Below are 285,000 nucleotides of genomic sequence, written 5' to 3'. Positions count from 1 at the left end.
AGGGACAAACTGTAAAAATTGATTATTAATCTATTTGTTCATTTACTGTTGATATCTGCTTACTTTCTCTTTTAACATGTTCTATCTACACTTCTGAGGTGGCGACTTGTCCAGGGTGTACCCCGCCTTCCGCCCGAATGCAGCTGAGATAGGCCCCAGCACCCCCCGCGACCCCGAATGGGACAAGCGGTAGAAAATGGATGGATGGATGGATGGATATATATATATATATATATATTTATATATAGTCAAGGTTTCTGTGGTTTATCTGTTATACAGTGTTGTGTGTAGAATGCATTTTATATTGCACACACACACACTCCCCCCCCTCCCCCCCCCCACACACACACACACACACAAATGAAAAATAAAAAATATAATAAAATAAGTATATATATACTGTATATCCATCCATCCATCCATTTTCAACCGCTTGTCCCACCACAGAACTTTCCTCCAGGATTGATTGATTGATTGATTGAGACTTGTATTAGTAGATTGCACAGTGAAGTACATATTCCCTACAATTGACCACTAAATGGTAACACCCCAATAAGTTTTTACACTTCTTTAAGTCGGGGTCCACGTTAATCAATTCATGGCATAAATATATACTATCAGCATAATACAGTCATCACACAAGTTCATCATCAGAGTATATACATTGAATTATTTACATTATTTACAATCCGGGTGGTGGGATGTGGAGGGGGTTGGGGGGGGTTTGGTTGATATCAGCACTTCAGTTATTATCATCTGAGAAATGGACATTGAAACAGTGTAGGTGTGACTTGGTAGGATATGTACAGCGAGCAGTGACCAAAGGTCTTATCTTTGTCCATGTGATGTCAGATGAAACAAAAAGTGAGCTGTTTGGCCACAATACCCAGCAATATGTTTGGAGGAGAAAATGTGAGGCCTTTAAATCCAGGAACACCATTCCTACCGTCAAGCATGGTGGTGGTAGTATTATGCTCTGGGCCTGTTTTGCTGCCAATGGAACTGCTGCTTTAAATGGGACAATGAAAAAGGAGGATTAGCTCCAAATTGTTCAGGACAAGCTAAAATCATCAGCCCGGAGGTTGGGTCTTGGGCGCAGTTGGGTGTTCCAACAGGACAATGACCCCAAACACACCTCAAAAGTGGTAAAGAAATGGCTAAATCAGGCTAGAATGAAGGTTTTAGAATGGCCCTCCCAAAGTCCTGACTTAAAGGTGTGGACAATGCTGAAGAAACAAGTCCATGTCTGAAAAGCAACACATTTAGCTGAACTGCAGCAATTTTGTGGTCAAAAATTGAAAAAGAAGCTTGTGGATGGCTACCAAAAGCGCCTTATTGCAGGTCAACTTGCCAAGGGACATGTAAGCAAATATGAACATTGCTGTATGTATACTTTTCACCCTCACATTTTCAGTAGAGCCATAATAAATTCATAAAAGAAGCAAACTTCATGAATGTTTTTTGTGAGCAACAAGTATGTGCTCCAATCACTACATCACAACAAAATAAGAAATGATTGTAAAGTCAAGACAGCCATGACATGATGTTCTTTACACGTGTACGTACACTTTTGATCGCGACTGTTCATGTATATAGTTTTTAATATTTTGATTATTATAACATAATAGTATATTATCTAATCAAATCTCATCACTTGTATCCCGTTCTGTAAGACAAACGTGTACGTGGAATACAACAATGTATTAAAAAAATGTTTAAAAAAAAAAAAAAAAAAAAAAAAAAAAAAAAAAAAAAAAAAAATCATGATGATGAGACGATATAAGTTAGTAGAATTATTTTTTCATTATTGGTTTAATTGTTGTAAAAGGAAAATATAGCTTTGTAGTCGCCACCATTGAAAGTTATTTGTGAAAACAGAGGGCAGTTATTATAAGCTCTAAAAATATTTCTTCTCATTTTCATTCATCCATCCATCCATCCATTTTCTACCGCTTATTCCCTTTGGGGTCGCGGGGGGCGCTGGAGCCTATCTCAGCTACAATCGGGCGGAAGGCGGGGTACACCCTGGACAAGTTGCCTCCTCATCGCAGGGCCAACACAGATAGACAGACAACATTCACACACTAGGGACCATTTAGTGTTGCATTCATATTTTACTTTAATGTTATGTTGATTGATTGATTTTTATTTTTTCCGTTGTTTGATTTTTTGATGAAGGAAACAAACCAATGAAGATGAAACCAACTTGCACGCATGCGCAGTGCTGCCACACGCCAGCTTGTTTCAGTCGGACACTTTTCTATGTGACACAAAACAACCAGGAGCTGGAGAATTGGAAGGACCTGGTCCGTTGGCTGTCAAATGAGTAAAATAGCAAGTGTATTTGATAAATGTATCCGAAGGAAAAGTGTTTTAGCTGAACGTGTCACGTGTAGGTTAGCTTGCATGCTAACGAGATGCTAAACCCGTCCGGCGGCTCCGCAGATGAGCCCAAATCGGCCGTGGTCCAGCCGAGGATAGCCCTGTACCAAGGCCCCAGAGGAGGACACAAGACCAACCCCATCAGCGTCATTCTGGTTAGCTCTGGAAGCCGAGGGAACAAGCTGCTTTTCCGCTATCCTTTCCAGAAAGTCGCCGAGTGCGCGACGTCGCATGCAGGTATGTTAGCATCATGCTAACTTAGCGGCCCAATATCTTCTTGTGACGTCATCATGTGCAACATTACAACAATGGATCTATTTTCTATATCAACCTGATGTTTTCCCCACAAAGCAAAACAGCGGAATCGTTATGTACTGAACACAACAGGAGAAGTTGAAGACCAAGATGGAGATTCAAGGTATTTGAATATCTTCACTTATTTTCACCCCCACAATCCATGTACACAATCCATGTACACAATCCATGTACACGATCCCTGTACACAACAATCCCTGTACACGATCCCTGTACACAATCCATGTACACAATCCATGTACACAATCCATGTACACAATCCCTGTACACAATCCATGTACACAATCCATGTACACAATCCCTGTACACAATCCCTGTACACAATCCATGTACACAATCCATGTACACAATCCATGTACACAATCCATGTTCACAATCCATGTACACAATCCATGTACACAATCCATGTACACAATCCATGTACACGATCCCTGTACACAACAATCCCTGTACACAATCCATGTACACAATCCATGTACACAATCCCTGTACACAATCCATGTACACAATCCATGTACACAATCCCTGTACACAATCCATGTACACAATCCATGTACACAATCCCTGTACACAATCCCTGTACACAATCCATGTACACAATCCATGTACACAATCCATGTACACAATCCATGTTCACAATCCATGTACACAATCCATGTACACAATCCATGTACACGATCCATGTACACGATCCCTGTACACAACAATCCCTGTACACAATCCATGTACACAATCCATGTACACAATCCATGTGCACAATCCCTGTGCACAATCCATGTACACAATCCATGTACACAATCCATGTACACAATTCTTGTACACAATCCCTGTACACAATCCATGTACACAATCCCTGTACACAATCCATGTACACGATCCCTGTACACGATCCCTGTACACAATCCATGTACACAATCCATGTACACAATCCCTGTACACAATCCCTGTTCACAGTCCATGTACACAATCCCTGTACACAATCCATGTACACAATCCCTGTACACAATCCATGTACACAATCCATGTACACAATCCCTGTACACAATCCATGTACACAACCATATTTCAACATACGAGTGTGTTGCTGTTAACTGCACTAGAAGTACACAACAACATGTTCAGTCCTGGTCAAAAGTGTACATAGACGTGTAAAGAACATCATGTCATGGCTGTCTTGACTTTACAATCATTTCTTATGTTTTTGTGATGTAGTGATTGGAGCACATACTTGTTGCTCACTAAAAACATTCATGAAGTTTGCTTCTTTGATGAATTTATTGTGATGTGTGTTAATGTGAGGGTGAAAAGTATACATACAGCAATGTTAATATTTGCTTACATGTCCCTTGGCAAGTTTACCTGCAATAAGGCACTTTTGGTAGCCATCCACAAGCTTCTGCTTGTGTACGCTAATAACCAACACCAATTGCTCCTTGGAAAAAAGTTTTAATGGTGACATTGGCCGATTATCAATAAGTGAATCAGTTGAATAATAAATGAAAATGAAGTTGAAATACTTGATTTTGGCCTGGATAAGCTGCTATGTCCGTGTGTGTTTGTTTGTTTTGACAAACAGTGAGCAATAGGTTCCTAAGCCAAATGTCTGCTGGTAATATTTCAGCTTTAAGCCAGATGGCCAATGTGATTCACTCAGATGAAGCAGCCAGAATGCGTGACCACATAATGATAACAAAAAAAAGACAACTCGACATAGTTTTTTCAATTGGGGATAAAACACACTTCCAGATGTTTCCTAATGTTTATTTAGGTAAACTTTTTGCTTACAGAAATGAGGGTCCATTTTATTTTTGTGGTTTATTAATTTCAGATAACAAAGTTGTTTACCTTCCACTTACAGCAGGCCTGGGCATTTGTTTTGACTGGAAGGGCCAAATTTAGAGAAAAGAATGTGTCTGGGGGCCGGTATATCTATTTTCAGGAACACTAATACAAAACCTCACAATAATGTCTGATTGAATGCTAAAAACGTTATGACAGACCGCCTTAAAAAACTGAATTTTAAATAGTTTTTTTTACTGAATGAGACACCCAGAATGTACATGAAAATAAAGAATGTTGCAATATGAACTATGAAGGATAAAACACTGAATATTGACAACATATGAACATCACACCCCCTCTCCATACACACATTTTACAATCAAGCCAAACACAACAAAAATGCAACAAACAGTGAAATATGAACGTGAAAGGTAAAAAAAAACAAAAAACTCCACCTACAATCTGATATATGTGATATATCACTAAGCTTTACAACTTTGCTGTAAAAATCTCCTTCCACGTCTGTCCCTGACACCCACATTTCACACTCTGTGGAAACACTCCCCACCCACACTGCTTGGTGCCTCGTCTGACCTGCTGTCACTTACATTACCATAGTAACTCATTACATGACCATAGTAACTAATTACATGACCATAGTAACTAATTACATGACCATAGTAACTCATTACATGACCATAGTAACTAATTACATGAGCATAATAACTAATTAAATTACCATAGTAACTCATTAGATGACCATAGTAACTCATTAGATGATCATAGTAACTAATTAGATGACCATAGTAACTCATTAGATGACCATAATAACTAATTAGATGAGCATAGTAACTAATTATATGGCCATAGTAAGTAATTAGATGAGCATAGTAACTAATTAGATGGCCATAGTAACTAATTAGATGGCCATAGTAACTAATTAGATGAGCATAGTAACTAGTATATGATGCAGACTCCAAGCATGTAAAGACTTAGTATAGTTGAAGACTTGTGGTCATTATAAAAGATGAGTGCACATCATAATGGCAGCTACACTTTACATCTTAAACATCTAAACAAGTTATTTGGGAATGTCCGGCAGGCCTTAATCTGCCCAGGTCAGACTTACAGTATAATGAAAAACAATTCTACAGAGAAATCAAGTGTATATGCTTTTAAATGGTTACTTGCATTATTATTATATGTAATGATAAGTATAGTATCTGTATAGTTATTTCTTCAGTTTAAAAACATGATGTAGACAAAAGCTCAGTCTCTGGTAGATTGACAGTCTAAAAGTAACATGTCTTCATTCACTCGTTATTTTCTCAGTTGTATCCATACATACAGTACAGGCTCACCTTCTCATTCAATGCAATGTTTTCTTTATTTCCATGACTATTTGCATTGTAGATTGTCACATCAAAACTAGGAATGAACACATGTGGAGTTATGTACTTAACAAAAAAATAACTGCAAACATGTTTTATATTCTAGTTTCTTCAAAATAGCCACCCTTTGCTCTGATTACTGCTTTGCACACTCTTGGCATTCTCTCCATGAGCTTCAAGAGGTAGTCACCTGAAATGGTTTTCACTTCACAGGTGTCATAGTTTTGATGTGACAATCTACAATATAAATAGTCATGAAAATAAAGAAAATGCATTGAAATGAGAAGGTGTGTCCAAACATTTGGCCTGTACTGTATGTATAAAATCAAAAAACAGCAAATCACAATTTTGTGGAGGAAAATGTCAGTTCGGGTTTTTCTCCATATCGTGCAGCCCGAGCGCAGAGTTTCATGTTCCGTGATTCAATCAAATAACAACGCCACAGAGATGGATGGATATACGGAGGGCAGAAAAAATATCTCTGCCAAAAATCTCAACTTTGTGTAACTATCTTGACACATAGGAGACTTATTATATAAATAAAGAAGATCTTAACACATTCTCATACTTTCTGTAACTAAGAGAAAAGATGTCAGCCAGCTTAAAAGTTGTCCCAACTATTATCTATGTGAAGAATTTTTTATTTTTTTGAAATGATCACAAAATGTTAGGGTTCCTTACGAGTAGTATTAAATCCATAAACGGCTATAAAATTGAGTAGATGGCGAGTTATTGTGATGTGGAGAAGTCACATATTTGTACCAAGTTTCCCATTTGCTCCTCTTTGATACTTGTAATAAAAGTGTTTGTGGAATCCTTTAATGCGCCTCATTATGGTACTGAAACCCACCTTTCTGAAAAAACACTTAAAACCTTATCCAGCTGTTTACATGTTTAAATAACTTTTACTGCAAATGACTATCGGTTCCAAATCATATCGGCCTCCTTGACTATTAATAATCGTGTCGGCATCGGCCTTGAACAAAACATATTGGTTGATCTTTACTTTTTATTTTTAATTGGTAGTAAAGAACAATCCATATCACAGTTAAGAAAAAGTCAAGGTACATATTTGTTTTCAAGTGACACTGACAGTAAATACATTTGACTTTCCAGCTGCGACACATTGAAGTGTTATTTAGCAGCTGCTGTAAAAGAGCATTTCAATGGTGTCTTCACACAAAGTGTATGTACGTTCTCACCAACCACTTTGTTTTTTGATAGATTCTTTTCTCACATAAAGTTAGGGGTATTGGACTTTATGTGAGCCCCCCCGTCCCCCTCCTAGAGGTGGGGGGGTCACTCACATATGCGGCCCTCTCCAAGGTTTCTCATAGTCCTTCACGTCGACGTCCCATTTGGGGTTGTGAGTTTTTCCTTGCCCTTTATGTGGGATCTAAGCCCAGGATGTGGTTGTGGCTTGTGCAGCCCTTTGAGACACTTGTGATTTAGGGCTATATAAATAAACATTGATTGATCATTGATTGATTGATTTCTTTGAAAGCACGGTATGACCAGCCAAGTGTCACTAAAAGACACGCTGCATGCCCAATATCCCTAACTTAATGTGTGTATGTGTGTGTGTGTGTGTGTGTGTGTGTGTGTGTGTGTGTGTGTGTGTGTGTGTGTGTGTGTGTGTGTGTGTGTGTGTGTGTGTGTGTGTGTGTGCATTTGTTTGTTTGCCTGTTCCTTCTTTCTTTCTTTTTTATGGCCTCATTCCCATTTCAGAGAAGCATCTTCACTAACTGACGAACAGTTGGTAGCGGGGTAAGACTTTGGAATCATTCTAAAGCATCTTTCTTTTGCAGACATCACCCGCGTCTTTCTTTCATTTCTTTATTATTATTATTATTGCCATTGTTACTGGGAGTGTAACGGTACCACTGAGTCACCACAGTTTCAGGGTTTGTTTTGGGTACAGCGAGGGAACAAAATGCAAGTGTAAAGAAGGTTAATTATATTTAGAAAAAAAAAGACCTAGCAGTCAATTGTTCAAGAGAGACAATTCTCAAACAATGAAATGGTGTAGAGCATTTATTTTTTGAAAGTGTATGTATCGTTACACCCTTAGTTACAGTACAGGCCAAAAGTTTGGACACACCTTCTCATTCAATGTGTTTTCTTTATGTTCATGACTTTTTACATGGTAGATTGTCACATCAAAACTATGACACCTGTGAAGTGAAAAGCATTTCAGGTGACTACCTCTTGAAGCTCATGGGGAGAATGCCAAGAGTGTGCAAAGCAGTAATCAGAGCAAAGGATGGTTATTTTGAAGAAACTAGAATATAAAACATGTTATTTCCCCTTTTTTTGTTAAGTCCATAACTCCACATGTGTTCATTCCTAGTTTTGATGTGACAATCTACAATGAAAATAAAGAAAACACATTGAATGAGGAGAAGGTGTGGCCTGTACTGTATGTCTCATTCATGTGGTTTGAACCTTCTTCTTCTTCTGTGTCCTCTACCAGTAATTGTGAATTGCGTTGTGTTTGTGAAAGAATTTCTTAATTGCGATTCAACTTCAATCAGCATGTTGACTCTGCACTCGTGGAGATTTTGTGGCTTTTAATCCACATTTTGTCCCAATGGGTTTATGGCATTTTTTGTAAGTGAAATCAAGTTCTTTATTGCAGCATGAATTACCTGCAGCATGAATCTTCTGCATTTCTCCCCCTGCAGGGAGCCTTCTTCCTGTTTCCTGCGCTCAAGTAGACACGCAAGATTAATTGAAACATCACAGGACGCTGCATCAAACTTGAATGTTGTAACCAAGGCCAATCGAAAACTACTCCATCTTGTCTTTTCATCTGCTTTACGATCTCCTTTGAAGGTTTTCTTTTCTTGTCTCACTTTTTGTTTCAAATGACAATACAAATGTGGCGTTTACGTCTTTCAGGTTCTCTGACATCATCCTGGCCACCATCCTGGCCACCAAATCAGACATGTGCGGCAAGAAGTTTGAGCTGAAGATCGACAACGTTCGATTTGTGGGTCACCCGACTTTGCTTCAGCATCCTCACGTCATTCAGGTCAGGAAGGGAATGTGATATTCTGTCCATATTGTAGGGATAGGGATTGTTGACATTTCAACCCATGCGAGTAAAAAGGTGTCAAACTCAAGGCCCGGGGGGACAGACGTGGCCCGCCACATCATTTTATATGGCCTGCCAATGCCTAGAAATAATATGCATCAATAAAGTACTTACTAAATGTATTCTTTCTTTCCAGAAAAAAAAAATACATTTCTTGCATGCCAATGACATATGTGTAGAGCTCTGGTAATGGCAAGTATTTATAGCTTTATTATGTGTACAGCTCTGGTAATGGCAAGTATTTATAGCTTTATTATGTGTAGAGCTCTGGTAATGGCAAGTATTTATAGCTTTATTATGTGTAGAGCTCTGGTAATGGCAAGTATTTATAGCTTTATTATGTGTAGAGCTCTGGTAATGGCAAGTATTTATAGCTTTATTATATGTAGAGCTCTGGTAATGGCAAGTATTTATAGCTTTATTATGTGTACAGCTCTGGTAATGGCAAGTATTTATAGCTTTATTATGTGTACAGCTCTGGTAATGGCAAGTATTTATAGCTTTATTATGTGTAGAGCTCTGGTAATGGCAAGTATTTATAGCTTTATTATGTGTAGAGCTCTGGTAATGGCTACATTCACACAAATGTACTTCAAAATGAAACAATCAAAATAAATATGACTTTTTTTTGTTTACTAAGGCATGCATATATAATATGCATTAGTTTGACCATTTAAAATCAATGCTTGGAAATAGCATAAAAATGCCCCAAAAACTTGTAAAAACGCGATTCATAGCGTTACTTTTTGATGTATCCATCATGAGCGTTCTGTTCAGGTATAATTCTTTTATATTTTGATAAATCATCATATTTATGTATTACTAAATTTAAATAGGTATTGATCAATCTTTAAGCTGTGTGTATTTGATTTCAATTTGCTTTTGACATCTTATTTAGAAGTGTCGTTGAAGCTTTTACAACCTTGTGTTGCGCTCATGATGGCGTAACCAAACTACATTTCATTTAATGATCTTATTTTGAATATTTATTCCCTTTTTTACATTTAGTATATTTAAATATACTGTGTCTTGTGCTTTTTTCTTTTTGGAACATGTACTATACATATAATACAATAAAGTCCCATATAAAATTATGTTTCTAGCAATACTTGAATTTTGCCTTTGAAAGTAACACTCCAATGTCCATTAGTGGCGCTGTACACATATATTTTTATTAAAAAATCTGATAATGTCACAAACTCTATATTATTGTACTTATTTATTTATTAATATAAATAAAAATATTACGTAGTTTTTACTTGGTCTTCATCAGGGGTTCTGTGACCCACAGATCTACTGCACGGGGGTTGTGACATTTTTGGTTGATTAGACTGTTTAAAATTATGTTTAATTTTATTACACCTGTATTTTGTCCACAAATGTAAAATGTATTTAAATAGACATCGATCCAATTTTAGAAATGGCAGTAGCATGGCCACCCTCGTAACTTACCTTGTGGGTTTCAAATAAAAACATGAATAAATAATTGTATTATTTTTTAAAGGTTAACATTTAAAACAGCTAGTAATTAGTGCTCTAATTGCCAGCTAGCGATTAGCAATGCAAGCTGCCAGCTAATGGTTAGGGCGCCAGTTAAGGGCATTTTTTTGTATTTTCATTTTAATTGTTTTTTCCTCATTTTTAATGCTATATATGAATGTTTAATTTATGTATTTTTGCAATAATGTCCCATTTATTTATAGAAGTACAGAGATAAACGTTTTAAATAATAATACATGTATTAAAGAAATGAAGTAGAAAATACACGTATATTTGAAATACACAGATAAACATATACTTTTTTAAATTCCTTAAGAAATTGTTGTTGTTTTTTAATTATTTTTGTATCGTTAAAGAAAAAAATATATTCTTGATTTGTCTTCTTTGTATTTCTCATTCCATTTATATATATTGAGTAGTTGTATTTTACATCATTAAATGTGACATTTTTTTTGTGACATGTTTTAAAAAATATATATATTGATGTAATGAAAAAATACACTTATGTTTTTAAAATGAATACACTGATAAAAAAATAAAGTAAAAGCAAACATGTATTTGTATTAAAAAATACACTGAACATATCTTTTAAGTCCTGAACACAATGTCAAAAGTTTTTTTAATTTGATTATAAGTCACTGTGATAGTGGTCTGTCTTCTCTGTATTTATTTTGCTATTTATATATGTTGAGTATTTGTATTTTAAAAAATTACACTGACATTTTTTTTTAGATTAATATGTTTACATATGTTTACAATTCATTATATTCTATTATAATTTACTGTGTTAGTGGTCTGTCTTCTCTGTATTTCTCATGCTATTTATATATATATATATATATATATATATATATATATATATGCATGTATATGCATGTATATACTATATATGTATATATTAGTATATATATATATATATGTGTGTGTATCCATATGTGTGTGCGTATCCATATGTGTGTGTGTGTGTGTGTGTGTGTGTGTGTGTGTGTGTGTGTGTGTGTGTGTGTGTGTGTGTGTGTGTGTGTGTGTGTGTGTGTGTGTGTGTGTGTGCGTGTGTGTGTATCTATATATGTGTGGAATATTTGTATTTTTGCTTTATTTAATGTTATGTTTATTTATGAAAATACACAAAACTGTTTAATTAAAAATAGTTGTATTCCCTGACAAGAATATAAGTAAAGATTTACTTTAACATTATTACTTAACATTATTTTTGATTAAAATAAATACTGATTCAAATTTAAGTATTGAAAAACATTTTTTAATGTTTACCATTTGTATCGTAACTTACTATGTTAGTGGTCTATCTTCTTTATTAAGTTAAACCAAGATTCCGATCTAACAAATGTCTTAACTCATTCTCTTTCTATGCCACATCAATGTGGAACGCACTCCCAACAGGTATAAAAGAAAGGGCATCTCTATCCTCCTTCAAAACCGCAATAAAAGTTCACCTCCAGGCAACTTCAACCCTAAACTAACACCCTCCCCGGATTGTTGTTAATAATCAAATGTAAACAATCAAATGCAGATATTTTTCTTATGCCTTCTGATCTCTTTCTCTCTCTCTCTCTGTGTCCACTACTTGCTGTACATATCCTACCAAGTCACACCTACACTGTTTCAATATCCATTTCTTTGTTCTCAATTGTTGATGACTGATGATAACAACCAAACCTAACCCCCCCCCACACCCCGAATTGTATATAATGTAAATAATTCAATGTATACACCCTGAAGATTATCTTGTGTGATGACTGTATTATGATGATAGTATATATGATAGTATATATCTGTATCACTTAAACAAGTGTAAAAACTTATTGGGGTGTTACCATTTAGTAGTCAATTGTACGGAATATGTGCAACCTACTAATAAAAGTCTCAATCAATCAATCAATTATATTTCTCATGCTATTTATGTATGTATTGAATAAATGTATTTTTGCATCATTTAATGTTTCCAAAAAATACACAGATAAAAAATGTTGCATTTTAAAATATTTGTATTTATTGAAAAAAATACACTGATTAAAATTTAAGTTGAAAAAAATATGTATTTGTGGAGAAATTACACTGATAAACACATTTTTTCATTCCAAATTTTTTGCCCATTTTTGAAATGTTGTCATAATTCACTCTTTGTGATCGGTCTTCTCTGTATTTCTCATTTATAGATGTGAATATTTCTATTGTTGCTTTTTTTACTGTACCATTTATTTATAAAAATACACGGATACAAATTGTAATTGAAAAATACTTTTTTTAATGAAAAAAAATGATACAAATGCAAGTTAAAAAGTACTTTTTTGGAAAAAATACACTCATAAACACAAACATTTTTTAATTCCTATTTACAATTGTGTTAATGGTCTGTCTTCTCTGTATTTCTCATGCCATTTATATATGTTGACTATTTGTATTTTGCATCCTTTAATGTGGCATTTATTTATTTATAATGTTATTTATATTTATTATTTTATATTTACATATTTAAGTATTCCTTTTGAAATGTAACTGTTTGTTGTTTTAGGTGTCTAAAACAGATCCTTCACCAAAGAGAGAGATGCCCACCATGATCCTATTTAATGTGGTCTTTGCATTAAGGGTAAGACAAGGTCCATTTGTTTATACACACACACACCACTTCATTAGGTAAACCTGCACAATAAAATCTAAAAAATGCAGTCTTTATTAAAGATGTTTATTTAACAATATGTTTATTATTGTGTACTGTAGTGGTTTTGATGGACTGCATCAGTCTGTTTTGAATATTTGGATCCGATCATGCAGCTAAAAGTATTAGAAACATGAAGCAGGGCACAAAATATAACATTTATTCTGGGTTAACCAAATACAGGTCTCTCATTTTCTTGTATTATTAGTGATATTGGCATGCATGATGGCGGGGGTCTCATTAAAGTTAGAAGTGTGTCTGTGTGTGGTAATCTTATCTGCAACAGCAGAGGCTAGAAGTGGGAGGTAAATGTCAATTGAAGGCCTTAAATGTTCCTGCCCTTGCTGAGTCACTGTTAGCGGCCTCTCAGCTGAGTGTGGGCCCAAAAGGGCTGAGTCATGTTATGGTTGGTGAGATCGAACTTGGATATTTGTACAATAACAATAATGAAAAACATCTTATTATTGTATTGAGCTATAATGTATTTATTTTAACATCACTAATATTCCAAATGTATTGCATTTGTACTGTTGGACACCTGATATAGAGGATCTTTGACGAGTGTTTTTTGCTGTCTTTTTCATGTCCAGGAACAACATACTTATTGGTAAAGCTGGCATACAGTGACTGATGTGCTATTTTTTTCAGGCCAACGCCGACCCCTCCGTCATCAGCTGCATGCACAACCTTTCCCGCCGCATTGCCATTGCACTGCAGCACGAGGAGCGCCGCTGCCAGTACCTGACCAGGGAGGCCAAGCTCATGCTGGCCGTGCAGGACGAGATCACCACCGTCACGGAAAGTGAGCGTCAAAAGCCTTGCTTCACATACTGCGCGTGGCGTGTAAAAAAAAAAATAATAATAATAATAATAATAATGACATCATTGGTGGCTTCTTCTTTTATTTGTGTCGTCAGCTGACGAAAGTCCACAGTCGCCGTTCAGGCAAATTCTCCCCAAATGCAAGCTGGCCAAAGACCTGAAGGAGGCGTTCGACAGGTTAGAAGGCGCAATATATTTTCATGATTGCGTCAATTACTCGTAATGTTGATGTTTTGTCAGCCTTTGCACCACCGGGGTGGTGCGACTGCACATCAACAATTGGCTGGAGGTGAGCTTCTGCTTGCCGCACAAGATCCACCGTATTGGAGGCAACTACATCCCACCTGAGGCGTTAGAGCGCAGCCTGAAGGCCATCAGGTAAAGCTGCATGATTCACTGACATCCAATAAAAAGCAGTAACACCAATAATGAGCATAATTATCTTAGTGAAGGCTTAAATACCTACAAACCCCGTTTCCATATGAGTTGGGAAATTGTGTTAGATGTAAATATAAACGGAATACAATGATTTGCAAATCATTTTCAACCCATATTCAATTGAATATGCAACATATTTGATGTTCAAACTGATAATGGTTTTTTTTTTGCAAATAATCATTAACTTTAGAATTTGATGGCAGCAACACGTGACAAAGAAGTTGGGAAAGGTGGCAATAAATACTGATAAAGTTGAGGAATGCTCATCAAACACTTATTTGGAACATCCCACAGGTGTGCAGGCTAATTGGGAACAGGTGGGTGCCATGATTGGGTATAAAAACAGCTTCCCAGTCTTTCACAAGAAAGGATGGGGCGAGGTACACCCCTTTGTCCACAACTGCGTGAGCAAATAGTCAAACAGTTTAAGAACAACGTTTCTCAAAGTGCAATTGCAAGAAATTTAGGGATTTCAACATCTACGCTCCATAATATCATCAAAAGGTTCAGAGAATGTGGAGAAATCACTCCACGTAAGCAGCATGGCCGGAAACCAACATTGAATGAGCGTGACCTTCCATCCTTCAGACGGCACTGTATCAAAAACCCACATCAACCTCTAAAGGATATCACCACATGGGCTCAGGAACACTTCAGAAAACCACTGTCACTAAATACAGTTGGTCGCTACATCTGTAAGTGCAAGTTAAAGCTCTACTATGCAAAGCCAAAGCCATTTATCAACAACACCCAGAAACTTCTCTGGGCCCGAGATCATCTAAGATGGACTCATGCAAAGTGGAAAAGTGTTCTGTGGTCTGACCAGTCCACATTTCAAATTGTTTTTGGAAATATTCGACATCGTGTCATCCGGACCAAAGGGGAAGCGAACCATCCAGACTGTTATCGACGCAAAGTGTAAAAGCCAGCATGTGTGATGGTATGGGGGTGTATTAGTGCCCAAGGCATGGGTAACTTACACATCTGTGAAGGCACCATTAATGCTGAAAGGTACATACAGGTTTTGGAACAACATATGCTGCCATCTAAGCGCCGTCTTTTTCATGAACGCCCCTGCTTATTTCAGCAAGACAATGCCAAGCCACATTCAGCACGTGTTACAACAGCGTGGCTTCGTAAAAAAAGAGTGCGGGTACTTTCCTGGCCCGCCTGCAGTCCAGACCTGTCTCCCATTGAAAATGTGTGGCGCATTATGAAGCGTAAAATACGACAGCAGAGACCCCGGACTGTTGAACGACTGAAGCTCTACATAAAACAAGAATGGGAAAGAATTCCACTTTCAAAGCTTCAACAATTCGTTTCCTCAGTTCCCAATCGTTTATTGAGTGTTGTTAAAAGAAAAGGTGATGTAACACAGTGGTGAACATGCCCTTTCCCAACTACTTTGGCACGTGTTGCAGCCATGAAATTCTAAGTTAATTATTATTTGCAAAAAAGTTTATGAGTTTGAACATCAAATATGTTGTCTTTGTAGCATATTCAACTGAATATGGCTTGAAAAGGATTTGCAAATCATTGTATTCCGTTTATATTTACATCTAACACAATTTGTTTGTATTTTTGGTGCATCTGTTAACCAGTTCCCTGTTTTGCATGACTGATATATATTAACTTATGCTCTTATACAAACCCCAAAAGCAGTGAAGTTGTCACCAAAAAGATAATACAATGATTTGCAAATCCTTTTCAAATGATATTCAATTGAATAGACTGCAAAGACAAGATATTTCTGAACCGAGGATGTGGTTGTGGCTTGTGCAGCCCTTTGAGACACTTGTGATTTAGGGCTATATAAATAAACATTGATTGATTGATTTAATGTTCACACTGAGAAACTTTGTTATTTTTTGCAAATATTAGCTCATTTGGAATGTGATGCCTGCAACATGTTTCAAAAAAGCTGGCACAAGTGGCAAAAAAGAGTGAGAAAGTTGAGGAATGCTCATCAAAGACTTATTTGGAACATCCCACAGGTGAACAGGCTAATTGGGAACAGGTGGGTGCCATGATTGGCTATAAAAGCAGCTTCCATGAAATGCTCAGTCATTCACAAACAAGGACGGGGCGAGGGTCACCACTTTGTCAACAAATGCCTGAGCAAATTGTTTAAGAACAACATTTCTCAACAAGGAATTTAGGGATTTCACCATCTACGCTCCGTAATATCATCAAAAGGTTCAGAGAATCTGGAGAAATCACTGCGGTACTCAGGCAGTACTGCATCAAAAAGTGACATCAGTGTGTCAAGGATATCACCACATGAGCTCAGGAACACTTCAGAAAACCACTGTCAGTATCTACAGTTGGTCGCTACATCTGTAAGTGCAAGTTAAAACTCTACTATGCAAAGCCAAAGCCATTTATCAACAACACCCAGAAACGCTTCGCAGGGCCCGAGCTCATCTAAGATGGACTGATACAAAGTGGAAAAGTGTTCTGTGGTCTGACGAGTCCACATTTCAAATTGTTTTTGGAAACTGTGGACGTCGTGTCCTCTGGACCAAAGAGGAAAAGAACCATCCGGACTCAAAAGTCAGCATGTGTGATGGTATGGGGGTGTATTAGTGGCCAAGACATGGGTAACTTACACATCTGTGAAGGCACCATTAATGCGGAAAGGTACATACAGCTTTTGGAGCAACATATGTTGTTATCAAGGACGCCCCTGCTTATTTCAGCAAGACAATGCCAAGCCAGGTGTTACAACAGCGTGGCTTCATAGTAAAAGAGTGTGGGTACTAGACTGGCCTGGCTGTAGTCCAGACATTGAAAATGTGTGAAGGCTAACATATGAGAAGGGAGACTGTTGAACAACTTAAGCTGTACATCAAGCAAGAATGGGAAAGAATTCCACTTCAAAAATGTGTCTCCTCAGTTTACTGAGTGTTGTTAAAAGGAAAGGCCATGTAACACACTGGTAAAAATGCCTTTTTTGCAATGTGTTGCTGCCGTTCAATTTTAAGTTCATGATTATTTGCAAAAACAATTTAGTTTCTCAGTGTGAAGATGAAATATCTTGTCTTTGCAGTCTATTCAATTGAATATAAGTTGAAAAGGATTTGTTGTATTCTCTTTTTATTGACCATTTACACAACTTCACTGCTTTTGCCTTTTTTTTTATTTTGTTAATGGCTGTAAAGGTGCACTTGACTGGGTTCAACTGCCACCTGTTGTTAATTCAATGTTATAACCTCTGCCAAGAATCCAATCTCCCCAATCATCAATCAATGTTAGAATCATTTGCTCTAGAGAGTGTGTGTTGCTTCCAGGCCCTATCACACACTGCTGAGAGAGTGTGTGTTGCTTCCAGGCCCTATCACACACTGCTGCTGTTGCTCTAGAGAGTGTGTGTTGCTTCCAGGCCCTATCACACACTGCTGCTGTTGCTATAGAGAGTGTGTGTTGCTTCCAGGCCCTATCACACACTGCTGCTGTTGCTATAGAGAGTGTGTGTTGCTTCCAGGCCCTATCACACACTGCTGCTGTTGCTATAGAGAGTGTGTGTTGCTTCCAGGCCCTATCACACACTGCTGCTGTTGCTATAGAGAGTGTGTGTTGCTTCCAGGCCCTATCACACACTGCTGCTGTTGCTCTAGAGAGTGTGTGTTGCTTCCAGGCCCTATCACACACTGCTGCTGTTGCTATAGAGAGTGTGTGTTGCTTCCAGGCCCTATCACACACTGCTGCTGTTGCTATAGAGAGTGTGTGTTGCTTCCAGGCCCTATCACACACTGCTGCTGTTGCTATAGAGAGTGTGTGTTGCTTCCAGGCCCTATCACACACTGCTGCTGTTGCTATAGAGAGTGTGTGTTGCTTCCAGGCCCTATCACACACTGCTGCTGTTGCTATAGAGAGTGTGTGTTGCTTCCAGGCCCTATCACACACTGCTGCTGTTGCTATAGAGAGTGTGTGTTGCTTCCAGGCCCTATCACACACTGCTGCTGTTGCTATAGAGAGTGTGTGTTGCTTCCAGGCCTTATCACACACTGCTGCTGTTGCTATAGAGAGTGTGTGTTGCTTCCAGGCCCTATCACACACTGCTGCTGTTGCTATAGAGAGTGTGTGTTGCTTCCAGGCCCTATCACACACTGCTGCTGTTGCTATAGAGAGTGTGTGTTGCTTCCAGGCCCTATCACACACTGCTGCTGTTGCTATAGAGAGTGTGTGTTGCTTCCAGGCCCTATCACACACTGCTGCTGTTGCTATAGAGAGTGTGTGTTGCTTCCAGGCCCTATCACACACTGCTGCTGTTGCTATAGAGAGTGTGTGTTGCTTCCAGGCCTTATCACACACTGCTGCTGTTGCTATAGAGAGTGTGTGTTGCTTCCAGGCCCTATCACACACTGCTGCTGTTGCTATAGAGAGTGTGTGTTGCTTCCAGGCCTTATCACACACTGCTGCTGTTGCTATAGAGAGTGTGTGTTGCTTCCAGGCCCTATCACACACTGCTGCTGTTGCTATAGAGAGTGTGTGTTGCTTCCAGGCCCTATCACACACTGCTGCTGTTGCTCTAGAGAGTGTGTGTTGCTTCCAGGCCCTATCACACACTGCTGCTGTTGCTATAGAGAGTGTGTGTTGCTTCCAGGCCTTATCATGCACTGCTGCTGTTGGAAGGCGAGAAGGCACTACTGAGCCAACTTCCCGTCGACTGCTCGCCCGCCATGATGCGCCTCATCAAGACGTGCTCGGCGGTAAAAAACCTCCAGCAGCTGGCCCAGGACACTGACCTGGCCTTGCTTCAGGTCAGACCAGCACGCTCAAATACATTTGTATCACACATTCAATGTAAACATCTATTTTATAATTTTAATATATTTTTGATACTAAAAAAATGTTATTTTTTTGCAAATATTGAAATAGATTTAAACAAGCAATACATTTGAAAGGCAAAAATAACACAGTCCCCATTATTTGATGTTAAAACTTCAAAGAAGAGAAATAAAAGAGCACTTCAAGACTTCGGCAATGGGAAGGGTCAGAAAGGGATTTTCCATACTAAAGTTAAATTGCTGTCAGATGGGCAGTCCTGACCTGATCCAGATGAAACTTGAGGTTTGTCATGAACACACACTATTTCATTCATCAAATATCCTAATGTGTCATGTGTTTTTTTGTCAAAATATAATAATTATACATTTGAATTCAGTTCAATCAGATGTTTTTAATGTTGTTCATGTAAAATGTAACGTCAATATTTGTATAACACAATGTATTTGTAGTGTATATATATTTATCAATCAATCATGTTATGTCTTGTTATTGTCAAAGGTGCTGTGTGAGTGTGTGTGCATGTTGGTGTGTGTGTGTGAGTGTGTGTGGCTTTCCTTTTAAATTGATGTAAAACACTTTATGCTGCAACATGCGTCAGTATAAAAAGTGCTTTATTAAGTTTTATGTGAATATATATATATATATATATATATATATATATATATATATATATATATATATATATATACAGTATATTACATATATAAAAATAAATATTGTATGCATAATACATACTGTATATACCATATGGTATAAATATGTATATATATATATATATATATATATATATATATATATATATATATATATATATATATATATATATATATATATATATATATATATATGTATACTACTTGATGTAATATACACATACATACATACTACATCATTTATATTTATATATATGTATATATATACAGTATATTACATATATAAAAATAAATATTGAATATAAATATAAATACTATATGCATAATACATATATACCATATGGTATAAATATTATATATATATAATATGTATACTACTTCATGTAACATATACATACATACTACATCATTTATTTGTATATAAAGAACAGGCCAAAGGTTTGGACACACCTTCTCCTCATTCAATGTGTTTTCTTTATGTTCATGACTATTTACATTGTAGATTGTCACATCAAAACTATGAATGAACACATGTGGAGTTATGTACTTAACAAAAAAAGGTGAAATAACATGTTTTATATTGTAGTTTCTTCAAAATAGTCACCCTTTGCTCTGATTTCTGCTTTGTACACCATTGGCATTCTCTCCATGAGCTTCAAGAGATGAAATGGTTTTCACTTCACAGGTGTGCCTTATCAGGGTTGATTAGTGGAATGTCTTGCTTTATTAATGTGGTTGGGACCATCAGTTGTGTTGTGAATGAGAAGGTGTGTCAAACCTTTGGCCTGTATTGTATATATGTATGTATTTTTGATAAATTATTATTAACTATTAGTTTTAGTTCAACAATTAGTATTGTTTGACCAATGTTTCCTCAATAATTGTTCATAAATTTTTGTAAAAAAAAAAAATAGTTGTTACATTAGGTTGTATTTGTGTATCCAAGTTGTAATAACCTTGTGCTGTATTTTGTTTATTTCTTTAAAGTTTTTTTATTACACTTTTTTCAACATAATTAAATTATTAAAACTGTTTAAAATTATTTTATTTCAAATAATTTTAAAGAATAATAAACATATTTTAAAAAGAGGTATGTTGTTTTTTTTATATAATTTTGGTAAACTACTGAGCACACTGATGATTTTTCTTTGCTGCCATCTAGTGGACTACATTTGTACTGTTTTTTTTTTTTTTTTTACTTTCACACCGTCTTTTGTTGTCAGATCTTTCAAATAGCCGCCCACCTGGTGTACTGGGGCAAGGCCATCATCATCTACCCTCTGTGTGAGAACAACGTCTATATGTTGTCTCCTCACGCCAACATCCACCTGTGAGTCTCCTCCGTGTGTGCTCCTTGTTGCTTGTCTTATAATGTTGTCTCCTCCATGTGTGCTCCTTGTTGCCTGTCCTATAATGTTGTCTCCTCACGCCAACATCCACCTGTGAGTCTCCTCCGTGTGTGCTCCTTGTTGCCTGTCTTATAATGTTGTCTCCTCCATGTGTGCTCCTTGTTGCTTGTCTTATAATGTTGTCTCCTCCATGTGTGCTCCTTGTTGCCTGTCCTATAATGTTAGTCTCCTCCATGTGTGCTCCTTGTTGCCTGTCCTATAATGTGAGTCTCCTCCATGTGTGCTCCTTGTTGCTTGTCTTATAATGTTGTCTCCTCCATGTGTGCTCCTTGTTGCCTGTCCTATAATGTTGTCTCCTCATGCCAACATCCACCTGTGAGTCTCCTCCATGTGTGCTCCTTGTTGCCTGTCCTATAATGTGAGTCTCCTCCATGTGTGCTCCTTGTTGCCTGTCCTATAATGTTGTCTCCTCACGCCAACATCCACCTGTGAGTCTCCTCCATGTGTGCTCCTTGTTGCCTGTCTTATAATGTTGTCTCCTCACGCCAACATCCACCTGTGAGTCTCCTCCATGTGTGCTCCTTGTTGCCTGTCTTATAATGTTGTCTCCTCCATGTGTGCTCCTTGTTGCCTGTCCTATAATGTTGTCTCCTCCATGTGTGCTCCTTGTTGCCTGTCCTATAATGTTGTCTCCTCATGCCAACATCCACCTGTGAGTCTCCTCCGTGTGTGCTCCTTGTTGCCTGTCCTATAATGTTGTCTCCTCCATGTGTGCTCCTTGTTGCCTGTCCTATAATGGCACCTGGCTCTCTGCAGATGCTCCCCTCAGGCTGAACAGTTTGCTCAGAAGTTCCCCGGTCACGATCTTCCTTCCATGTTGGCAAAGTTCTCGCTGCCTGTCTCGCTGGCTGAGTTCAGGAACCCTCTGGAGGCTCCTGCACAGGAGGTAGGTAGAAGTGTTATTAGAAGTGTAAACACAGTCAAGAATTTAGAAATGATCTCCTGTTTCTTCTTTGGCAGGCCCAGCTGATCCAGATGGTGGTGTGGATGCTCCAGCGCCGTCTGCTCATCCAGCTGCACACCTACGTCTGCCTGATGGTGCCGCCTGTCAAGGACGAGCCGGCGTCCAGAGACGATGACCTCCTGCTGGCCTCCAGGGTCGGGGGCCAAAGTCTAAGCACTCCGACAGCCCTGAGCTTTGGATCACCGAGTATGTTGTCACTGCATGTGTGTGTGTGTGTGTGTTTGCATGACAACTGAGTGTGTGTTGGATGTGTATGTTGTCACTGCATGTGTGTGTGTGTGTGTGTGTGTTTGCATGACAACTGAGTGTGTGTTGGATGTGTATGTTGTCACTGCATGTGTGTGTGTGTTTGCATGACAACTGAGTGTATGTTGGATGTGTATGTTGTCACTGCATGTGTGTGTGTGTGTTTGCATGACAACTGAGTGTGTGTTGGATGTGTACGTTGTCACTGCATGTGTGTGTGTGTGTTTGCATGACAACTGAGTGTGTGTTGGATGTGTATGTTGTCACTGCATGTGTGTGTGTGTGTTTGCATGACAACTGAGTGTGTGTTGGATGTGTACGTTGTCACTGCATGTGTGTGTGTGTGTTTGCATGACAACTGAGTGTGTGTTGGATGTGTATGTTGTCACTGCATGTGTGTGTGTGTTTGCATGACAACTGAGTGTGTGTTGGATGTGTATGTTGTCACTGCATGTGTGTGTGTGTGTTTGCATGACAACTGAGTGTGTGTTGGATGTGTATGTTGTCACTGCATGTGTGTGCGTGTGTTTGCATGACAACTGAGTGTGTGTTGGATGTGTATGTTGTCACTGCATGTGTGTGTGTGTTTGCATGACAACTGAGTGTGTGTTGGATGTGTATGTTGTCACTGCATGTGTGTGTGTGTTTGCATGACAACTGAGTGTGTGTTGGACGTGTGTGTTGTCACTGCATGTGTGTGTGTGTGTTTGCATGATAACTGAGTGTGTGTTGGATGTGTATGTTGTCACTGCATGTGTGTGTGTGTTTGCATGACAACTGAGTGTATGTTGTCACTGCATGTGTGTGTGTGTTTTCATGACAACTTTCATGACATGTATGTTGTTACTGCATGTGTGTTTGCATGACAACTGAGTGTGTGTTGGATGTGTATGTTGTTACTGCATGTGTGTTTGCATGACAACTGAGTGTGTGTCGGATGTGCACAGCCAGCAGTGACGACATGACCCTGACCAGCCCAAGCATGGACAACTCCAGCGCCGAGTTGGCGCCCGGCGGAGACTCTCCCCTCAACAAGAGGATCCTGTTGACGGAGACGCTTTGGGCCAGCCTGTGGGACTACGAGAGACACTTCATTCTCAACATCCCCTCCGCTCAGAACCAAGAAGACCTGAGGATGTTTACCAGGTAACAGGAGCTGAGGTAGTGGGCAATATTTCATTTGGATGGGAAAGTTATTAGGAAGGGTTCACTCTCTGCATGCATGCACATGTTAGACCACACATGTTAGACCACACATGTTAGACCACACATGTTAGACCACACATGTTAGACCACACATGTTAGACCACACATGTTAGACCACACATGTTAGACCACACATGTTAGACCACACATGTTAGACCACACATGTTGGAGCACCCATGTTGGAGCAGGGGTCTCAAACATGCGGCCCGCGAGACGTTATTTTGCGGCCTTCACCTTAGTATGAATGTTTAATGTCAGTGAGTTTTAAATGAATGGCGCTTGACAGCGTTGTGTGCGGAGCTGAAGGAAGCTACCAATCACGGTGTGGTATATGCAGAGCCGGCCCAAGGCATAAGCGTACTAAGCACTTGCTTAGGGCCCCGCGGCCACCAGGGGGCCCCCAAAAGCAATTAACAAAAAAATCTTATTTTTAATTTTTTGCATGTACGAGTCTGACTGATGATTTCTAAATGATCAAAGATATATTATTGTACAAAAACACAATTTTAGGTCAACAGAGTGCTGCTGCTGATCTAGGCCTAGTGATTCTTCCTGCCTCTCTTTAAATGTAAAGCTGCCTCTGCTGCACCTGTGACGTTTGCCGCCTGCTATGGCGTCACATTAGTGCCAAAAATCCGAGCGCATAAAAACTGTTATCGCGCGCTGATTCTCCACTTCGTGCGCGCGCGCGACACCCTTTTGCGCGCGTGTGGTGCCTTTTTGCGCGCGCGCCGTCTCGGTCTGTGCGCTGGCATGTTTCGTTTTGGCACTTTGGGGGCGGGTATGCTTAGACGGCCCCTTCTTTCTGATTGGTCAGGCGAAATGCTCAGAGCCAATCAGAAGTATAGCAGGGCGGGTCATCGTCAATATGTATCAAGATTGTTATAGGCGCAAAGTTTTCACTTCTTCTTGAACATTTGTTTTCTAATTTATGGGATTTCTTTTGATTCAGCCATAAAATTAATGAAATAATCTTTGAATTTTGTTTTTAAAATGTTAAAAATAGCCTTTTAATAATGTATACTGAAACAGTTTAAAATAATCAGAGAACTGACTAACACTGACCCTACACAACTATGTTGCACAATTAAGTCATTTTTTTTTATAGCGAAAGAGGTAATTTCAACAGGTGCAGCATCCTATGTCATATCTACATGTAATAAGATTTGTAACAAGGCAAACCGTTTGTAAATTGGTCGAAAATCGAGCAAGTTATGGTAATTTAATTGGTACATGTACTAATTAAATTACCATAACTTGCTTTGACATCAATGTAATGATTGAGGCTAGCTGTCCGAGGTAAGATGGCTACAACGTTGCTACGCTGGAGAATGATTGGTCTTATGAAAAATGCTCAGAGCCAATCAGAAAGGAGGGGCCGTCTAAGCATACCTGCCCCCAAAGTGCCAAAAAAAAATGACAGCGCGAGGAGAGATGCCAGGAGTACACAGAGAGCGCACAGACCGAGACGGCGCGCGCGCGCAAGAAGACACCACGCGCGCGCAAAAAGACACCACGCGCGCGCAAAAGGGTGTCGCGCGCGCACAAAGTGGAGAATCAGCGCGCGATAACAGTTTTTATGCGCTTGGATTTTTGGCACTAATGTGACGCCATATCTTTCCTCTCAGATTCAGACAGGACTGAGCAGGTGATCAGAGGACCACTGTCTATTAAGGAGAACTTTTCATTCCCCAAACGGCATGATGGCCCAAGTTTTCATTATCATTATACTTACAGACAGCTAGTCAATGGGGAAAAAGTCAAGCGTAGCTGGCTGACTTATTCAAGAAGTAATGATGCAGTCTATTGCTTTTGCTGCAAATTATTTTCCAAAAAGTCCTTAAAACTGGCAGCCGAGGGACAGCTGGATTGGGTCAACATAGGTGCACTGCTGAAACAGCATGAAAACAGTGAAGATCATTGTAGCAACATGGTGAAATGGAAGGAATTTGCCTTGCGTCTTTCAAAGGGGAAAACTATTGATGAATTTAACTTCAGTAGACTGCGCTCTCTTTGTACAAAGTAAACATTAAATATGAACAATTAACTAAAAATATAAACTAGTAATTAAAGACTAATATGTACAAGACTGATGAGACAAGATGACACTTTTACTGTAAATACAAAGCTTTATCACTTGGACTGTTCAACCCCAGGCCACTCTTGTAGCTGAATGTTTTCTACATTTTAAGATTAGGAACCATATGTGGCACTCTGGACATCATTCGTTCATTCATTGGTATTATTTATGTTCTTAACTGGGCCACCCCCATATCTTTATAAATGACATGTCATTTGTAAAGACATGCCAGGCTGACAATAGGATCATGTAAACAACACTGCCAGAGCCGCAATGAGTTTATAGTAGGTGTGTGAATGATCAACAATCAATATTATTGGCAGAAATAGAGGGCCCCAAAATCAAATTTTGCTTAGGGCCCCATGGAGGCTTGGGCCGGCACTGGGTATATGGCTCTCGATAATGTGGAGGGTGTGCCGTGGTGACACTGCCTTTAGTGTCCTCTAGAAACTGTCATCGCATCATCTTTTTCTCCATACTGACAGCGTGCCGGCCCAGTCACATGAGTGAGGCTTCTGCAGACACACACAAGTTATTGCAAGACATACTTGAGGAACAGCCATACAGGTCACACTGAGGGGGGTCATATTTTATTCTATTTATTTTTGAACACTGTTACAAATATGCGCCACACTGTCAACCCACACCAAACAAGAATGACAAACACATTTTGGGAGAACATCCGCACCTAAACACAACATAAACACAACAGAACAAAACAGAATCCTTTACAGCCCTAACTCTTCCTGGCTACAGAAACACCCCCGCCTCCTCCCAACCCCGCCCACCTCAACCCCCCACACACACATCAACCCCCCCCCCCCCTCAAGGTTGGCAAGTATGCATTGACGTCACTTGCGTGATGCAAGCAGAGAAACATTTTGCCGCTTTTCCACGACACCCGCACACGCTCTTCCTCCCTGCCTCCCTCGCTCGCCCGCCTGTTCGCTCCCGCCCCTGTTGTAAACAGTCCGGGCGGGGAAGACGAGCGGTCCGGTAGCTTCCAAAGCACTCCGCCGAAGTACCGAGCGACAATACAAAAGTGTGGTGCACTGGACCCCAGCGCTGATACTCCCACAGAGAGTCGCTGGGCGAATCAGACGTGTAACACGTTATAGTGGTCATGTTAGCCCGTTCACCGCTAATTGTGCTACCGTAACTGTAAACTCCACGGCGAGCCCCCCCTCCCCCTCCCCCCTCCCGTTGGCTCCAGACAGAGACAATTGTTGATGCAATATTTCTTTGTTGAGCACAGGAGCACCCCGACATGTCTTATTTCATTTCATTTTTATTTATCTCCTTCATCGATGTGCATCTTTGATGGATAGACAATTATACCTCAATTATTCAATGATACATTTACACACCAATGCCTGAGAAGGAGCAGGATGAAGGTAAATCTTATATTTTTCTGCCCCTTCAACATAATACGTAGTCTTACTTAATGATATCATATAAACCAACAATTACATCCAAATATGACGAAAACAAACAAAAAAACACAAAAAAACACAAGAAGTGCAAAATTTCATGATGTACTAACAGAACAAAAAAACCAAAAGAAGTAATGTACACCTCACGGGATGATACAAAACAAATACAAAACCAGGCAAAAAATAAGTAAAATAATAAATATAAAGCAAAATGTAAACACTTATGGCTGTCCATATGATCTTATTGTTCTGTCATTATATATTATTTCAATTGGAATATATTTTTACAATCTTTTATCTCATTGTAAAGAGAATTCCATAGTTGAACCCCCACCAGTGATATGCACATTTGTTTTAAAGTTGTCCTTGAATACTGATGTTGGAAATGACCTTTTCTTCTATGCTCTTCATTCTCACAAGTCATGACAAACATTTGTTGTACATTTGCTGGTAATGTTTTACTTTTAGCCTTAAACATGACACATAATGTCTGTAACTTTACTAGCTCCTGTAATTTCAATAAACCCAAATTAATAAATAATATGTTAGTGTGTTCTAAGTAATCTACTTTATGAATAATCCTTGTAGCTCTTTTCTGTAGTTGATACAGAGAAAGGTTAGGTTTGGTTGTTATCATCAGTCATCAACAATTGAGAACAGAGAAATGGATATTGGAACAGTGTAGGTCTGACTTGGTAGGATATGTACAGCAAGTAGTGGACATAGAGAGAGAGAGAGAGAGAGAGAGAGAGAGAGAGAGAGAGAGAGAGAGAGAGAGAGAGAGAGAGAGAGAGAGAGAGAGAGAGAGAGAGAGAGAGAGAGAGAGAGAGAGAGAGAGAGAGAGAGAGAGAGAGAGAGAGAGAGAGAGAGAGAGAGAGAGAGAGAGAGAGAGAGAGAGAGAGAGAGAGGAGAGAGAGAGAGAGAGAGAGAGAGAGAGAGAGAGAGAGAGAGAGAGAGAGAGAGAGAGAGAGAGAGAGAGAGAGAGAGAGAGAGAGAGAGAGAGAGAGAGAGAGAGAGATCAGAAGGCATAAGAAAAATATCTGCATTTGATTGTTTACATTTGATTATTAACAATCCGGGGAGGGTGTTAGTTTAGGGTTGAAGTTGCCTGGAGGTGAACTTTTATTGCGGTTTTGAAGGAGGATAGAGATGCACTTTCTTTTACACCTGTTGGGAGTGCATTCCACATTGATGTGGCATAGAAAGAGAATGAGTTAAGACCTTTGTTAGATGGGAATCTGGGTTTAACGTGGTTAGTGGAGCTCCCCCTGGTGTTGTGGTTATGGCGCTCATTTACGTTAAGGAAGTAGTTTGACATGTACTTGGGTATCAGGGAGGTGTAGCGGATTTTATAGACTAGGCTCAGTGAAAGTTGTTTGACTCTGTCCTCCACCCTGAGCCAGCCCACTTTGGAGAAGTGGGTAGGAGTGAGTTGTGATCTGGGGTGGAGGTCTAGAAGTAATCTGACTAGCTTGTTCTGGCATGTTTGGAGTCTAGATTTGAGGGTTATGGAGGTGCTAGGGTACCAGGAGGTGCATGCGTAATGGAAAAAGGGTTGAACGAGAGTTCCCGCTGGAATCTTCATGGTGCTTTTGTTGACCAGAGAGGAGATTCTATAGAGAAATCTCGTTGGTTGGTTGACCTTTTTGATGACCTTGGTTGCCATTTTATCACAGGAAAGATTAGCCTCTAGAATGGAAGCTAGGTAGGTGACCTCATCTTTCCTGCTGATAACAATGTCACCCACTTTTATAGTGAAGTAACTGACTTTCTTACAGTTGATGTGGGACCCAAACAGGATGGATTCCGTTTTACCCAAGTGTATGGATAGCTTGTTGTCAGCGAGCCAGGTGCAAGTTCTACAGAGTTCAGCACTGAGGATTTTCTCCACCTGTGACTTGTCCTTGTCTGATACCAGCAGGGCCGAGTCATCCGCAAACAAGAACAATTCACAGTCGCATGCTGATGACAAGTCCTTTATGTATATTAGGAACAGTAAAGGCCCTAATATACTGCCTTGGGGGACTCCACAGCTCACCGAGAGGGGGGGGGACACGGTGCCGTTCACCTCTACCACCTGTTCCCTCCCCTCCAAGTAAGATTGCATCCAGCTCCATGAGGTTTTATCAAATCCAATTGCTCTGAGCTTATCCAACAGTATAGCGTGGTTAACGCTGTCAAAGACCTTCTGAAGGTCCAGCATGACCATGCCCACGTCCACCTCATGTTTGATGTGCTCGCTCACATAGAGAAGGCATGGGTCAGTGGAGTGGTTAGTTCTGAAGTCACATAGAGAAGGCATGTGTCAGTGGAGTGGTTAGTTCTGAAGTCACATAGAGAAGGCATGTGTCAGTGGAGTGGTTAGTTCTGAAGTCAGATAGAGAAGGCATGTGTCAGTGGAGTGGTTAGTTCTGAAGTCACATAGAGAAGGCATGAGTCAGTGGAGTGGTTAGTTCTGAAGTCAGATAGAGAAGGCATGTGTCAGTGGAGTGGTTAGTTCTGAAGTCACATAGAGAAGGCATGTGTTAGTGGAGTGGTTAGTTCTGAAGTCACATAGAGAAGGCATGTGTCAGTGGAGTGGTTAGTTCTGAAGTCAGATAGAGAAGGCATGTGTCAGTGGAGTGGTTAGTTCTGAAGTCAGATAGAGAAGGCATGTGTCAGTGGAGTGGTTAGTTCTGAAGTCAGATAGAGAAGGCATGTGTCAGTGGAGTGGTTAGTTCTGAAGTCACATAGAGAAGGCATGTGTCAGTGGAGTGGTTAGTTCTGAAGTCACATAGAGAAGGCATGTGTCAGTGGAGTGGTTAGTTCTGAAGTCACATAGAAAAGGCATGTGTCAGTGGAGTGGTTAGTTCTGAAGTCAGATAGAGAAGGCATGTGTCAGTGGAGTGGTTAGTTCTGAAGTCAGATAGAGAAGGCATGTGTCAGTGGAGTGGTTAGTTCTGAAGTCAGATAGAGAAGGCATGTGTCAGTGGAGTGGTTAGTTCTGAAGTCAGATAGAGAAGGCATGTGTCAGTGGAGTGGTTAGTTCTGAAGTCACATAGAGAAGGCATGTGTCAGTGGAGTGGTTAGTTCTGAAGTCAGATAGAGAAGGCATGTGTCAGTGGAGTGGTTAGTTCTGAAGTCAGATAGAGAAGGCATGTGTCAGTGGAGTGGTTAGTTCTGAAGTCAGATAGAGAAGGCATGTGTCAGTGGAGTGGTTAGTTCTGAAGTCAGATAGAGAAGGCATGTGTCAGTGGAGTGGTTAGTTCTGAAGTCAGATAGAGAAGGCATGTGTCAGTGGAGTGGTTAGTTCTGAAGTCAGATAGAGAAGGCATGTGTCAGTGGAGTGGTTAGTTCTGAAGCCGGATTGTAATTTGTACATGAGTTTATTGGTGGCAAGGTAACTATCGACCTGTTCATAAACTATTTTTTTCCATGACTTTGGAAATGGAAGTGAGAATAGAAACAGGTCGGTAGTTGCCAGGTTCCAATTTGCTTCCTTTTTTAAAAAGGGGAGTTACTCTTGCTATCTTGAAATCTTTTGGTACTTGGCCTTGTGAAATTGAGAGCTTTATTATGTGCGTGATGATTGGGGCAATGGTGGAGGCAGAGTCCCTGAGGAATGTGGAGGGGATATTGTCAAGGCCGGTGGTCTTGTTTGGGTGGAGCGCGCTCAATTTTTTAAGCACCTCATCAGCTGTGACCATTTCTAATTTGAAATCGTTGTTGGATACTCCTAGCTTTCTGTAGAAGTCTTTAATGTGTTCTACACCAGAGTGGTGGGACAGCTTGTTGACAAGAGTTGTGGCTATGCTGGTGAAAAAGGTGTTAAGTCTGCTTGTTACCTCCATTTTGTCTGTAATGAGGGAGTCACCCTCCTTGATGTTGATGTTGGTGAGTCTGGTTTGAAGTTTTTGGCTGCAACCAGGAAGATGGTTGTTGAGAATTTTCCAGAGCTCACGTGACTTATTTGTGTTTTCCTCTATTTTGTCGTTAATGTCATTTTTTTTTAAGGATTTTGTCAGGTTGGTTTACTTATTTCTTAATTTATTGCATTGCTTTTTGAGAGTTGAAAGGAGTGATTTGAGGTTGTTATTATTGAGTTTATCTACTTCTGTTTTACACTTTTGGTATTCTGAGTATTTTCTGTCTCTGTCTTTTATGGCAGCTAGCAGGTCTGGATTCATCCATGGTTCAGAGCGGGCTTTGATCCTGGGAGCCATGTCATTTAGTATCTTTAGGAACGCAAGTAAACACACTGCAGGACTGCTTGTATCGCACATGATATCACACACAAGTAAACACGCTGCAGGACTGCTTGTATCGCACATGATATCACACACCAGTAAACACGCTGCAGGACTGCTTGTATCGCACATGATATCACACACAAGTAAACACGCTGCAGGACTGCTTGTATCGCACATGATATCACACACCAGTAAACACGCTGCAGGACTGCGTGTATCGCACATGATATCACACACAAGTAAACACGCTGCAGGACTGCTTGTATCGCACATGATATCACACACCAGTAAACACGCTGCAGGACTGCTTGTATCGCACATGATATCACACACAAGTAAACACGCTGCAGGACTGCTTGTATCGCACATGATATCACACACCAGTAAACACGCTGCAGGACTGCTTGTATCGCACATGATATCACACACAAGTAAACACGCTCCAGGACTGCTTGTATCGCACATGATATCACACACAAGTAAACACGCTGCAGGACTGCTTGTATCGCACATGATATCACACACAAGTAAACACGCTCCAGGACTGCTTGTATCGCACATGATATCACACACAAGTAAACACGCTGCAGGACTGCTTGTATCGCACATGATATCACACACAAGTAAACACGCTGCAGGACTGCTTGTATCGGAGCACAATCTCTGCTGATATTGGATTGATATCAATACTGGATCGGGACACCGCTAATTATTAATATTTATCAATATTTTCCAATCACATAAAAAAAACTTGTTTTTTTTTAAATTTTCCAATAAAGTTACATTTTGTCAAATGAAGTTTGAATTGAACAACTTTTAATTGAACAAGTTCCGTGTTGTCCTCTTGAATGATGCCTCTTTTCCTCCAACAGACTGCAGGTTGTAAGTGGTGCCACTAGAGGGCAGTAATGACCTCTACAGTGACATTCTTTCAACTGTTGACTTGGTATCTGTAAAGCTCAAATTCACATGGGTTAAAAAAAAATTACAATTGTTTAACAAATCTACTAAGTCATTAAAACACTTATTCCAAATGGATTTTTTAATTCTAGGATAAATGTGTTAATTTTCAAAATAAAAGGTGTTTTAAGCTAAGAATGTATTTGGTTAAAAAATGTAAAAGCCTTTTTTTCCATGTATAATACCAAAAAAATCATATTTTGTATGCCTTAGCCTTGATGTATTTAGGAGTGTAAAGGTGATGTCTTGAGGGCTCTCATTATGTTAAAAAAATGTTTTTAAAAGGGGGTAAACCAGGGGTCCCCAAACTTTTTGACTCAGGGAGCCGCATTGGGTTAAAACAATTTGGCTGGGGGCCAAATTATATGTATGTATATATATATATATATATATATATATATATATATATATATATATATATATATATATATATATATATATATATTCCTCGCACAGTGATTGATTGACATTAGCCGCGCGCTCTTCCGGCACAAGTGTGATGATGTCATGTTATCGATGGGAAAATGCATTTTTAGACAAAATGATTTGCCTGAGCGGCTAGGAGACACTGAGAGTAACAAGCGGTAGAAAATGACTTAGAAAGGACAGATTTAAAAATAATAATCTTTTCAAAAATAAAAAAAATGTTTTTTTTGTTTTTTTTTAATTTGGGACTTTCCGCACGGGATTAGAAAAGACAGATTTAAAAGAATATATAATTACATGAATATATAATATATATATTTGTGTATATATATATATATATATATATATATATTTGTATATATATATATATATATATATATATATATACACCGTATTTTTCGTACTATAAGTCGCATTTTTTTTCATAGTTTGGGTGCGACTTATACTCAGGAGCGACTTATGTGTGAAATTATTAACACATTAGCGTAAAATATCAAATAATATTATTGATGTCATTGACGTAAGAGACTAGACGTATAAGATTTCATGGGATTTAGCGATCAGGAGTGACAGATTGTATAGCATGTTCTATATGTTTTTGATTGATTGATTGAGACTTTTATTAGTAGATTGCACAGTACAGTACATATTCAGTACAATTGACCACTAAATGGTAACACCCCAATAAGTTTTTACACTTGTTTAAGTCGGGGTCCACTTAAATTGATACATGATACAGATATATACTATCAAATATATACTAACATCATAATACAGTCATCACACAAGATAATCATCAGTAAAGTTATAGTTATTTGAATGACTCTTACCATAATATGTTACGTTAACATACCAGTTGGTTATTTATGCCTCATATAACGTACACTTATTCAGCCTGTTGTTCACTATTCTTTATTTATTTTAAATTGCCTTTCAAATGTCTATTCTTGCTGTTGGCTTTTATCAAATACATTTCCCCAAAAAATGCGACTTATACTCCAGTGCGACTTATATATGTTTTTCCCTTCTTTATTATGCATTTTCGGCGGTGCTACTTATACACCGGAGCGACTTATACTCCGAAAAATACGGTAGTCAAGGTTTCTGTGGTTTAAATACATTATACAGTGCTCAATACCGGGGTAAAGCGGAATACATGTTAGGTCAGTAAAAAACAGAGGCTATATCATCCCTACAAGCCTGTTTTGCAGGTTTCCCTTTTATAAAATAATGACTTGCTTGATTTATAAAATCCCCTGACGAGCAGGGAAACAGGCTTGTAGGGATAATATAGCCTCTGCGTTTTTTCCTGACCTAACGTGTGTGTGTGTGTGTGTGTGTGTGCGTGTGTGTGTGTGTGTGTGTGTGTGTGTGTGTGTGTGTGTATACTGGATGAGGAAATAGTGTGAGTTTTCACAGCGGTAGTAAACATGATCTTCTCCCCCCAGGCTGCTGCACTATTTCCGGGGCCACCACCACCTGGAAGAGATCATGTACAACGAGAACATGCGGCGCTCGCAGCTCAAGACGCTCTTGGACAAGTTCCGCAGCGTCCTGGTGGTGACCAATCATGAGGATCCTATCATTTCCATCTTTCAGTCGCCCACGGAGTAGACGCTTTGGAGGCTTCAGGAGCTCCGTTTCCTTCATAAAGGTAACCCTCATGAAGGGTGAAAAGAAAGGATGAGTTTGTATAAAATGAGTTGAGATAAAGGAGGTGACAAGATGTGAAAAGGCGCATGCTGACTAATGCTCATTCCAGACCTCCACCTCATGACTCCCGGAGGTGGGAGAGGACTTTGGACATCAGACACAGGCAGGCTGTTTTTGCTTTGAAGGGAGGAGAAGGTCCAAACAAAACATCTGTGGAATCAATGAGAGGCCTCAAGACGCTAGTCTTTCATTTTGGAAAAAAAGTCATGTGTGCGTAATTGTTTAGAACTTTTGCTTTTTCGCCTGCGTGAAATGACAGTTTTAGTTGTACGTGTGTATGGACAAAAGTATCGGGACACGTGACCAGTACACATATAAAAAGTGAAAATGAAAGAACATACTGAGTGTGTAGAGGACATACAGTAAATGATACAACTTTTAATATTATCCTTATATCCTGATAATGCATGTTGATAGTGTTGTCCCCATACCAATATTTTGCTACCAGTACCAAAATGTATTTACATATTTTTCCATACTTTTCTAAATAAAGGGGACCACAAAAAAGGCATTATAGGCTCTATTGTAACAACAAATGTTAGTGTACATGAAACATATGTTTATTATTGTCATTTAGTCCTTCAATAAAATAGACAACTTGTCTTTTAGTAGTAAGTAAACAAACAAAGACTCCTAATTAGTCGTATGCAGTAACATATTGTGTCATTTATACACCTATTATTTTATACACATTATGAGGGACAAACTGTAAAAATGAATGATTAATCTACTTGTTCATTTACTGTTAATATCTGCTTACTTTCTCTTTTAACATGTTCTATCTACACTTCTGTTCAAATGTAATAATCACTTATTCTTCTCTTCTTTGATACTTGACATTAGTTTTGGATGATACCACACATTTAGGTATGGATGTGATACCAAGTAGTTACAGGATCATACATTGGTCATATTCAAAGTCCTCATGTGTCCAGGGACATATCACCTGACTTTATAATCATAATATACATTTAAAAAAAGGAAAAAAGATTTTGTGATGCTAAAAAATATCGAGTAATATCGACCAGCAAGGAGCAATACTTTTTAGAGGCGGTATAGTACCGCATATGAATCATTAGTATCGCAGTACTATACTAGTACCGTTATACCGTACAACCCTACCAAGTATAGTTGGTATATATTGTAGTTTTTATTGTTTACAAACTTATGAAATAAGAGCCCAATAGTTGGTTTTGCTTTTGTATAATTAGTTTGCACTATTGACTTTATTATACATTAAAGGGAATTTAAATTATTTTTGTATTTAAAAAGTTTTATTTTGCTGTGATTTTGGTTTGTTTATGTTTATTTCGAACATGTATGCAGTCACACTAGGATACATTATACAATTTACATACATTATACAATTTACATATATTATACAATTGACATATATTATACAATTTACATACATTATACAATTGACATATATTATACAATTGACATATATTATACAATTGACATACATTATACAATTGACATATATTATACAATTGACATACATTATACAATTGACATATATTATACAATTGACATATATTATACAATTGACATACATTATACAATTGACATATATTATACAATTGACATACATTATACAATTGACATATATTATACAATTGACATATATTATACAATTGACATACATTATACAATTGACATATACTATACAATTGACATACATTATACAATTGACATATATTATACATCTCTACATCATGTCCGAAATGGAGTATGAATTTGTATTTTTTTGGTGTTACACGTGGAAAAGAAGATAATTGCTTTAACCAAATAAGTAACTTAGCATTATAGCAGAATAAACACATTTGGTTTGGAATGTTTGAATGAATTAGTAGATTAGTTCCGTGGGATAGGCTCCAGCGACCCCAAAAGAAACAAGCGGTAGGATGGATGGATTTTATTTGTAAATGAATATTTTTGGAGCAAAACTCCCACCGTCTTTTATTCTTATTTGACTTGAAGGATGTTTTGAAGTGCATGAGAAAGTGTGAAGGAAAAGAGGTGTCTCAAGGTTGTTTGTCATTGGCTGGCAGGAGCAAAGGTCATTATTACTGCTGAGGAGTTAGATTTTATTTTAGCTGACGTGGATAAAGCTGCTGCATGCTGACCACCACTTTGAAAAACTAGCACGATCAGGAGGTTTCCTACAGCCACGGCTGTTAATGCCAATATTGCTAATAAGAGACCCCCGAGGTTATTAATGACTGTTAATTGCTGACTAGTGTCCACACGGACTCATTCAGGTCTGGCAAAGTCTCTCCGCCTCCTTATTCACCACACTAACGCAAGTGTTGCCACGGAGATAAAACCTCAGCGGCTTCTCGGCCCACTCCCCGTGTGACTGGATGCCGATACGTGGCGCCGACACCATCTCATGAACTTCTGTGGTGGAGTCCGTGTCTTCCAGCCACACTTCCGAGTCGGACGCCATGTCCTGACGGTCGAAGCGGCGTTGGACGTCAAGAGCCTGGCACAGCTTGGAGGGCCCGTTGCACAACTCTTTGTCCTTCAGCGGCCGGGCCTTGTCTTTGCGTTTGGACGCCCTCAGCTGCCTCATGATTGCGTGGCCCTGCAGGGGCTCCAAGGAGCGCAGCAGCACGGCGGCTCCATCGCCTGGGCAACACAAAGGGATGTCAAATGCTGAGCCTACAGCCCGCCCTTCTGGCTTCAGCACCTGACCCCCAAAATGTCTGAACATGTGCCTGTGCCTACTGTCTACAATGTCTGAACATGTGCCTGTGCCTACCGACTACTGTCTACAATGTCTGAACATGTGCCTGTGCCTACCGACTACTGTCTACAATGTCTGAACATGTGCCTGTGCCTACCGACTACTGTCTAAAATGTCTGAACATGTGCCTGTGCCTACCGACTACTGTCTACAATGTCTGAACATGTGCCTGTGCCTACCGACTACTGTCTACAATGTCTGAACATGTGCCTGTGCCTACCGACTACTGTCTACAATGTCTGAACATGTGCCTGTGCCTACCGACTACTGTCTACAATGTCTGAACATGTGCCTGTGCCTACCGACTACTGTCTACAATGTCTGAACATGTGCCTGTGCCTACCGACTACTGTCTACAATGTCTGAACATGTGCCTGTGCCTACCGACTACTGTCTACAATGTCTGAACATGTGCCTGTGCCTACCGACTACTGTCTAAAATGTCTGAACATGTGCCTGTGCCTACCGACTACTGTCTAAAATGTCTGAACATGTGCCTGTGCCTACCGACTACTGTCTAAAATGTCTGAACATGTGCCTGTGCCTACCGACTACTGTCTAAAATGTCTGAACATGTGCCTGTGCCTACCGACTACTGTCTAAAATGTCTGAACATGTGCCTGTGCCTACCGACTACTGTCTAAAATGTCTGAACATGTGCCTGTGCCTACAGACTACTGTCTAAAATGTCTGAACATGTGCCTGTGCCTACCGAGTACTGTCTACAATGTCTGAACATGTGCCTGTGCCTACCGACTACTGTCTACAATGTCTGAACATGTGCCTGTGCCTACCGACTACTGTCTAAAATGTCTGAACATGTGCCTGTGCCTACCGACTACTGTCTACAATGTCTGAACATGTGCCTGTGCCTACCGACTACTGTCTAAAATGTCTGAACATGTGCCTGTGCCTACCGACTACTGTCTACAATGTCTGAACATGTGCCTGTGCCTACCGACTACTGTCTACAATGCTGGGGGCTTTTGTTAATACATCTCCTTCTTCAGGATCTTCAGGACACTTCCACGCTCACCTTCGCTCGACACGTTCATGCACAGGTAGACGCCGTAGATGGGATAAACGTAGATAGTGCCGGGCTTCATGAACATGGCCGTGTTTCTCCCGGTGCGTTTGCCCCCCGCCGAGTGCGATGCCTTGTCCTCGCCTCCCAGGTACGCCTCCGTCTCTACCACCCGTCCTCTCAGCTCTGTGCCGTCATCAAGCCTGCGGACCAGCACCTGCAAGGACGCATAACGTGCAGGTAAGTGGGTTTGAGGAAGAAAAACCACTATGTCCAACTCCAGCGGGGGTCGGCAATCCAAAACATTGAAAGAGCCATATTGGACCAAAAATACAAAAACCAAATCTGTCTGGAGCCGCAACAAAATGAAAAGTCTTGTATAATGAAGACAACACATGATGTAAGTGTCTATATTAGCCTACTATCGAAATGACTTTAAAAGTCTTATATAAGTGTTATAATGAAGGCAACACATGATGTAAGTGTCTATATTAGCCTACTATCAAAATGACTTTAAAAGTCTTATTTAAGTGTTATAATGAAGACAACACATGATGTAAGTGTCTATATTAGCTATATTAGCCTACTATCAAAATAATTGTGTCGCAGGCTGAAGCAAATCTTTGTTGACAGAAATGTTGAAATGTAATATTTATTCTACACATTTTTACAACATTAGTAAATCAGAGGCTACTCAGAAGGTGAGATAACTCCTGGTAATGACTGGCTTTTAATGGCCAAAGGTATAGATGTGTACTCCTCCAAGTGGAGGAGTTCAAGTACCTCGGAGTCTTGTTCACGAGTGAGGGAAGAGTGGATGGTGAGATCGACAGGCGGATCGGTGCGGCGTCTTCAGTAATGCGGACGCTGTATCGGTCTGTTGTGGTGAAGAAGGAGCTGAGCCGGAAGGCAAAGCTCTCAATTTACCGGTCGATCTACGTTCCCATCCTCACCTATGGTCATGAGCTTTGGGTTATGACCGAAAGGACAAGATCACGGGTACAAGCGGCCCAAATGAGTTTCCTCCGCCGGGTGGCGGGTCTCTCCCTTAGAGATAGGGTGAGAAGCTCTGCCATCCGGGGGGAGCTCAAAGTAAAGCCGCTGCTCCTCCACATGGAGAGGAGCCAGATGAGGTGGTTCGGGCATCTGGTCAGGATGCCACCCGAACGCCTCCCTAGGGAGGTGTTCAGGGCACGTCCGACCGGTAGGAGGCCACGGGGAAGACCCAGGACATGTTGGGAAGACTATGTCTCCCGGCTAGCCTGGGAACGCCTCGGGGTCCCCTGGGGGGAGCTGGACGAAGTGGCTGGGGAGAGGGAAGTCTGGGCTTCCCTGCTTAGGCTGCTGCCCCCGCGACCCGACCTCGGATAAGCGGAAGAAGATGGATGGATGGATGGATAGATGTGTGTGTCCAAGTTAAAGGAAACAGCAGGTTGTCTTCTTCTAATATAATTATTACAATCTTTGCAAGCTGGGTAATGTTTGCTGTGGTCTGGAACAACATGGCACACAAACAACTATGAGAAATGCAGCCAATATTACATACAGATAATGTGTCATGAGACATGCAAAACTAAATGATATACACAGAGGACATAAGTAAAGCATATTAAATGATCTCAAATATAGCTACTAATGAGGCATAATGATGCAATATGTATATACAGCTAGCCTAAATAGCATACTAGCATTGATTAGCTTGCAGTCATGCACTGACCAAATATGCCTGATTAGCACTCCAACAAGTCAATAACATCAACAAAGTTCACCTTTGTGCACTCACACACAGTATAAAACGTTTGGTGGACAAAATGAGACAAGGAGTGGAAGATTTTACATGTAAACAAACTGTTGCGTCACAGTCCACACTATGGTGAGTTCATGAACTGCCAAAATGAGTAGGACAAAAGAATGTTGAGGATCAGTGAAGCAGACACACAAACATATTCAACAGTGCTACTTCTAACATTTGTGTCATGTTTGTCCTCAAACACAAAACATACTAAAACAAAACAATATTCCCCCCCCCATCTTTTTCCATTTACAATCCTTTTTTAAAAATGCTCCAGGGAGCCACTGGGGCGACACTAAACTGACCCCCGAACTAGCGGATGCCTGGTGGGATACACTGTTGTCATCTTTGACCACATACTGTATCTTAGTGTACTAGATCATATATTCATGTTTACAACCTACACTGTTGTCATCTTTGACCACATACTGTATCTTAGTGTACTAGATCATATATTCATGTTTACAACCTACACTGTTGTCATCTTTGACCACATACTGTATCTTAGTGTACTAGATCATATATTCATGTTTACAACCAACACTGTTGTCATCTTTGACCACATACTGTATCTTAGTGTACTAGATCATATATTCATGTTTACAACCTACACTGTTGTCATCTTTGACCACATACTGTATCTTAGTGTACTAGATCATATATTCATGTTTACAACCTACACTGTTGTCATCTTTGACCACATACTGTATCTTAGTGTACTAGATCATATATTCATGTTTACAACCAACACTGTTGTAGATGAAATAAGATGAAATATTCATGTTTACAAGCAACAGGTGAGATGAGTTGAATTAGATACTGTAGACTAGTAGATGAAATATGAATAAATATTCATGTTTACAAGAGTTGAAGGTGAGATGAGTTGAAGATACTGTAGACTAGTAGATGAAATATGAATGTTTACAAGAGTTGAAGATGAGATAAGTTGAAGATACTGTAGACTAGTAGATGAAATAAGATGAAATAAGAAAGTTTACAAGAGTTGAAGGTGAGATGAGTTGAAGATACTGTAGACTAGTAGATGAAATATGAATGTTTACAAGAGTTGAAGGAGAGATAAGTTGAAGATACTGTAGACTAGTAGATGAAATATGAATGTTTACAAGAGTTGAAGATGAGATAAGTTGAAGATACTGTAGACTAGTAGATGAAATATGAATGTTTACAAGAGTTGAAGATGAGATAAGTTGAAGATACCTTGCCGAGAAAAGCTTTGGCCAAAGTGACGCAAGGCTGCCTGAAGAAGAGTTCCCCCAGGTGAGGCTGCAGGTGAGTTTGATCGCAGGTGAAATAGCGACTCTCCCGCGTCTCCGTGGTCACGTGTTGTTTACATTTGTCACTTCCGCCTTTGCTTTTTGCTTTTTCCTTTTCGTTGCGTGACAATTGCTTCCTCTTTCGCTCAGCCATGACAGTCTGAAGCCGTCCAACAGACACCAGACTCACCTTAAGCTTTTAGTTTCTCTTCTTGTGTCAACTAAAGCGGCTCTTTGTGTTTCCTTCTTCTATATTTGAGGACAGGACAGAGACCGGAAGTAAAACCACAACAATGGCGTCGCTCTTAAAGGGACCGTCAACTATTTTTGGACTCTTTTACGTCCGTTGCTTCTTTTCTTTTCTCAAATATAAACACGTTGCTTCTTTTCTTTTCCCAAATATAAACACCAAGCTTCTTTTCTTTTCTCAAATATAAACACCAAGCTTCTTTTCTTTTCCCAAATATAAACACTAAGCTTCTTTTCTTTTCCCAAATATAAACACCAAGCTTCTTTTCTTTTCCCAAATATAAACACCAAGCTTCTTTATAAACACGTTGCTTCTTTTCTTTTCCCAAATATAAACACCAAGCTTCTTTATAAACACGTTGCTTCTTTTCTTTTCCCAAATATAAACACCAAGCTTCTTTTCTTTTCTCAAATATAAACACCAACCTTCTTTTCTTTTCTCAAATATAAACACCAAGCTTCTTTTCTTTTCCCAAATATAAACACCAAACTTCATTTCCCAAATATAAACACCAAGCTTCTTTATAAACACCAAGCTTCTTTTCTTTTCTCAAATATAAACACGTTGCTTCTTTTCTTTTCCCAAATATAAACACCAAGCTTCTTTTCTTTTCTCAAATATAAACACCAAGCTTCTTTTCTTTTCTCAAATATAAACACAAAGCTTCTTTTCTTTTCCCAAATATAAACACCAAACTTCATTTCCCAAATATAAACACCAAGCTTCTTTTCCCAAATATAAACACCAAATATCCCCCTGAAAACCTCCCAAATGTTTATTTTTCAAAAATGCATGAAATAAATGTATATGTAACTAATGCTAACTGAACAATGATTTGATATTTGATGAGACAAACAAACTAATGATTTACATTTTAAAGATGTCTTATTCCACTATTTTTCTAGATATATTTTGTCAAGTTCATGTCACACTTTTAGTAACATTATAGATCTGGGCTGTCAAAGTCATTTTAGATGGGGGGGGGGCACATGGAGACAAATCTACTCCCAAGTGGGCCGGACTGGTACAATCACAGCATGATAACTTAGAAATAAAGACAACTTCAGATTGTTTTCTTTGTTTACAAATAGAACAAGCACATTCTGAAAATGTACAAATCATAATGTTTTTTATTACAATCACCTGTGGCAGTTAATAGTATTCTATCTTTATTTGTCGTTATTTATACTTTCTGAATAAATGATGTGATAATGTTCATCAGTCAACTCATTGCTGTTCATTTTCAATCTATCAAGATAAAATGTTTTTATCAAAATCAAATTACAGGATGTTATTTATCAGAATCAGAAATACTTTATTAATCCACGAGGGGAAATTAAAATGTTCAGCACAATCCCATTCAAGATCAGACAAACATTACAGGGAGACAGAACAGGATCAAACATTACAGGGAGACAGAACAGGATCAAACATTACAGGGAGACAGAACAGGATCAAATATTACAGGGAGACAGAACAGGATCAAACATTACAGGGAGACAGAACAGGATCAAATATTACAGGGAGACAGAACAGGATCAAACATTACAGGTAGACAGAACAGGATCAAACATTACAGGGAGACAGAACAGGATCAAACATTACAGGGAGACAGAACAGGATCAAATATTACAGGGAGACAGAACAGGATCAAACATTACAGGTAGACAGAACAGGATCAAACATTACAGGGAGACAGAACAGGATCAAACATTACAGGGAGACAGAACAGGATCAAACATTACAGGGAGACAGAACAGGATCAAACATTACAGGTAGACAGAACAGGATCAAACATTACAGGGAGACAGAACAGGATCAAACATTACAGGTAGACAGAACAGGATCGCTGACGGGTCTGCCAATTCCGGTGCCCCTTACAAAAAAGCTGAGATGCAGGTAAACAATGGGGGGTCCAAACTGAGGCCAAGAGAAAAAACAAGTCATAGCCATAGCACACATCCCTCTTACATGTGTGTAAGAGGGAAACATCAAACATCAACATTTATGTAGTTTGATCATTTTCCTCGACTGATGTGGTTTATGTTGTACATATATAGCATCATCTATAAAGATACAAAGAATTGCTATTGCGACATCTAGTGGACACATTTAGAACAGCGGTTTATCTCATTCAAACATTTCAGGTTGATTTTTATACTTGGCAATCTCATCCCTCGGGCCAGATAAAACCTGTTCGCGGGCCTGATCTGGCACTTGGGCCGTACGTTTGACACCTCTGTTATACATGATATTGATATATTCTGTTACACAAACATTTCAATCATTTTTAAAGTAGAAGTAATGCAGATAAATGTCAATGGTAAATACTTGTATAGCACTTTTCTACCTTCAAGGTACTCAAAGCGCTTTGACACTATTTCCACATTCACACACACATTCACACACTGATGGCCATGCAAGGCTAACCAGCACTCATCAGGAGCAAGGGTGACGTGTCTTGCTCAAGGACACAACGGACATGACTAGATTGGTAGCTGGGGATTGAACCAGGAACCCTCAGGTTGCTGGCACGGCCACTCTCCTAACTGCGCCACGCCGTCCCCAGATGGAAAAAGTTGCTATAAATGGGGTGCACACTTTGTTTGTACTGTATGTAAATGATGTGTCCTACACACTTTCCATCAACTCATAAAATACATGAAGGACATCTGAAACATCTTCTTTATGTATTTGACCAAAATCACATCATTCAATGCAACATTTACAGTCACCATCAAAAGTGTACGTACACGTGTAAAGAACATCATGTCTTGACTTTACAATCATTTCTTATTTGTTTGTGATGTAGTGATTGGAGCACATACTTGTTGCTCACAAAAAACATTCATGAAGTTTGCTTCTTTGATGAATTTATTATGGCTCTACTGAAAATGTGAGGGTGAAAAGTATACATACAGCAATGTTAATATTTGCTTACATGTCCCTTGGCAAGTTGACCTGCAATAAGGCGCTTTTGGTAGCCATCCACAAGCTTCTGCTTGACCACTTGACCACTAAATTGCTGCAGTTCAGCTAAATGTGTTGCTTTTCTCACATGGACTTGTTTCTTCAGCATTATCCACGTGTTTAAGTCAGGAAACCTTCATTCTAGCCTGATTTAGCCATTCCTTTACCACTTTTGAGGTGTGTTTGGGGTCATTGTCCTGTTGGAACACCCAACTGCGCCCAAGACCCAACCTCCGGGCTGATGATTTTAGCTTGTCCTGAACAATTTGGAGCTAATCCTCCTTTTTCATTGTCCCATTTAAAGCAGCAGTTCCATTGGCAGCAAAACAGGCCCAGAGCATAATACTACCACCACCATGCTTGACGGTAGGAATGGTGTTCCTGGGATTAAAGGCCTCACCTTTTCTCCTCCAAACATATTGCTGGCTATTGTGGCCAAACAGCTCACTTTTTGTTTCATGTGACATCACATGGACAAAGATAAGACCTTCTGGAGGAAAGTTGTGTGGTCAGATGAAACAAAAATGGAGCCATGGGGTGAACAAGGGTGAATGGTCAAATGCAGAGAGGGTAATTTCACCACACCTATCAATGGTACTTTCACTTTTAATAACTTTAAAATGTTGTGCCCGTATAACATGTTGCTCACTATGGAAGCCATTTTAGGAAGACAGATCTTTTATTCCCTTCAGTACAAAAGCTTGTGTTCCTATAAAGTGCTTTGCAGAGATTGTCAGTAATACAAACATTCAGTAAGAGATTGACTCGTCTAAATAAACCTTTTTTAACAATATAGTCAACCTTTTTAATAGCATCCAAACAAAGCTTGTTTTGTGTATCACTCTTGTTATGTTCCAGCATCATTTGAAAAACACTTCAAGAGGTTACATCAAAAGAGCTCATGTGTGCCAGGATGATGATGATGATGATGATGATGATGATGATGATGATGATGATGATGATGATGATGATGATGATGATGATGATGATGCTGATGATGATGATGATGATGATGATGATGATGATGATGATGATGATGATGATGATGATGATGCTGATGATGATGATGATGATGATGATGATGATGATGATGATGATGATGATGATGATGATGATGATGATGATGATGATGATGATGATGATGATGATGATGATGATGATGATGATGATGATGGTTTGTCTCGGGTTACTCGTTGGATCCCTGCAGCTTTCCTGGAAGATGAACAGTTTGTGACATGATCATAACACTGCTGGGAAAAATAGTTCTAGTTGGTACTATAATGTGTGGTTTGGCAGCAAATAGTTCTAGTTGTGAACAAAGGTACTATAATGTGTGCTTTGGCAGCAAATAGTTCTAGTTGTGAACAAAGGTACTATAATGTGTGCTTTGGCAGCAAATAGTTCTAGTTGTGAACAAAGGTACTATAATGTGTGCTTTGGCAGCAAATAGTTCTAGTTGTGAACAAAGGTACTATAATGTGTGCTTTGGCAGCAAATAGTTCTAGTTGTGAACAAAGGTACTATAATGTGTGCTTTGGCAGCAAATAGTTCTAGTTGTGAACAAAGGTACTATAATGTGTGCTTTGGCAGCAAATAGTTCTAGTTGTGAACAAAGGTACTATAATGTGTGCTTTGGCAGCAAATAGTTCTAGTTGTGAACAAAGGTACTATAATGTGTGCTTTGGCAGCAAATAGTTCTAGTTGTGAACAAAGGTACTATAATGTGTGCTTTGGCAGCAAATAGTTCTAGTTGTGAACAAAGGTACTATAATGTGTGCTTTGGCAGCAAATAGTTCTAGTTGTGAACAAAGGTACTATAATGTGTGGTTTGGCAGCAAATAGTTCTAGTTGGTACTATAATGTGTGGTTTGGCAGCAAGTGGAAAGCTACTGACTGAACAAATTGTTGACTTTGTCCTTCTCGTGAAGCGCTGTTGTTTGCTTTCAGCGTCCCTGCAGCCTATCAGTCATAGTGAAGTCTGGGCTGGGCCATTATGATCATAATCTTTCACACACCTGAAGTATGTCTTTATCATTGTGCACTACACTTTCATCTTCTTACATTCAACCACAAACATCATCTATCTGCATTCTCTTCCTTTGCTGCCTTTAATGATTGATGAGTGATCATTCATGATTCATGCTGCTCTTTTGCTGGGCTGCAAAGGCGTGGCATTTGATGCACAGGTGGCAGGGAGTTTGCACACCTGCATGCCAGAGGAACACACTCAAAACTGAAGGATGCATGGTCCTTTCCTGTAGGAATATAGTCAAAACTGAAGGATGTTCATTACCGACATAAATACACTAAAACTCAACCAGGCATTTTATTTACCAACAAAAATAAACTAAAAACTAAGGGATGCATTTTATTTACTTAAAGAAAAACACTAAAAACAATTTGATTACCTACAGAAACACACTTGTAAAAGTGTACATCGGTGTGCTAAAAGTGTACATCATTTTACTAAAAGTGTACATCAGTGTACTAAAAATGTACATCAGTGTACTAAAAGTGTACATTAGTGTAGTAAAAGTGTACTAAAAGTGTAGTAAAAGTGTAGTAAAAGTGTACATCAGTGTAGTAAAAGTGTAGTAAAAGTGTATTAAAAGTGTGAAGTCATCAGATTGGTGTTGGCAGCACATCCATCTGTCTCTCTTTCCTCCACAATCTTCCCAGGCTGCAGCTGTCACTCAAAGCATGCTAGAATGTTCTTGTCATTAGGCGGAGAGAAAGACATCTTTGCCAGTTGGATTGAAAAATATCTGCCTTCAAATACTCCTCTCATACAACATATCTGCCTTCAAATACTCGTCTCATACAACATGGACTTGCTCATTATGTGCAAACAATAATAGGACTTGCTTTTCTATTGTCTCCCTCACTGGAATCTAGCATGACATTCTCTCATGGACATGATGGACCTACCACCTCATCACCTTTCACCAGCAGAGGAGCATGTTGGGCAGCGCACACACACAGAGTACTTACAAGCAGACACAGTGTGTAGACAGAAAAGCAGAGGAGCATGTTGGGCAGCGCACACACACAGAGTACTTACAAGCAGACACAGTGTGTAGACAGAAAAGGGAGAATGGACGCATTTTGGTGTAAAAAGTCAAGATAAAGGTGAAGTTATAACACTGAAACACCCTCAGGAAGAGCTGCTTTAAGACATGCAGCTAACATCCATCCACAGTGTTTTAGCTACTTCTAAATCACTAATCCTGGTCTCCATGGCGACAAATAAAGTAAGTTTCTTACAAGTATCATTATCACTGCAGGACGAGGAATAGCTAAACATGCTTCACTACACACCGTAGGAGGATACAATAGCTCACCACCGTCACAATGTAAACAAATGCCATGGGTGGATCTACACCTGACATCCACTGTAATGATACCAAGTACAAGAGCGTAATTAGTCAATACTACTATGATTACATCGATATTTTTTACCGTCACTAAATCTTTTTTTTCCTTTTAAAAAAATTTATATTATGTTTATAAATATGTCAGTAAATATGTCCCTGGACACATGAGGACTTTGAATATGACCAATGTATGATCCTGTAACTACTTGGTATCACATCCATACCTAAATGTGTGGTATCATCCAAAACTAATGTCAAGTATCAAAGAAGAGAAGAATAAGTGATTATTACATTTGAACAGAAGTGTAGATAGAACATGTTAAAACAGATATTAACAGTAAATGAACAAGTAGATTAATCATTCATTTTTACAGTTTGTCCCTCATAATGTGTATAAAATAATAGGTGTATAAATGACACAATATGTTACTGCATACGACTAATTAGGAGTCTTTGTTTGTTTACTTACTACTAAAAGACAAGTTGTCTATTTTATTGAAGGACTAAATGACAATAATAAACATATGTTTCATGTATCTTTGCTTTGATTACTGCTTTGTACACTCTTGGCATTCTCTCCATGAGCTTCAAAAAGGAAGTCACCTGAAATGGTTTTCACTTCACATGTGTGTTTGAAGCTCATGGAGAGAATGCCAAGAGTGTGCAAAGCAGTAATCAGAGCAAAGGGTGGCTATTTTGAAGAAACTAGAATATAAAACATGTTATTTCATCTTTTTTTGTTAAGTACATAACTCCACGTGTGTTCATTCATAGTTTTGATGTGACAATGTACAATGTAAATAGTCATGAACATAAAGAAAGGACATTGAGTGAGGAGAAGGTGTGTCTATGAATGTTGTGATGGTTGTCAGAGTGTAGAAGTAAAAAGTGCAGATCATTTGCATTAAACTACACACACAAAACTAAATGTCCCCAGTAGGGCTTGTACTAAAACATGTTTACTCTGTGTTGGTTCTAGCATCAAGGCTAGGTTTGGGACAATAGACCACTAGAGGACCTCTGAGACTGTTGACAAGAATATAATGTTAGAGGACCTCTGAGACTGTTGACAAGAATATAATGTTAGAGGACCTCTGAGACTGTTGACAAGAATATCATGTTAGAGGACCTCTGAGACTGTTGACAAGAATATAATGTTAGAGGACCTCTGAGACTGTTGACAAGAATATAATGTTAGAGGACCTCTGAGACTGTTGACAAGAATATAATGTTAGAGGACCTCTGAGACTGTTGACAAGAATATCATGTTAGAGGACCTCTGAGACTGTTGACAAGAATATAATGTTAGAGGACCTCTGAGACTGTTGACAAGAATATAATGTTAGAGGACCTCTGAGACTGTTGACAAGAATATCATGTTAGAGGACCTCTGAGACTGTTGACAAGAATATAATGTTAGAGGACCTCTGAGACTGTTGACAAGAATATAATGTTAGAGGACCTCTGAGACTGTTGACAAGATTATAATGTTAGAGGACCTCTGAGACTGTTGACAAGAATATCATGTTAGAGGACCTCTGAGACTGTTGACAAGAATATCATGTTAGAGGACCTCTGAGACTGTTGACAAGAATATAATGTTAGAGGACCTCTGAGACTGTTGACAAGAATATAATGTTAGAGGACCTCTGAGACTGTTGACAAGAATATCATGTTAGAGGACCTCTGAGACTGTTGACAAGAATATAATGTTAGAGGACCTCTGAGACTGTTGACAAGAATATCATGTTAGAGGACCTCTGAGACTGTTGACAAGAATATAATGTTAGAGGACCTCTGAGACTGTTGACAAGAATATAATGTTAGAGGACCTCTGAGACTGTTGACAAGAATATAATGTTAGAGGACCTCTGAGACTGTTGACAAGAATATCATGTTAGAGGACCTCTGAGACTGTTGACAAGAATATAATGTTAGAGGACCTCTGAGACTGTTGACAAGAATATCATGTTAGAGGACCTCTGAGACTGTTGACAAGATTATAATGTTAGAGGACCTCTGAGACTGTTGACAAGAATATAATGTTAGAGGACCTCTGAGACTGTTGACAAGAATATAATGTTAGAGGACCTTCAAGCCTCACAGATCATCATTGTGACTGCAGGAGTGAATTAGGACGTGTCTGCAAAGATATGAGATCAACATGTGAAAATAATGTCAATCCACACATGTCAATCTCATCTTTGTGTGTGTCCTCCCTACCTTCCTCTCGCTGCTATATCTGGACTTCATATCTTCATCCTCTCCATCTGGAGTTCATATCTTCATCCTCTCCATCTGTCCACCAGCTCTTCTCTTCAGCACTTCTTCTCATTTACATTTCCTGCTGTGTGGAGCATTCACCGCCGTGTGCGAGCACCAGCGGACTCATGTGACCCTGCAGCACTGCAACTCTTCTTTACACCACACACAACTACACATGTTTACACAACACACAAGTACACTTGTTTACACAACACACAAGTACACATGTTTACAGGACACACAAGTACACATGTTTACAGGACACACAAGTACACATGTTTAGAGGACACTCAAGTACACATGTTTAGAGGACACACAAGTAGAGGACACACAAGTAGACATGTTTAGAGGACACACAAGTAGAGGACACACAAGTAGACATGTTTAGAGGACACACAAGTAGAGGACACACAAGTAGACATGTTTAGAGGACACACAAGTAGAGGACACACAAGTAGACATGTTTAGAGGACACACAAGGACTTTGCATGCAGTCATCAGCTGATCAGAAAATGGAGAAATATTACACAAGTTTTCTTTCGTGAGCATGTCGTCTGTCAAAATGTGGATCTTGGGCTTTGTTTTGAAGGAATGCAAAGGCAAGTTGGCGCGGGCAAGGTGTGAATGTGAGTACACATTTATTAACAAACTACAGAAAAAGGAAGCAAACAAAAGGTGCGCACAATGGCAGAGAACAAACTTGGCTAATGATACAAAAGTAGAGAGACTATGAACATGAAAAGGAAAAGTGTGGCGTGAAACAGCATGACAACTATGATGAAGAGGAATGTGGTGGGTAGCATGGATGGATAGATATGATGATGTCACTATGATAAAGAGAATGTGGTGGGTAGCATGGATGGATACAGGAATGTGGTGGGTAGCATGGATGGTATGGATGGATATGATGATGTCACCAGGATGATCAACAGAAACAGAGGTGGTATGGATGGATATGATGATGTCACCAGGATGATCAACAGAAACAGAGCAGCTTAAGTAGCAGTGACATGATCAGTGAAAACAGGTGCGTGACTCAAAACGTGAAACAGGTGAAACTAATGGTTGCTATGGTGACAAAAGAAAGGAGTGAAAAGTGTACAAAACCCAAACGGAACATAACTTAAAGAAAACATGATGAACAGACATGACATCGTCAAGCAGCACATATTACAGGGATTAAAAGAACATTAAAAGTCTAATGGATTTTGCCAAATTTAAGGCCTTAAATTGCATTAAAAAGCATTAAATAGGATGTCCAGAGGCAATAAAGAAATGATACAATTGTAGGACTGGCTTTTTAATACAAAGCCCAAAAGCAGTGAAGTTGTCACGTTGTGTAAATGGTCAATAAAAAGAGAATACAACAAATCCTTTTCAACTGATATTCAATTGAATAGACTGCAAAGACAAGATATTTCATGTTCACACTGACAAACTTTCTTCTTTTTTGCAAATATTAGCTCATTTGGAATTTGATGGCTGCAACATGTTTCAAAAAAGCTGGCACAAGTGGCAAAGAAGAGTGATAAAGTTGAGGAATGCTCATCAAAGACTTATTTGGAACATCCCACAGGTGAACAGGCTATTTGGGAACAGGTGGGTGCCATGATTGGGTATTTCCATGAAATGCTCAGTCATTCACAAACAAGGACGGGGCGAGGGTCACCACTTTGTCAACAACAAATTGTTTAAGAACAACATTTCTCAACAAGGAATTGAGGTATTTCACCATCTACGCTGCGTAATATCATCAAGAGGTTGAGAGAATGTGGAGAAATCACTGCACGTAACATTGAATGGCCGTGACCTTCAGTTCCCAAACCTTTACTGAGTGTTGTTAAAAGGAAAGGCCTTTTTTGCAATGTGTTGCTGCCATTCAATTCTAAGTTGATGATTTTTTAGTTTGTCAGTGTGAACATGAAATATCTTGTCTTTGCAGTCTATTCAATTGAACATAAGTTGAAAAGGATTTGTTGTATTCTCTTTTTATTGACCATTTACACAACCTGACAACTTCACTGCTTTTGGCTTTTGTAGTAAGTCAATCAATCAACTGGTAAACAAAAATGAAGTCAATAAGTGATAGTTTGCTACGTTGGTGTGTGTTTCTTTCCTTGGGCTGCAGCTTTCAAAGCGTACAGAAGAGAAGAGTCTTGTAAGGTTCGCTCCAAAAGCATGAAAATGGCTGCCTCAATACGGAAAAATGAAGCGGCTCTGGGGGCCCAAACTTTGTCATAGTTTGTTGAGTGTAGGCGTGTATAGTCCCCAGGGGCGCCGCTAGGGATTTTGGGCCCCATGAAAAGAATCTTTACAGGGCCCCCAACACAGTGTCATTATTTTTTCTGTATTATAATTTCATCATCATTAGGGGCCTCTCTGGGCCCCCCTCCATCATGGGCCCCTAGAATCCGTCTCCTTTACCCCCCCTTTTCGGCTCCCCTGATAGTCCCTAACTGTGAGTGACACATGTCACGTGAAGGAGGAAGCTGAGCTGCCTTCATACACCACTCCTTTATTTCAGTGGTCTCCACTTCAACACAGGGCAGCACGGTGGCAGAGGGGTTAGTGCATCTGCCTCACAATACGAAGGTCCTGAGTAGTCTTGGGTTCAATCCCGGGCTCGGGATCTTTCTGTGTGGAGTTTGCATGTTCTCCCCGTGACTGCGTGGGTTCCCTCCGGGTACTCCGGCTTCCTCCCACCTCCAAAGACATGCACCTGGGGATAGGCCCCTCCCACCTCCAAAGACATGCACCTGGGGATAGGCCCCTCCCACCTCCAAAGACATGCACCTGGGGATAGGCCCCTCCCACCTCCAAAGACATGCACCTGGGGATAGGTTGATTGGCAACACTAAATGGTCCCTAGTGTGTGAATGTTGTCTGTCTATCTGTGTTGGCCCTGCGATGAGGTGGCGACTTGTCCAGGGTGTACCCCGCCTTCCGCCCGATTGTAGCTGAGATAGGCTCCAGCGCCCCCCGCGACCCCGAAGGGAATAAGCGGTAGAAAATGGATGGATGGATGAGTAAAGTCAATATTGACACACACAGAAGTGCAGTATTATTATTGTAGTCAGCACACAAATGTACAATCATTGGGAAATATATTTTTGAAAAAACATGGGGGGAAAAAGCTCCAATCGCCTCAGCATTAACGTAATTAGAAGAAAAGGAAGTCAAATATTGATGTTTTTGTTGAACAATTGTATCGAGCACTCTTTGGGGAAAGGTAGCATGATTGGACAGTAAAAAGCAAAAAGTATATAGAATTTGTAGGGCTGCAAATCTTTGGGTGTCCCACGATTCGATTCAATATCCATTCTTGGGGTCACGATTCGAATCAAAATCGATTTTTTTTCGATTCAACGCGGTTCTCGATTCAAAAACAACATTTTTTCCGATTGAAAAGGATTGTCTATTCATTGAATACATAGGATGTCAGCAGGATCTACCCCAGTCTGCTGACATGCAAGCTTTTATAATTGTAAAGGACAATGTTTTATCAACTGATTGCAATCATGTACATTTGTTTGAACTATTAAATGAAGCAAAAATATGACTTCTTTTATCTTTGTGAAAATATTGGACACAGTGTGTTGTCAAGCTTATGAGATGTGATGCAAGTGTAAGCCACTGTCACACTATTCTTCTTTTTTATAAATGTCTAATGATAATGTCAATGAGGGATTTTTAATCACTGCTATGTTGAAATTGTAACTAATATTGATACTGTTGTTGATAATATTCATTTTTGTTGCTTTGTTGTGTGTGGTGTTTGTGTCTCCTCTCAATTGCTCTGTTTATTGCACTTCTGAGTGTTGCTTTTGGAATTGGATTGCATTGTTATGGTATTGCTGTGTATTGTTTTGTTGGATTGATTAATTAAAAAAAGAAATAATAATAACATTAAAATAAATAGATAAATAAATTGATTAAAAAAAATCTATTTTTTAAAAATGAGAATCGATTCTGAATCGCACAACGTGAGAATGGCGATTGGAATTCGAATCGATTTTTCCCACACCCCTAATAATTTGCATACATTATATTATATAGATGAGAATAAAGTGACAAAAACGTGTACAGTAATTCCCTCATTCATTGCTGTTAATTGGTTCCTGACATAACCGCGATAAATGAATTTATTGTGTCTGTTATTGTCGAGTTTACACCCCCCCTCCCGCGCTGTTTTCTACTCTTTCTGTACTTGTTTTGTTTATTATTATTTATTGATTTTATGTCATTGTTACATATTATAAATAAAGCTTTATACAATAAAAAAAAATGTCCGAGCTCACACTTCCGGTGCGACCTTCCACATAGTCACGTGTTCGTGTGGCCCCGTGCTCACACTTCCGGTGAGGGTCCGCTCAGCAGTCCAGTCGTGGTCAGGGTTAGTTAGTTAGTTAGTTAGTTAGTTAGTTAGTTAGTTGGGGTTAGTTAGTTAGGGTGTTGGAGGGAGCGCCTCCCCGCTCACACGCCCATTGGCTGGAGCTCTGTGACGGGCTCGCCTCCTTCCCACAGACGCTGTGGGAGCTCAGGGCGGGGCTCACGCTCAGCTCGGGCCGGCGAGGTCGATGCATGGAGCAGTGCGGGGACGCTCTGTCCGTCGGCGGGAAGGAAGCACAGACGCGGGGCAGCTGGCCGGGCTGGCCGGGCTCCATCCATCCATCGTCCATCTGTCATCCATCCTCCAGGCCGCCGGTGTGCCGGTGTGGGGAGCGTGGCCGGCTTTGAGCGCGACAGCTCCGGGTGGGAAGATTCGAGGAAGAAGGAAGCATTCATTTCCCGCGTGTGGCCGTCAGGACGATGTGAGCACCCGGGGGAGGGAAGGCGGACATCGGATCGATTCTTTCCCCGCCGCCGGAGATCACCTGAGCCGCCGGCTGTGAAGGGTGAGTTGCTTCTTGCTTCTTGCTTCTTGCTTCTTGCTTCTTCTCCCGGGCTTGTTTGTCATCATGAGGAAGAAGATGGCTGCTAGTAAACACAACTACTGGCTGGACTTTTAAAGACATTCACATTTTAAAGCCGTGTCTCTTGCTTACTTTTCTTCACAAGATGCTGACTGTCAGGCCCGCACAATGAAAAGATTGAGAGTGGAAGTCATCACATGTCATTTAGCATTAGTGCTAACACTCACAGCAACCTCAAATACATACTAAGTCTTTCAATGCATCATATACTAGTTACTATGCTCATCTAATTACTTACTATGCTCATCTAATTAGTTACTATGCTCATCTAATTAGTTACTATGCTCATCTAATTAGTTACTATGCATCTAATTAGTTGCTATGGTCATCTATTTAGTTAGCTTAGTGATATATCAGATTGTAGGTGGAGTTGTTTACCCTTCATGTTCATATTTCACTGTTTGTTGTGTTTGGCCTGATTGTAAAATATGTGTATGGAGAGGGGGTGTGACGTTCATATGTTGTCAATATTCAGTGTTTTATCCTTCATAGTTAATATTGTAACATTCTTTATTTTCATGTACATTCTGGGTGTCTCATTCAGTAAAAAAAAATTACATTTCCATTCCGTTTTTAAAGCGGTCTGTCATAACGTTTTTAAACATTATTCTGAGGTTTTGTATTAGCTTTCCTAAAAATCAGATCTATTGGCCCCCAGACACATTGTTTTTCACAAAATTTGGCCCTCCCTAGTCAAAATAATTGCCCAGGCCTGAAATACACTCTCCTATCTCCAAGCGTTATCACAAATTCAAAGCAGTTATCTTATTGCATTGCTGTTATTTATCTGCGTGTTAAAGAAGACAACAGGTTATTCATAGTTCAAGTCTTATTGTGATGTACAGATAATGGTCGCAGAAGGAATTAATGCTACAGAATGTATAACACAAATAGAACATTTTCTGTGTTTTCAGCTTGTGATCAGTTATGTATTCATAATGACCCCAGCTGGAAGTAGAGGTGGGCACCTCATCATTCAATTACGATTCAGGATTAAAAATCGATTATTGATGCTGTTTAACATTTCTTATTCTTTCACTAAATAAGTGTTTATCCCTTGCAACATTAAAAAGCAGGGCATTTGTAATAAGAAACATTTGAATAAATTCCCATCACATGTATTATGTTATATTAAATGTGTGCAAAACAGGAACATAAGTGGCCTGTAATAAAGGAGCTGGTCAGCGAGCTGACTCAGCCACATTTTACAACTGTCTGCATTACTTTTTTTACAGTAAGTAAATCAATTATTGACGTTTACTAATTGATGTTATAAACGTCCATGTTTGAATTGTGATTCATCTAAAAATGGGTTATTTCCCCCACGTCCAGCTGGAAGTTAGCAGTGTGTTTAGTGGTGGAATATTATTTAAGGCAGGGGTGCTCACACTTTTTCTGCAGGCGAGCTACTTTTCAATTGATCAAGTCGTGGGGATCTACCTCATTCATATATATCATTTATATTTACTTATTTATGAAATATATGTTTTTGTTAACAAGTTAAAGGTGTTTAATGATAATGCAAGCATGTTTAACACATATAGTTAATATTGTCAATACATTAAAGGTGTTTAATGATAATACAAGTATGTTTAATACATATAGTTAATATTGTTAACAAGTTAAAGGTGTTTAAAGATAATGCAAGCATGTTTAACACATATAGTTAATATTGTTAACAAGTTAAAGGTGGTTAAAAATAATACAAGCATGTTTAACACATATAGTTAATATTGTTAACAACTTAAAGGTGGTTAAAGATAATACAAGCATGTTTAACACAGAGTTAATATTGTTAACAACTTAAAGGTGGTTAAAGATAATACAAGCATGTTTAACACATATAGTTAATATTGTTAACAAGTTAAAGGTGGTTAAAGATAATACAAGCATGTTTAACACATATAGATTCCTTTCTTTCATGAAGACAAGAATATAAGTTGGTGTATTACCTGATTGTGATGACTTGCATTGATTGGAATCAGACAGTAGTGATGATAACATCCGCATTTTCGAATGGAGGAGAAAAAAAGTCCTCCTTCCTGTCCAATACCACATGAAAGTGGTTGGTTTTTGGCATCTTATTTGTCCAGCTTCCGTACTCCTTTGTATACACTTTACAAGAAATACATTGTTGGCAAACTCCGTAGCTTGCTAGCTTGTGCACGCCAGCTTTCTGAGACTCTTATTTTGGTAGCGCAAGCAGGATGAAGCAGAGCTTTTATTGTGCAACTGTGCAGTCGGTCTTTGGAGTTTTGATGACAGGTACGGCGCCAGAGTCTGTTGAAATAAAGTGTTTCTCGCCTTCCAGTCGGTAATTTTAATGAGCTGGCAGCAGCCAGCGTCATCTCAGAAGACCCTCGGGTGCCGTGAATGTCAATCAAGTGACCAAAGTGACGTCATAGTGAAGATTTATGATCGCTCATTTTTAGGACTATTTTTTTAATGCCTGGCTGGTGATCGACTGACACACCCTCCGAGATCGACCGGTAGATCGCGATCGACGTAATGAGCACCCCTGATTTAAGGGGTAAAATCCCACCATCATTAGCAAAAGTGCTATTAACACTGGCTGGTCCACCAATATAGTTGACATGCTCTTACTTATTGGTGTTTTAAGGAAAAAGCAAGTTCATATATATAAGTCATTTCTTATTGTCATCTACAGATAATGAAGAAGTAATGCTAGAAAATGTTTAAAAAAAAAAAAGTTGATGGTTTGTTGTGTTTCTAGGCGTGTGATCATTTATGTGTTCATAATGACGCCAGCTGGAAGTAAGCAGAAGTAACTATTTTTAAAATAAAGTATGTCTCAGTCAGTCCTGTCATCCTCCAGGGAAAAGACTCAACCTAATTATTGTATTTAGTAGTGGAATGTTATTTAAATCATCACAAGGGGTAAAATGGTGCCATCATTGGCATATTGATACAAGCTGGTCCTGGCTGGTCCACCAACATTCAAAGGCAAGGTCCTTATTCCAAGGTGTACGGCGTTATCACCATTTTAATGTCACGCTGTTACTTATTGCTGTTTTAAGGAAAACACAAGTTATTTTTGGTTAATAATGTACAGAAAATGACCCCAGAAGGAAATAACGCTACAACCTATTAAAAAATAAATAAAAAATATGTTGCTGTGTTTCCAGGCTTGTGATAATTGATGTATTCATAATGAAGCCAGCTGGAAGTGAGCACAATTACTACGTGTGTGTGTGTGTGTGTGTGTGTGTTGTAGAGGGATGTATTTTAAAGTAATAATTTTAAAAGAAGAGTCACTCCTCTCTTTATTAGGCTTCTTTGGGGGGAAACCCCAGCCTAAGTGTGGTGAAATGTTATCACAAGAGGTCAAATATTTAGCATAAACATTATTAATATAGGCGGTCCTGGCTGGTCCACCAATGTAGTGGAAGATTTGAAGGCAAGGCAAGATGAAAAACAATGTCTTCATTTGAAGGAATGTCGCATTGTGATGATTTTGAAGCTGCCATTGCAATGTTAGCTGGTACTTATTGCTGTTTGGAGGAACATTTATGCTTCCTGTTTTAGTTCATGTACATACATTGACTGCAAAATGTTCTAATGTTACAAAATGTCTTATTTGTTTTGAAGCTGACTGGCAGCAAGCCTACTACTAGTGTGTGTGTGTGTGTGTGTGTGTGTGTGTGTGTGTGTGTGCACTTTTCACTGTGGTCATTTGAAAGGAAGACTTTACATGTGCAAGAGAATGTCTCTCCTAGTGTTTGGTAAAGCTGAATCATGGTCACATGGGTGAAGTCTCACCCTCATCCTCCCACTCCATCATCTTTGAAGACGTGACTGTGCTTAAGGAAGCAGAAGCAGCAGGCCACTTCCCTCTTTCTTTCCTCTTGCTTCTTCTAGACACTTTTTTTTCATTCTTTTTTTTAACAACTTGAAAACTTTCCTCCCGCCATTCCAGTTGGTTTTGGCTTGAAACTTCCACAAGTTGGTTGGCGCAGGTGACGGAGGAGCACGTGGCCAAGGTGCTGCTGAAAGGAAGGAAGGAAGGTGGTGGGAGTCATGATGGTCTCCAGCTGAATACGTAAAGTGGAGCGTCCACGTCGGCCTGTTGACTGTTGACTGTCTGGTATGTGGGGTCTTTTTGCCCTGCAGCCATGCCTGCGTGACTCTTGGCATGCTGTCAGTCTGTCTGGCCAACTTCAACCAAGACTTGTTTACAGTGAGTACGTACAACAGCGCATGGAATGTTGAAAGGTACCATTCTTCTTTTTGGCAGTTTCAGTACTGTACTCCTACTTTTGATGCAGCGCTCAACACCTCATTGACAGGCTTTTGTGTGAATGCTAAATAGTTGTGCACTTTATTACACAAACAGTAGTACCTCCACTTACAAGCTTAATTGGTTTTGTGATGGAGCTCCTAATCAATGTCTCTCATTAAATACATTGAAATCAATTTAGTCAGTGCTCAGCCCCTCCCAAAACATCATAACTATAACTTGTTTTTTTGTAAAGAAAAACTACATTTTAGATAAGAAATATTGTATAGAAAGTGAGGCTGTCAAATGATTATTTGTTTAATCCGATTAGTTAAAGCAGGTGTCAGCAACCCACGGCTTTTTAGCGCCGCCCTAGTGGCTCCCTGGACCTCTTTCAGAGATGTGTGAAAATGGAAAAAGATGAAGAAAAAAACATATTTTCTGTAGGAGAACAAACTTTCCTAATTGTTAGAAATGCCACTGTTTATATTAAACATGCTTCCCTGATGAGAGGATTTGGCGAGCACCGTTTTGTCCTATTCATTTCAGCAGTCCTTGAACTCACCCTAGTTTGTTTACATGTACAACTTTCTCCGACGCTGCCACAGAAAGACGTGTTTTATGCCATTCCTTCTTTGTCTCCTTTTGTCCACCAAACATTTTATACTGTGTGTGAATGCACAAAGGTGAACTTTGTTGATGTTATGGACTTGTGTGGAGTGCTAATCAGACATATTTGGTCAGTGAATGACTGCAAGCTAATCCATGCTAACATGTTATTTGGGCTAGCTGTATGTACATATTGCATCATTATGCCTTGTTTGTAGCTATATTTGAGATCATTTAATTTCCTTGACTTATGTCCTCTGTGTATATCATTTAGTTTTGCATGTCTCATGGCACATTATCTTTGTGTAATATTGGCTGCATTTCTCATAGTTGTTTGTGTGCCATGTTGTTCCAGACCACAGCAAACGTTACCCAGCTTGCAACATATGATATATACAATGATATGTATACATACCTTAATTGTTTACAAACGGAGTCTGTAACACGGCAGTAAAACGGCTGATCAAACAAAACCAAAGTCATGGTCATGGAGCCACGAGCTGCGTAAGCTAGCTCTCCAATCAGCTAAACAGACTCAATAAGTCCACGGTGATTTACTGAGTAGTTTGTGAAACTGAAACAATACAAAAAAATGCCATTGTAAGTTGATATTACAAACTAACACAGACACGTGTAATCATTATTAGCTAACGCTAAGAATGCTAGCTTGATTACATTACGATAGCACGTACAAAAATGCATGAAACACTCCTGCAGACATCACACATTGGACAGTTTAGTAAGTATGAATAGTTTTAGTTATACTGTAACATTTACAAACGTTGCGTGGAGTGATATATGAAAAATCCATATGTGTAGAAACGCTATGGACGACTTATAAATGGGATGGCACTAAATAGAAGAAAATACTGCAGACTTTCACCCCACAGCACCTGCAGTGAGCGAACTCCTCCTAAAGATGGCGCCATAGCACAAATAATAACACACCTTTTCAGTGTCTGTTGAAAACTATTTGTTGAATACAAAACCTCATTGCGAAAGAAAAATTCATAAATTAGCTGCACCGTTTTATAAGCCGCAGGGTCCAAAGCGTAGGAGAAAAAAAAGTAGCAGTTTATAGTCCGGAATGTATGGTACGTTAAAGAATCTTACAGCTCATTGATGAATAGTTGTCAAAGCTTTATTTGAAAATGTGTTGTGCAGCCTGCTTTCCTCCAGGAAGTGAACTTTCTCAGTGTCCTGGCTTTAGATGAGCTTACATCGTAGAGCGTCTTCCCAAAACACATCTTTGACCCTTCAAGGCCACCGTACTTTTACTCTCTGATGAAACATTACAAAACTCACTTTGCATCCACACTGAATTGTTTGTCACTTTGGTGCAACAATGGAAACAACATGGCAGTAACGGTAAAAGCGGCATTTTGGAGCTAATATCAGGTATGACAACAAAAGTGAGGATTCTTTTGTCCTTCTTGTTTCCAGCTAATGATTGCACTCCTTGGCTATGACATGACATGCTATGTTGTGTTACGCTATGCCAGACCTGGGCAAAATAAGGTTGCATGCTCAGCTTCAATTTTTCAATCTGGCCCGCCGGATATTCCCAAATAATTGTTGTTTAGATGTTTAAGATGTAAAGTGTAGCTGCCATTATGATGTGCACTCGTGTTTTCTAATGACCGTAAGTCTTCAACTATACTGAGTAGGGGTGTAACGGTACGTGTATTTGTATTGAACCGTTTCGGTACGGGGGTTCCGGTTCGGTTCGGAAGTGTACCGAACGAGTTTCCACACGGACATATTAAGTAGCGTAACGCACGTTGTGTAAACAATGCACACCGAGGCACAACACACGGCATGCTAGCAGCTAACGGGCTAGGATAGACTGACCATGCGTCCTCTTTTCACCGGACATGTCCTCTTTTGCGGCGCTGTCAGGGCGGAGTTTCTTAAATACCTCAAATGTCCGGCATTTGGAGTTAGGGTTGTGTGTATTTTCAATGTACGTTCAGGGTTAAGAAGGGGTTAAAAACAAAACAAACAGCAGCATTGGTGAGGGAGGGGCAGAGACAGAGAGAGAGCGAGAGAGTTATGATAAACGCGCTTGCGTCGCCAGGCTCTGCTTTTTGTCCATAGATTTATCACATTTAATTTTTAATTATCTATAGCAGGGGTGTCAAAAGTGTGCCCCAGAGGCCATTTGCGGCCCACAGCTAATGTTTTAAAGGCCCACGGCACATTCTAAAAATACTATTAAAATTTAAAAAAAACATAAAAGTGAAATAAAAAAGCTTAAAAGGTTAAATGTAATTTAAAAAACAAATAAAAACAAAAGCTGTTTTTTTTCTTTCAAACTGTCATTGCTCAAAACATAATATTGAATCAAAATCAATGTTATTATGAATTATTGACCTATCCAATTACTTCACATCAAATATTCCACTAAGAAAAATATTTTTAGTGGAAGATTTTGCAAATTTGGTAAATAAATAACCCAAAAATGTATATATTGTTGTTTTCTTACTGTACCGAAAATGAACCGAACCGTGACCTCTAAACCGAGGTACGTACCGAACCCAAATTTTTGTGTACCGTTACACCCCTAATACTAAGTCTTTCAATGCTTGGAATCTGCATTGTTAAGTTCCACTCTTCTACTCCAAAAAGGGCCCAGGGACAACTCACGATTTCCAATTGATCAACTTTTTATTTTCCAACTTGAAGCATTGTTGGTTTAATGTCAGTTGATCTTCAGAATCATCAGTAGGTTGTAAACCTTTAAACCACATAAACAAAGATGTTAAAAATGTGATTACACAACAACTTTTTACAAATGCTTTTAAACTTCTGAATAATGTTTTAAACTTTCTATATAATCTTTTAACTTTTAGAAAAACATGACTTTATCCTTTAAACTTTGCATTCATATTTTGTACTTTTAATCTTTAAACATTTGCCATTTTAGCTTAAGCTTTAAACTTTTACATGTGCTTTAAACAATTTGCTTTTAACTGGTCCAACACAGTATGAAGTCAAAGCTGAAAAGGTAAATGCAGTAATGCAGTGGCACAATTTGAAGCCAGCAGTTCAAACAAACAAAGAGAGTTCAGTAAGCTCATTAACAAGCTTGCAGGTATAAGTTAAGCTTAACAAACAAAGCATTTTGATCATCATTAAATGAAAAAGCATATTCACCGACCATTGGTGTGTTTGGAGAAACTTGTTGGTTGTGGCTGCTTGCTGCTGTTCTTTCCATGGAGATTGTTTGGTGCATGAGTGACTGAACCTCCTTCCTTTTCAGGTGCCTTCAATTAGTCATTTGATGGCCATTTTACCTTGGCATTCTGGGAATTGTAGTTTACAAAGAATTTGACCATGGAGGGCATGGATTTCTGTCACTTCTGAGTTTTTAACTTCACATGCATCATATACTAGTTACTATGCTCATCTAATTAGTTACTATGCTCATCTAATTAGTTACTATGCTCATCTAATTAGTTACTATGCTCATGTAATTAGCTACAATGGTCATCTAATTACTTACTATGCTCATCTAATTAGTTACTATGGTCATGTAATTAGTTACTATGCTCATCTAATTAGTTACTATGGTCATGTAATTAGTTACTATGCTCATCTAATTAGTTACTATGGTCGTGTAATTAGTTACTAGGGTCATCTAATTAGTTACTATGCTCATCTAATTAGTTACTATGGTCATGTAATTAGTTACTATGGTCATCTAATGAGTTACTATGCTCATCTAATTAGTTACTATGCTCATCTAATGAGTTACTATGGTCATGTAATTAGTTACTATGGTAATGTAAGTGACAGCAGGTCAGACGAGGCACCAAGCAGTGTGGGTGGGGAGTGTTTCCACAGAGTGTGAAATGTGGGTGTCAGGGACAGACGTGGAAGGAGATTTTTACAGCAAAGTTGTAAAGCTTAGTGATATATCACATATATCAGATTGTAGGTGGAGTTTTTTACCCTTCATGTTCATATTTGGCTGAGTTTGTTGCATTTTTGTTGTGTTTGGCTTGATTGTAAAATATGTGTATGGAGAGGGGGTGTGACGTTCATATGTTGTCAATATTCAGTGTTTTATCCTTCAGTGTTAATATTGTAACATTCTTTATTTTCATGTACATTCTGGGTGTCTCATTCAGTAAAACAATGTCAAATTCCATTCCATTTTTTAAGACGGTCTGTCGTAACGTTTTTAGCATTCAATCAGACATTATTGCGAGGTTTTGTATTAGTGTTCCTGAAAATAGATATACCGGCCCCTAGGCACATTCTTTTCTCTAAATTTGGCCCCGGAGTCAAAATAATTGCCGAGGCCTGCGCTATGCTATGAACAGTACTGCTCGTTGGTCAATGTGGCTTAACTCTTCAAACGCACATTTGGTAATGATCTGATTCTGTTCCATCAACCTGAATGCGGTGTGATACCCAACATGCTATTTTGTAGGGGGTGCTAGCTAACGCCTTCAAGGTGACAGGAATAGTCTCTCTTTGGGGAGTCTAGTTATGATATGACACAAACTTCCCAGAGTCTTCCAGAGAGCACGTTGGACAAAACCCATGTCCTTCGTGCTTCTTAAAATAACCCACTCCAAAAACTGAGCACTGGCATGTAGTAATCCTTAGCAAATTTGCTAGGAAGTAATGGTGTAGTAATAGTCGTAGTGGTAAAGCCGCTCCTTTGGAGGAGGCATCATAGTGAGAACATTGTAGTCACAAACTAAAAAAAAAAAAAAAAAAAAAAGTCAAATTGAGAAACTTGTCTGCGTTGCATAATTTTAGCGAACATATAAAGCAGGGGTGTCCAAACTTTTTCCAGTGAAAAAGGAAAGCATTTGGGCGCCATTGTGATATTTTTTATTTTCAAAATCAATACACTATATCTGATTCTATATATATATATATAAATATATATATATAAATATATATATATATATATATATATATATATATATATATATATATATATATATATATATATATATATATATATATATATATATATATTTATATACATACAGTACATATATATATATATATATATATATATATATATATTTATTTATATTTTTTAACATAGGGCTCCCTTGAAGTTTGGCCCCGGGCACCCGGAAGGGTCTCAGTCATACAAATGTTAAAAATAAATCATACATATTTATTTCAGTTTTTATATAATGCTTAAAGGCCTACTGAAATGCGATTTTCTTATTCAAACGGGGATAGCAGGTCCATTCTATGTGTCATACTTGATCATTTCGCGATATTGCCATATTTTTGCTGAAAGGATTTAGTAGAGAACATCGACGATAAAGTTCGCAACTTTTGGTTGCTGATTAAAAAAAAGCCTTGCCTGTAGCGGAAGTAGCAGACGAGTAGCGTGACGTCACAGGTTGTGGAGCTCCTCACATCCAAACATTGTTTACAATCATGGCCACCAGCAGCGAGAGCGATTCGGACCGAGAAAGCGACAATTTCCCCATTAATTTGAGCGAGGATGAAAGATTTGTGGATGAGGAAAGTGAGAGTGAAGGACTAGAGGGCAGTGGGAGCCATTCAGATAGGGAAGATGCTGTGAGAGGCGGGTGGGACCTGATATTCAGCTGGGAATGACTAAAACAGTAAATAAACACAATATACTCTATTAGCCACAACACAACCAGGCTTATATTTAATATGCCACAAATTAATCCCGCATAACAAACACCTCCCCCCTCCCGTCCATATAACCCGCCAATACAACTCAAACACCTGCACAACACACTCAATCCCACAGCCCAAAGTACCGTTCACCTCCCCAAAGTTCATACAGCACATATATTTCCCCAAAGTTACGTACGTGACATGCACATAGCGGCACGCACGTACGGGCAAGCAATCAAATGTTTGGAAGCCGCAGCTGCATGCGTACTCACGGTACCGCGTCTGCGCATCCAACTCAAAGTCCTCCTGGTAAGAGTCTCTGTTGTCCCAGTTCTCCACAGGCCAATGGTAAAGCTTGACTGTCATCTTTCGGGAATGTAAACAATGAAACTGCTCCATGAGCTTCAAGAGGTAGTCACCTGAAATGGTTTTCACTTTACAGGTGTGCTTGAAGCTCATGGAGAGAATGCCAAGAGTGTGCAAAGCAGTAATCAGAGCAAAGAGTGGCTATTTTGAAGAAACTAGAATATAAAACATGTTTGCAGTTATTTTCTGTTAAGTACATAACTCCACATGTGTTCATTCATAGTTTTGATGTGACAATCTACAATGTAAATAGCCATGACAATAAAGAAAACGCATTGAATGAGAAGGTGTGTCCAAACTTTTGGTCTGTACTGTATGTATATTAGTATTTTTACAATGTGTTGTGGGCCATTGACAAATTAGCTGCAGGCCGCTAACGGCCCTCGGGCTGCACTTTGAAGAGCCCTGGTCTAACGTGTCCTGGCTGGTCCACCATAAGAGTGGAAGTGTAAAGAAGGATTGCTTTATCAGAGACACTATTCTCATACCAAGCAGAAGTGTAGCACCATCATGCTTTGAAGCCGTCATTTTGATGCCATCTGTTTCTTATGTGAGCAGCTCAAGTACAGTATGTACGCTTCATGACTTATTGCAGAAAATGGCCCTAAAGTGATTGAAAACAAACAGGTGGGAAGTGAATGTTTGCCAGGCATCATTATTCAAACTGTCATGTGTGTCAAATGTTGTCAGTGGGCCTGATTTGCCAATGTGGGGCAGGTTTGTGTAGAAGTCTGACTTGTTCTGCCTGCCTGAGAAATGATATTCTGCTCTCACATGTCACACTAATAATGCCTTCTTTTTAGCAGAACGACAACAATGTTGAGAACTGATACTCTCCCACATGGTCTCTGCTCTCACATGTCACACTTGCACTTCTCTAATAATGCCTTCTTTTTAGCAGAACAACAACAATGGCCTGACTAGTGTCTGTCTGTCTGTCTGTCTGTCTGTCTGTCTGTCTGTCTGTCTGTCTGTCTGTCTGTCTGTCTGTCTGTCTGTCTGTCTGTCTGTCTGTCTGTCTGTCTGTCTGTGTGTGTGTGTGTGTGTGTGTGTGTGTGTGTGTGTGTGTGTGTGTGTGTGTGTGTGTGTGTGTGTGTGTGTGTGTGTGTGTGTGTGTGTGTGTGCTTTTCAAAAAGGAATGTAAACAGATGCTTTTGGTTTTAATTATACAGGAAGTGAGGTTTTTTTTTATTCCACTTTTGAAGCCAGTGCACGTTCTACGGCTTTCTGGAAAGACTCTCGTGTGTCTCTCCAGGGCTGGGTGACTCACAGGCGGCCATGATGGTGGTCCGGCGTGTGATGTAATGTGGCAGCGTGGCTATTTTCAGGCCTCACCTCTGAGCCGAGCTGGCCGACCACCTGCGGTCCGCTCAGCGACACACAAGCGCTGGATTGCTAGAAGCTCTTTCTTGCTACAAATAATAAATAAAGTCACTTCATGGGCTTAAAGCTAACACGGCGAGGCAAACATGTCATTAGGGTTGGTGTTTTTGCCACGGCGTCTGGAGCTGGTTAACCTCCTGGCCAAGTTTCGGCGGTTGTGAGAAGGCTTTGTGTTTTTTCCCAGAAGCTTCCATGGCTCCTTGAACTTTGACTCCCAGAGCGGGCGCATGTGCGGTGCTTTTGAGGGCGTGTCGGCTGGAGACAGGCCAATAAATATCTTTACCTGACACCTTGGGACAGAAATAATCATGTAGGCCACGTCATGCCGGACGTGCTTTGAGGGAGGATCACGTTACGCCGCTGTCACTTGTAAACAAATAAGGGACATCTCCGCTGGACTATTTAGTTAACACACCACTCCTTTGTGTCATCTAATCCACTTCAGTCTTCTCATGCTGCTCTTTACTTGGATGTTGTGCACTCTAGTAGGGCTGAATAATAATCACAATTGTCTTTTATCAATGCTGAACTCACCATTATTATTCACTATTATAGTGTTTACCACAGGTCATGTGATCTACCATATTTTCTGGACCATCGGGTGCACCGGATTATAAGGCACACTGCCGATGAGCGGGTCTAAGACGCATTAACGGAGTCATATTATTATGATTCATTTCTAAATGTAAAAGACTTCCTTGTGGTCTACATAACATGTAATGCTGCTTCTTTGCTCAAAATGTTGCATAGATGATGTTTTACACATCATCTTCAACTCACTTTCTGACAGTCTCTTCATGATGCGTCATATTTACGTGCCTCCACTTGGACAGCGTCATCTTTGTTGTAGCGGTGTACGTAACCTACTAGTTGTGTGGTAATAAGTTGGTAGTCGTGCATGTAACCTACTAGTCATGTGGTAAATAGGTCCATGTGTGTTCTATCATACCATGTAACCTATTAGTCATGTGGTAATAACTTGGTAGTCGTGCATGTAATCTCCGAGTCGTGTGGTAAATAGGTCCATGTGTGTTCTATCATACCATGTAACCTACTAGTCATGTGGTAATAACTTGGTAGTTGTGCATGTAACCTCCTAGTCGTGTGGTAAATAGGTCCATGTGTGTTCTATCATACCATGTAACCTACTAGTCGTGTGGTAATAACTTGGTAGTCGTGCATGTAACCTCCTAGTCGTGTGGTCAATAGGTCCATGTGTGTTCTATCATACCATGTAACCTACTAGTCGTGCAGTAATAACTTGGTAGTTGTGCGTGTAACCTACTAGTTGTGTGGTAAATAGGTCCATGTGTGTTGTATCATACCATGTAACCGACTAGTCGTGTGGTAATAAGGTCCATGTGTGTTGTATCATACCATGTAACCTACTAGTCCTGTGGTAATAACTTGGTCCATGTGTGTTGTATCATACCATGTAACCTACTAGTCGTGTGGTAATAAGGTCCATGTGTGTTGTATCATACCATGTAACCTACTAGTCCTGTGGTAATAACTTGGTCCATGTGTGTTGTATCATACCATGTAACCTACTAATCATGTGGTAATAACTTGGTAGTTGTGCATGTAACCTACTAGTTGTGTGGTAAATAGGTCCATGTGTGTTGTATCATACCATGTAACCTACTAATCATGTGGTAATAACTTGGTAGTTGTGCATGTAACCTACTAGTTGTGTGGTAAATAGGTCCATGTGTGCTGTATCATACCATGTAACCTACTAGACGTGTGGTAATAACTTGGTAGTTGTGCATGTAACCTACTAGTCGTGTGGTAATAAGGTCCATGTGTGCTGTATCATACCATGTAACCTACTAGACGTGTGGTAATAACTTGGTAGTTGTGCATGTAACCTACTAGTTGTGTGGTAAATAGGTCCATGTGTGTTGTATCATACCATGTAACCTGGTAATAACTTGATCCATGTGTGTTGTATCATAGCATGTAACCTGGTAATAAGTTGATCCATGTGTGTTGTATCATGGCATGTAACCTGGTAATAAGTTGATCCATGTGTGTTGTATCAAACCTGGTAATAAGTTGATCCATGTGTGTTGTATCATAGCATGTAACCTGGTAATAAGTTGATCCATGTGTGTTGTATCATAGCATGTAACCTGGTAATAAGTTGATCCATGTGTGTTGTATCATAGCATGTAACCTGGTAATAAGTTGATCCATGTGTGTTGTATCATAGCATGTAACCTGGTAATAAGTTGATCCATGTGTGTTGTATGATAGCATGTAACCTGGTAATAAGTTGATCCATGTGTGTTGTATGATAGCATGTAACCTGGTAATAAGTTGGTCCATGTGTGTTGTATGATAAGTGTTCCCAGAAAGAAGGGTGTGTTTATAGTTCTTGTGCTTTGAAGGGCTTGGACGTAGATGAAAGTTTGTCAGTCAAACAAGATGGAGGCCAGAGCATATTTGAACAAGTACCTGAGTTCCAGCTTTTTTCTTTCTTCTTCTCCTCCTTTTCGCACGCTGACAGGACGATGGAAAATGATGTCAAGCCTTCTGGTTTTATTGCGGTGCCCTCCTCTGGCCCGCCCTGCTTGGCTCTGAATACGTGGCGAGGATAAACAAAAGTTACAATATGAATTTGACCTTTTTCTTCTTCTCCCTAAAGCCTGTCAGGAGTTGTCCTCCCACTTTGAGGGAGTAGAAAAGGCTTTTTGTTTGCTGCTTGGAATGACATGTTTGCTGACGTCACCTTTCCTGACGGCTTTGGATGACAATCAGTGCTTGTCAGGACAATTTAAGGACTGGGACTCTCCCAGAGGACCTGATCTGGTCTTCCCAGTTTTCCTGTGCCTCCTTCTGGAGTTTTCCATAGTCTATCTCTCAGTCCAGCTGTGTGTTGTTACCCCTCCTCCCCCTCATCCTTCCTCTTTCCTCTCCCTGGACTTGGTCTTAAGGACCCCTACTCCGTCATGGACGTCCTCTCTGGAATTAGCTCACCAGACAATTCATTAGGTACACCTGTTTGGGTAGAGCGTCTTGATTCCCAGTTGAAGAACTTGTTTGACTCCACGAGACTTGGTGAATTGATATGCCTATTTTGTGGATTTCCCTATTGGAGGCTTTTGTTGATCTGAAATAGTCTGGAAATGGATTAGAAGCTGTTTATAGTGTTATGCTGCAATTATCAAGACAGTGCATGACATGCTGCTTGTTCCACGGAATTAGGACCCAAAAAATGTGTCAGAATGTAAAGACAGAAGGTGTGGTTGTACTGAAATGACCTGTTCATACCGTGGAGTGAGGCAACAAAGTGTCAAGACTCAACAGTGCATGATATGTTAGACTTCACTTTATGGATCCACACAGGAAATTGTTCCACACAGTAGCTCAGTTTCAAAGGATGGAAAGGATAATGCAGGTATTAAGTAGACAAAAATGTCCGGTGGCCATGGATGAAGTGCTGGCTGTCCGGAGTCGGGACCCGGGGTGGACCGCTCGCCTGTGCATCGGTTGGGGACATCTCTGCGTTGCTGACCCGTCTTCGCTCAAGATGGTTTCCTGCTGGCCCCACTATGGACTGGACTCTCACTATTGTGTTAGATCCACTATGGACTGGACTTTCACAATATTATGTTGGATCCACTATGGACTGGACTTTCACTAATATGTTAGATCCACTATGGACTGGACTTTCACAATATTATGTTAGATCCACTATGGACTGGACTCTCACTATTGTGTTAGATCCACTATGGACTGGACTTTCACTAATATGTTAGATCCACTATGGACTGGACTTTCACAATATTATGTTAGATCCACTATGGACTGGACTCTCACTATTGTGTTAGATCCACTATGGACTGGACTCTCACTAATATGTTAGATCCACTATGGACTGGACTGTCACTAATATGTTAGATCCACTATGGACTGGACTTTCACAATATTATGTTAGATCCACTATGGACTGGACTTTCAAAATGTTATGTCAGACCCACTCGACATCCATTGCTGTTGGTCTCCCTTAGAGGGGGGGGCGGTCCTCTCCAAGGTTTCTCACAGTCATTCACATCGACGTTCCACTGGGGTGAGTTTTTCCTTGCCCTTATGTGGGCTCTGTACCGCGGATGTCGTTGTGGCTTGTGCAGCCCTTTGAGACACTTGTGATTTAGGGCTATATAAATAAACTGATTGATTGATTGATTGATTGAAAACGTATACCATAGTAGCAATATAAAATATAGCATATATGTAATATTTACATATTATATATACAGTATATTATATATACTGATATATTATATTTTTATATAATATATACAATGTAGCCGTGCGATGAGGTGGCGACTTGTCCAGGGTGTACCCCGCCTTCCGCCGGATTGTAGCTGAGATAGGCTCCAGCGCCCCCCGCAACCCTGAAGGGAATAAGCGGTAGAAAATGGATGGATGGATATACAATGTATAACAAATGCCAATGAGCATGTACAATATTACAGTATATGTAACAGCTGCAGCATCATATAGAGAGTCGATCCAGCAGAAAATAAACATTATGAACAAAGAGAAGTAGCTAACGTGTCAGGTAATAGACAAATAATATCTCATTTATATTGCTGTATGTCCTTGTGGCTTGTGCAGCCCTTTGAGACACTCGTGATTTAAGGCTATATAAGTAAAATGTGATTGATTGATATGGCAAGTGATTATACAGCTGGATGAAGTGTGGAATGAAGGACTTCTTGAATGGAACACTGTGGGAACCAAGCTGAAGGAGCCTGTTGGAGTATGAACTCCACTGTCCCTCAATTGTCTGCTGGACTGGATTGTCCATGATGGACAGCACTTTGTCCTCCTGTCCCTCACTGACTCAAACACTTTACTTTGTCCTTCTGTCCCTCACTGACACAAACACTTTACTTTGTCCTCCTGTCCCTCACTGACACAAACACTTTACTTTGTTCTCCTGTCCCTCACTGACACAAACACTTTACTTTGTCCTTCTGTCCCTCACTGACACAAACACTTCTAACTGCGTGCCAATAGTTTGGCCGGCTTTCCGCATGAGTTTGTCAATCTGGTTGAAATCCCTTTTGCTGGTGCTGCTCCCTCAACAAAGCAGTGCAAAGTACAGGGCACTGGCCACAACAGACTGATAAACGATCTCCAACACACATTAGAGGATCTAAGCTTCCTCAGTAAAAAGAGTCTGCTCATGCCCTTCTTGTACACAACTTTGCTGTTGTCCTTCCAGTCCAGTCTGCTGCTCAAGTGGACTCCCAGGTACTTGTACTGCCACCTCTTGGCCCTGGATCTTGATGGGCTCCACAGGGGTCATTCTCTTCTTGAAGTCCATGACCAGCTCCTTGGTCTTGTCCACATTAAGGAGCAGATGGTTGCTTGCAACTCAGAATTACAAGCTAAAAGTGCGCCAAGGACAAAAAGTGAATGACCTGGTCATAGTATGAAAGGAAAGTAACAAAGGCTGGTTTCAGTGTTATGCTAAAATAATCAAGACAGTGCATGATATGCGTCTTGCCACTCAGAATTAGGACCCAAAAAATGTGCTAAATTTAAAGAAGATAAATAAATGATAAATGGGTTGTACTTGTATAGCGCTTTTCTACCTTCAAGGTACTCAAAGCGCTTTGACACTACTTCCACATTTACCCATTCACACACACATTCACACACTGATGGAGGGAGCTGCCATGCAAGGCGCTAACCAGCAGCCATCAGGAGCAAGAGTGAAGTGTCTTGCTCAGGACACAACGGACATGACGAGGTTGGTACTAGGTGGGGATTGAACCAGGGACCCTCGAGTCGCGCACGGCCACTCTTCCACTGCGCCACGCCGTCCCATAGATAGTTGTCACTATACTAAAATCACCTTGTCTTAGCATAGAATGGAGGCAACATTGGCACTTTTTGGTGTTACTCTGCAATTGTTAAGATTTGAGAGGCTAGGGCCCAAAAGGGTGCCAAAATGTAAGAACAATAGGTAGATCTATATTGAAATCACCTGCTCACAGCACGGAAGGGAGGCAACAAAAGTAATTTGCAGTATTATCCTGCAATTGTCAAGACAGTGCATGATATGCTGCTTGCAACTCAGAATTAGGACCGAAAAGGGTGGCAAAATGTAGAGACAAAAGGTCTGAAATCACCTGCTCGTAGTGTGTAAGGGAAGCAACAATGGCCCTTTTCACTTTTGTTCTGCAATTGTCAAGACAGTGCATGATGTGCTGCTTGCTACACAGACTTAAGACCCCAAAATGAGGGTAAAAGGGGACGTGATACTGAAATGGCATGTTCACAGCTTGGGAGGAAGGCAGTAAAGTATTGTGGAGTGGAATTGACATATGCAGAAATACAAGAATATGATAAAAGGCTTTTTTGCAGAATTACACTAATCTAGTCATGACAGTGTATGAAATGCTGCCTGCTGCGGGGAATGTAGAGCTATGGTGTTATATTCTCAAAGCCTAGGAATATGAGAAAAGTAGATGATGATAATGAGGCTTTTTGCAATGGTGCGCTTGTTTAGTCACGACATGCTGCTTGCTGCTAGGAATCACAACATAGAAGAAATAGTTGCGTGACATGTTGAAAGCATGAAAGGTGTCAATATAACCTTGTGAAGACAAGTACATGATATGCTGATTCAAAACTAAATGTGCCCAAATGTAAGGATGAAAGGACTAAACATGATGATTAAAGCGTGCAACGTATCAACAAAGAGCAGAAAAGTGTACAAGTGAACACTTTTCCACTTTGCATCAGTCCATCTTAGATGAGCTCGTGCCCAGCGAAGCATTTCTGGGTGTTGTTGATAAATGGCTTTGACTTTGCATAGTAGCATTTTAACTTGCACTTACAGATGTAGTGACCAACTGTAGTTACTGACAGTGGTTTTCTGAAGTATTCCTGAGCCCCTGTGGTGATATCCCTTACACACTAATGTGGCTTTTTGATGCCCGAGGGATCCAAGGTGCGTAATATAATGGCTTACGTGCAGTGATTTCTCCACATTCTCTGAACCTTTTGATGATATTACGCAGCGTAGATGGTGAAATCCCTAAATTCCTTGTTGAGAAATGTTGTTCTTAAACAATTTGCTCAGGCATTTGTTGACAAAGTGGTGACCCTCGCCCCGTCCTTGTTTGTGAATGACTGAGCATTTCATGGAAGCTGCTTTTATAGCCAATCATGGCACCCACCTGTTCCCAATTAGCCTGTTCACCTGTGGGATGTTCCAAATAAGTCTGATGAGCATTCCTCAACTTTCTCACTCTTTTTTGCCACTTGTGCCAGCTTTTTTTAAACATGTTGCAGGCATCAAATTCCAAATGAGCTAATATTTGAAAAAAAAAACCCAAAGTTTCTCAGTGTGAACATGAAATATCTTGTCTTTGCAGTCTATTCAATTGAATATAAGTTGAAAAGGATTTGTTGTATTCTCTTTTTATTGACCATTTACACAACCTGACAACTTCACTGCTTTTGGCTTTTGTAGAAAGGGGGTAGGATTGAATAAGCTTTGCTTCTTCCTACTCTTTTTCGGACATGTTGTAAGGAAGAAAAAATAAGAAATGTGTATAATATGTGATGTAACTTTATACATGTTTGAAAGAAACTTAACCTAACCAAATTGAGGAGATATAGTGATGGCAAAGTTGTCAAACGTGCTAATGCTGCTAAGCAGGCTAATTTCCTCTTGCAACAGCAGGCTGTCCACAAAGAAGGTGTCACTGGGGATGCCATCATGTCTTGTCTTTTGTTTCCTGCTCTGGTTTATTCCTTTGCTTCCTTCCCTCTCCAGTACTCCCAGTATCATGACCTCTCCCTGCTGGCGCTCGCCCAGACAGGAAGTGTAAAGACAGAGCGGAGTATTTGTATGCCCGTTGAGTGATTTGAACACCAAGAAGCTGGAATGAGGATGCTCTTTGGTGTTTTTTGGCTTGTACCAACACTAATGATAAACTGATATCAAGCAATTACCTCCAGTGGGAATTTGCTGGAAGCACCACTTCCAATTATTGGGGTAATGAAATGTTGAGCTCTCGTATTGCCATCACGCTGCACAATGAACGTTGTTCAGCGTCAGGCGACACAATGCAGCCTTTTGTGCCGCCTTGATTGAGGCTGATATCACGCTGGAAACTATTTAGATGACTATCACATGATGTTTCTGACATTCTCCTCTTAACAAGACAATGGCAAACCTCTTGTGCACAATAAAGATCCAGTTTTTGGTCAATTTAAAGCTGCAAACAGGATGGCTCCCCTACATCTTCTATTTAGACTGGGTGGCCTAAAGTTTCTATTTCAGGACTAGTTTATTCCCCACATTGGTCTTAGCGGAGAAAAAGGTGACAAATGTTGGCATGACCAATTCAGTGCATGTCTTGCAAATCCTGATGAATGCTTTAGCTATGACTGGACTGGAAACACCTTGCCAAGCAAGTCATGTCATTGTGATGAAGTACACTAAGTATCATGACACTCAGGCAGTATGTCATTGTGATGAAGTACACTAAGTATCATGACACTCAGGCAGTATGTCATTGTGATGAAGTACACTAAGTATCATGACACTCAGGCAGTATGTAATTGTGATGAAGTACACTAAGTATCATGACACTCAGGCAGTATGTCATTGTGATGAAGTACACTAAGTATCATGACACTCAGGCAGTATGTCATTGTGATGAAGTACACTAAGTATCATGACACTCAGGCAGTATGTCATTGTGATGAAGTACACTAAGTATCATGACACTCAGGCAGTATGTCATTGTGATGAAGTACACTAAGTATCATGACACTCAGGCAGTATGTCATTGTGATGAAGTACACTAAGTATCATGACACTCAGGCAGTATGTCATTGTGATGAAGTACACTAAGTATCATGACACTCAGGCAGTATGTCATTGTGATGAAGTACACTAAGTATCATGACACTCAGGCAGTATGTCATTGTGATGAAGTACACTAAGTATCATGACACTCAGGCAGTATGTCATTGTGATGAAGTACACTAAGTATCATGACACTCAGGCAGTATGTCATTGTGATGAAGTACACTAAGTATCATGACACTCAGGCAGTATGTCATTGTGATGAAGTACACTAAGTATCATGACACTCAGGCAGTATGTAATTGTGATGAAGTACACTAAGTATCATGACACTCAGGCAGTATGTCATTGTGATGAAGTACACTAAGTATCATGACACTCTGGCAGTATGTAATTGTGATGAAGTACACTAAGTATCATGACACTCTGGCAGTATGTCATTGTGATGAAGTACACTAAGTATCATGACACTCAGGCAGTATGTCATTGTGATGAAGTACACTAAGTATCATGACACTCTGGCAGTATGTAATTGTGATGAAGTACACTAAGTATCATGACACTCAGGCAGTATGTCATTGTGATGAAGTACACTAAGTATCATGACACTCAGGCAGTATGTAATTGTGATGAAGTACACTAAGTATCATGACACTCAGGCAGTATGTCATTGTGATGAAGTACACTAAGTATCATGACACTCAGGCAGTATGTCATTGTGATGAAGTACACTAAGTATCATGACACTCAGGCAGTATGTCATTGTGATGAAGTACACTAAGTATCATGACACTCAGGCAGTATGTCATTGTGATGAAGTACACTAAGTATCATGACACTCAGGCAGTATGTCATTGTGATGAAGTACACTAAGTATCATGACACTCAGGCAGTATGTCATTGTGATGAAGTACACTAAGTATCATGACACTCAGGCAGTATGTAATTGTGATGAAGTACACTAAGTATCATGACACTCAGGCAGTATGTCATTGTGATGAAGTACACTAAGTATCATGACACTCTGGCAGTATGTAATTGTGATGAAGTACACTAAGTATCATGACACTCTGGCAGTATGTCATTGTGATGAAGTACACTAAGTATCATGACACTCAGGCAGTATGTCATTGTGATGAAGTACACTAAGTATCATGACACTCTGGCAGTATGTAATTGTGATGAAGTACACTAAGTATCATGACACTCAGGCAGTATGTCATTGTGATGAAGTACACTAAGTATCATGACACTCAGGCAGTATGTCATTGTGATGAAGTACACTAAGTATCATGACACTCAGGCAGTATGTAATTGTGATGAAGTAAACTAAGTATCATGACATTCAGGCAGTATGTAATTGTGATGAAGTACACTAAGTATCATGACACTCAGGCAGTATGTAATTGTGATGAAGTACACTAAGTATCATGACACTCAGGCAGTATGTCATTGTGATGAAGTACACTAAGTATCATGACACTCAGGCAGTATGTCATTGTGATGAAGTACACTAAGTATCATGACACTCAGGCAGTATGTAATTGTGATGAAGTACACTAAGTATCATGACACTCTGGCAGTATGTAATTGTGATGAAGTACACTAAGTATCATGACACTCAGGCAGTATGTAATTGTGATGAAGTACACTAAGTATCATGACACTCAGGCAGTATGTCATTGTGATGAAGTACACTAAGTATCATGACACTCAGGCAGTATGTAATTGTGATGAAGTACACTAAGTATCATGACACTCTGGCAGTATGTCATTGTGATGAAGTACACTAAGTATCATGACACTCTGGCAGTATGTAATTGTGATGAAGTACACTAAGTATCATGACACTCTGGCAGTATGTAATTGTGATGAAGTACACTAAGTATCATGACACTAAGGCAGTATGTAATTGTGATGAAGTACACTAAGTATCATGACACTCAGGCAGTATGTAATTGTGATGAAGTACACTAAGTATCATGACACTCAGGCAGTATGTAATTGTGATGAAGTACACTAAGTATCATGACACTCAGGCAGTATGTAATTGTGATGAAGTACACTAAGTATCATGACACTCTGGCAGTATGTAATTGTGATGAAGTACACTAAGTATCATGACACTCTGGCAGTATGTAATTGTGATGAAGTACACTAAGTATCATGACACTCTGGCAGTATGTAATTGTGATGAAGTACACTAAGTATCATGACACTAAGGCAGTATGTCATTGTGATGAAGTACACTAAGTATCATGACACTCAGGCAGTATGTAATTGTGATGAAGTACACTAAGTATCATGACACTCTGGCAGTATGTCATTGTGATGAAGTACACTAAGTATCATGACACTCTGGCAGTATGTAATTGTGATGAAGTACACTAAGTATCATGACACTCTGGCAGTATGTCATTGTGATGAAGTACACTAAGTATCATGACACTCTGGCAGTATGTAATTGTGATGAAGTACACTAAGTATCATGACACTAGGGCAGCATTTGGTGCAATCTTGCCTGATTTGTCATCTTTGTTTCTGCCTTCCTTGCTTTAGAGCGTATGACTTCCCCCTTTTGTCCTTCGATGTTTGCCACATTTTGGGTTGTAATTACGGCCAGCAAGCAACATACCATGTCCTGTTTTGACAATGCCAACCTTTTATAATCATGATAATCTTCTTGTATGTTTTGAACACTTTGAGACAAAGTCAATGCCGATCATTTAATGAGATTTGTTTTGACTATTCTATCTAAACATTGTTTTTCCAGTCTTTGAGCATAGCACCAACTTCTGTCAGAAGAGTTTGTCACATTTTTGGTTGTGATTACCATCCCAACTATTCTAGCATATTGCCTTTCCTCTTTTTTTCACCAACCTTGTATTTGACACTGGATTCCACTTTTTAAACCTTTCAATCAATGCTACAAATCCAGATTTCTCTCAACTTTGTGCGTGAATCATCACGCCACGGCTAGTTCAGTCTTCTTTCACTCACCATGTCATGGTTACCACCTTTCACATTTGGAGTATGTGAGTCAAAATCAACGCCAACAATCTTTAAGCCAATGAATCCCAGCATGAAGCGCCTTATAATGCATGATTGTGATTGTTTCAGTGTTTTGAGTGTATTTAAGCATTTCAATCAATGCTAACAATCCTGACTTTCAGAAGCCTTGGTTGGAGAAACGTACTCTGCACTATTGTGACTAGAGATGTCCGATAATAACGGCCTGCCGATATTGTCGGCCGATAAATGCGTTAAAATGTAATATCGGAAATTATCGGTATCGTTTTTTTTGTTTTTTTGTTTTTTCTCGTTTTTTTTTTATCAAATCAACATAAAAAACACAATATACACTTACAATGAGTGCACCAACCCCAAAAACCTCCCTCCCCCCATTTACACACACTCATTCACACAAAAGTGTTGTTTCTTTCTGTTATTAATATTCTGGTTCCTACATTATATATCAATATATATCAATACAGTCTGCAAGGGATACACATGATTGTGCGTGCTGCTGCTCCACTAATAGTACTAACCTTTAACACTTCATTGCACTCATTTTCATTAATTACTAGTTTCTATGTAACTGTTTTTATATTGTTTTACTTTCTTTTTTATTCAAGTAAATGTTTTTAATTTATTTATCTTATTTTATAATTTTAAAAAGTACTTTATCTTCACCATACCTGGTTGTCCAAATTAGGCATAATAATGTGTTAATTCCACGACTGCATATACCGGTTCATATCGGTATCGATAATTAAATAGTTGGACAATATCGGAATATCAGATATCGGCAAAAAGCCATTATCGGACATCCCTAATTGTGACGAGTACACCTTCTTTTACTCGTCTTGGTTAACCTTTTTTACATTTTAAGCATGAGAGCCAAAATCCATTGCAGTAATCGATCATGTTTTTTTAAGCAGCATATCATGACTATTTCAGTGTTTTAGGTCACAATTAAACATAAGCAGCAGAAAAAGCATACACAAGCATCATGTCCTGTGTACTGGCAAGATGATCTTACACACAGTCTACACTGTATAGCTGCTGTGCTTCTTAAGCATCATGTCCTGTGTACTGGCAAGATGATCTTACACACAGTCTACACTGTATAGCTGCTGTGCTTCTTAAGCATCATGTCCTGTGTACTGGCAAGATGATCTTACACACAGTCTACACTGTATAGCTGCTGTGCTTCTTAAGCATCATGTCCTGTGTACTGGCAAGATGATCTTACACACAGTCTACACTGTATAGCTGCTGTGCTTCTTAAGCATCATGTCCTGTGCACTGGCAAGATGATCTTACACACAGTCTACACTGTATTGCTGCTGTGCTTCTTAAGCATCATGTCCTGTGTACTGGCAAGATGATCTTACACACAGTCTACACTGTATTGCTGCTGTGCTTCTTTGTTCGCTTCTGGCCTGAGCTCACTTTTTGGTGAGTGTCACAGTCTTGTTGAATTTCATGAACTGCCCTCAACAGTTAGCCCCCGGCAGGCTTTTGCCTTTTCTGCAAAGTGTGCTGGTGGTGCATAAACTCCTGCTGACCCCCACCACACACACAGTAATAGTCAGTGAGTGCAGGTGTATAAGATGTGGGCGCTGTAAGACAATGGTGGTGCATAAACTCCTACTGACACACACAGTAAAAGTCAGTGAGTGCAGGTGTATAAGATAGGGGCGCTGTAAGACAAGCCCTTACTGCAAACAAAACACTTTCAGGTGTCTCTGCTGTGGTGTAGAAGTAAAATGAGCTGCTTATCGGCGACTCCACTTCACAAAGCGCCAGTATCACGGCGTGGGTTCATTCAAAATTCATCTCAAGTGGGTCCCGTGACAGACACCAAACCACCATGTCATCTACTTCCTTAAGATTACTGAAGAAAACATTTGAATTTTTACTTAAGTCAGGGGTCAGCAACCCAAAACGTCGAAAGAGCCATATTGGACCATAAATGAAAAATAAATAAAATCTGTCTGGAGCTGCAAAAAATGTAAAAGTCTTATATAAGTGTTATAATGAAGGCAACACATGATGTAAGTGTCTATATTAGCTATATTAGCCTACTATCAAAATGACTTTAAAAGTCTTATATAAGTGTTATAATGAAGACAAAATATGATGTGTCTATATTAGCCTACTATCAAAATGACTTTAAAAGTTTTATATAAGTGTTATAATGAAGACAACACATGATGTAAGTGTCTATATTAGCTATGATAGCCTACTATCAAAGGCTGACGCAAATCTTTGTTGACAGAAATGTAATATTTATTCTACACATTTTTACAACATTAGAAACTATTAGTAAATCAGAAGCTACTCAGAAGGTGAGATAACTCCTGGAAATGACTGACTTAGAATGGCCAAAGGTATACATGTGTGTGTCCAAGTTAAAGGAAACGGCAGGCTGTCTTCTTTTAATGGATTTATTACAATCTATGCAAGCTGGGTAATGTTTGCTGTGGTCTGGAACAACATGGCACACAAACAACTATGAGAAATGCAGCCAATATTACATACAGATAATGTGTCATGAGTCATGCAAAACTAAATGATATACACAGAGGACATAAGTCAAGCATATTAAATGATCTCAAATATAGCTACAAACGAGGCATTATGATGCAATCCCCTTGCTCCTGATGGCTGCTGGTTAGCGCCTTGCATGGCAGCTCCCGCCATCAGTGTGTGAATGTGGAAATACTGTCAAGGCGCTTTGAGTACCTAGAAGGTAGAAAAGCGCTATGCAAGTATAACCCATTTATCATTTATTTATAATATGTACATACAGCTAGCCTAAATAGCATGTTAGCATGGATTATCTTGCAATCATGCACTGACCAAATATGCCTGATTAGCATTCCAACAAATCAATAAAGCTCACCTTTGTGCATTCACGCACAGCATAAAACATTTGGTGGACAAAATGAGACAAAGAAGGAGTGGCATAAAACACGTCTTTCTGTGGCAGCATCAGAGAAAGTTGTACATGTAAACAAACTACGACGAGTTCAAAGATCGCTGAAATAAGTAGGACAAAACGGTGCTTGCCAAATCCTCATCAGTGAAGCATGTTTAACATAAACAGTGGGATTTATAACAATTAGGAAGGTTTGTTCTCCTACAGAAAATATATTAAAACAAAACAAAACAAAATTCTTCATCTTTTTCCATTTTCACACATCTCTAGAGCCGCGGCTTGCTGACCCCAACTTAGGCCATGACTAGATTTGTTGTTAAAGCAATGTCATACACAGAATATAGAATTATTTTTTTTAAACAGAAAGAAATAAGACATTTGTAATGGGAGGTCCTCCTGAAACAATATATTGTTTTTATTATGTATTTTATTTATTAATTTGATAAAATAAAGACAGTTTTATATTTATTAAAAAATAAAAAGAATCATTTGATGATGTGGTCGGTGTCAATAGTCTGCAGCTAACCTAATACATCAAGTAAGTTTTGGCTTTTCCCATCCCTGTGCAGTTATTGGACTGACTTTTGTTGTGCTTTGTCTTTGGTGATTGGCCAAAAGAAAGAGCCGAGTCTTCTCGACGGATAGTTTGGGGTAACCCCTCTGTCATCTTCTCTTAGCAAATCTTTGTGGAATGTACTGCTTTGTTGGCTGAAGGTCACATTGCTGAATTGGAAGGCTGCAGCCACACCCGCTGGATTACAGATAGTCTATATTTTCTTGAAATGGAGAGATTTGGGTTGAAATGAAACGGTTGTTCTGTGACGTGTGGATGCTTTCTATAAGTGTGTAAAAGAGACTTATCTCAAATTGAACCCCAATTGAAAAGTAATTGAAAGGTGGATAATTTGATGATGATTCTGTAGTTTCATGTCAATATTTGCCTGTACCTATTTGCATGGTTTTTTTTTCAAGTTTATAGTTTTTTTTTTTTATAATTTATAGATATTTTTGTGGGTTACTTGTTTGGGTGAGAAAAAAGAACATTTGACATGTTTTTAATTGTATTTCTGGACTGTATATGTAAAAAATCTAATAAAACATGTTTTAAAAAGAATAATAATTTGAAAATATAACAAACATTCCATTGTGAAAGGATAATACTGTCACAGTATTAAAAAAAAAAGCCATATCATTGTTGTACTGTAAATCATACAGTGAAATATACATTATGTAAAGTTTTCCTTAAATATGTATTGTTAATTGCATTACAGTCAATTTTAGCTTTATTTAAAAAAAATAATAACTACATTTTATTTTAACATGTTAAATATTATATTAAATATAGCATTAGAATAATACTACAATACAGAATAAGTTATATAACAATAAGAATAAAACACATAATAACATTATTATTACAATAAAACAAGTTATATGATCAAATAAAACATTAATAGTGTAATCAAAACATAATTATAAAATATGTATACTGTGTATACAGAAAATGAAACATAAAACAATTCTAAAAACCAAAAATAAGACAAAAGTCACAAGTATTTAATGTAACCCCCCCCCTTTGAGTACTGTTCAATCAATCACGTTTTATTTGTATAGCACCTTATAACAGGACAAAGAAGTTAAAAACAAGTAAGAACAGGGTAAAAATAAATGAGCAATATGCATATTAACAGGGTTAAATCAAATCTTGCATGTAAAAACCCTGTTTACTTTGTGCACTTTAATGTGAAAGTCCTAAGAATGCTGGTATCCTAAAAAAAGCACAAGGTGACAACATTGTATATTTTTCATGTGACAGCTGTGATAAAGGTTATTAAAAGAAGAAAGCTGGAGTGTTGGAACAATAGTGAGATTGCTGCTTGTGTACAGCAGTGGTAAATAATTCACCTTTGCAGACTAAATGATTGAGTCAGCTTTGCATGTGATAATGTTTCACTAAGGCCAAGCAGCGTGCACGGCTATAATTCTCCTGCCTTTCCCTCAGCATTTTACCTTGCATTTGAAATGGACTTCTATAAATACAGCGCATGCCGAGGGCCTGCTTTGAGGATGCCATTTATACTTTGAGGAGCTATTCATATCTCTGTCATTTAGTAAACACTGTCTGGAGCTGTAGTCTGTACACACCTCACAATTCAACTCTCATCTATGGAAAAGACAAGTCTTTTAGCAGGCTGTAGCGTCTGGCCCTCGGTGCTCGGTGACACTTGATCTCAGGGTCAGCTGTGAGGGATATTTCTGCTGTGTGTGTCTTTTAATGTCGTAAAAGGCTGGACATGACAGCCGCTCTACTGGCCCACGCTGCGGCCTCCATCTTGCAGTCTACTATCCAAATCAACTAGTAGTTCCACCTCAGAAACTAACATACAATACAATTATTAGTTAGCAGTTAGCGCAGAACCAAAGGAATTCTTAGCGAGAAACTAACAACTATTATTTATTTGGCTAACCATCTTGGAACATAGCTCAGAGACTAGCCAGTTAACAAGTTATTAGTTAGTAGTTAGCTAGGAAGCTCGGAATCAACAATTATTAGTGGTTGTAGGATATGAATCAAGAAAATATCGTAATATCAATTTAATTTATTTCACGTTAAAATGACCAAACATCGCTTATTTGTTGTGTTCCTTGTTCTCCCCCTCCATGGGCTCCTAAGCCCCTCCCCTTCCTCCTATCAAGACCTGCTTGCACGTAAAGGAACATCCATGATTGGTTGGTTGGTTACTATGATGAGTCACCATTGGGTGAGATTAAGGCAAAACATTAGGGACAGGCCAATCAGAGGCAAGATAGGGCGGGCCATGGAACCAGGAAGGGAATTAAAAAGTGTATTTTTTATCTGAGTTTGTTACATTTTGTATTATTTGCACAACTATGTTATTTATTTCACTTAGAAAGAATGTTTTTCTATTTTATTTATGTAATGCAATTCTGTGCTACTTAAACTGTTTATTTTCTGTGCTGTTAATACCCTTCTTGACTAACTGGTTAATACAAGTGATGTTAATACCAATCTTGACTAACTGGTTAATAAAAGTGATTTTAATACCCATCTTGACTGACTGGTTAATAAAAGTGCTGTTAATACCCATCTTGACTAACTGGTTAATAAAAGTGCTGTTAATACCCATCTTGACTAACTGGGTTAATAAAAGTGCTGTTAATATCCATCTTGATGAACTGGTTAATAAAAGTACCGTTAATACCCATCTTGACTAACTGGTTAACAAAAGTACCGTTAATACCCATCTTGCCTAACTGGTTAATAAAGGTGCTGTTAATACCCATCTTGACTAACTGGTTAATAAAAGTACTGTTAATTCCCATCTTGACTAACTGGTTAATAAAAGTGCTGTTAATTCCCATCTTGACAACTGGTTAATAATAGTGCTGTTAATACCCATCTAGACTAACTGGTTAATAAAAGTACTGTTAATTCCCATCTTGACTAACTGGTTAATAAAAGTGCTGTTAATACCCATCTTGACTAACTGGTTAATAAAAGTGCTGTTAATACCCATCTTGACTAACTGGTTAATAAAAGTACTGTTAATACCCATCTTGACTAACTGGTTAATAATAGTGCTGTTAATACCCATCTTGACTAACTGGTTAATAAAAGTGCTGTTAATACCCATCTTGACAAACTGGTTAATAAAAGTGCTGTTAATACCCATCTTGACTAACTGGGTTAATAAAAGTGCTGTTAATATCCATCTTGACTAACTGGTTAATAATAGTGCTGTTAATACCCATCTTGACTAACTGGTTAATAAAAGTGCTGTTAATACCCATCTTGACAAACTGGTTAATAAAAGTGCTGTTAATTCCCATCTTGACTAACTGGTTAATAAAAGTGCTGTTAATACCCATCTTGACAAACTGGTTAATAAAAGTGCTGTTAATTCCCATCTTGACTAACTGGTTAATAAAAGTGCCACTGACTGTTTACAGCACAGTTGTCATTCACGTCAATGTCAGTGAATCTCGCTCATAAAGGAATATCTTTATATTTATACTTTCACCGCAAAATATATGGAGATATATACCGAATATCCAGTTTAAGTAAAAATATATGGAGATATATATCGAATATCCAGTTTAAGTAGAAATATATCGAAATATACTGTACTTTTTCGTCTTTATTGCCCAGCCCTACTTGGTAGTTAGTTTGGATCTAGCAAATCGACAATTATTTATTAGGAGTTACCTAGATAGCTCAGAAAGAAAATAACTCTTAGCTAAATACTAATAAATATTTTCTGTCTGTCTAACCAGTTATTAGTTAGTAGTTAGCTAGGAAGCTCAGAATCGACAATTATTAGTGGTTGTAATTAGTAGTTAGCTCAGAACCCAAGGGATTCTTAGCTAGACACTAATTACTTTTATGTATGTAACCAACCATCTTTCAAGGTAGCTCAGAAGGTAGCCAGTTAACAAGTTATTACTTGGTAGTTAGCTTGGAAGCTAGCAAATCGACAATTATTATTTATTAGGAGTTACCTAGATAGCTCAGAAACAATATAATTCTTAGCTAAATACTAATAAATATGTTCTGTCTATCCAACCAACCATCTTAAAAGATAGCTCGGAAGCTAGCCAGTTAACAAGTTTTAGTTGCTAGTTAGCTAGGAGCTAGCCAATTAACATTTTATTAGTCAGACTCTAGGAAGATAGCCAATAGAAAATGATTATTAGTGTTTGTAATTGGAGTTTGCTAGATAGCTCAGAATTTATTTTTATTCTTAGCTAGATACTAATACTATTAGTTATCGATCTAAGCGAGCCAGTTTACTAGTTGGTAGTTAGCCATGAAGCTAGCCTGATAGCTTGAAAGCTGCAACGTTTTGAATTAAGTACAGTCTATCTCACAAGAAAAGTTAACAAGTCAGTTAACAAGGTGAATTGACAATAAAGACTGAAGTGAAAATAAAGACTTTTCAATCTTGTAATTATTATAAAATAAAAGTTGAACTATCAAATCAAGGCAGGAACGTACTATCTGTTACAACACAATGCTTGGATTCTTCTCCTCGCTAAGTAAAATGTGTGTGGCTTTAAGTGTCTGGTCAACGATGTCTGACAGACACAATCAAGAAATGTCTCATATCAGTTGATTGAAGCTATGATCTATCTATCTATCTACAAACGTTTGTATCTATCTATCTATCTATCTATCTATTGTGCAAGATCATTAGGAAGCTTGCCTGTTATTTGGGATTGTTGTTTCTTAGCGTGCCTTGATACATTTGATGCAAAATTATGTCCAAACTAGCCATTCAATTTCTGCAGGATTCTATTTAATTATCTTTGCAAAAGTGGCTTCTTCTCCTGGTCCAGTTGCTTTGCTGCCACCTACAGGACCGGAGGCTTGTAGGGAAGCTTGTTTTTATTTTGTAGGGGGGAAAAACCCCCGCTGGCAAGACATTTTGCCTTAAAGAAGGAGGAAACCAGAGGCTGAATGCTGTCATTTCCTTGCATTGTTCCATACATAAGAATAGCTCTTAGGCATTTATAGTAAACCACTGCCTTCATGGTGCCTGTTGAAGGTCAGTCTGAGATCTTCTGATAATAAGCTAAAGTCCTCCAAGATGAGGCCAGGCCAAAGTAGTGAGTTACACATTCATGAGCTTTCCCATGGCTGGAGCCTCCCTGAGCGTACTGGCTAGCACTTCCTGCTTGTCCACAGAATGCCGCCTCTGCAAAAAAAAAAAAATCACACACTTGGTGCCCGGAAACCAGCGAGCTTCTGTCCGTGAAGCTTGGGCATTTTTTGATCCTTCTTTGTAGTCTCAGCCAAAAACCCTGTGGAATGCGGCCATGGCACGCATCATGGTCGCTTGGAACCAAACATTCCACTAATTAGTCATAGTATCTACTTTTATAGTCTTCTAGTGTGCGTGTGCGTGTGCGTGCGCATGTGCGTGTGCGTGTGCGCGTGCGTGTGCGTGTGCGCGCTGACCAAGCTGGTCAGAAAATTCCTGAGTGTGATTCTTCTAAAGCAGGGGTGTCAAACTTGTTTTCATTGATGGCCACACGTAGGGTTGCAATGGGTTGGAAAGTTTCCGGTAACTTTACGGAAATTTACCACGGGAAGTTAAGCTTGGGAAGTTTGGAAATTTTGACAATTTTTTGATTATTCAAAGTTGGACAGCGTCCATCTTATTGTGTAGAATAAGATGAGAAGCTTGTAAAAGACTAATGCAATGCCACACACACATATAAATAGTCAGCTAAACAATTGAAGTAGTCTTTAAAAATATTTGACTGATGGACAAATGAATAGAAATAGGCTAGATGAATAAATGAACATGCTAAATCAAACTATAAGCTACATTCTTGTATGACAACAGAATGGCTAGCAGAACAGAAGGCAGAGGAAACTACACCTTTTCATTTACTATTTGCTACTTCAACTTTACACATCACAAAAAAGGTCAATTGGGATCGCTAATGTTGTTAGCATAATTGAATGGGATTTAACATAGAGAAAATTAGCATCACGGCTAACAGAGAAATATTTTGGGTTCATTATGAGACTGTGGTGGTACATAAACCTAGCTAGCTAGAGATATTGGCCCCAAAATCATTGAACAAGTACAGGAACAGCTAGCTAGCTTGAGTGGAAATCTGCTGGAGTAGTCTACAGTCATAAAGTAACAAGTAGTGGTGTAATGGTACACACAAATCTTGGTTCGATACATACCTCGGTTTAGAGGTCACGGTGCGGTTCATTTTTGGTACAGTAAGAAAACAACAAAATATACATTTTCTGGTTATTTATTTACCAAATTTGTAAACAATGGCTTTATCCTGTTAACGTTGGGAACACTATAATAATTCTGCCCAAAAATAGAAATAGCAGTGTGTGTGTGATGGATGTGAGCCACCACTAGGCTGATCAGTGCAACAGCAGGCAGTCATGAATGCTAAGCATAACAATAACATACATATATACACACACACAGGCAGTCATGAATGCTAAGCATAACAATAACATACATATACACACACACACAGGCAGTCATGAATGCTAAGCATAACAATAACATACATATACACACACACACAGGCAGTCATGAATGCTAAGCATAACAATAACATACATACACACACACACACAGGCAATCATGAATGCTAAGCATAACAATAACATACATATACACACACAGGCAGTCATGAATGCTAAGCATAACAATAACATACATATACACACACACACACAGGCAGTCATGAATGCTAAGCATAACAATAACATACATATACACACACAGGCAGTCATGAATGCTAAGCATAACAATAACATACATATACACACACAGGCAGTCATGAATGCTAAGCATAACAATAACATACATATACACACACAGGCAGTCATGAATGCTAAGCATAACAATAACATACATATACACACACACACACAGGCAGTCATGAATGCTAAGCATAACAATAACATACATATACACACACAGGCAGTCATGAATGTTAAGCATAACAATAACATACATATACACACACACATAGGCAGTCATGAATGCTAAGCATAACAATAACATACATATACACACACAGGCAGTCATGAATGCTAAGCATAACAATAACATACATATACACACACAGGCAGTCATGAATGCTAAGCATAACAATAACATACATATACACACACAGGCAGTCATGAATGCTAAGCATAACAATAACATACATATACACACACACACAGGCAGTCATGAATGCTAAGCATAACAATAACATACATATACACACAGGATCCATTGCCAGGGTTCATGTGGTCAACATATATCAAATAAAAACTAAATAAGAGTTGGTTTCTTAACAAAACCTTTCTACATATAAAGTGCAACATTTCTACAAATAAAGTGCAACATTAAACTGCCTCAAGTTGTTGCTCAGATTAAATAAAATGACAAAACGTGTCTTCTACATATAAAAAGTGCAATATTAAACAGTTTCAAGTCAACTCAGCCTCAGATTAACTTTTCTTCCCCCCCCCCCACTAGCCTTTAACCCTGGTGACTTTCACTCAATCTTCATGTTTTTTTCCAGAAAAATCAGTTTATCCACATTGTGTGCAGAAAGAGCAGACCTGCTTGCAGTTCCAATGTCTCCAGCTGTGGAAAATAGCCTTTCACTGGGCACGGAGGTAGCAGTGCCTGGCTAACTTTGCAGTAAGAGGATATATGGGCTCATTGTTCTTCCACCATAGAAGTGGCTCAAAATGTAGTTTTTAATGCAATATGGTCTTAAATCTGCTGCTATAAAACATTTGTTATTGCTTTAGCCCTGTCTGACTCGCCGAGGAGAGGCTGCTTGAATGCTGTGTTTGCACCACGCTCGTCTTTCTCTTCGTTGAAGCGATGTTCACTTGGGGGTGGTGACCCTTCAAATGGGTTAGCATGTTTGACGTGTTGTCAGAAGCATACCCTACTGCTGCTGAACAATGTCGGCAAACCTCCGTCCTCCATTGTTGTATCGCACTGCGAAGCCCAAGTGTTCCAAACGGGAGATCTTAACAAGGCAGGAGGGTCTTCCAGCTCTGGCTTTTACATGTTGTCGTAGCCCGGTCGCTGCTAGCATGCCGTGTGTTGTGCCTCGGTGTGCATTGTTTACACAACGTGCGGTACGCTACTTATGTCCGTCCGTGCGGTGCGCTACTTAATATGTCCGTGTGGAAACCCGTTCGGTGCACCTCCGTTCCGAACCGAACCCCCCGTACCGAAACGGTTCAATACAAATACACGTACCGTTACACCCTTAGTAACAAGCAATTACACCTCTATTAAACTGAAATACCATAGATCAAATATATTTACCCCAGTAATATCATCAACACTTACCAGTCCTTGGGCTCAAATACTAGTGTGGCCTCAATAGCCCTGCTGTAGTGTGGAGCATGCTGGCAATTATCTGTGCATGTGATGGAAGAATGCACTGCCCATGTGATGGAGGAATGCACAGTGCAGGGTTGAAATTCAACTGAATTTTCATTAAATCAGGTTGTTTTAGCTAATAATCATGCTGCAAGATCTAGCATGTTGCATTCAATGTTTATTCCCATTCATTCCCGTTAATTCCCATGGAAAGTTTCCAACTTTGAATATTCCCGGAATTTTGCAACCCTAGTCACACGGCAGTCATGGCTGCCATTAGAGGGCCGCTTGTAACAGTAAATTAAATATTAAAACCATTTTTTAGGTAAAGAGTGAAACAAATCAGTGTTTTTTACAGAAAAAAACTGGCAGCTTAGTTGCCAGACTTTTACTGTAAAATATATGGTATTTTTTTTAATTATTGTTATTTTTACAACATATTACTGTAACTAGAAATGGAGTACCACTGTTTAATTTAATTTTGGCAACTGGGCTGCCAGTGTTTTACCATAATAAAATGTGGTACCATAAAATCATCAACCGTGGATTTTACAGTAAAAAAAAAAACCAAAAACTGACAGCTCAGTCGACAGAATTTTACTGTAAAAAACATACATTGTTCTTTTTTTTTCAACTTACAGTAATATGCTGTAAAAAAACAAACAAAAAAACGTTTTACAGTAAAATCTATTGGTCATTTTTATAGTGTACAATTTGATGGATAACTCACTTTGAAATTATAAGTTAAGCAGGTATTTATTTAGATTTTGACCAGAAAAGTTAGATAATAAATATTTTTTCCCTGTCAAACTGGAAATAAAATCTCTAATACATTTAGTAAGAAAATAAGAAAGTAAAGAAAAAAAATATAAGGTATTTTATTGACACATTATTTCCAGGCCATATAAAATGACGTGGAGGGCCATTTTCTGGCCCGCAGGCCTTGAGTTTGACACCTGTGTTCTAATACTTGCTCTATGTGTACTAATATATTATTGGTTGTTGTATTAGGGCTCCTCGTAGAAACATTCAATATTGTGTATAAGAGCCTCCCGAGTCCCGAGAGCCTGTTTCTGAGCCCTTCATGGGACAACAATCCATCATCTCCCTCGCTCCTGTGCTCCACTTTTCAGAGCTAGTCCTCACTTTCTCAAGTTGCGGCTTGAAGGAAGAAAGCTCCATCCTAACGGACATGAAACCTCCTTTGTTCCACCCCTTGGTAGCCCCAGGTGTGTGCTCACCACCACCTCCACCCGGGTGCTGGTCAGTCAGCTACAGCTGAAACTTTGTGTTTCTTCACTTTATAGATGCTGCTGCTGTTAAATGACATTTATTGTTACCTTGTTTAGAACTACTTACTATATCATTTTGTTTAGTTTTAGCTTGATTTTCATTTTTGTTTTATTTGGCGGTGGTCATAAAAATACAGTATATTAAATGTATATAATCATATTTTGTTACATATTTCTATCTGTACAAAACAGGCATATTTCAGACGTAGTAGGAAATGGTGATTAATCCTGAATATTTCATTTGCACACTGTAATTAATATGATTAAATATCATTTTCAGACATAGTTGCAATTGGTGATTAATCATAATTAATTAATTTGAACATTGTGATTAAGCCGATTTTTTAAATGTATCATTCGGAGACAAAGTTGTAAAATAGAGATTAACCATGATGAAATATTTTGCACACTGATGTATCTGCTTTAAAATAAATGTTTTGACATACTTGCAAACGGTGATTATGATTAATTAATTTTCACAACTTGCATTAATGTGAGTAATCTGATTTTGAAAATGTAATCATTTTCAGACCTTGTTGCAAATTGTGTTTAATCATGATTCATTCATGTGCTCACAGATTATTCTGATTTTGAGAACACACTCATTTTCAGACATAGTTGCAAAAGGTTATTAATTCATGTGAACATTGTGATTAATTTGATTTGTAAAACATAATTTTCAGACATAGTTGCAAATGGTGATTAATTCATGTGAACATTGTGATTCATCTGATTTTTAAAACATCATTTTCAGACATAGTTGCAAATGGTGATTAATTCATGTGAACATTGTGATTCATCTGATTTTTAAAACATCATTTTCAGACATAGTTGCAAATGGTATTTAGTCCTAGTAAATTGGTCCTAGTGTGTTGGCCCTGTCCAAGGTGTACTCCGCCTTCTGCCTGAATGCAGCTAGGATTGGCTACAGCCACACCCGCGACCCCGTCAGGGACAAGCGGTAGAAAATGGATGAATGGATGATTCATTTTTAAAATTGAATTGATTTAATTTGCAATAATTTGATTAATAATGTGATTATTTTCAGACATAGTTGCAAATGGTGATGAAACATGATTAATTCATCGCGACACAGATTAAGCTGAGTTTTAAAATGTAATCATTTTCAGACATACTTGCAAGTTGTGATTAATCATGATTGATTAATTTGCACAATTTCATTGATTTAATTTGATTAATCCGATTTTGAAAATGTAATCATTTTCAGACATACAGTAGTTGCAAATGGTGATTAATCATGATTAGTTGATTTGAACATCTTGATTGATCTGATTTCAAAAATGTATCTTTTTAGACATAGTTGCAAATGAATACAATAATAATTTGATTATGTGGTCAGTGTCAACAGTCTCCAGCTAACCTAATACCCTATTTTCCGGACTATAAGGGGCACTTAAAATACTCAAAACTCGACAGTGCGCCTTATAACCCGGTTAGCGCCTAATGTACGGAATAATTCTGGTTTTGCTAATAGACCTCGGAGCTATTTTATATGGTACATGGTGTAATGATAAGTGTGACCAGTAGATGGCAGTCGCACATAAGAGATACATGTAGGCTGCAATGTGACGCCAGTAAACACCAACATTTTATATGTTCTATTGAAAATATAAAACATTACACACGGCGCTTAAAAATATATCAGAATGTTTTAGTAGGACTTTGGTAAGTTATGAAGCCACACCGCTTGATGGATTGTACTGTGCTTCAACATAGGAGTATTATTATGCTGTGTGTATAAGGTAAGACATATTATCTGCTGTTTTGTTTCACAATATTATGCAAAAGCAGCTTTTCTTACCTTCTGGTACCTGCTGATCTGTATTTGGGATCTGCATAAGTCCTGAAAAATTGCGCGAGTTTGCCTTTGTAGTCCATGCCGACACCGTAGTGGATAATCTTCTTCTTTTTCTCTATCTTCTTGTTATGTGACATTCATCCTCCACTGTTGCCATTTCTAATATAAAGTAGTGTAAAGTTCTTACTTATATCTGTCAGTAAACTCACCATGAAAGCACTAAAACATACCGGTGTAGTGACTTTACATTATTCACCCAAGGAACTTTGCCATGAATTGGACCCCGACTTAAACAAGTGTAAAAACTTATTGGGGTGTTACCATTTAGTGGTCAATTGTACGGAATATGTACTGTACTGTGCAATCTAATAATAAAAGTTTCAATCAATCAAAAAAACTTATTAGAGAGTTCTGGTCAGACGTTTTTTTATGGGACACATTTCCTGTGTTGTTGTTTCCGGATGAGGAGATGCTGCTCCGTTATTGATTGAAGTAAAGTGTGAATGTCATTAAAACAGTTAGCTCCACCTTTTGACCCTTCTTCCACTCCCGTCCTTGCACGCTACACCGCTACAACAAAGATGACGCTGTCCAAGTGGAGGCACGTAAATAAGCGCCCACAAAACGGTGCATCCTGAAGAGACTGTCAGAAAGTGAGTTGAAGATGATGTGTAAAACATCATCTATGCAACATTTTGAGCAAAGAAGCAGCATTACATGTTATGTAGACCACAAGGAAGTCTTTTACCTTTAGAAAATAATCATAATAATATGACTCCTTTAATGCGCCCTACAATCCAGTTTGCCTTATATATGACAAAAGATTGAAAGTAGACCATTCATGGGCAGTGCGCCTTATAACCCGGTGCGGCCTATGGTCCGGAAAATATGCTAATCAGGATTATTTCATCTTGCACACAGATAAATCTGATTTGAAAAAATTCAAAGATTGTTGCAAATGGTGATTAATAATAATGAATTCATTTTCACACTGTGTATAATCTGTTTTGGAATAGTTGTCACACTATGATTTGATAAATGGTATCATTTGACAACCTGGGTAAAAAGTGGATCAAGTATAGTCTTGGCTCATTAGCATTGCAGCTACATAGTACAGACACACAACATGGCATAATCCCATTTCCCACTCGGTCTTATATGAAAATGACAGCATCAAGACTCAGAGATTGTAGAATATTCTGACACTTACAGTATTTACATGTAGAATATTCTGACACTTACAGTATTTACATGTAGAATAGTCTGACACTTACAGTATTTACATGTAGAATAGTCTGACACTTACAGTATTTACATGTAGAATAGTCTGACACTTACAGTATTTACATGTAGAATATTCTGACACTTACAGGATTTACAACTGATGACAACCAATAGAATGTGGCATTTTCAAGAGGCCATCTGTGGGTTTCTGTGCATGCATGAAATCATGCCATGTGTGGACTATTTCTTCTGTATGGACTATGTCTCTTCAAGTTGTGTATGGACTATGTGCACCATCTCTATGAGTTGTGTATGGACTATGTGCACCATGTCTATGAGTTGTGTATGGACTATGTGCACCATCTCTATAAGTTGTGTATGGACTATGTGCACCATCTCTATGAGTTGTGTATGGACTATGTGCACCATGTCTATGAGTTGTGTATGGACTATGTGCACCATGTCTATGAGTTGTGTATGGACTATGTGCACCACGTCTATGAGTTGTGTATGGACTATGTGCACCATGTCTATGAGTTGTGTATGGACTATGTGCACCACGTCTATGAGTTGTGTATGGACTATGTGCACCATGTCTATGAGTTGTGTATGGACTATGTGCACCATCTCTATGAGTTGTGTATGGACTATGTGCACCACGTCTATTAGTTGTGTATGGACTATGTGCACCATCTCTATGAGTTGTGTATGGACTATGTGCACCATGTCTATGAGTTGTGTATGGACTATGTGCACCATGTCTATGAGTTGTGTATGGACTATGTGCACCATCTCTGAGTTGTGTATGGACTATGTGCACCACGTCTATGAGTTGTGTATGGACTATGTGCACCATGTCTATGAGTTGTGTATGGACTATGTGCACCATGTCTATGAGTTGTGTATGGACTATGTGCACCATGTCTATGAGTTGTGTATGGACTATGTGCACCATCTCTATGAGTTGTGTATGGACTATGTGCACCATGTCTATGAGTTGTGTATGGACTATGTGCACCATGTCTATGAGTTGTGTATGGACTATGTGCACCATCTCTGAGTTGTGTATGGACTATGTGCACCACGTCTATGAGTTGTGTATGGACTATGTGCACCATGTCTATGAGTTGTGTATGGACTATGTGCACCATGTCTATGAGTTGTGTATGGACTATGTGCACCACGTCTATGAGTTGTGTATGGACTATGTGCACCATGTCTATGAGTTGTGTATGGACTATGTGCACCATCTCTATGAGTTGTGTATGGACTATGTGCACCACGTCTATTAGTTGTGTATGGACTATGTGCACCATCTCTATGAGTTGTGTATGGACTATGTGCACCATGTCTATGAGTTGTGTATGGACTATGTGCACCATGTCTATGAGTTGTGTATGGACTATGTGCACCATGTCTATGAGTTGTGTATGGACTATGTGCACCATCTCTGAGTTGTGTATGGACTATGTGCACCACGTCTATGAGTTGTGTATGGACTATGTGCACCATGTCTATGAGTTGTGTATGGACTATGTGCACCATGTCTATGAGTTGTGTATGGACTATGTGCACCACGTCTATGAGTTGTGTATGGACTATGTGCACCACGTCTATGAGTTGTGTATGGACTATGTGCACCATGTCTATGAGTTGTGTATGGACTATGTGCACCATGTCTATGAGTTGTGTATGGACTATGTGCACCATCTCTATGAGTTGTGTATGGACTATGTGCACCACGTCTATTAGTTGTGTATGGACTATGTGCACCATCTCTATGAGTTGTGTATGGACTATGTGCACCATGTCTATGAGTTGTGTATGGACTATGTGCACCATGTCTATGAGTTGTGTATGGACAATGTGCACCATCTCTGAGTTGTGTATGGACTATGTGCACCACGTCTATGAGTTGTGTATGGACTATGTGCACCATGTCTATGAGTTGTGTATGGACTATGTGCACCATGTCTATGAGTTGTGTATGGACAATGTGCACCATCTCTGAGTTGTGTATGGACTATGTGCACCACGTCTATGAGTTGTGTATGGACTATGTGCACCATGTCTATGAGTTGTGTATGGACTATGTGCACCATCTCTGAGTTGTGTATGGACTATGTGCACCACGTCTATGAGTTGTGTATGGACTATGTGCACCATGTCTATGAGTTGTGTATGGACTATGTGCACCATGTCTATGAGTTGTGTATGGACTATGTGCACCATGTCTATGAGTTGTGTATGGACTATGTGCACCATGTCTATGAGTTGTGTATGGACTATGTGCACCATCTCTGAGTTGTGTATGGACTATGTGCACCACGTCTATGAGTTGTGTATGGACTATGTGCACCATGTCTATGAGTTGTGTATGGACTATGTGCACCATGTCTATGAGTTGTGTATGGACTATGTGCACCACGTCTATGAGTTGTGTATGGACTATGTGCACCATGTCTATGAGTTGTGTATGGACTATGTGCACCACGTCTATGAGTTGTGTATGGACTATGTGCACCATCTCTATGAGTTGTGTATGGACTATGTGCACCACGTCTATTAGTTGTGTATGGACTATGTGCACCATCTCTATGAGTTGTGTATGGACTATGTGCACCATGTCTATGAGTTGTGTATGGACTATGTGCACCATGTCTATGAGTTGTGTATGGACAATGTGCACCATCTCTGAGTTGTGTATGGACTATGTGCACCACGTCTATGAGTTGTGTATGGACTATGTGCACCATGTCTATGAGTTGTGTATGGACTATGTGCACCATCTCTGAGTTGTGTATGGACTATGTGCACCACGTCTATGAGTTGTGTATGGACTATGTGCACCATGTCTATGAGTTGTGTATGGACTATGTGCACCACGTCTATGAGTTGTGTATGGACTATGTGCACCATGTCTATGAGTTGTGTATGGACTATGTGCACCATCTCTATGAGTTGTGTATGGACTATGTGCACCACGTCTATTAGTTGTGTATGGACTATGTGCACCATCTCTATGAGTTGTGTATGGACTATGTGCACCATGTCTATGAGTTGTGTATGGACTATGTGCACCATGTCTATGAGTTGTGTATGGACTATGTGCACCATGTCTATGAGTTGTGTATGGACTATGTGCACCATCTCTGAGTTGTGTATGGACTATGTGCACCACGTCTATGAGTTGTGTATGGACTATGTGCACCACGTCTATGAGTTGTGTATGGACTATGTGCACCATGTCTATGAGTTGTGTATGGACTATGTGCACCACGTCTATGAGTTGTGTATGGACTATGTGCACCATCTCTATGAGTTGTGTATGGACTATGTGCACCATGTCTATGAGTTGTGTATGGACTATGTGCACCACGTCTATGAGTTGTGTATGGACTATGTGCACCATGTCTATGAGTTGTGTATGGACTATGTGCACCATCTCTATGAGTTGTGTATGGACTATGTGCACCACGTCTATGAGTTGTGTATGGACTATGTGCACCACGTCTATGAGTTGTGTATGGACTATGTGCACCATGTCTATGAGTTGTGTATGGACTATGTGCACCATGTCTATGAGTTGTGTATGGACTATGTGCACCATGTCTATGAGTTGTGTATGGACTATGTGCACCATCTCTGAGTTGTGTATGGACTATGTGCACCACGTCTATGAGTTGTGTATGGACTATGTGCACCATGTCTATGAGTTGTGTATGGACTATGTGCACCATGTCTATGAGTTGTGTATGGACTATGTGCACCACGTCTATGAGTTGTGTATGGACTATGTGCACCATCTCTATGAGTTGTGTATGGACTATGTGCACCACGTCTATTAGTTGTGTATGGACTATGTGCACCATCTCTATGAGTTGTGTATGGACTATGTGCACCATGTCTATGAGTTGTGTATGGACTATGTGCACCATGTCTATGAGTTGTGTATGGACAATGTGCACCATCTCTGAGTTGTGTATGGACTATGTGCACCACGTCTATGAGTTGTGTATGGACTATGTGCACCATGTCTATGAGTTGTGTATGGACTATGTGCACCATGTCTATGAGTTGTGTATGGACAATGTGCACCATCTCTGAGTTGTGTATGGACTATGTGCACCACGTCTATGAGTTGTGTATGGACTATGTGCACCATGTCTATGAGTTGTGTATGGACTATGTGCACCATCTCTATGAGTTGTGTATGGACTATGTGCACCACGTCTATTAGTTGTGTATGGACTATGTGCACCATCTCTATGAGTTGTGTATGGACTATGTGCACCATGTCTATGAGTTGTGTATGGACTATGTGCACCATGTCTATGAGTTGTGTATGGACTATGTGCACCATCTCTGAGTTGTGTATGGACTATGTGCACCACGTCTATGAGTTGTGTATGGACTATGTGCACCATGTCTATGAGTTGTGTATGGACTATGTGCACCATGTCTATGAGTTGTGTATGGACTATGTGCACCATGTCTATGAGTTGTGTATGGACTATGTGCACCATGTCTATGAGTTGTGTATGGACTATGTGCACCATCTCTGAGTTGTGTATGGACTATGTGCACCACGTCTATGAGTTGTGTATGGACTATGTGCACCATGTCTATGAGTTGTGTATGGACTATGTGCACCACGTCTATGAGTTGTGTATGGACTATGTGCACCATGTCTATGAGTTGTGTATGGACTATGTGCACCATGTCTATGAGTTGTGTATGGACTATGTGCACCATGTCTATGAGTTGTGTATGGACTATGTGCACCACGTCTATGAGTTGTGTATGGACTATGTGCACCATGTCTATGAGTTGTGTATGGACTATGTGCACCACGTCTATGAGTTGTGTATGGACTATGTGCACCATCTCTATGAGTTGTGTATGGACTATGTGCACCACGTCTATTAGTTGTGTATGGACTATGTGCACCATCTCTATGAGTTGTGTATGGACTATGTGCACCATGTCTATGAGTTGTGTATGGACTATGTGCACCATGTCTATGAGTTGTGTATGGACAATGTGCACCATCTCTGAGTTGTGTATGGACTATGTGCACCACGTCTATGAGTTGTGTATGGACTATGTGCACCATGTCTATGAGTTGTGTATGGACTATGTGCACCATGTCTATGAGTTGTGTATGGACTATGTGCACCACGTCTATGAGTTGTGTATGGACTATGTGCACCATGTCTATGAGTTGTGTATGGACTATGTGCACCATGTCTATGAGTTGTGTATGGACTATGTGCACCATGTCTATGAGTTGTGTATGGACTATGTGCACCATGTCTATGAGTTGTGTATGGACTATGTGCACCATGTCTATGAGTTGTGTATGGACTATGTGCACCATCTCTGAGTTGTGTATGGACTATGTGCACCACGTCTATGAGTTGTGTATGGACTATGTGCACCACGTCTATGAGTTGTGTATGGACTATGTGCACCATGTCTATGAGTTGTGTATGGACTATGTGCACCATGTCTATGAGTTGTGTATGGACTATGTGCACCATGTCTATGAGTTGTGTATGGACTATGTGCACCACGTCTATTAGTTGTGCCTGGCTGGAGGTGTGTGCACCTGGCGAGATGTCAGCTTTGTTTAGTCTGTCTTCATAGAGAAGGAGGAAGTAGTTTGAGGCCTGTTGAGGACAGAAAGTGTGTCTGCTGAGCAAAGCGCTACATCCTTATTTCTATCCTGCTTTCTGGAAGTCAAAACAAATCCTCAGCTGTGATGAAATCATGCTTCCCTGAAGGTAAACTCTGACGATGGAACGCCGTCACCTTGAAAGTGAGATTAGGGGTGAATAGCGGGCAGATGATGAAAGAGGCTAATCCTCCATCTTGAGTATACATTCCATGTGCAGCAAGGACATCTCTGCTTCATTGCTTGTGCATGGTTTGTCCGTCCATTGATGTTATTACTTGAAGGGATTCTAACCACGTCTTTTTGGGGACAGTACAGTAGTACTCATCGCTTCTCTCTCACTCAAATGTTGCTATCAACACCATACCAAGTAAATACGTGGCCAGTATTGGTAATACCTTATGTTTAAACTTCCTTAAACAATTTCATTTGTTGATCATGATTTATCATCAAAATACATTTAACAATTTAACAACATATCAACTCAGCAATATAAGGCCATGTATCAATATCTACTAGGGTTGTATGGTATACCGGTACTAGTATAGTACCATGATACTAATGAATCATAGTCGGTACTATACCGCCTCTAAAAGGTACCAATCCCCCCCCCTCTCTTTTTAACATCACGTCATGACATTGCTGGTTTTACGAGCAGAGGAGCATGTTGGGCAGCGCACACACAGAGAGTACTTACAAGCAGACACAGTGTGTAGACAGAAAAGCAGAGGAGCATGTTCAGCAGCGCACACACACAGAGTACTTACAAGCAGACACAGTGTGTAGACAGAAAAGCAGAGGAGCATGTTGGGCAGCGCACACACACAGAGTACTTACAAGCAGACACAGTGTGTAGACAGAAAAGGGAGAATGGACGCATTTTGGTGTAAAAAGTCAAGATAAAGGTGAAGTTATAACACTGAAACACCCTCAGGAAGAGCTGCTTTAACACATGCAGCTAACATCCATCCACAGTGTTTTAGTTACCGGTACTTCTAAATCACTAATCCTCGCCTCCATGGTGACAAATAAAGTAAGTTTCTTACAAGTATCATTATCACTGCAGGACGAGGAATATCTAAACATGCTTCACTACACACCGTAGGAGGATACAATAGCTCACCACCGTCACAATGTAAACAAATGCCATGAGTGGATCTACACCTGACATCCACTGTAATGATACCAAGTACAATAGCGTAACTAGTCGATACTAATATAATTATATCGATATTTTTCATGGTCACACAATCTTTTTTCGTTTATTTTAAATGTATATGATGTTTATAAAGTCAGTAAATATGTCCCTGGACACATGAGGACTTTGAATATGACCAATGTATGATCCTGTAACTACTTGGTATCACATCCATACCTAAATGTGTGGTATCATCCAAAACTAATGTCAAGTATCAAAGAAGAGAAGAATAAGTGATTATTACATTTGAACAGAAGTGTAGATAGAACATGTTAAAACAGAAAATAAGCAGATATTAACAGTAAATGAACAAGTAGATTTAAAATAAATTTTTACAGTTTGTCCCTCATAATGTGTAGAAAATAATAGGTGTATAAATGACACAATATGTTACTGCATACGTCAGCAGACTAATTAAGAGTCTTTGTTTGTTTACTTACTACTAAAAGACAAGTTGTCTAGTATGTTCAACATTTTATTTAAGGACAATAATAAACATATGTTTCATGTACACTAACATTTTTGTTCAAATAAAGATAATAATGCCATTTTTTTGGTGCCTTTTACTTAGAAAAGTAGCGAAATACATTTTGGTACCGGTACCACAACATTGGTATCGGGACAATCTTAATATGTACAAAATCATACAAGTCTTCCCTGTATTACACACCATTGTTTAAGCAAAATAACTTTCTGGCTCTAAACCTGCGGAAAATGTATTTATGTTTACAGTTTCACACTTTGCAGTATTTTGTTAAGCATTTCTTATGTATCCCTTATTTTTGCACCTTTATTTTAAGAGGTTATTAATAGGGATGTCCGATAATGGCTTTGTTGCCGATATCCGATATTCCAATATTGTCCAACTCTTAATTACCGATACCGATATCAACCGATAGCGATATATACAGTCATGGAATTAACACATTACTATGCCTAATTTGGACAACCAAGTATGGTGAAGATAAGGTCCTTTTTTAAAAAAAATTATAAAATAAATTAAGATAAATCAATTAAAAACATTTTCTTGAATAAAAAAGAAAGTAAAACAATATAAAAACAGTTACATAGAAACTAGTAATGAATTAAAAAGGAGAACAATTAACTGTTGGTACTATTAGTGGAGCAGCAGCACGCACAATCATGTGTGCTTACGGACTGTATCCCTGCAGACTGTATTGATATATATTGATATATTGTCATTATTAACTGTATCCCTGCACACTGTATTGATATATATTGATATATTGTCATTATTAACTGTATCCCTGCACACTGTATTGATATATATTGATATATTGTCATTATTAACTGTATCCCTGCACACTGTATTGATATATATTGATATATTGTCATTATTAACTGTATCCCTGCACACTGTATTGATATATATTGATATATTGTCATTATTAACTGTATCCCTGCACACTGTATTGATATATATTGATATATTGTCATTATTAACTGTATCCCTGCACACTGTATTGATATATATTGATATATTGTCATTATTAACTGTATCCCTTGCAGACTGTATTGATATATATTGATATATTGTCATTATTAACTGTATCCCTGCACACTGTATTGATATATATTGATATATTGTTATTATTAACTGTATCCCTGCACACTGTATTGATATATATTGATATATTGTCATTATTAACTGTATCCCTGCACACTGTATTGATATATATTGATATATTGTCATTATTAACTGTATCCCTGCACACTGTATTGATATATATTGATATATTGTCATTATTAACTGTATCCCTGCACACTGTATTGATATATATTGATATATTGTCATTATTAACTGTATCCCTGCACACTGTATTGATATATATTGATATATTGTCATTATTAACTGTATCCCTTGCAGACTGTATTGATATATATTGATATATTGTCATTATTAACTGTATTCCTGCACACTGTATTGATATATATTGATATATTGTCATTATTAACTGTATCCCTGCACACTGTATTGATATATATTGATATATTGTCATTATTAACTGTATCCCTGCACACTGTATTGATATATATTGATATATTGTCATTATTAACTGTATCCCTTGCAGACTGTATTGATATATATTGATATATTGTCATTATTAACTGTATCCCTGCACACTGTATTGATATATATTGATATATTGTCATTATTAACTGTATCCCTTGCAGACTGTATTGATATATATTGATATATTGTCATTATTAACTGTATCCCTGCAGACTGTATTGATATATATTGATATATAATGTAGGAACCACAATATTAATAACAGAAGGAAACAACCCTTTTGTGTAATTGGGGGAGGGAGTTTTTTTGGGTTGGTGCACTAATTGTAAGTGTATCTTGTGTTTATGTTGATTTAATAAAAATAAAAAATACAAATATTATTATGGGACATCTCTAGTTACTAACTGTTTAATGTGACTTCAGAATTGTGTTTTCTATAGTTGTGTTGACATTTTATTTCCCTTTTGCCTTCTTATCTGAGGGGATTATAGTCAGAGGAAGGTTGTCTTTTGAATAAAAATGTTGACTTTTAATCTATGTATCCCATGGTCCTTATTTAAATAGGTCATGAAAAATATCAATCATTATTGATATTGAGCCATATAAAACACCAGTTTTCAGCAATATTGCCCAGTCCTACTTTAACTGACCTTACCCCAACCCTTGTGTCTATGGTGTGTACTTCTTTTGTACTTTGCTGCATTTTTAAACAAATCAGATGATTTTCTTGAAGCTTTGTAGTACACTGCAGTCAGTAAAATGTTAGCAAGCGTTTAACACGTGCAAAAAGCAGCTGGTCTGCAAAGCCAAACATTTTGAGCAATAAAACTTGTTTCTATCTTTAAGGGGGGAACATCAGTGCGTCCTTTAAGGCAGTGGTTCTCAACCTTTTTTCAGTGATGTACCCCCTCTGAACATTTTTTTTAATTCAAGTACCCCCTAATCAGAGCAAAGCATTGTTGGTTGAAAAAAAGAGATAAAAAAGTAAAATACAGCACTATGTCATCAGTTTCTGATTTATTAAATTGTATAACAGTGCAAAATATTGCTCATTTGTTGTGGTCTTTCTTGAACTATTTGGAAAAAAAGATATAAAAATAACTAAAAACATGTGGAAAAATAAACAAGTGATTCAATTATAAATAAAGATTTCTACACATAGAAGTAATCATCAACTTAAAGTGCCCTCTTTGGGGATTGTAATAGAGATTCATCAACTTCATTCTCAACATTTCTTCACAAAAAAATAAATCTTTAACATCAATATTTATGGAACAAATCTAGCTGTCAACACTGAATATTGCATTGTTGCATTTCTTTTCACACTTCTTTTTGACACACATTTTAAAAAAAATCTCACGTACCCCTTGGCATACCTTCAAGTACCCCCATTTGAGAACCACTGATTTAAGACAATCCTTGACTCTGTTGTTTGGATGCATATTAGTTACTATAGTAACTAATTAGATGACCATAGTAACTCATTAGATGACCATAATAACTCATTAGATGACCATAGTAACTCATTAGATGACCATAATAATTTATTAGATGACCATACTTACTCATTAGATGACCATAGTAACTAATTAGATGACCATAATAACTAATTAGATGAGCATCTATGCTCATCTAATTAGTTACAATGGTCATCTAATTAGTTACTATGGTCATCGAATTAGTTACTAAAGTAACTAATTAGATGAGCATAGTTTTGATTGATACTAATTAGATGAGCATAGTAAGTAATTAGATGAGCATAGTAACTAGTATATGATGCAGATTCCAAGCATGTAAAGACTTAGTATAGTTGAAGACTTGTGGTCATTATAAAAGATGAGTGCACATCATAATGGCAGCTACACTTTACATCTTAAACATCTCAACTAAATATTTGGGAATGTCCGGCGGGCCCCAGGCCTGAATTTGCCCAGGTGTGTTATAGATGATGCTCTCCAGGTGTGTTCTAGATGATGCTATAGTGATGATGCTCTCCAGGTGTGTTATGGATGATGCTATAGTGATGATGCTATAGTGATGATGCTCTCCAGGTGTGTTCTAGATGATGCTATAGTGATGATGCTCTCCATCCTGTAATGGATGTCATTATGTGTTAGTTTGTGCAAGTGTGTGTAATAAAACACAAGTCAGTGTTTTTGTGTGTTTCTCCTCTGCTGCTGTCCGTCATTCACTGAGGCTAAATCAAGACCTTGTGGTGAGTTCTATTGGCAACCAAAGTCAAATGTGGTCACCCTCTTTTTTGGTTGAAACTAGAGGGAAGTGAGGACGTGACCTGCCGTGTCCGCTGCAAAACTGTTTTGATTGATGGCGAAGGCTTGAGCCTTTTTGTGGCAGTGACATTCCAGTCAGTAAAATACATGATGTGTGACTTCTGTTTGGTGCACTCACACTTCTTAGGCTCTGATAGTATTTCCCTTGCAGGAAAAAAGTGTAATTGTTGCAAAGCGACTATGCTCATGTCATGTACAGTAGCAGACAAAATACTGATCACTGCCCTCTTGTGGCGTCAGTCGGTACTACAAGCAACTGCAATGACGGTGCATTTTGTTTTGATGCCTTCTGTGTCCTTTCAAAAGATAACAAATGAAATCCTGGTCTCCTCATGCAGCTGGCAGGCGACACCCAACATGGCAGAACCACCACGGCGAGACAGCACCAGCAGCCTGCAGAGGAAGAAGCCCCCCTGGCTCCGACTGGACATTCCTGCAGCTCAGGTGTCGCTGGACGAGCCTCCCACTTTTGTTCAGGTGAGAAAACTTGCATCCATCCATTTTCTACTCATTGATGAGAACAAGAAATAGGATGTTTCCATTTGTTGCAAAGAGACCAATAAATAGATGGCAATTGGCCATACAAATAACTGTAACAAATATACAAAAATAATAATTATGTCTTCTAAAATATTTTTTTTTAAAGTGGCATACCTTGCTGACATTTTTTTCCCATTTTTGCTAATATTTATATTAAAATAGCCTCACAATTAACACAAAAATATCAAGATGGATAAATAAAAAAGAAATATATAACTAATATATTGCATTTAGTTGTGTTGTAAATGTTGCACTACTTCAATCAATCAATCAATCTTTATTTATATAGCCCTAAATCACAAGTGTCTCAAAGGGCTGCACAAGCCACAACGACATCCTCGTACACAGCCCACTTTGCTGTTACATTTGTGTTTTTGTATTTGTGATCCTACATTTTGAAATCATCCATCCATTGTCTACCGCTTTTCCCACTCGGGTTTGCGGGGGCTGGAGCCTATCCCAGGTGCACTCAGGAGGAAGGCGGGGTAGACCCTGGACAAGTAGCCACTTCATCGCAGGGCCAACACAGATAGATCAGTCTAAATATTATTGATACTAATAGTTTTAAAAATAGCATACTTGCTGACTTTTCAAAAACTTTTTTACAAATAGTATTTGTATTAAATTGCCTTAAATAGCCTTCAAATGAATATAATTGAGATGAATAAAATAGGTTGCTAAAAATAACATGTATATATTATATGTAACATTTGTAATATAAAATTAATTATAATATGGTTTATAATAATAATCCATTAAATTAGGTCTTATTGTTTTTTTAAATACATTTTTATATCAACTAATATAATTATATATATTTTTTAAATATTTTAAAACAGCCCTACAATTACCTTATATTACTACAAAATCAATATAAATAAATGTAATAAAAAAAAGACAATTACAACTGCTGTATGTATTCTAATACATTATTATTTATGCATACTATTTATATGTACCTTTTTTTATTGTTATTCTCCACACCTGACAGTTATTCATATTCATTTTTAAGATGGAAACCATAAGGAAAATATAATTCAAAATACCAAAATATTTAAAAAAAAATGAATGACTTGACATGTAACTTTCTGTTATTTGTCTTTATTGTTTATTGTTTGAATAGCCCATGAAGAGGCAGGGCTTCCTGCGCAGCATCAGCATGCCGGTAGAGACCTCTCACCTCCAGCCCCCGCCCCGAGACTTTTTTGACACCCGGCGGCCTGTTTTACATCGCCAGTCATCCATCACTCAGACCATCAAAAGGTGAGCTTGATTTATGCACTTGTACCTCTGCTGTGTAAAAGGAGACTTTTCCCGTCTGTGTTGATGCATGGCTGCTTCTGATCAACAACTTGACCTCGCTTACCTTGCGTGACCCTGATCTGACCTGACCTGACCTGACCTGTGATCAACAAGTCCTTCTCCTGCATGAGAAGTTCCATTGCTTCCTTCTCACTGCCCGTTCTTCTCTTTTCTCTTTTCCTACTTCTTCTTCCCTCTTCTGCACCTTCCTTCACCCGCCGACGTCATCAGGAGGGTTCATTTTGAGCGGATTAACACGGTGCCCATTAAGGGCCAGCGAGCTGCTCGCCGCAGCACCAGGAAGCACCACTCGCTGTCCAGAACCCTGCTCAGGTACCCAGGGTGCACACACACTAGTGGATCTTTCACACACTGTCCAGAACCCTGCTCAGGTACCCAGGGTGCACACACACTAGTGGATGTTTCACACACTGTCCAGAACCCTGCTCAGGTACCCAGGGTGCACACACACACTAGTGGATGTTTCACACACTGTCCAGAACCCTGCTCAGGTACCCAGGGTGCACACACACTAGTGGATGTTTCACACACTGTCCAGAACCCTGCTCAGGTACCCAGGGTGCACACACACACTAGTGGATCTTTCACACACTGTCCAGAACCCTGCTCAGGTACCCAGGGTGCACACACACTCGTGGATGTTTCACACACTCTTGGCATTCTCTCCATGAGCTTCAAGCACACCTGTGAAGTGGAAAGCATTTCAGGTGACTTCCTTTGTGAAGCTCATGGAGAGAATGCCAAGAGTGTGCAAAGCAGTAATCAGAGCAAAGGGTGGCTATTTTGAAGAAACTAGAATATAAAACATGTTTGCGGTTATTTTTTGGTGAAGTACATAACTCCACATGTGTTCATTCCTAGTTTTGATGTGACAATCTACAATGTAAATAGTCATGACAATAAAGAAAACACATTGAATGAGAAGGTGTGTCCAAACTTGATACTGTACTGTATGTATACAGTATGTGTATATTTTTTTAATCGAAAAAAGCATTTTGTCATTTTATCCGATTACTTATTTGAATCAAACAATGTATTGGATAGATAACCCAACTACTCAAATATTGGATAGCTGCAGTCTTATGTACAACAGTCAGTGACATTTGAAATAAAAATAAAAGCATTAAGTACATCTGAGAGTATTCCATGGGCATAAATAAATGATGAATGATAAATGTGTTATACTTGTATAGCGCTTTTCTACCTTCAAGGTACTCAAAGCGCTTTGACACTATTTCCACATTCACACACACACTCACACACTGATGGCCATGCAAGGCGCTAACCAGCAGCCATCAGGAGCAAGGGTGAAGTGTCTTGCCCAAGGACACAACGGACGTGACTAGATTGGTAGAAGGTGGGGATTGAACTCAGTAACCAGCAACCCTCCGATTGCTGGCACGACTCTACCAACTTCGCCACGCCGTCCCTTCTTCTGTACATTATGAAAATATTGAGGCCATAAAGTTGTGGTATACATAATGTCTCCCACCATATTGCATGTTATTTGTGACTAGCTTACAATCATTGTTAATTGGGATCATGAAGAAAAGGGTCAATTAGGGTCCATCCATGACACAAAATACTTACACACTTACTGGACCTTTCATTAGGTACACCTGCCAAACAGTTGCAATACAAGAGTTGTACCCCAAATAATAATAATGCTCATTTGAACTATGTTTAGTGCCTGATTCTCAGCAAGATAACCAGCATACTTTAATAATGAACAAGCATTAGATTGATGTACTTAATATTCTGACTGCCTTTTCTCCACAGCTTTTAATTAGCCCTCTTCACTTGCCATTTCCTCTTCCTCTCTCGGGGCCTTGTTTGCTGGGACATTATGATTGTTTGCTGGGACATTATGATTGTTTGCTGGGACATTATGATTGTTTGCTGGGACATTATGATTGTTTGCTGGGACAATATGATTGTTTGCTGGGACAATATGATTGTTTGCTGGGACATTATGATTGTTTGCTGGGACATTATGATTGTTTGCTGGGACAATATGATTGTTTGCTGGGACATTATGATTGTTTGCTGGGACATTATGATTGTTTGCTGGGACATTATGATTGTTTGCTGGGACATTATGATTGTTTGCTGGGACATTATGATTGTTTGCTGGGACAATATGATTGTTTGCTGGGACAATATGATTGTTTGCTGGGACATTATGATTGTTTGCTGGGACATTATGATTGTTTGCTGGGACAATATGATTGTTTGCTGGGACATTATGATTGTTTGCTGGGACATTATGATTGTTTGCTGGGACATTATGATTGTTTGCTGGGACATTATGATTGTTTGCTGGGACATTATGATTGTTTGCTGGGACATTATGATTGTTTGCTGGGACAATATGATTGTTTGCTGGGACATTATGATTGTTTGCTGGGACAATATGATTGTTTGCTGGGACATTATGATTGTTTGCTGGGACAATATGATTGTTTGCTGGGACAATATGATTGTTTGCTGGGACAATATGATTGTTTGCTGGGACAATATGATTGTTTGCTGGGACAATATGATTGTTTGCTGGGACATTATGATTGTTTGCTGGGACATTATGATTGTTTGCTGGGACATTATGATTGTTTGCTGGGACAATATGATTGTTTGCTGGGACATTATGATTGTTTGCTGGGACAATATGATTGTTTGCTGGGACATTATGATTGTTTGCTGGGACAATAGGATTGTTTGCTGGGACATTATGATTGTTTGCTGGGACAATATGATTGTTTGCTGGGACAATATGATTGTTTGCTGGGACATTATGATTGTTTGCTGGGACAATATGATTGTTTGCTGGGACATTATGATTGTTTGCTGGGACAATATGATTGTTTGCTGGGACATTATGATTGTTTGCTGGGACATTATGATTGTTTGCTGGGACAATATGATTGTTTGCTGGGACATTATGATTGTTTGCTGGGACAATATGATTGTTTGCTGGGACAATATGATTGTTTGCTGGGACATTATGATTGTTTGCTGGGACATTATGATTGTTTGCTGGGACATTATGATTGTTTGCTGGGACATTATGATTGTTTGCTGGGACAATATGATTGTTTGCTGGGACATTATGATTGTTTGCTGGGACAATATGATTGTTTGCTGGGACAATATGATTGTTTGCTGGGACATTATGATTGTTTGCTGGGACAATATGATTGTTTGCTGGGACAATATGATTGTTTGCTGGGACATTATGATTGTTTGCTGGGACATTATGATTGTTTGCTGGGACAATATGATTGTTTGCTGGGACATTATGATTGTTTGCTGGGACATTATGATTGTTTGCTGGGACATTATGATTGTTTGCTGGGACAATATGATTGTTTGCTGGGACATTATGATTGTTTGCTGGGACAATATGATTGTTTGCTGGGACATTATGATTGTTTGCTGGGACAATAGGATTGTTTGCTGGGACATTATGATTGTTTGCTGGGACAATATGATTGTTTGCTGGGACAATATGATTGTTTGCTGGGACATTATGATTGTTTGCTGGGACAATATGATTGTTTGCTGGGACATTATGATTGTTTGCTGGGACAATATGATTGTTTGCTGGGACATTATGATTGTTTGCTGGGACAATATGATTGTTTGCTGGGACAATATGATTGTTTGCTGGGACAATATGATTGTTTGCTGGGACAATATGATTGTTTGCTGGGACATTATGATTGTTTGCTGGGACAATATGATTGTTTGCTGGGACATTATGATTGTTTGCTGGGACAATAGGATTGTTTGCTGGGACATTATGATTGTTTGCTGGGACAATATGATTGTTTGCTGGGACAATATGATTGTTTGCTGGGACATTATGATTGTTTGCTGGGACAATATGATTGTTTGCTGGGACATTATGATTGTTTGCTGGGACAATATGATTGTTTGCTGGGACATTATGATTGTTTGCTGGGACATTATGATTGTTTGCTGGGACAATATGATTGTTTGCTGGGACATTATGATTGTTTGCTGGGACAATATGATTGTTTGCTGGGACATTATGATTGTTTGCTGGGACATTATGATTGTTTGCTGGGACATTATGATTGTTTGCTGGGACAATATGATTGTTTGCTGGGACATTATGATTGTTTGCTGGGACAATATGATTGTTTGCTGGGACATTATGATTGTTTGCTGGGACAATATGATTGTTTGCTGGGACATTATGATTGTTTGCTGGGACATTATGATTGTTTGCTGGGACATTATGATTGTTTGCTGGGACATTATGATTGTTTGCTGGGACAATATGATTGTTTGCTGGGACATTATGATTGTTTGCTGGGACAATATGATTGTTTGCTGGGACATTATGATTGTTTGCTGGGACAATATGATTGTTTGCTGGGACATTATGATTGTTTGCTGGGACAATATGATTGTTTGCTGGGACAATATGATTGTTTGCTGGGACAATATGATTGTTTGCTGGGACATTATGATTGTTTGCTGGGACATTATGATTGTTTGCTGGGACAATATGATTGTTTGCTGGGACATTATGATTGTTTGCTGGGACATTATGATTGTTTGCTGGGACAATATGATTGTTTGCTGGGACAATATGATTGTTTGCTGGGACATTATGATTGTTTGCTGGGACATTATGATTGTTTGCTGGGACATTATGATTGTTTGCTGGGACATTATGATTGTTTGCTGGGACATTATGATTGTTTGCTGGGACATTATGATTGTTTGCTGGGACAATATGATTGTTTGCTGGGACATTATGATTGTTTGCTGGGACATTATGATTGTTTGCTGGGACATTATGATTGTTTGCTGGGACAATATGATTGTTTGCTGGGACAATATGATTGTTTGCTGGGACATTATGATTGTTTGCTGGGACAATATGATTGTTTGCTGGGACATTATGATTGTTTGCTGGGACAATATGATTGTTTGCTGGGACAATATGATTGTTTGCTGGGACATTATGATTGTTTGCTGGGACATTATGATTGTTTGCTGGGACATTATGATTGTTTGCTGGGACAATATGATTGTTTGCTGGGACATTGTGATTGTTTGCTGGGACATTATGATTGTTTGCTGGGACATTATGATTGTTTGCTGGGACAATATGATTGTTTGCTGGGACAATATGATTGTTTGCTGGGACATTATGATTGTTTGCTGGGACATTATGATTGTTTGCTGGGACAATATGATTGTTTGCTGGGACATTATGATTGTTTGCTGGGACATTATGATTGTTTGCTGGGACAATATGATTGTTTGCTGGGACATTATGATTGTTTGCTGGGACAATATGATTATTTGCTGGGACATTATGATTGTTTGCTGGGACATTATGATTGTTTGCTGGGACATTATGATTGTTTGCTGGGACATTATGATTGTTTGCTGGGACAATATGATTGTTTGCTGGGACATTATGATTGTTTGCTGGGACATTATGATTGTTTGCTGGGACAATATGATTGTTTGCTGGGACATTATGATTGTTTGCTGGGACATTATGATTGTTTGCTGGGACAATATGATTGTTTGCTGGGACAATATGATTGTTTGCTGGGACATTATGATTGTTTGCTGGGACATTATGATTGTTTGCTGGGACAATATGATTGTTTGCTGGGACAATATGATTGTTTGCTGGGACATTACGATTGTTTGCTGGGACAATATGATTGTTTGCTGGGACAATATGATTGTTTGCTGGGACATTATGATTGTTTGCTGGGACATTATGATTGTTTGCTGGGACATTATGATTGTTTGCTGGGACATTATGATTGTTTGCTGGGACAATATGATTGTTTGCTGGGACATTATGATTGTTTGCTGGGACAATATGATTGTTTGCTGGGACAATATGATTGTTTGCTGGGACATTATGATTGTTTGCTGGGACATTATGATTGTTTGCTGGGACATTATGATTGTTTGCTGGGACAATATGATTGTTTGCTGGGACATTATGATTGTTTGCTGGGACATTATGATTGTTTGCTGGGACAATATGATTGTTTGCTGGGACATTATGATTGTTTGCTGGGACATTATGATTGTTTGCTGGGACAATATGATTGTTTGCTGGGACATTATGATTGTTTGCTGGGACAATATGATTGTTTGCTGGGACAATATGATTGTTTGCTGGGACAATATGATTGTTTGCTGGGACAATATGATTGTTTGCTGGGACATTATGATTGTTTGCTGGGACAATATGATTGTTTGCTGGGACAATATGATTGTTTTGCTGGGACAATATGATTGTTTGCTGGGACATTATGATTGTTTGCTGGGACAATATGATTGTTTGCTGGGACAATATGATTGTTTTGCTGGGACATTATGATTGTTTGCTGGGACATTATGATTGTTTTGCTGGGACATTATGATTGTTTGCTGGGACAATATGATTGTTTTGCTGGGACATTATGATTGTTTGCTGGGACAATATGATTGTTTGCTGGGACAATATGATTGTTTTGCTGGGACAATATGATTGTTTGCTGGGACATTATGATTGCATGTGTCCGCCATTGTTGTGTTGCAGCTGCACAGATATGAACAAGTTTTCTTATCGAACAACCAGGAAAACCGGTTTCGAGCATCATCCCTACTTAAAATAAGGTTTGCCCCAATGAACCACAGCTCCACCACTGCTAGGAGCACTCATGCGCGCTGACATCACTCTAGGCAAGAGCATTTTCTTGCTACTCACTTGCGTTTCCAGCTGTTTTGACAATTATGGCTGTGTGTTTTAATGACTCTACAAGCTGTATACTGACTCCTAAAGTACAAAACACATAACCTATGAAGTTGGCGTGTTCTGTAATTTGTAAACAAAATAAAAAAGAATGCAACGATTTGTAATATATTCAATTGAATAGACTGCAAAGACAAGATATTTCATGTTCACACTGAGAAACTAAATAATCATGAACTTAGAATGGAACGGCAGCAAAACATTGCAAAAAAGGCATTTTTACCAGTGTGTTACATGGCCTTTCCTTTTAACAACACTCAGTAAAGGTTTGGGAACTGAGGAGACACATTTTTGAAGTGGAATTCTTTCCCATTCTTGCTTGATGTACAGCTTAAGTTGTTCAACAGTCTCCCTTCTCATATTTTAGCCTTCACACATTTTCAATGTCTGGACTACAGGCAGGCCAGTCTAGTACCTGCACTCTTTTACTATGAAGCCACGCTGTTGTAACACGTGGCTTGGCATTGTCTTGCTGAAATAAGCAGGGGCGTCCATGATAACGTTGCTTGGATGGCAACATATGTTGCTCCAAAAGCTGTATGTACCTTTCAGCATTAATGGTGCCTTCACAGATGTGTAAGTTACCCATGTCTTGGCCACTAATACACCCCCATACCATCACACATGCTGCCTTTTACACTTTCACCCTACAACCGTCCAGATGGTTCTTTTCCTCTTTGTTCCAGAGGACACTACGTCCACAGTTTCCTAAAACACTTTGAAATGTGGACTTGTCAGACCACAGAACACTTTTCCACCTTGTATCAGTCCATCTTAGATGAGCTCCGGCCCAGTGAAGCCGGCAGCGTTTCTGGGTGTTGTTGATAAATGGCTTTGGCTTTGCATAGTAGAGTTTTAACTTGCACTTACAGATGTAGCGACCAACTGTAGTTACTGACAGTGGTTTTCTGAAGTGTTCCTGAGCCCATGTGGTGATATCCTTTACACACTGATGTGGCTTTTTGATGCAGTAGCGCCTGAGGGATCCAAGGTGCGTAATATCATGGCTTACGTGCAGTGATTTCTCCACATTCTCTGAACCTTTTGATGATATTACGGAGCGTAGATGGTGAAATCCCTAAATTCCTTGTTGAGAAATGTTGTTCTTAAACAATTTGCTCAGGCATTTGTTGACAAAGTGGTGACCCTCGCCCCGTCCTTGTTTGTGAATGACTGAGCATTTCATGGAAGCTGCTTTTATACCCAATCATGGCACCCACCTGTTCCCAATTAGCCTGTTCACCTGTGGGATGTTCCAAATAAGTCTTTGTTGAGCATTCCTCAACTTTTTCACTCTTTTTTGCCACTTGTGCCAACTTTTTTGAAACATGTTGCAGGCATCAAATTCCAAATGAGCTAATATTTGCAAAAAAGAAGAAAGTTTGTCAGTGTGAACATGAAATATCTTGTCTTTGCAGTCTATTCAATTGAATATAAGTTGAAAAGGATTTGTTGTATTCTCTTTTTATTGACCATTTACACAACGTCTTTTGGCTTTGTATGTCCAAATATATTTTCTCTAGTTTTTGAGATATGCTGCAGTGATGATGTGTCCTGTGAGTTGTCTGTCAGAAACATGGCCAGACTGGTGCCTTCCCTCCTCATGTTGTCATAAATCTCTCATGTTGTGAACGTGACCGCTTCAGGGGCACGGCCGACTGGTTCGGGGTCAGCAAGGACGGCGACGCCACCCAGAAATGGCAGAGGAAGAGCCTTCGCCACTGCAGCCTGCGTTACGGCAAGCTGAAGCCGCAAGTCATCCGCGAGATGGACCTGCCCAGCCAGGACAACATCTCCATGACCAGCACTGAGACTCCGCCTCCGTTGTATGTCCCCGCCTCCCAGCATGGCATGCAAAAGGTAAAACAATGCGTTGCTTCTTTAAAAAGAGTGGAAACTCTGAGGTTGAACATAATACAATATCCTCATGGGGAGTAAGAGTCCAACTATGGCCGTAATAAACAAGTCATGTTTTAAGTGTAAAAATAAGTTCATCATGTAACTTTGATGAGAAGTGACTGAAGCTGCTTGGGAGGCAAGTCTTTTCTTTGGATTTGCCAACGTCGCCAAATTGTACTGAGCAGCCAGGACAGAGGTCACAGATAGGGATCCGTCTTTTTGCCACCCACCAAATCCCTGCCGCTCCGACCGGGCAGCAGTTCACGTCAAATCAAACGGTGCCATGTTTCGGTACCTTGGTTGACTCAGTGGCAAACACACTTGGCGATCACTCCAGCAGCACTGAGAGCAGACTCTGCTAAACTACCTTCAGGTAATGTTGCACAAAGCGATTGATTGAGAAAACACTCCAACAAAAGTTAAGTAATATACATTGGCTTTGCTATTGACATGCTACTAATTAGCATATTTTAACATTTCAACACCTAAAATGTCTTAATGAAAACTACAACATGTCACAATAAAACAACCGGTGCGTAATTAGTACAATACTTACAGTGTTAACACTTTGTTGGGCGCAACGACTGAATACACTACTGCCATCTAACGTCTTGGACTTAGTGTCATACCTGCAAATGTGACAAAGAAACAACATTTAACAACTGGACAGCAGTTGTCCTTTTTCAATAATAAATCTGATTTTATTATCAAAAATAATTGCAGCTGAGATAAGCTCCAGCAACTCCAAAAGAGGGACAAGCGGTAGAACATGGATGGATAGAATATTTGTTAACACACACATAAGTGCTAAAGAATTGGTATGGTAGAGGACAGGTATTGATCACGATCACAATCACAAATACTTTATTCATCCCCGAGGGGAAATGAAGATTTTCTGCACAATCCCATTCAAGAGCAGACAAACGTTACAGGGAGACAGAACAGGATCAAACATTACAGGGAGACAGAACTGGATCAAACACTACAGGGAGACAGAACAGGATCACATATTACAGGGAGACAGAACAGGATTGCTGAAAAAATATATATATATTCAGTCTAAGCCTGGGCCCAAGGGGGAAAAAACCTCATAGCCATAGCACACATAAACATGTGTGTAAGAGGGAAACATCGAAGGACATTAAAGACATTAAAAGAGCAGAACTGATGCAACCAGCCACAAAAGTCAAACAAGAAGAAGAAATAATCAAGCAATAATATACATTGTGCATAGACACCATTGCACCATGCATAGACACCATTGCACCATGCATAGACACCATTGCACCATGCATAGCCACCATTGCACCATGCATAGACACCATTGCACCATGCATAGACACCATTGCACCATGCATAGACACCATTGGACCATGCATAGACACCATTGCACCATGCATAGACACCATTGCACCATGCATAGACACCATTGGACCATGCATAGACACCATTGCACCATGCATAGACACCATTGCACCATGCATAGACACCATTGCACCATGCATAGACACCATTGCACCATGCATAGACACCATTGCACCATGCATAGACACCATTGCACCATGCATAGACACCATTGCACCATGCATAGACACCATTGCACCATGCATAGACACCATTGCACCATGCATAGACAAGCAACCAAACAAAGGCATCATTTCCACACCCACACATACTGTGGTGGCGTTCCACGCCATCGCCTGCTGGGTTGGGGGAGCATGGCCAGAGACAGGAGTGGACCCAACAAAGCAACCAAGAGAGCCGACTCCACCCACGGCCACCCACCAACTCTCAGCCAATGTCCAGTCCGCATGGATGAGCGAGGGTGTGTCCAAGGAAACCGAGGCGTCGATACACGCCCAGGTACCAGGAATGAGTACTGTATCAGTTGAAATGTGAACAATACTCATCCCTGTAAGTAAAATGTCTGCTTCTATGGTTATCATCCCTTTTTGCCATTTGGCCTTGTGTCAAAGCAGAAGACTTCAGTTGTGTCAAAGCAGAAGACTTAAGTTGTGACTTCAGTTGTGTCAAAGCAGAAGACTTCAGTTGTGTCAAAGCAGAAGACTTAAGAGGCCCACTGAGCTGATGTTCAAACTGATAGCTTTATGTTTGACTTTAGATCTTCCACTCAACTGAAATGTGGATTAGTCTTCCTTGTCCAAATGTCTTCTTTCCGTCCTGATCAGATCGTGGACCCGCTGGCACGAGGCCGAGCCTTCCGCATGGTGGAGGAGGTGGACGGCTACAGCGTGCCACAGACCCCCATCACCCCCGGGGCCACATCTCTCTGCTCCTTCACCAGCTCACGCTCAGGCCTCAATAGAATGCCTCGTCGACGCAAGAGAGAGTCTGTGGCCAAGATGAGCTTCAGGGCGGCGGCGGCTCTCGTCAAGGTGGGTGGGATATCTTTGGATTCTTTTGTCCTGTCAGCTAAATCATACATGATCTATATCTATATCTCATGTAGATGATCTATATCTGATGTAGATGATCTATATCTGATGTACACATGGACTTTACATGATGTAGATGTAGATGATCTATATCTGATGTACACAAGAGAAGTGTAGGATACTTCTCTTGTTGCCTTATTTGTATTTGACTTTATTAAATGTATTTATATTATTATTTGTATTTGACTTTATTAAATGTGTTTATATTTTTATTTGTATTTGACTTCATTAAATGTATTTATATTATTATTTGTATTTGACTTTATTAAATGTATTTATATTATTATTTGTATTTGACTTTATTAAATGTATTTATATTATCATTTGGTGCAGCCGGGCCGGAGCAGGAGGGGATAGAAAGAGAGAAAAAGGAAGACAGAGGGGGAAATTGTGGGGACAAGAGGGGGATAAGACAGAGAGACAAAAACAATAACAACAACAACAACAATAGAACAACATCAGCAAATAGGATAAGTACAAATATGATAGTAAAAGTGATATCAAAGAAGCAGTTAGTGAAATAAATAATAATACAGAAATGACAATGAACATTATTACACTACAAATGGATCAATACAAATACCAATAGAAATATCACTATTGATAATGAATAATAACAATAATGACTTCTATTATCAACAATACAGTTGTTCAAATGCAACAATACATATATGTACATAATGATAACTAGAGATACGAAATAATGCAGAAAAATGGAGGGGAAGAAAGAGAAGCAACCTACATTAACCTTGTAGATTGTTATAGTAACAATAGGTTTTTTGATTGATTGAGACTTTTATTAGTAGATTGCACAGTACAGTACATATTCCGTACAATTGACCACTAAATGGTAACACCCCAATAAGTTTTTATACTTGTTTAAGTCGGGGTCCACGTTAATCAATTCACGGTAAACATGTCAGTGTGCCATGTGTTACCCAGTTTACCCTAGGGCAACAACGTCAATGTATGTTTGATGAAACCTGATTATGTGCATGAGTATATGTATGTATGTATATGTACTTGTATATGTACATTATGTGTATATGTATGTATGTATATGTACAGTATATGTATGTTTGTATATGTACTTCTATATGTACAGTATGTGTATATGTATGTTTGTTTATCTACTTGTATGTGTATATGTATGTTTGTACAGTGAATGCATATGTACAGTATATGTATGTATGTATATGTACAGTATGTGTATATGTATGTATGTATGTCTATGTACAGTATGTGTATATGTATGTTTGTACAGTGAATGTGCGTGTGGATGTACAAACTGAGTGTGTCTGTATGTACTGTATTTGTGTCAGTATGTATGTACTGTATTTGTGTATGTATGTACTGCATGTGTGTCTATGTACTGTATTTGTGTCTGTATGTACTGTATTTGTGTATGTATGTACTGTATTTGTGTCAGTATGTATGTATGTACTGTATTTGTGTCAGTATGTGGGAGCGTAGGTACCATTGACATTGTTTTAAGGAGGCCTCATGTTGTGTGTAGCAAGCTTGTAATGACAGTATGTTTAGTGTGTAGCAAGCTTGTAATGACAGTATGTTTAGTGTGTAGCAAGCTTGTAATGGCAGTATGTTTAGTGTGTAGCAAGCTTGTAATGGCAGTATGTTTAGTGTGTAGCAAGCTTGTAATGACAGTATGTTTAGTGTGTAGCAAGCTTGTAATGACAGTATGTTTAGTGTGTAGCAAGCTTGTAATGGCAGTATGTTTAGTGTGTAGCAAGCTTGTAATGGCAGTATGTTTAGTGTGTAGCAAGCTTGTAATGACAGTATGTTTAGTGTGTAGCAAGCTTGTAATGACAGTATGTTTAGTGTGTAGCAAGCTTGTAATGGCAGTATGTTTAGTGTGTAGCAAGCTTGTAATGGCAGTATGTTTAGTGTGTAGCAAGCTTGTAATGGCAGTATGTTTAGTGTGTAGCAAGCTTGTAATGACAGTATGTTTAGTGTGTAGCAAGCTTGTAATGGCAGTATGTTTAGTGTGTAGCAAGCTTGTAATGACAGTATGTTTAGTGTGTAGCAAGCTTGTAATGACAGTATGTTTAGTGTGTAGCAAGCTTGTAATGGCAGTATGTTTAGTGTGTAGCAAGCTTGTAATGGCAGTATGTTTAGTGTGTAGCAAGCTTGTAATGACAGTATGTTTAGTGTGTAGCAAGCTTGTAATGACAGTATGTTTAGTGTGTAGCAAGCTTGTAATGGCAGTATGTTTAGTGTGTAGCAAGCTTGTAATGGCAGTATGTTTAGTGTGTAGCAAGCTTGTAATGGCAGTATGTTTAGTGTGTAGCAAGCTTGTAATGACAGTATGTTTAGTGTGTAGCAAGCTTGTAATGACAGTATGTTTAGTGTGTAGCAAGCTTGTAATGGCAGTATGTTTAGTGTGTAGCAAGCTTGTAATGGCAGTATGTTTAGTGTGTAGCAAGCTTGTAATGACAGTATGTTTAGTGTGTAGCAAGCTTGTAATGGCAGTATGTTTAGTGTGTAGCAAGCTTGTAATGGCAGTATGTTTAGTGTGTAGCAAGCTTGTAATGGCAGTATGTTTAGTGTGTAGCAAGCTTGTAATGACAGTATGTTTAGTGTATAGCAAGCTTGTAATGGCAGTATGTTTAGTGTGTAGCAAGCTTGTAATGACAGTATGTTTAGTGTGTAGCAAGCTTGTAATGGCAGTATGTTTAGTGTGTAGCAAGCTTGTAATGGCAGTATGTTTAGTGTGTAGCAAGCTTGTAATGGCAGTATGTTTTGTGGGCCAGGGTCGCTCCATACGGGACAGCACGCTGCGACGGGCCCATAGACGCAGTTTTACTCCTGCCAGCTTCATGGAGGAAGACATCCTGGACTTTCCTGATGAGTTAGATACCTCCTTCTTTGCCCGAGTAAGCCTCCTCCTGACCGTGGACGTATTAGAAGGTGTTTTTCTTTGCATATGCAGAAGTATTTTACGCCCTGTAGGATATTTTAATGCCTGAGGAGCTGTCCACGTACGCTGACGAGGTTTTCGAGTCGGCGTCAGAGGCGGCCCTGAAGGAGGCGGATCACGGCAACAAGAAGGAGGAGACAGAGCTGACAGGAAGTGCGCTGGATAAGATGGCTCTGGAGCGAAGTCACCTAATGCTGTAAGTCCAACTTCCCCGGAAATACTGCATTTCTTCTTCTGCAAAGTCTTGGACTTGGAAAAAGGAATCCCTAAATGTGTGTTTTATACTTCTGGCTTTTCTAAGTGCTTGAAATGTTGGAAAAAGCTCACGTTTGAATTATTCTTATTTTAAAAAATGTTAAAAGTGATTAAATGTTTTGGAAAATGTATTTTACAAAAAAGCAGTTATGATATTGGATAGTTAGCTTGTTCCATTGAGAGAGAAAAAAAATTAGTAATGGGTCTATGACATAAGAAATGTGTATTACTACACATTTTTTGAGGGTTTCCATGCATTTATTTTTATTTCATGCTTTTACCTGAAATCATTTTCAAAAGTTCTATATATATATATATATATATATATATATATATATATATATATATATATACATATATATATATATATATATATATGTGTGTATATATATAGTACAGGCCAAAAGTTTGGACACCTTCTCATTCAATGTGTTTTCTTTATTTTCATGACTATTTACACTCTCCTGAAGGAATCAATAAAGTACTATCTATCTATTGTAGATTGTCACATCAAAACTATGAATGAACACGTGGAGTTATGTACGTAACAAAAAAAGGTGAAATAACATGTTTTATATTCTAGTTTCTTCAAAATAGCCACCCTTTGCTCTGATTACTGCTTTGCACACTCTTGGCATTCTCTCCATGAGCTTCGAGAGGTAGTCACCTGAAATGGTTTTCACTTCACAGGTGTCATAGTTTTGATGTGACAATCTACAATGTAAATAGTCATGAAAATAAAGAAAAGATTGCATTGAAATGAGAAGGTGAGTCTATATACAATGTACTGTATATACAGTAGTATGACCATTAAATGTGCACAGAAATGTGCTAATTAATTTTGTCATTGATAAAAGTAAAGAAATACACTGTATACTGTACAACCATTAAATGTGCATAAAAATATGCCAATTGATATTGTCTTTGATAAAAGTAAAAAAATATATATATATTGGACAATAATTACAATTTTGTCTTTGATAAAACGTCCATGGAGAGAAGTCCCCTGATGCTTCTTTTAGATGGCACAGTATACTTTCTATTTATTTAGTGCTGCTTCTTTTAGATAGCACAGTATACTTTCTATGTATTCACCTGCAAAGTGTAAGCTTGTGCATTTCTAAAATGTGATATTTTTGAAAAAAAAAAAAGAAAACATTTCCCTAAACATGTATTTTTAACAGCCCTTTATAATTCTTCTTGATTAGATTTTTTGAAAAGGCTTAAAAGTAATCAACTTTTCTTTTTCTTTTTTTTTTACAGTTTTTCTTGAAAAAAAAATTGTTATGCTACTGAAAAGTTTGCTGGGTCAGTTGAGAACAAGATTAAATAATGTATTATTGTTGTAAGAAATGCATGTATCTGTCTACACATTCCATGTATTTTTTACTCAGACTTAGAAAAACTATATGGATCCACAAGGGAAATAGTTTGACACACAGTAGCTCTATTGTGAAATGATGAAAACTCCTGTGATCTGCTGCCGCTCTTCAAAAGCATGTGCTTGCAGTGCAGTCACAAAGAAGTAGGCAAAAACATTAAAGGACATAAGAGACGGTGAGGAGCACAGAGCTGATGCAACCTCAGCATTACTATTTCTACATACAACAAATAATCATAAATGATAAAAAACAAAAAATGAGCCAAATAAATGATACATGGACAAAGAACAAAACAAAAAGAGCATCTTAACACCCACATACTTGGCGTGATGCTCCAGCCAGGGACAGGAACAGACCAAGAGAGCCGACTCCGTCCTAGGCTGCCCACAAGCCCCTGGCCAACGTCCGGTCAGCATGGATGAGCGAGAACGAGCCTTTCCCAGCAGCACTCGGGCGGGAGGCGGGGTACACCCTGGACAAGTCGCCTCCTTGTCTTTGTTAAATTGGCCCCGTAGAGTTCAGTTGAGTTTCAGTTTGAGTGGAACATTCGTACGATACAATGTGATGCATCACACAGTTCCACTTCTTTCATTACAGCACGTCTGAAAAGGAGTAGGAAGAAGCAGAGCTTATTTAATTCTACCCCTTTTCATTCCATAGCAGTTTTATCCCATTTCCTTGTTCTCTGTAACAGAACAGTGAACAAATACATAATATAACATACAAACATTAAATACATACATAATCTTTGTCTCAATAAAAATAAAAAAGGGTTGAAGATGTTCATCATATGTTATGTGACTGTGCTTCCACTATATTTTTGATGTTTTCTAGAAAAGTGCATTTTTCAGCTAGTTTTACTGAAGCTTTTGTGAGAAAGAAGAAGAAAAAGGTATTTATCTGAATTCAAAGCTGGCGTTCTCAGGGTTCCTACTGTAAAGGTGCAAAGAATTGTCAAAAATGCTTTAAATGTTTCATGTGTAAGAGTAGTTTTTTATTTGTGGGGCAAATACATGCACATGTGTCATGGCCAATTATGCAAATGATGGGATGACGTCATAGGTTTTAAGGCATATTTAACAAGTGAAGTGTCTTTGACTACCTCTTACCGATCTTTTGTCACTCAGGCCTTTAGAGCGAGGGTGGCGTAAAGCCAAAGAAGGAACGCCCGGTCCCCCGAAGGTGCCCCTGCGCCAGGAGGTGGTGAGTGTCAACGGTCAGCGGCGCGGCCAGCGGATTGTAGTGCCCGTCAAGAAGCTTTTCGCCCGGGAGAAGAGGCCGTACGGACTGGGGATGGTCGGCAAGCTGACCAACCGCACGTACCGCAAGCGCATCGACAGCTACGTGAAGAGACAGATAGAAGACATGGACGACCACAGGTGCGCCCACGCAGCCTTTCATACGCACCTCACCTCACCTCACCTCACCTCACCAACTGTCCCCTTCCTGCAGGCCTTTTTTTACCTACTGGATCACCTTTGTCCACTTGCTCATCACTATCCTGGCCGTCTGCATCTACGGGATCGCACCGGTGGGCTTCTCCCAGCACGAGACGGTTGATTCTGTAAGTCTACTCTCTTAATAATAATCATCATCATTATTATTATGCATTACAGTCAATATGGTGGAGAGTAGGTCAACCTAGGCACACCAAAGTGGGTAAACATAGGCAGAAGATGGTTAACAGGTAAAAGATGGTATAAAGTAGGTAAACATGGGCAGAAGAAAGTAAACATGGGTCAAATATGCTATAGAAAAGGTAAACATATGCAGAAGAAGGTAAACAAGTCATGTAAAATATGGTGTAAAGTAGGTATCCCTAAGTAGAAGAAGGTAAACATAGGTAAAAGATGGCATAAAGTAGGTAAACATAGGCAGACGAAGGTAAATGAGTAGGTAAACATATGGCATAGAGTAGGTAAATAGGCAGTAGAAGTTAAACAAGTCGGTAAACATTGGTGAAATATGGTAGAGAGTAAGTAAACAGGCAGAAGAAGGTACACATAGGTAAAAGGTGGTATAAAGTAGCTAAACCTAAGCAGACGAAGGTAAACAAGTACGCAAAAATAAGCAGAAAAAGGTGAATGAAACATAGATCAAAATGGTATAGAGTAGGTAAACAGCGATAAGAAGGTAAAAAAAGGAGGTAAACATGGGTAAAAGATGGTAAAAAAAAAAGTAGGTAAATGATGGTGTAGAGTAGGTAAACATATGCAGAAGGTAAACAAAACATAGATTTAAAAAATGGTATAGAGTAGGTAAACAGCAGTAAGAAGGTAAAAAAGGTAGGTAAAAGACAGTTAAAAAAGTGGTTAAATATAGGTAAAAAATGGTTTAAAAAAGAAAAGGTAGGTAAATGATGGTATAGCGTAGGTAAACATAGCCAGGAGAAGGTAAGAAAAAGTAGGTAAACAGGTAAAAGATGTTTTAAAAAGTAGGTGAATATAGGTAAAAGATGGTATAGAGTAGGTAAACATATGCAGAAGAAGGTAAAAAAAAAACATAGGTAAAATATAATTTAAAAAGTGGTTAAATATAGGTAAAAGATGGTAAAAAAAAAAGTAGGTATATGATGGAATAGAGTAAGTAAACATATGCAGAAGAAGGTAAAAAAGTAGGTAAAATATAGTTTAAAAAGTGGTTAAATATAGGTAAAAGATGGTAAAAAAAATAAGCAGGTAAATGATGGTATGGAGTACGTAAACATAGGCAGAAGAAGGTCAAAAAAGTAGGTAAAATATAGTTTAAAAAGTGGTTAGATATAGGTAAAAGATGGTAAAAAAATAAGCAGGTAAATGATGGTATGGAGTACGTAAACAGGCAGAAGAAGGTAAACAAAGTAGGTCAAAGATGGTTAAAAAGTGGGTAAAAATAGGTAAAAGATGTCAAAAGTAGCTAAAATATGGTTAAAAAAGTAGTTCAACATAGGCAGAAAAAGATAAAAACAGATTCAACAAACAAAAGTAGGTAAACAAAAGTAGGTACAAAGATGTTTAAAACAAGTAGGTGAACATAGGTAAAAGATGGTATAGAGTAGGTAAACATAGGCAGGAGAAAGTAAGAACAAGTAGAAGATGTTTAAAAAAGTAGGTATAAGCTGGTAGACATAGGCAGGAGAAGGTAAAAAAAGTAGGTAAATATTAGAAGATGGTATAGAGTTGGTAAACAGGAAGAAGAAGATAAGGTGAGAAGCCATCATTCTGTGCATGTGATAATGATTGTGCTGGATTCATTAACAAAGAGGATCTTATGTACCTCCCAGGTTTTAAGAAACAAAGGTGTGTACGAAAATGTCAAGTTTGTGCAGCAGGAGAACTTCTGGATCGGACCGAGCTCGGTAAGCACAAGAAATAAAAGCTGTTCCATTTTGGTGCAAAGCTGGAGGAGTTTGTTTATTTCTGCTTGTCAGCAAGTTATGCTTCACTGTGCAGTGACACACCTTGTCCAGCAGGTGGCAGTGCAGCCTTGTTACTCTCTACTTCCCCCACAGGAGGATCTGATCCACTTGGGGGCCAAATACTCTCCGTGCATGAGGCAGGACAAGCAAGTGCATGACTTCATCAGGGAAAAACGAGCCATCGAACGCAACTCGGCGTGCTGCGTGCGCAACGACCGCTCGGGCTGCGTGCAAACCTCAGAGGAAGAGTGCTCAGTGGGTACATACACATCTCCACTTGTGACACGCTGAGGGATTCTTACCTCTCCTGCGTGTCCTGCAGAGCACTCTGGCTGTGTGGGTCAAGTGGCCGCGCCATTCCAGCGTGCCTCACTTAGACGGCAAAGACAGGCAGTATGGTTCTGTCTGCCATCAGGACCCCAGGTACCATCTATATACTTCAATATGCACCTTAATACACCATCAGGACCCCAGGTACCATCTATATACTTCAATATGCACCTTAATACACCATCTATATACTTCAATATGCACCTTAATACACCATCAGGACCCCAGGTACCATCTATATACTTCAATATGCACCTTAATACACCATCAGGACCCCAGGTACCATCTATATACTTCAATATGCACCTCAATACACCATCTATATACTTCAATATGCACCTTAATACACCATCTATATACTTCAATATGCACCTTAATACACCATCAGGACCCCAGGTACCATCTATATACTTCAATATGCACCTCAATACACCATCTATATACTTCAATATGCACCTTAATACACCATCTATATACTTCAATATGCACCTTAATACACCATCAGGACCCCAGGTACCATCTATATACTTCAATATGCACCTTAATACACCATCTATATACTTCAATATGCACCTTAATACACCATCAGGACCCCAGGTACCATCTATATACTTCAATATGCACCTTAATACACCATCAGGACCCCAGGTACCATCTATATACTTCAATATGCACCTTCATACACCATCAGGACCCCAGGTACCATCTATATACTTCAATATGCACCTTCATACACCATCAGGACCCCAGGTACCATCTATATACTTCAATATGCACCTTAATACACCATCAGGACCCCAGGTACCATCTATATACTTCAATATGCACCTTCATACACCATCAGGACCCCAGGTACCATCTATATACTTCAATATGCACCTTAATACACCATCTATATACTTCAATATGCACCTTAATACACCATCAGGACCCCAGGTACCATCTATATACTTCAATATGCACCTTAATACACCATCTATATACTTCAATATGCACCTTAATACACCATCAGGACCCCAGGTACCATCTATATATTTCAATATGCACCTTAATACACCATCAGGACCCCAGGTACCATCTATATACTTCAATATGCACCTTCATACACCATCAGGACCACCACCATACTGTAGGGCTGGACAATTCATCACATTTTTATTTACATTTCTATTATGGTTTCTCATGATGATGTAAATATAAGAATGTAAACAATGATGATGTAAATATAAGAATGTAAACAATGATTATTGGGCCACGCAACATGCATAGAAATATAATCAAGTAAAACAATGATGATGTAAATATAAGAATGTAAACAATGATGATGTAAATATAAGAATGTAAACAATGATGATGTAAATATAAAATGTAAACAATGATGATGTAAATATAAGAATGTAAACAATGATGATGTAAATATAAGAATGTAAACAATGATGATGTAAATATAAAATGTAAACAATGATGATGTAAATATAAGAATGTAAACAATGATGATGTAAATATAAAATGTAAACAATGATGATGTAAATATAAGAATGTAAACAATGATTATTGGGCCACGCAACATGCATAGAAATATAATCAAGTAAAACAATGATGATGTAAATATAAGAATGTAAACAATGATGATGTAAATATAAGAATGTAAACAATGATGATGTAAATATAAAATGTAAACAATGATGATGTAAATATAAGAATGTAAACAATGATTATTGGGCCACGCAACATGCATAGAAATATAATCAAGTAAAACAATGATGATGTAAATATAAGAATGTAAACAATGATGATGTAAATATAAGAATGTAAACAATGATGATGTAAATATAAGAATGTAAACAATGATTATTGGGCAACACAACATGCATAGAAATTCCGGAGCTTGTGACGATGAAGCAGATGAGTGAAAAAAGACCATGACTACTTTTTATTTGACACAGTATTCCAAATCAATAATCACTACAAGTAACAAACAAAGTAAAGTAAATAAACGTAACCACAGATCAAATCAATAATCACTACAAGCAACAAACAAAGTAAAGTAAATAAACGTAACCACAGACCTCATCACATAATTGGCCAATAAAACACAATACGCAAAAAAAAAAGCTAAATAATTTGAGAAAATTGACATAAATGTAAATGAAATGCTGTCACTGTAAGGAGACCACTGAACATCATTATACATCATTATACACCATTATACATCATTACACACCATTATTCGTCATTATACATCATTACACACCATTATATGTCATTATACATCATTATACACCATCACACACCATTATACACCATTATACACCATTATACACCATTATACTCATTATACACCATTATACACCATTATACATCATTATACACCATTCTACATCAATATCCACTGTTATATACCATTATACATCATTAAACACCAATATACATCTTAATACTGTACATTATACACCATTATATTGTACATAATTGTACACCATTATACACCATTACACACCATTATGCATCATTATACATCATTATACACCATTATACACCATTATACTCATTATACACCATTATACACCATTATGCATCATTATACATCATTATACACCATTATACTCATTATACACCATTATACACCATTCTACACCAATATCCACTGTTATATACCATTATACATCATTAAACACCAATATACATCTTAATACTGTACATTATACACCATTATATTGTACATAATTGTACATCATTATACACCAATGTACATCATTATAAACCAATATCCACCATTGTACTGTACATCATTGTACAGCATTATACACCAATATACATCATTATACTGTGTATCATTGTACACCAATGTACATCATTATACTGTACATTATTGTACACCAATATACACGTTATACATCATTGTACATCATTATACACTAATGTACATCATTATACTGTACATTATTGTACATCATTATACTGTACATTATTGTACATCAATGTACATCATTATACTGTACATTATTGTACATCATTATACTGTACATTATTGTACATCAATATAGAGCATTAGTATTTCTTTGTTGTTATTTCAGGATATGTCTGGAGCCTGCCTCTGTCTCTCCTCACGAGTGGCCTGATGACATCACCAAGTGGCCAGTGAGTGCAATGACAGAATGCTATTGCTTTTATTAGCTTGTTTGTTGCTAACTAGCATGCTACTTCCTTAACGTGAATGAGCGCCATAACCACAACACCAGGGGGAGCTCCACTAACCACGTTAAACCCACATTCCCATCTAACAAAGGTCTTAACTCATTCTCCTTCTATGCCACATCAATGTGGAATGCACTCCCAACAGGTGGAAAAGAAAGGGCATCTCTATCCTCCTTCAAATCCGCACTAAAAGTTCACCTCCAGGCAACTTCAACCCTAAACTAACACCCTCCCCGGATTGTTAATAATCAAATGTAGATACTTTTTCTTATGCCTTCTGATCTCTCTCTCTCTCTCTCTATGTCCACTACATATCCTAGCAAGTCACACCTACACTCTTTCAATGTCCATTTCTCTGATGATACAATTGTTGATGACTGATTGTTGATACCAACCAAACCTAAAAGAACTCTTTCCATTCTAAAAGATGCAGAAATATTTCACAATTCTGAACCAAGCTTCACTTTTTACCGGGCAAGAACCCTTTTGATTTCAAATGAACACATTTTCACTGACTATTTGCTTTTAAGAGCAAGAACTCTGTTGATTTTTGGGCAATGTTTAACACCAGGAAGCTGATGCTATTCTGAACTTCTTCCTGCTTGCAAATACACTATATTGCCAAAAGTATTTGGCCAGCCATCCAAACGATGAGAAGCAGGTGTCCTAATCACTAATCACAGGTGTATCAAATCAAGCACTTAGGCATGGAGACTGTTTCTACAAACATGTGTGAAAGAATGGGCCGCTCTCTGGAACTGGCATAGGATGCCAACAAATCCAGTCCTAAATATTCCAAAGTCAACTTTATTCTAAGAAAAGTGAAGAGTTTGGGAACAACAGCAACTCAGCCACCAAGTGGTAGGCCACGTCAGAATAGTGCAAAGACTTTCTGCACAGTCACTTGCTACACAGCTCCAAACTTCATGTCACCTTCCAATTAGCCCACGTACAGTACGCAGAGAGCTTCATGGAATGGCTTTCCATGGCCGGGCAGCTGCATCTAAGCCATACATCACCAAGTCCAATGCAAAGCGTGGGATGCAGTGGTGTAAAGCACGACACCACTGGAGCAGTGGAGACGCCTTCTCTAGACTGATGAATCACACTTTCCCATCTGGCAATCTGATGGACCAGTCTGGCTTTGGAGGTTGCCAGGAGAACGCTACTTTTCTCACTGCATTGTGCCGAGTGTGACATTTGGTGGAGGAGGAATTATGGTGTGGGGTTGTTTTTCAGGAGTTGGGCTTCCAGTGAAAGGAACTTTAAATGCTCCAGGATACCAAAACATTTTGGACAATTCCATGCTTCCAACCTTGTGGGAACAGTTTGGATCGGGCCCTTCCTCTTCCAACATGACTGTGCACAAAGCAAGGTCCATAAAGACATGGATGACAGAGTCTGGTGTGGATGAACTTGACTGGCCTGCACAGAGTCCTGACCTGAAGCCGATAGAACACCTTTGGGATGAATTAGAACGGAGACTGAGAGCCAGCAACATCAGTGTGTGACCTCACCAATGCGCTTTTGGAAGAATGATGGAAAATTGCTATAAATATACTCTGCAACCTTGTGGACAGCCTTCCCAGAAGATATAAAGACACTCTGCAGCCTTGTGGACAGCCTTTCCAGAAGAGTTGAAGCTGTAATAGCTGCAAAACATCATATTAAACCCCATCAGGCAAGAACACTATTTATTTTGAATAAGGTCCAACCCGACGTGCCTGTAGGTAGAAAGGAGTGAAGAGTAAATACTCACTGTGTCATGTTAACTTGTGGAAATGAGCCACAAGGATATGTGATGGCAGGATCCCTGCTAGTTTTGAGCCACAAGGATATGTGATGGCAGGATCCCTGCTAGTTTTGAGCCACAAGGATATGTGATGGCAGGATCCCTGCTAGTTTTGAGCCACAATGATATGTGATGGCAGGATCCCTGCTAGTTTTGAGCCACAAGGATATGTGATGGCAGGATCCCTGCTAGTTTTGAGCCACAAGGATATGTGATGGCAGGATCCCTGCTAGTTTTGAGCCACAATGATATGTGATGGCAGGATCCCTGCTAGTTTTGAGCCACAAGGATATGTGATGGCAGGATCCCTGCTAGTTTTGAGCCACAAGGATATGTGATGGCAGGATCCCTGCTAGTTCTGAAGGACATCTGAGCTGCCAATTAGAATGTTTAGGCAGTGAGGTGAAAGGTGAAAGGGTAAATGTGTGCCTGTGCTTGTAGATCTGCACGCGGTACAACACAGGGAACCACACCAACCTGCCTCACATCGACTGCACCATCACAGGACGACCCTGCTGCATCGGAACCAAAGGAAGGTAATGATGCTAAGAAAATCAAGTCTATATATTTATTATTATTATTACTATTACTTTTGAATGAGAGCTTGTCTTCTCCGAGGTGTGAAATCACATCCCGGGAATATTGTGACTTCATGAACGGCTACTTTCACGAAGAAGCCACTCTTTGCTCCCAAGTAAGTCTAAACATCCTTCTGCCCTTATATGGAGTGCTAAAATAAAGGTGTGTCGCAGGTGCATTGCATGGACGACGTGTGCGGACTGCTGCCTTTCCTCAACCCTCAGATCCCGGATCAGTTTTACAGACTGTGGCTCTCTCTTTTCCTGCACGCAGGGTGAGTCTTTGTGTTGCCATGGCAACTACACTTCTTCATTTGTCCCAAAGGAGTAAACTTTGCCAGGCTGCTGTGTTAGTTGTGCTTTTATGTCATGGAAAATACACCACAAGGTGCTCTATAGACTCTAACCTAGGCTGTTGTCTATCATTCATAATCATTATCAAAGAAATGTCTTTTTTTAATACATTCTAACTCTTAATAAAGGTGAGAGTGGTTCATGACTGACACTCTCTGAGAGGAGTTCATGACTGACACTGTCTGAGAGGAGTTCATGACTGACACTGTCTGAGAGGTGTTCATGACTGACACTGTCTGAGAGGAGTTCATGACTGACAGCTGTTTGTAATATTTTGCTTCACTTCATTAGCTGCCTGAGGGGATCACATTAGAAAGGCTGCTCGCTATGATACAGTCCCACTCTCACTATGATACAGTCCCACTCTCACTATGATACAGTTCCACTCTCACTATGATACAGTCCCACTCTCACTATGATACAGTCCCACTCTCACTATGATACAGTCCCACTCTCACTATGATACAGTCCCACTCTCACTATGATACAGTCCCACTCTCACTATGATACAGTTCCACTCTCACTATGATACAGTCCCACTCTCACTATGATACAGTCCCACTCTCACTATGATACAGTCCCACTCTCACTATGATGCAGTTCCACTCTCACTATGATACAGTCCCACTCTCACTATGATACAGTCCCACTCTCACTATGATACAGTCCCACTCTCACTATGATACAGTCCCACTCTCACTATGATACAGTCCCACTCTCACTATGATACAGTCCCACTCTCACTATGATACAGTCCCACTCTCACTATGATACAGTCCCACTCTTAGGCCACTGGAAATTAAATGCACATTTTTGATTGGCTGCTTGTATTTCATTAGGTTGGGCCTGTGTACCAGTGTGTGTGTACCAGTGTGTGTGTACCAGTGTGTGTGTGTGTGTGTGTGTGTACCAGTGTGTACCAGTGTGTGTGTACCAGTGTGTGTGTACCAGTGTGTGTGTGTGTGTGTGTGTGTGTGTACCAGTGTGTACCAGTGTGTGTGTACCAGTGTGTGTGTACCATTGTGTGTGTGTACCAGTGTGTGTGTACCAGTGAGTGTGTGTGTGTGTGTGTGTGTGTGTGTGTGTGTGTGTGTGTGTGTGTGTGTGTGTGTGTGTGTGTGTGTGTGTGTGTGTGTGTGTGTGTGTGTGTGTGTGTGTGTGTGTGTGAAAGCTGACCTCAGTTAAGACGACCTCATCAGGTTTTTGCTTTGCTAATTAAAGAAAGTGTCCTCATTAAGCTTCACTCACATTAAGACCAAGTCAAGTCTGCAGTGGACGATTACTTTCTCTACCACGTGCACTTGACTTTCTCTACCACGTGCACTTTACCTTCTCTACCACGTGCACTTGACTTTCTCTACCACGTGCACTTTACCTTCTCTACCACGTGCACTTGACTTTCTCTACCACGTGCACTTTACCTTCTCTACCACGTGCACTTTACCTTCTCTACCACGTGCACTTGACTTTCTCTACCACGTGCACTTTACCTTCTCTACCACGTGCACTTTACCTTCTCTACCACGTGCACTTGACTTTCTCTACCACGTGCACTTTACCTTCTCTACCACGTGCACTTTACCTTCTCTACCACGTGCACTTTACCTTCTCTACCACGTGCACTTGACTTTCTACCACTTATCACCTTGCACCACTCTTGTCCCCATACCAATATTTTGTCACTGGTACCAACATGTATTTACATACTTTTTCATCATTTTCCATACTCTTCTAAATAAAGGGGACCACAAAAAATGTCATTATTGTCTTTATTGTAACAACAAATGTTAGTGTAGATGAAACATATGTTTATTATTGTCATTTAGTCCTTCAATAAAATAGACAACTTGTCTTTTAGTAGTAAGTAAACAAACAAAGACTCCTAATTAGTCGTATGCAGTAACATATTGTGTCATTTATACACCTATTATTTTATACACATTATGAGGGACAAACTGTAAAAATGAATGATTAATCTACTTGTTCATTTACTGTTAATATCTGTTTGAACATGTTCTATCTACACTTCTGTTCAAATGTAATAATCACTTATTCTTCTCTTCTTTGATACTTGACATTAGTTTTGGATGATACCACACATTTAGGTATGGATGTGATACCAAGTAGTTACAGGATCATACATTGGTCATATTCAAAGTCCTCATGTGTCCAGGGACATATCACCTGACTTTATAAACATAATATACATTTTTAAAAACCCGAAAGAAGATGTTGTGATGCCAAAAAATATCGACGTAATCATAGTAGTTTCGACTAGATACACTCTTGTACTTGGTATCATTACAGTGGATGTCAGGTGTAGATCCACCCATGGCATTTGTTTACATTGTGACGGTGGTGAGCTATTGTATCCTCCTACGGTGTGTAGTGAAGCATGTTTAGCTATTCCTCGTCCCGCAGTGATAATGATACTTGTAAGAAAAATTACTTTATTTGTCGCCATGGAGACCAGGATTAGTGATTTAGAAGTAGGTAAAACACTGTGGATGGATGTTAGCTGCATGTGTTAAAGCAGCTCTTCCTGAGGGTGTTTCAGTGTTATAACTTCACCTTTATCTTGACTTTTTACACCAAAATGCGTCCATTCTCCCTTTTCTGTCTACACACTGTGTCTGCTTGTAAGTACTCTGTGTGTGTGCGCTGCCCAACATGCTCCTCTGCTTTTCTGTCTACACACTGTGTCTGCTTGTAAGTACTCTGTGTGTGTGCGCTGCCCAACATGCTCCTCTGCTGGTAAAAGCAGCAATGTCACCACGTGACGACAATGCATCGTCATGCCCATTAAAATGGGGGGGACCAGTACCTTTTAGAGGCAGTATAGTCCTGCATATGGGCAGTGTATTACAAACCTCGTTTCCATATGAGTTGGGAAATTGTGTTAGATGTAAATATAAACGGAATACAATGATTTGCAAATCCTTTTCAAGCCATATTCAGTTGAATATGCTACAAAGACAACATATTTGATGTTTAAACTCATAAACATTTTTTTTTGCAAAAAATCATTAACTTTAGAATTTGATGCACGTGACAAAGAAGTTGGGAAAGGTGGCAATAAATAGTGATAAAGTTGAGGAATGCTCATCAAACACTTATTTGGAACATCCCACAGGTGTGCAGGCTAATTGGGAACAGGTGGGTGCCATGATTGGGTATAAAAGTAGATTCCATGAAATGCTCAGTCATTCACAAACAAGGATGGGGCGAGGGTCACCACTTTGTCAACAAATGCGTGAGCAAATTGTTGAACAGTTTAAGAAAAACCTTTCTCAACCAGCTATTGCAAGGAATTTAGGGATTTCACCATCTACGCTCCGTAATATCATCAAAGGGTTCAGAGAATCTGGAGAAATCACTGCAAGTAAGCAGCTAAGCCCGTGACCTTTGATCCCTCAGGCTGTACTGCATCAACAAGCGACATCAGTGTGTAAAGGATATCACCACATGGGCTCAGGAACACTTCAGAAACCCACTGTCAGTAACTACAGTTGGTCGCTACATCTGTAAGTGCAAGTTAAAACTCTCCTATGCAAGGCGAAAACCGTTTATCAACAACACCCAGAAACGCCGTCGGCTTCGCTGGGCCTGAGCTCATCTAAGATGGACTGATACAAAGTGGAAAAGTGTTCTGTGGTCTGATGAGTCCACATTTCAAATTGTTTTTGGAAACTGTGGACGTCATGTCCTCCGGACCAAAGAGGAAAAGAACCATCCGTATTGTTATAGGCGCAAAGTGTAAAAGACAGCATGTGTGATGGTATGGGGGTGTATTAGTGGCCAAGACATGGGTAACTTACACATCTGTGAAGGCACCATTAATGCTGAAAGGTAAATACAGCTTTTGGAGCAACATATGTTGCCATCCAAGCAACGTTACCATGGACGCCCCTGCTTATTTCAGCAAGACAATGCCAAGCCACGTGTTACATCAACGTGGCTTCATAGTAAAAGAGTGCGGGTACTAGACTGGCCTGCCTGTAGTCCAGACCTGTCTCCCATTGAAAATGTGTGGCGCATTATGAAGCCTAAAATAGCAGAAGGGAGACCCCCGGACTGTTGAACAACTTAAGCTGTACATCAAGCAAGAATGGGAAAGAAGCTTCAAAAATGTGTCTCCTCAGTTCCCAAACCTTTACTGAGTGTTGTTAAAAGGAAAGGCCATGTAACACAGTGGTGAACATGCCCTTTCCCAACTACTTTGGCACGTGTTGCAGCCATGAAATTCTAAGTTAATTATTATTTGAAAAAAAAAAAAAAGTTTATGAGTTTGAACATCAAATCTTGTCTTTGTAGCATATTCAACTGAATATGGCTTGAAAAGGATTTGCAAATCATTGTATTCCGTTTATATTTACATCTAACACAATTTCCCAACTCATATGGAAACGGGGTTTGTAGTAGCTGTATACAATATACAATAACACAATACCTTGCACAATACACAATACAATACAACACAATACCTTGCACAAACACACCTCCATCCTCCTCCCAGAATCCTTCACTGCTTGGTGTCGGTGGCGTTCCAGATGACCATCCTGAGGGACTTGGAGAAGCTGGCAGGTTGGCTGCGCATCTCCATCATCTACATCGTCAGCGGCATCACCGGCAACCTGGCGTCTGCCATCTTCCTGCCATACAGAGCTGAGGTCAGCAACATCCCATAATAATTCATGCACCAGCCTGGCCATTAGAGACCATCACATGATCTACAACAACTATTCTAGTTCATCATTATTAGTAAATAGCTTGAGTTTTTTCACAATAGTAATAATGAATAAGTGTTAATAATACATGTTTATGTACAACATACATGTTAATGTACAACATACATGTTAATGTACAGCATACATGTCAATGTACAACATACATGTCAATGTACAACATACATGTTAATGTACAACATACATGTTAATGTACAACATACATGTTAATGTACAGCATACATGTTAATGTACAACATACATGTTAATGTACAACATACATGTCAATGTACAACATACATGTTAATGTACAACATACATGTTAATGTACAACATACATGTTAATGTACAACATACATGTTAATGTACAACATACATGTTAATGTACAACATACATGTCTATGTACAACATACATGTTAATGTACAACATACATGTTAATGTACAGCATACATGTTAATGTACAGCATACATGTTTATGTACAACATACATGTTAATGTACAGCATACATGTTAATGTACAACATACATGTTTATGTACAACATACATGTTAATGTACAGCATACATGTTAATGTACAACATACATGTCAATGTACAACATACATGTCTATGTACAACATACATGTTAATGTACAACATACATGTTAATGTACAACATACATGTTAATGTACAACATACATGTTAATGTACAACATACATGTTAATGTACAACATACATGTCTATGTACAACATACATGTCTATGTACAACATACATGTTAATGTACAACATACATGTTAATGTACAACATACATGTTAATGTACAACATACATGTCTATGTACAACATACATGTTAATGTACAACATACATGTTAATGTACAACATACATGTTAATGTACAGCATACATGTTAATGTACAGCATACATGTTAATGTACAACATACATGTCAATGTACAACATACATGTCTATGTACAACATACATGTTTATGTACAACATACATGTTAATGTACAACATACATGTTAATGTACAACATACATGTCTATGTACAACATACATGTTAATGTACAACATACATGTTAATGTACAACATACATGTTAATGTACAGCATACATGTTAATGTACAACATACATGTCAATGTACAACATACATGTCAATGTACAACATACATGTCAATGTACAACATACATGTTTATGTACAACATACATGTTAATGTACAACATACATGTTAATGTACAACATACATGTTAATGTACAACGTACATGTTCCCTGCTCACAATGTTGATATATCCCATTTTGTTTGCCGCTCTTTGAATGCACCATAGCTGCTCCCACACTTGATCATCTTCATGATGATATCTCACATGTACACATACGTGTGAGATATCACCTGATCATCTTCATGATGATATCTCACATGTACACATACGTGTGAGATATCACCTGATCATCTTCGTGATGATATCTCACATGTACGCATACGTGTGAGATATCACCTGATCATCTTCATGATGATATCTCACATGTACACATACGTGTGAGATATCACCTGATCATCTTCATGATGATATCTCACATGTACACATACGTGTGAGATATCACCTGATCATCTTCGTGATGATATCTCACATGTACGCATACGTGTGAGATATCACCTGATCATCTTCATGATGATATCTCACATGTACGCATACGTGTGAGATATCACCTGATCATCTTCGTGATGATATCTCACATGTACGCATACGTGTGAGATATCACCTGATCATCTTCGTGATGATATCTCACATGTACGCATACGTGTGAGATATCACCTGATCATCTTCGTGATGATATCTCACATGTACACATACGTGTGAGATATCACCTGATCATCTTCGTGATGATATCTCACATGTACGCATACGTGTGAGATATCACCTGATCATCTTCATGATGATATCTCACATGTACACATACGTGTGAGATATCACCTGATCATCTTCATGATGATATCTCACATGTACACATACGTGTGAGATATCACCTGATCATCTTCGTGATGATATCTCACATGTACGCATACGTGTGAGATATCACCTGATCATCTTCATGATGATATCTCACATGTACACATACGTGTGAGATATCACCTGATCATCTTCGTGATGATATCTCACATGTACGCATACGTGTGAGATATCACCTGATCATCTTCGTGATGATATCTCACATGTACGCATACGTGTGAGATATCACCTGATCATCTTCATGATGATATCTCACATGTACACATACGTGTGAGATATCACCTGATCATCTTCGTGATGATATCTCACATGTACGCATACGTGTGAGATATCACCTGATCATCTTCATGATATCTCACATGTACACATACGTATGAGATATCACCTGATCATCTTCATGATGATATCTCACATGTACGCATACGTGTGAGATATCACCCGATCATCTTCATGATGATATCTCACATGTACACATACGTGTGAGATATCACCCGATCATCTTCATGATGATATCTCACATGTACACATACGTGTGAGATATCACCTGATCATCTTCATGATGATATCTCACATGTACACATACGTGTGAGATATCACCTGATCATCTTCGTGATGATATCTCACATGTACGCATACGTGTGAGATATCACCTGATCATCTTCATGATGATATCTCACATGTACGCATACGTGTGAGATATCACCTGATCATCTTCGTGATGATATCTCACATGTACGCATACGTGTGAGATATCACCTGATCATCTTCGTGATGATATCTCACATGTACGCATACGTGTGAGATATCACCTGATCATCTTCGTGATGATATCTCACATGTACACATACGTGTGAGATATCACCTGATCATCTTCGTGATGATATCTCACATGTACGCATACGTGTGAGATATCACCTGATCATCTTCATGATGATATCTCACATGTACACATACGTGTGAGATATCACCTGATCATCTTCATGATGATATCTCACATGTACACATACGTGTGAGATATCACCTGATCATCTTCGTGATGATATCTCACATGTACGCATACGTGTGAGATATCACCTGATCATCTTCATGATGATATCTCACATGTGCACATACGTGTGAGATATCACCTGATCATCTTCGTGATGATATCTCACATGTACGCATACGTGTGAGATATCACCTGATCATCTTCGTGATGATATCTCACATGTACGCATACGTGTGAGATATCACCTGATCATCTTCATGATGATATCTCACATGTACACATACGTGTGAGATATCACCTGATCATCTTCGTGATGATATCTCACATGTACGCATACGTGTGAGATATCACCTGATCATCTTCATGATATCTCACATGTACACATACGTATGAGATATCACCTGATCATCTTCATGATGATATCTCACATGTACGCATACGTGTGAGATATCACCCGATCATCTTCATGATGATATCTCACATGTACACATACGTGTGAGATATCACCCGATCATCTTCATGATGATATCTCACATGTACACATATGTGAGAGATATCACCTGATCATCTTCATGATTATATCTCACATGTACACATACGTGTGAGATATCACCTGATCATCTTCATGATGATATCTCACATGTACACATACGTGTGAGATATCACCTGATCATCTTCATGATGATATCTCACATGTACACATACGTGTGAGATATCACCCGATCATCTTCATGATGATATCTCACATGTACACATACGTGTGAGATATCACCCAATCATCTTCATAATGATATCTCACATGTACACATACGTGTGAGATATCACCCGATCATCTTCATAATGATATCTCACATGTACACATACGTGTGAGATATCACCCGATCATCTTCCTGATGATATCTCACATGTACACATACGTGAGAGATATCACCTGATCATCTTCATGATGATATCTCACATGTACACATACGTGTGAGATATCACCTGATCATCTTCATGATGATATCTCACATGTACACATACGTGTGAGATATCACCTGATCATCTTCATGATGATATCTCACAGTACACATATGTGTGAGATATCATCTGGAGTCTTGGGCAGTGGAGGGGAAGAGTGTGGCATAATGACATCTTTTTATGGGATGTCTTTGTGACGTCACATGACTTCCTGTGTGTTCCAGGTGTAGTGTATGTCTTTGAGACGTCACATGACTTCCTGTGTGTTCCAGGTGTAGTGTATGTCTTTGAGACGTCACATGACTTCCTGTGTGTTCCAGGTGTAGTGTATGTCTTTGTGACATCACATGACTTCCTGTGTGTTCCAGGTGTAGTGTATGTCTTTGTGACGTCACATGACTTCCTGTGTGTTCCAGGTGTAGTGTATGTCTTTGAGACGTCACATGACTTCCTGTGTGTTCCAGGTGTAGTGTATGTCTTTGTGACATCACATGACTTCCTGTGTGTTCCAGGTGGGACCAGCTGGCTCCCAGTTTGGGATCCTGGCCTGCTTGTTTGTGGAACTGTTCCAGAGCTGGCAGATCCTAGCGCAGCCTTGGCGGGCCTTCACCAAGCTGCTTTGCGTCGTCCTCTTCCTCTTTGCCTTTGGTCTGTTGCCGTGGATCGACAACTTCGCCCACATCAGCGGTTTCGTGTCGGGTTTCTTCCTGTCCTTCGCCTTCCTGCCGTACATCAGCTTCGGCCGCATGGACCTGTACCGCAAGCGCTGCCAGATCATGGTCTTCCTGCTGGTGTTCGTGGGCCTGTTCTCGGGCCTGGCGGTGCTCTTCTACGTCTACCCCATCACCTGCGAGTGGTGCGAGCTGCTCACCTGCATCCCCTTCACCGACAAGTTCTGCGAGAAGTACGACCTCAACGCGCACCTCCACTGAGGCGGGCGCAACTTTGGGTTCTTCTACTGCGGCAAGTCCAAACAAGGACCTCCTTCCTTCAGACACCGCGAGCACCTTTGAGGTGTCTGAAGGAAGGAGGTCAGCGCTGGTACACCTCAAACATTTCTTAGAGTTTTCTTACATCGGGGGAGGATCAGAGCCACATGTGGAAAATGTACTGCTCCAAAAACTTAAGTCCAAGTTTAGAAAGTCTGGGACATTGTTTTTCACAGGTTCTCATTTTTTGCCTTTTTTTTTTGCAGAGTTTTACCGAGCATTGTTGATTTTTTTTTTCTTCTTATAAGTTCTAGTGAATATATTATAATAAAATGTTTTTTTAAATACAATTTTTTGACTGAATTTTCCGGAAAGTTTTTTTTTTTTTTTATCAATTTTATTAATAAACAGCACTTAAAACCTAAATTCACACCCTTAAAATACATTCTCAAGGTGGAATTCTCATTTTTGTATCATTTGTAGCCACTAGATCACTAACACCACTTTTGATCGTATATTTATTTACTTTAAAACACATATTCTTACTTTTTAGAATATTTTTTTTACATTTTTGGGCATTATTGTTGTACTGCAGCACGACAGTTCACACAACTTCTATTTCTACCACAGCACTTGGGGGGGGAACTGTTTTTTGTTTTTTATTTCTCATTTTTCCAAATGAAAATACATCATTCTGACTTGAAATGAGATTCTAATAGTGTAATTCAATCCTGTTGCCATTACTGTTGACCTTATGCTCTGACAAGAGCATTACAATTTACCCGTTTAATGCTCATTTCATATTTGAAACACAAATTTGCTTTTTTCTGATTTCTCACAATTTATACTGAATTCTGGATTCAAAAAAATATTTTGGTATAAGGATTTTAGCTTTTACCTTCAGTTTTGGAACTTTCACTAAAAATACTTATTACTCATAATTTGTATTTAAACACATAAAACCCCTTACTGCATGCAACACTGTATAATATTCTATATATATATGATACCATTTTAAAATGATAATTGTTTTAATATGTGAAATTGTTCTCTTTTCCTCAATACTAATTGTGACTTTACCCCATATATACATACACACATTTATTTATACATATACATATATATAAATATATATATATATATATATATATATATATATATATATATATTTAAATATATATATATATATACATACATACATACATAGTGTATATATACACACACAGTATATATACACATTTATATATAAATGTGTGTGTATGTATGTATATGTATATATATATATATATATATATATATATATATATATATATATATATATATATATATATATATATACACACACACACATACATATATATGTACCTATAATGTACATACAGTACAGGCCAAAAGTTTGGACACACCTTCTCATTCAATGTGTTTTCTTTATGTTCATGACTATTTACATTGTAGATTGTCACATCAAAACTATGAATGAACACATGTGGAGTTATGTACTTAACAAAAAAATAACTGAAAACATGTTTTATATTGTAGTTTCTTCAAAATAGCCACCCTTTGCTCTGATTAGCACTATGCACACTCTTGGCATTCTCTCCATGAGCTTCAAGAGGTAGTCACCTGAAATGGTTTTCACTTCACAGGTGTGCTTGAAGCTCATGGAGAGAATGCCAAGAGTGTGCAAAGCAGTAATCAGAGCAAAGGGTGGCTATTTTGAAGAAACTACAATATAAAACATGTTTTCCAAACTACTGTACATATACATATACATATTTTATAGGTGTGTATATATACTGTATATATATACATATATGTTATAGGTATATTTACTTAATGGGTATATTTTCCACACTTGGCTCTTATTGTCTTCTTTAGGCAAACTGAAAGTGAAAAACAGGAAAGAAAGAAAATGGATCCAATATGAAAAACCTCTGGTGCCTTTTTGAAAGATAAAAATGTTTCAACTACTGCCATACTTTTTATTTTTATTTTTCTTTTTCTTTTGTTGCATCATGCTGAGCACTCCAATGTTTTCTTGTTGATTTGCTGTATTGTACGTGTTTTATTACTTGTGATGATGTCATCAACACGTGGTTCATACTTGTGAAGAAGTGATGATGTCATCAACACGTGTTTCTTACTTGTGAAGAAGTGATGATGTCATCAACACGTGTTTCTTACTTGTGAAGAAGGGATGATGTCATCAACACGGCAGCGTTTTAGTTGCCCGTCTGCTCCTCACCTGAACTGTCAAAAACAAACAAACTCAAGAAAAAAAGCACAAAGAAATAAAAAAGAAATGATGACATTAAAAATGGTGTCCGCTTCTCTCCACCTCACACCTGACCGCTTATGGTGACTCAGCCAACCCTTCATCGGGTCGCACTGTAGGTTATGTCGACAGCTGTTCACATTAAAACCCGTTTATGTCAGCTGCTTGTGCCCACAGCCACCTTCATTGACTACCGCTTATGTTGATGTGAGTCAGCCACCTTAGACTAATTGTACTGTAGGTTATGTTGACAGATTTTTACATAAAGAATCGCTTAGGTCGTCAACCACTTATTTTTGACAGCCGTTTATGTCGATCTGAGTTAGCCGACCCGAAACGTGTCACCTTAAACTAGTTGTAATGCAGGTTATGTTGACAGATGTTCATCTCGCCAGCAGCTTATATCAGCAACTGCTTATGTCTTCAACCGACATGTGTCAACCTAAACAGGTTCCACTGTAGGTTAAGCCGACAGCCGCTTATGTTGGCAACTTCCTACGTGGGCAAACGCTTACGTCGACAACCGCCTGTGCCGACAGACTGTATGTTATGCCGACGGTGGCTTTTGTCAACAACATCCTGGTCAGCAACAGACTGTGCCGCTTATGTTGACATGCGTCAGCCCACCCAAACGGTGTCACATTAAGCGGGTCGCACCGTAGCCTATGTTTATGGCGTCAACCGCTTACGCTGACAACCCCTTATGTCGTCAAGCGCTATGATGACCTGAGTCAGCCAGCCCACGATTTGTCGACTCAAACAGGTTCCACTGCCTATGCTGACACACGCTTATGTTGATGTGAGTCAGCCAAACCACGTGTCACATTAAGTGGGTTGCACTGCAGGTTATGTTGACAGCGCTTTATGGTGTCAACTGCTTACTTATGTTGTCAAACGCTTATGCCACACTTTCTCTGCAGGCCAGCTACTTCTAAATGTAGCAAGAGCAGGTTAACATTCATATACTGTACATCATTTATTTATGAGAGGTTAACATTCATATACTGTACATCATTTATTTATGAGGTAGCATTCATATACATCATTTATATTCATTTATATATGAGAGGTTAACATTCATATACATCATTTATATTCATTTATTTATGAGAGGTTAACATTCATATACTGTACATCATTTATTTATGAGAGGTTAACATTCATATACTGTACATCATTTATATTCATTTATTTATTTATGAGAGGTTAACATTCATATACATCATTTATATTCATTTATTTATGAGAGGTTAATATTCATATATTTATAGGGCTTTTATTGTGAAGACAGGAAGTGTGTGGTCAGTCTTTGGAGTTTTGCGAGAGTCTGTTGAAATAAAAAGTGTTTTTGTCTTAATAATGAAGTGGCAGCAGCAGCCACAAACTCCTCGGGTGTTGTCAATGTGAAGGAAGTGAGCAAAGTCTTGGTGAAGATTGCTGATCATGAAGAGTTTGCTAGCAGCCGCTGTTCCTGCGGGCGTAGGCGTGAGCCGCCAGCAGGTACTCCATCTCCCTGAAGTGCATGTTGGACACGCTGATGGCCGACGGGCCTTTCTCCTTGAAGCCGGCTTTCAGGTAGAAGGGCACCAGGAAGTCCTCGCATATGAGCAGAGCCCTGCGGGGCGTGGCCATGCAGCGCAGGTGTTGCAGGTACTGCAGGTAGCGCCACAGCAGGATGGAGCCTTTGCCTTGCTGGCGACATTGATGATGCACTGACAGCACGTGGATGTGCACCGTCGACGTGGACGCCACATGTCGTGTCATGGCCTCCTTTAAACATAAACATTCATTATTAACGTGTCATGGCCTCCTTTAAACATAAACAGCATTCATTATTGACTTTGTTCATATGTTTGTATTAGGGTTGTAGGTATACCCCTACTAGTATTATGGTTGAAGGGTATAGCGCTACTAGTATTAGGGTTGAAGGCTACAGCGCTACTAGTATTAGGGTTGAAGGGTATAGCGCTACTAGTATTAGGGTTGAAGGGTATAGCGCTACTAGTATTAGGGTTGAAGGGTATAGCGCTACTAGTATTAGGGTTGTACGCTATAGCGCCACTGGTATTAGGGTTGAAGGGTATAGCGCTACTAGTATTAGGGTTGAAGGGTATACCCCTACTAGCATTAGGGTTGAAGGGTATAGCGCTACTAGTATTATGGTTGAAGGGTATAGCGCTACTAGTATTAGGGTTGAAGGGTATAGCGCTACTAGTATTAGGGTTGAAGGGTATAGCGCTACTAGTATTAGGGTTGAAGGGTATAGCGCTACTAGTATTAGGGTTGTAGGGTATACCCCTACTAGTATTAGGGTTGTAGGGTATACCCCTACTAGCATTAGGGTTGAAGGGTATAGCGCTACTAGTATTAGGGTTGAAGGGTATAGCGCTACTAGTATTAGGGTTGAAGGGTATAGCGCTACTAGTATTAGGGTTGTAGGGTATACCCCTACTAGTATTAGGGTTGTAGGGTATACCCCTACTAGCATTAGGGTTGTAGGGTATACCCCTACTAGTATTAGGGTTGAAGGGTATAGCGCTACTAGTATTAGGGTTGAAGGGTATAGCGCTACTAGTATTAGGGTTGTAGGGTATAGCGCTACTAGTATTAGGGTTGTAGGGTATACCCCTACTAGCATTAGGGTTGTAGGGTATACCCCTACTAGTATTAGGGTTGTACGCTATAGTGCTACTAGTATTAGGGTTGTAGGGTATAGCGCTACTAGTATAGTATCGTGGTACTAATCAATCAAATACGGTACTATACCGCCTCTAAAAAATATGGGTCCCCCACCACCCTGTCGTCGTCACGTGGTAACATTGCTGGTTTCCAAGCAGAGGAGCATGTTGGGCAGCGCACACACACAGAGTACTTACAAGCAGACACAGTGTGTAGACAGAAAAGGGAGAATGGACGCATTTTGGTGTAAAAAGTCAAGATAAAGGTGAAGTTATAACACTGAAACACCCTCAGGAAGAGCTGCTTTAACACATGGCTAACATCCATCCACAGTGTTTTAGCTACTTCTAAATCACTAATCCTGGTCTCCATGGCCACAAAAAAAGTAAGTTTCTTACAAGTATTATTATCACTGGAGGACGAGGAATAGCTAAACATGCTTCACTACACACCGTAGGAGGATACAATAGCTCACCACCGTCACAATGTAAACAAATGCCATGGGTGGATCTACACCTGACATCCACTGTAATGATACCAAGTACAGGAGCGTATCTAGTCGATACTACTATGATTACATGGATATTTTTTATCGTCTTCTATCTTTTCTACCCTAAGATTTTTTTGTTCAAATAATGCCATTTTTGTGGTCTCCTTTATTTCTAAAAGTACCAGTAGCAAAATATTGGTATAGGGACAACACTAGTTTGATTCATATTTTATTTCTAAAAGTACCAGTAGCAAAATATTGGTATAGAGACAACACTCGTTTGATGAATATTTTTGGATGGAAATCTATTTTTCAATATGTATCATTTGACTGTACTTTAAATGGTCATTTTCCTGAATGATAAGACTTCAGCAATGAACTACTGGAAAGAAACATTTCACTTGGAGTGTCTTTGGCTACATTTTACATTCATATTTCAAATTCCAGCCAAATGATAAATACTTTGTAGTTTAGTTTGCACGTTATAAATCAACTACGATGCTTCAAAAAGTTCAAATGAGCTTTCCCCCCATAAATTGTACTGTTTTGAAACTTGTTTTCGTCACTTTAGGCCTCCATCACTTTTTGAATAAACCTTTTATTTTGCATCTAATTCATCATTAAAACTAAAATATGACTTAAAACATGTTTTCATGTACATGGACAAGCGGTAGAAAATGGAGACATTATACCTTAACTGGAATGCTTTAAAAACAACTTTTTTTTTCTTCCAATTCCTTCCTAAAACACTCAATTGTGTCAATTGTATCCATTTAACTACACACACCTTTTCATTTCAAATGTCTTTACTCATGTATTTATCTATGTTTCCATTTAACTACACACACCTTTTCATTTCAAATGTCTTTACTCATGTATTTATCTATGTTTCCATTTAACTACGCACACCTTTTCATTTCAAATGTCTTAGTCATGTATTTATCTATGTTTCCATTTAACTACGGAAGCCTTTTCATTTCAAATGTCTTTACTCGTAGTTCACCTTTTCTTTTTTTCATCTTTGGACTTTTAACGCTTTAAAAATGTTCAATTTGGACTTTGATCCTTTTAAATGCTGGTACTCGTTATTCATAGATAAAATTCTAAATACTTTCATTTTTAAACATTTGAAAATGGTCTTTCTAATTTAAAGTAGCATTTTGACACACATAATGTATGCCTAAAATGCAGACTTGACACATTTTAAAAGAGAATATTGTGAAGGTTAACCTAAACATTTATGACTTAAAGGAGTAGCTGGTATATTGTATTGATTGTTGTATTCCAACCTGTGAAAGCCTCTTTTTGTCCCAACCCGTTCCAATGATGAAGGCGACCAGCTGGCCCTCCTCAAACCAGCCCAAGGACAGCTCAGGACATTGACCCAGGAAGTGCAGGACCTCTTCCAGGGTCAAAGGGCACTCACCGGACACAGAGATGAAGGCTGGAGGAGGTCAAAGTTGCATTAATGAGGAGGACGAGTCCTAACCCTAAAACTAAGCTCTTGATATTTTCAAATCTTCTTGAAAAAGTCACTTCGCTGAGCTTTTTCTTTTTATCCATTTCAACTGTCTTTTATATTTTCTATGTGCACTACTGTCATGCTTTTACTGAATGAATGCTTTGTGCTTCTTGTCTTTTGGCTTATTATTTTTGACATGTTACCTTTAAAGTGTCCAGCACAGCAGTCTTTGTTACATCAATAAATCTACCTTGACCTGAAGGAAAGTTTAGAGGGCACAGAAGAATGTGATTCAGCAAACAAAGGTAAATAACCTCATCAAATATGTCAAATTACTGCTAAAAAAAAATCTTGTATTTTACTGCAATATTTTCAATTTGAAGTATTTAACGTTTAAAGAATTTAAAAAATGAAGTATCTGGGTGACAATTTTAAATGTGAATAATTGAGCTTTATGGGAATTTTTGCTTCTCTGTCCACTAAAAAGCATGCATCTTCACATTTTGTAATCATTATATTTTTAACCAAAACCTGCCCTCCATAAAGTAGTTTTTTAAGGTTCCTTTACATTTAAACTAACTAATAATTAAATAAGCAGATGAAAGATTTAGAGATGTGTTTCCATTGGTCAACAATAATGTGAAGGTATAATGTTATTATTGCACATTTAACTAATAATTAAATAAACAGATGAAAGATTTAGAGATGTGTTTCTATTGGTCAACAATAATGTGAAGGTATAATGTTATTATTGCACATTTAACAAATAATTAAATAAACAGATGAAAGATTTAGAGATGTGTTTCCATTGGTCAACAATAATGTGAAGGTATAATGTTATTATTGCACATTTAACCAATATTATTATATTATGTTATTATTGCACATTTAACCAATAATTAAATAAACTAATAATTAAATAAACAGATGAAAGATTTAGAGATGTGTTTCCATTGGTCAACAATAATGTGAAGGTATAATGTTATTATTGCACAAATTGTTTGTGTTAACTACTTTTTATTACATTTTATTTTATTTTGGCCCAGTCCAACAAAAAGCATCTCCATTTGTTGAAATACATTTTTATCACAAAAAGTAACATTTATGAAGAACACAACTCCCAATTTTGTAATTTAGTTGTTATATTTGGACATAAAATAGAGATTTGTGTTTTGTATTTTCTTTCTTAATGACAAACATCTTTGCACAGTTTAGTTCAACACAAATACAGAAAGTGGCTCATAACATTTTTTTTTGTATATAACGAGGATCAAATACAAATGTTTCAAGGTAAAAAATATTTAGTTTCACAAATGGAAGATAAGGGTTTTTCCATTGCAGTTTTGATGAACACAACTATAACATGTTAATATTTGATCAATGTAATATTTTCTATGATGATTTTCACCTGTCAATACAAGTATTTTATTGTCGGCCATACCTTCTCTCTCGATCTCAAAGACACTGATGGCGTCCTGAGGCGTCAGGTTCCTAAACTCGCTGGCGGGCAGCGTGTGTCTCCTCTGTCTCAGCGGGCTGCCCACCTGGACAGGTGTCTTCAGGAAGAAAGGTTTGAGGGAAGGTGAGCTGCTCAGCTGCTGCTGGCTCATGTTTGCCTTCTTGGGAGATGAGTCTGACTCTCCTCCTCCTGTCTGCTCCCTATGAGCTCTCACACACATGACACATGTCCAAAGATGACGTCACATGTCCAAAGATGGCGTCACATGTCCAAAGATGGCGTCACATGTCCAAAGATGGCGTCACTTGTCCAAAGATGACGTCACTTGTCCAAAGATGACGTCACTTGTCCAAAGATGACGTCACATGTCCAAATCCTCCTCTCATGATGTTTGCTTCAACCTTCATTTTAAACCACTTTAAATGATCACTTCTCATTTAGATTTCGCTGACTTTCGAAAATTGCACATTAAATGTTGTTTTTTATACTGTTATAATGCTAACTGGTTAGCTTGCTGATGCTAAGGCCATTCAATGTAGGCTAAGTAAATACCCTATTAATAATACTATCTACTCTAGCAGATATCTATAAATACAAACGATAAATGAATGAATACATATAAATGTTGCTAGATATTTATTGGATTATTTTTCTATCTTGTTAGTTTTGTGAAGCTAATGCTAAGCTAATGCTAACTGGCTTGAATTCAGCTAAGGAGCAATTAACTCATGCTGGAGGGAATTAAATCTTAGACAATTTTGGTCAATGTAGCCCTGTCGTGACTAGTCTTACCAGAAAAGAACAGAAACATTATTGCTAGTTAGTTGATAAATAAAATACATGTTATTTTCCTAAAAGAAGTCTTGTCACATGTTAGCTTGCTGGTGCTAAAGCTAGCTAATGTATCTCACCATATAATGAAATACATCAATACAATTGCTGCTACACTGCATTGTTATTGAATGTTTACTGTATACAGTTTAAAATAAATATATCGTGCTAATCTATTCCGGTTTGTGCTAAGCTAATATGACCGCCTCTCTTGTTAGCTTGCTGATGCTACATTGCTAGCACAAGCCATAATGTAACAATGACAAAGGTAATAGTGTAATAATGCAGGAATGTAACAATAATAATGTAATAATGTAGGCTCATGTCTTGCCTTAATTGCAGAAGATGAGATTGAAGGCACAACAATGTCAGTGTGTCTTCTCTTCCCTCTTTTCCCGCCAATACTTACTTCCTATCAACAACGTCACTTCCCTATCTCTCCCCGGAAGTCCCGCCCCCCGGCCCAAGTCATTGGCTAACAGCCCGCAGCCAGCCGCTACAATACATTGATTGATTGATTAATTGAGACTTTTATTAGTAGATTGCACAGTGAAGTACATATTCCCTACAATTGACCACTAAATGGTGACACCCCAATAAGTTTTTACACTTGTTTAAGTCGGGGTCCACTTAAATTGATTCATGATACACTATCATATATACTATCATCATAATAGTCATCACACAAGATCATCACATTGAATTATTTACATTATTTACAATTACATACACGTCCCCCGTCAGTCAATGTTAGTACTCTGTGTTTCTACTTATTTGGATTAATATTATTTCTCAATTGTTTGTAAATGTTGGAATTTATAATAAAGGTTTATAAAATTCCCCCCAAATATGTTATTACTTTGTTAGAAACAAATATCCACCCATCGATTTTCCACCGAGTTAATGCTAAATATATCCATCCATTTCTACCGCTATATCTGATACTTAAATAGCCTGCTGGTGCAAAAGCTAATTGTGCTACTCTAAGGTTGAGATATCTCGCAATTAACCTTAGAAAAAAAAGTAAATAAATATTGCCAGCAAGTCGACAACATAATACTTTGTCAAACAACAACTTGCTAAATATGTTTTGCGGTCAATTCCTCCCACTTCCAAAAACATGCACCTGGGGATAGGTTGATTGGCAATACTAAATTGGCCCTAGTGTGTGGATGTGAGTGTGAATGTTGTCTGTCTATCTGTGTTGGCCCTGCGATGAGGTGGCGACTTGTCCAGGGTGTACCCCGCCTTCCGCCCGGTTGTAGCTGAGATAGGCTCCAGCGCCCCCCGCGACCCCAAAAGGGAATAAGCGGTAGAAAATGGATGGATGGATGGGTCACAAACACACTCTGGTGTAATTTGATTGATCCAAATGTTAACCAAAATTCTACTTTTTTCTTGTCTTTTAGATAAAAGTCTGGGCATGACGCCCACGCACGTGTTGTGCTGTCAGGGCAGAGGTGCACGTTCTTGGAGATTAAGGGCATGAGGGCTGGGAGCTTTCCATCAGGAGGATTGTGTGCCCTGGAAGAGGTTTAACGCCGGCTGACTAATGAAACGTGCTAAAGCTGTTTACAGCCAAGACAAGACGCACACGTTTGCTCTTTTATTGATCTCATGCTGCTATACACACACAAGAGGCTTCTCTACAGGATTTCATGTGGACTTGTTGTCCTGTTTACTAGATTCAATCATGGTCAGAACAAGGACAGGAAGGCACGGTGTTGAGTTGAAATGGCACAGAGAAGGAGCCAAAGAAAGAAAAGCCTTAAAAAGCGTCTGAAAAATGCACATATTGTTGGATGTAGCCTTGAACTCCTTGCTTAAATGCATAATTATATAACACACAACACTTATATTTCATATTGTCTAATTACAATAACGAAAAGTTAAATATACACTTTGTAGCATTTTTGCAAGGATGTCTTAATGCAAACAAACGGGGGAAATAATCGATTGAAGGCACAGAGATGTACAGAATGCTCCTTTTTTTTCTAAACTGCTTCAAAAAAACAGACAGCCGAAGCAACTTAACTAGTTGACAATGAATTCATGTTGCAGCGCTTATTGATTTATTCGTAATGTACACCTTTAGCTGCATCTATGTCTATATCAGCATGGTATGTTTTTTCCAAAATAACATATATATCGTATGAGTATACAATTGTAAAAAGTAACACAGGACTTTTAGAATAGATTTTGGTGTGTTTTAAATAATAAAAGGTATCTGCGTAACATTATGAGGAAGCATTTAGGCCACGCTGAAAAGATTCATAATTTTGCATTAAAAAATTATAAATTGCGGAAAAACGTCACATTTACCTAAATCAAAATAAAAAAAACATGTGTTTATCACGTGGGGCGGTATAGCTCGGTTGGTAGAATGGCCGTGCCAGCAACTTGAGGGTTGCAGGTTCGATCCCCGCTTCCGCCATCCTAGTCACTGCCGTTGTGTCCTTGGGCAAGACACTTTACCCCAGTGCCACCCACACTGCTTTAAATGGAACTTAGATATTGGCTTTCACTATGTAAAGCGCTTTGAGTCACTAGAGAAAAAACGCTATATGAATATAATTCACTTCACTTCATGTGAGGCTAAAGTCTTAATTTTATAATAAAAATGACAACGAAAGGCGGAAATAAAGTCACAAGTTCATTGCAGAAATATTATCATAAATTGATGTTAAAAATCGGAATATTGTGAGAGTAAAATAATTCCGCATTTTTTTTGTTTAATTTACTCAAAACTACTTTCATTGATCTTTTCAGCGTAGCCTTAATTTACCTTTTGAATAGAAAATGTTATCTCAGCACAAACCCCGCATGGATTATAAACTAAGTGTAAAAATCACTTCCAAAAAGTCAGTAAAATACAGAATGTTGGATTGAATAAATATATGGTGAGTGTGCTATTACAACATAGACAGAAGGTTAAAACTATCTGAATGAGATGAACAGGAAGTGTGCTTTGAACAGCACTGCTGGGACTAGCAGTCCGAAGCATCCACATTGCGTACAAGTTTCCTAAACGTTAGCCTCGATGGAGTGGAGGAAAACCTCCGTGATACTCGCTGACAAGGAGGCGGGAAGGCATGGATGTGGATGAAGGGGAGGTCAGGGGAGAAGGAGCTCGTCCTCCCTGTGGAAGCTGCTCGAGGGGCACAGGAGAGGCTGGCTGGAGCAGTTTGTGCTCTGACTCTTCAGGCTCTCCGTGGACTCGGACGACCCTGGAGGAGACGTGGAGGTTAAGACGGGAGCGTTGCGGGCCAAGGCAGGTAGAAAGCCAACCAGAGGGGGACAGAAAAGCCTACGTACCGCTGTTACTCCTCCATACCAACAGAGCAGGAGTCAGGACCTAGGACTGATGAGGAGGAGGAGGCGGGAAGAAGAGTGGAGGACAGCCAAGAGCGCAAGGGGAAGGAATGTTAGGAAACGAGAGGAGCATGCCGCTCGCAGTTAAAGCAAAGCATCCGGAAACACATTGGAAGACGACAGACAAAAACGATGTAAGAGTGGACGCTTAACACGAGAGGAACCCAATTCATTAGGTACACATGCTCATGAGCTCTAATGGAGAGAGGCTGTTACTTCTTAAATCTGGAAATATATTTGCGGGTTTCTTTTCTCTGCTATAAAAAGCAAATAAGTGGTGCACTCTGCAGGGGGGGGTCAAAGTGTGCATTAGCTATGATTCCAGCAGAGGGCGCTGTCCTTAATGTGAATGTACTCAACACCTTCAGCAGGAAGATGCTTTAACATGATAGTGTGTCTTGTATGTACAATCATGTATACTATATGCTTGTACTACTTTCTTAATAGGGCTCTCAAAAAAATGCTCGATTTTCGAATGAATCGCGACTCATACTTGTAACGATTCTTAATCGATAAAAAAAAAAAATTGATAAAAATTGTTTTTAAAAAAAAAAATCAGTTCTGTCCATCTACTCAGGAAAATCATATAGTTGATGTAGATGATCTATATCTGCTCTACACATTTACTTTACACAAGAAAAGTGTTGCTTTAGTTGTATTTGACTTTATTAAATGTTTGGGTAGAATTTTATTAAACAAAAGCACGTTTCTTTAAAGTAATATATTAACTGATCAGAGCTATTATCTATCGTTTTGAATGGAGAATGGATTCTGAATTGAACCATTAGCCCCAAAAATCGTGTGGTGCCCAAAGATTTGCAGCCCTATTTCTTAATGTGTAAAACTACAGTACCGGTATATTGCATTTTGGTCTTAGTATATTTATTTTCTAAATACCAATTAAAAGACAAACCGGTTATAATAGAATAAACAACAAGTAAAATTATATTAATAGTAACGATAAGTTAAAATAAAAATAACAAAATAATAAAATTATGTTTTTCCGGGTTTTTTTTTCTTTATTCCATTATTTTACTTTTTACACTTATTTTTTTCTATCAAACGGTGTGTTTTTTGTGTCATGAATACAATTCAATAAAATGATTGTTAATTAAATGCAAAAATCCTCACATTTATTGGTACAATACATATGGGAACATTTTGACCAGTATTTTAGGTCAAAGCATAAAAATTCTGTAAATGTATCAATAAAAGCATATTATGCTTGTGTAAAGTACTTTTACTTAACATTTATTTTGTCAGCAAAGTCAGACCGGATGTTGCCCATAGCGCTGTTATTGTGAAAAAAGAGCGAGAGAGACTCTCCAGTTGGGACTGCTGTCCTGTTTGTACATTGATCTTACATCGACGATGTCGTTCACCACAACACAAGCAGATGAGATGTGTTGTGTGTGTATGGATTGTTCTTGCTCGCTTTAGCTCCGTAGTTTAGTGGCTGTTTCAAGTGGCTGTCTCCACATTGTTTAGTTCAGGACGGGGCTGCTGAGAAGAATGAGCGGTACTGAACACACTATTTTCCCAAACAAAGCTTCCTTTTTCTCACAATGAGAGCATTTTGCTCACTTTTACTGTATGTCAATCAACGTCCATTACATTTTTCCTTTAACAGCGGGTTTCGTTTTATTGGTCAATTCTGTGATTTGGTTCACAGTTACGTTAACGTTGAAATGATATGGCCATACTTTCTCTGTTGAGTTTAGTGATTACTGATTAGGCACACTAGCATTGTGTCAAATAAAAACTAACAACCATGGTGAGATAATAGACATGGTCCTTTTTTTTTAAATTATTCATCTGCTCACTCATCCGTTTTACCATTACAAGCTCAGGGGTTTTTGCGTGCATGTTACGCCACCCATTAATCTTTTTTTTTTTTTTTCAATTATAATAATTATAGGAGTCCAAAGACATGCACCTGGGCATAGGTTGATTGGCAACACTAAATGGTCCCTAGTGTGTGAATGTGAGTGTGAATGTTGTCTGTCTATCTGTGTTGGCCCTGCGATGAGGTGGCGACTTGTCCAGGGTGTACCCCGCCTTCCGCCCGAATGCAGCTCCAGCACCCCCCGCTACCCCGAAAAGGGATAAGCGGTAGAAAATGGATGGATGGATGGAATTATAGGATAGTGAGAGGCCAAAATCGAAATAAAGATTACAATTTGATTAATTGTCCATCCCTAAATTACAGTACACGTGAAAGTGTCAAAATATGCATGATTATCTTTGTAAAAGCAGCATTCAATGATCCAGCTCTTGTATTAGATCAAGCAGGTGTGCCAAATGAAGTGTCCACTAAATTCCTCAGAAATACATAGACGAAGTGATATTAATGACTATTTACTGTAATCTCTCTCACCTGGCAGCGACAGTTCTCCCGGCGGGTCGCTCTGCGTTTTGGTCAAGCTGCTGTGCTCACTGCCGCAGTCCTGGAGGATGTCGGCACCGGCGTGCATCCTGTCCTCTGGAGCACCCGGGAGAGAAGTGTCCGTCAAATGCATCGCCGGCCCACTTTTTACGTCTCAGATCGTACACACTCACCATCATCTGGGGACAGCGAGTCGGCGACGTCTTCAGTTGCTGTGGCCTGCAAGAAAAAAAGAGGAAGAGGTATCATCACATGTGAATGCTGGAGTGAGAAGCAACCAGGGATGGGTAATATGGCCTAAAATATATACATATACTACCATATATCATCTGGCATGTAAATGATAATAACATATTGTCAAAACAAGTTCAAAAAGCTCCTAGCTGCTGACATGCGGTAAAATATTGGGTCATTTCCAGTTGTATTATTAATCTACTTGATCATTTACTGTTCAAATATTGTTACTTTCTGCTGTAATACAAATCCATCTACATTGCTGTTAAAATGCACTTCATTATTTATACTTTTCATAATTACTGTTTGATACCAAAAATGTGGGGGGAAGGGAGAGGAGGGACTGTGTGATCTTAGAAGGAATGAGAGGTAGTGTCTTCTCCTCCGCTTTGACATCTTTTTCCACAAAAGTCTGGTCTCATCGCAATTAAAAACCGGCTGTGGTACAAAGTCTGCTTCATCAATCCCTTCAATGCCAGCAAACACAAAATGGCTGCCAGCGGGACACATGATGAATGAATGAAGTGTTTGTACACAAAGACATGGTTCACACACTGGCACATTTGGCTCCATCTAATAGTCCGTACATCGCAAAAAAGATGGGTTCATAAATCGAGGTTCGACTGTACTTAAAATGTTGAAGATCGATGAATAATCAATTTTGATTTAACAGTATCAATTGAATATTACAATCATTTCCTTTTAATTACATACACAATGTATAATAAGATCCATCCATCCATCCATTTCCTACCGCTTATTCCCTTCAGGGTCGCGGGGGGTGCTGGAGCCTATCTCAGCTACAATCGGGCGGAAGGCGGGGTACACCCTGGACAAGTCGCCACCTCATCACAGGGCCAACACAGACAGACAACATTCACACTCACACTCACACACTAGGGCCAATTTAGTGTTGCCAATCAACCTATCCCCAGGTGCATGTCTTTGGTCAATACTGCAAAATAAAACAAAAGCAAACAATTACTATTGGTTATTCTTTCCTGAGTTTGTAAAAAAAACTAAAACTATACTGTACTTTGTTCTACTTGGTATCATTACGGTCAATATTTGTATCGATCCGCCCACATTTGTTTAAATCCTAAAGCACTAGATTAGCAGTTTGCTATGCACCTTCTTCTTGTGTTTAGTGTAGCATATTTAACTATTCCTTGTCCTCTCGTCCTCCAGTGATAATAATAGATGTAATAAACATAGATTATTTGCCGCTATGGAGGCAAAATTTAGTGATTTAGAAGCCGCTTGGAGGAATATTAGCTGCTTGTGAGGACGTTACATTGCTTTGAGGATGCCTTGGTTCGCTTGTCTCTGTCAAATTGCCAGGACACAGCTAGAACGTTCCATCAACATGCACCATCACGATATGACCACAGTATTCAAAATTAAATCGTCCGCCAAATGTATATCATTTATATTGTGCAACCCTAGTAATAACTTACGTCTGTGGGGGCGGGACTGCTGGACAGAAGCGTGTGCGGCTGAACGTCTGACATCTCAGACAACTTCTCCTCATCCTCCTCCTGGATGGGAGAAGACGGAGACCTCAAAGTGCTAAGAGGAAACACAAGAGAAACCTTTGAGTCAATATATCACAGCTGTCAAACTCCAGGCCTGGGGCCACATTTGGCACACCACATCATACTATGTGGCCCGCAAAAAAATAAATGTGTGTCAATATATGGAGGGCAAAATAGGACAAAAGTAAATAAATAGATATTTAAATAATTCCATCCATCCATCCATTTTCTACCGCTTGTCCCTTTCGGGTCGCGGGGGGTCGCTGGTCCTATCTCAGCTGCATTCGGGCGGAGGGCGGTGTACACCCTGGACAAGTCGCCACCACATCACAAGGCTATTTAAATAATTACTGACATGTATTCTTAATTAATTAAATAAACCATGAAATAATTAAATCAATAATTACAAAAATAATGAAAAGTTAATTTGTATTTAAAAAATGACACATGTATGTAATTAATTCCAATTATAAATAATTAATAACACATAAATAATAATTTCAAGATGTACTGTTATGTATGTATTTATTTAATTTGTCACCCCATATAACTAAGGCATTTCAGTTTTTGCTGAATATGATATTTTTTTTTACCGCAAGCAACTGCATTTCTTTATAATAGTTGATGTAAAAAGTTATCCCAACCATCTTTGGGGTCATTGAAATCCTTTTTGAAATACATTTTACAAAAGCTGAACTTTAATATCAGATTGCCACTCTTAATTGCGAATCAATTTTTCCATCAGTTTGTTGGCATACACAATAATAGTAATAAAAAAAAGGGGGCAATTGTGTAATAATATTATTTGGCGATTATACAGCACCCCCCGCGACCCCGAATGGGACAAGCGGTAGAAAATGGATGGATGGATACATTTATATGGTTTGGCAGGTAGAAGGCAGACATACTGTAACTGTGATGTGGCCCAAGATAAAAATGAGTTTGACACCCCTGCCATACATGAATTCACTTGGCATTTCATTCGGTACACTTGGGAAAAGTCGGCCTTTACAAAGAAACTTGGTTTTGAGAGAGCTGTTTCTAATGTTTATTAGAAATAGCTTCAAGTGTGGCGCCACAAACTACTTGCACTATAATAAACTAAACATGTGTATTACAGGGCAGCAAGGTGGAAGAGGGGTTAGTGCGTCTGCCTCACAATACGAAGGTCCTTAATAGTCGTGAGTTCAATCCCGGCCTCGGGATCTTTCTGTGTGGAGTTTGCATGTTCTCCCCGTGACTGCGTGGGTTCCCTCCGGGTACTTCGGCTTCCTCCCACCTCCAAAGACATGCACCTGGGGATAGGTTGATTGGCAACACTAAATGGTCCCTAGTGTGTGAATGTGAGTGTGAATGTTGTCTGTCTATCTGTGTTGGCCCTGCAATGAGGTGGCGACTTGTCCAGGGTGTACCCCGCCTTCCGCCCGATTGTAGCTGAGATAGGCTCCAGCGCCCACCGCGACCCCGAAGGGAATAAGCGGTAGAAAATGGATGGATGTATGGATGGATGTGTATTACAATGCAAAAATATACCTGTCAGGTGACTTGCTGACTTTGCCCTTCTGCAGGCCACCGTCGCTCAAATGCTCCGGTGAGCTCAGCGGTCTCCCGTCGCCGCCCGAGAAGTTGATGTCGTCGTAGAGGGGTACCGAGGGAATGGGGGGGGACACTGAACGCATTCCGTTCAAAGCCTCCAACAGCGAGACGGGCTCAAAGCCGGGTGGGACCGAGTCAGAGCTCTGTGACAAGAACACAAATGAAAACCTGGCTAAATTAAAAATGCGACCACAAATGTTCTGTGCTTACAGAGTGCTCATCGTGGTCCATCGTTTGAGCCAGAACAGGACTGAAAGAGACGGGAGAGAGCGTTCCGGGCTTTTTTCTCACGGCTCGGATTTGCAACAAGGCCCTGAAGGCTGCATCAGAGGAGGAACAGGAGTCCAGTTAGGTTTAGATACTTGGAACATAAATGAAAGCTCATGCCACTCACGCAGCCTGCAGATGGGACAGTTGTTGGCTTGGTAGCGCAAGGTGTCGGCGCAGGAGTTGCACAAGCACAAATGTCTGCAGGGCAGGATGAGGGTGTCCCGCAGGTCCGACAAACACACCACGCACTCGTTGCTGTTGTCGCTGTTCTCGTCGTCTGACGGCTGCAGGGAGAGGAGGACGCGGCCAATTAAAAACTACCGCATTTTTCGGAGTATAAGTCGCTCCGGTGTATAAGTCGCACCGCCGAAAATGCATAATAAAGAAGGAAAAAAACATATATAAGTCGCACTGGAGTATAAGTCGCATTTTTTGGGGAAATGTATTTGATAAAAGCCAACACCAAGAATAGACATTTGAAAGGCAATTTAAAATAAATGAAGAATAGTGAACAACAGGCTGAATAAGTGTACGTTATATGAGGCATAAATAAGCAACTGGTATGTTAACGTAACATATTATGGTAAGAGTCATTCAAATAACTATAACATATAGAACATGCTATACAATCTGTCACTCCTAATCGCTAAATCCCATGAAATCTTATAAGTCTAGTCTCTTACGTGAATGACATCAATAATATTATTTGATATTTTACGCTAATGTGTTCATCATTTCACTGAGTATAAGTCGCACCCCCGGCCAAACAATGAAAAAAACTGCGACTTATAGTCTGAAAAATACGGTATGTTGTTCTCCCTCATGTGCGCATACCTTAGTTTCTTGGTTGTTCTTGTTCTCGATGCCGTAGATCTCCTGTAGGAGGTAGCTCACACGGTCCACCTGAAGACGGAAAAAAAACATTTGCAGAAAAATAGAGACACTCAAAGAAAAAATAGCAACACACCTTTGCACCAAATATGGCCAAGTCATATTGCAACACTATAGAAACATGGTGGGAATCCAAAATACTATAACTTCACATGAGCTAACCGTTTACATACTATTTTGTTAAAAAAAAGTTAACACAAAAATACCTTTTTATTACTTCATTTTTGTATCAGTTTTGCTGATTCAATATTTTATTCTACCTTATAATAACAGTGGATTTACGAACACCTCTATTTGTGAACTTTTCAATCGCGCCAACTATGCTTCTGTGTGTGAAACATGCCTCATTCACCACAATTCATTCATTCAATTTGTGCCTGCTCGTATTGAAGAGATTGAGGAAGCCGACTTTGTACCACAGCAAGCTTTTCATTGTGATGAGAACAGATTTTTCTGGAAAAAGATGCCAAAGCGGATTTATTTCACAGCGGAGGAGAGGACTACCTCTCGTTCAGCATTACCTCTTCCAAGAGAACACACACGCCCTCCCTTCTCCCCGTCCATCTGCTTTCTTTTCTCTCGTGAGCTGCTCTGTTGCCGATGTTAATGTGTGTAAGTGAATTTTACTTTTTAAAATGTTTATTATTGTAGCAATATCGTTTTTAAAGTGAAGGATTGATGATCATTTGTGAGGGCACCAAAGGGACCCCTGTGTGTGTGTGTGTGTAGAGCAGTTTAGCATACATGACAGTTTAGCTTGTCGTTGGTGTTTTGGCTTGTTAAAAAGATAGTTGATCCATCATCCCTTTGTTATGATTGAAATACTGTACATCACTTTATATTGTGTTAAAAAAAAAAATGGACTTTTGTCCATGCTGGAACCCATCATTCATATTTTCATTGTTTCTTATGGAGAAAATTTACTTCACGGAACAAACTTTTCTCTTTACAAATCCTGTTATATTTCAACCTAATATAACTCATCCAAAGGACATAAAAAAACTCAATTAGACCTACAATTTGCTTTTGCTTCAGTGGCTTCACGGAGAAACTGCCATCCACGTGCTGCAGGGACAACACAAACGGGGATGAGCTTATTTGGAAAACGTTCTTCGGATCTTAAAATTATTAAATCTGATGTGTACGTACTCGTTCAAAGGCTGCCAGAAGAACATGAGCATGTCCGAGGCAATCTGGAGAAGAAAGCACGTTATTATTACAACCCAGCGTGTGTTTCAGTCCACAACCTACCGTCCCCTTCGTCCACCACCGCTTGGATCACCATGGGAAACACTCCTCGGTCCAGGTCAAAGTTCAGCTTTTAGGAATCAAAGATAAACATACAATGCATATATTTGAGTTGTTATTTTAATAAATTGAGGTGTCTGGTGGCTGCAGATACTGACGTCTTCCTCTTTCCACTCAGTGAAGTCGATTTTGAAAGACGGCATAGAAAACTGCTGGCTGACGCCCCTCTTGTAGTGGACTGTCTCCGAGGCCATCGCTGAATCCTTTGGGCTGTACCTTCATGTGAATAATTGGAGTGAACAAGGGGTAGTTTGTCACTTTTTTTCATCGCAATAACTTAACTTTTCTCTTCGCTGAGTCTCATCATTCGCAGTACCCATGGCAACTGGTGGTTGCTAAGGACCCACCATTTATTTTCTATTTTTAGGCCATGTCCACACCAACACAGACACTTAATAAGCGCTTACTTATATCTGCCTTTAGGCCTCTAGTCCACATGCAAACGCATACTTTTGTCCTTAAAAAACGTAGAGTTTAGCTGGCCAAAGTGTAGAGTTCCAAAGCTCTGCGCTGGACACGACACAAACAGAGACTTGTACTCCTCTGATGACGTCACGGTTGTGTGCGCTGTCATTTCCAAAGCTCCACACCACAACACTGCCTTGCTGGCTTTAAACACACTATAAGAAGACTTGCTGTATGTTTGAACGTAAACATGATGCTATTTTAACTCTACATTGATACATTAAAAAAAATGGGGCTTTACGACACTCTCGCCAGCGACAATTTATTGAGAGTAAAACTGTTTTGGATGCGATTGCTGTCTGACCTCCAGCTGCTAGCTGGTGGGACAACTTTGACAAGCGAGACTTTTCGCTTTGTGTCATAAGAAAGGTACAACATTATCTCATGTGTTTAGTCCTTGTTTAACAGCAGATCATGAAGTTTCAAGTTAACTTACGTGTGTAGATGGACCGTGCGACTAAAAAGAAACATAAGGTATCCTTCCTCCTCATGTCATTGTATGTCTAGTATATCAAAATAAACATTACAGTATAATAACAGAGGTGTAATGCCACCAAATCAGCTGTGGCTGCTTTTCCAGTCTTCTGATTGGACAAAATGTGCATGTCAGCAGGTGTATGCATTTGTGACAGTTTTGAAACTACACTTGTTTGGATGGAGATCGTTTTAACCCCAAATATGCGTTTTTGAAACTCTGTGTGCGTGTGGACATGGCCTTAGTGTTCTTTTTACTGGGGATCCACAGTATAGTTAAAACAGTTTGATGCTGCTATGCTAGAAGAATAGCACCCACTCTGCTCTTATGATTTGATTTTGCAGGTTTACCTAATGAGTAAGCACCATGTCACATTATTAATTCAACAAAAGAGAGCTTCTTACACGGCCATCCCATTGGAGAACTCCTCAAAAGCCTGGCAGTAGAGAGTGATGGCCACCCGAGCGTCAGCGTCAAAGGTGAACTCCACGCCGTACTGAACCTTAGGTTTGCCACCCTCCTCCACCGTAGTGTCAGAGTCGTCTTTATACCTGCAGACCACAAGGTTCCACTGTCAATATAGTCAAGTATTTCCTCCTCCAGAAATTATAAGCGTGGCCAGTCCTCACTTACCTGACCAAACGCAGCGAGTCCTTTCGTATGTTGACCAGACTTCTGAGGGTTTTCACCGGCTCATGGGGTGCAGGAGTCACGTAAGGAAACTGGTGGGAGATGAGCAATCATTGGACATCAGCTCAAATGGTTATTTTTTTTTTTTTTAAGGAACGGTCAGCTCACCTGCACTGGCCTGTTCCCCAGAAAATTCAAGTCCATGTTCTCCCCGAAAAGATATCCCTCAGGATGTGGCGTGTCAAACTTTTCTCCACCCATGAAGAAATGACTGGCAAAATAATTCCCTGGAAGAAGGAATGCAAATGTTATTGTAGGTATTTGTGTATTGGCCTGCTGGATCTCTGCATTGGTCACTCAGCGCGTTTCACACTTGACCACGGCATCGTGAGTAGCGACCAAACCACTGTTTTCAGAGTTCAACGGTGTTGTTTTCATTACCACACGTTGTCTAGTTTATGCAGAATATCAACATTTTTGGACCAAACAAGTACTCGCACCACAACTCTACACTCAACAAAACTCCCCTGCCAAAATTCTAGAGTGAGTAAAATGTTAATTGGAATCCGTAATATAATATAAAGTTAGAAAATGTATCTGTGAGTCTACCAAATATCTTTTAAATCGATTCGCACATTGATTTTTTGGACCCGCTGATTGCCTTGTCACTTGTGATGTGACACACGTTTGCTCAATTTCACTTCCAGCGCTAATTTGATGAATTTAGTCAATTAAAACTACACCATAACTGTGAAACCTCTTTTTTTCTGATTCTTTGTTTAGTAAACTTTGCAGTGATACCAACCTTTTTAGAATGGAGGGGTAAATATTAAGAAAACTATACATTTATTTAACAAAAAGGTGACACCTAAAATCTCTAGCCCCATTGACTTTGTATTAAAGTTGACCAGAAATTAGATCATTTTTAAAGTGTTAAAAAAATCCATAACTTTTCTAATATTCATCACAGGAAAATGATATTGTATTATTTTCCCCCACACTTACCTAAATATTGTAGTAACACATCACATGTACACTAATTAAGACACTCTAATCTTTGTGAATATACCCTAAACCAGGGGTGTCAAACGTACGGATCAGGCCAGCGAACGGGTTTTATCCGACCCGGGGGATGAGTTTGCTAAGTATAAAAATCAACCTGAAATGTTTGAATGAAAGAAACAGCCACTGGATGTCTACTAGATGTCACAATAGCAATTCTTTGTATCTTTGTAGATGATGCTATATATGTACAAAATAAACCACATGACGTTACTAAATCCATCCATCCATCCATTTTCCACCACTTGTCCCTTTCGGGGTCGCGTGGGGTGCTGGAGCCTATCTCAGTTGCATTCGGGCGGAAGGCGGGGTACACCCTGGACAAGTCGCCACCTCATCGCAGGGCCAACACAGATAGACAGACAACATTCACACACTCGGGACCATTTAGTGTTGCCAATCAACCTATCCCCAGGTGCATGTCTTTGGAAGTGGGAGGGGCCTATCCCCAGGTGCATGTCTTTGGAGGTGGGAGGGGCCTATCCCCAGGTGCATGTCTTTGGAGGTGGGAGGAAGCCGTAGTACCCAGAGGGAACCCACGCAGTCACGGGGAGAACATGCAAACTCCACATAGAAAGATCCCGAGCCCGGGATTGAACTCAGGACCTTCGTATTGTGAGGCACATGCACTAACCCCTGTGCCACATTATTAAATCAGTCGAGGAAAATGATCAAACTACATAAATAACATCTTGTAATTTGATTTTGAGAAAAACATTTTATCTTGATGGATTGAAAATGAACACCAATGATTTGACTGATGAACATTATCACATCATTTATTCAGAAAGTATAAATAACGACAAATAAAGATAGAATACTATTAACTAGTGATGGGTCCGGCAACACCGATGCATCGGCTCATGCGTCGAGCTCATAGAGTGAAACCCTGTGTCGGTGCGCGTACCGCTTTTAGAAAGTCATGTGACCGATCATGAGCTGTTTTGGTCACGTGACCGATACGCGAACTGTGTCGCACTCCCGCCTCCTCTGTGCCCTGTGAGCGGGTCTTTTCTACAGCCGGAGAAATAATAACTAAGAGAAATCGTCTAAAATTTAATACATTGGAAAAACTGTTTTTTTTTAAATAAAAATGTGTAAAAAATAAAATAAAATAAAAAATTCCCAGTCCACAAGCATCCTCATTCACAACATGTTCTCTTAGTTTTCCATATTATGATACATGTTCATATTATTTATTGACTGTATCTAAAAAAGATAAAAAATATATTTTTATTTAAATGAAGATATGAAATAATCCTAAATGAAATACAATGACTTGGTTTATATTATTGTATATACTAGGTCATAAAATCAGTGTCAGTTGAGTCGGCCCATAGGTTGCCTGTAGGGATTTTAATGTCCAGCAGATTTCAGTATTTAGTGACACAGTATCGACACAGTATCAATACAGTTTTGCTATGTGTCGAAACGCTTCATGACGCCTCATCAACCCATCACTACTATTAACCGCTACATGTAAGTGTAAAAAAACAACAACAACAACAACATTATGATTTGTACATTTTCAGAATGTGCTTGTTCTATTTTTAAACAAAGAAAACAATCTGAAGTTGTCTTTATTTTTAAGTTATCGTGCTGTGATTGTACCAGTCCGGCCCACTTGGGAGTAGATTTTTCTCCATGTGGCCCCCCCATCTAAAATGACTTTGACAGCCCTGCCCTAAACTGTACACTAATTGGAAGTCAGCCTGATACTAATGTTACTAAACTGTACACTAATTGGAAGTCAAGCTGCTAGTAATGTTACTAAACTGTACACTAATTGGAAGTCAAGCTGATACTAATGTTACTAAACTGTACACTAATTGGAAGTCAAGCTGATACTAATGTTACTAAACTGTATACTAATTGGAAGTCAAGCTGATACTAATGTTACTAAACTGTACACTAATTGGAAGTCAGCCTGATACTAATGTTACTAAACTGTACACTAATTGGAAGTCAAGCTGATACTAATGTTACTAAACTGTACACTAATTGGAAGTCAAGCTGCTAGTAATGTTACTAAACTGTACACTAATTGGAAGTCAAGCTGATACTAATGTTACTAAACTGTACACTAATTGGAAGTCAAGCTGATACTAATGTTACTAAACTGTACACTAATTGGAAGTCAAGCTGATACTAATGTTACTAAACTGTACACTAATTGGAAGTCAAGCTGATACTAATGTTACTAAACTGTACACTAATTGGAAGTCAAGCTGATACTAATGTTACTAAACTGTACACTAATTGGAAGTCAGCCTGATACTAATGTTACTAAACTGTACACTAATTGGAAGTCAAGCTGATACTAATGTTACTAAACTGTACACTAATTGGAAGTCAGCCTGATACTAATGTTACTAAACTGTACACTAATTGGAAGTCAAGCTGATACTAATGTTACTAAACTGTACACTAATTGGAAGTCAAGCTGATACTAATGTTACTAAACTGTACACTAATTGGAAGTCAAGCTGATACTAATGTTACTAAACTGTACACTAATTGGAAGTCAAGCTGATACTAATGTTACTAAACTGTACACTAATTGGAAGTCAAGCTGATACTAATGTTACTAAACTGTACACTAATTGGAAGTCAAGCTGATACTAATGTTACTAAACTGTACACTAACTGGAAGTCAAGCTGATACTAATGTTACTAAACTGTACACTAATTGGAAGTCAGCCTGATACTAATGTTACTAAACTGTACACTAATTGGAAGTCAAGCTGATACTAATGTTACTAAACTGTACACTAATTGGAAGTCAGCCTGATACTAATGTTACTAAACTGTACACTAATTGGAAGTCAAGCTGATACTAATGTTACTAAACTGTACACTAATTGGAAGTCAAGCTGATACTAATGTTACTAAACTGTACACTAATTGGAAGTCAAGCTGATACTAATGTTACTAAACTGTACACTAATTGGAAGTCAAGCTGATACTAATGTTAATGTCCGTTGTTGACATCCTTAAATCCCTCATGTTGACATAGTCCTTGTACAGTACGACCTACGCCGATATATCCATGCCTCCAAGTGCGACTTTGGGGTTGTTTTAATGAGAAAAAAAGACGATTTACCGGATTTAGGTGGAAAACGATAGGCCGAATTGGCTTGGATGTCGATATCTTCAACCCCAGCGATTCTGCGACTCAGGACGGAGCCCATCTTCTTCTTCCTCCGCCGTTAGCTAGCAGCCCAGACGACCGACGACGTGTGACCGACAACAGTCGCAAGGCGCGCGGTAAAGACGTCGGCACGGTTGACAATAAACCGTGCAATTTAATCTGACATCGCGATCTTTGTTTACTGGCAAGCGAATGCTAACAGAAAACCGAGTGAGTTGTTTTTGCCAGGGCGATGCTAACGCTAGCAAAGGGACGCGATCTGATTGGCTGCCTCCGAGAACTCCCGGATATTAGGGAGCGTTCGCTTTGGGGAACCGCGTCGCCCGCGAGGACTCGAGACTGCGGGAGTCAGCGGGAGGTCAGGCGGGGACGTGGGCGTGTGTGTTGTGGTGTTATTAAACCAGTAAAAACATCAACATTGACAACACATTTGCAGTATATTGTTTTATGAATGTACATTTCTATTATTATATTATCAACGTGTTTTATTGCACTGAATATTTTAGCTATTCAATAATCAACAGTGTGTGTCGTGACAGTGGTTTAGCGAAATGAATAAATAGCATGTTGCTTCTCAGCGGGCAGAGTTAGAAACTGCAACCCCACAAGTTCCGGTCCTGCACACTCTTTCACACTAAACGTCGAGTTTAGATTAGTCTTTTATTATCGCAGTTGTTTACTTATACTATTTCGCATTGCTAATCATAACACCAGGGATCAATACTAGGACCAAAATTGCTCAATGTTTACATAAATGACATTTGTAAAGTTACAAAAGATTTAAAGTTAGTATTATTTGCGGATGATACAACAGCGTTTTGTTCAGGAGAGAACACACAGAAGATAATACAAATAATAACAGAAGAAATGAACAAATTAAAAAGATGGTTCGACAAAAACAGACTAAAAGAGGAGAAATATAATCTTAGAGAAAAATGTAATTTAAAACATTTGTACACACGTACAACACTTAAGACCTTCAGTATATCAGTATGTGGAATTAAATGATGGAATGGACTAAGCAAAGCAATCAATGTACTAATATGATCCACTTCAAGAAACTCTTCAAACTTAAAGTGTTTACAAAGTACAAAGAAGAAGAACCATGATAAACATTCTCAATGACTCCATCCATCCATTCAGTTTCTACATCATCTTACTCATCTCACTATATGAAATATAACTTACTTCACCAATTATTATTTATTTATTTATTTATTATTATTGTTATTACTTATGGAGCATACTGTGAATACATTGAGAACAGGAAGTGAACAAACAATTTAGCTGCTATGTAAAGGAAAAGGGGAAGGATTAAATAAGCTCTGCTTCTTCCTACTCCTTTTCCAACACGTTGAATAGAGGAACTGGAAATTGTGATGTATGATGTTGTATGCATGCATGTGTGATGTATGATGTTGTATGCATTCATGTATCATGTTGTATGCATGCATGTATCATTTTGTATGCATGCATGTATCATGTTGTATGCATTCATGCATCATGTTGTATGCATGCATGTGTGATGTATCATGTTGTATGCATTCATGTATCATGTTGTATACATGCATGTATCATGTTATATGCATGCATGTATCATGTTGTATGCATGCATGTATCATGTTTTATGCATGCATATATCATGTTGTATGCATTCATGTATCATGTTGTATGCATGCATGTATCATGTTGTATGCATGCATGTATCATGTTGTATGCATGCATGTATGATGTTGTGTGCATGCATGTGTGATGGATCATGTTGTATGCATGCATGTGTGATGTATCATGTTGTATGCATTCATGTATCATGTTGTATACATGCATGTATCATGTTGTATGCATGCATGTGTGATGTATCATGTTGTATGTATGCATGTATCATGTTGTATGCATGCATGTATCATGTTATATGCATGCATGTATCATGTTGTATGCATGCATGTATCATGTTGTATGCATGCATGTGTGATGTATCATGTTGTATGCATGCATGTATGATGTTGTATGCATGCATGTGTCATGTATCATGTTGTATGCATTCATGTATCATGTTGTATACATGCATGTATCATGTTGTATGCGTACATGTGTGATGTATCATGTTGTATGCATGCATGTGTGATGTATCATGTTGTATGCATGCATGTATCATGTTGTATGCATGCATGTATCATGTTGTATGCATGCATGTGTCATGTTGTATGCATGCATGTATCATGTTGTATGCATGCATGTATCATGTTGTATGCATGCATGTATCATGTTGTATGCATGCATGTATCATGTTGTATGCATTATGTATCATGTTTTATGCATGCATATATCATGTTGTATGCATTCATGTATCATGTTGTATGCATGCATGTATCATGTTGTATGCATGCATGTATCATGTTGTATGCATGCATGTATGATGTTGTATGCATGCATGTATGATGTTGTATGCATGCATGTATCTATCATGTTGTATGCATGCATGTATCATGTATGCATGCATGTTCGAAATAAACTCAAACTCAAAACTCAAACATAGCCAAAGTCCAATAAATATTTCAATATAAAAAGTAGGCATCCGAACTATATCAGCATTATTATTAGATAATGACGTAACAAAATATCACGTGATGATAATAAGATCATCCGTTTAGCGGATGTCGTCAGCAGTGCTGCTAACTTGACGCCTACGCCACACAAGCCAAGCTTCACCTTGCATTGAGGTAATACCTGGCGAAACAATGGTTATTATATTTGATTGACGTTGTATTACTTCGTAGGCTGTGTTTGATCAACATCACGTGGTTTATAGCCCACTCCACCTGCTTGTGACGAGAATGCAGACGCGAGCTCGCTAACGTTAGCAAACAAGATGCACTGTTGTTTTGAAATTAAACAGAAACATGGCATCATAAAGTTGCTATTTTGTCACTTAGTAACCAGCACACAAATATATATATATAAGAGTGTTGTGAGGCAAACATTTGCTAAGAAGGTGAGCTGTCAGTCAGTTAGCTCGCTAGCTAGCATCACTTAGCCGCTGTTGCTACGGCGATACATTTAAAGAAATCCTTTTCAGAGTTTAACGCGCATTATTGTGAATATTTCTGCTACTGTGCTTTGTTTCCGGTGGTCTGTTACGTAAATAAGTTACTATGGGTTAGTTATGCGCTTCGTAAAGCCTTGAGCTGGATAATCTGAAAGGAAGGATTTCAGTTTTCACATCAGCTTGCTTTGCTTTGCTTGACTTACAAACTCAGCTTTGCAACATAACAAATTCTATCTATCTATCTATCTATCTATCTATCTATCTATCTATCTATCTATCTATCTATCCATCTATTAATCTATTAATCTATCTATCTATCTATATATCATCTATCTATCTATCTATCTATCTATCTATCCCACTTCATGTTCCAAGTCTGTCATTGGGACATCAAACGTCCAAACTGACATTTATAGTACGATGTTCGTTCAAAGTAGTGTGTAGTGCCACTTTATGAAGGTGGGGGGGCAACAGAAGTCTTCTTGCAAGTTGCAGCAGCTTGCGAACGATAAAGAAAAACACATTTCACTGGCAGTGGCGGGCCGTGCGTTTCCCACCTAGGCCTTCAGTGATGTCCCACTTCAATCATGACCTCTCCAAATAGCATCATTCATGTCACCACATGACCATTGCTGGAGAAATACTATACAGAAACACATTTACACACTACTGGTCATTGAATCGCATCAACAGGGTACAAAAAAATGTTATTTTCTGGCGCATTTAAAAATCAAACAAACCTGCATCAGAAATTAAAACATATCTTATGTGGTACTGTCAAAATTAAAATTGCAAAAAAAATTCAACGTGAAAAAATAAAGAAATAGAATATCTGAACTCACAATCTGGAAAACCCATTCAAGCTTCCGGGGTTGGCCGACATGGTCTCACAAGATGTAGTTTCTCTTTAAATATCCTTCTTGAAAATGGCCTTGCAAATATATGTGTTGTCTTGTCTAACCATAAAAGTTGCAGCCGAGGCATGTTGTCTGACTTCTTCAAGTTTACTCCACAGCGTGCTCATCAAAAACATCCCGCTGAAGGCATGTCAACATGAAACCTAAACAGGGCTACTGCACATGCTCTTCAGTACTGTGGCATGCTGAGTAATGGACTTCTTATGTTACCCGCTCATAACATCACTATATATATCTGCCTTAGGCCAGTAAGAAGGCCTGACTGACAACAACGTGCGATCTGATGGGCTATCGCAATTGTCTATCAACTGTATGTCCCCGTTCACTTACAGTGCACACACATTGTTGATTGTGAAGGCTTCTGGCAGATTTGGTACAGCATGGCAACATAAGCTAGCTGAATTCTGATTGGATAAAAACTCTATAACCTAAAAACAACAGCGCTGGAAGGAGCATAATATGACATGAAGAGAATATGAATACTTTTACAGATTTAAGGAAAGTAAAAAATTTTTTTTTTTATCTTGAATTATGATGATGATTGGTGGTTATGTTAGGCCAGCAGAGAAGGCTTTGCTGGCCCTGACACCACACCACTGCATTTCAGTTATGTTTGAAAGGCACAATTTATTGATTTTTAGTTTCTATCAGTCAGTAGAAAAACACCACAAAATATGTTTGGGAAAAAAAAACAGTTTTCTTTGGGCGCAGGGAAGGGAGTTCCCAACTGTATTTTGTTCCCTGCAACTATGTTTCCATTTTCATTTCAGCCAAACAGAAAGTAAAAGAATGAAGGCATCTCCTCCTGTATGCCACTGATACATGTCGAGCAGAGTGCGTTATTTAGCCCTCTCGTGTCCTGAAATTTGAGCTTTTGGACAGAAAATACTGCTGGTATGTTATTTATGTCTTGTTATTCTTAGATGTACAGACAACTGCCTTTTAACAACAACACCCCTGTATTTTTTCAATCAGTTTAGGTGTTAGTGATTTAGCTTGTAAGGAAACTGCACTTTATATGGAAATTTGCATGTCCTTCACAATCCTTATGTGAGACAAAAAAAAAGCCTATTTTTATTTTTTTATGCAGTCAAACTCGTAAATAAACGCTCGTAAAAATGGAGCCAATGGAAGTCGCTCTATTTTGTCTGTTAAGCGCTGTAAAAAAAAAAAAACGTTCATTATATACACGCTGTTAGTATATACGTAATGTAGTAAAATACATATTTATAATAACATGTACTATGTACATATTTTGGTCATTTTACGCATACGGTGGCATTTAAATTTCACAGACAAATCTCAATGTTGGCTTTTCCCTTAAACAACTACTAATCAGGACAGACTTCATGAGAGCCAACAATTTCCTTGGGACAAATGATCCAGAACCTTATATTTTTGAGTCTAATACGTGGTACCCGACATACACGGTCAGAAAAACCGTGAGACTCTGTCAATTATGCTAAACAAGCCACATGATGCTTGATGGGTTCACATAAAAAAGTTCAAACTTTTACTCCACAGACTGAGGCAAGGATACCAATTTTTTTTTTGCCAATGCATTTAATGCTATGAATATTTGTGAAAGCATGTATTAGTTCATCTAGGCCAGTGGTTCTCAAACTTTTGTCAACAAGTACTACCTCAGAAAAAGCTTGGCTGTCCAAGTACCACCATAATGACCAACAGTAAAATACAGTAGCATAGTAGGCCTAAGTATTCATTAAAAACAAAGCAGAGGTTTAATTAACTTGTGTATTTAATATTTTTGGCCACTGTAACACACAGTTTGAACAGTAACACAGTTTTTTTGAATATTGGAAAATAAAACACTTTACTTCGATCAAGTTATTATTTGGCGTAGTGGTACGGGATCTTTCTGTGTGGAGTTTGCATGTTCTCCCCGTGACTGCGTGGGTTCCCTCCGGGTACTCCGGCTTCCTCCCACCTCCAAAGACATGCACCTGGGGATAGGTTGATTGTCAACACTAAATTGGCCCTCGTGTGTGAATGTGAGTGTGAATGTTGTCTGTCTATCTGTGTTGGCCCTGCGATGAGGTGGCGACTTGTCCAGGGTGTACCCCGCCTCCCGCCCGATTGTAGCTGAGATAGGCTCCAGCGCCCCCCGCGACCCCGAAGGGAATAAGCGGTAGAAAATAGATGGATGGATGGGTACGCGTTTCACACTTTGAGAATCTCTGGTCTCGGCGAACATTTCGCCACCTTTTGCTGCCATTACGTACGTGACTGTGACTCATTGGCCATGCAAGGCAGTCTAGAATTTTGCCTATTGTTCATGGTCATTATGAAAGATATGACAATGGATGGATTAAAAAAAAAAGAAAAAGGATTCTAAATATTAAATAAACGTAAATAAAACTCTGCTTACAGCAGAGCCAATGGGAGCTCCACTATTCCGCCCATAAAATCCATCAAAAGTAAGCATTTAAAAAGAGCCAACAATACTCCATTTACATTTTGTGACTTAAATACTAACCATGCATTAATAATATTATTATAAGCGCTAACGCAAACAAATTATTTTAAGCGGCGATATAATCACTTCCTTGAGTCCCCATGTTTACATCATCGGGTGGTATGCTGTTTCCTCGCTTCCTTGCTCCCTGTAAGTTTATTTTAGATCATAAATCATGCCATGAAAAGTAGATGGCTGAGGATATAATCTGACAAGTTGGGACACTTTGACAGCCATTTAGGACCTGGAGCTGTTGAGAACGACACAAAAGGGCTCATTTTTATTGCCAATCCTATGCTAACAAACGGCAGAATTGCAACAGGTTTGACTTCCTGTGCACTTTCGTCTCCGTGCTTCCCCAGACTCAAAACACTTCCTCATTCTCCGCCAAGCTGCTTTCAGGCACAGACGGTGTGTTTGTGATCATGGGAAAGTTAACATCAAATCAAAACCACACAAACAAAAAACATTACGGGTGTCGGTGCTGTCTACAGCTCGACAGAGTAACTGTCTAATACTCTTCCATATCAGTAGGTGGCAGCAGGTAGCTAATTGCTTTGTAGATGTGGGGAACAGCGGGAGGCAGCGTGCAGGTAAAAAGGTGTCTAATGCTTTAACCAAAAGTAAACAAAAGGTGAGTGCCCCTAAGAAAAGGCATTGAAGCTTAGGGAAGGCTATGCAGAACGAAGCTAAAACTGAACTGGCTACAATGTCAACAAAAATAGAATGCTGGACCATAGCAAAGACTTACTGTGGAGCAAAGACAATGTACATCCGAACATGACATGACAATCAACAATGTCCCCACAAAGAAGGATAAAAGCAACTGAAATATTCTTGATTGCTAAAACAAAGTAGATGCGGGAAATATCGCTCAAAGGAAGACATGAAACTGCTACAGGAAAATACCAAAAAAAGAGAAAAAGCCACCAAAATAAGAGCGCAAGACAAGAAGTAAAACACTACACACAGGAAAACAGCAAAAAAGTCCAAATAAGTCAGGGTGTGATGTGACAGGTGGTGACAGTACACCTACTTTGAGACAAGAGCTATAGTGATGCATGCTTGGTTATGCTTTAAAGTCCATCCATCCATCCATTTTCTACCGCTTATTCCCTTTGGGGTCGCGGGGGGCGCTGGAGCCTATCTCAGCTACAATCGGGCGGAAGGCGGGGTACACCCTGGACAAGTCGCCACCTCATCGCAGGGCCTGCTTTAAAGTCATATCCAACAATTGTGACAAGGAAAGGCCTGATCCCTGCAGCTATAACAGACCTGTCTGACAAGCCTATAAATGTGTTGATCATGTATGATGTATTTTTGTTTTGTGATGTGTAATGTCTATTGTTTAAATCTACGGCATTGAAAATGAATTTCCCCAATGGGGACCCATAAATCTAAATCTAATCTAACGACTTTCTACTGTCAACAGAGTTTCGTTTTTTAATGATTTCTGCTGGTGGTGTGCCTCCGATTTTTTCAATGCAAAAAATGTGCTTTGGCTCAAAAAAGGTTGAAAAATACTGCCTTAATGTATCCTACATCTATAACATTTGCAAATATGGAGAGGACTGCGGTGGCTTTTAAGGAGAGAAAGTCCAATTGTAGTAGCAGCGCCAAGCAAATGTGACGTCATGCTCGCTGCAGCTGGCTTTTCGTCGGGGACATGGAGGGACAGAAGTAGAGTACAGTCTATAATAACACCAGAAAAAGACGCTAGATTTGTTGCAAGTCGTTTTTAATAAAGTAATTTAGTGTCTGGACACTTAAAAAAAAATTCAAAGTACATTGTAAGCAGCAACAATTGAAAATATGGCATAACGATATCAAAATATATGGTAATATTAGGGATTTATGGGCATATCTTATTAGCTGCACTGTTATGCACCTGGTGTATGCAGTATTGCACAACTTTACAATGCATAAAAAAAGAAAAACATGTGTTGTCTTACATAAGGATTGTAAATGATAGCCAAAATTCCCCAAAAAGTGCAGTTTCCCTTTAATATTCATAACATACTGTATCACATTTATTTCAGTTTGTTTTAGTGTTCTATTTGAAAAGCTACTTTCAACTAGACATAAGTAAGTTAGGCCTCACCAAGGAAGTGTACAGGGTGGGAAAACTCCACGGGGCTCAAAACTTTTGCTTTTTGTTGTCGCAGCGTCAAGTTCTCAAGGGTGTTGTCAGTGGAGCTTTATGTCCAACACCTTCCACTCTAGCATGTCCAGTGATCCCCCTCCTCCATATCCAGGAGGTCCCAGCGCCCCGCTCATTGAGGACAAAAATGGACAACCAGGTAAGAATTGAACTAATGTTCAGTACATTTTTTGATTTTGACAACGGTGCTGAGTTCTGTGTTCTTATTTTGAGCTCCAGTGAGAACAGCGCCCCTGCAAGGACAACCTCTACCTCCAGACTATGGACCACCCCCTTACGAGGGCCCGCACCCAGGGTTCCTCCCTCCACATGTTCCTGGAGAGGGGCCCATGCCCATGCCCATGCCCATGCCCCCACCACCTCAAGGTGAAGCAGAATGCCTAAGATGCATGCTATTTCTTCTTAAAGTGGGTTTGTTTACTCAACAGCACCAGACACATTTAGGCTGATGTAAATAAAAATATGTACATATTACAGAATTATTTATTTACTAAAATAAAATGTAATGTAATATATTTCAAAAATATATTCAAACAAATAATTATAACTGACATATTACAGTGTAGTGAAAAATAGAAACTGTATGTGATTAAGACGTCTACTGTAACATAATGGCTGTATATGTTAAAAGAAGGGGACTATTTGGATTGGTGGTTAGGGGCTGCAACATTTTCTCGGACTCCTAGAGGGCGCTAACTTCCCGATGTATTTTAGGCGTTATTTTGCGCGCTCTTACGGCTTCTAGGACGTAATGACATAACTACGTTCACACGCATTGTCTTTGGGTGTTAGCTAATGATCGCAATTTGGATAGTCAATGTTAGCTATCATTCAATGTATATTCTTTCATGACATCAACATGACTGCAAATTAATTGTTGCTTCTCTTGGACTGCTTTTGTGTGTGTTTTCGCGTATTTGTGAGCAACTTGCAAACATCCTCTTTATTTGGACGGCTTGCCTGTGATTAACTGGGGCACTGACTTTACTCATACAATCGTCTCTCGCCACATCGTGCTTCAAATATTGTAGCTTCAACTCAGGCTGTAACGGTATTGTAGATACCGGGGTATTGCGGTGTAAAAGTATTCACAATAATGCTGTGACAGTATCAAACAAAAACTTGTAGTTTGTCTTTGCCGCTTTAGCGTTGGCCAGGTCCAAAAATAAACTACATCTCCCAGAATCCTTTGCGCAGGGTGGGGCCGACAAAGGTGGGGGGCGTGGAACGCCATAAGCAGAATTTGAAGTCGTGCTCGTAGTAGATGAAAGGAATTGTTTCATGGACTTTTCCTGAGAAATACATCAATCTATCCATAACTGTTTGATTTGTGTTGCTAACAAACACACTCTGGTGAAAACATAACCTCTATGTTGAAGGTACCGTACTTCAACACAAAGCACACCACTTTTGTCTCCAGCGTTTCCAAGGCGACGCAGCCAGCCGATCACATTGCACTGCACGGAGGGAAATGACCAAAAAAAACAACTTTACACTGCCAGAAATAGGAGTAAACTGAAAAGTTGCTTGACAAATCTTCAATCCATCCATCCATTTTCCAGCGTGAGTCTCATGATGTGGCTATGCAGATGCACTCAAGTGGAAGGCAGACGACAACTTAGACAATTTGCCACCTCATAAACTGTCACCCAGAAAATTATTTTGAAGCCAACAAAGTCAAACATCAGTTTGTGAGGTATTTACGTTTTTAAAAGTTTCATCGTTAGTTAACTTTTCTAATAAACAGCATTTTCCAGACTGATATAAACACGTCCACTGTGGAGGACACTGATTCTCAGAAAGTAAGAGTTGAAAGAATAAAGTGAGCATTATTGTTTTACACATTGTCACTTCAAAGACACAACTGTCATTTGATAAATATTGGCTTGAAACAGTGGATGTACTATTCTTTGCAATTGAAAATACATTTGTAGTAATATGATTAGAACATTTGAGCATTATTTTTGTGTTCAATTACAGTATCCTAAAACACGTTTTCATTGAGGGCCACCTTGCAGTTGTGGCTGACCTCAGAGGGCCGCTTAATTGTAATAGTAAATGTATATAAATATTGATATTATTACACAATTGCCAATGCATTTGATTTTGGATTTCTTTACGTACAAATAAGTGAACGGTGACAAGCAGATATTTAAGTGTTTATTTTTATTAGTACAAAGAATGCTTGGAATATACAGTACAGGCCAAAGGTTTGGACACAACTTCTCATTCAATGCGTTTTCTTTATTTTACATTCAAAACTATGACACCTGTCAAGCGAAAACCCTTGCAGGTGACTACCTCTTGAAGCTCATGGAGAGAATGCCAAGAGTGTGCAAAACAGTAATCAGAGCAAAGGGTGGCTATTTTGAAGAAACTAGAATATAAAACATGTTATTTCACCTTTTTTTGTTAAGTACATAACTCCACATGTGTTCATTCATAGTTTTGATGTGACAATCTACAATGTAAATAGTCATGGAAATAAAGAAAACGCATTGAATGAGAAGGTGTGTCCAAACGTTATACTGTACTGTATGTAGTATGGTAATATTAAAGTAAAAGACATGCAATTGCATGCAGTACATCAATCAATCAATCAATCAATCAATGTTTATTTATATAGCCCTAAATCACAAGTGTCTCAAAGGGCTGCACAAGCCACAACGACATCCTCGGTACAGTTCTGTTAAATTTAATGAGAAAGATGAAGTGCTTTTTTGACACATTATTTGTAAGGCTTTTGGGGGCCACATAAAATGATGTGGCGGGCCAAAATTGGCCCCCGTGTCTTGCGTTTGACACCTCTGTCCTAAACAGTCCTGCCACTTCATTTTACACACTGGCATTTTCAAGTCTTTTTTGGACATAATAGAATAATATCCTACTGCACCCCCACTCTCCATCGTGACTATAAATAGTCAAATGTGTATATAAAAACTATACCTCTGCATAACATTGTACGCTTTTTAACATCAAAGGAAACAACACACCGACCTTTCCTCGTCTCTCACCGTGATTAAAGTGAAGCTTCTTCTTGTTCTGGTACCCCTCCCCCTCGCTATTTGAGAAGGACTGGCCTAAATGAAGCATTTCTGAGAATAAATGAAAGCAAATGAAGTAAACCCACAGTAGTATTGGCCACTAGATGAGACCAAACCAATCACAGTTGATTGGCTCAGCCTTAGGCAGTGTTATTGTATCACATTAAAAGGTGACTTAAAGGTGTTATTTCTTTTCTAGAAAGCTCTTATGATCGACGTAATCAGTTTTTTTAATGCTCTTGCATCGACGTCCCATTGGGGTTGTGAGTTTTTCCTTGCCCTTATGTGGGCGCTGTACCGCGGATGTCGTTGTGGCTTGTGCAGCCCTTTGAGACACTTGTGATTTAGGGCTATATAAATAAACATTGATTGATTGATTGCTATGAAAATATTAATTTGCAGAAATGAATTTATCGTAGTCATGTCCAGAACCATTTAACGGTGTTTAAGAGGATTGTTGTGTTTTTAATAAAGGAGGCGCCTACCCTCCACCGCCGCCCGGCCCCTATCACCACCAGATGGGCCCTGGCCCCTTCGTCCATATGGGGGGCCACACGGCGACCGTCATGGCTCCGCCGGGCGCCGCCACCACCGTGACCGTGCTCCAGGGTGAAATGTTCCAGACGTCGCCGGTGCAGACGGTGTGTCCGCACTGCCAGCAGGCCATCGTCACGCGCATCTCGCACGACGTGGGCCTCATGAACACACTCTTCTGCCTCTTCTGCTTCTTCGTCGGGTCAGTTTTTTTTTAAAAACAACAGCTAAATGTGGACATAAGTAATGATATACATTTTTTAAATTGCAGGTGTGATCTGGGCTGTTGCTTGATTCCCTGTCTGATTGACGACCTGAAAGATGTGACACACACCTGTCCTTACTGTAAGGGCTACATCTACACATACAAGCGTATATGCTAACCACCGACATGCACACACAGCTCCCCCTGCTGGTAGTTACAGGCTTTTTCCCTCCCCTCTTGGTTTGTGTATATACAGTCTGTCTTCAACCTCATACATTCATGCACACCACTGACTGCTTTTTATTTGTATTAAGTGAAGGCCATGTTACACGTGTCACTGAAGAAGACTCAACATTAAGAATCGCTGTGAAACTTATCACTTTATTTGAACTTATCTGTGAATCTCGCCATGAAGCAAGCCGGCTGGGGTTGATCTTTTTTAATTGTCTTTTTCTTATTTATGTAAAGTATTTTATTCTTTGTTTTCCCATCTTCAAATTGAAAACTGTGAGCATTTGTGTCCTTCCTTCTGACTTATTTCTCTCTTTCACAACTCCTATCTCAAATGCAGTCTTGCTCATTTTTGACTTTTATATTTAATTTTAGTATTCCAAGCTTGGTTCAGTATGCACATAATTATATAACAGCAATTTTCTCGTTTATGCCCTTTGTTCCGTGATGTACTTTTAATAAGGCAAACATTTGCACTTTAAGGACATGTTTCCCTCTGATACATCATAAAAGCCTGTCTGCCATCACAGTGAAAGCTTTTTGTGTTAATATCGTTGCACTTAATCTGGATATGTGCAAAGCAAAGGTTCCAAACTGTCTGTACGAGCGTAGGCAGATTTTGGCACTCATTGTAGATTTTATCTTAACTGCAGGCTGAATGTTTGTCACCGCCGCAGTAATTAAGAATGTTGGAGAACAAGTTACATTGATATCAAGGTCATTAGTCCCCCATGACCCCTTTTTTTAACTTTATGATGACCTACATTGCTTTCAAGCATGACTTAAGTCTACAATTAACATAATTACTAAAATAGGCTGTTACATATAGTACCTATTGGCATTAAAACAATGATTTGACAGCATGCCCATTGTGTAGCTCACGTAAACGCTGAGCCTAAATAACGGCATATTTCTGACTTGTGTTTGAGTTGCTAAGCTGTACAACAAGACAAATCTACTTCTTCAGAAGGTATTACATTAGTACTGTATGCCCTTGTGCTGGTGGGGAAACATGCAGGTCTGTGTTGCTCTCTAAATGTACGTCAAGGTTTGTTTTGACCATTGTATACAGGCACTATTTTATCAATAAAAGTCTGAACATCACTTTTTGCTGGCTCTTTATTGTCATTGTGTGTTTAAATAATAGACATAGTGTGGATCACACAAGTACATTTACCATAAAATGTCTTTAGATTGAAAAAAAGGCATGTTAATCTCTCCATCTGTGTCCACATTGGGCATTGCAGCATTTGTAGAAAGTGGTCATGGGCTCGTCTGCAGATCGTGTCTGAATCTGCATGAAATACGCCCGACGATGGTCACATTTCGGACAGGTTTCTGTGAAAAGATGTTATAAAATGTTATCTTCTTGGACAATATGAACACTTGTTCAATGCCTCCGGTCTACTGTGTTTGACAGCACATTCTCAAATGACTCCATCGAGTGTTGTCATGGCAACGTACCGGGAGTAGAATCCACGTTCTCCCAAGCAGCAGCTCCACCCAGGACATCATCCACCTCCTTAAGCTTGGGATACTTCCTGGTGTTGACCTGCAGTTCATACAAGTCCTGGTCATGTCACAATATATAATAGGTAAGTGCGTGTATGACCTACCTTTCTGGTGACATTGTGTATATAGGGACACGTGTTACACGCAAACCTCAGGCACTTCTGTCCTTCTTCCACGATCAAAACGTTCCCGCAGGTTGGACAAAAAAGAAGCATGTTAGCAAAGACTCCCCTTTAGTCGATATAAGTGTAATATCACGCTGAAAAGGTTCGGTTGATCCTGTAACCAAACCACGCATAGTTCAAACCGGAAGTTAGCCGCTGAGTGATGTGTTACTCTTTTTAGAACTCGAGTGGAAACTAGGAGTCAGAACTTATCATTACACCGTTTGGTTGGCATTTAAATATATACTTAAAAATATAATGTACGCACTCACAAACACTTGCTACATATGCAGAATATGTTCTAAACAAACCACATCTACCATATTGTAATGATATATATATGATTACTACAGCTATTATTATTGTTATGATACACATTTAGACTTAGACTTCCTTTTATTGTCATTCAAATGTGAACTTTACAGTACAGATAAGAACAAAATGTTGCATTAGCTGGTTGTAGTGCAGGACAAAAGAGCAATAAGGTGCAGATATAAATAAATAGATTAGTGTACAGATAAATATATTGCACTTTTGCATATGCATCCACGTTTATGGATGTATGTTATATTGTCTTTATATTCCAGCCACTTAATCCATTTTTGCGGGGAATTGAGGGGATTATTATGATGCGTTCAACAGTTTTATGGCCTGAGGGAAGAAGCTGTTACACAACCTGGAGGTTCTGCTATGGAGGCTGCGGAACCTTTTTCTAGAGTCCAGCAGTGAAAACATTCCTTGGTGGGGGTGGGAGGAATCTCTGCAGATTTTCTGAGCCCTGGTCAGGCAGCGACTTTTTGCCATCTCCTGGATAGGAGGAAGAGGAGTCCTGATGATCTTCTCTGCCGTCCTCACCACTCTCCGCATTTCTTTAGACTTCTAAAATGTAAGGTTCGTTGAATTGGTACATTTTCTAATGTTTTATTTATTCATATTTTTAAACATCAAAGCCGTCCTATTCTGCCATTTGTCGCACTTTTATTTTTATTTTTATTTAGCATTTTTTTACTTTTTATTCGACCCCTTTTACAGTATTGCTTTTGCTCTATCTTGTTCAGCTCATTCATTGTTTGTTTGTTTGTTTGTTTTGTTTTTTGCTCAATGCTTTTTTTAACCTGTAAAGCACTTTGGTTCAATTTAAAAGTTGTCGTAAACGTGCTATATAAATAAAGTTGACTTGACTTCACTTGACTTCACTTTTCACCAAGTACTCAAATAAGTTTATGGACAAAGACTACATCTGGATGATCATCTTATGTTTAACAAACTGATTTTTTTTATATATCGAAATATAAATAACTTTAGTGTTGACTTATTTTCTGTTTTATGCATTGAAGCATTCTGTTTCTGAACCATTTCAAGCTGGACGTCTATATGATAATAAAGCCATAGTTGTTTTATTTAATACAAACACTTTTATAAAAGCAAATATTTCGCACGTCATTTCCGGTTGCTCGCTTACTTCCGTCGGTTGTGCGCATGTCACAACCTCTTTACAACTCGGCTGGCTAAGATGGCGGACGCACAAGTAGGTTGTAGAAAATGGCCTAAGATTTTAAATCAACATTTTTATGCTTTAGTAAACACATTAGCTCAGTTTCTTGTTGGAACATACCATCAAGTGTTCTAAACAACCATGGATGTCATTTAATAAGAGGAGCAGTGGTTTACATGAGGAATGTTGTCGAGCTGGACACCCGCGTGTGACGCTAAAGTTAGCTACCGGGAAGCTAACGGTGCTAGCTTAGCCTCCTGCTTTTGCACCTTGTTACCGCAGCGTCTTTTACTTTACTATTTTTGCTATTGCCAGCCTTTAACACGCATGGTTTATCATTAACCATCTATTGTATTGTTTTATTAAAATCTGGTAAGGCTATTCAATGTGTATTATAGTATTGTGCGGGTGCTAGTTAGCATTGGCTACCAAATGTTTTTTCTTAATTATTTTTTATCTTTTGCAGACCGAGAGGGCTTATCAGAAACAGCCCACCATCTTCAGAACAAAAAACGTGTTCTGGCAGCAGATGGTGGCAAAGAAAAGACCGCCGTTACCACAAAAGTGTCGGGCTGGGTTTTAAAACCCCAAGAGAGGTAAAGAATATTACTTTTGTTACTCCTATTGTCAAGCTGCAAATGATGTTTTCTCACGATGGTCTTCTAAACCTTTCAGGGTTCTGATGATAGTGCCTTTTTGGCTTTGCTGATGCAGCTGGAGACAGCTTTAATTGAGCTTGGATTTTTTAAACGACTAACTATACTTGTTTGTTCCCCTTCAGGCTATAGATGGGTCTTACATTGATAAGAAATGCCCTTTCACCGGGAATGTCTCAATCCGTGGCCGAATCCTTTCTGGTCAGTTAACATACAGAACTACAAACATCTGGTTTGTCTTGATGTATAATAAGTTCTCTTGTCACTGCCCTACAAATGATGTTTTATCTCACGATGGTCTTCCAAGCCTGCCAGGCTGTGAGGACAATGCCAGATGGCATAGCTGATGTTGTTGTGACAGTATTAATCAAGAGAATGCGTCATTTTAGCTTGCCGACTAACATTTTTAATGCGTGGCGTGCAGGTGTGGTGACCAAAATGAAGATGCAGAGGACCATCGTGATCAGACGCGACTACCTGCATTACATCCGCAAGTACAACCGCTTTGAGAAGAGGCACAAGAACCTGTCTGTGCATCTGTCACCATGCTTTAGGTAACTAGTCTTAATTTACCACAAATACGTACAATTCTTTCATTTATGATGGTTTGCTGCAAATGATGTTTTTCTCACGATGGTCTTCCTAGTTAAAACCTGACGATATCGCCTTATGGCAATGCTGATGCAGTCTCTCAGTCCAATTTCATTGGTCACTGAATAAACTTACAGTTGCTTAAAGGTTGGTTTTCTTCCGCAGGGATGTCACCGCCTGCGACATTGTGACCGTCGGAGAGTGTCAACCACTGAGCAAAACCGTGAGGTTCAATGTCCTCAAAGTGACCAAGGCTGCTGGAGCCAAGAAGCAGTTCCAGAAGTTTTAGCTACACCATTGAAACAAGGTAGCTTTCCAATAAATGAAACCTGTTTAAAATAATTTTGACGTCATGCTCGCTGCAGCTCGTTTTTCGTCGGGGACATTGAGGGACAGTAGTAGATTACAGTCTATAATAACACCAGAAAAACGCTAGATTTGTTGCCAGTCGTTTTCATTAAAGTAATTAAGTCTCAAGACACTTAAAACAAAACTCAAAGTACATTGTAAGCAGCAACAATTGAAAATATGGCATAACTATATATAAAAATATATGGTAATCATTAATAATAAAATAATTTAGCCTTTTTAAAGGGTCACTGACTTTACTCATACAATCGTCTCTCGCCATCGTTCTTCAAATATTGTAGCTTCAACTCAGGGTGTAACGGTATTGTAGATACAGTGGTATTGCAGTGTAAAAGTATTCACAATGCCGTGACAGTATCAAACAAACTTAGTGTAGTTTTTCTTTCCAGGTCCAAAAATAAACTACATTTCCCAGAATCCTCTGCGCAGGGTGGGGGGCGTGGAACACAATTGGCAGAATTTGAAGTGTGATCGTAGTAGATGAAAGGAATTGTTTCATGGACTTTTCCTGAGAAATGCATCAAAATCTATCCATAACTGTTTTATGTTGCTAACAAACACACCTTGGAAAAAACATAACCTCTTTGTTGAAGGTATAAAAAAAAAGTAGGTGTTCTGCAACACAAAGCGCACCACTTTTGTCTCCAGCGTTTCCAAGGCGACGCTGCCAGGCGATCACATTGCACTGCACGGAGGGAAACCCCACTATTTGAGAAGGACTGGCTTAAATGAAACATTTCTGAGAATAAATGAAGTAAACCCACAGTAGTATTGGCCCCTAGATGAGACCAAACCAATCACAGCTGATTGGCTCAGCCTTAGGCAGTGTTATTGTATTACATTAAAAGGTGACTTAAAGGTTTTATTTTCTAGAAAGCTTTTATAATCGACGTAATCAGTTTTTTTAATGCTCTTGCTATGAAAATATGAATTAGATGAAATGAATTTATCGTAGTCATGTCCAGAACCATTTAACAGTGATTAAGAGGATTGTTGTGTTTTTAATAAAGGAGGCGCCTACTCTCCACCTCCGCCCGGCCCCTATCAACACCAGATGGGCCCTGGCCCCTTCGTCCATATAGGGGGCCACACGGCGACCGTCATGGCTCCGCCGGGCGCCGTGACCGTGCTCCAGAGTGAGATGTTCCAGACGTCGCCGGTGCAGACGGTGTGTCCGCACTGCCAGCAGGCCATCGTCATGCGCATCTCGTACAACGTTGGCCTCATGAACACACTCTTCTGCTTCTTCGTCGGGTGAGTTTTTTTTAAAAACAGATAAACGTGGACATAAATAATGATATATATTTTTTAAATTGCAGGTGTGATCTGGGCTGTTGGGAGCGGAGGCTGATATGGTGGTGAGGGAGACTGAGAAAGCAGAGGGGGAGATGGATTTGATATTCCGGAAGGATATTTTGCATGAGTTTTTGGGAGGGAGGGGGTGTTGATTTCCATAATTATAGCCAGGTGATCTGAGATGTTGATGTTAAGACTGGAGAGGTGATTTATTGTGAGGCCAGAGGAGCAGACGAGATCTAGGGTATGACCACGGGTGTGAGTGGGGAAGTTGACATGTGTGAAGTTGAGACAGTGTAGTAGATCCAGGAACTCAGAAGCAGGTTTATTATTTGTGTCGTTGACATGAAAATGTATTCACCCAGGAGGAGAACAGATGGGGCGATGGCACAAAGCTGGGTCAGAAAATCTGAAAAATCAGAGAGAAAGGAGGGGTTTGGCTTGGGGGGGGGCGATAATTGACAGCTGTATGTTAACCACCGACATGCACACACAGCTCCCCCTGCTGGTAGTTACAGGCTTTTTCCCCACCCTTCTTGGTTTGTGTATATACAGTCTGTCTTCAACCTCATACATTCATGCACACCACTGACTGCTTTTTATTTGTATTAAGTGAAGGCCATGTTACACGTGTCACTGAAGAAGACTCAACATTAAGAATCGCTGTGAAACTTATCACTTTATTTGAACTTATCTGTGAATCTCGCCATGAAGCAACCCGGCTGGGGTTGATCTTTTTTAATTGTTTTTCTTTTTATGTAAAGTATTTTATTCTTTGTTTTCCCATCTTCAAATTGAAAACTGAGCATTTGTGTGTCCGTCCTGACTTATTTCTCTTTTTCACAACTCCTATCTCAAATGTGAACGTCTTGCTCATTTTTGACTTTTATATTTAATTTTAGTATTCCAAGCTTGATTCAGTATGCACATAATTATATAACAGCAATTTTCTCGTTTATGCCCTTTGTTCCGTGATGTACTTTTAATAAGGCAAACATTTGCACTTTAAGGACATGTTTCCCTCTGATACATCATAAAAGCCTGTCTGCCATCACAGTGAAAGCTTTTTGTGTTAATATCGTTGCACTTAATCTGGATATGTGCAAAGCGAAGGTTCCAAACTGTCTCTGTACCAGCGTAGGCAGATTTTGGCACTCATGGTAGATTTTATCTTAACCGTAGGCTGAATGTTTGCCACCGCCGCAGTAATTAAGAATGTTTGAGAACAAGTTACATTGATATCAAGGTCATTAGTCCCCCATGACCCCTTTTTTTAACTTTATGATGACCTACATTGCTTTCAAGCATGACTTAAGTCTACAATTAACATAATTACTAAAATAGGCTGTTACATATAGTACCTATTGGCATTAAAACAATGATTTGACAGCATGCCCATTGTGTAGCTCACGTAAACGCTGAGCCTAAATAACGGCATATTTCTGACTTGTGTTTGAGTTGCTAAGCTGTACAACAAGACAAATCTACTTCTTCAGAAGGTATTACATTAGTACTGTATGCCCTTGTGCTGGTGGGGAAACATGCAGGTCTGTGTTGCTCTCTAAATGTACGTCAAGGTTTGTTTTGACCATTGTATACAGGCACTATTTTATCAATAAAAGTCTGAACATCACTTTTTGCTGGCTCTTTATTGTCATTGTGTGTTTAAATAATAGACATAGTGTGGATCACACAAGTACATTTACCATAAAATGTCTTTAGATTGAAAAAAAGGCATGTTAATCTCTCCATCTGTGTCCACATTGGGCATTGCAGCATTTGTAGAAAGTGGTCATGGGCTCGTCTGCAGATCGTGTCTGAATCTGCATGAAATACGCCCGACGATGGTCACATTTCGGACAGGTTTCTGTGAAAAGATGTTATAAAATGTTATCTTCTTGGACAATATGAACACTTGTTCAATGCCTCCGGTCTACTGTGTTTGACAGCACATTCTCAAATGACTCCATCGAGTGTTGTCATGGCAACGTACCGGGAGTAGAATCCACGTTCTCCCAAGCAGCAGCTCCACCCAGGACATCATCCACCTCCTTAAGCTTGGGATACTTCCTGGTGTTGACCTGCAGTTCATACAAGTCCTGGTCATGTCACAATATATAATAGGTAAGTGCGTGTATGACCTACCTTTCTGGTGACATTGTGTATATAGGGACACGTGTTACACGCAAACCTCAGGCACTTCTGTCCTTCTTCCACGATCAAAACGTTCCCGCAGGTTGGACAAAAAAGAAGCATGTTAGCAAAGACTCCCCTTTAGTCGATATAAGTGTAATATCACGCTGAAAAGGTTCGGTTGATCCTGTAACCAAACCACGCATAGTTCAAACCGGAAGTTAGCCGCTGAGTGATGTGTTACTCTTTTTAGAACTCGAGTGGAAACTAGGAGTTAGAACTTATCATTACGCCGTTTGGTTGGCATTTAAATATATACTTAAAAATATAATGTACGCACTCACAAACACTTGCTACATATGCAGAATATGTTCTAAACAAACCACATCTACCATATTGTAATGATATATATATGATTGTTACAGCTATTATTATTGTTATGATACACATTTAGACTTCCTTTTATTGTCATCCAAATGTGAACTTTACAGTACAGATAAGAACAAAATGTTGCATTAGCTGGTTGTAGTGCAGGACAAAAGAGCAATAAGGTGCAGATATAAATAAATAGATTAGTGTACAGATAAATATATTGCACTTTTGCATATGCATCCACGTTTATGGATGTATGTTATATTGTCTTTATATTCCAGCCACTTAATCCATTTTTGCGGGGAATTGAGGGGATTATTATGATGCGTTCAACAGTTTTGTGGCCTGAGGGAAGAAGCTGTTACACAACCTGGAGGTTCTGCTATGGAGGCTGCGGAACCTTTTTCTAGAGTCCAGCAGTGAAAACATTCCTTGGTGGGGGTGGGAGGAGTCTCTGCAGATTTTCTGAGCCCTGGTCAGGCAGCTGCTTTTTGCCATCTCCTGGATAGGAGGAAGAGGAGTCCTGATGATCTTCTCTGCCGTCCTCACCACTCTCATTTCTTTAGACTTCTGAAATTTAAGGTTCGTTGAATTGGTAAATTTTGTAATGTTTTAATTATTCATATTTTTAAACATCAAAGCCGTCCTATTCTGCCATTTGTCGCACTTTTATTTTTATTTTTATTTAGCATTTTTTTACTTTTTATTCGACCCCTTTTACAGTATTGCTTTTGCTCTATCTTGTTCAGCTCATTCATTGTTTGTTTGTTTTTTGTTTTGTTTTTTGCTCAATGCTTTTTTTTAACCTGTAAAGCACTTTGGTTCAATTTAAAAGTTGTCGTAAACGTGCTATATAAATAAAGTTGACTTGACTTCACTTGACTTCACTTTTCACCAAGTACTCAAATAAGTTTATGGACAAAGACTACATCTGGATGATCATCTTATGTTTAACAAACTGATTTTTTTTTATATATCGAAATATATATAACTTTAGTGTTGACTTATTTTCTGTTTTATGCATTGAAGCATTCTGTTTCTGAACCATTTCAAGCTGGACGTCTATATGATAATAAAGCCATATTTGTTTTATTTAATACAAACACTTTTATAAAAGCAAATATTTCGCACGTCATTTCCGGTTGCTCGCTTACGTCCGTCGGTTGTGCGCATGTCACAACCTCTTTACAACTCGGCTGGCTAAGATGGCGGACGCACAAGTAGGTTGTAGAAAATGGCCTAAGATTTTAAATCAACATTTTTATGCTTTAGTAAACACATTAGCTCAGTTTCTTGTTGGAACATACCATCAAGTGTTCTAAACAACCATGAATGTCATTTAATAAGAGGAGCAGTGGTTTACATGAGGAATGTTGTCGAGCTGGACACCCGCGTGTGACGCTAAAGTTAGCTACCGGGAAGCTAACGGTGCTAGCTTAGCCTCCTGCTTTTGCACCTTGTTACCGCAGCGTCTTTTACTTTACTATTTTTGCTATTGCCAGCCTTTAACACGCATGGTTTATCATTAACCATCTATTGTATTGTTTTATTAAAATCTGGTAAGGCTATTCAATGTGTATTATAGTATTGTGCGGGTGCTAGTTAGCATTTGCTACCAAATGTTTTTTCTTAATTATTTTTTATCTTTTGCAGACCGAGAGGGCTTATCAGAAACAGCCCACCATCTTCCAGAACAAAAAACGTGTTCTGGTAGCAGATGGTGGCAAAGAAAGCAAAGAAAAGATCCCCCGTTACCATAAAAGTGTCGGGCTGGGTTTTAAAACCCCAAGAGAGGTCAATATTACTTTTGTTACTCCTATTGTCAAGCTGCAAATGATGTTTTCTCACGATGGTCTTCTAAACCTTTCAGGGTTCTGATGATAGTGCCTTTTTGGCTTTGCTGATGCAGCTGGAGACAGCTTTAATTGAGCTTGGGTTTATTAAACAACTAACTATACTTGTTTGTTCCCCCTCAGGCTATAGATGGCACTTACATTGATAAGAAATGCCCTTTCACCGGGAATGTCTCAATCCGTGGCCGAATCCTTTCTGGTCAGTTAACATACAGAACTACAAACATCTGGTTTGTCTTGATGTATAATAAGTTCTCTTGTCACTGCCCTACAAATGATGTTTTATCTCACGATGGTCTTCCAAGCCTGCCAGGCTGTGAGGACAATGCCAGATGGCATAGCTGATGTTGTGACAGTATTAATCAAGAGAATGTGTCATTTTAGCTTGCTGACTAACATTTTTAATGCGTGGCGTGCAGGTGTGGTGACCAAAATGAAGATGCAGAGGACCATCGTGATCAGACGCGACTACCTGCATTACATCCGCAAGTACAACCGCTTTGAGAAGAGGCACAAGAACCTGTCTGTGCATCTGTCACCATGCTTTAGGTAACTAGTCTTAATTTACCACGAATACATACAATTCTGTCATTTATGATGGTTTGCTGCAAATGATGTTTTTCTCACGATGGTCTTCCTAGTTAAAACCTGACGATATCGCCTTATGGCAATGCTGATGCAGTCTCTCAGTCCAATTTCATTGGTCACTGAATAAACTTACAGTTGCTTAAAGGTTGGTTTTCTTCCGCAGGGACGTCACTGTCGGCGACATTGTGACCGTCGGAGAGTGTCGACCGCTGAGCAAAACCGTGAGGTTCAATGTCCTCAAAGTGACCAAGGCTGCTGGAGCCAAGAAGCAGTTCCAGAAGTTTTAGGTACACCATGGAAATAAGGTGGTTTTCCAATAAATGAAAGTTGTTTAAAATAATTTTCTGGTCATTTTTTCTACTTCCCCTTCTCTCTAGCATGTTTAAAGCCCATCACATCGTATACACAAGCTGAATCACATCAAAGCTACTTTATAATGCTCATATTAAGTGTAGTTTTTAAATATCATAGATCAATCTAAATTCACCCGAATCCACATTTGCTCCAAATGAACCAAAAGTAATTTGTTATATTTGCGATGGTGCTCCACGAAACATTGCTCGCAAAATCTTACAACCAAAAAGGAAATAAAACAAGATTAAAAATAAGATAGGATCAGTATGAATCTTGAAAATGTGAAATATAACCAACAAGGCATGGCGAAGATATCTATGGAACAATTTTCCTAGGTGTGACAGTGGATATCTCCATATATGGTATAGTTTACCCAAAGACCTCTGCGCTGTAGTCAAGTTTTTTTTTTTTTTTGCCTCTCGTGGTACAGTGGCTCGTACATGCACAAGCATTCTCCGCTATTGCCATTTCTAATACAAAGTAGCGTATAGTTCAATCTTACTGTCAAGACTTCATATGAAAGCTCAGCTGTACAACACTTAACGGGGAGAGTATGCTGTCAAAGTGGAAGCATGTGAATAAGACCTGAAGAGACTTGTCAGAAAGCGGCTTGAAGACATGCCAACCCTCCCGGATTTTCCGGGAAACTCCCGAAATTCAGCGCCTCTCCCGGGACAAATTTTCTCCCGAAAATCTCCCGAAATTCAGGCAGAGCTGGAGGCCACGCCCCCTCCAGCTCCATGCGACCTGAGTGAGGACAGCCTGTTTTCACATCCGCTTTCCCACAATATTGTAGCGTACCGGAAGAGTTAGTGTTGCAAAGGATTCTGGGTATTTGTTCTGTTGTGTTTATGTTGTGTTGCGGTGCGGATGTTCTCCGAAATGTGTTTGTCGTTATTGTTTGGTGGATACACAGTGTGGTACAATGTTTGTGACTGTGTTAATGTTGTTTTATAGGGCCACCCTCAGTGTGACGTGTGGCTGTTGACTAAGTATGTTTTGCTTTCACTTGTGTGTGTGTGTGTTTAAAATTGACGTGATCATTAAAAGTTGAAATGATCGCACTTTGAATCAGCATTTCTTGACATCTTCAAGCAAAGACATTTGTCAAACCCGTCCAACGCTACAATATAAACAGCGTGCCTGCCCAATCACGTTATAACTGTAGAATGATCGAGGGCAAGTTGTTGGTTTCTTATGTGGGTTTATTGTTAGGCAGTTTCATTAACATCCTCCCAGCGCGGTAACAACACACAACAACAGCAGTCACGTTTTCGTCTACCGTAAAGCAGTTCGTCTGCCTTTAACATTCTTCTTCTTCTTTTGTATTTTTATGGCGGTTGGCAAGCAACCTTGTGGTGTGCATTACCGCCACCTACTGTAATGGAGTGTGGACCGAGGTGGATCCTTACTCTATATTATTTTATTCAACCCAGTGTTTTTTAAAATATGTGTATATTGCTTTATATCCTATGTGTTCTGAGTTCAGTCCTAATATATCTTCCACTGCTAACCTAATATTCTCTTTCGCTAACTTACTTTCCAGTATTTCCCTTTCTCTTGTATTTCCTACAATGTATTAAAACATGTCCTACACTTTCTATCTGTTGGCAAGAATCACACAGTCCTGTAGTATGTTTCCCTATTAATTTTAATGAACTATTTAAGTATGTATGTCCTAATCTCATTCTAGTAATAATGTCTTCTTCCTTCCTATTTCTATTGCCTCCTCTCATTACACCTACTCTCCTCTGGACTTTGTAATACTCTCTACCTTTTCTTTCCTTATTCCAATTATCTTTTTATTGTCTTCTATCTTAAGGATGTTCTTCACTTCTTCTTTACTGTGCTTAATCTCCATGTTTACTTCTGTTTTAGTGCTTTCTTGTTTTGCATATCTATCAGCTAATTCGTTCCCCTCAACTCCTACATGAGCAGGAGGCCAAAGAAATGTTACCACACCTCCCGCTTTATTTATTCTGTAGACTGCCTGAACTATTTCATCAACTAAATCTTGTCTTGTTTCTGATGCTATGTTTTTTATGCTCATCAATGCACTGCTGGAGTCCGAGCACACGACTGCTTTTTTTGCTTTATTTTCCTCTATCCAATCAACTGCCATATAAATTGCTACCAATTCTCCCGTAAAAACAGATAACTTATCACTAATTCTTTTATTTAATACTATGTTTCCTTGTGGGATAACAGCTGCTGCTCCTACCTTATTATTTATAGTTTTTGATGCATCTGTGTACACCATGATGTTGTCTAAAAACGTTTCCTCAATCCATTGTTCTATCTGGTAACTATTTAAATTTCTATTCTTTAGTAATTGCATGTTTACATTTGGGTTTTCATACATCCACGGTGGCATTGCAGGGATTGGTACTGTAGGGCTAACTTTAATATGATCAATTTGAGCTTTATTACATATGTCTCCTATTATCCACCCAAAACTATTCATTTTTTTCTTCTCTTTTTCTTGGCAGTTTAGTAGCACTTGATGGGTTGGATGTCCTTGCTTGGACCCTTTTAAGTTTGCCCAATAAACTGCTGACAGTTGATCTCTCCTCATGTCTAAAGGTTTTTCATTAATTTGTACTTGTAATGCTGCAACTGGGGTTGATTTAGTAGCTCCACAACATAACCTTAAAGCCTGTGATTGGATCCTGTTTTATTTCCCCAAGTAATGTTTTTGAAGCAGATTGATAAATAATGCATCCATAATCAACTGCACACACAACAAGGAGACAAAGCAGAAGAACGAGGAAGATACAGCCATGGCGACGCCGACGACGAGTAAGATGAAGAAATACGCTTGTAAGTTCCAAGCCGCAGCTGCGATTGGACCTGGATAGCCTCTGGGATGAAGTAATTTACTACCAAGTGCTTGGCAGTGAAGATCTTCCTCAGGAGGCAAAGATTGACCGGTTTTGGGCCATGCTAGGGAGAGATGGAAGATTCCAGACTCTAGTGCATTTGATGAAAGCACTTTTGTGCGTGCCACACAGCAATGCATCATCAGAGAGGGTGTTCAGCATGGTTAGAAAGATAGTGACAGAGAATAGAACAAGGATGGACAATTCAACCCTTAACTCAACAATGAGTAGATGAGTGTTATGTGTGTGTATATGTGTAAATAAATGAACACTGAAATTCAAGTATTTCTTTTATTTATATATATATATATACTGTATATATAGCTAGAATTCACTGAAAGTCAAGTATTTCTTATATATATATATATATATATATATATATATATATATATATATATATAATAAAATAAATATATATACATATAGCTAGAATTCACTGAAAGTCAAGTATTTCTTATATATATATATATGAAATACTTGACTTGGTGAATTCTAGCTGTAAATATACTCCTCCCCTCTTAACCACGCCCCGCCCCCAACCACACCCCCACCCCCCGAAATCGGAGGTCTCAAGTTTGACAAGTATGCTTGAAGATGATGTGTAAAACAAACTGTTGACCTAAGAACAACCATTTAATGTTATGAAAACCACAAGGAAGGGTTTTAAATGTATATTAAAAAGTGTTATGTTATGCAGAATGTACTAGAATAGTGTAAAATGTACTAAAATCCTGGTCGTCCAACAGATAGCTCTTTAAATGATGTACACTATTTCTGTATTTTCATATCAAGTGATGCAAAAAGCAGGTGGAAAAGTCCATTCCGAGGTCCTTAGCATCTGGAACAATAGCCCTGCTGATCATCTGGAACAATAGCCCTGCTGATGTCATGACATGTCAGCCTTTGTGCGCAGTAAATGATACAAAAAAAGACACAACTAGTGGGAATATTAGCAAAACAAAGTTCCCTGACCGGGAATCGAACCCGGGCCGCGGCGGTGAGAGCGCCGAATCCTAACCACTAGACCACCAGGGACTGACGGCGACTGACGCTGCTGTAGTATATGTATCAAATGCACGATCGATTACCAATAATTATTACATAACAAGCCGTAGAAAATGGATGGATGGATGTAATGTAACAATTATAAACTTTACTAATAGTATTATCGAATGGATGGATGTGTTTATCCTCCACACTACCGTACCTATTTGTCTCAACATGCTGTTCTCATTGTGAACACAAGAGGGCGACAAATCACCATACGCTCTTTTACAAAAAAGGCACTGATTTGGGTTTTGATTTTACTTCTCATTTTGGATGCGAGCGCTGATCTGATATTTGAAATAAAGCTGAAATAGTCTCATGTTTAACCTGCTTATCATAATATTTACACAATGTAAGTCAGTTCATAATTACTACTTCAGTAATAGCCTACTATACACAAATAAAGCTCATATTATCATCGCTTATCTTTCACAGTGCCGTGCTTACTTCTTTTAGCAAGCTGTTCTCATTATGAACACAAGAGGGCACCATCACCGGGGTTGTCCTGGGACCTGCGGCTCCTACCACCAGGGGCGCTAGTGAGACACTATCGACTTTCAATGGGCTTTATTATTTCCTTTCTTTTCTTCAAATGTTGTCATCTCTATTGGCTGGATAAATGTCAGAGATCATTATATTTTACCTCTGCTGTACAACACATCATAATTAATGTTCTTATGTGTTAATATTATTGAACTGCAGATCAAGTCAGGTTGCAATCTGACAGAGATCAGTGGCTCCTACCACTAGGGGCGCTAGTGAGAATAGTCACAGCTGTGGTCCCTATCGATATGAAAGGATTGATTGATTGATTGAAACTTTTATTCGTAGATTGCACAGTACAGTACATATTCCCTACAATTGACCACTAAATGGTATGGAATAAGTTTGGTAATGGGCTCATTATTTTCCTATTTTCTGGACATTTTGCAGATCTTGTAGCTGAATACATGTCAGAGATTATTATATTGTGCCTCTACAGCACACGAAATCATAATTATTGTGATTGTGTGTTAATTTTGTAGAACACGTCACAATCACATAACTGACCTACGTCAGATATAATTAATCATTTGTATTCAGTTACCATTTTTAGTATTCATTTGTAATAATGATGTTTCATAATTACTAAGTAATGACCATTTCCTCAGTAGAACTTGAATGAGTCATAATACAATTCTATGCAGCCGCTGAATGGGCGCATACTGAAGCACTGTCGGACAGTGATGTGTGTAACACACACGTGTCACGTGGTTGTTCAACAATAAACTGCAACATGCTGTTCTCATCATAAACACAAGAGGGCGACACATCACCATACGCCCTTCTACAAAAAGGCACTGATTTGGGCTTGACTTTACTTCTCGTTTTTGGCTGAGATCTGATATTTCCAAAAAAAAAAAAAGTTGAAATAGTCAAGTGTTTGATATGCTTATCATAATATTTATCATAGTAATGGAGGATTTGCCTGATATGATATATTCATAATTATTACTTCAGTAATAGCCCACTATACACAAATAAAGCTCATAGTATTATCGTTTATTACGTCGTTACTTATGCTGTTCTCATTATATACACAAGAGGGCGACAAATCACTGTATATACGCCCTTTAATAAGGGCAATATTTAGGCTTGATTTTGCTTCCGATTTTGGATGCGAGTGTTGATCTGAAATTTCAAAATAAAGTTGAAATAGCCATAAGGTTAATATTTACGAAACTGAGGTCAATACACGCATAATTACTATTCCAGTAATAGAAAACTATACAAAATAAGTTCAATGTTAGGTACGTACTTAAGTATTGTAACATGCTTTACTCATTATGACCACATGAGGGCGACAATTTACCATTTCTTAGACTATGCACGTTTTGACAAAGGCACTGAATTGGACTTGACTTGACTTCTCTTTTCGGAATACAAGTGCTGCTACAATATTTGTTGTGCTGATCTGACATTTTAAACAAAAATTTAAATAATCCCGATTTTTTTTTTACACTTGGAAAAAATCCCGAAGAAATGGGCTTATCTAAAACAAAACAATTATCACATAAAGACAATAATTCAATAGATTTTTTTTCTTATTTTCTCTTAACATTTTCTAAGATTTAATAACATTTGTTCATATATTATTATTATATTCAATTATGACTGCAATGGGAGAATTTGGGTTTCAAATCTATTTTATGAATGAAAAATTTAGCTTGCAACAGACTAATATTAATAATCATTTCTAGGTTGCTATCGTCTATAAAAAAAATCCTAATTTAATCTCTTCGCCATTGAATTGGGACACCTCTATAAATGTCTCCCAACCAACCTCTTATCTCCTCCCAAAATAAATGTACAGTGTCCCATTCCAAAAATGAATGACTCCCACTTTCAATATTATTACAAATATAACAGTTGTCAACCATAATGTTATTATTAATATTAATAATGTGAAGTAGGTATGGCGTACATCACAGGTGTCAAACTCAAGGGCCGCCACAATAGTGTGCGTCAATAAAGTGTACTCATTCTTTCCATTTTGACAGGAAAACATGCTGTTGCATATCTTTTTAAGTTTTGTAGGATCTAATAATAAACATGTAATATACAATGTATTAAAATTTAAATAAATACTTCAAAATCTACTTGACCTATATTAACAGAAGTTTACCGTAAAAAACAGTGATGATGTAAAAAAAAATATATATATATATTTTTTATAATGGTGTATGTAAAAAATATACAATAAAACACGTACACAATCATGTAATATTATAATGAGGTGAGTCCTTATTCATTTATATTCGAATGTGATTCAGTTACAAAGGCAGCCATACTCCGCTACAGCAGGTGGCGTTACGCACATAATAACGCTGGTTGCTACGCGCCACAAAACGAAGAAGAACTAAAGCAAAACAAACATTTACCGTAAAAAAAACAGTGACGATGTAAAAGAAAAAAAACATGTTTTTTTTTTTTTACGGTGTACGTAAAAAATATACAATAAAACACGTACATAATCGTGTATTAATGAGGTGAGTGCTGGTTGCGACACGCCACAAAACGAAGAAGAATGGAAAAAAAAAACATTTCCGGCGGAAGTAGCCGGTCAGCTGCGTTGCATTTACTTTCCGCTTCCTGGTTCTGTCAAGTGATCCTTTTTGCTGATCATCATTTCTTTGTTGGCGTTCCAGTCCTTAAGTAGTCTTGATCAAGAAGTAGTCTTGATCAGGAATTGTCTTTGTCAGGAATAGAAAAGAATAAAACAATGACCACGGAAAAGGACTTTTCGCCGTTGACGGCCAACATCGTGCGCGCCCTGAATGACAAACTGTACGAGAAGAGGAAAGTGGCGGCTCTGGAGATCGAGAAGCTGGTGCGAGAGTTCGTGGCCCAGAACAACTCCACGCAGATCCGACATGTCATCCAGATCCTGGCCGCGGAGTTCGCGCTCTCGCAGCACCCGCACAGCCGCAAAGGAGGTCTGATCGGCCTGGCTGCGTGCTCCATCGCGCTGGGCAAAGACTCTGGTTCGTACCTGAAGGAGCTGATGGAGCCCGTGCTGACGTGCTTCAACGACTCGGACAGTCGTCTGCGTTACTACGCCTGCGAGGCTCTGTATAACATCGTCAAGGTGGCCAGAGGAGCCGTGCTGCCCCACTTCAACCTGCTCTTTGACGGCCTCAGCAAGCTGGCCGCAGACCCAGACCCCAACGTCAAGAGCGGCTCGGAACTGTTAGACCGACTCCTGAAGGACATCGTGACGGAAAGCAACAAGTTCGACCTGGTGGCGTTTGTCCCCCTGCTGAGAGAGCGCATCTACTCCAACAACCAGTACGCCCGGCAGTTCATCATCTCCTGGATTCACGTCCTGGAGTCGGTGCCTGACATCAACCTGCTGGACTACCTCCCCGAGATCCTGGACGGCCTCTTCCAGATCCTGGGGGACAACAGCAAGGAGATCCGCAGGACATGCGAGGTGGTCCTGGGCGAGTTCCTGAAGGAGATCAAGAAGACGCCGTCCAGCGTGAAGTTCGCCGAGATGGCCAACATCCTGGTCATCCACTGCCAGGTGGCGGACGACGCCAAGCTCACCAACGACCTCATCCAGCTGACGGCCATGACCTGGATGAGGGAGTTCATCCAGCTGGCGGGCCGGGTGGTGCTGCCGTACTCCTCGGGGATCCTCACCGCCGTGCTTCCTTGCCTCTCGTACGACGACAGGAAGAAGAACACCAAAGAAGCGGCGAGCGCCTGCAACCACGGCCTGATGAAACTGGTCACGCCCGAGGATGACGAGGAGCAGGAGGAGAAGGAGTCTCCGTCCAAAGAAGACGGCCTCATCAGGGCGGAGCCAGACAGCGGCGACAGCGCCTCACAGGATGTGGTCGCTTTCAGCAACATCAGCTTCTTCGCTCCGGCGAGCGCCGACAGGTCTCAGGTGACTCTGGACCTGGACGCCATCGTGCAGGTGTTGGAACGCCACCTCCGCGACTCCTCCACCGGCATGATGACCCGCATCGCCGTGCTCAAGTGGCTCTACCACCTCTACATCAAGACGCCACGCAAGATGTTCCGCCACACCGACAGCCTGTTCCCCGTGCTGCTCAAGACCCTCTCGGACGAGTCCGACGAGGTGATACTGAAAGACCTGGAAGTCTTGGCCGAGATCGCCTCTTCTCCGGCCGGACAGACGGACCCGACGCTGACCTGCGACGGCCTGGAGCTGAAGGTGCCGGCCGGGAGCAAGCCGGGCGCCAAAACGGGCGAGTCGTCCCCGTCCACCCCGAGCATGAACTCCTACTTCTACAAGTTCATGATCAACCTCCTGAAACGCTTCAGCGCCGAGAGGAAGCTCCTGGAGAGCAGGGGAGCGTTCATCATCCGCCAGCTCTGCCTGCTCCTCCACGCCGAGAACATCTTCCACTCCATGGCGGACATCCTGCTCAAGGAGGAGGACCTGAAGTTCGCGTCCACCATGGTGCAGACGCTCAACACCATCCTGCTCACGTCCGCCGAGCTCTTCGAGCTGCGCAACCAGCTGAAGGACCTGCGCACGGCGGAGAGCGGCGCGCTCTTCTGCTGCCTGTACCGCTCCTGGTGCCACAACCCCGTCGCCACCGTGTCGCTCTGCTTCCTCACGCAGAACTACCGGCACGCCTACGCCCTCATCCAGAGGTTCGGTGACCTGGAGGTGACGGTGGACTTCCTGGTGGAGGTGGACAAGCTGGTGCAGCTCATCGAGAGCCCCATCTTCACCTACCTGCGCCTGCAGATGCTGGACGTGGAGAACAACCCCTACCTGATCAAGGCCCTCTACGGCCTCCTCATGCTGCTGCCTCAGAGCCAGGCCTTCCAGCTGCTCTCGCACCGCCTGCAGTGCGTGCCCAACCCCGAGCTCATGAGGACGGTGGACGGCTCCGAGCACGCGGACGCCGGGCGCAGGCCGGGCGCCGAGCGGGCCTCGCAGGCTCACGTGGATTACGACCAGCTGCTGCTGCACTTCGACTGCGTGCAGAGCAAACACCTGGAGGTGCGCCACCAGCGCTCGGGACGGGCGTCCGAGCTGCCCGACAGGAAGTTGATGTGAGGCAGGAAGCAGAAGGTGTGGACAACAATGGAGCTTACACTGTAACCAGGAGTATTTCATGGAAAAACACATTTCAGCACTCATTTATTGGATTTGACTAAGTAAAGGATGTTGCTACATCTTGATGATGCTGATCATGTGACTTGCAGTCAGGCGGTGTTTGTATCTAATATGTTGGACATTGTTGTATTGTCACAGGGCTGCAGTGTCATGTGACTTGCAGTCAGGCGGTGTTTGTATCTAATATGTTGGACATTGTTGTATTGTCACAGGGCTGCAGTGTCATGTGACTTGCAGTCAGGCGGTGTTTGTATCTAATATGTTGGACATTGTTGTATTGTCACAGGGCTGCAGTGTCATGTGACTTGCAGTCAGGTGGTGTTTGTATCTAATATGTTGGACATTGTTGTATTGTCACAGGGCTGCAGTGTCATGTGACTTACAGTCAGGTGGTGTTTGTATCTAATATGTTGGACATTGTTGTATTGTCACAGGGCTGCAGTGTCATGTGACCCGCATGTTGCAAAGCTTTCACTCACTTGGACTTTTTAAAGCTTCTTGCTGTGCTTTTTGTTGTCGCTACACCTCTTTTTGTAGCTACTGAATCCCTCTCACTTATTGTAAACATGTTGCTCCAAAGCACTGCGTTTATCATCAATAAAGTGGACACCGTTTCCATGCTGTCTTCTTCTTCAAACCACTTGCAAATTAAAGACTGGTAGAGCAAGTTTCCCTCTAAAAAGTAACCCTTTCATTATTTATTCTGCCCCCGGGGAAACATCATTGCTTGTTTTAGGTGTTGCGAGACATAGTTATTATTGTATTGTACTACAATTTCCCACTCTGTAGAAATCATTTCAAAAATCTCTCAATTTGCGACGATGTGATCCCTTCTGTGCATGAACATGAACAACAAACAGGATACTTCCTGCTTGTGTGCATTGTCATACAACATTGTTTATATTTTTAAAGGTAAAACTGCAGAATTATAACATACTGTTATTACGTAAAATGTCTGTGGTAATGTTTCATTGTGGTGAAGCATCAGGCTCGGATTTTTCATTTAATGAATAGGAATTGGGAAAAAAAAAATATGGAGGTTAATTTGTGTCTTTATTGTAAAAGCTTTTTTTTCATACTGAATTTTTTTGCATTTTAATTTTTCAAATTATGCCGACAATTTCATTGAAAGAAAGCAGTGTTTTAAAATTTCAGTGTAAAAAAATCCGGGGCAAATTTTTATATACTGAAATTTTTCTTACACTGAATATATTTTCAATGAAAATGTCAGCATAATTCCATGTAAAAGAATTCAGTTCACAAAATTCAAACGCAAAAAGTTCAGTCACATGAATTCTGTGTAAAAAAAAAAAAAAAAGCTTTAATAATTAGGACAACAATTTACCTCCATAAAAACTTCAAATAAATGGTTTATCTGAATTTTATTTTGAAATACAGCCCCGACCCAAAAAAACTAAGAGTTGAAAAGAAATACCTGGATTTAAAAAAAACGGTTTTATTTTAATTTCATGTTTTGTTTAGCAAAAACGAAAATGTCCAGTTTGCAGAAACAAAAACAAAATTGTATTTATATTCCGAAACAGGCGTTGTACCGAAATCTGTTACCCATCGGAATGTGTAACACCAGGGGGCGATATGTTCCCATGACGTTTGTTTGATGGTTAAACGGCAAGCCCAAAGAGGAGGAGAAGAAGAACGCTTGCGTAAATGGCGTAAACTATCCTTAATGCTGAAACGTCAGTTGTCAGAATTTCAGCATTAATAATAACAATGGACTCATACTATAATGAAAGTAAGTCATTGATTTCCAGAATATGTGTCATTTATTAATGCTGAAATTCTGACAACTGACGTTTCAGCATTAAGGATAGTTTACGCCATTTACGCAAGCGTTCTTCTTCTCCTCCTCTTTGGGCTTGCCGTTTAACCATCAAACAAACGTCATGGGAACATATCGCCCCCTGGAGTTACACATTCCGATGCGTAACTGATTTCGGTACAACACCTGAACTAGAAGTTACCATGAATTGATTAACGTGGACCCCGACTTAAACAAGTGGAAAAACTTATTGGGGTGTTACCATTTAGTGGTCAATTGTACGGAATATGTACTGTACTGTGCAATCTACTAATAAAAGTCTCAATCAATCAATCAATCAAAGTTGCTGTTTAAAGACGAGACTGCAGACTGGCTGGAGAGAAAAGTAAAGTCCTGTGTTCAAAATATGGATTAATATGTGTTTCTATATAAACAAAGTTATGTTGTGTTTCTACATAAACAAAGTTATGTTGTGTTTCTACATAAACAAAGTTATGTTGTGTTTCTACATAAACAAAGTTATGTTGTGTTTCTACATAAAGAAAGTTATGTTGTGTTTGTGCATAAACAAAGTTATGTTGTGTTTCTGCAGAAACAAAGTTATGTTGTGTTTCTACATCAACAAAGTTATGTTGTGTTTGTGCATAAACAAAGTTATGTTGTGTTTCTACATAAACAAAGTTATGTTGTGTTTCTACATAAACAAAGTTATGTTGTGTTTCTGCAGAAACAAAGTTATGTTGTGTTTCTGCAGAAACAAAGTTATGTTGTGTTTCTACATAAACAAAGTTATGTTGTGTTTCTACATAAACAAAGTTATGTTGTGTTTCTACATAAACAAAGTTATGTTGTGTTTGTGCATAAACAAAGTTATGTTGTGTTTGTGCATAAAGGGAGTTTGGTGTTAAAGTATAACAACTTCCTGTCCCCACACAACTTTATGTCAACAAGACCATCTTTCAAAACGGCAACACTGAACATACAGTGTTGCCTTGTATGAAGTCTATTGATCAAATGTTACTGTCCTTGTATGAAGTCCATTGATCAAATGTTACTGTCCTTGTATGAAGTCTATTGATCAAATGTTACTGTCCTTGTATGAAGTCTATTGATCAAATGTTACTGTCCTTGTATGAAGTCTATTGATCAAATGTTACTGTCCTTGTATGAAGTCTATTGATCAAATGTTACTGTCCTTGTATGAAGTCTATTGATCAAATGTTACTGTCCTTGTATGAAGTCTATTGATTAAATGTTACTGTCCTTGTATGAAGTCCATTGATCAAATGTTACTGTCCTTGTATGAAGTCTATTGATCAAATGTTACTGTCCTTGTATGAAGTCTATTGATCAAATGTTACTGTCCTTGTATGAAGTCTATTGATCAAATGTTGCTGTCCTTGTATGAAGTCTATTGATCAAATGTTACTGTCCTTGTATGAAGTCCATTGATCAAATGTACTTTTGAGAAGGTGATGTGCATGTATGCATAGATGTGCATTTTTTAAATTCCGCAGCATCACTCAAAAAAAGACGAAAAAGACACTCTAAGAAGAATATTTTTCCAGTAATTGGTAGAGGTCAGAACAGGCTTTGCTACACATCTTTAAAAAAAAGCTATATACAAGTAAGTTGTAAGTTTGATCATTGTTGTTGTTGTGTTGCTAACTTGTGTGTCCTCTTATCCACTCATGAATGTTACCTTGTTGTATGTGATCCAGGGACTACATGTGGACTTAAGAAGTGGTCCTGACAGTCAGCAACACAACTACCTCCCCGCAGGCACCAGACATTGATACAACCCTGATTAAACGTACACGTCCTTTAAAACAACGTTGCAAAATAGTTGTTTTTGTAAATTGAGACAACGTTGATGTCCAACATTGGATCCACGTTGATGGTTGGGAAATGAGCACATTTCAATGTCAAATCAAGGTCACAGCCTGACTTTGATTAAACGTCCTCAAAAAGTATGTTGTTTCAACCTTGTATTTGTGTTGTAGAATAATAGTTGGAAAATGAGCACATTTCAATGGTCAAATCAATGTCATAACAACATTGATTAAAGGTTGTAAAAAGCATGTTGTTCCAACGTTGTATTTGAGTGTCTCTACGTCACGACCTAATTCAACAAGTTGTCAACTTTGTTTCCATGTCTTGTGCCTCTGAATGGACTAGTCTTCTTTAGTTTTTTCCCATTTGTGTTAATTGTTTGTGATTCATATCGCCGTGTGGAGGCAAAGTCGCTATTATCTCACAATTGGTCAGCTGCTGCGTGCTGTCAATCATCGTCACGTTGGCAAGAAGGCAGTACCAGAAAGCCAACCAACGAGCTTGTAAAGAGACGAGATTTAGCCTGAGCGTCCGTTTTCCGAATGGCGCTAGTGTTTGACTTGTCTCCATTCAATAGTGTAACAACCATTATTGGACGTTACATGTCCTCCTGATACTCCTATGACATTCATTTGAAAATGCTAATAAATCCTAAATATGGGGTATTGTGCGTAATGTCTCAATGAGGTTATAATATGCATGTTAAAAAGGGGCACAGGGAGGTACTGTACAGCACTAATTTAGCATGGCATGTGTGTTGGCATCTGTTGACTCTTATCAGTTAGCAGCTACGCTACATTAGCAGTGAACTGCTGGTGTGGACAAGACTATAGAGATGACTCTGTTGGTCCACCAGGATGAGTGAAGATGAACTTTTCACCAGCACAACGCTCCTATAGACACATGCACTGGGTGCTGCTACTTTGTGCAGCAATAAAAAGAAATATGGCAGCAAATGTGTAGTACTTGTAAATAAATAGGCAGCACATAATAATAAATAGTTGATGTGTAGTACTTGTAAATAAATAGTTTATATGTAGTACTTGTAAATAAATAGTTTATGTGTAGTACTTGTAAATAAATAGGCAGCACATTGTTGCAGACTCACCTGCCTGCTTTTACGTGAAGTACTTGTAAATAAATAGTTTATGTGTAGTACTTGTAAATAAATAGTTTACGTGAAGTACTTGTAAATAAATAGGCAGCACATTGTTGCAGACTCACCTGCCTGCTTTTAAAGGCGGCTGGTGAGTCCTAAAATAGCACTTGTGTGCTGCGAGGGAAATTCAAGAATGTTACACACTGCACTACTGGCAGAATTGGATTACCCCAAGATTTCAAACTCCACATGTTTGCGTCTTATTTTAGTCGAGTAATTTGCTCCCAGGACAAAATACTGGATTACAGGTCAAAGTAGGACAGTAAAGGAAGCAGCTCTCAGTATTATGCAGTTTTTCTCAAACAGCTGGGCGTGTGCCCCTCGAGGGGGCGCAGTGCTTTATCAGTATCATGCGTCATCACCAGTATCATGCTTCATCAGTATCATGCTTCATCAGTAGCATGCTTCATCAGAATCATGATTCATCAGTATCATGCTTCATCAGTATCATGCTTCATCAGTATCATGCGTCATCAGTATCATGCTTCATCAGTATCATGTTTCATCAGTATCATGCTTCATCAGTATCATGCTTCATCAGTATCATGCTTCATCAGTATCATGCTTCAAACAATGTGCACTAAAGAATGTGGCGATTGTAGACGTTCATTCTGACTTTCCATGTTCATTCATCACAAATGATTGTGTTCATTTCTGTTTTCTAGGTTTTTGTAAGTGTTTTTATATATTGAGAGAGATTCATTTCAATGTGTTTTTATTTCTTGAGATGATTTTATTTTTCAGCATCAAATGATTCAAGTCAGTCAAAAAATGTTGATAGTTTCAATAAGGATGACATTTTTTTCCATTTCAGCCAAATTGATGCACTTTAATGTGAATATACAGTGGTGGTCAAAAGTGTACGTACACTTGTAAAGAACATCATGTCATGGCTGTCTGGAGTTTACAATCATTTCTTATTTTTTTGTGATGTAGTGATTAGAGCACATACTTGTTGCTCACTAAAAACATTCATGAAGTTTGCTTCTTTTATGAATTTATTATGAAAATGTGAGGGTGAAAAGTATACATACAGCAATGTTCATATTTGCTTACATGTCCCTTGGCAAGTTGACCTGCAATAAGGCGCTTTTGGTAGCCATCCACAAGCTTCTGCTTGACCACAAAATTGCTGCAGTTCAGCTAAATGTGTTGCTTTTCTGACATGGACTTGTTTCTTCAGCATTGTCCACACCTTTAAGTCAGGACTTTGGGAAGGCCATTCGAAAACCTTCATTCTAGCCTGATTTAGCCATTCCTTTACCACTTTTGAGGTGTGTTTGGGGTCATTGTCCTGTTGGAACACCCAACTGCGCCCAAGACCCAACCTCCGGGCTGATGATTTTAGCTTGTCCTGAACAATTTGGAGCTAATCCTCCTTTTTCATTGTCCCATTTAAAGCGACAGTTCCATTGGCAGCAAAACAGGCCCAGAGCATAATACTACCACCACTATGCTTGACGGTAGGAGTGGTGTTCCTGGGATTAAAGAGCTCATCTTTTCTCCTCCAAACATATTGCTGGGTATTGTGGCCAAACAGCTCACTTTTTGTTTCATCTGACCACAGAACTTTCCTCCAGAAGGTCTTATCTTTGTCCATGTGATGTCATCCATCCATCCATCCATTTTCTACCGCACTCCTTTCGGGGTCGCGGGGGGCGCCGGAGCCTATCTCAGCTACAATATTAACATTGCTGTATGTATACTTTTGACCCTCACATTTTCAGTAGAGCCATAATAAATTCATCAAAGAAGCAAACTTCATGAATGTTTTTTGTGAGCAACAAGTATGTGCTCCAATCACTACATCACAAACAAATAAGAAATGATTGTAAAGTCAAGATGATGTTCTTTACAAGTGTATGGAAACTTTTGACCAAGACTGTAAATATTTAAAAGTATCTACAATAATTTGAGTCTATTGAAAATTGTTTTATGATCATATATATTAAATATTAACTCGTTGTTTGTGATTATTAAAATAGTAATTGCCATTAAAAAAATATACATCATAAACATATGTCAATGTAATCATTTTGAATAGTAAATACAACCTACTATTTCACTTACAACATTGTAACTATTTTAATATTAATTTTAAAATGATGATAATAAATAGAAAATACAGCAAAATTATTATTTTACCTTCAATAATTAAGGGTTAATTTAAAAATGTGTTTTTGCATTTGAATAATATATGAATATAATTATTTTAAATGATAATAGAGGTATAAGAATTTTAACATTACTCAAAAATTGCTACAAAATACGCATTTAATGTATTTAGACATTTTTTCACAACTCTTACTTTTATATGATTAAAATACATGACCGTAATCATCTTGGATGTTAAATTATATGTGTATATATATGTTTCAATTATAATAAAAAACTTTTTGATTATTTTCAAAAATGCCGCAAGTTGATATTTTACATAGAATAATTTGTTTATTTTGCATAATAGTTTTTTTAAAACAACATAATTTCAAATGATAATAATATGAAGGTAGGTCAATTTCAAAGCAATTGCAAGCTAATATTGTAGCCAGACTTTTTCATTTTGAAGTATAAAAATAAGTACAAAAATCTGTAAAATATATATATATATATAATACATAAATCTTATTATTTAAAATGTTTGAAAATAATGCAACCAATGTTTTTACCAACAACAATTCAAGACAATATGCTTTATGAATGCATTACTATTCTTATCTTTATTAGCATCAATTCTTCCCTCCACTGTTTTCATGACACACCAGCTTGGAAGTAAGCCTCTTTGTTCTATTTACACGCGCAGTGTTTATTTGAGAACGTGCAACATGCATAGCCAAACTACGCCAGCCGACATGAGATATGCCTCTGGGAGCTTGGGTATTAACACTTATTTCTGGGCTTAAAGACGGAGCTTGTTCTGGCTGTGGGAGGGTTGGGGAGTGGGAGGAGCTGCCTTGCTCATGGCTGACGGACATGCTCACCTAGCGGGTGACCTCTTCCCTCCCGTCCACGTTGGCTCTGTAGCGGCAGCCTGAGAGACAGCTGGGTGTGCCTTCTTCCCTCCATGGATCAAGTGGTGCTGGAGAGGGCCCGTGAGGCCTTCGCCACAGATGGCAGGGGCAAGAGGGACCCCGATGCTTGCGCTGAGCACGGGGAAAAGTTGACGCTCTTCTGCTTGGAGGACCTGGAGCCCATTTGTGGAATGTGCGGGAAGGCGGCGGCCCACAGAGGACACAGACTCTATCCCATTGGAGAAGGTGCTCATGACTGCAAGGTGAGCAAAGTCACTTTCATTCAATCTTTCTTTCACCCAGTCAAGTGGCTCAGGTGCTCTCACACACTTTTTCATGCATAAATGTCACTTGAAAGATGTATTTTCATATATCAACTGTCAGTCTGTCCATTCTTCTAGTGATATTTTCTGAGATTCTATAAATATTTTATATTATATTATTAAAATATATATTTAATATTTTTTTTAATGGTTGCCATTTTCAAAATGTGACTTTTATTTAATTTGCCACTTAATTCCTCCTTTAGATGTTTTTATTATATTCTGTATATATTTTTATATGACATTTTTACAATATTTAGCTGTTTGTGATTTTCAAAATGGTTATAATTACAAATATAAATAATCACATGGTTACAGCTTAAATATCTTTTTTAATTTGAATAAAATAATATCATTATTTCAAATGACACCAATATAAATATATTTGAACATTACTCTAAAATGGGTACAAAAGACCGATTTGTCTACAATCATTTAGGTCTATACTTCAACAATTCTTATTTTTACATAATTAAAGCTATGCAAATGTAATAATGTTTAATAACTACTACTGTTTTACTTACAATAATGAACATTTATCTTTCAAATGTATCCAGTTGTTGAATGATAATAATATGAAAACAACACTATTTTAATTCTTTTCACAAGAGATATTTTACATGGAATAATTCAAGTTCATATCTCCCCTATTTTGACATAACATTTAATATATTAAAATCATTTCTTTATTCTTAACACGACCGTAGATTTTCTGTGATATTCATGTTGTTTAGCAGAGATAATTCACATTCTAATAATAGATCTATATTTTTGGTTTACTGTTGCTGCATGGGCCTTGAAACTGGAGCCCCCGCAGGTTTTTATGATACTGCCTTCATTCTGCTGCATGCTTTGCTGGGCCTCTCCCAAGAATGAGAGACCTGCGCTACTAATGTGAAAAGAATACGCACTTGGCCCAAAGCTGGGTGAGTTTAGGTTTACGCCTGTCACCGCGCCACCCACTTGAGCCTTCCCCACAGATGTGACCCATTTATGAGGCGCCCTCGCAACTTTTTTTTTTTTTTTTTGCTCGTTGCCTTCCCCTCCCTGCCACCTGCCACACTGACCTTGCATTGGAGTGCTGATGTCCTGTGGCTTGGCTTGCAGGAGGAGCTGAAGGGTGCCCTGCTGCCCTTGAAGGAGAAGCTGCAGCTGTACAGGAAGGCCAAACTGGACTGTGAAGACATGGCCGAGCACGTCCAGGTACTGTCTAGTGGAAATTGTAATGTCAACATACATGGAATCCTGCTATGCCAACAAGACCACCTGCTCAACACTTCCACCAGCTTGTCCCAATCCTTTGCATCAAGTCTTTCATTGATTGTAAAATGCACTTCCTGGCGAGTGATGTCAGCACAATCAAGCCAACATTGTCCCATTTGTTTGTGCTACAAACATTGTTGCCTAACTATTGTAGTTTGAATGTTATTCATGTTTTATCATTCATAACCTGGGAAAGCCCAGAGGTACAGTAGTAGTGCCGGACAGCTTTTTTGTGATGTAGGGATAAACACCTTCCACGCCACCCTTAGAAAACTGATGTCTAACTTTGTCGACTGCAGAAGGATCTTATTAGACAGATAACCAATCCTAGGTGGAGTTCTGTTAGGTACCAAATTACCAATCATGTATATGAGGTAGTTAAAAAGCTCCTCGGTGGCAAGGCCCCGGGGGTGGATGAGATCCGCCCAGAGTTCCTTAAGGCTCTGGATGCTGTGGGGCTGTCTTGGTTGACAAGACTCTGCAGCATCGCGTGGACATCGAGGGCGGTATTACTGGATTGGCAGACCAGGGTGGTGATTCCTCTCTTTAAAAAGGGGAACTGGAGGGTGTGTTCTAACTATCGTGGGATCACACTCCTCAGCCTTCCCGGTAAGGTCTATTCAGGTGTACTGGAGAGGAGGCTACGCCGGATAGTCCAACCTCGGATTCAGGAGGAACAGTGTGGTTTTTGGTCCTGGTCGTGGAACTGTGAACCAGCTCTATACTCTGGGCAGGGTCCTTGAGGGTGCATGGGAGTTTGCCCAACCAGTCTACATGTGTTTTGTGGACTTGGAGAAGGCATTCGACCGTGTCCCTCGGGAAGTCCTGCAGGGAGTGCTCAGAGAGTATGGGGTATCGGACTGTCTGATTGTGGCAGTCCGCTCCCTGTATGATCAGTGTCAGAGCTTGGTTCGCATTGTCGGCAGTAAGTCGGACACGTTTCCAGTGAGGGTTGGACTCCGCCAAGGCTGCCCTTTGTCACCCATTCTGTTCTGAACTTTTATGGACAGAATTTCTAGGCGCAGTCAAGGCGTTGAGGGAATCCGGTTTGGTGGCTGCAGGATTAGGTCTCTGCTTTTTAAACATGATGTGGTCCTGATGGCTTCCTCTGGCCAGGATCTTCAGCTCTCACTGGATCGGTTCGCAGCCGAGTGTGAAACGACTGGGATGGGAATCAGCACCTCCAAGTCCGAGTCCATGGTTCTCGCCCGGAAAAGGGTGGAGTGCCATCTCCGGGTTGGGGAGGAGATCTTGCCCCAAGTGGAGGAGTTCAAGTACCTCGGAGTCTTGTTCACGAGTGAGGGAAGAGTTGATTGTGAGATCAACAGGCGGATCGGTGCGGCGCCTTCAGTAATGCGGACGCTGTATCGATCCGTTGCGGTGAAGAAGGAGCTGAGCCGGAAGGCAAAGCTCTCAATTTACCGGTCGATCTACGTTCCCATCCTCACCTATGGTCATGAGCTTTGGGTTATGACCGAAAGGACAAGATCACTGGTACAAGCGGCCCAAATGAGTTTCCTCCGCCGGGTGGCGGGGCTCTCCCTTAGAGATAGGGTGAGAAGCTCTGTCATCCGGGGGGAGCTCAAAGTAAAGCCGCTGCTCCTCCACATGGAGAGGAGCCAGATGAGGTGGTTCGGGCATCTGCTCAGGATGCCACCCGAACGCCTCCCTAGGGAGGTGTTTAGGGCACGTCCGACCGGTAGGAGGCCACGGGGAAGACCCAGGACACGTTGGGAAGACTATGTCTCCCGGCTGGCCTGGGAACGCCTCGGGATCCCCCGGGAGGAGCTGGACCAAGTGGCTGGGGAGAGGGAAGTCTGGGCTTCCCTGCTTAGGCTGCTGCCCCCGCGACCCGACCTCGGATAAGCGGAAGAAGATGGATGGATGGATGGTATATGGAAATACGTAAAGTACAGGCCAAAAGTTTGGACACACCTTCTCATTGAATGCAATGTTTTCTGTATGGTCATGACTATTTACATTGTAGATTGTCACATTGAATGAACACAAGTGGAGTTATGTACTTAACAAAAAAATAACTGCAAACATGTTTTATATTCTAGTTTCTTCAAAATAGCCACCCTTTGCTCTGATTACTGCTTTGCACACTCTTGGCATTCTCTCCATGAGCTTCAAGAGGTAGTCACCTGAAATGCTTTTCACTTCACAGGTGTGCTTGAAAATCTTAATGGGCCACACGTGGCCCGCGGGTTGTATTTGGCCCAGGTCTGAACCCGTTAAGATTTTTTTTAGATTTTGTCATTGTCTCATCAAAAGTATTTACCTGATAATTAGTCCAGTGGAAAGTAGGTCAATGACAGTTTTTTTAATCGATAAATGTCATACAAGCGGGGAATTAGATGTGTAGTAATAAACACATGAGAAATAAAAGTGACCTGTTGGTTCCAATTTCCACGCAGAGCCAGGCAGAACACACCGAGACGCAGATCAAGGCGGAGTTCGAGACCCTCCACCACTTCCTGAGGGAGCAGGAGGCGGCCAGGCTCTCCGCCCTGAAGGCCGAGGAGGCCCAGAAGAAGCTGGTGATCCAGCACAGCATCGAGGAGATGAACCAGGAGATAGTCTTGCTCTGCAACGTCATCCGCTTGGTGGAGCAGGAGATGCAAACAAATGATATCCCCTTTCTTAAGGTATGGACCACCGACATGATCCACCACATTTACATTGTCAATAAGGATTGTCTTTCTTTGCAGAACTACAAGGACATCATAAGGAGGTAAACACTTCTCACACGGCAGCAGATTACAATGAAGGAATGTCAACATACCGTACCTTTGCAGAACATGGATCAATTCCTGCGAGCCAAACAGGCTTTCTGGTGCTCTGATTGGTGTGGCCAAACATCTTGGAACACTCAAGTACCAAGTGTGGGAGAAGATGAAGAAAATAGTCAAATACAGTAAGTCATTTTCTTGTAAATGTCTAATATTTGTAGAAATAATCCCATTTAACAGGACATTTAGAGTCACTCATACAAAAGGACAAATGTTGTTTTGTATGTAGAATTGTATTTGGAATGTTACTTTAAACCAGCTATTCAATTTCACTTGGACTGCAGCAATTAAATCATTTAGTATTCTAACGATTAGTTTGCTCGATTCATCGAGTAATGGGATTAAAACACACTTTATAGCACATGTGTCAAACTCAAGGCCCGGGGGCCACATCATTATTCTTTGTGGCCCGCGATTGCCTGCAAAGAATGTGTTTATTTGATCTTTTTTGATTAATGTATTTACATTTGGACAGAAAAAAAGCACAAAGGCATGCAAATGCAGCTCTTAACTCAATATTATTTGATGCAACAAGCTACAGTAGGAAAGGGATTTATACGGCGGATCTCGCATGACAGGAAGAGGAGGGGTTAATCATTTTGCAATGCAGTCTGCTGAAAATGAGGGAAAGCTCCACTCTACAGAGCAACTGACGCTGTGGTCAAAGTTGGAATGGAGGCTTAAGTGGACTGCACTGCCGCAATTTGTCACGTTTCATGTGTCAGGTAAACTTCTCAATCCCGTTCCTACTGTATTTCTTGCCTTTGTGTCATTCAAACCCCTTTTCTTATGAACTTTCTACACTAGCCGAAATGAAGTTGTCACTTTGACTTTTGATTCCAAAGCAGGTTTTCCATTAGTTGTTGGTAACCAAGGATAATTAAGAAAAAAGGAAACTGTGTAATATTATCATGAAGCGGCCCTGCAAAGGGCTTTGCTATCTGCGATGTGGCCCACCATGAAAATGAGTTTCAGTGTGTGTTTTAGGGACAATAGTTGAAATAAACAAAATATGCATTAATTAAAGACATATAGGTCATGACACACACACGTCAGCGCTCTCATGTGCGCGAGATTGCAGCGTCCGTGCAGAAACTACGTCTATTTAAAGTTCCAGGCACTCCAAGCAGTCTGGATTTGAGTCATTTTTTATTATTAAACGATAAATCGAAGCAACATAATTAGGGCTGCAACAACTAATCCATTAAATCGATTATAAAAATAGTTGGCGATTAATTTAGTCATCGATCTATGCTATGCACATGCGGAGAGGCTACTTTATTTTTATTTTTTTATAAACCTTTATTTGTAAACTGCAACATTTACAAACAGCTGAGAAACAATAATCAAAATAAGTATGGTGCCAGTATGCTGGGTTTTTTTTCAATAAAATACTGGAAAGGATATAAATGTAGTTTGTCTCTTTCATCCGATTGTTAATTGAAGTAATAATCGTCAGATTAATCGATTATCAAATTAGTTGTTAGTTGCAGACCTAAACATAACGTAAATGGAAGCTTTTTTCTAATTAAACGACAATATATTAAACAGAAAATTCCACTGAATCAATGGCATTGAGCTAAAATGAATAAATGCTCCACCAAATTAACTGTAACAAAAAAACAAGGTCTTTTCTCATCAAGCAAAGTGTCTGATTGCATATTTCACTAGAAAAGCACTCAGAGAGCAACATCTCCATCTAGCCCCAATAGTAAAGAATCTTTCAATCCTGAATCCACACATGAATCCAGATCAATTCCACAATCTATTCACTTGTTCCTTATCCCATTTCTGATAATTCCCTAATATTTAACAAAATAACATAACATTTTGAAATGACATTGCTAACAAACAAATCCTGGTGAATACACAACCTCCTGGTGGAGGTCATTATCTGATGGATAAATGAAATGAGCATGTTTGTGTTCTCTTTGTGAAATGGAGTAAACCCTCTTGCCAGTCAGCCTCTCTTGGTCTCTGTGGGTGGAGGCGAGACCGGGTCCACTGGCATACAGAGTAGTAAGGGGAAAATTAAAGGTTAAAACTGAAAAAAAGCTAATTAATAACATTTTTAATTTTCCTCTTTCAAATGACCTCTTTATTACGTGACTATACCGTGAAATATTAACATTTTAAAGCTTTCAGAAATTGTATGAATTTTTTAGGGTTGTCAAATTTAACGTGAATAATCACAAAAAAATATTGCATTACCGGTAATCATGTATCAACGCAAATTAATCACCCCATTTATTTTGACCGTGGATAGTTATCCGAGGTCGGGTCGCGGGGGCAGCAGCCTAAGCAGGGAAGCCCAGACTTCCCTCTCCCCAGCCACTTCGTCCAGCTCCTCCCGGGGGATCCCGAGGCGTTCCCAGGCCAGCCGGGAGACATAGTCTTCCCAACGTGTCCTGGGTCTTCCCCGTGGCCTCCTACCAGTCGGACGTGCCCTAAACACCTCCCTAGGGAGGCGTTCGGGTGGCATCCTGACCAGATGCTCGAACCACCTCATCTGGCTCCTCTCGATGTGGAGGAGCAGCGGCTTTACTTTGAGCTCCCCCCGGATGACAGAGCTTCTCACCCTATCTCTAAGGGAGAGACCCGCCACCCGGCGGAGGAAACTCATTTGGGCCGCTTGTACCCGTGATCTTGTCCTTTCGGTCATAACCCAAAGCTCATGACCATAGGTGAGGATGGGAACGTAGATCGACCGGTAAATTGAGAGCTTTGCCTTCCGGCTCAGCTCCTTCTTCACCACAACGGATCGATACAGCGTCCGCATTACTGAAGACGCCGCACCGATCCGCCTGTCGATCTCACCATCCACTCTTCCCTCACTCATGAACAAGACTCCGAGGTACTTGAACTCCTCCACTTGGGGCAAGATCTCCTCCCCAACCCGGAGATGGCACTCCACCCTTTTCCGGGCGAGAACCATGGACTCGGACTTGGAGGTGCTGATTCTCATCCCAGTCGCTTCACACTCGGCTGTGAACCGATCCAGCGAGAGCTGAAGATCCTGGCCAGATGAAGCCATCACGACCAAATCATCTGCAAAAAGCAGAGACCTAATCCTGCAGCCACCAAACCGGATCCCCTCAACGCCTTGACTGCGCCTAGAAATTCTGTCCATAAAAGTTATGAACAGAATCGGTGACAAAGGGCAGCCTTGGCGGAGTCCAACCCTCACTGGAAACGTGTCCGACTTACTGCCGGCAATGCGAACCAAGCTCTGACACTGAGCATACAGGGAGCGGACCGCCACAATCAGACAGTCCGATACCCCATACTCTCTGAGCACTCCCCACAGGACTTCCCGAGGGACACGGTCGAATGCCTTCTCCAAGTCCACAAAGCACATGTAGACTGGTTGGGCAAACTCCCATGCACCCTCAAGGACCCTGCCGAGAGTATAGAGCTGGTCCACAGTTCCACGACCAGGACGAAAACCACACTGTTCCTCCTGAATCCGAGGTTCGACTATCCGGCGTAGCCTCCTCTCCAGTACACCTGAATAGACCTTACCGGGAAGGCTGAGGAGTGTGATCCCACGATAGTTAGAACACACCCTCCGGTTCCCCTTCTTAAAGAGAGGAACCACCACCCCGGTCTGCCAATCCAGAGGTACTGCCCCCGATGTCCACGCGATGCTGCAGAGTCTTGTCAACCAAGACAGCCCTACAGCATCCAGAGCCTTAAGGAACTCCGGGCGGATCTCATCCACCCCCGGGGCCTTGCCACCGAGGAGCTTTTTAACTACCTCAGCAACCTCAGCCCCAGAAATAGGAGAGCCCACCACAGATACCCCAGGCACTGCTTCCTCATAGGAAGACGTGTTGGTGGGATTGAGGAGGTCTTCGAAGTATTCCCTCCACCGATCCACAACTTCCGCAGTCGAGGTCAGCAGAACACCATCCCCGCCATACACGGTGTTGATAGTGCACTGCTTCCCCTTCCTGAGGCGGCGGATGGTGGTCCAGAATCGCTTCGAAGCCGTCCGGAAGTCGTTTTCCATGGCTTCCCCGAACTCCTCCCATGTCCGAGTTTTTGCCTCCGCGACCGCTGAAGCCGCACACCGCTTGGCCTGTCGGTACCTGTCCGCTGCCTCAGGGGTCCCATGAGCCAAAAGAACCCGATAGGACTCCTTCTTCAGCTTGACGGCATCCCTCACCGCCGGTGTCCACCAACGGGTTCTAGGATTACCGCCACGACAGGCACCAACTACCTTGCGGCCACAGCTCCAATCAGCCGCCTCGACAATAGAGGTGCGGTACATGGTCCACTCGGACTCAATGTCCAGCACCTCCCTCGTGACATGTTCAAAGTTCTTCCGGAGGTGGGAATTGAAACTCTCTCTGACAGGAGACTCTGCTAGACGTTCCCAGCAAACCCTCACAATGCGTTTGGGCCTGCCAGGTCTGTCCGGCATCCTCCCCCACCATCGCAGCCAACTCACCACCAGGTGGTGATCGGTAGAAAGCTCCGCCCCTCTCTTCACCCGAGTGTCCAAAACATGAGGCCGCAAATCCGATGACACAACTACAAAGTCGATCATGGAACTGCGGCCTAGGGTGTCCTGGTGCCAAGTGCACATATGGACACCCTTATGTTTGAACATGGTGTTCGTTATGGACAATCCGTGACGGGCACAAAAGTCCAATAACAAAACACCACTTGGGTTCAGATCCGGGCGGCCATTCTTCCCAATCATGCATTTAAGTAAAATATTTTCAAAAAATGTTCATGGATGACATTCTGACAGCAAAATTGCATTTGTGTAAAAAATCTTGCTGTGTTTTTTAAAGCAAGATATGTAATTTACTAAGATTATTCAAGATTAATCACAATTTAAAAGAAGGATTAATCTGATTAAAAAATATACTTTTTTTTTTTAAATATTTCTCTCACTCCAAATCCCAACTAGACTTTAAGTTCATTTTTTAAAACTAAAAACAAATTCTCACTTGGGTTTTCAGTCGGACCCTAACACACCCTAAACTGTAGAAAAACAGTGATTCTTGCAAAGCAAAATATTTTTGAGGTGGTACTTTTTTGAGCACCACCGGACTAAGTTAAATTTGCCATGAATTCACAATGAATAGCTGGCAACTTTGCAGTGTTATTCCCCTCAGGACCTTTCTCTCTCATCACAAGGTCCAGTCATCGTGGATCCCAACACGGCGGCCAACTGCTTCATCTTGTCCGAGGACCTGATGGTGATCCAGAACTCCACACAGACCTTCAAGCTCCCCAACAACCCGGAGCGCTTCGACATCAGCGCAGAGATGCTGGGCGCTGAGGGTTACACCTCGGGGCGCCACAGCTGGAGCGTAGAGGTAAAGGACAACGCCTACTGGGTGGTGGGCGTGGCCAGCGAGTCCATCAACAGGAAGGGCAAGCACGTGCTGACGCCCAGCGAGGGTTTCTGGACCATACGCTTTCGCAATGGCGAGCACAAAGCCTGCACGGCGCCGTGGGAGCCGCTAAACATGACCGCCAAACCGGACGTGATCAGGGTGCTTTTGGACATGGACCGAGGAAAGGTGACCTTTTATAACCCGGAGGAGAGACAGCCGCTGTACACCTTCACCGAGGTCTTGGCGCCAACTGTCTTTCCCTACTTTTGTACGGCCTGCAAGGAGCATCCGCTGAAGATCCTGCCGGCTAAAATAACTCTTTCAAAGGACTGATTTTGCATCAAAGTCGACTGAGTGATGGAAAATTGTTCTTAAGCAAAAAACTAATATGGGAATAAAGGAACAAATGCACTTGATATACAGTCGTCCCTTAACTTCACCACATTGCATCATTTTTTTTAAATGTATATATATATATATATATATATATATATATATATATATATATATATATATATATACACACACACAGTACAGGCCAGAAGGTTTTGGCATGTACTGTCTACTTTTTGGGTTTTCTTTATGTTCATGACTATTTACATTGTAGATTGTCACATCAAAACTATGAATAACTGAAAACATGTTTTATATTCTAGTTTCTTCAAAATAGCCACCCTTTGCTCTGATTACTGCTTTGCACACTCTTGGCATTCTCTCCATGAGCTTCAAGAGGTAGTCACCTGAAATGGTTTTCATTTCACAGGTGTGCTTGAAGCTCATGCAGAGAATGCCAAGAGTGTGCAAAGCAGTAATCAGAGCAAAGGGTGGCTATTTTGAAGAAACTAGAATATAAAATATGTTTTCAGTTATTAAGTACATAACTCCACATGTGTTCATTCATAGTTTTGATGTGACAATCTACAATGTAAATAGTCATGAACATAAAGAAAACACAATGAATGAGAAGGTGTGTCCCAAAATGTTGGCTCGTACAGTGTGTGTATAAATATGTATATATTTAAAAAGCATATATCAACATTTTTTGGTCCTAAATTAAGCATTTTGAAGCATAAAAACAGCTAAATAAAGTACAAATATTAGTACTACACAAGAGGAGAGCAGCCCAGTTAGAGCGTGCTGTGGCCTCAGCCTCAGCGTAAAGGTGTAAATGGTGTTATCTAAAGCCTAGAGCAGTGCTTCTGATGACCAACATTAAAATATAGTAGCATAGTAGGCCTGAATATTCTTTAAAATAAGGCAGAGGTTATATTCATTATTTTGGTCACTGTAATATTACACACAGCATGAACAGTAAAGCTGCGTTTATATATTTCATTAATTGATTCTTTGGCGTACCACTAGATGAAGCTTGTGTACAACGACTGGTACGTACCACAGTTTGTATTAGAGGGCTCTCATAATGTTCAAAACATTCACATTGCAGTAAACAGTTTTTATGCTCTAGCTATGATAATATTTGATTCATAATGAATGATTCCTACTCGTGGAAATTGACCCTTGAAGTGACTGTAACTGATAAGTAAACCAGCACTTCTTTCAACACTAAATTCAACCTCCAAAATATTTTGCTTTGCAAGTACCACAGTTTTTACTACCTCCGCTTACCATCAACCTGGCAAATACTCGCAATTATATTGGATCTCAAAGTACTTTGTATTCATAAACTACTACATAAATCTCAAGTTGTGACAGGATAAGTCTGCATTCTTCTCCTCTTGGCCAAAACGCGAGGATTGGTCAGGAATGGAAGGCCAAGCCCAGCCTACCAGTTTTTAACAAGTATATTACACAACACAGTGCTACTAAACCAGCAGAATGGAATTCGGTACTTTTATAGATAACGATCAAATTCTGTCTGTATTAGCGGGTACGGATTTACGTACTATTAAAATTGGTGCCATTTGTTACTGCACTTAGCGGGTAATCAGGCGTATTCATTGCAAACCTCTGTAATGTTGCAATTATCCATGCCAACAAAGCAACATGTGCTAGCTTGGATAGACATGCTACTAATCAGCATTAGTGATTCTACATAGCCAATTCAACACCTCCTAATTTGGAAACTACAACTAAGATGCACGGTACAATTAACCAGCTGGTGTGTAACAAGTGCAATACTCCAATATTTTGTAAGGCTCAACAAAAGATAAGTTATGGGCAAATACTACTTCCTGACTTAAGCAACATATAAGACAATTTGAAATGTATTGTATTACCACATGAATACAGGTAAAAGCCAGTAAATTAGAATATTTTGAAAAACTTGATTCATTTCAGTAATTGCATTCAAAAGGTGTAACTTGTACATTATATTTATTCATTGCACACAGACTGATGCATTCAAATGTTTATTTCATTTAATTTTGATGATTTGAAGTGGCAACAAATGAAAATCCAAAATTCCGTGTGTCACAAAATTAGAATATTACTTAAGGCTAATACAAAAAAGGGATTTTTAGAAATGTTGGCCAACTGAAAAGTATGAAAATGAAAAATATGAGCATGTACAATACTCAATACTTGGTTGGAGCTCCTTTTGCCTCAATTACTGCGTTAATGCGGCGTGGCATGGAGTCGATGAGTTTCTGGCACTGCTCAGGTGTTATGAGAGCCCAGGTTGCTCTGATAGTGGCCTTCAACTCTTCTGCCTTTTTGGGTCTGGCATTCTGCATCTTCCTTTTCACAATACCCCACAGATTTTCTATGGGGCTAAGGTCAGGGGAGTTGGCGGGCCAATTTAGAACAGAAATACCATGGTCCGTAAACCAGGCACGGGTAGATTTTGCGCTGTGTGCAGGCGCCAAGTCCTGTTGGAACTTGAAATCTCCATCTCCATAGAGCAGGTCAGCAGCAGGAAGCATGAAGTGCTCTAAAACTTGCTGGTAGACGGCTGCGTTGACCCTGGATCTCAGGAAACAGAGTGGACCGACACCAGCAGATGACATGGCACCCCAAACCATCACTGATGGTGGAAACTTTACACTAGACTTCAGGCAACGTGGATCCTGTGCCTCTCCTGCCTTCATCCAGACTCTGGGACCTCGATTTCCAAAGGAAATGCAAAATTTGCATGGTTGGGTGATGGTTTGGGGTGCCATGTCATCTGCTGGTGTCGGTCCACTCTGTTTCCTGAGATCCAGGGTTAACGCAGCCGTCTACCAGCAAGTTTTGGAGCACTTCATGCTTCCTGCTGCTGACCTGCTCTATGGAGATGGAGATTTCAAGTTCCAACAGGACTTGGCGCCTGCACACAGCGCAAAATCTACCCGTGCCTGGTTTACGGACCATGGTATTTCTGTTCTAAATTGGCCCGCCAACTCCCCTGACCTTAGCCCCATAGAAAATCTGTGGGGTATTGTGAAAAGGAAGATGCAGAATGCCAGACCCAAAAACGCAGAAGAGTTGAAGGCCACTATCAGAGCAACCTGGGCTCTCATAACACCTGAGCAGTGCCAGAAACTCATCGACTCCATGCCACGCCGCATTAACGCAGTAATTGAGGCAAAAGGAGCTCCAACCAAGTATTGAGTATTGTACATGCTCATATTTTTCATTTTCATACTTTTCAGTTGGCCAACATTTCTAAAAATCCCTTTTTTGTATTAGCCTTAAGTAATATTCTAATTTTGTGACACACGGAATTTTGGATTTTCATTTGTTGCCACTTCAAATCATCAAAATTAAATGAAATAAACATTTGAATGCATCAGTCTGTGTGCAATGAATAAATATAATGTACAAGTTACACCTTTTGAATGCAATTACTGAAATAAATCAAGTTTTTCAAAATATTCTAATTTACTGGCTTTTACCTGTATATACAGTACAAATGAACAAAAATAATTACTACTGGTATCGATTCCCTGGGTCCTGGGAATTGATACAGTATCGGCTCAGATGTAGCCAGCAATATTACTGCTAATGAGGTCATTCATGAACAATAACAAGATCTGATAGCTCAGTTACAACTCATGTTATTCTATTCTGTGTTATACGTGTTTTATGTTGCACGATTGCACCAAGTAAAATTCCTAGTTTGTGAACCCGTTTTCAAACAATGGCAATAAAAGTCTTCTGATTGTGATTGTACAGTACAATGAGGGTTACACAGCAACAGATGTGTAGTGCAAACAACATTTGAAAACACTTTTTGGATGCTGTCTGATCATGCCAATGAAAAACTACATCAGGAGGTTGCCTACAGCCACAGATGTTCATGTCCCTAAAATGTATTTGATATTTTCTTTTGTGGATCACGTGCCCAGCATATGAGGCACGTGACATTTTTATTTGAAGAAGTATATTTTGGCAAATCTTTAAGTTTGCACATAATTACTGCAATCTATACTTGCGCCTGTAATATATCATCAAAATCCTATTTCTAGAAATAAATACCAAGTTCCCACCATAGATTGTGCAACAATGAATATAAATAACAACAACTCAAGGCTCGTTTTAAGATGTCACTGTTTAATTTGAGTGAGAATCACAATCTGTCACCATATATTAAAATCTTTTAGAAACCCGATCTATGATGTGATAACTATGTGAATATTTTCAAATGATTTACATTACAGGTGTCAAACTAGGAGCCCGGGGGCTTCGTCATTTAATAAGCGAAATGCATTTGTTATTAACTAACATTATTTAATGCAATAAAATATTTCAAAAATGTTTAGTTGCCAAAAAACATTCAAAAATAGATGCCTATTGTTGGTTTCAAAAACACTAATAATCAAATGCACGGGCAATTAAGTCATAATATAAGTCTATTATACTTACATTTAAATAGTTCCAGTTACAAGTGGCCCTCTGAGGGCAACCATAACTGCAATGTGGCCCCGTGTTGTATGATGAGAGCTAAAAAGGTGACCATACTTTCTTTAGCAGTCCTTCAAAACACACGCACAAACACACACACACACGCACACACACACACACACACAGTCATAAGGCACATTTTTAGATTAACATTAGATTTCGTGCACTGCATTAAAAGAAAACAACTATTAGTATTTGATCTATAACCCTCTGAGCAGAGGCTTCACCCTGACACACAATACAAGTATCAAACTAAAAGAATAAATCCTACATTGAAATCCCTGGCCGGTAGGTCCGAGCAACCATATTGTCCTCCTAAGGCCACGCTACACGGAAGAAGGTGTTTATTGTATGGGTGTTATTGAAATCTTATCCCTGCAGTGTTAAATAAAAGAGGAATACTGTGTCAAAGTACTTCCTAAAGAGTGAGTAGTCACCTCAACTGTGTGTCCCTGAAGGCGTTAAACTCTGGTCAAGTGGTGCAGAAAAGACTTCATCTTCGTCTAGGGCCTGGAATGTAAAGCCAGGCGCCGCGACCGTAGTTCATGTCATAAATGCACACGGCCTTCCACTATGGCGACGTAGAGCTCCTCGTCTACCGCCACGTAAGGCGCAGATTTGGCATTTAAGAAGTAGATGCGGTCGCTGGTGAGGCGGGGGTCAAAGCCCTCCCGCTGCAGTCTGGTTTTCTGGATTTTGAAAGTACCTACATGTGTGGTATATATAGACAGTTTTTAATCACGAAGGACTCAGCAGTTGAAGAAAAGAGGTAAGAGTTGTTACCCGTGGTATCGACGCTCGGCGAGAGTCGCAGGAACACAGGTCGAGCATACGACGGGAGCGCTGACTGAATCCTCTCCAGGAACATGCTGCAGTCAAAAGTGCCGTCGGCGTCTGCAATTGCGGCCATGCCTGCCTTCCCTTCGACACCTGAACACCACACATGGGAGCAGACGCTTAGAAGACTTCACACTTCTTCTGTACTTTATTTAGCTCAAAGAGGGAAGCAGGCAATAATTAGGTTAGGTTACTTTATTACTACCCGAAGGTAAACTTGTTTTGCATCCAGCAAGATCAGGACATCCATTTAAACATGGAGAGAAAGGAACATCTTACAAACCCCGTTTCCATATAAGTTGGGAAATGGTGTTAGATGTAAATATAAACGGAATACAATGATTTGCAAATCATTTTCAAGCCATATTCAGTTGAATATGCTACAAAGAAAACATATTTGATGTTCAAACTCATAAACATTTTTTTTTTTTTGCAAATAATCATTAACTTTAGAATTTGATGCCAGCAACACGTGACAAAGAAGTTGGGAAAGGTGTCAATAAATACTGATAAAGTTGAGGAATGCTCATCAAACACTTATTTGGAACATCCCACAGGTGAACAGGCTAATTGGGAACAGGTGGGTGCCATGATTGGGTATAAAAGTAGATTCCATGAAATGCTCCGTCATTCACAAACAAGGATGGGACGAGGGTCACCACTTTGTCAACAAATACCTGAGCAAATTGTTGAACAGTTTAAGAAAAAACAGCTATTGCAAGGAATTTAGGGATTTCACCATCTACGCTCCGTAATATCATCAAAGGGTTCAGAGAATCTGGAGAAGTCACTGCACGTAAGCAGCTAAGCCCGTGACCTTCGACCCCTCAGGCTGTACTGCATCAACAAGCGACATCAGTGTGTAAAGGATATCACCACATGGGCTCAGGAACACTTCAGAAACCCACTGTCAGTAACTACAGTTGGTCGCTACATCTGTAAGTGCAAGTTAAAACTCTCCTATGCAAGGCGAAAACCGTTTATCAACAACACCCAGAAACGCCGTCGGCTTCGCTGGGCCTGAGCTCATCTAAGATGGACTGATACAAAATGGAAAAGTGTTCTGTGGTCTGACGAGTCCACATTTCAAATTGTTTTTGGAAACTGTGGACGTGGTGTCCTCCGGACCAAAGAGGAAAAGAACCATCCGGATTGTTATAGGCGCAAAGTGTAAAAGCCAGCATGTGTGATGGTATGGGGGTGTATTAGTGCCCAAGACATGGGTAACTTACACATCCGTGAAGGCACCATTAATACTGAAAGGTACATACAGCTTTTGGAGCAACGTTACCATGGACGCCCCTGCTTATTTCAGCAAGACAATGCCAAGCCACGTGTTACATCAACGTGGCTTCATAGTAAAAGAGTGCGGGTACTAGACTGGCCTGCCTGTAGTCCAGACCTGTCTCCCATTGAAAATGTGTGGCGCATTATGAAGCCTAAAATAGCACAACGGAGACCCCCGGACTGTTGAACAACTTAAGCTGTACATCAAGCAAGAATGGGAAAGAATTCCACCTGAGAAGCTTCAAAAATGTGTCTCCTCAGTTCCCAAACGTTTACTGAGTGTTGTTAAAAGGAAAGGCCATGTAACACAGTGGTTAACATGCCCTTTCCCAACTACTTTGGCACATGTTGCAGCCATGAAATTCTAATTTAATTATTATTTGCAAAAAAAAATAAAGTTTATGAGTTTGAACATCAAATATGTTGTCTTTGTAGTGCATTCAATTGAACATGGGTTGAAAATGATTTGCAAATCATTGTATTCCGTTTATATTTACATCTAACACAATTTCCCAACTCATATGGAAACGGGGTTTGTAGATATGTAATACAAAGACCTCGCACATAACAAGCATCACAAACATTGCCCAGATCACAAAATAGTACATGCACTCAAAGTTCCCCATAAAAAGGATAAAACATATAAAATCTCACTCAGATAAGATTTGGGACAAGCCAGAATAAAACACCATAATAAAAGAATATATTACACTAAAATAAATATAGGCAAAAATAGGTACTAAAGCTTATTTAGTTCTGTGATGGCTGATGGGACAAAACTACATCTGTACCCTTTTGTTTTGCCTCTTGGGCCTAAAAACCTCCGTATACACGGTGTGGAGCCACTCACCTAATCATCATCACTTCCATTACGACATGTAATCTGCATTCCTTACTATCTTATGTAGCATTATCACTGGAGGATGTTACACATCGAGAGAATGCTCGGAGCAGGTGTGCTAATAGCTCAGGTAACCGCTAAGCTAGCTTTAGGCAACACCAACAAAAAGTGCTTTGTAAATTTTAAGAAGTTTAAATGGAACGTGAGCAGCTATTAATAGGAAATGAACAAGTAGATGAATAAGAGAGAGGGTAATATAACATCTGTCAGCATTGTCACAGTCAGTACACGACACGTAAGATTGATCAATAAATTGGTGATGTCAATAAGAAAGGAAGAAGCAATATATGATCCATCCTACATTGATGAGTAGTAAATAGTATTTTTGCTTTTGTTCATTTATTGTGTACAATCGACTTTGTTTTGCTCAAACAATTGTATATCCATTAAGGGTGCAACGGTACACAAAAATCTTGGTTCGGTACGTACCTCAGTTTAGAGGTCACGGTTCGGTTCATTTTTGGTACAGTAAGAAAACAACAAAATATAAATTTTATTGGTTATTTATTTACCAAATTTGTAAACAATGGCTTTATCATTTTAACATTGGGAACACTATAATAATTCTGCCCAAAAGTAGAAATAGCAGTGTGTGTGATGGATGTGAGTGTAGTGCCACCACTAGGCTGATCGGTGCTACAGCAGGCAATCATGAATGCTAAGCATAACAATAACATACATATACACACACACACAGGCAGTCATGAATGCTAAGCATAACAATAACATACATATACACACACACACACAGGCAGTCATGAATGCTAAGCATAACAATAACATACATATACACACACACACACAGGCAGTAATGAATGCTAAGCATAACAATAACATACATATACACACACAGGCAGTCATGAATGCTAAGCATAACAGTAACATACATATACACACACACACAGGCAGTCATAAATGCTAAGCATAACAATAACATACATATACACACACACACACAGGCAGTCATGAATGCTAAGCATAACAATAACATACATATACACACACACACAGGCAGTCATGAATGCTAAGCATAACAATAACATACATATACACACACAGGCAGTCATGAATGCTAAGCATAACAACATACATATACACACACAGGCAGTCATGAATGCTAAGCATAACAATAACATACATATACACACAGGATCCATTGCCAGGGTTCATGTGGTCAACATATATCAAATAAAAACTAAATAAGAGTTGGTTTCTTAACAAAACCTTTCTACATATAAAGTGCAACATTTCTACAAATAAAGTGCAACATTAAACTACCTCAAGTTGTTGCTCAGGTTAAATAAAATGACAAAACGTGTCTTCTACATACAAAAAGTGCAATATTAAACAGTTTCAAGTCAACTCAGCCTCAGATTAACTTTTCTTTTTTCCCCTAGCCTTTAACCCTGGTGACTTTCACTCAATCTTCATGTTTTTTGCCAGAAAAATCAGTTTATCCACATTGTGTGCAGAAAGAGCAGACCTGCTTGCAGTTCCAATGTCTCCAGCTGTGGAAAATAGCCTTTCACTGGGCACGGAGGTAGCAGGTATGGCGAGGTAGTGCCTGGCTAACTTGGCAGTAAGAGGATATATTGTTCTTCCACCATAGAAGTGGCTCAAAATCTAGTTTTTAATGCAATATGGTCTTAAATCTGCTGCTATAAAACATTTGTTATTGCTTTAGCCCTGTCTGACTCGCCGAGGAGAGGCTGCTTGAATGCTGTGTTTGCACCACGCTCGTCTTTCTCTTCGTTGAAGCGATGTTCACTTGGGGGTGGTGACCCTTCAAATGGGTTAGCATGTTTGACGTGTTGTCAGAAGCATACCCTACTGCTGCTGAACAATGTCGGCAAACCTCCGTCCTCCATTGTTGTATCGCACCGCGAAGCCCAAGTGTTCCCAAACGGGAGATCTTAACGAGGCAGGAGGGTCTTCCAGCTCTGGCTTTTACATGTTGTCGTAGTCCGGTCGCTGCTAGCATGCCGTGTGTTGTGCCTCGGTGTGCATTGTTTACACAACGTGCGGTGCGCTACTTATGTCCGTCCGTGCGGAAACTCGTTCGGTACACCTCCGAACCGAACCGAAACCCCCGTACCGAAACGGTTCAATACAAATACACGTACCGTTACACCCTTAATATCCATCCATCCATTTTCTACCGCTTGTCCCTTTTGGGGTCCCGGGGGGTGCTGGAGCCTATCTCAGCTGCATTCGGGCGGAAGGCGGGGTACACCCTGGACAAGTCGCCACCTCATCACAGGGCCAACACAGATAGACAACATTCACACACTAGGGACCATTTAGTGTTGCCAATCAACCTATCCCCAGGTGCATGTCTTTGGAGGTGGGAGGGGCCTATCCCCAGGTGCATGTCTTTGGAGGTGGGAGGAAGCCGGAGTACCCGGAGGGAACCCACGCAGTCATGGGGAGAACATGCAAACTCCACACAGAAAGATCCCGAGCCCGGGATTGAACTCAGGACCTTCGTATTGTGAGGCACACGCACTAACCCCTGTGCCACCAAAAGAAAATAAAGAACTAGTTTAAATATTGTGTTGATGTTGTCACACTGTCAGTAGCTTTCATCATAAATAAATAAAAACATTTATAGTTAATACAAGGGATCGGTATCATTGATGATGGGTATTGCAATGGGCAGCATCAAACCCTGATGGGAACATGACAGCAGCGAGTACGAGCTCACCTGGCACTGCCACGCCATACACGGCCACATCAGTCTGACCCAGGAGGCTGCTGAGTATGCCCTCCACTTCTATGGTGGACACGTTCTCTCCTCGCCAGCGGAAAGTGTCGCCACCGCGGTCCCGGAAGTACATGTAGCCCAGCTCATCCATCACCAAAACATCACCTAGAACACACAGGAGGTGGGAATGAATAAATATGTCCACAAAGTAAAAAAAAAAGACTGCTAACCTGACAAGTACGCCGAATCATCCTTTTTGAAGACATTATGGGCTATTTTCTTCTTTGTAGCTTCATGATTAGCATAGCCGTCAAAGCGCCTCAAGGGGTCCTGCTGGTTGATGCGACCTACCAGGAGCCCTGGCTCTCCTGGAAGACAAGGAGGAGTCAGGTGAGGAACTTTCATGCAAATTCATCATTAAGTGGCTGATCAGTCACCGGGTTGACAGGGCACACAGAGGCCACGCTTGCCCCGGACCAGCTCCATTGTGTCCTCGTCCACTCTAACCAGGCGGATGGGGTAGACGTTGGGCAGGATGCGACTGTTAAATCCACACGCGCCCACCTGAAGATGCAAAATGAGGTTACATTAGTTCAATATTAGCAAAGAATGCACATGTGATTGCAGACCTTGCCATCCAAATTGGCGATGCTACAGTTGCACTCGGTGGCGCCGTAGAACTCGCCGATCTTCTTCACTCCAAAGCGATCGGTAAAGGCCTCCCACACGCTGGGCCGCAGACCGTTTCCCACGGCCAGGCGAACTTTGTGGCCCTTTTCCGACGGTCGCACAGGCTGAGACAGGAGGTAGCGACATATTTCTCCAATGTACTGGATCACCTAAGATGAAATAGGATGTTGAAATAATCACATGATCAAATACCGCCACCACCTATGCAGTGTTTGGAATACAATGTTTTCCTCTAATCAATTACTATTGCTTAAATTACAACGTCGATACCAGCAATGTCTCGATCAACATTTTTGGCCTAAGATCCCGATCCGATTCTTTGGCTTCAGTTACGATCCGATTGAGAGTCCCGATGCGGTACTTTTACAACACATTATTTGAGTGAAAATGTTTTATAACCAGTAACTAAAGTAAACACAATAATACATTTTTATGAAGCTTATCTTTTTGAATGTTCTAGTAGACGACATATTAAATGTGTGGTACTGAATGAGTCATACAGTGTTTCCCACAGATTGCCCATATACTACAGTACTTATGGCGGTGGGGGCGTGGCTAGAGGTGTGTGGGGGTGGTGCCAATATGACATCATATCATTTGCATAATTGGTGATGATGCATATATTTTCTTTAAAAAGGCCAAAAATGTTATACAGTACATATTAAATCTTTTTTTTTTGGTAATTATAATTAACATATATATATTTTTTATATAGGGCTCAAAGGTCACGTGATTTTGCAATGTATTGTGGGGGCTGTGTAGATAGTAGACCTACTTACCGTGCTGCAGTCGCTGCTGGGCCACAACATTAGGTACACCTGCAGACTGCAGCACGGATTTCATATTTCATTCATTCACAACTCCTCTAACACGAACATTATTGTTTTAGCACTTTTGGCTTCTTATTAAATAACTTTTTTAAATAGATTAAATCTTGCACGTGGAAACTAAGTGTGGGCTTTAGTTGATATAACACTCCCGTCAGGGGGTGCATTCTACGCCGGGGGCGCATTATCCGGCACAACACAGCATGGGATTCTGGGTATTTGTTTTGTTGTGTTTATGTTGTGTTACTGTGCGGATGTTCTCCCGAAATGTGTTTGTCATTCTTGTTTGGTGTGGATTCACAGTGTGGCGCATATTTCTAACAGTGTTAAAGTTATTCAAACGGGCACCGTCAGTGTAACCTGTATCGCTGTTGGCCAAGTATGCGTTGCATTTATGTGTGTGTGCACAGACGCCGCACGTATTTTGTGATCGGGCCGGCACGTTGTTAGAATGGATGAAAAGTAGACGTGACGACAGCTCGTAGAGGACGATAAACGCAGTGCCTTTTGAGCACGCCCCCAAGACTGTGGACCGGGTGGACTACGAGGTATAATGACTGATGAACAACTTCGTTTGATAATGAGGGTTGCCTCAGCTCAAAGCCTGAGCCCCGACATTAATGAACTAGCATCCAAGAAAAGATGTCAGGTATCTGGCTTGGGCACATCAGATTAGATCAGTGTGTTGCAAACTGAGCAGTTTAAAGTCCTGAATGGTTGGTTTATTCATTGTTATTTTATTTTCACATTTATTATTAGCCTGTGGAAAAAGTTAATGTTGATATTTACCTCAGAAGGCTGCAAATAGAAAAGACACATTCAATTTTTATTTAAATTGTATTTGATATGCCATTGATATTTTTTAATTATTATTATTATTATTTGAAACTGGATTTTGCATGTCACTATAAAGTTATATAAGCCTTGCTTGTTCAATATTTAATGCAAAACTTGTTTGGGTCCCTATTAAAAGGTTCATTTGTTCAACCTTGGCCCGCGGCTTTGTTCAGTTTAAAATTTTGGCCCACTCTGTATTTGAGTTTGACACCCCAGACCTAGAAGGTGAAGTGTTACTTACTGTATTGGAAAATCATAAAAATACCGTCCCTACAAGCCTGTTTAGTGCATGACTCATGATGCAGTTGAATGATCCACACACATTTGTTACTCAATACATTTGAATAAGCTTCTGCCTTTGACACTTTGTATCTGTAAGTAATATGCAACTACAATTATTTTATACTTGTGTAATTGACAAATGACGTGTTTTAGATTCCATATTGTTCAATTAAGGACGCTTATTACACATGTCTGGCGTGTGTGCTATTGTATACTCAGCTGCTGTGTACAGTAGCTGCAAGCATGTTTACCTTTTGTAAATGACTTCACTAAAAATACAAAAAAAGAACAACCTTATGTGCATATTGGAATACATTTAGATGTTAACTGGTTGATCCCAAAAAGGGACCAGCGGTAGAAAATTGATGGATGGATGGTTGTCCAACTTTACACAACATAAACACGCTGCAGGACTGCTTGTGTCGGAGCTTTTATCAGATTTGATTTGAGATGCAAGTAGATTTCATCCGATACTTTTTTTTGTTGCTAATATTGGGCCGATATACTTAAAAAAAAAAAAGTAACTATAGTAAATTACTTTTCAACACAAATGTTTCCCAACACTGCTGCTAAGTTGCTTACTGTGCAATTGTATTTGATGCAGTCATCCCAGAAGCGGCTTGCTGAGAATTTCTTCTTCACTACAACAGTGAGACCGTGCATCAGACATTGGCCCACGCCCATGATATTACCTTGCACACAGAAAAGTTCATTAATACACCAGTTGCTGTTTAGTCGTGGGAAACAAGTGCTCACAAAGAGGTGAAAAAAAAAAACCTGCTGAGTGATACAGAGGAAGACAGTCGTACATGATGTCCTCTGGACACATGCCAAAAGCATAGTAGCCGAAAGCGGCGATCCTGTAATACCTGTGGGGTGGAAACAAGCAAACATTCTCAGTATATATATTGCCTCGGCTATATATATATATATATATATATATATATATATATATATATATACATACATACATACATACAGGTAAAAGCCAGTAAATTAGAATATTTTGAAAAACTTGATTTATTTCATTAATTGCATTCAAAAGGTGTAACTTGTACATTATATTTATTCATTGCACACAGACTGATGCATTCAAATGTTTATTTCATTTAATTTTGATGATTTGAAGTGGCAACAAATGAAAATCCAAAATTCCGTGTGTCACAAAATTAGAATATTACTTAAGGCTAATACAAAAAAGGGATTTTTAGAAATGTTGGCCAACTGAAAAGTATGAAAATGAAAAATATCAGGGGAGTTGGCGGGCCAATTTAGAACAGAAATACCATGGTCCGTAAACCAGGCACGGGTAGATTTTGCGCTGTGTGCAGGCGCCAAGTCCTGTTGGAACTTGAAATCTCCATCTCCATAGAGCAGGTCAGCAGCAGGAAGCATGAAGTGCTCTAAAACTTGCTGGTAGACGGCTGCGTTGACCCTGGATCTCAGGAAACAGAGTGGACCGACACCAGCAGATGACATGGCACCCCAAACCATCACTGATGGTGGAAACTTTACACTAGACTTCAGGCAACGTGGATCCTGTGCCTCTCCTGTCTTCCTCCAGACTCTGGGACCTCGATTTCCAAAGGAAATGCAAAATTTGCATGGTTGGGTGATGGTTTGGGGTGCCATGTCATCTGCTGGTGTCGGTCCACTCTGTTTCCTGAGATCCAGGGTCAACGCAGCCGTCTACCAGCAAGTTTTAGAGCACTTCATGCTTCCTGCTGCTGACCTGCTCTATGGAGATGGAGATTTCAAGTTCCAACAGGACTTGGCGCCTGCACACAGCGCAAAATCTACCCGTGCCTGGTTTACGGACCATGGTATTTCTGTTCTAAATTGGCCCGCCAACTCCCCTGACCTTAGCCCCATAGAAAATCTGTGGGGTATTGTGAAAAGGAAGATGCAGAATGCCAGACCCAAAAACGCAGAAGAGTTGAAGGCCACTATCAGAGCAACCTGGGCTCTCATAACACCTGAGCAGTGCCAGAAACTCATCGACTCCATGCCACGCCGCATTAACGCAGTAATTGAGGCAAAAGGAGCTCCAACCAAGTATTGAGTATTGTACATGCTCATATTTTTCATTTTCATACTTTTCAGTTGGCCAACATTTCTAAAAATCCCTTTTTTGTATTAGCCTTAAGTAATATTCTAATTTTGTGACACACGGAATTTTGGATTTTCATTTGTTGCCACTTCAAATCATCAAAATTGAATGAAATAAACATTTGAATGCATCAGTCTGTGTGCAATGAATAAATATAATGTACAAGTTACACCTTTTGAATGCAATTACTGAAATAAATCAAGTTTTTCAAAATATTCTAATTTACTAGCTTTTACCTGTATATATATATATATATATATATATATATATATATATATATATATATATATATATATATATATATATATTATATATATATATATATATATATATACGCATACATACACACACACACATATACATATATATATATATATACACACACACACACACACACACACACACACACATACATATATATATATATATATATATTTTACACACGCACACACACATACATGTATAATATAAACGTATTTGTATGAAAAAACAATTAATGAGTGGTACCGTACCGACTATGCACAACAATAGCCGCCTTGGGCATCCCTGTGGTGCCAGAGGTGTATATGTAAAACAAACGATCTGCAGAGGAGACAACAGAGCATCTAGTTACACATAAAAAATAATCATTGTAAATGAAACAATATATAAAAATATTAATTATAAGTATGCAACAGAAATTAAAATAAAATATTACAGTAATAAAAATACTATATGCAAAATATTATAAGTGATAGTATAAATATATACACAATACTAAACACAGATAGAAACAATAAATAAGATGAGTAATATAAAAAATAAATGTGCGCATTCCACTTAAAACTGATCTGTAAGTCTATGCTGCAACTAGGGATTGGTACCTTTTGCAGTTGAACCCATACGATACAGATTCCCAGTACTTAGCATTACCAATTTTCTGTATTTTTGTGTGTGTTATGTGGTAATATTTGTATTTATTTTTTCAATTTAACAGTGAGTTGATAATAATAATTATGCTCTTCAATTGTTTTCTTACACTTCTGACTGAGTATCATTTGCATGTATGCATTCATTTGCATTGTATTGTCCTAATCAGGAAGTAGTCTTTGCCATTAAGTTGAAAGGGTCAGTCTTGTTTTTTGAGTCATACAATGTGTTTAAATTGTAAGTGGTGTACTTAATACACAACAGAACTCAGATATAATATATACACATATGATAACAGTATTCAAAATATAGAAATAATTACTGAGGTAGATAGTAATAACCACTGCTCAAGCACGTGCCCTGCATGAAGAAAGTTATCTTTTTGCAATAGCCCAATTCTTTTTTTATGCATTTAAGAATAAAACTTCCTCTCACCGTCAATAAATTTCCCCAAATATGTTAAGACATTAAAACAACAGAAAAGATTGCTCAAGAATCCAAATTTTGTGTAAATATCTTGACAAATAGGAGACTTATTAAATAAATAAAGAAGAGCAGGTAGCATCTCACACATTCTCATACTTTCTGTAACATCTATGAAAAAATGATGTCAGCCATCTTGAAAAAAATCTCAACTATAAACTACATGAAGGAGCCCAACATTTTTTTTTAATTAAATGTTTGCATTATTTCAGGTTTCCTCACCAGAAAACCTTACAATGTATAAATTGTAAACTCAACCATAAACTTTTTTTAAAAATTGTAAATTTGGATGGATGGCAAATTAATATGATGTAGAAAAATTCCACAGTTTTAGCATTTTTTCCAGGAGATTTACCATACTTTGAAATGCAAATGTTGATGCTCCTGACCTGCAGCTTTCCACACACGTAATAAAGGTGTTTGTAAAATCCCCTGATGTGTTTATGTGCTAAATTAACCACAACATTAGTGCTACATAAAACATTATGTCGCTGCTGGTCTGACGTTTCCTACAAAAAAAAAGTTAAAAAAAGTAAACTGAAGTGAATTGTATTTATATAGCGTTTATGAGCCATGCCACCCCCAATAAACTTAAAAAAACAACTTAAAGCATTGTTCCGCTGTTTACTGCCATATACTATTCATGTTTAGCTAACTTTTACGACAAATAAATATCGGCTCCAAACATTTTTCAGCCTCTTGGACTACCAATAATTGGTATCGGCCCTGCAAAAACCATATTGGTCGATTGCTTGTTCAAATGACCACATTTGGAGGTGTTGAAATCACCATGTAAAATCGCTAATGCTAATCGGTAGCATATATACGGCATATTCAATGTAAATTAGCATCGAATTGGCGCATTTGAAAAAGTGTTTGGTTGGTTTAAACTAATTCATCACAACATTTACATATTCTCATTCCTCTTTACAACATGTCTGAAAAGGAGTAGGAAAAAGAAAATCTTATAATATAATACTACGACTTTTCCAATTCGTAGCAATTACTAATATGTTCACTTCCTGTTATCATGTTTGTTACAACTCACAACAATACATTCTAAGTAAGTGGAGCCTTACTAATAATTGCTTGCTATATCAGGCATGCCTGCCTTGTTCGCATGGAAAATTGCACCATTACTTAAAGGCAGTCTGCCACGAATACTGTGATTAAGCCGGGTGCCAAGTCTTCAACCGCAAGTGAAGTCACATAGAACGAAGGTATCGAAATATGGTATGTATTGAATTCGGTCGAAATATATACATTTATCAAATTTGGTACCCATACACACACACTTAAATAAGCTTGGTTTTTTTCTTCTTTTGGTTATACTAAGATAAAAACAGTGCGTGTTCATTCAACACTTTCATTAACACTGTCATTGTACAAAACGCTGTATTTTCAATTAACATTAAAGCAATTAGGGATGGGCACCGGATCCAGTATTTTTTTTTGGAACAGACCGAAACCAACCGGTACTACCAAGCATCAATTCATGTCAAATCCAGCGGTGCCATGTTTTGGTGCCTAGGTTGCGCGTGACGTCACGTCTGTTTGAATCAGCACTTGCGAGTGGCGAGTACTTGCTAGCACTTGAGAGGAAAACAGGCGATTTCAAACGGACATGCTCTGAGTAATCTTGCAAACAATCAATGTTCTATGACAAAAACCCAACCATCACAAGTAGAAAAAGCTTTAAGTTGTGGTTGGTCTTTTCCAAATGCGATGCAGATTATGCTGGCTGCAGTATTTGTGATGTGAACATCAAGGCAAGTAGCGGGAATACTTCCAATCTGAGGAAGCACTTGGTTAAACACAGGTTTTTTCTCATGCAGCCAAGTTCCATGTACAACTGCAACTACTGCATTTGGCACCTTTAGCGTCTCGGCTGCAGCCAACAACACGGGGGAAGAAATGGCGTTAACATTTGGTGACGATAACAGCGACATCATCATCCTATACGCCTGCTACAGAAAAAAAGCCTAATATATAAGTTACATACCTGCCAACTTTTGAAATCAGAAAAACCTAGTAGCCAGGGTCCAGGGGCCGCAGGCCCCGGTAGGTCCAGGACAAAGTCCTGGTGGGGGTTCAGGCTTCGCCCCCCCGACGCAAAATGATTATTAGCATTCAGACAGGTTAAAATGTTGCTAAAACCATCACTTTTCTATCAGTCACAGTGACTTTTCAAAACAAAAATATTACAGCAAAAATCATATGGGTTGATTGACATGTTTATTCTGTAAGCTAACTTCAATAGTTTGAAATTATTTGGACAGTTAATGCCAGTTATCCTGTCAACCTTTCACAAGACTTCAATTTGTTCATTGAAAGTATAAACACTTTTTACAGTAAACAAATGGTAAAACAGTACTAAACAATTCCATTAAATTCATTATTAACTTTCTGTCCAAGCTTGTATAATCTACTGCCTTGTTCAATTGTAAAAAATATTCTGTGCCTAAAATTCACATTTCTATCACAATTATCATACTGTAAACATGGTAAGCTAACTTCATTAAAATTAATAGTCCTGTCAATAGCATGGAATTACAATTCAAATGTAGTTTTTTTGTAAGCCTTTCAAAAGAATTCAAAATATGAAAAATTAATGAAAATTAATTGAAGCCATCAGACACTTGAAAAGTGGCACATCACATCTCTAATGTAATCATTTGAACTTTTCAACAGAAATAGCACTGCAAAAATATTAAGGACATACTTCTGTATTTTGGTAGTTATGCTGTCAACATTTAACAAGATTTCTTCAACTTGGACTTGAAAGCATAAATAGTATAAACACTTTTAACAGTATAACAGTACTAAACAATTCCAATAGATAACATTGGTGTCATTACCTTTTTGTGGCTAAAATCCGAAAAACGTTGAAAGTTTTCCACTTGTATCGCTAGCAACGGCATTAGACTTGTGTTTTTTTGTCCCAACGTGGTCTTTTACATCGCTAATTCCTCCGTGTCTGATCGAAAAATCTTGTCTGCACAAGGTGCAATTCGCCTAGTTTTCACCCTTTTTGGAAGGGATAATTATTCCCGGATAGGCTTTTGAATATTCTTCACGGAATGACTGCAGTTTTCTTTTCGGTTTAAGACTCGTATGCGATTTTTCTCCGGCTGATTCCATGATCGTTCGCTGGTTTGGAAACAATGGCAACTGGTGCCTCGTGCTTGGCAGCGGTGCTATAAATAGCCTCGCGCATGGCATTCGGAATGGCTCGATAGGAAGTTACGGGAAGCAGTGTCGATTGTCATTGTTGTTACGCGATTTCGTGAATAAAACTTTTAAAAAAATTTTTTTTTTTAATTAATGAAAAAAACATATTTTTTATCACTGCAACCGTAACCCGGAATAGGTTGATGAAAACCGTACTAATTACGGGAAAACCGGACTAGTTGGCAGGTATGAAGTTAGCGCTGGGCGATACATGGAATATATTTTGTGCAGTACTAAGAAAACAACACTGCATTGTTGTAGTTATGTGTTTTTATGTTGAAGAAAGTTGCAAAACAATTGCAAACATGTTACTATACAAATAATTGTTTATTGTTTTAATATATTTGATGATCGATCGATAAAGAGAAATACATATATTAAATTCAAACATTTTAAGATTTCATTATTAGACAAATAAATTTTTTACCACATGAACACACACAAAAGTACCGAAAATTGGTACCCTTGAGTACCAGTATCAATTCCCAGGTACCAGGAACCGGTACTGTATGGATTCAAATGTGAACGGTACCCATCCCTAAAAGCAATACTAAAAATGTATCTCTACTCACCGCTCATGCTTTTCTGGGGGATACAAGCGGAAGAGGTGTACCCCGGCATAGACGCTAAAATGGGATCCAGGGGTGTCGCAACCAGGTAGGCCAGCTGATGAACGTTTAGGTCTCCGGTACAAAACCGCACCATGGACTGACCGAGAGAGGAACTGACCTCCAACATGGCTAAAGAGAAAAGAAGATGCAATAAATGACTATTTTGAATGTTAGAATAGCAACACAAGGTTGTTTACCATCTGCAAGCTCAGCTCCAAACACAATAGCTCGAGACTTGGACACCCCGACACAGTGCAGGAGGGAGTCGCGGCGGAGGTTGAAGTTGATTAGAGCAGCTTCCACCCCGACCTTGGCCAGGCCCAGCCAGAGCGCCACTTGCAGCGGCCGACTCTCCATGAAGAGGGCCACCACGTCCCCCGAGATCCAGCCCTGATGTCTGGCCCAGTTGGCCACCGAGTTAGACAGAAGATCTAGCTGGGTGAAGGTCCACGTTTCCCCCGTGGCCTCGTAGATCAGCGCAATCTTGTTTGGGTTGCGCTTCACAGTTTCTGAGAAAATGGAGGGTACGTTGCTTCCGTTGCGCATGAAGCGCCACAACGCCAGCCTTACTCTGAGCAGCACATACAGACCACTGGGGAGGACAAAGAGAAGACTGTCAATGTGCACACAACATGTCCAATTTAAGAAATAAAGTTATAATGTACTTGATTGGCAGAGGCCTTCACTGTATACAACTACTTGTGACATACAGTACAGGCCAAACGTTTGGACACACAAATGTGTTTTCTTTATGTTCATGACTATTTACATTGGAGATTGTCACATCAAAACTAGGAATGAACACATGTGGAGTTATGTACTTACCAAAACAAGGTTTTATATTCTAGTTTCTTCAAAATAGCCACACTTTGCTCTGATTACTGCTTTGCACACTCTTGGCATTCTCTCCATGAGCTTCAAGAGGTTTTCACTTCACAGGTGTCATAGTTTTGATGTGACAATCTACAATGTAAATAGTCATGAAAATAAAGAAAACACATTGAATGAGAAGGTGTGTCCAAACTTTTAGCCTGTACTGTAGAACTTCATCATACAGCGGTCTTAGGGCATTCATTTACTTAACCACAGAGAGTACCAGGCAATGTTCCACATGGGTTAAATCAACTCTTTTTGGACTTATTTTCGACTCAAATTTTCAATCGCGTGTTAAGCAGATGTTTCGCACACAAATGCTGTCTTCCAATTCCATGTCAGCTTTACAGATGCCATATCTGCCGTGCAAGTGTTGTGTTGAGGATTCATCCAATGACTTGCTCATAGTTAAGCTAAATACACCCCTCTAGTGGCACCCCCTGGTAAGGAAAATCTATAAGGTGTCATGTTTCATTTTGAATTGAACTAGTGTGACACATATTTGGGTCTTGATCTTTGTTGAGCTTTTTTTCTAAAAATCCTCATATAGATCTTTGACTAAGAGTTTTCATAAGATTTTTTTTTTAATATGCCCCTAAAAACAGATAAACATTTTTCTGTTTTTGAGGATGCCAATAGCACATTGTAAAGCTGAAGTTTACTTTGGCGGTTGTTTGAAATGGTGTATTTAACGAATTATTGCAAAAATGCTAATCAAAGATTGTCTATATCACCAAACAAACTCCTCAGACTAATTAGCAATTTTTATTTAATATAATTAGTAATTGTGAACAATATGGAGTTGTGAAGTTGGTAACAGCTCCTTTAATGACGATCATGGTCGCCATGGTTAAGAAATAGATTACAAATTAGGGTTGTCCCCATACCAATATTTTGGTACCGGTACTAAAATGTATTTTGATACTTTTCGATACTTTTCTAAATAAAGGCCATCACAAAAAATGGCATTATTGTCTTTATTTGAACAAAAAATGTTAGGGTACATGAAACATGTTTATTATTGTAATTTAGTCCTTAAATAAAATAGTGAACATACTAGACAACTTGTCTTTTAGTAGTAAGTAAACAAACAAAGACTCCTAATTAGTCGTATGCAGTAACATATTGTGTCATTTATACACCTATTATTTTATACACATTATGAGGGACAAACTGTAAAAATGAATGATTAATCTACTTGTTCATTTACTGTTAATATCTGTTTTAACATGTTCTATCTACACTTCTGTTAAAATGTAATAATCACTTATTCTTCTCTTCTTTGATACTTGACATTAGTTTTGGATGATACCACACATTTAGGTATGGATGTGATACCAAGTAGTTACAGGATCATACATTGGTCATATTCAAAGTCCTCATGTGTCCAGGGACGTATTTACTGACTTTATAAACATCATATGAATAAAGATAAATAAAAAAATATTTTGTGATGCTAAAAAATATTGACGTAATCATAGTAGTATCGACTAGATACGCTCCTGTACTTGGTATCATTACATTGGATGTCAGGTGTAGATCCACTCATGGCGTTTGTTTACATTCAGGCGCGCTAGCTTTTGTTAGCGGTGAGCTATTGTATCCTCCTACGGTGTGTAGTGAAGCATGTTTAGCTATTCCTCGTCCTGCAGTGATAATGGTACTTGTAAGAAACGTACTTTATTTGTGGCCATGGAGACCAGGATTAGTGATTTAGAAGTAGCTAAAACACTGTGGATGGATGTTAGCTGCATGTCTTAAAGCAGCTCTTCCTGAGGGTGTTTCAGTGTTATAACTTCACCTTTATCTTGACTTTTTACACCAAAATGCGTCCATTCTCCCTTTTCTGTCTACACACTGTGTCTGCTTGTAAGTACTCTGTGTGTGTGCGCTGCCCAACATGCTCCTCTGCTTTTCTGTCTACACACTGTGTCTGCTTGTAAGTACTCTGTGTGTGTGCGCTGGCCAACATGCTCCTCTGCTTTTCTGTCTACACACTGTGTCTGCTTGTAAGTACTCTGTGTGTGTGCGCTGCCCAACATGCTCCTCTGCTTTTCTGTCTACACACTGTGTCTGCTTGTAAGTACTCTGTGTGTGTGCGCTGGCCAACATGCTCCTCTGCTTTTCTGTCTACACACTGTGTCTGCTTGTAAGTACTCTGTGTGTGTGCGCTGGCCAACATGCTCCTCTGCTTGTAAAACCAGCAATGTCATGACGTGACGACGACGCGCCGTCATGCCCGGGAACCAGTACTTTTCAAACAGAGTATAGTACCGTTTTTGATTCATTATTACGGTGATACTATACTAGCACCTGTATACTGTACAACCCTCGTACAAATGCGTGACTAATATTGGTAGCGGTTTTATCATCTCTGAGCTTTTTATGGGAGACATAATGAAGTCCGTAAAGTTCACTTAAAAGTGAGGTTACTGTACTGTAGCTGTAGAACTGTGTAGAAACGCGAGTTGGATCGATGTTAACGCATATTTACAGACATGAAAATTTGTGCAAAAAATTGCTGGGGGAAAAGAAAAAAACTTTCTTTTAAAGGCCAATCAACCAAATATTTCTTGACCCCCGCAGTACCTTTGCAGAGCCTCTAAGAGTTGTTGTGAAAGACCACTGCTCTACACTGTTGTGTTTAAATACCAAGATTAGCCACTCCCAAATTCCAAACTGAACTCCAACAGGATGAACCAGATTGGGCCCCCGAGTCGCCTGTTGAAAATACTTTATCTGCAAGACCTGTTTGGTCTCTTTGGCGACTTTTTTTGTGACAGTTTGGCTTACATGAGGTCTCTCTTGGCGGTCCTTGCCGCTATGTAAAAGTACTTCCAGCTCGTTGTGCCCAAATACATGGCGAGTCCTGCTGCCAGCGACCACGGCCAGGACACACCGCAGAGACGCAGCAGCCCCATGGAGCCCAGGGAGGCGGACACACTTGCCACATTCTGCATTCTAGAAATACATGCAATAATGAGCTCACTTTTGGTCACATTCATGTACACGATAAGAAAATATGGTGGTGGTCAAAAGTGTACATAGACTTGTAAAGAACATCATGTCATGGCTGTCTTGACTTTCCAATCATTTCTACAACTCTTATTTTTTTGTGATGTAGTGATTGGAGCACATACTTGGTCACAAAAAACAATCATGAAGTTTGCTTCTTTTATGAATTGATTATGGGTCTACTGAAAATGTGAGGGTCAAAAGTATACATACAGCAATGTTAATATTTGCTTACATGTCCCTTGGCAAGTTGACCTGCAATAAGGCGCTTTTGGTAGCCATCCACAAGCTTCTGCTTGACCACTTGACCACTAAATTGCTGCAGTTCAGCTAAATATGTTGCTTTTCTCACATGGACTTGTTTCTTCAGCATTGTCCACACCTTTAAGTCAGGACTTTGGGTAGGCCATTCTAAAACCTTCATTCTAGCCTGATATAGCCATTCCTTTACCACTTTTGAGGTGTGTTTGGGGTCATTGTCAGAGGTGGGTAGAGTAGCCAGAAATTGTACTCAAGTAAGAGTACTGTTACTTTAGAGATTTATTACTCAAGTAAAAGTAATGAGTAGTCACCCAAATATTTACTTGAGTAAAAGTAAAAAGTATGTTGTGAAAAAACTACTCAAGTACTGAGTAACTGATGAGTAACATACACACACATATCATATATATATATATATATATATATATATATATATATATACATATATATACACACATACATTGATATATACAGTATATCATTTATATTTATTTATTTTGCCGTTTTTGTTTACATGTTAAAGGTGTTTTAATGAATATACATGCATGTTTAACACATATAGATTCCTTTCTTTCATGAAGACAAGAATATAAGTTGGTGTATTACCTGATTCTGATGACTTGCATTGATTGTAATCAGACAGTAGTGATGATAACGTCCACGTTTTCAAATGCAGGAGAAGAAAAGTTCCTCCTTTCTGTCTAATACCACATGAAAGTGGTTGGTTTTTGGCATCTTATTTGTCCAGGTTCCATATTCGTTTTCACACACTTTACAAGAAATACATTGGCGGCAAATTCCGTAGCTTGCTAGCTTGTTTGCGCTGGCTTTCGGAGACTCTTATTTTGAAAGCGCAGGCGCGATGGAGCGGCACTTTTATTGTGAAGACAGGAACTGTGCAGTCAGTCTTTAGGCTTGTGACGGGATGTACGGTTGAAATAAAAAAAGTGTCTTTTTTCCTTCACACTTTTGATTGATTGATTGGAACTTGTATTAGTAGATTGCACAGTACAGTACATATTCCGTACAATTGACCACTAAATGGTAACACCCCAAAAAGTTTTTCAACTTGTTTAAGTCAAGTCATGTGACCGCCTGGCTCTGTTTGATTGGTCCAACGTCACCAGTGACTGCATCTGATTGGTGGAACGGAGTCAAACGTCACTAGTGACTGCATTTTATTGGTGGAACGGAGTGAAACGGAGTGAAACGTCACCAGTAACACAGGCACTTTGAAGGTCTGTCTGACAGACCAAAACAAACAAAGCGTGCATTAACAGATCGATAAAAATTAGTAGCGAGTAGCGAGCTCAATTTAGATAAAAGTAGCGGAGTAAAAGTAGCGTTCCTTCTCTATAAATATACTCAAGTAAAAGTAAGTTGCATTAAAACTACTCTTAGAAGTACAATTTATCCCAAAAGTTACTCAAGTAGATGTAACGGAGTAAATGTAGCGCGTTACTACCCACCTCTGGTCATTGTCCTGTTGGAACACCCAACTGCGCCCAAGACCCAACCTCCGGGCCGATGATTTTAGCTTGTCCTGAACAATTTGGAGCTAATCCTCCTTTTTCATTGTCCCATTTAAAGCAGCAGTTCCATTGGCAGCAAAACAGGCCCGTCCATTTTCTACCGCTTGTCCCTTTTGGGATCGCGGGGGGTGCTGGAGCCTATCTCAGCTGCATTCGGGCGGAAGGCGGGGTACACCCTGGACAAGTCGCCGCCTCATCACAGGGCCAACACAGACAGACAACATTCACACTCACATTCACACACGAGGGCCAATTCAGTGTTGCCAATCAACCTATCCCCAGGTGCATGTCTTTGGAGGTGGGAGTGGCCTATCCCCAGGTGCATGTCTTTGGAGGTGGGAGGATTAATTTAAATCAATTTAATCTGTGTTTGGCTCCTACAAAACAGCACAGTTTCAACATTTACAATGGAAAAACACTTTTAGATAATATTGTACTGTATGAAAAACAATACAAAATAATGTAATACGAAGATCTATAGTAGTTTTTTTTAAGTAATGTAATAATGTTTCCATTGTCCCATTTACTCTCTACTAGTTCCATTGACAGCAAAACAGGCCCAGAGCATAATACTACCACCACCATGCTTGACGGTAGGCATGGTGTTCCTGGGATTAAAGGCCTCACCTTTTCTCCTCCAAACATATTGCTGGGTATTGTGGCCAAACAGCTCCATTTTTGTTTCCTCTGACCACAGAACTTTCCTCCAGAAGGTCTTATCTTGGGACGGCGTGGCGCAGTTAGGAGAGTGGCCATGCCAGCAACCTGAGGGTTCCTGGTTCAATCCCCAGCTTCTACCAACCTAGTCACGTCCGTTGTGTCCTTGAGCAAGACACTTCACCCTTGCTCCTGATGGGTCGTGGATAGGGCCTTGCATGGCAACTCCCGCCATCAGTGTGAATGTGGAAATAGTTACCTTAAGTATGACCATTTATCTTTGTCCATGTGATATCAGATGAAACAAAAATCCAGCTGTTTGGCCAAATATTAACATTGCTGTATGTATACTTTTGACCCTCACATTTTCAGCAGAGCCATAATAAATTCATAAAAGAAGCAAACTTCATGTGACCAACAAGTATGTGCTCCAATCACTACGTCACAAAAAATAAGAGTTGTAGAAATGATTGTAAAGTCAAGACATGATGTTCTTTACAAGTCTGTGTACACTAGTGATGGGTCCGGCAACACCGATGCATCGGCGCATGCGTGGAGCTCATAGAGCAAAACCCTGTGTCGGTGCGCGTACCGCTTTTAGAAAGTCACGTGACCGATCATGAGCTGTTTTGGTCACGTGACCGATACGCCAACTGTGTCGCACTGACGCCTCCTCTGTGCCCTGTGAGCGGGTCTTTTCTACAGCCGGAGAAATAATAACTAAGAAGAGAAATCGTCTAAAATGTAATACGTCGGAAAAACTTTTTTTTTTTTTTTAATAAAAATGTGTAAAAAAATAAAATTAAAAAAATTCCCAGTCCACAATCATCCACAACACGTTCTCTTAGATTGCCATGTTATGATACATGTTCACATTATTTATTGACTGTATGTAAAAATGATTAAAATATATTTCTATTTAAATGAAGATATGAAATAATCCTAAATGAAATACAATGACTTGGTTTATATTATTGTATATACTAGGGCAGGGGTCACCAACGCGGTGCCCGCGGTCACCAGGTAGCCCGTAAGGACCAGATCAGTCGCCCGCTGGCCTGTTCTAAAAATAGCTCAAAGAGCAGCACTTACCAGTGAGCTGCCTCTATTTTTTAAATTTTATTTATTTACTCGCTTTGCTCGACATTTTTAATTCTAAAAGAGACAAAACTCAAATAGAATTTGAAAATAATTTAAAGACTTGGTCTTCACTTGGAATAAGCGGTAGAAAATGGATGGATGGTTGGGTCTTCACTTGTTTAAATAAATTCATTTATTTTTTACTTTGCTTCTTATTACTTTTAGAAATACAATTTTAGAGAAAAAATACAACCTTAAAAATTATTTTAGGATTTTTAAACAAATATACCTTTTTACCTTTTAAATGTCTGCCTCTTCTTTCCTGACAATTTAAATCAATGTTCAAGTAAATGTATTTATTTTTTATTGTAAAGAATAATAAATATTTTAGCTTCTGGTTTTTCGACGAAGAATATTTGTGAAATATTTCTTCAAACTTACTATGATTAAAATTCAAAAAAATTATTCTGGCAAATCTAGAAAATCTGTAGAATCAAATTTAAATCTTATTTCAAAGTATTTTGAATTTCTTTTAAAATTTTTGTTCTGGAAAATCTAGAAGAAATACTGATTTGTCTTTGTTAGAAATATAGCTTGGTCCAATTTGTTAAATATTCTAACAATGTGCAGATTGGATTTTAACCAATTTAAAACATGTCATCAAAATTCTAAAATGTATCTTAATCAGGAAAAATGACTAATGATGTTCCATAAATTCTTTTTTTAATTTTTTCAAAAAGATTCAAATTAGCTAGTTTTCCTCTTCTTTTTGTCGGTTGAATTTTGAATTTTAAAGAGTCGAAATTGAAGATAAACTATGTTTCAACATTTTATTTTAATTTTTTTCGTGTTTTTTCCTCTTTTAAACCGTTCAATTAAGTGTTTTTTTCATCATTTATTCTCTACAAAAAACCTTCCGTAAAAGGAAAAAAAAATGTACAACGGAATGACAGACAGAAATACCCATTTTTTTATATATATATAAATGTATTTATTTAGCTATTCTTGTTTAAATCACACTTACGTGTAACTTACAAATGACAATATATTTATTTATTTAAGTGTGTATCAAACTGGTAGCCCTTCGCATTAATCAGTACCCAAGAAGTAGTTTTTGGTTTCAAAAAGGTTGGTGACCCCTGTACTAGGGCATCAAATCAGTGTCAGTTGAGTCGGTCCATAGGTTGCCTGTAGGGATTTTTAATGTCCAGCAGATGTCAGTATTTAGTGACACAGTATCGACACAGTATCAATACAGTTTTGCAATGTGTCGAAACGCTTCATGACGCCTCATCAACCCATCACTAGTGTACACTTTTGACCAGGACTGTATGTACAGTAGTCTCATATGAGGTCAACCTCGGGATTCATTTTGCATGTCCATCCATCCATCCATTTTCTACATTTAACTTAATTGGTGGAATAAATACTAAATATTGGCCAAGCATGTTTAAGCTAAGCACAATTAGCACGAAGCCAACTTACCTTAAGTAAACAAACCTGGCGTCACCTTTCACCTCGTAACCCTCACGTGGTTACCCCACAAGTTGATACGCTGAGCGGAAGTAACTTCCGATGATATCCGCCTCCTCTTATCGATTATTCGAATGTGATGTTGTTGTTGGAAGTTGTTCTAGCACTTTCTTATGCTGCTGCCCGCCGGTTAGCGCGGTTGCTGGAAAAAAAAATTCAAAATAAAATAAAATAAAAATACAGGCACTCTAATGACGTCCGAGGATCCGGGTAAGCTTGTGGCATTTCCAAGTGTGACTGCGCTGTTTTTGTGAGCACAAAGTTAAAGACATTTGAATTGAATTGAGAAGTTTAGGGTGGCGCTGCCTTTTTTTTCTCCGTACTCCATGTTGAACAGAGATGTCACCAACTAGGCCCCGCCCACCTGTCACGTGACTGCCACAAAGGAGCTCGGCTATTAGTCCAGCGACCTGCCCGTCAAGCGTAGAGCCATTCCCATTGGATGATATCGGTATCGCCCCTTTACCCTCACAGCAGATCTGCAGGAGGTTGCTGTGACAATGTTGCGAGTAACATTGGTGCACATTACTAAATACAATGTTACGTTGCTGTGACAATGTTGCTAGTAACATTGTATTTAGCGCAGATGACTAAATACAATGTTACATTTCTGTGACAATGTTGCTCGTAACATTGTATTTAGCGCAGATATGTGACAATGTTGCTAGTGGCACAGATGACTAAATCCAATGTTACGTAAGTACATCCTCTGTTTGACTACTTCTGATACTATCAAGCGGAAGTGGTAAATTAGCTTTATTTTATGGCTTGGAGTTAGTTCCACGCTGATGTTATCCATTTGATTTTGGCTCAAATACTAACAGTAATCACTTGCAAGTAAACCCCAATTAGACATCTTATATTTACAACTGTTACCAAGTTTTACCACATACTTGCCAACCCTCCCGGATTTTCCGGGAGACTCCCGAAATTCAGCGCCTCTCCCGAAAACCTCCCGGGACAAATTTTCTCCCGAAAATCTCCCGAAATTCAGGCGGAGCTGGAAGCCGCGGACCTGAGTGACGTCAGGTGCGCAACACCACGTAAATCGTTGGCCAACCAAAAAGTAACCCCAGTACGCTATAGCCAACATTCACCAGGAGATGGCAACAGACAAACATAGATAACTCTATTACATTATTCCCCTTTTAGAAATGTATAGAAGTTACTCAAAATAAATAAACAACCCAACCAAAAAATGCAGCAGCTCAATTAAAAAACTGTACTTAAGCCACATTCTTTTTTTTTTTTTTTTAGTACTGAACTCTTAACCCTCATTTGTAAAAAAATAACATGCTTATTATACAAACAGTATTTGTACATCTTTAACACAGATTTTTATACTGTCTACAGAGATTCAGTTTTTTTGGTGGTACTCGAAACCTTTCTGGGTACCTGCGAAAGGGTGTTCAGCATGGTTGGAAAAATAGTGACAGAGAATAGAACAAGGATGGACAATTCAACCCTTAAGTCAACAATGAGTAGATGAGTGTTATATGTGTGTGTATATGTGTAAATAAATGAACACTGAAATTCAAGTATTTCTTGTATTTATATATATATATATATATATATATAATAAAATAAATATATATACAGCTAGAATTCACTGAAAGTCAAGTATTTCTTATATATATATATATATATATATATATATATATATATATATATATATATATATATATATGTATGAAATACTTGACTTGGTGAATTCTAGCTGTAAATATACTCCTCCCCTCTTAGCCCCGCCCCCAACCACGCCACCGCCCCACCCCGACCACGCCCCCCCAGCCCCCACCTCCCGAAATCGGAGGTCTCAAGGTTGGCAAGTATGTTTTACCATGAATTGATTAACGTGGACCCCAACTTAAACAAGTGTAAAAACTTATTGGGGTGTTACCATTTAGTGGTCAATTGTACGGAATATGTACTGTACTGTGCAATCTACTAATAAAAGTCTCAATCAATCAATCAAGTCAACTGAAAAAAAGGCTAAATGATGACTACTTGAATCATCATCAGGATTTTGGGAGGGGTGGAGACTCTTTCAGTTCTGTTCCCCTGCACCTTTTACAGTCTTAAAACAATGTGACGGTATTAAATGGAGACAAGTCATAAACTAGCACCAGGTGGAAAATGTAAACTCGGGCTAAAGCTTCTCCCACAAACTCATTGATTGGTTTTCTGCGACTGCCTTTTTGCCAATAATAATTGACAGCATGCGGCATCCGACCAATCAGCAGTCAGATGCAGGATAAAAGCCAGTTGGCCAACCAATATGAATCACTAAAAATGAAGACAAATACAAATACATTTAAGAAGAATCTTGTGTTGCACTCAAAGGTAGGCAACACACAGGTGTCAAACTCAAGGCCCAGGGGCCAAAGCTGGCCCACCACATTATTTTGTGTGGCCCGCGAAAGCCTGGAAATAATATGCGTTAATAAAATGCTTCATCTTTTCTTACTAAATATATTTGTTCTTTCCCTTTTGACATTAAAAATCATGTACTGCATGCAATTGCATATCTTTTAAATATTATGGGGTAAAATCAACTTTGGTACTGTTTTTTTTCCCCATATACAGTAAAACATTAAACAAACATAAAAAAACATTAAAACAAGATTTTACGGTTAAAAAAAAACTACTGGCAACTCTGTTGTTTGAATTTTACCGCTAAAAACAGTGCTATTGTTTCTTCATTCCATTCCATTTTTTTGATATGCTGTAAAAAAAAAACACTGCTTTTGCTGTCAAATTCTGGTGACTGAGCTGCCAGTTTTAAAGTAAAATTGTAATGTTTTTTTTTTGCAGCTTATGTAAAAAAAAAGATATTGTTAATGTATTATATATGTACATGTATATTCATATATTACTCATTGTTAAAAGCAGCCTTCTGAGGGCAACCACAACTGCTATGTGGCCCTCAATAAAAAACAGTTTGACACTCTTGTTCTATTGGTTTTTGGGTGTTTTTTTTGTCCAGAAGGCCAAAAGTCAACAGAAGAAAAGCCACTGATATATTCATTTGCGAGCTGTTGGTGCAACAAGTCATTACAGTTTCCTGTGCTGCGCTTTGGCAATGGAGCATGATTGCAGCATTCATTTATTTACACAATCACATCATACTTGCTAGTGTTGAGGTATTATTTGGATGATTTGTGAAAAAGGCAAACCATGATCCAAGTTCTCCACCATCCCTGCGATGAGCTGGCAACTTGTCCAGGGTGTAGCCCGCCTTCCGCCCGAATGCAGCTGAGATAGGCTCCAGCACCCCCCGTGACTCCAAGAGAGACAATCGGTAGGAAATGGATGAATGGATGGAGTTCTCCACTATAGGCAGACTCAGAGAAAGACTGTGCACTCACATTAAGATCATTTGTTTAAATTGATTGACTGACCTGGAGTATTTGGCTAAAGGTATTTACTGACTCAAGTCAACAGATTCGGTGGATTTGAGCGGAAACACGTCAGACAGATGATTCCTGATCAAGTGGTTCACTGACATAAAATGAACAGAATCACAGAAGACAGTGTGATAGATTTTTAATTGATTAACTCACTTCATTTGTCAGCAGATTGACAGGAAACAACACAGACTGAGATAGTTCTGCTGAATTGATTCACTGATTTGAGTTAGTGGACCTAAAATGACTCATGGTGACTCACCGTCGTTTCCTGATGATTCGGCTGAATTGAATCACTGACATGGTCATATTATTATTTATTTTTTCCCCCTTCATCAGGGACTTTTTGACCTCTGGGCACACATTGTCCATTACAGAGGGCATCTTGCCCTATCAAATACACTGAATTGGTCATCTTACTCTCGCATTAGAGAGAGCGCATGGACACTTAAATACCACAAACCAAGTTATTTGAGGAATCAGGCTAATTTAGTGCATGGAAACGTAGTGTTTGACTCAAGTTAGTGGACTGCAGTCTCAAGTCCATTAAGCTGAATTTGTTCACTGACTCAAGTTCGCAGATTCATCTGAAACTTTGCAGGCTCAAGTGATTCTGCTGGATTTGTTAGGAATGCTCTTTGTAGCGGAGGTTGTGTGACCCCAAAAAGCAGAAGGCAGCGGGCAACGTGCAGGTAAATGTGTATTTAATGTCAAAAGGTCCATAAATCCAAGGTAGAGTGCAACAGGGATATGCACAAAACAAGCATGGGGAAACTGCAAGAAAAATAACTAAAGAGAACTAACAAGAAAGAAATGCCACAGTGTGAACGTTCCTATTGAAACACCAAACATTTGGAATGATCCCACACCCAAGAAAGAAGAGAGACTGGCCAGAATAGCCCTCAGACACCAGGTGAGACAACAGTCTGCAGGTGAGGAGAGAAGCGCTCAGAAAGAGAGAGTAAAGCTAGAGCAAACAAAACAGCAAGTGGAACCAAAATAAGAGCGTAAAAGAAGAAGGAAAAGCATGCAAAAACTAAAAGAATGGCCTGGCCTGACAGGTGGTAACAGAATTGATTTACTGACTCCAACTAATGCAGATCATTCTGCTGAATTTGTTCACTGACTTGAGTCTGCACACTCCCAAAAAGTTGCAGACGCAGATGACTGACATTAAACTGGTTCACTGACTTGACTGGTATTCCAACTATGTCTGCTGGAACAAAAGACTGACACGACAACAATTCTGCTAAGATTTATGAAAACTTCAGCTGTAAATTGCGTTCTTATTGCCGTATAGCACAGGTCTTATTTTAGAACAGGTGTGTCAAACTGCTTTTCATTGAGGGCCACATGGCAGTTATGGTTGTCCTCAGACGGTCGCTTTTAACAATGAGTAATATATATATATATATATATATATATATATATATATATATATATATATATATATATATATATATATATATATATATATATATATGTATGTGTGGGAAAAAAATCACAAGACTATTTCATCTCTACAGGCCTGTTTCATGAGGGGGGGTACCCTCAATCATCAGGAGATTTTAATGGGAGCATTCGCATACCATGGTTTATATAGGGCACAGAGTGGGTGGGTACAGGCTGGCGTAGGGGCGTGGTGATTGGCTCATGTGTTACCTAGGAGGTGTTTCCGTCTATGGCGGCATGCTGTTACAATTTCGCTGCGCTTGTTGAGGGATGACAGGTCTGGACGGTAAATAATAAACAGTTTCTCTTTCAAGCATAGGTTGCATCTTTTATTACCACTATTGTAAGGTGTGCTGGATGCAAGAATTTGCCATGTTATTGAATATTCAACATTATTGTCTTTGAGGTCCCAAATGTGTTTGCTGAGTTCTGTGGTATTCCGCAGGTTTTGGTTCCTGAAAGAAGCCTTGTGATTGTTCCATCTGGTTTTGAATTCTCCCTCGGTTAATCCTACATATGTGTCGGATGTGTTAATGTCCATGCGTATTACCTTAGATTGGTAGACAACTGATGTTTGTAAGCACCCCCCGTTGAGAGGGCAATCAGGTTTCTTTCGACAGTTACAGCCTTTGTTGGTTTTGGAGTCGCTCTGTCCGGGGGCCGACGGCTCATTTGCAATTGTTTTGTTGTGGTTTGAGATGATTTGTCGTATATTGTTCATACAGCTGTAGCTCAATTTAATGTTGTTCTTGTTGAATACTTTTCTTAGGGTGTTGTCTTTGGGAAAGTGTTTGTCAATCAGATTGAGGAATTTGTGTCCAATGTTAGTTGAGACGTTTTTGCTGTATGGGGGGTTGTACCAGATGATGTCGTTTCGTTTTCTGTTCTTTTTTGGCTGGTTTCCTGGCGTGGGTTCATAGGTGAGGGTGAAATTGTATCCGCTTTCATCAAGGGCTTTTTGGTACGGGGGGGTTGCTTGGTCCAATTCAGCTTTGCTAGATGACAGCATCGATAGCCTTTTATTAATTCCGGTAGGTATTCTTTTCGTGGTGGTGGGTGGGTGGTTGCTGTCATGGTGCACGTATTGGAGTGTTGTGTTGGGTTTCGTGAATGGTTGGTAGCTGTTATTTCTCAGGTTGAAAGTGACGTCAAGGAAGTTGATGGTTTGCTTGTTGGCTTCAATCGTGATCCGTAGGCCGTTCTCTTTGAAAATTTGGCATTTGGCATTTGCCAAATTTACCCACCCACTCTGTGCCCTATATAAACCATGGTATGTGAATGCTCCCATTAAAATCTCCTGATGATTGAGGGAACCCCCCCTCATGAAACAGGCCTGTAGAGATGAAATAGTCTTGTGATTTTTTTCCCCACACATACATATATATATATATATATATATATATATATATATATATATATATATATATATATATATATATATATATATATATATCGAGCAGTTGGTGAAGAGGTGGCGTCAACTCCAAGCAAGGAGGAGAAGGAGGGCCTGAAGCCACTGTGGAATGAGGTGAGGAAAGATCTTGCCGGCCTACGGAGGGCTGAGCGCATTCGCAAACGCAGAAGGCGGAAGGAGAAAGAGAGGAGCAACTTCTTCAAAAAGCATGCGAGACAGCTGCTAGAGGACAAGAGAAGCGGAAAGCTGGATATTATCAAATCTGAGCTGAAAAATCACATCAAGGAACAGTACAGTGACCCAGCAAAGTCAACTCCGCTGGGATCCCCTGGTTATGTTCCTCGCCCAGCTCCCCCAGCCTTCCTCTTTAATGCTGCCCTCCCCAAACTCAGCGAGGTGGCAGAGGTCGTCCGGAAAGCAAGAGCTGCCCCAATGGGATACCATACAAGCTGTATTAGTAGTACTGCCCAGGGGTCCTGAGACATCTCTGGAACCTGCTGAGAGTGGCCTGGAAAAAACAACATCCCTTCAGAGTGGCAAAGAGCAGTTACAGTTTTCATCCCAAAGGAGCAGAACTCCAGTACAATCAGCCAGTTCAGGAGCATCGCCCTCCTAAATGTCGAAGGAAAGATGTTCTTCTCCATCCTGGCCAAGAGGTTGACTAGCTACCTCACAAGCAATGGGTACATCGACACCAGCTGCCAGAAGGCAGGCGTGCCAGGCTTCCCAGTCTGTGTGGAACATTCTGCAGTAATATGGGAGCAGATCCAAAGGGCGAAGAAAGATTGATGTGGGTTTTTGATACAGTGCCGTCTGAGGGATGGAAGGTCACGGTCATTCAATGTTGTTACGTGGAGTGATTTCTCCACATTCTCTGAACCTTTTGATGATATTATGGAGCGTAGATGTTGAAATCCCTACATTTCTTGCAATTGCACTTTGAGAAACATTGTTCTTAAACTGTTTGACTATTTGCTCACGCAGTTGTGGACAAAGGGGTGTACCTCGCCCCATCCTTTCTTGTGAAAGACTGAGCATTTTTTGGGAAGCTGTTTTTATACCCAATCATGGCACCCACCTGTTCCCCATTAGCCTGCACACCTGTGGGATGTTCCAAATAAGTGTTTGATGAGCATTCCTCAACTTTATCAGTATTTATTGCCACCTTTCCCAACTTCTTTGTCACAGATTATCAGTTTGAACATCAAATATGTTGTCTTTGTAGCATATTCAACTGAATATGGCTTGAAAAGGACTTTCAAATCATTGTATTCCGTTTATATTTACATCTAACACAATTTCCCAACTCATATGGAAACGGGGTTTATATATATATATGCATATATATATATATATATATATATATATATATATATATATATATATATATATGTGTCTGTGTATATATGTATGTGTATATATGTATATATACTGTATACATGTATATGTATGTATAAAACATGTGTGTATATATATGTATATATATATATATATATATATATATATGTCTGTGTATATATGTATATATGTATGTGTATATATGTATATATATATATATATATATATATGTATATATATGTTTATGTATATATATATATGTATGTAATTATACACATACATGTTTCTATATATATACATATGTGTATACTGTATATATATACGTGTGTATATATATATATATACATACACGTGTAAATATATACATATGTGTGCATATATGTATATATGTGTATTTATATATATATATATGTATATGTATATGTATATATATGTGTATTTATATATATATATATGTATGTGTGTATATATATATATATATATATATATATATATATATATATATATATATATACGCATATATACATCCAGGAAAATGTTTTATAGTTACAATAAAGGAAAATACTTTAAAAAGTCTAGGGCAGGGATTCTCAAACTGTGGTAAGTGTATCACAAGTGATACATGGACTCCATCTAGTGATGTATCACTATTAGGTGTACAAATAGTCACTTGATTAAAGTTAACTTTTTATTCATTCAAACACAATGTTACTGTTCCAACTGTGACCAAAAATATTAAATATACTTGTTAACTAAAATCTCTGCCTTGTTTTAATGTATACCTAGGCCAACTATGCTACTGTATTTTAGTGTTGGTACTTGAAGAGTCAAGTGTTGAAGTCTGAGAAGCCCTTATGGCCACAAGTCTATAGGTCAGCACCATGGCGCCCTCTAGTGGATACCACTGTGCTGAATAATGACAAACAACAGTCAGTGTAGTCCAGACCTGGACATTCTGCGGCCCGCGGGCCACATCCGGCCCTTTGTGTGTCCCTGTCCCTGTCCAGCCCGCGTGAGGCCAATCATTAATTACAAAATACATTTAAAAAACATCTCTGTCGTGCGCGCAATACAACTGTGCTGCTTTTATTTTGAAAAGTGTTATTTATGTGCGTATGTCCGTGTGTAACCTGTGAGTGAAAGTGCACAGCAACAAGTGATGAGACACTAAAAAGAGAAAAGTTGATGAGGAATGGCGTGTTTCCAACAAGACATGGACTGACAAGTATTTCTTTCCAGAAAGTAAAGGTAAAGCCGTGTGCTTAATGTGTGCTACACACCTTGCTGTGTTGAAACAATATCCTTTCAATCGCCACTACATCTACATGACGAAGCACCAGGAAAAATAGCGGAATCTGTCTGATGAAGCGTGTGCAAGGGAGGCTGATGCGTTGATGGTAAAACTGCAAACCCAACAAGGACTTTTTGCCATATTTCACACCCCCAGAGATGCAGCCGTCGGGACAAGTTTCGTCATTTCTCACAAAATCTCCAGGAAAAGTAAGGCGTTTTCTGACAGAGAGTTTATTAAGGAGTGCTTATTGGACTCTGTTGAGGTGTTGTGCCGGATAATGCACCCCCTGACGGGAGTGTTATATCAACTAAAGCCCACACTTAAAGTTTCCATGTGCAAGATTGAATCTATTTCAAAAAAGTTATTTAATAGGAAGCCAAAAGTGCAAAAACAATAATGTTTGTGTTGGAGGAGTTGTGAATGAATGAAATATGAAATCCGTGCTGCAGTCGCTGCTGGGCCACAACATTAGGTACACCTGCAGACTGCAGCACGGATTTCATATTTCATTCATTCACAACTCCTCCAACACGATCATTATTGTTTTAGCACTTTTGGCTTCTTATTAAATAACTTTTTTAAATAGACTCAATCTTGCACGTGGAAACTTTAAAGGGGAGCATTATCACAATTTCAGAAGGGTTAAAACCATTAAAAATCAGTTCCCAGTGGCTTATTTTATTTTTCGATGTTTTTTTCAAAATTTTACCCATCACGCAATATCCCTAAAAAAAAGCTTCAAAGTGCCTGATTTTAACCATCGTTATATACACCCGTCCATTTTCCTGTGACGTCACATAGTGAAGCCAACACAAACAAACATGGCGCATAGAACAGCAAGCTATAGCGACATTAGCTCGGATTCAGACTCGGATTTCAGCGGCTTAAGCGATTCAACAGATTACGCATGTATTGAAACGGATGGTTGTAGTGTGGAGGCAGGTAGCGAAAACCAAATTGAAGAAGAAACTGAAGCTATTGAGCCATATCGGTTTGAACCGTATGCAAGCGAAACCCACGAAAACGACACGACAGCCAGCGACACGGGAGAAAGCGAGGACGAATTCGGCGATCGCCTTCTAACCAACGATTGGTATGTGTTTGTTTGGCATTAAAGGAAACTAACAACTATGAACTAGGTTTACAGCATATGAAATACATTTGGCAACAACATGCACTTTGAGAGTGCAGACAGTCCAATCTTCATCAATTAATATATTCTGTAGACATACCCTCATCCGCGCTCTTTTCCTGAAAGCTGATCTGTCCAGTTTTGGAGTTGATGTCAGCAGGCCAGGGAAGCTAGGGTCGATATTCTTCTCTTGATCACCTTCGGTGGCATAAGGGACGGTGTGAGCCAAGACATCCAGGGGGTTTAGCTCGCTCGTCTGCGGGAACAAACTGCCGTCATTGCTTGCCGTGCTACCGAGGTCCTTTGTCCCTGAATTGCTCACACACTCCGGCAGATTCAATGGGGGTCTGGCGGCAGATTTCTTTGACTTTATGGTTGGAAATGCATCTGCTTTGAGTGTCGCAGGATATCCACACATTCTTGCCATCTCTGTCGTAGCATAGCTTTCGTCGGTAAAGTGTGCGGAACAAACGTCCAATTTCTTGCCACTTTGGGCCACTGGTGCAACTTGAATCCGTCCCTGTTGGTGTTGTTACACCCTCCGACAACACACCGATGAGGCATGATGTCTCCAAGGTACGGAAAACAGTCGAAAAAACGGAAAATAACAGAGCTGATGTGACTCTGTGTTTGAGAAAATGGCGGATTGCTTCCCGATGTGACGTCATCGCTCCGAGAGCGAATAATAGAAAGGCGTTTAATTCGCCAAAGTTCACACATTTAGAGTTCGGTAATCGGTTAAAAAAATATATGGTCTTTTTTCTGCAACATCAAGGTATATATTGACGCTTACATAGGTCTGGTGATAATGTTCCCCTTTAAGTGTGGGCTTTAGTTGATATAACACTCCCGTCAGGGGGTGCATTCTACGCCGGGGGTGCATTATCCGGCACAACACCTGAAACTTGGAGCTTCCGCTGAAGAACAGAACGGCCGACTTTGACTGTTTTTCGCTGGCTTCGGATGAGAGCTGCGATGTACGTGACACCGCCCAGCTGCTCGTCTTCTTACGTGGGATAACTGCTGACTTTCAAATCACGGAGGAGCTGGCAGCCATGCAGTCAATTAAAAGGGACAACCACAGGTAATGACATGTTTGGACATGTTAGGACTGAAATGGGACAAGCTGGCAGGTGTGACAACACATGCTTGTCCAAATCTGACAGGGAAAAATGTTGGACTTTTAAAGAGAATGCAGGATGAACTTTAAATGAACCCTGTGCAGAAATGGACATTTGTGCAGGGCCGGCCCGTGGCATAGGCCGTATAAGCAAATGCTAAGGGCGCCGTCCATCAGGGGGCGCCACGCCAGTGCCACAATGTTGGAGAGAAAAAAAAAAAAGAGAGAAAAAAAGTTGGTACTATTATTTCTAAATACAAAAAATAATCCCACGTTAATTAAAATGCAAAGTAAAGCCTATTTAATAGAAATATTATTTGTTACAACATCACCCCCCCCCCCCCCCCCCCCCCCCCCCCCGCACGGTGCGCCCCCTCCCTTCCCGTATCATGACTCTTTTTGGACGTCACCACATCAAAAAATCAACACAAGATGTCAAAACGGCCAAAACTGTCAGGTGCCCAGGGAAGAAAAAAGAGAAAAGAAGAGGAGGAGAAACGAGAAAAGACAGAGGTAGCAGGTAGGTAACGTTAGCCTACATGAAATTATTTGTCTGTTACAGAATGTGATAGTAACCTGGCTTTTTAGCATTAAGCTAATGTTACATGATTCGGCAATTGCTAATCAATAAATAGCTAGTTCTGTTTTAACGTCGGGTTAATATTGTGGAGGGGGCTAAATTGTTATGGAAAATAATAATGTAACGTTAGGTAATTACTGTACTCCCACCTTACATTCCTCAGGGACATTTGTATTAGATCTTTTAAGCAGGTGTTTTTTGTTTACATTGTTATTGCCTTCTGGTTAGCTAATGTTTGCCCTGCAGGTAATAGTCACTTTTCCACCCCTTTAAAGTTAAAGTTAAAGTTAAAGTACCAATGATTGTCACACACACACTAGGTGTGGCGAAATTATTCTCTGCATTTAACCCATCACCCTTGATCACCCCCTGGGAGGTGAGGGGAGCAGTGGGCAGCAGCGGTGGCCGCGCCCGGGAATCATTTTTGGTGATTTAACCCCCAATTCCAACTCTTGGTACTGAGTGCCAAGCAGGGAGGTAATGGCTCCCATTTTTATAGTCTTTGGTATGACTCGGCCGGGGTTTGAACCCACAACCTACCGATCTCAGGGCGGACACTCTAACCACTAGGCCACTGAGTATATATTATTATATATTAGGTATAGTTGTAAGTAAAAAAAAAAAGGTCAAAGACAAAGCTATTCGGGTTCTTGTGAGTATATACACTTCACTGCCGATGTGGGGGGGTGCCACCTAAAATCTTGCCTAGGGCGCCAGATTGGTTAGGGCCGGGCCTGCATTTGTGCATTGTATTATACATCAAGAAGTGTAGTGTAAGACAGTGTCAAAAGCAATCTGCTTTTGGTATAAAGTTAAGTTAGGTTAAATGAAAGTATTATTATTATTAATCTTACGGTATATCATAAATAAAATGTAATTGATTGTGGGTGTGGCCCTCCAGCAGTGCTCGGGCTGCTCATGCGGCCCCCGGTAAAAAGCAATTGGCCAGCCCTGGTGTAGTCCGTATTTATTCATCATTATTCCAACAAATGCACACATAATAGAAGAACACAAGCCTTCATGTATCACATGAGCTTCATTAAAAGCTGTGCAGGTTACATCAAGAAGGCGTGAGCTTAAAAGTATCAAAAAGATGGCTGCTTAAATTAAGAACATGTTTATAAAAATGTCGTTGCTCAAAAGGTGAATATGAAAGTTGTGGGGTTAAAAAGTATTGATAATGTCACAAGTTTGGATTGCTGTTGTTGGATTAGCTACCAATATATTCTCTTGCACAACTTTGCAGACCCTTTCTGCTCCTGTCAATCAAATCTTTCCTTACAGCCGTCACAAATGGAAGGCAAAGTCTTTGATGCAGGACACACTTAGCATCTGTTTCATGCTTCAAACTGTAACAACTATCAAAGTCTTTGATGCAGGACACACTTAGCATCTGTTTGCTGCTTCAAACTAGTCCTGAACAACAACTATCAAAAATACACTGCACACTATTTGCTGTAGAAAAGACTTTCAGCACCGCAGAGCGAGTGGACGCAACTGATCAAGGACACTTGAGTGTGACTTCAGTTGTGACTTCATGTTGCTAGTGTGGGCTGCTGGACTTCAGTTGTGACTTCATGTTGCTAGTGTGGGCTGCTGGACTTCAGTTGTGACTTCATGTTGCTAGTGTGTGCTGCTGGACTTCAGTTGTGACTTCATGTTGCTAGTGTGTGCTGCTGGACTTGAGTTGTGACTTCATGTTGCTAGTGTGTGCTGCTGGACGTCAGTTGTGACTTCATGTTGCTAGTGTGGGCTGCTGGACTTCAGTTGTGACTTCATGTTGCTAGTGTGTGCTGCTGGACTTCAGTTGTGACTTCATGTTGCTAGTGTGTGCTGCTGGACTTCAGTTGTGACTTCATGTTGCTAGTGTGTGCTGCTGGACTTGAGTTGTGACTTCATGTTGCTAGTGTGTGCTGCTGGACTTCAGTTGTGACTTCATGTTGCTAGTGTGGGCTGCTGGACTTCAGTTGTGACTTCATGTTGCTAGTGTGGGCTGCTGGACTTCAGTTGTGACTTCATGTTGCTAGTGTGTGCTGCTGGACTTCAGTTGTGACTTCATGTTGCTAGTGTGTGCTGCTGGACTTCAGTTGTGACTTCATGTTGCTAGTGTGTGCTGCTGGACTTCAGTTGTGACTTCATGTTGCTAGTGTGTGCTGCTGGACTTCAGTTGTGACTTCATGTTGCTAGTGTGTGCTGCTGGACTTGAGTTGTGACTTCATGTTGCTAGTGTGTGCTGCTGGACTTCAGTTGTGACTTCATGTTGCTAGTGTGTGCTGCTGGACTTCAGTTGTGACTTCATGTTGCTAGTGTGTGCTGCTGGACTTCAGTTGTGACTTCATGTTGCTAGTGTGGGCTGCTGGACTTCAGTTGTGACTTCATGTTGCTAGTGTGTGCTGCTGGACTTGAGTTGTTCATGCTGGAGTCCGTGTAGAAATGATGTGCTGTGAAAAACAGCAAATAGTGCCAGTTGTCGTGGCCAGTGGACTTCTATTTAGTTTCACCGGCAGAAGGAAGAGAGGAAGCCAGGAGAGGAGATTTTGGTGAAACCTAAAAGATGGAGAAAGGTTATCTTTAGTTAAGAAGCAAGGACTGACCTAACGTGAAAGATGCTCACAGGAGAAGGAGGCTTTGCAAAGTTGAGGTGAGCATAAAGAAGCACGGCGATGTCATTCTGGCTGGCCTCCAAGGCGATGGAGAGCGCCGTGCTGCCGTCCTGAAACAACAACACACTTTAATACACAACATGTCTTCTTCTTCTTCTTCTTGTGCTGCCGTCCTGAAACAACAACACACTTTAATACACAACATGTCTTCTTCTTCTTCTTCTTGTGCTGCCGTCCTGAAACAACAACACACTTTAATACACAACATGTCTTCTTCTTCTTCTTCTTGTGCTGCCGTCCTGAAACAACAACACACTTTAATACACAACATGTCTTCTTCTTCTTGTCGCTGGGGAAACTATTTGTCTTATTCAAATAGCAACGATTGTCACACACACACACACACACACACACACACACACACACACACACACACACACACACACACACGCACACTAGGTGTGGTGAAATGATTCTCTGCATTTGACCCATCACCCTTGATCACCCCCTGGGAGGTGAGGGGAGCAGTGAGCAGCAGCGCTCGAGAATCATTTGAGGTGATTTAACCCCCAATTCCCAGCCTTGATGCTGCCACAAATACATTTATTAGGGATGCTACTTTCACATTTCAATTTGATGTGTGCTAATTCTCGCTAGCTCGGGAGTCAAAATCAGTCCTCAGGCCTTTTTCTGTCTGTTTTAATGTGCTGCTAAATGTTCTTTGTAAAAATGTTATGTTCATGACTATTTACATTGTAGATTGTCACATCAAAACTAGGAATGAACACATGTGGAGTTATGGACTTAACAAAAAAATTACTGAAAACACGTTTTATATTCTACTTTCTTCAAAATAGCCACCCTTTGCTCTGATTACTGCTTTGCCATTAAAAGCCAGTCATTACCAGGAGTTATCTCACCTTCTGAGTAGCCTCTGATTTACTAATGCTTTCTAATGTTGTAAAAATGTGTAGAATAAATATTACATTTCAACATTTCTGTCAACGAAGATTTGCTTCAGCCTGCGACACAATTGTTTTGATAGTAGGCTATTATAGCTAATGTAGACACTTACATCATGTGTTGTCTTCATTATAACACTTATATAAGACTTTTAAAGTCATTTTGATAGTAGGCTAATATAACTAATATAGACACTTACATCATGTGTTGCCTTCATTATAACACTTATATAAGACTTTTAAAGTCATTTTGATAGTAGGCTAATATAGACACTTACATCATGTGTTGTCTTCATTATAACACTTATATAAGACTTTTAAAGTCATTTTGATAGTAGGCTAATATAGCTAATATAGACACATCATGTGTTGCCTTCATTATAACACGTATATAAGACTTTTAAAGTCATTTTGATAGTAGGCTAATATAACTAATATAGACACTTACATCATGTGTTGCCTTCATTATAACACTTATATAAGACTTTTAAAGTCATTTTGATAGTAGGCTAATATAACTAATATAGACACTTACATCATGTGTTGCCTTCATTATAAGACTTACCGTATTTTCCGCACTATAAGGCGCACCTAAAAACCACAAATTTTCTCAAAAGCTGACAGTGCGCCTTATAACCCGGTGCGCTTTATATATGGATAAATATTAAGATTCATTTTCATAAAGTTTCGGTCTCGTAACTACGGTAAACAGCCGCCATCTTTTTTCCCGGTAGAACAGGAAGCGCTTCTTCTTCTACGCAAGCAACCGCCAAGGTAAGCACCCGCCCCCATAGAACAGGAAGCGCTTCTTCTTCTACTGTAAGCAACCACCCGCCCGCGTAGAAGAAGAAAAAGCGCGCGGATATTACCATACGTGTCATTTCTTTTGTGTGTGTTTACATCTGTAAAGACCACAAAATGGCTCCTACTAAACGACAGGTATCCGGTTCATGAAAAGACGCAATCTCTCCATCCACACACGGATTACTATTTCACAGCAACTGATATTCCTGTGAACCGCACTGTGGATACAACGGGAGCACGTACGGTGAATATTCGCACCACAGGGAATGAGAAGTCATCCTTCACTGTGGTTCTAGCTTGCCATGCTAATGGCCAGAAACTTCCACCCATGGTGATATTCAAAAGGAAGACCTTGCCAAAAGAGACCTTTCCAGCCGGCGTCATCATAAAAGCTAACTCGAAGGGATGGATGAAGAAAAGATGAGCGAGTGGTTAAGGTAAGTTTAAGTTTACGCGAAGAGGCCGGGTGGCTTTTTTCACGCAGCTTCGTCCATGTTGATATACGATTCCATGCGCGCCCACATCACGCTGGTTTTAATATATTATTAAAGTTTGACTGACCTATTTGACTGTTTTTTTGCACTTTCCTTTAGCGCAGTTAGATGCGGCTTATAACACGGGGCGGCTTATAGGTGGACAAAGTTTTGAAATATGCCGTTCATTGAAGGCGCGGCTTATAACCCAGGGCGCCTTATGGTGCGGAAAATACGGTATATAAGGATTTTAATGTTTTGTAGCTCCAGACAGATTGTTTTGTTGTATTTTTGGTCCAATATGTCTCTTTCAAGGTTTTGGGTTGCCGCCCCCTGCCTCAAGATGTGACATGAAGGTTTTACTACTAAAGGGTCTACGTCCATCCTATCTTGCTGATGATGGTATTGTACCGTACGTCCCGGCCACAGATCTGCGTTCAAGGAACTCGGTCCTTTCCAGGGTTTCTCCTTGTTCCCACTGGGTTGACTTCTTTCTTGCTCTGATGATGATGATGTCATTGTGGCTTCTGCAGCCCTTTGAGACATTTGGGATTAAGGGCTATCTATATAAGTCAACTTTGCTCTGATTACTGCTTTGCACACTCTTGGCATTCTCTCCATGAGCTTCAAGAGGTAGTCACCTGAAATGCTTTTCACTTCACAGGTGTGCTTGAAGCCCATGGAGAGAATGCCAAGAGTGTGCAAAGCAGTCATCAGAGCAAAGGGTGGCTATTTTGAAGAAAGTAGAATATAAAACATGTTTCCAGTTATTTTTTTGTTAAGTCCATAACTCCACATGTGTTCATTCATAGTTTTGATGTGACAATCTACAATGTAAATAAAGGACATGCGGTGTTTTTGTTTTCTTTCTTCAATTTGTTTATTATTTCATTATTTGTATCTTGCAATTTTACTTTTTATTCTAACCCTTTTACTGTATTGCTTTTTCACTATCTTGATTAGCTCATTCATTCTTTATGTTCTTTCTTTCTTTCTTTCTGTTTTTCTCTTTGCTTTTTAACATGTAAAGCACTTTGCTCCAATTTAAACATTGTTTAAATGTGCTATAGAAATAAACTTGCCTTGCCTAAGCTGTGTCCACACTTTTGGCCTGTAATGTATATTGTAACATTTCAACTTAGTACTGTATATTGTAACATTTCAACTGAGCTGTTGCTTCTACAAGCACAAAGTCGCAAGCTTGTGGCATAAAAATCCCACAAGGAAATGACAAAGAAAAATCTATTTCTTATCATATTTGCTTTGCCTTTTATGTTGTTGCTGACACATGTCACGCACATGTTGCTGACACATGTCATGCACATGTTGCTGACACATGTCACGCACATGTTGCTGACACATGTCACGCACATGTTGCTGACACATGTCATGCACATGTTGCTGACACATGTCACGCACATGTTGCTGACACATGTCACGCACATGTTGCTGACACATGTCACGCACATGTTGCTGACACATGTCACGCACATGTTGCTGACACATGTCACGCACATGTTGCTGACACATGTCACGCACATGTTGCTGACACATGTCACGCACATGTTGCTGACACATGTCACGCACATGTTGCTGACACATGTCACGCACATGTTGCTGACACATGTCACACACATGTTGCTGACACGTGTCACGCACATGTTGCTGACACATGTCACGCACATGTTGCTGACACATGTCACGCACATGTTGCTGACACATGTCATGCACATGTTGCTGACACATGTCACGCACATGTTGCTGACACATGTCACGCACATGTTGCTGACACATGTCACGCACATGTTGCTGACACATGTCACGCACATGTTGCTGACACATGTCACGCACATGTTGCTGACACATGTCACGCACATGTTGCTGACACATGTCACGCACATGTTGCTGACACATGTCACGCACATGTTGCTGACACATGTCACGCACATGTTGCTGACACATGTCACGCACATGTTGCTGACACATGTCACGCACATGTTGCTGACACATGTCACGCACATGTTGCTGACACATGTCACGCACATGTTGCTGACACATGTCACGCACATGTTGCTGACACATGTCACACACATGTTGCTGCATACTTGCCAACCCTCCCGGATTTTCCGGGAGACTCCCGAAATTCAGCGCTTCTCCCGAAAACCTCCCGGGACAAATTTTCTCCCGGAAATCTCCCGAAATTCAGGCGGAGCTGGAGGCCACGCCCCCTCCAGCTCCATGCGGACCTGAGTGACGTGTTGACAGCCTGTTCACAACATTGCCGTAAACAGCAAAGTTGTGACACTTTTAAACAGGACAATACTGCCATCTACTGTACATGCATATGTGACCCACCCATAATGTGTCACATTTTTGTGTTGATTTATTTGTTTTATTTTGTGGTTTGAATTCGTTTTTGGAGCTGTCATTACACATTTATCAGTATTCACATTGGTCAGTAGGGGGCAGTAGGGCGTTTCTTCCCAATTGAATGCTATCACCTGCAGACCGGAAGTGTCTTGTCTAAGGCTGAAACGACGCGTCGACGTAGTCGACGTCATCGACGTCATCGGTTACGTAAATACGTCGACGTCATTTTTGTGCGTCGGCGCGTCGCATATTTACGTCACACCACTCTCATGGCGGAGCGCAGAGCAAACGATGCGAGCGAGGGGAAAAAAACACGCCAAAAGTCGTCAAAAGTGTGGGAGTATTTTAATAAACGGCTTAATAATGTTGTTTTATGCACACTGTGTCGAGCGGAAATGGCGTATCACAGCAGCACAACGGCTATGAACGAGCATCTAAAAAGAAAACATCCGACAGCGTTCTTCCCATCACCATCAACGAGTCAATCATCCGCGTGAGTATACATTGTCATCATTACAAAAAAACATGAATGTGTCATTTGTATCTGCGTTGTAAATTCATAAACTAAAGCACCGTTTCGCTCTGAGAGGCGCGTTTGGCGTGCCTGTTCAGTGTTTACAAAGACGCGCTCCTCTTTAACGCTAACGTTAATAAGTTGTACAAATACCTTTTACAACATTAACAGTTACATATACTATGTACAAACCAACAATTAACTTTCACTTTAATCATACTATCATTGTTGCGTTAAGCAAAATAAGCATTTTACTTTTGTTGAAATGTTTACACTTGTTACAGAATATTTCCTTTTGCACTTTTTTGTATTGGATGTTTATCTTTATTTTTGCACATTTTAAAGCAAAATAAGCAATACTTTTACTTTTGAAATGCTTATACTATTGCAGAATATTAAGATTTGCACTGGATGTTTACTTTTATATTTGCACATTAAAAAGCAAATAAGCTACTTTTAATTTTGTTAAATGTTAAAAGTTTTAAATGTTTACATTGTTACAGAATATTTTGTCATGTTGTTGTCAATGTTGACTGAGTGGCCATACTTTTTTTTTGTAAATAAAAGCCATGCCTTTTGAAAAAACTGGCCAACATTTATTTTTTCATCTTCATTTTAAATTAAAAAAATAATCGGTAAAAGGAAAAATAATCTATAGATTAATCGAAAAAAAATAATCTATAGATTAACCGATTAATCGAAAAAATAATCTATAGATTAATCGATAGAAAAATAATCGTTAGCTGCAGCCTTAGTCTCAAGGTTGGCAAGGATGTGTTGCTGACACATGTCACGCACATGTTGCTGACACGTGTCACACAGATGAGATGTGCAAAAGACCAATGTTTGACATGTGGGCGAGGTGCATGTGGTGAGAAAAAGGTGTTAAAGTCCTCACGTTGTCAGCAAGCGTGGCGTCACAGCCGGGCACAGACAGTAGCTGCCGCACAATGTCCACGTGGCCGTGCTCGCAGGCGCACATCAGCGCGGTGGAGCCGTCATCGTCGCGGACGTTGACCTGGGCCCCGCAGGAGAGGAGGGCCCGCACCATGTCCCCCCTGCCGTGGCTGACCGCCAGCATCAGCGCTGTCTGACCCGCCTGGGAGAGCAGAAAAGATGTTGTGGTTGTAGTACACACCAGCGGGCCGTAGAGGGCGCACCTGGCTGGCTTTGGCGTTGACGTCGCCCGTGCGCAGGAGCTGCAGGACGGTTTGAAGGTCGCGGTCGGAGTGGAAGGCAGCCAGAGCGGTGAGCATGATGGCCGTGTAGCCCGCCTTGTTCTGCCTGTCAGCGTTACACAAACCTGACACACACAACATTACACACCTTTTTCAAATAAATACTTCTTTATATGAACAGCACAGCAATGGTGTTGTGCAGCCTTGTTGCTAGGCAACATTTGTCTTTTCATTTAAGCGCTTTCTTTGGTGAATATTAAGTCATGCAAAACTATTCTCTGTATGTTGAAGTGAAATGCTGACAGAATGTAGTGTGAATGGAAGAAGAGTTGCAATGTTGATCACTTTCAATTTCCAGGAAAAACACAATTATGTTTGGAAGTTGGGAAAGTGTTAGTTGGATGAGTGGAATGTGTTGATGTTGGTAAAATGATAAATGTGTTATACTTGTATAGCACTTTTCTACCTTCAAGGTCCTCAAAGCACTTTGACACTATTTCCACATTCACACACACATTCACACACTGATGGCATGCAAGGCCCTAACCAGCAGCCATCAGGAGCAAGGGTGAAGGGTCTTGCTCAAGGACACAACAGACATGACTAGGTTGGTAGAAGCTGGGGATTGAACCAGGAACCCTCAGGTTGCTGGCACGGCCACTCCCCCAACTGCGCCACACCGTCTCCAAGGGTGAATTGAAACCATTCCAATGTGGGATGGTTTGAATCGCTTGGAAAATGTAGGAATAGTTGAAGTTTAAAAAATGGACAATTCATTTTGAATGGGGAAAATGTACTTGAAAACTGGGAATTCTGGGAAATTCGGGAATCTTTTTTTAATTGTTGAAGTAGAGCGCACAATTTTGAACAGGCTGAATATTTTGGAGTTGGAACCGTTTGAATCGTGTGGGAGTTGTGGAACTTTGAAGAATGTTCCATTCATTTCAATTGGAATTTACAACACTTTTGGGAATTTCGGGAAAAGCGGGAATTTTTGAGAAAATGTTAAAAAACTTGAATGAGTTGAAATGTTTGGTGTTGAAATTTTTCAAATCGGTGGAGAAATGTTGAAGTGGTAACATTTTTAATTGAGGAATGGTATTAAGGAATTCCAGGAATTTTGGGAAAACCGGGAATTTTTGGAGGCTGGAATGGTTGAAGTGGGTTGAAAAACGTGGGAGGGGTAGTCGCCAGAAAAAAGGGTGGAAATAAGGCTTTGGAAAAGCAGGAATTCTGGAAAATCCTGGAATTTTGTTGAACTTGGAAAAAGGGTAGTTTGAATGTTGAAAGTGAATCATTACCTTTTGTTTATGTTCCAAGACGTAGTTTAACTGTACTGCTGGTGAGAACATTGAGTGACTGTTGAGCGCGACCTATAAAAGTGATTTGTGTAGGTCAAATGAGTAATAAATAAAATGAGTAATAAATGATTTGTGTAGGTCAAATGAGTAATAAATAAAATGAGTAATAAGTGATTTGTGTAGGTCAAATGAGTAATAAATAAAATGAGTAATAAATGATTTGTGTAGGTCAAATGAGTAATAAATAAAATGAGTAATACGTGATTTGTGTAGGTCAAATGAGTAATAAGTGATTTGTGTAGGTCAAATGAGTAATAAATAAAATGAGTAATAAATGATTTGTGTAGGTCAAATGAGTAATAAATGATTTGTGTAGGTCAAATGAGTAATAAATGATTTGTGTAGGTCAAATGAGTAATAAATAAAATGAGGAATAAATGATTTGTGTAGGTCAAATGAGTAATAAATAAAATGAGTAATAAGTGATTTGTGTAGGTCAAATGAGTAATAAATAAAATGAGTAATAAATGATTTGTGTAGGTCAAATGAGTAATAAATAAAATGAGTAATACGTGATTTGTGTAGGTCAAATGAGTAATAAGTGATTTGTGTAGGTCAAATGAGTAATAAATAAAATGAGTAATAAATGATTTGTGTAGGTCAAATGAGTAATAAATGATTTGTGTAGGTCAAATGAGTAATAAATGATTTGTGTAGGTCAAATGAGTAATAAATAAAATGAGGAATAAATGATTTGTGTAGGTCAAATGAGTAATAAATAAAATGAGTAATAAGTGATTTGTGTAGGTCAAATGAGTAATAAATAAAATGAGTAATAAATGATTTGTGTAGGTCAAATGAGTAATAAATAAAATGAGTAATAAATGATTTGTGTAGGTCAAATGAGTAATAAATGATTTGTGTAGGTCAAATGAGTAATAAATAAAATGAGTAATAAATGATTTGTGTAGGTCAAATGAGTAATAAATAAAATGAGGAATAAATGATTTGTGTAGGTCAAATGAGTAATAAATAAAATGAGTAATAAGTGATTTGTGTAGGTCAAATGAGTAATAAATAAAATGAGTAATAAATGATTTGTGTAGGTCAAATGAGTAATAAATAAAATGAGTAATAAATGATTTGTGTAGGTCAAAAGAGTAATAAATAAAATGAGTAATACATGATTTGTGTAGGTCAAATGAGTAATAAATAAAATGAGGAATAAGTGATTTGTGTAGGTCAAATGAGTAATAAATAAAATGAGTAATAAGTGATTTGTGTAGGTCAAATGAGTAATAAATAAAATGAGTAATAAATGATTTGTGTAGGTCAAATGAGTAATAAATAAAATGAGTAATAAGTGATTTGTGTAGGTCAAATGAGTAATAAATAAAATGAGTAATAAATGATTTGTGTAGGTCAAATGAGTAATAAATAAAATGAGTAATAAATGATTTGTGTAGGTCAAATGAGTAATAAATAAAATGAGTATTAAGTGATTTGTGTTGGTCAAATGAGTAATAAATCAAATGAGTAATAAATAAAATGAGTAATAAATGAGTGAATGCAGGACATGAAGACCATGCAGGGAGTGAGAGAGTGAATTGGAGAGTTGGAATGGCAACAATGTTGATGATAGGCCAGGAAAATTGGGAGAAGTGGATGAAGTGGTGAGGCTGTGCATCATTTGTGTGATCGCAACCTCGCAAAATACTAATGCAGAGCTGGCTGGACTCAGGGGCCACATTGAGAGACAAAATGTGTCTGGGGGGGCCAATGTGTATAAATGATATATACACATTTAGATGTACAGTATGTGTGTATAAATGATATATACACATTTAGATGTACAGTATGTGTGTATAAATGATATATACACATTTAGATGTACAGTATGTGTGTATAAATGATATATACACATTTAGATGTACAGTATGTGTGTATAAATGATATATACACATTTAGATGTACAGTATGTGTGTATAAATGATATATACACATTTAGATGTACAATATGTGTGTATAAATGATATATACACATTTAGATGTACAGTATGTGTGTATAAATGATATATACACATTTAGATGTACAGTATGTGTGTATAAATGATATATACACATTTAGATGTACAGTATGTGTGTATAAATGATATATACACATTTAGATGTACAGTATGTGTGTATAAATGATATATACACATTTAGATGTACAGTATGTGTGTTTGGCTCCCTTTTTTCCAGGAACACTAATAGCAAAAGTCACAATGTCCCATAGAGTTGTAAAAAAGTTGTGACAGACCACCTCAAAAAAACGGAATGGAATTTTACAGTTTTTTACTGAATGAGACACCCAAAATGTACATGAAAATAAAGAAAGTGGGATTTACAATATTAACTATGAACAATAAAACAGTGAATATTAACAACATCTTTTACTTCTCAGACCAGCTCCTCCATACTTGTGTATCTTTTACAATCAAGCAAAACACAACAAACAAACAAGTGTAATAAACAGCTACAATATGATATATTATCATGTGTTTGTGACACATGTGTTTGGGGCTGGCTGCTCTGAAAACACTCTGCTTTGTTCCTGGTCTGAGCTGCTGTGACCTAGATTACTGTAATAACTCCTAGAACACTCTAAAGTGCACATTTCAACCATTGAAATACTTTCTATAGTTCAAGACTTAGTCATTTAATAACATGACTGCACATCATAATGGCAAGTACACTTTGGATGTTAAAGGTGTAGCAAAATGATGGAGAAGGTGGACTGACTTACCGGTGTCCAGGAGCAGTTTGACCACAGGGAAGTTGGAGTGTGAGACGGTGTAGTGCAGCGCCGTGTTCCCGTTGCCGTCTGCCATGTTGATGACAAACTGCAGCAGCTGAGGGGAGACGGCGGCGAAGGCATCCATGTAGGCTCTGACTGCCGCCACGTCCGCCGCTTTGTGGCAGGAAACACGAAGCCACTCCTGCAGCACGCTGGTGTACGCCAACCTCTGAGCGGGGACACACAGAAGAACATTTGAGGACAAGATGATGATGATGATGATGATGATGATGATTAGACGTACGGCGCCTTGCTGGCTGAAGGCATTGTGCTCTGCCAGGGCTTCCTGGAGGTGGTGCAGCGCCGACATCAGACTCTCGCTGACTTCCAGCCTGGAATGAAGACAAAGCCATGATCTCAGTGTCCATGTTTGGTCCGTCCACACCCAAGTACTCACCTGACTTGTCCTGCGGGGACGCTTTCACACGCTGACTCTGATTGGCTGCTGCTGTCTGTCACCTGCTGCCCAGCAACCTCTGCACTCAACTTGGTGACACTCTCCTGGCAGGCAGGACCCTCCAGGGCAAGGCTGGCACAGGGCGTGGAAGTCTGGGAGGCACTTGCTGCAGCCGCCGTCGCCGGGGAGAGTGGAGGTTGGTCCATTGTTGACGACTGAGAGGCGTAATGCACGGGTGCTGTTCTGCTTGTGCTGCCCTCTAGTGGCGGGGAGGATCCTGTTCTGCATGTGCTGCCCTCTAGAGGCGGGGAGGATCCTGTTCTGCTGGTGCTGCCCTCTAGTGGCGGAGAGGATGCTGTTCTGCAGGTGCTGCCCTCTAGAGGCGGGGAGGATGCTATTCTGCTGGTGCTGCCCTCTAGAGGCGGGGAGGATCCTGTTCTGCTGGTGCTGCCCTCTAGAGGCGGGGAGGATGCTGTTCTGCTGGTGCTGCCCTCTAGTGGCGAGGAGGATGTTGTTCTGCAGGTGCTGCCCTCTAGAGGCGGGGAGGATGCTGTTCTGCAGGTGCTGCCCTCTAGTGGCGAGGAGGATGCTGTTCTGCAGGTGCTGCCCTCTAGAGGCGGGGAGGATCCAGGGGCTGCTGACTCGGGTAGTTTTTCCCGCGCTTCATGATACTCGCTGGAGTCGCTTTCTTGGTCCGAGCTGTCGCTGCTGCTGCTCTCTTCTGACGATGTGGACTCGTAGCTGTAACAAAACATGTTCAACTTCCTCACATATTTTATACTGAACTCCTGCAGAATTGCTGTACTAAAGACATGACGATGAGTAAAGAAGGTCATGATCCATCTGCTGTATGGGAGTTGTTTTTGTTTTATTATTTATATATACATTTGTATCATTTTATTACTCATTTGTAGTTTTACTTTTGTTACTGGATGTACAAATCTGCACTGCAACTACAGTATTTTCCAGACTATAAGGCGCACTTAAAATCCTTTCATTTTCTCAAAATTACAATTGCTTATAATAATGTATATGCGCTTATAAATTCTTACCGAACTCGAAGCTATTTTATTTGGTACATGGTGTAATGATAAGTGTGACCAGTAGATGGCAGCTACACATAAGAGATATGTGTGGACTGCAATACGACTCAAGTCAACACCAACATTTTATATGTTCCATTGAAAATATAGAACATTACACACGGCGCTCAAAAATCTATCAAAATGTTTCAGTAGGACTTTGGTAAGCTATGAAGCCACACCGCTTGATGGATTGTACTGTGCTTCAACATAGGAGTATTATTATGCTGTGTGTATAAGGTAAGACATTATCTGCTGTTTTGTTTCACAATATTATGCAAAAGCAACTTTTCTTACATTCTGGTATCCGCTGATCTGTATTTGGGATCTGCATAGGTCCTGAAAATTTGCGTGAGTTCGCCTTGCCGACACCGTAGTGGATAATCTTCTTCTTTTTCTCTATCTTCTTGTTATGTGACATTCATCCTCCGCTCTTGCCATTTCTAATTTCTAATATAAAGTAGTGTAAAGTTCAGTAGACTAGCTATCAAAGCGCTAAAAACTGTAGTGAGTTGACATTATTCACCCAAGGAACTTTACTTATTAGAGAGTTCCGGTCAGGGGACACATTTCGGGCGTTGTTGTTGCACTAGTGAGCCACGGATGAGGAGATGCTGCTCCGTTGTTGATTGAAGTAAAGTGTGAATGTCATTAAAACAGTTAGCTCCATCTCTTATTATTTTGGTTTAGGAACACTCATCTCAGAACTGCAATTGCATGCTCACGGGCATCATTGGTAGCAAAGATGGCCTCTCCTTTAGTCTTTCTACACCACTGAACGTGTCTTCAAATCTTTTCTATTGATTCAACTGCATATTCATTTGTGCTTGGGTTTTGATATTGTCAATCAGTTTATTATGCTTGGATTTTGACTGTTTTATCTTAAATGTCTTTTGATTTGTGTCAAAAAAAAATATATTTCAAAAATCTAACAGAAATGGTTTGTAGAATCTTGTCTTACATCCACTTATAAAAGGACAGGCTTTAATGTCTGTGAGTTGTGATGATATGTCAAAATGCTGCATGCTCTACCTAATGTTGGACCACACCTACCCTCCGTTTACTCCAATGAACTGAAGGTTCTTCTTGGTGGATGGCGAGCCAGGTTCCCCCTCTGCTTTACGCTTCATGATGGACCTCAGGGACGATTGGGGAGACGAGGCTGGATAAAAGTCAAAAGTCAGTTCATTGGAACCTAAGGTGAAGAATTGTTCCTCAACAATAGCAACACTACCTGTCGTGTGGCCATCTTGCCACTGAAGAGTCGCCGCACTCGTGTCAAGGTGCGTGGCCTCCTCTTTGAAATACACCACAGCAGGTGTGTGATTGGCAGCTGTGCCAGCAGTCATGGCGGGGTTGGATATGAGCACCGAGGTGGACAACTCGCTCTTCAGGACGTCACGGACCTGCTTGGAGCTGACGGCAACTGGCAAGCCCACGCCAGCTTCTGGAGGAGGACATCATGTATTGTTTACACACCTGCACAATTATAGGGACTAATGTATTGTTTACACACCTGCACAACTATAGGGACTAGTGTATTGTTTACACACCTGCACAATTATAGGGACTAATGTATTGTTTACACACCTGCACAATTATAGGGACTAATGTATTGTTTACACACCTGCACAATTATAGGGACTAATGTATTGTTTACACACCTAAACAATTATAGGGACTAATGTATTGTTTACACACCTGCACAACTATAGGGACTAGTGTATTGTTTACACACCTGCACAATTATAGGGACTAATGTATTGTTTACACACCTGCACAATTATAGGGACTAATGTATTGTTTACACACCTGCACAATTATAGGGACTAATGTATTGTTTACACACCTGCACAATTATAGGGACTAATGTATTGTTTACACACCTGCACAACTATAGGGACTAGTGTATTGTTTACACACCTGCACAATTATAGGGACTAATGTATTGTTTACACACCTGCACAATTATAGGGACTAATGTATTGTTTACACACCTGCACAATTATAGGGACTAATGTATTGTTTACACACCTAAACAATTATAGGGACTAATGTATTGTTTACACACCTGCACAACTATAGGGACTAGTGTATTGTTTACACACCTGCACAATTATAGGGACTAATGTATTGTTTACACACCTGCACAATTATAGGGACTAATGTATTGTTTACACACCTGCACAATTATAGGGACTAATGTATTGTTTACACACCTGCACAACTATAGGGACTAGTGTATTGTTTACACACCTGCACAATTATAGGGACTAGTGTATTGTTTACACACCTGCACAATTATAGGGACTAATGTATTGTTTACACACCTGCACAATTATAGGGACTAATGTATTGTTTACACACCTGCACAATTATAGGGACTAATGTATTGTTTACACACCTGCACAATTATAGGGACTAATGTATTGGGACACAAGACCGAAAGGAAGCAAGAACATGAAGTTGGACCACTAGTCTCCTGTTTTAGGTGTTTGCCAGTCTTTAAGTCAGACCTTTCCTATCTAAATGATGTAAGACAGAAGATGAAGATTTAAGAGTTTTGCCAAATCTTTTGCATCTTAGGGCCAAAGTGAAACTGCCGTCTGAAGCAGTGATTTTAAAGGGGAACTGCATTGTTGTATTGCCTGTCATTGACAATCCTTATGTAAAACAACAACACATAGGAACTCAGGCCTGCAGAAAATCTTCATGTGCGTGCGTGCGTGTGTGCGTGTGTGTGCGTGTGAGTGTGTGTGTTCAATGATGGGGGTGTGGGTGTTAAAATAATTTGATCAAGTGAAAGTAATCAAAGTATAAAACAGAAGGCAATGGTAGGTATTAAAAACAACTAATTACAGACCCTCTGAAAAGGACGTAGAATATGTCTTTAAGCTGAAGCAGAGTGGTAATTGTTCTTGTTGTCGCCCCTAGTGGCCACAATAATTCATTAGGTTAAGCTCATGACACAGTAAGTTGAAAGATGCAGACACGTTTGTTACTGATACGTTCTAATGCACTTCTGCCTCGGAGACTTGAAGTAAAATGCAATTAGAATGATTTGATACTTGTTTATGTTGACAAATTTGCTGTTTTAGACTGCAATATTGCTCAATTAAGGACACTTGTGTGCTTAGCTGTTGTGTAGCTGCCAGCTCCTCGTACACCGCCTGACCATGTTGACCTCTGCCTGGTGCTTTTTGGAGGACATTTAGCTGTTAGCTGGCTGTGCAGTCAGTATGTGTTGTATTGTATTCAATTTAGGAAGCTACCCTTTGGTGGGCAAACCAAACAACAAGTCTGGCCCCCGAGCCCCAATTTAGACAGCCCTAGTCTTCATACTTTGTGTACAAACAAGCCCCAATTTAGACAGCCCTAGTCTTCATACTTTGTGTACAAACAAGAAAACCAATTTAGACAGCCCTAGTCTTCATACTTTGTGTACAAACAAGAGTACCAATTTAGACAGCCCTAGTCTTCATACTTTGTGTAGGAACAAGAGTACCAATTTAGACAGCCCTAGTCTTCATACTCTGTGTAGGAACAAGAGTACCAATTTAGACAGCCCTAGTCTTCATACTCTGTGTAGGAACAAGAGTACCAATTTAGACAGCCCTAGTCATCCTACTTTGTGTAGGAACAAGAGTACCAATTTAGACAGCCCTAGTCTTCATACTTTGTGTAGGAACAAGAGTACCAATTTAGACAGCCCTAGTCTTCATACTTTGTGTAGGAACAAGAGTACCAATTTAGACAGCCCTAGTCTTCATACTTTGTGTAGGAACAAGAGTACCAATTTAGACAGCCCTAGACTTCATACTTTGTGTACGAACAAGAGTACCAATTTGGACAGCCCTAGTCTTCATACTTTGTGTAGGAACAAGAGTACCAATTTGGACCGCCCTAGTCTTCATACTTTGTGTAGGAACAAGAGTACCAATTTGGACAGCCCTAGTCTTCATACTTTGTGTAGGAACAAGAGTACCAATTTAGACAGCCCTAGTCTTCATACTTTGTGTAGGAACAAGAGTACCAATTTGGACAGTCCTAGTCTTCATACTTTGTGTAGGAACAAGAGTACCAATTTGGACAGCCCTAGTCTTCATACTTTGTGTAGGAACAAGAGTACCAATTTGGACAGCCCTAGTCTTCATACTTTGTGTAGGAACAAGAGTACCAATTTGGACAGCCCTAGTCTTCATACTTTGTGTAGGAACAAGAGTACCAATTTAGACAGCCCTAGTCTTCATACTTTGTGTAGGAACAAGAGTACCAATTTGGACAGTCCTAGTCTTCATACTTTGTGTAGGAACAAGAGTACCAATTTGGACAGTCCTAGTCTTCATACTTTGTGTAGGAACAAGAGTACCAATTTGGACAGCCCTAGTCTTCATACTTTGTGTAGGAACAAGAGTACCAATTTGGACAGCCCTAGTCTTCATACTTTGTGTAGGAACAAGAGTACCTGTGTAGCCTTCAGCTGCTCCTCCATGGTGACCCTCCATGGCGGCAGAAGGAGGGCTGCAGCTCAGCGCTGGCCTGCGAGAGCCCACCTCCAGCAGGGTGGGCTGCTCCAGTGTGTAGACCTGGACCCCCACAGTCCTCTGCTGCCTGTGCTGGGTGAAGCTGACCACGGTCTGCAGGTTGCCGTCCTGCAGCTCCCGCCAGCCCGAGCTGGTGGCCATCACCGCCGTCTCCGCCCGGGGGCCCGTCTCCTTCTGGGCGGAGGTGGCTTGTATCTGCTCCATCATTCTTCTCAGCTGACCCTCCAGGTGGACCACTTGGTTCTTAAGAGCCTCGGCCTCCGGCAGCAGACCCAGGTCCACCTCCCGGACTCCGACCCCCACCTGGCGGCTGCCCTTCCCTCCCTCCGGTCCCACCCCGATGGTGCGCACCTCTCGCTTGGCGTCCGGTCTGGCTCCGGCCACGATGACCGTGTCCTCGATCTCACAGCCGGAGTCTTGTTTGGAGCCCTCAGGTGTGGTGGGAGACATCAACCCCGACGCTTTGTCTCCGCCCTTCGCTCCGGTGCCCACCTCTTCTTCCGGGATATCGATGTAAAGCTCCCCTCTGCTCCGACCTCGATTAAAACTCATGGTGTGGCCCAGAAACTTCTGACTCTTCAGTTGGACGCTGAGCTGCCGCTTCTCTTCCTGGAGCACAGAGATCTTCACCTGGAGGACAGGTATGGTCTTCACCTGCTCCTCCAGGTCTCGGATCTTCCTGAGGGCGGCGGCCATCTGCTCCCTGACGTGCTGCAGGTGGGCCGGGGTGGGCGTGACCGGGGTGGAGAGGCCAGAGCTCAGGGGAGTGAAGGTTCCTCCCCCACCCTGGGCTCGGTTGAAGCTGTGCGCACTACTGATGGAGGTGTTGGAGCCCGCCATGCTGCTGTGCATGCTGCCCAGGTTGGAGAACCTCCGCCCTTCCTTCTCCTCCTCCAGCTTCCTGCGTGCATCCAGCAGGGTCTTCTCCACCCGGGCGCTGCTGAAGCCGGGCCTCTGTGTGCTGTGGTAGCCTGGGGCGCAGTAGGAGTAGGAGGAGTGGCGACTGTCCATGCTGGCATTGGAGCACAGAGACTCCGTGGAGGTCCACCAGGAGCCCGTGTAGCCATAGCTGCCGCGGGGCAGCGAGCCGTAGCGCGGACGCCGTTGGATCGGCACCTTCTTGATGGTGTTGCCCTTCTCTATGTCGTTGACATACTTGAGGAAGTCCAGGTCCAGACGGTAGCCGTAGGGGGTCTCCACGGAGTAGGGCGCCTCCTGCTCCTTGCCGTGCAAAGACGCGGGCGCCGGCGAGCTGAGTTTCCCTGCAGGGGGGAAGAAACCACTTGAAACAAACGGAAACTTGCGTCTAATCTCGGGCTCAGACTCTAGAAAGCGGGCTGGACTTTGGGCAGCTGTGGTTTGTGTACGCAGGCAAGATGATTCAAGCTGTGACATCGCTGACATCACAAAGGCAACACCTGTTAGTCACATGACATCAAAGCCTACCTGGGAAGCCAGGGTCCATGTGCAGCACCTGGGCCATTTCAGGTCACCTGCTGACTCTCACCTGCATCACGCAAACACACACACACTTACAATTAAAAGATCATATAAGCATCTACGGTTCAGCTATGCAGTCTAAATGACGTGAGTGTGTGTGTGTGTGTGTGTGTGTGTGTACATGACAATGCCATTAATAACAATAATAACTTGTTACTATAAATACATTGTTGTTCTGCGATGTCTTCTTGAAAGTAAAACTGCACGTTTTTTGGGGGGGAATTTTGCCAATCATTCACAATCCCCGTGCAACACACCTATGCTTTTCTTTGTTTATGTCATGTCTGTGTAATCATGTTTTTGTTTAGTTATAGGACTCTTTAGTTTCTGTCTTTTCACTCCCTTGTCTTGTTTCCATGATTACCCCATTAGTTTCACCTGTTCCACGTTTGGACTCATTGTGCACTCTTGTTTGTCACCATAGCAACCATTAGTTTTCACCTGTCACGTCACGCACCTGTTTCACGTTTTGAGTCACGCACCTGCTTTCACTAATCATGTCCATAGTATTTAAGTTCATTCATTTTCTGTTGTTCGTCCTGACGACCTCACACCACATTTATGCTCTGTCCATTGTTTCATGTCCATGTTCACGCTGCTCCTTTTTTGTCCATGCCAAGTAAGTTTTCTTTATTCAAGCCACAGTTTGCAAGTTTTGTTTAATTGTTCATAGTTTATTCACCGCCACTGTGCGCGCCTTTTGTTTGATCCTTTTTTTGTATTTATAGTTAATAAATAAATCATGTACCTTAATTCCCGTCTCGCCCGTGCCAACTTTCCGTTGCATCCTGGAAAAGCACACACCCCGGACCAAGTCCTGACAGTTTAATGCATTCTAAGTCGTAAAATAAGGCTAGTACAAGGTGGCTAACAATGCACTATTTCGCCCATAATGCCCTCTAATAAAACAGCCAACAATACTCCTAAATATTCACCAAGTGTTAGCAGTATTGTTATTATTCATCTATAAGGGAAGATATGAATATCACATCAGTCAGCGTCATAGTGAGAGCAGACATTGTACAGCAAGTGATTGTTTTATTATGTTATTAGTTTATATATCTTGTTCAGCACTTAGCAATAAATGATCCTTACTGTTGGTTGTTGAAGGTCAAAGCCAACGTTGTGATGCTTCTGTGAAATTAACACACCACTCATTGTATGCTAAACATGAGCAGAATATGTAAATATGTACATGACATATATACTTACATCATGTATATATTACATGTTTTTATGAATGTTACTACATGACTTATATACTTACATCATGTATATATTACATGTTATTATGAATGTTACTACATGACATATATACTTACATCATGTACATATTACATGTTATTATGAATGTTACTACATGACATATATACTTACATCATGTATATATTACATGTTATTATGAATGTTACTACATGACTTATATACTTACATCATGTATATATGACATGTTATTATGAATGTTACTACATGACATATATACTTACATCATGTATATATTACATGTTATTATGAATGTTACTACATGACATATATACTTACATCATGTATATATGACATGTTATTATGAATGTTACTACATGACATATATACTTACATCATGTATATATTACATGTTATTATGAATGTTACTACATGACATTTATACTTACATCATGTATATATTACATGTTATTATGAATGTTACTACATGACATATATACTTACATCATGTATATATTACATGTTTTTATGAATGTTACTACATGACTTATATACTTACATCATGTATATATTACATGTTATTATGAATGTTACTACATGACATATATACTTACATCATGTATATATTACATGTTATTATGAATGTTACTACATGACATATATACTTACATCATGTATATATTACATGTTATTATGAATGTTACTACATGACATATATACTTACATCATGTATATATTACATGTTATTATGAATGTTACTACATGACATATATACTTACATCATGTATATATTACATGTTATTATGAATGTTACTACATGACATATATACTTACATCATGTATAT

At 39.6% G+C, this 285,000-nt stretch overlaps 13 protein-coding genes, 7 non-coding genes and 1 pseudogene across 33 annotated transcripts in view; 13 read left to right on the top strand and 8 right to left on the bottom strand.

Annotated features, from left to right (window-relative positions):
• The first annotated feature begins 2,259 nt into the window (after nt 1-2,259).
• On the top strand, nt 2,260-35,958 carry nprl3 (NPR3-like, GATOR1 complex subunit). 4 transcript variants are annotated; one of them, XM_072912037.1, is made up of 15 exons: nt 2,260-2,619; nt 2,734-2,800; nt 7,599-7,637; nt 8,772-8,904; nt 13,001-13,075; nt 13,793-13,946; nt 14,062-14,143; nt 14,207-14,344; nt 19,011-19,167; nt 21,072-21,178; nt 22,014-22,143; nt 22,218-22,407; nt 23,415-23,613; nt 34,250-34,455; nt 34,564-35,958. In XM_072912037.1, the coding sequence occupies exons 1-14, from the start codon at nt 2,418-2,420 to the stop codon at nt 34,413-34,415; spliced, it is 1,839 nt and encodes a 612-aa protein (XP_072768138.1). In that variant the 5' UTR covers nt 2,260-2,417; the 3' UTR covers nt 34,416-34,455; nt 34,564-35,958. The 4 variants fall into 4 exon arrangements, with proteins under 4 accessions (XP_072768138.1, XP_072768137.1, XP_072768139.1 ...); XM_072912039.1 differs by adding an exon at nt 8,555-8,705 and having other exon boundaries at nt 2,591-2,619; nt 34,250-35,953; XM_072912036.1 differs by having other exon boundaries at nt 34,250-35,953.
• A 106-nt stretch (nt 35,959-36,064) lies between these two features.
• mpg (N-methylpurine DNA glycosylase) lies at nt 36,065-41,646 on the bottom strand. Its single transcript, XM_061981235.2, has 3 exons — nt 41,301-41,646; nt 38,303-38,507; nt 36,065-37,148 (listed from the first exon to the last, which is right to left on the bottom strand). The coding sequence occupies exons 1-3, from the start codon at nt 41,508-41,510 to the stop codon at nt 36,775-36,777; spliced, it is 789 nt and encodes a 262-aa protein (XP_061837219.1). The 5' UTR covers nt 41,511-41,646; the 3' UTR covers nt 36,065-36,774.
• A 12,956-nt stretch (nt 41,647-54,602) lies between these two features.
• On the top strand, nt 54,603-143,913 carry rhbdf1a (rhomboid 5 homolog 1a (Drosophila)). Of its 2 annotated transcripts, XM_061981236.2 has the most exons (19): nt 54,603-55,110; nt 106,990-107,128; nt 108,315-108,454; nt 108,725-108,826; nt 116,963-117,176; nt 119,405-119,611; nt 122,443-122,565; nt 122,642-122,805; nt 125,374-125,625; nt 125,699-125,810; nt 127,509-127,583; nt 127,737-127,898; nt 127,966-128,066; nt 131,051-131,114; nt 133,405-133,499; nt 133,582-133,657; nt 133,716-133,816; nt 138,412-138,565; nt 143,077-143,913. In XM_061981236.2, exons 2-19 carry the CDS (start codon nt 107,009-107,011, stop codon nt 143,494-143,496), a joined length of 2,682 nt encoding a protein of 893 aa, XP_061837220.1. In that variant the 5' UTR covers nt 54,603-55,110; nt 106,990-107,008; the 3' UTR covers nt 143,497-143,913. The 2 variants fall into 2 exon arrangements, with proteins under 2 accessions (XP_061837220.1, XP_061837221.1); XM_061981237.2 differs by lacking the exon at nt 108,725-108,826 and having other exon boundaries at nt 54,604-55,110.
• Nucleotides 143,914-146,802: 2,889 nt separating this feature from the next.
• Nucleotides 146,803-153,241, bottom strand: aanat2 (arylalkylamine N-acetyltransferase 2). The gene is made up of 3 exons (XM_061981238.2): nt 151,841-153,241; nt 150,227-150,381; nt 146,803-147,538 (listed from the first exon to the last, which is right to left on the bottom strand). The coding sequence occupies exons 1-3, from the start codon at nt 152,076-152,078 to the stop codon at nt 147,224-147,226; spliced, it is 708 nt and encodes a 235-aa protein (XP_061837222.1). The 5' UTR covers nt 152,079-153,241; the 3' UTR covers nt 146,803-147,223.
• A 1,041-nt stretch (nt 153,242-154,282) lies between these two features.
• mgrn1b (mahogunin, ring finger 1b) lies at nt 154,283-170,163 on the bottom strand. 2 transcript variants are annotated; one of them, XM_061981248.1, is made up of 17 exons: nt 170,017-170,163; nt 166,020-166,138; nt 165,855-165,943; nt 165,626-165,772; nt 164,380-164,497; nt 164,225-164,291; nt 164,123-164,166; nt 163,991-164,038; nt 162,917-162,985; nt 162,207-162,366; nt 162,023-162,132; nt 161,750-161,955; nt 160,139-160,250; nt 158,621-158,666; nt 158,439-158,543; nt 156,005-156,050; nt 154,283-155,916 (listed from the first exon to the last, which is right to left on the bottom strand). In XM_061981248.1, the coding sequence occupies exons 1-16, from the start codon at nt 170,102-170,104 to the stop codon at nt 156,010-156,012; spliced, it is 1,569 nt and encodes a 522-aa protein (XP_061837232.1). In that variant the 5' UTR covers nt 170,105-170,163; the 3' UTR covers nt 154,283-155,916; nt 156,005-156,009. The 2 variants fall into 2 exon arrangements, with proteins under 2 accessions (XP_061837232.1, XP_061837231.1); XM_061981247.1 differs by lacking the exon at nt 156,005-156,050.
• cdip1 (cell death-inducing p53 target 1) lies at nt 170,033-183,782 on the top strand. 7 transcript variants are annotated; one of them, XM_061981254.1, is made up of 5 exons: nt 170,033-170,180; nt 178,669-178,803; nt 178,884-179,030; nt 182,183-182,444; nt 182,514-183,782. In XM_061981254.1, exons 2-5 carry the CDS (start codon nt 178,704-178,706, stop codon nt 182,623-182,625), a joined length of 621 nt encoding a protein of 206 aa, XP_061837238.1. In that variant the 5' UTR covers nt 170,033-170,180; nt 178,669-178,703; the 3' UTR covers nt 182,626-183,782. The 7 variants fall into 7 exon arrangements, with proteins under 7 accessions (XP_061837238.1, XP_061837233.1, XP_061837239.1 ...); XM_061981249.1 differs by having other exon boundaries at nt 178,878-179,030; XM_061981255.1 differs by lacking the exon at nt 170,033-170,180 and adding an exon at nt 172,702-172,784.
• On the bottom strand, nt 183,780-184,538 carry LOC133620065 (DNA-directed RNA polymerase III subunit RPC10). The gene is made up of 3 exons (XM_061981257.2): nt 184,295-184,538; nt 184,143-184,230; nt 183,780-184,016 (listed from the first exon to the last, which is right to left on the bottom strand). The coding sequence occupies exons 1-3, from the start codon at nt 184,403-184,405 to the stop codon at nt 183,889-183,891; spliced, it is 327 nt and encodes a 108-aa protein (XP_061837241.1). The 5' UTR covers nt 184,406-184,538; the 3' UTR covers nt 183,780-183,888.
• Nucleotides 184,539-185,858: 1,320 nt separating this feature from the next.
• On the top strand, nt 185,859-188,617 carry LOC133620067 (small ribosomal subunit protein uS17-like; annotated as a pseudogene).
• LOC133620719 (small nucleolar RNA SNORD35) lies at nt 186,483-186,567 on the top strand. Its single transcript, XR_009817559.1, has one exon. It is a non-coding gene; the product is annotated as a small nucleolar RNA SNORD35 (small nucleolar RNA).
• LOC133620718 (small nucleolar RNA SNORD35) lies at nt 186,777-186,861 on the top strand. The gene has a single exon (XR_009817558.1). It is a non-coding gene; the product is annotated as a small nucleolar RNA SNORD35 (small nucleolar RNA).
• On the top strand, nt 187,117-187,196 carry LOC133620709 (small nucleolar RNA SNORD35). Its single transcript, XR_009817551.1, has one exon. It is a non-coding gene; the product is annotated as a small nucleolar RNA SNORD35 (small nucleolar RNA).
• Nucleotides 188,618-190,391: 1,774 nt separating the features above from the next.
• polr3k (polymerase (RNA) III (DNA directed) polypeptide K) lies at nt 190,392-191,150 on the bottom strand. Its single transcript, XM_061981259.1, has 3 exons — nt 190,907-191,150; nt 190,755-190,842; nt 190,392-190,628 (listed from the first exon to the last, which is right to left on the bottom strand). Exons 1-3 carry the CDS (start codon nt 191,015-191,017, stop codon nt 190,501-190,503), a joined length of 327 nt encoding a protein of 108 aa, XP_061837243.1. The 5' UTR covers nt 191,018-191,150; the 3' UTR covers nt 190,392-190,500.
• A 1,269-nt stretch (nt 191,151-192,419) lies between these two features.
• On the top strand, nt 192,420-194,047 carry LOC133620563 (small ribosomal subunit protein uS17). Its single transcript, XM_061982149.1, has 5 exons — nt 192,420-192,486; nt 192,920-193,060; nt 193,243-193,318; nt 193,539-193,668; nt 193,871-194,047. The coding sequence occupies exons 1-5, from the start codon at nt 192,472-192,474 to the stop codon at nt 193,992-193,994; spliced, it is 486 nt and encodes a 161-aa protein (XP_061838133.1). The 5' UTR covers nt 192,420-192,471; the 3' UTR covers nt 193,995-194,047.
• On the top strand, nt 193,095-193,179 carry LOC133620708 (small nucleolar RNA SNORD35). The gene has a single exon (XR_009817550.1). It is a non-coding gene; the product is annotated as a small nucleolar RNA SNORD35 (small nucleolar RNA).
• On the top strand, nt 193,389-193,473 carry LOC133620717 (small nucleolar RNA SNORD35). Its single transcript, XR_009817557.1, has one exon. It is a non-coding gene; the product is annotated as a small nucleolar RNA SNORD35 (small nucleolar RNA).
• LOC133620710 (small nucleolar RNA SNORD35) lies at nt 193,726-193,805 on the top strand. The gene has a single exon (XR_009817552.1). It is a non-coding gene; the product is annotated as a small nucleolar RNA SNORD35 (small nucleolar RNA).
• Nucleotides 194,048-197,903: 3,856 nt separating the features above from the next.
• On the bottom strand, nt 197,904-197,975 carry trnae-cuc (transfer RNA glutamic acid (anticodon CUC)). Its single transcript has one exon. It is a non-coding gene; the product is annotated as a tRNA-Glu (tRNA).
• Nucleotides 197,976-201,062: 3,087 nt separating this feature from the next.
• vac14 (vac14 homolog (S. cerevisiae)) lies at nt 201,063-204,235 on the top strand. Its single transcript, XM_061981240.2, has one exon. It carries the CDS (start codon nt 201,250-201,252, stop codon nt 203,569-203,571), a length of 2,322 nt encoding a protein of 773 aa, XP_061837224.1. The 5' UTR covers nt 201,063-201,249; the 3' UTR covers nt 203,572-204,235.
• Nucleotides 204,236-211,368: 7,133 nt separating this feature from the next.
• On the top strand, nt 211,369-221,540 carry trim35-13 (tripartite motif containing 35-13). The gene is made up of 6 exons (XM_061982151.1): nt 211,369-211,674; nt 212,842-212,937; nt 215,418-215,648; nt 215,712-215,734; nt 215,799-215,917; nt 220,944-221,540. Exons 1-6 carry the CDS (start codon nt 211,465-211,467, stop codon nt 221,477-221,479), a joined length of 1,215 nt encoding a protein of 404 aa, XP_061838135.1. The 5' UTR covers nt 211,369-211,464; the 3' UTR covers nt 221,480-221,540.
• Nucleotides 221,541-225,617: 4,077 nt separating this feature from the next.
• Nucleotides 225,618-250,982, bottom strand: slc27a1a (solute carrier family 27 member 1a). Of its 2 annotated transcripts, none has more exons than XM_061981241.1 (13): nt 250,601-250,982; nt 245,364-245,531; nt 241,895-242,289; nt 241,659-241,826; nt 236,976-237,045; nt 235,131-235,222; nt 234,936-235,045; nt 232,347-232,556; nt 232,155-232,281; nt 231,948-232,085; nt 231,718-231,882; nt 226,772-226,918; nt 225,618-226,694 (listed from the first exon to the last, which is right to left on the bottom strand). In XM_061981241.1, the coding sequence occupies exons 2-13, from the start codon at nt 245,528-245,530 to the stop codon at nt 226,537-226,539; spliced, it is 1,947 nt and encodes a 648-aa protein (XP_061837225.1). In that variant the 5' UTR covers nt 245,531; nt 250,601-250,982; the 3' UTR covers nt 225,618-226,536. The 2 variants fall into 2 exon arrangements, with proteins under 2 accessions (XP_061837225.1, XP_061837226.1); XM_061981242.1 differs by lacking the exon at nt 250,601-250,982 and adding an exon at nt 247,316-247,419.
• Nucleotides 250,983-263,335: 12,353 nt separating this feature from the next.
• The window catches only part of kank2 (KN motif and ankyrin repeat domains 2), a 59,770-nt gene continuing 38,105 nt past the window's right edge, over nt 263,336-285,000 (bottom strand). The window contains exons 3-13 of one of the 2 annotated variants that reach the window (XM_061981244.2): nt 282,899-282,959; nt 281,374-282,714; nt 278,143-278,355; nt 277,962-278,070; nt 275,827-276,567; nt 275,674-275,761; nt 275,379-275,598; nt 271,272-271,414; nt 271,010-271,210; nt 265,000-265,098; nt 263,336-264,932 (exon numbers count right to left, since the gene is read on the bottom strand). In XM_061981244.2, the coding sequence (XP_061837228.1) occupies nt 264,873-264,932; nt 265,000-265,098; nt 271,010-271,210; nt 271,272-271,414; nt 275,379-275,598; nt 275,674-275,761; nt 275,827-276,567; nt 277,962-278,070; nt 278,143-278,355; nt 281,374-282,714; nt 282,899-282,935 (3,252 nt within the window). In that variant the 5' untranslated portion in view covers nt 282,936-282,959 and the 3' untranslated portion in view covers nt 263,336-264,872. Of the gene's footprint in view, nt 264,933-264,999; nt 265,099-271,009; nt 271,211-271,271; nt 271,415-275,378; nt 275,599-275,673; nt 275,762-275,826; nt 276,568-277,961; nt 278,071-278,142; nt 278,356-281,373; nt 282,857-282,898; nt 282,960-285,000 lie in introns of those variants that run through there. The other variant, XM_061981243.2, reaches the window with a different exon arrangement.

This window comes from Nerophis lumbriciformis, linkage group LG32, assembly GCF_033978685.3.
Source record: "Nerophis lumbriciformis linkage group LG32, RoL_Nlum_v2.1, whole genome shotgun sequence".
In the NCBI taxonomy this organism is placed as follows: Eukaryota; Metazoa; Chordata; class Actinopteri; order Syngnathiformes; family Syngnathidae; genus Nerophis; species Nerophis lumbriciformis.
The sequence above is the reverse complement of the archived record's forward strand: the minus strand, read 5'-3'. Positions and strand labels throughout refer to the sequence as shown.

Bases quoted from the DNA above. Each gene is read 5' to 3' on its own strand.
- trim35-13 (XM_061982151.1), top strand. From the start codon at position 211,465: ATGGATCAAGTGGTGCTGGAGAGGGCCCGTGAGGCCTTCGCCACAGAT. The intron at 212,938-215,417 runs GTACTGTCTAGT...ATTTCCACGCAG, and splicing joins ACATGGCCGAGCACGTCCAG to AGCCAGGCAGAACACACCGA. The intron at 215,735-215,798 runs GTAAACACTTCT...GTACCTTTGCAG, and splicing joins TACAAGGACATCATAAGGAG to AACATGGATCAATTCCTGCG.
- cdip1 (XM_061981249.1), top strand. From the start codon at position 178,704: ATGTCCAACACCTTCCACTCTAGCATGTCCAGTGATCCCCCTCCTCCA. The intron at 179,031-182,182 runs GTGAAGCAGAAT...TTTTTAATAAAG, and splicing joins CATGCCCCCACCACCTCAAG to GAGGCGCCTACCCTCCACCG. The intron at 182,445-182,513 runs GTCAGTTTTTTT...TTTAAATTGCAG, and splicing joins CTCTTCTGCTTCTTCGTCGG to GTGTGATCTGGGCTGTTGCT.
- nprl3 (XM_072912037.1), top strand. From the start codon at position 2,418: ATGCTAAACCCGTCCGGCGGCTCCGCAGATGAGCCCAAATCGGCCGTG. The intron at 7,638-8,771 runs GTAAGACTTTGG...TACGTCTTTCAG, and splicing joins GACGAACAGTTGGTAGCGGG to GTTCTCTGACATCATCCTGG. The intron at 8,905-13,000 runs GTCAGGAAGGGA...TTGTTGTTTTAG, and splicing joins AGCATCCTCACGTCATTCAG to GTGTCTAAAACAGATCCTTC.
- vac14 (XM_061981240.2), top strand. From the start codon at position 201,250: ATGACCACGGAAAAGGACTTTTCGCCGTTGACGGCCAACATCGTGCGC.
- slc27a1a (XM_061981241.1), bottom strand. From the start codon at position 245,530: ATGCAGAATGTGGCAAGTGTGTCCGCCTCCCTGGGCTCCATGGGGCTG. The intron at 241,827-241,894 runs GTAAACAACCTT...TTTTCTCTTTAG, and splicing joins TGGAGCTGAGCTTGCAGATG to CCATGTTGGAGGTCAGTTCC. The intron at 232,282-232,346 runs GTCTGCAATCAC...TTGCATCTTCAG, and splicing joins TCGCCAATTTGGATGGCAAG to GTGGGCGCGTGTGGATTTAA.
- mpg (XM_061981235.2), bottom strand. From the start codon at position 41,510: ATGGCTGAGCGAAAGAGGAAGCAATTGTCACGCAACGAAAAGGAAAAA. The intron at 38,508-41,300 runs GTATCTTCAACT...GCGTCCTTGCAG, and splicing joins CCAAAGCTTTTCTCGGCAAG to GTGCTGGTCCGCAGGCTTGA. The intron at 37,149-38,302 runs GTGAGCGTGGAA...TGTGTTGCCCAG, and splicing joins CATGAACGTGTCGAGCGAAG to GCGATGGAGCCGCCGTGCTG.
- aanat2 (XM_061981238.2), bottom strand. From the start codon at position 152,078: ATGTGTGTGAGAGCTCATAGGGAGCAGACAGGAGGAGGAGAGTCAGAC. The intron at 150,382-151,840 runs GTATGGCCGACA...GACCTCCTCCAG, and splicing joins CTTTGAGATCGAGAGAGAAG to CCTTCATCTCTGTGTCCGGT. The intron at 147,539-150,226 runs GTTGGAATACAA...TTATGTTTAAAG, and splicing joins ACAAAAAGAGGCTTTCACAG to GAGGCCATGACACGACATGT.
- mgrn1b (XM_061981247.1), bottom strand. From the start codon at position 170,104: ATGGGCTCCGTCCTGAGTCGCAGAATCGCTGGGGTTGAAGATATCGAC. The intron at 164,292-164,379 runs GTCAGTATCTGC...GATTCCTAAAAG, and splicing joins CTGAGTGGAAAGAGGAAGAC to CTGAACTTTGACCTGGACCG. The intron at 164,039-164,122 runs GTACGTACACAT...TTGTCCCTGCAG, and splicing joins TTCTGGCAGCCTTTGAACGA to CACGTGGATGGCAGTTTCTC.
- LOC133620563 (XM_061982149.1), top strand. The intron at 193,061-193,242 runs GTCAATATTACT...GTTCCCCCTCAG, and splicing joins GTTTTAAAACCCCAAGAGAG to GCTATAGATGGCACTTACAT. The intron at 193,319-193,538 runs GTCAGTTAACAT...CGTGGCGTGCAG, and splicing joins CCGTGGCCGAATCCTTTCTG to GTGTGGTGACCAAAATGAAG.
- LOC133620065 (XM_061981257.2), bottom strand. From the start codon at position 184,405: ATGCTTCTTTTTTGTCCAACCTGCGGGAACGTTTTGATCGTGGAAGAA. The intron at 184,231-184,294 runs GTAGGTCATACA...TATGAACTGCAG, and splicing joins TACACAATGTCACCAGAAAG to GTCAACACCAGGAAGTATCC. The intron at 184,017-184,142 runs GTACGTTGCCAT...ATCTTTTCACAG, and splicing joins GAACGTGGATTCTACTCCCG to AAACCTGTCCGAAATGTGAC.
- rhbdf1a (XM_061981236.2), top strand. From the start codon at position 107,009: ATGGCAGAACCACCACGGCGAGACAGCACCAGCAGCCTGCAGAGGAAG. The intron at 122,566-122,641 runs GTAAGCCTCCTC...TACGCCCTGTAG, and splicing joins ATACCTCCTTCTTTGCCCGA to GATATTTTAATGCCTGAGGA. The intron at 127,584-127,736 runs GTAAGCACAAGA...CTTCCCCCACAG, and splicing joins TCTGGATCGGACCGAGCTCG to GAGGATCTGATCCACTTGGG.
- polr3k (XM_061981259.1), bottom strand. From the start codon at position 191,017: ATGCTTCTTTTTTGTCCAACCTGCGGGAACGTTTTGATCGTGGAAGAA. The intron at 190,843-190,906 runs GTAGGTCATACA...TATGAACTGCAG, and splicing joins TACACAATGTCACCAGAAAG to GTCAACACCAGGAAGTATCC. The intron at 190,629-190,754 runs GTACGTTGCCAT...ATCTTTTCACAG, and splicing joins GAACGTGGATTCTACTCCCG to AAACCTGTCCGAAATGTGAC.